The sequence below is a fragment of the Zeugodacus cucurbitae genome, chromosome 4, assembly GCF_028554725.1.
Source record: "Zeugodacus cucurbitae isolate PBARC_wt_2022May chromosome 4, idZeuCucr1.2, whole genome shotgun sequence".
Lineage (NCBI taxonomy): Eukaryota > Metazoa > Arthropoda > Insecta > Diptera > Tephritidae > Zeugodacus > Zeugodacus cucurbitae.
The window spans coordinates 30407505-30695862 of NC_071669.1; the positions used below are offsets into that span (position 1 = coordinate 30407505).

The 288358-nt window shown below is 32.0% G+C and overlaps 2 protein-coding genes and 4 long non-coding RNA genes across 11 annotated transcripts; 3 read left to right on the forward strand and 3 right to left on the reverse strand.

The window, feature by feature from the left end:
- Nucleotides 1-298: 298 nt before the first annotated feature.
- LOC105218410 (nuclear migration protein nudC) lies at nt 299-40717 on the reverse strand. Its single transcript, XM_011193972.3, has 6 exons — nt 40554-40717; nt 40300-40502; nt 21393-21549; nt 783-977; nt 478-680; nt 299-426 (listed from the first exon to the last, which is right to left on the reverse strand). The coding sequence occupies exons 1-6, from the start codon at nt 40620-40622 to the stop codon at nt 375-377; spliced, it is 879 nt and encodes a 292-aa protein (XP_011192274.1). The 5' UTR covers nt 40623-40717; the 3' UTR covers nt 299-374.
- On the forward strand, nt 18774-20687 carry LOC128921323 (uncharacterized). Of its 3 annotated transcripts, none has more exons than XR_008470776.1 (3): nt 18774-19234; nt 19319-19604; nt 19680-20687. It is a non-coding gene; the product is annotated as an uncharacterized LOC128921323 (long non-coding RNA). The 3 variants fall into 3 exon arrangements; XR_008470777.1 differs by having other exon boundaries at nt 19709-20686; XR_008470775.1 differs by having other exon boundaries at nt 19725-20683.
- A 27406-nt stretch (nt 40718-68123) lies between the features above and the next one.
- Nucleotides 68124-74882, reverse strand: LOC128921456 (uncharacterized). 2 transcript variants are annotated; one of them, XR_008470900.1, is made up of 5 exons: nt 71109-74882; nt 70782-71046; nt 70572-70724; nt 70176-70427; nt 68124-69892 (listed from the first exon to the last, which is right to left on the reverse strand). It is a non-coding gene; the product is annotated as an uncharacterized LOC128921456 (long non-coding RNA). The 2 variants fall into 2 exon arrangements; XR_008470899.1 differs by having other exon boundaries at nt 70176-70724.
- Nucleotides 74883-75045: 163 nt separating this feature from the next.
- Nucleotides 75046-169556, forward strand: LOC105218409 (uncharacterized). 3 transcript variants are annotated; one of them, XM_011193971.3, is made up of 16 exons: nt 75051-75190; nt 75347-75598; nt 90154-90281; nt 109607-110693; nt 132672-132838; nt 147575-148866; nt 150459-150817; nt 150906-151051; nt 156343-156452; nt 157431-157564; nt 158074-158405; nt 158984-159305; nt 159365-160530; nt 160584-160901; nt 160958-161298; nt 169252-169556. In XM_011193971.3, exons 2-16 carry the CDS (start codon nt 75401-75403, stop codon nt 169392-169394), a joined length of 6243 nt encoding a protein of 2080 aa, XP_011192273.1. In that variant the 5' UTR covers nt 75051-75190; nt 75347-75400; the 3' UTR covers nt 169395-169556. The 3 variants fall into 3 exon arrangements, with proteins under 3 accessions (XP_054085176.1, XP_011192273.1, XP_054085175.1); XM_054229200.1 differs by lacking the exon at nt 75051-75190 and having other exon boundaries at nt 75263-75598; XM_054229201.1 differs by lacking the exons at nt 156343-156452; nt 157431-157564; nt 158074-158405; ... (3 more) ...; nt 160958-161298; nt 169252-169556 and having other exon boundaries at nt 75046-75190; nt 150906-151055.
- On the forward strand, nt 77540-82027 carry LOC128921455 (uncharacterized). Its single transcript, XR_008470898.1, has 2 exons — nt 77540-77672; nt 77736-82027. It is a non-coding gene; the product is annotated as an uncharacterized LOC128921455 (long non-coding RNA).
- A 3838-nt stretch (nt 169557-173394) lies between the features above and the next one.
- LOC105218408 (uncharacterized) lies at nt 173395-175152 on the reverse strand. The gene is made up of 2 exons (XR_852065.2): nt 173807-175152; nt 173395-173651 (listed from the first exon to the last, which is right to left on the reverse strand). It is a non-coding gene; the product is annotated as an uncharacterized LOC105218408 (long non-coding RNA).
- Between the last annotated feature and the right edge of the window lie 113206 nt (nt 175153-288358).

Below are 288358 nucleotides of genomic sequence, written 5' to 3' on the forward strand. Positions count from 1 at the left end.
AATATACAAGCTCGCTTCATAATCTGAAAGAAAGACAACGGACACCAAAGACTGGAGGTCGTAATCAAGTTTTAGCTCTTTACAAAGAAAATATAATTTCATGTTCGAATTTTCATCATTTTACTTTTTTTAAATTTGCTAAATTGTTTAAATGAAATACCTGATTGGATTACCGCAAAGCCTGGACCAATTTCGCTCATTTACACCACCAAGCTATATTATATCCAAGACAACACGCTCACTTAATTGTGCAAAAAAATTTCTCACGCCCACTTTATGAAAAAATTACAAACAAACATGCTTTGCACCAATTTCTTTTATTCAAAAAAATATGTATGCATATATGTACAAAAAATAAAAAAGAGCTATTGACATCAGTTAAATTTACAGTTAGAGAAATCCATTTCAGGATGCTGCGTTTTAAACCTAAAAATATATATATAAGGTGTACTATAAAAATGATTAAGCAATATTTACTTCTCTAATATTTCCATCTTTCGTCTCTCTTCACTTGTTGGTAACCCCATTTCTTTTTGACGTTGATCGTACATCATCTTCTCAACCAAGCTTCGTGTTTCTCCATCTAAATCAGACAGCTTTGAAGGTTCTGGATTAATTTTACGTGTTGATATAGGTGGATCTGTTGAAATCAAACGATCCCACCAATTCATTTTATTAATCTAGAAAGATGGGAAGTTTATAAAGTTTATATTGAAGAACATGTTATAAAATTTAGTGCCCGATTTCGATATCAAATCCATTACATATGTTTCCTCTTGTACCTTTTCTAGCGTAATAAGAATCGTATTGTTGTCCTGTAGCACCCAAACCGAATCGTCTTGTTTCACTTCTGCACAAAGTTTACCGTTTATTATGGATTCCCGGTTTTTTATGCCAGCCTTAATTGAAGATTTTCCTATAGTGACTTCAATATCTCTAGCCCTCAAATTAGACGAAGTCTTCAGAGGAATTTTCACCTGTAACATAAAAATACTTATTAATTTTACTGCATGGAAAATAGTAACAATTGTAGAGATCCCCTAATGCATTGAGAGCATCCTTTCCTTTCATAAACACTAATCCATTGTAGCATATGCGCTACTAACCTGGTTTCTACTAAAATAAATTCTCTGAGGGTTCAGAGTTTCGAACATTTTGCTCGGTTCTTATATAATGTAACAGGTCTTGTAGACTACAACCATTTCTCTTTTATACATGTTCAATGGAGGCAACTGAACAAAATGAGTTTTCTTCATTATTTTGCGAATGTTTGAGTTATATTGTAATTTTACATATGATTTTCATTTCAATAATTGGTGAAAATAGATGTTCACCAAATATTTTGTTAACAAAAACACATGTACTGGGGTTCACTGGATTGATATAATATCTCCTGGCAAGCCCACATACTGGCCCAGTGATCGCAACAAAATACCAGATTTAATTGATTTCGCTGTAACCAAAAATATAGATAGATCGCTTGTGACAGTTGATACATGTACAGGCTTATCTTCTGATCATTCACCTGTACTAATAAAGTTGTGTGAACAACCCATATTCGTTGAGCCAAAAGTGGGTCTAACATCTCACAAAACGAACTGGTTAAAATATAAAAAATATGTGAGTAGCCACATTAATATTGATTTAAAAATAGATACGTAAAGAGATATTGATGAAATTATAAGAGATTTAAAGATGTAATATCAAATGCAGCCATCGTAGCAACACCAAACAGAAATAATAAACCAATTAGCCGAAAAAAATCACTAATAATGAAATAGAAAAGCTTGTAAATGAAAAAAAGGCGAGCTAGACGTGAATGTCAGTTAAATCGCTCCCCTTTTACTCAGCTGCAACTAAAATATGCTGTACGAAAACTAAAAACAGCGCTTAAACGTGAGGAAGAATACCACACTCACAAGTATATAAAAAAACTGTGTCCAAATTCATACAAACGAAATTCTCTTTGGAAAGCCCAAAAGTCAATGAAGCCTCCAGTCGACTCCAACTTGCCTATAAGAGGCTTTGGTGGAAACTCGGCACGAAGTGACGAGGATAAGACAAATTGTTTTGCAAATCACCTAGAAAAGGTGTTTCAACCTAATTGCCCAAAGAACAGCTATAAGCTGCCAATCATATCCAATAGCGTTAACGATTCGCTTGAGTCTATTCAAACGTCATTTTCTGAAATTATTAAAATCATAAAAGAGCTCAATCCAAAAAAGTCGGCAGGACACGATAAAATTACTCCAAAAATGCTAATCGTTACCAAATATTGCTTTAACAGTGCTCTCCTTGCTCTTTAACGCTATTCTCAGTATCGGGTACTATCCAATTTCATGGAAAAGTCGCAGATCATCATGATAGACAAACCAGGTAAAGACTTGACACAGCCGTCTTCATACAGACCAATCAGTCTTCTACCCTGTCTTTCTAAAATATTTGAAAAGGTGTTACTATCAAAGATGTCTCCTTTCCTCCATGAAAATAATGTAATACCAACGCACCAATTCGGTTTTCGTGCAAAACATGTAGAACAAGTAAATAGAATTACTATCGAAATCAGAAGAGGGTTCGAGTAAAGAGAGTACTGTTCTGCTATATTTCTAGATGTGGCTCAGGCGTTCGATAGTGTGGCATGACGGGCTTTTATATAAGATTAAAAAAAGTTTACCACTCGAAATGCATAAAACCTTGGAGTCTTATTTAAAAAATAGAACGTTTACTGTCAAAGTAGGAGACTTCATATCTGAAGAACGACCAATAAGAGCTGGTGTACCGCAGGGCAGTGTTTTAGGGCCTACTCTATACATAATAAATACAGCAGACCTTCCAACAGCTAGTAAAATTTTGACATCAACTTTTGCGGATGACACAGCTTTAGTGAGCCGAAACAAATGCACAATTATAGCATCAAGAGTATTAGAAGAGCATTTGATATTTGTCGAAGAATGGTTAGCCAAATGGCGTATAAATGTAAATGAACAAAAGTGCAAGCATGTTACATTTTCCCTAAGACCAAAAACGTGCCCGGCAGTTAAAATGAACAATAGTTTAGTACCCCAAGCGACTGAAGTAACATATCTTGGTATTCACTTGGATAGAAGGCTCACGTGGAGAAAACACATATCGAGCAAAATAACCTGCATGAAAATAAGAGCAGCAAACTTAAATTGGCTTCTAAACAAAAATTCAAAACTTAGCCTAGACAACAAAGTTCTGTTATATAACGCGGTCATAAAGCCGATTTGGATGTACGCCATCAACTGTGGGGTACGACCTGTGCTAATAATATCGATATAATTCAGAGATTCCAATCAATAATGCTTAGAACAATCAGCACAAATGCTTAGAGATATGCCAGCATACTGAAGAGCAACGTTTCACCAAAACAACTCAATCACTTGGTTGAGCTTGTCCAGTTTTATTTAGAATTAAGATTTTATAACTTATTGTTAGGCTTCAAAGAGCAGATTCAATAAATAAACAAATATTGAAAAAAAAAAGTTTCTGGAAAAAAAATTACATCGTTGTTTCATGGCATTGATATTTACCAATTATACATATGATACAATTTAAAATTTTTTTAAATCTCGTGAAGCAGATAATGCTAAATGAAACATATTTGAGTTGATACTGAATTGAATTTTGGAAATGTGCATGCCGTAAAATTTAATTCCAAATTTAGCTAATGGTAATTATTGTGCTTTGGCCTGAAAGCAAATATGGTCTATCATTTAAATCTTTCTTCAATACAGCACAAGAGTAGAATAACTATATTATAATTAACAACAATATAGTATAACAAATAATTAATTGAAAGTGCATCATTTAACGTAATGTCCATTTTAACTAATTTTTAAGCTTGGGTTTGACTTTTATCATACGAAGTTTTTGCGCTTGAGGCGGGTATTACTAAAGTAGAAATTATAGAGTTTTTTGAAGAGGTTATATATTAAAAATAAACTTATTTTAAAGGAGATTGATCCAAACAGATTCGAGTTCAATACACAAAAAAAAAACATCAACCAAAGTGTAACCGAACATTTTATACTCTCGCAACATGCAAAACTCCAAGCAAGGAAATATTTTCAGGTTTAAACAAAACATTATATTAAGGGGAGAAGTCCATGTTAAAGCCTAAAAATCGGTAATTCTTTTTTATAATTTTAAAGGTGATAAAATAATTTTCTTGTTTTAACTTTAAGAGCATTTTACTGAAACTGTCTTGATACAACAGATTTTTTTCACCCTTTCAATATGACGACTCAGGATACTTTTTTGTCTGATTAAAAAAAAAGATAAATATCAATAAACTAAAAGCCTTTGAAAATCGTTAGAAGTTAGGATTATGTTCCAAACGCAAACTGGTCGAAAGACGAATTAGAGGACAATGCAAAAATCACCAACAGCACCAACTTAACAAACAAGTTACATTCTTATAAGAAAGTAGAAAAGGAAGGGAAAACCTGAAATTTATTGTATTAAATATCAAATTATATTCTTAATTTGACAAGCCGGCTATTTCGAACTCGACTAACTCGACAGACTATTTTCTTCGCATTTTTTACTCCAATAAAAGTTATTTATTAATGAATTAAATAATTAATAAAATAATTTTCTTGTTCTCACTTTAACACCATTTTATCGATTTCACCCATTTTTGGCACGAGGACATATTATTAGAAGAATCCTTTAGAATTTCTTCAAAATGTCTGATGACTTACTTGTAGTTCGGTAAAAAAATATTAGAAGGACTGAGGTCTTCATGTTCGAAGACTATAAATGCAGCATTTGTTCAAAGTTCTGTTCCGATGTCTTCACTACTGTTTATATATTGTAAAGTAAACGATTCAGATTGGCTTCACAGTTCTGGTATATAAGAAGGAAGACTGTTTGTGAACCGATTTGGCCTATTTTCACAACATACCGTTAGGATACCAGAAAAATATTACCGAATTTCGTTGAAATTTATCGAGTAGTTTCTGAGATATAGTTTTTAACCCATAAGTGGGCGGAGCCACACCCATTGAAAAGTTTGTATAAAAAATTGAGTGCAGCCCTTCTGTACCAAGTTTCATCAAGATATCTTAATTTACAAATTAAAACGCCGCTTTAGAAAAAAAATCTAAAAAATCACTAAATAACAGGCCGTCACATGGGCCTTAAGTTAATAAGAGTATGGGTTAATATTAGGAAGAATACAGCAATCTGGGAAATACAGTTAATAGGTTGATATGAAACTGGCAGAACACAATGAACAACGATGGCTTTAAGAAAAAAATTGTTAACATGTTTTTATTGCAAGAAAATTCTTTTGAAAAACAAAATTAGCTGTTTTAGTAAATAATATTATTAAATTCACTCGTTATCTTACATTTCTGTTTCTTAAATACTACGTAAACATTAATTAAATCAAATAATTCTGGTTCGCACTTGTTGTTTTTACTATTATTTAATTTCTATAAGGAAATTGTGAATATATCTCGAATTCTACCTTTTTGTAAAAAAAACTCGCTAAAAGGTTATGTTTGCAATCGACGAATGACAGTAGAATAGACTTTATTCGTTTGAGACGAGTAAATTTTATTTGCCATTGTATAACTTAACTCGACATATGTAAATAAATTGTCTCAATTGTTTATGGGTATAATGGTATGCTTAATACCTCTAATAACAAGAAGGTATAGAAATACATCGATTAAATTATCAATAAAGGATATAAAGTTCATATACAAATGTTTAGCATCGCAATTCCATACAACTAAAACCTACCTGTCGAAAGATGTTCACATTCGATGATTCGCAACGCGTTGGAGAGAAGCCAATGGAACAAACTATCCAGATGTTCAAACAATCACTTGTGCTTCAAAAATCAATATGTAAGGTATTAACCCCATCGTATTTTTGAATAACATATATTTAGGTATATTGGAGCTAGGGGAAGTTATGACCCGATTTTATAACTTTATGACCAAATTTTGGTACAGAGAAGAAAAAGATTCCCACTGAATTAAATTAAAATATCTGAGAGATTTACCTATCTTATCAATGAAAAATTACCCTTAGGCACTGAGTTCTTCGATATGCGGGACATTGAAAACTTATATATAGAGTTATATAGGAAGGAGGTGTAGTTCTTAAACATGGAAGATGGACGTGACGTCGCCCACTTATGGATCAAAAACCATACCTCAGAAACTACTCGACTCATTCCAATGAAATTCGGTACATAATATTTTCTTAACGTCCTGATAACATGGATGAATGGGCGAAATCGGTTCACAACCAAGCCTACTTCCTATATAACTAAATTTGGTATTACATCTGATTCCTTCACTTTATAATAATATATACAGTTTGTCAACTAATTCTTTGCAAAATGCAAATTGATACAAAAAATCAACTTTGGCATTAAATTTCTATAACAAATGTTTAGTTTTTTATGATTTTTCTATCATTCAGATCATCATAAGATATATGTATATAGTAATAGAATATGTTAAAAAAAACCACAAAAGTAAAAACAGAAACATAAGATAGGCCTTGAATAAGCAAACACAACAAAAAATCAATTGTCAATGAATTCTTTGCAAATACAAGCACAAGTCGAAGAGAGATTCATGAACGGGACATTTTTCAACAAAAAAAACCAACACGTGTTCTTCTGAGAATATTCTGGAATATATTCATGTTTTGAATTGCACAGATCTAATTGGAAATTAATTTTGACATGCAAATGAGTTCACGAGAAATTTAATCAATTGGTATATTTTCTTTATTTCAAAGAAAAAAATTAAAATAGGTGTCCAAATTTTTAATATTAAGCTAAGGACTTTATACAATATTATTCAGTCGCAAAAAATAAAATATACTGCATTAGAAGAATTCTGGACGCAAACTGTCAGAGCTTTCGCTATGGAATTTTTCTTAAATATTACATTAAGTAGATAAAACCCCAAAAATTTGCCTGAAAGAATTGGGGGAAAATATAAAAAAATATTACAACAACAACAGTAATCATGAGGAAGTAAGAAAAGTGTTGAATCCTTCCCAGTACTCGCCCAATGTAGCCAGGAAAAAGCCTATATGCCAATAGCATCTATTACTATTCAAGATTAGCTATAGTTGATGTTACTAAGCCAACCAATATGGAATGGCATTATTTTTTGTGACTAGACGAAGACAAGGACGTATTATGACGATGGACCCAGAAAATTTTGGCGGAATCAGACTTCAGTCCTCCGTTTGCATATTATAGTTATCTATAGCGAAGTTGATACATTTTTTAATTTTAATGACAGAAAGCGGTGACTTTTTCCACGCTACTTGGGACGAGTACTGACTCTTTTCTCACTTCCTCATGGTTACTATTGTTGCTGTAGTACATTTTTTTTATTTTCCCCCATCTTTCAAGCAAATTTTTGGAGTTTTTATCTAATTATTGTAATATTTTAGAAAAATCCCAAAATGATAGCTCTGAAAGTTTGCGTCCAGAGTTCTTCCAATGCGGTATATTTTATTTTTTTGCACCTGAATAATATTGTATATAGTCCTTAGCTCACTTAATATTAAAAATTTTGGACACATTTTTTTTTATTTTTTTTCATTGAAATAATGAAAATATACCAACAGATTAAATTTCTCGTGAACTCATTTGCATGACAATTCTAATTTCCAATTAGATCTATGAATTCGAAACATGAATATTAGCCAGAATATTCCCAGTCTTGGCTTTTTTTTTAACCCTGGAAAGTCATGCCTCGTCGTTTCGACGACGCGAGTGTTTATTTTGTACAAAAGCCGAATGAATCAGAGCTGTGAAAATGTTATTTATTTAATAAAAGATTTACGAAAAACTGTTTGATATTGTTTTATTTAGAAGATATGTTTTAAGATATATTGATAGGTAGGATAATATATTAAGGACTTTGAGTAATGCCGTCGTCGAATCGACGAGGGATGACCTCTACGTTATAAAAATAGTGATGACCTTCTAGGGTTAAATTCATTTCTCATGAATTCGTTCTTCGACTTACGCTTGCAATTTGCAAAAAAAATCATTGACAATTGGTTTTTTGTTGTTTTTTTGCTTATTTGAGGACTATGTTATGTTTTTATTTTTACTTTCGTTGTTTTTTTTAACATATTCTATTGCTAGATATGTATATCTTATAATAATACTGTACAAGAAAAATCTTAAAAAACTAAACATTTGTTATAGAAATTTAATGCCAAAGTTAATTTGTTGTATCAATTTGCATTTTTCAAACAATTAGTTGACAAACTGTAGTTATTTTACTCCTCTGCTGGCAAAATAACGTTATACTTGTTAGTGCTTTGAATAATTTTGCATTTCACTTATTAGTGGCAGCTGAGGAGCTTCACATTGTGGTTCTCAAAATCAGCAACATTTGAAATTTGGCGACAGTGCAACTGCAAGCATGATGTCGTAAAGTCGTGCTGTTGTCTAAATAACTGTGCGAATAAGAACATGTTTATTTTAATATTTGATAGAAACTGCACGTCGCTTGTCGGCGTTTATGTGTTCAGCGCAGTATAACAAATAAGAACAAAAACCTATTAAGCAGTGTTGCCACACCCAATACCCAAAATATATATACTGCTAACCTCTGCACAAAATTTAACTTTTATACATTTATTTCTGGCTTAGTTTGAACAATTTAAAGTTATTCGGTTCACGGTATTTTGTGGGTGTTTAAAATTTTCAAAATTTTAATATTAAAAATATCCTATATGAATCGCAAAATATGTTGCTAAGCGCATAACTCGAGAAGAGCTGAACCGATTTTGCTAATTCTTTTTTTTACAATATTCCTTAAAGTACAGGGATGGTTCTTACAGAGAGAAAAATTAAAAAAAATTCCTGAAAAAGTCTAAAATCCACACATTTTTTTGTTGTTAGTCTCTCAAAAAGTCGAGAACAACGGCCATACCGATCTGGCTAATTTTCGGCCACGAAAAGATTAGCAAGGAAGTAAATTTGGAAAAATTGCGAGGAAGATAATAATAAGAGAAGTTTATTCGAGTTGACAACAAAAATATTAAAAAGAAAACAAAAAATAATAATATATTGAAGTTTGCCATTTTTGCTTTGTTAAAATATTTTTGTCATTGTTCAATTGTATAAGGTTGTGATGATAGCGCAAAACAATTTGTAACAGGTAAGGAAAGGCTAAGTTCGGGTGCAACCGAACATTATACTCTCGCAATTTATTGATGTAATTTTATTAAGATAACACCCGATTTGACCTATATATTCGGCATAAAGTCCAATAGAAAATCATCATATATAGTATATGAGGGCTGATGTAATTCCTGAACCAATTTCACTAATTTTAACTAGGGAATGGACAATGGGCCGCCATTTTTCAGGCATTCAAGAAGTCGCTGAAAGCACTGCACAGGACTTTAAAAGATTTACGCCAGACTCTTCCAATTATTCCTGGATCACATGTTGCTGACGAGCTAATCGCATGTCTAAAATCATCTAATTAGTGGCGACACATAAAGAATCGCCATTTAAAACTAACATACGAGTGATTTTGCAACAATATCAAATTGCGATTGTAGAAGCAGTTGGAAATGGTAGGGTCGCAGTTGATACCTCGATGGATTAATAACATTTCCAACAAATTTCTGTCACTTCATTGACTCAAAAGAGAAGCTTATTCATCGTGTTTTTCCTTACATGAAACCACAATATGTTAACCATAAATGGATAATTGAATGACCTATATTGGTGGTAAAAAACAAAGACCTCGTTGACACAGCTACAAACCAATAAGTCCCACAGACTATTTAAAATTGCCTGGACTAAATTGCAATTAAAAGTAGTGTGAGTTATCATCATGCTACGTAAAATAAATCAACCTCGACTTTGCAAAAGAACAAGACTGGTTCTGAAGAAGATAATCAATATCGTCATCGAAGCCAAGTTTGAGCCAACTTTGAAATATGCTCATTTGTTACATACTTCAATATACGATTACAACAATTCAAAGTTTAAAAAAATAAGATGATTTACGCTTAATAAAGATCTACAATAATCTATTAATCATTTCCAAATTTACCGGCTATAACGTTTTCGTCTTTACGCGTCAGAATTTTTTCACTATATTGAAACATTTACTAATATAATGTATACCTTAGCCACGAAAACGTGTGCCCGGGTCTGCTAGTGGTATAATAAAATATTCTCCAACATTTTCAAATCAATCCGAGTAAAATTTTAAGAGATCGACTCTTTGGACGTTTTACCCATCAGGCCATGTCAGTTTCATTTTAAAACTTTAAATGCGTTTATCTCAAAACTCATTTTCTTAAATCAGTGGACACGATATCTGGAAAGTCCGAATCTAGGTATTAAACAATATATACTTATTTTGTTTATTATTATTTATTCGTTTGTTCAAAGTCTGCAAAAATTTAAATTTTAGAATTAAAAAAAAAAAAATTATCGGCATATGGTACACAGATTAATGTAAATCGGTAAACGAGGTCTGTTAAAAATTAAGGTGTGTTTTAAAATTTCGCGGACTACGTACATAATGAATTTTGGTAATGACATCGAAACCAAAGTTAATCGTTCGAAGTTTAATTTTTTCTTCGACAGCAGGAAAACGCCGAACCCGCAAAACAGCTTAACTTGTATGTCTCTCACAAATAAAATAAATTTGTTCGAGACGAGTGTACCAAAACAGCAAAACAAAAAAAAAAAACGATAATCGAATTATGTTTTGAACATACATCGTATTGTAATAGTTATAAGGAAGATAATAGAAGTATTGATCCAATTTCATATATTTTTGGCACCAAGGCACACTTTCATATGAAAGTATATTATGTAGACTTACCGGTAGACATCTATTGGTATTGAGGTTTGGTCCACTTTGTCCATTGTAGATGTGACACACCCCAAATACAGCATATGAACAAAGAAAGTGACCACAAACATTTGCAACATCAATATTTGCATATCAATTAACATTTAAATTTTTATTTAAGTTTTCGCTTGCACGGACTGACGGAATGACATCCAAAATTCAACTCGTCTCGTTAACTGGACTTTAATATAATACATAGCGATTTAACGATATAGATATGTACCAGAGACTTGCAGAAGTGCACCGCCACTCAAAATACACCGCGTTCTTATTTTTCATACTTGTGTATCAAACACTCAGCCAAATATATCGCGGTGGTTTTACCACTCACAGAATTTTTCAACTTAGCTCGAAGCGGTTAAAACGCACTTAACTTTCTTTTGCTTATTCTTGTTATTACTTAAGGGGACCCCCCATTCTCGGTTTCAGAAAAGAATGCATTTTTTTAATTAATTCGAACCTATAACTATTTCAAGTGAAATTTTGAAAAACTCTTGAAGATATAGCCGATTGAAGGTTGAGCGTTGGTAGGTTTTATACCCAAGAATTTGCTTCTCAAAACTTTAAACCCGTTTTTCTCGAAACAGTGTTTTTACGGCTGGCGCATGAGGTTATTCAAAACCTATTAATCCAATCGATTCCAAATTTTAATACATATATAGCTAGGAACTAAGATAAATCAAATCGATGAAGATCTTCTTTACTTTTTAACTTGATTTGTGGCTGAAAAAAAGGCTATTTTCAAAAAAAAATATTTCAAAGGTCCGCCATTTTGTTAATTTGTGTGCGAAATTAATAATTCTAGTTCATACCAGAGCCAAACAGGTATCTACTCTTTCTAATCCCCCTTAAGCTGAGCGACAACACAGAAAAAGCGATTGGAGTAAATGACGTTCTCAAATTGTAGCAACTCTCTAAGTTTTGAGTTCATTTAATACTTTGTTATTCTTTGTTTCTTTTTTGTGTTTTGTATGTGATTTACACGAGTGGCAGTCAAGTGTTCCATAAAATGCACTGTTTGTGTACAATTTCATAAAAGTGAATAATGCACTTATTTCAACTTTATTCGTCATTAATTTTAAAATTTTGATACTTGTAATTTGAGAATTGGAGAACTCTATATTCATGTTTATTAAAAATAAAACTGTTTTGTGGGAATGGGAACCCATGTGTAATACGAATTTGAATCTCTGAACTGTCATATTTATTCGGGTCTGAGTATAATTATGATATTTCAATGTGTCCGTGTGACCGTGCTTTAACTCGAATTTGGGCCGGATCACTGTATAACGTCTGAAATTTCGAAATTCATTTTAAGGGGTAAAGTAGGTTTCAAAATTTGAATTTTTTTGTCTTAATAAATATCACAATATGTTTAAAATAGTATGCAAACATTTCAAATCAATCCGATTAATATTCTAATACCCGAGACACACATGTAGTAAAAATACCATGATAAAAGTATTATGGTATTGTGTTTTGTACATTGACATACCTCGATTTGTAGTAAACAGAAATACCAACTTGGTTTTACAGACATAAGATATTTCAAATAAATTTAAATAACAAATATGTACATATGTGTAATGGAGAATGCAATTTTTAAAATTACAATAAAATGACAAAAATATGTATTTTCTGCACAAAAAACAGAAGTAGTTGAAATGTATCTTAAAAGCCCGCCACGTTTTCAAAAAGAAACTTGTGAAAAAAAAACTTTTTATTTTCCATTTTTTTTATTTATTTTTGAAAAGTCATTTTGACAAAATATTTTAAACAACTTTTGTATATAAGCTCTCAACCAGGATTCTTACCTATTTTTAGCTGTGTTCAGTGAAATACCACATACAAATGCTGATATTGTTACCAGCAAAATACAGTATACTCTCGAAAAGTAAATTCTCAGAAAGTAAATAGAAAAAAGCACCTCGAAAAAGTAAATTTTTTATTTCTGAAAAGTCAGAGAGTGTGATAAAAAATTCGAAACGAAGCAAGCAGCGTTTTTTACGATGTTGCAAAAACACTTACTCTCTTGTTTATCGCGCCTTTTTAGTAAATAAACTCTCCTACTTGATCCACTGGTTTAAAAATGAAAACGATGCAAATCAGGTGTCAGACTTTTTGAATTGTCGTACAAAAATGGTCAGAAAATATATTGCAAAAGAAAAAAAAACAAAAGAATATTCCAGATTTTTTCTCTTCATAGTAAATACATATGTATGTATGTAAATGTAAATATGTTTTTCATGTAAATCCATATGTTTTATTAAAGCAAATAAATGAATGAATTTTTTAAGTTTAAAAATGCATTTAATATTATAAAAACAGATAATTTATGTATATATTTGGAAAAGTAAATTATTCGAAAAAGTAAATTACCCAAAATACCAATCGATTTACTTTTCGAGAGTATACTGTACTACATTTTCACATGGTAAAGTGCTGGTGTTTGGTGAGACAAATCTGGTATTCGTACGAACAATAGTATTGTTACTACATGTGTGACTCGGCTATTAGAGATATACCTTTTGGAAGTTTCGCCCATCAGGCCACGTCAGTACGAATGTAAAACTTTAAAAAGTTATGGAGCGATTTTGTAAAAATTTTACACTCATCTTTGGAATGACATTATCTAGTTAATGAACGAAGGATTTTTTGTATCTTTATTAAAACTATTTTTTTAGAGGCAATATATGGCGAAAATTTGACCAAAAAAAGAGGTTTTGGTTAAATTCTGTCAAAAATTCAAATTTCAATATTTTCTTTTTTCCTTCGTTCATTAACTAGACTTATCCATATAATATCGAAATATTTTTGGTTTATTGTTTTTAGATGAACCAAACATTAGTTATGAGCTTGCGGTGGACAAGATTTTTTTTGGACAGGTCATGGGAGATGAGCAGGGATGGGCACCATCACAATCAAATAAGCATCACAAAATGAGATGGTGTTAGTGCGTATACTGTGGGACCAAGTAAATCAGCGATTAATAATATTCAGTCTGCATGCAGAGGTTGAGTGAGTAGGTCTATGCCACACGATTGCACAATACGAATATATGCACGTGATAATGAGTGTAAAAATTAACAAGTAAGGAAGTGCGGGTGCACCGGACATTTTATACTCTCGTAATTTATTTATTTAACTTTATTTATATTATATAATACACAATTTGACCAACATATGCGTCATATATAATGTATAAAGTCCATTGAAAGTTGGAAACCCTAATATTAGGTTAGAAGCACCGAGGTCCTCATGTTCGATTTCGGCGATTTTTAGAATGGGGCTGCCACGTTAAAAAGGCAGTATTTGTGCAAAGTTCTCCATCGATATCTTCACTAGTGCTTACTTTATATATTGTAAAGTAAACGATTCAGATCGTCTTCAAAGTTCTGGAAGTAGGCGTGGTTGTCAAGCGATTCTGAGATATGGTTTTTGACCCATAAGTCGGCGATGCCACACCAATTTTTCATATTGTAAAAAAATCTGAGTGCAGCTTCCATCTGCCATTTCTTATGTGAAATTTAGTGTTTCTGACGCTTCTCGTTACTGAGTTAACTCCCTTTTAGTAATTTTCAACCTAACCTTTGTATGGGAGGTGGGTGTGGTTATTATCCGATTTCAACTAATTTCATGGTGTGTGGTGGGGTACGTAAGAGAACCGACTGCAGAAAGTTTGGTTTATAGTTTTTAGTTTGGTTTAGTTTGCGAAATATGTATATACAAATAACCGATTTGGGGGCCTGGCCACGCCCACTTTCCAAAAAAAAATACATCCAAATATGCCCCTTCCTAGTGCGATCCTTTGTTCCAAATTTTACTTTTGTAACCCTGATCATTTTGATATACATAACCCTATATCTAACTCGTTTAGTTTTATGACTTACAAACAACCGTTATGTGAACAAATCTATAATATTATCTTAGCAACTTTTGTTGCGAGAGTATAATAATAATTTATATTTAGTATAAATTATAGTTCATTTGGGCAATGTATTAATTTCAAAAAAATTTGTTTATGCTATTTTACTATAAAATAATTGTTTTCATGTCATACGTAAACGTGCTGCAAACCTTATTAAGTAAAAAATGAGCATACTAAACATTTGTATATGGAACGCTAACGGTGTTAACCAACATAAACTAGAGATAATTAGATTTCTGTCTGAAAAAAATATAGATGTAATGTTAATATCAGAGACTCATCTGACAAACAAAAACAATTTTAAAATACCGGGATTTAGACTGTATGTTACAAATCACCCGGATGGAAAAGCACATGGCGGAACGGCAGTATTGGTTAGAAATCGGTTAAACCACATTACTCTGGGTTCTCATGCTACAGCACAGTTACAAGCTACAACAATATCGTTAAAAAATCGTGGTTGTGATTTAAATCTATCGGCTTTATACTGCCCACCTCGTTTTAAAATTACAGATAGCGAATTTAAAGACTTCTTTGGAACGCTAGGTCATAGATTTCTAGCAGGTGGAGATTATAATGCAAAACACATGTACTGGGGGTCACGTCTTAATAATCCGAAAGGACGCCAGTTGTACCAAACCATTATGAACCACAATAACCTTGATATAATATCTCCTGGTAAGCCTACATACTGGCCCAGTGATCGTAACAAAATACAGATTTAATTGATTTCGCTGTAACCAAAAATATAGATAGATCACTTGTGACAGTTGATACATGTACAGACTTATCTTCAGATCATTCACCTGTACTAATAAAGTTGTGTGAAGAACCCATATTCGTTGAGCCAAAGGTGGGTCTAACATCTCACAAAACGAACTGGTTAAAATACAAAAAATATGTGAGTAGCCACATTAATATTGATGTAAAAATAGATACAGAAAGAGATATTGATGAAGGTATAAGAGAATTTAATGATGTAATATCAAATGCAGCTGTCATAGCAACACCAAACATAAGCAATAAACTGATTATCCGCAGAAAACTCACTAATAATGAAATAGAAAAGCTTGTAAATGAAAAAAGGCGAGCTAGACGTGAATGGCAGTTAAATCGCTCCCCTTCTACTCAGCTGCAACTAAAATATGCTGTACGAAAACTAAAAACAGCGCTTAAACGTGAGGAAGAATACCACATTCACAATTATATAAAGAAACTGTGTCCAAATTCAAACAAAGGAAATTCTCTTTGGAAAGCCCAAAAGTCAATGAAGCCTCCAGTCGACTCCAACTTGCCTATAAGAGGCTTGGGTGGAAACTGGGCAAGAAGTGACGAGGATAAGGCAAATTGTTTCGCAAATCACCTAGAAAAGGTATTTCAACCTAATTGCCCAAAGAACAGCTTTAAGCTGCCAATCATCTCCAATAGCGCTAACGAGTCGCTTGGGTCTATTCAAACGTCATCTTCTGAAATTATTAAAATCATAAAAGAGCTGAATCCTAAAAAGTCGGCAGGACACGATAAAATTACTCCAAAAATGCTAATTGAGTTACCAAATATTGCTTTAACAGTACTCTCCTTGCTCTTTAACGCTATTCTCAGTTTCGGATACTATCCAAGTTCATGGAAAAAGTCGCAGATCATCATGATAGAGAAACCAGGTAAAGACTTGACACAGCCGTCTTCATACAGACCAATCAGTCTTCTACCCTGTCTTTCTAAAATATTTGAAAAAGTGTTACTATCAAAGATGTCTCCTTTCCTCCTTGAAAATAATGTAATACCAACGCACCAATTCGGTTTTCGTGCAAAACATGGCACTGTAGAACAAGTAAATAGAATTACTAACGAAATCAGAAGGGCGTTCGAGTATAGAGAGTACTGTTCTGCTATATTTCTAGATGTGGCTCAGGCGTTCGATAAAGTGTGGCATGACGGGCTTTTATATAAGATTAAAAAAAGCTTACCTCTCGAAATGCATAAAATCTTGGAGTCTTATTTAAAAAATAGAAAGTTTACTGTCAAAGTAGGAGACTTCATATCTGAAGAACGACCAATAAGAGCTGGTGTACCTCAGGGCAGTGTTTTAGGGCCAACTCTATACATAATATATACAGCAGATCTTCCAACAGCTAGTAATATTTTGACATCAACTTTTGCGGATGACACAGCTTTAGTGAGCCGAAACAAATGCCCAATTATAGCATCAAAAGTATTAGCAGCGCATTTGATTTTTGTCGAAGAATGGCTAGCAAACTGGCGTATAAATGTAAACGAACAGAAGTGCAAGCATGTTACATTTTCTCTAAGACCAAAAACGTGTTCGGCAGTTAAAATGAACAATATTTTAGTACCCCAAGCGACTGAAGTAACATATCTTGGTATTCACTTGGATAGAAGGCTCACGTGGAGAAAACACATATCGAGCAAAATAACCTGCATGAAGATAAGAGCAGCACATTTAAATTGGCTTTAGCCTAGACAACAAAGTTCTATTATACAACGCGGTCATAAAGCCGATTTGGATGTACGGCATCCAACTGTGGGGTACGACCTGTGCAACCAATATCGATATAATTCAGAGATTCCAATCAAAAATGCTTAGAACAATCACGTGCTCACCATGGTATATGCGTAATGAAAATATCCATAAAGATCTTGGTATTCTCATGGTAAAGAAAGAAGTAGAGAACAGCAGAAATAAATATTTGTCCAAACTCCGCGATCACCCAAACCCATTGGCTAATGCTTTATTACATTCTTGTAATCAATCACGTCTAAAAAGAAGAGATATGCCAGCACACTGAGGAGCAACGTTTCACCAAAACAACTCAATCAATTGGTTGAGCTTGTCTAGTTTTAATTAGAATTAAGATTTTATAACTTATTGTTAGGCTCCAAAGAGCAGATTCAATAAATAAAGAATTATATGAAAAAAAAAAAAAAAAATACGTAAAATAAATAACTTCGCCCGCATAAACCTGCTCAGTCAACTGCTGATTGCAGACTGATTTTAGCGTCGTTTATTTATCATATTGTCCTATCGAGGTGCTGGTTTTACACTCTTCGCTTGTGCGTGTTAAGTGCTGAACACAAAGACGACGACACGACACGACGTAGCGACGGCTGATCACAAATGTCGCTTTGAAGCCAGCGTCTTGAACATTTTGAAGACGGCAGCGACATATCAAACAGCAATTTCATTGTTGCCGTACTAACATCTTTCATTTCAATAATATTTAGAAATTTAGTTTAAAGTGAAATTATTTGTGCAAAAAATGTAATAATGATCGATTTATTTGTTTTAAATAATCGATTGTTATTATAAATGATATATCAAAGTTATTTTACGTTTCTGCTGGCAAAATAACGTCACAATTGTTAGAAGTTTGAATAATTTTACATTTCACATATTAGTGGCAGCTCTACAGCGGCCATTGTCGTCGGCAAAATTAGAAACATTTCTAATTTGGCGACAGCGAAGACTTCAACCCTTTTGTCGTGAAGTCGTGCTGTTGTCAAAAAATCTGTGCCCATAAGAACGCATATATTTTGATATTTGACAGATGTCGCTTGTCGCTTGTCGTCTTCTATGTGTTCAGCACATTAAGTGCCTTGGAGACGATCAAATAATTGCGTCAAACACTTTAAGTGTGTTGATGTCGTCGGCTCTCGTCGGCTACACGTACGCTACACCGACTTGTTGTCGGCTCTGTTTGATGAAAATCAAAAATTTTTGATATTTCTATTTGACGGACGATAATTTGATCGTCTCCACTCATGTTTGACAAGCATGAGCTCATTTGCAGGGAAAATTTCAAGCTGAGAAGACTAGAAAAGTGAAGTGAAGCGAAACGGGAAAAATAAAATAAAATTAAATTAAATAAAATAAAATAAAATAAAAAAAAATAAAATAAAAAAAAATAAAATAAAAAAAATTAAATTAAATTAAATTAAATAAAATAAAATAAAAAAAATTAAATTAAATTAAAATAAATTAAATTAAATTAAGTTAAATTAAATTAAATAAAGTAAAATCAAACATAATAAAATAAACTAAATAATATAAAATAATACAAAAATGGAGAAATTTTTTTTCATAAGAATTACAGCACATGCCAATAATAGATAATCATCATCTGACGATGACATGATGACCGTACGTTACGAGCTCAAAACTAAACTGATGTTTGACGTGTTAATTTGAACGTTTGCGGGCAACACACGATTGAACATCACTAACACATATGCACTGTTTGACGCAATTATGTGATCGTCTCCAGGGCACTTTAGAGACAATCGGTGTGTACGTATAGGATCACTTAACCGTCCGGTCAATGACCAAACTTTCACCATTCGTTCAATGACCGGGTACCCAGGTGGAGCAGATGTAGAAGTCGTTAGTATACTGAATAAAAAATTTTTATGTGTAAGTTGTCTATATGGCATAGGAAATAACTATAAATGGGGACATATTCTATAGTTCTAGTTGAAATTACGAAAGCTGTGTGCCTAAGTCAATGGATATTTAGGTACCTCTCCCCTTTCCATTTCGGACGGAAAGAAATATCGGAAGCTGAGTGCCAAGGTCAATGGATATTTATATTTCGGACGAAAAGAAAGAAACATTCAGTTGGAATTCTACAAGCCTAGTGAACAGAGTTACAGATAAAGATACAAAGATATGTGAAAAAAATATACAAAATAAATATTAGTAAACAAATTATATTTAATCTAAATACAAAGGCTGATTCAACGAGTTTTCGACGGTAAGGCGAGATTTATTTATTTTATTTTCAAGTAAATTATTTATTTTATGTTTTCATGTTTTATGTATTAATTAGTATAATAATATACTATATAATACTATTAGTTATTTTTTACCATAGAGTCACTCGTTCGCAAGAAAATAAAAAAAATTCGAGAAAACGTTCGAAGCAGATGATGACCACGTTTTGGATAGTAGTGGCGATGAATTTTTTCCACCAAACGAGGCGGTAGCTTAAATACGCAACGACACAATATGATGAAATTGCACCCAATAATGAAGATGAACATGAAGAAAGTGAAGATGGAGAGGATGAAGAAAGTGATATAGAAGCGACGTTGCCTGGACTGAAAGCAAAAGATGGTACTCAGTGGGCAACGACACCACCAAGTGGACATCAAGCTGAGAGACGTAATATTGTGCGAGAAAGACACATTTAAATTATTTTTCACATCGGAAATGGCTGGCGTATACAGCATTTTATGCATTTTTGACAATTTTAATAACTTCTGCTCCAATACGAGACATTTGCGAGAGCTGTGTACTCCATTCGTTGAAAATCGTGCGAATAATGCACAAATTATGAGGCATTTCTCAACGAGAGTGGCGATTGAATATTTTCTTGATCAAGCTGTCAATCTAAATGCGCAGCCAACATCATCTGTATCATTGAGACCTCAGAAGCAGCGCGATTCGACTGGAAGGAATAAGATTACTGCTATGAATGTCTTCAAAGTGAATTCAAAAAACGTCACAAAACTAGAAAAATATGTTCAGTATGTGAGAAACCTATTTGTATTACAACCACGACATGTGAAGGATGTACAGAATAATTTAATATAATTTAATTCTTATATAGCACTGTATCATAATAAATACAGCAATATAAATAAACAAATAGCAAAATAATAGAAAATAATATTACTATAATAAATAAAACCGGAGTTATTTTGTTCTTACTAACTATTTTTTTATCAGCGGGTATCCGGGTACCTCGTTATTGAATGGAGGGGGTATCAAGTTTGATAGTTAATAACATTTATTAAATAATTGATTCTAAAAAATTTTGACGAAAAATGGGTGTCAAATAACTTTAATTTTGGAGATCCAGGCGACTATAAAATTTTTTTGACGAGTTAAAAAAAATTGACATGTAGATTGAAATGGATACCCGGATACCCGGGTACCCAGTCATGGACCGGACGGTTAAAGCTCTTCGAACGTGTCAACTCCTGTTGCGGCAATTCTTAGTTTATAGGAGAGGGGGCGCCGAAGAGAGGAGAATCGCGCCTTTGCATTTTATAGTTTTTGTAATTTGCAAATACATATAGAAATATGCATAATAAAATATGCAAATTAAAATATGTTAGAAAATAGAGAATAACGAAAATAAATATAAGAAAAGTTGAGAAAATGATATGAAAGAGAATGAGAGAAAAACACCAACAGAGTTGTCGAACACAAATTGCTAGTGTGAACGCAATGGACGACAGCAAAAGAGAATCGCCTGAGAATTCGCAACAAGAGTTGCCCCGTCTGTAATCGCACTTACGCTTTTTTAGAACATGATAAGACTTTGCCCATGCCTGGAGATGAGTAAATTGTTTAAGTGAAATATCTGATTATAAGTATATATTTAAAACAAATTAAAATGCCGGTGTTTTTAGCATCTGAAACCCACCTCACCCCTTAACACTACTTCAAAATCACGTGCTTTATTTAAGCAATTTTTAGTTTTGTGTATTCTGAAAATATTTCTATGCGAATACAGTCTGAAATAAAAATATACCTCAACTTCTTGCAGAGTTTGAGTCCAAGAATAATTATCTAGAGTGCAACCGTTTCCAGTATTTGGTTTGAGCTTGCCAATTTCGTCCTTCTCAGATTCATCATCTACATGATTTATTGGTTTTGAAACCTCGTCTTTAAGATCTTTTTCCTCATCCCTAAAAAGAATATAAAATGTAATAATTAAAAACAGTTCTTCGTAATAGTAGTAACACCAAGATTCATTTATCAAAACTTTGGTAACTTGATAGCAACTATTTCAATTTTTTTACAACCTTTCTATATTAACAAAACAGTAATAGTTTTTTCGAAATTTGCGGTATTCGAGACATAATTAATAGGGTCATCGCATGATTTTTTAAAGTCGTGTTAAAGATACAACAGTTAGAAGAAGGAGGTGTCCGAAACGCTTAGTATGCAGCTGGAAACTTTGAACGCATTTTTCTTAAACCCGTGTTTTTCAAACATTCCTTATCGTATCTAAAAAAAAAAACAGCTTGACCAAGACTTGAATTTTGTAGGGTACATTTAGCACATGTAAAGCATGGATCGTTCTACTATTATTTAAAAATTCCAAAAACTTCGATTTTGTACAGCAAAATATATTCACTTGACCGTAGTGCGTTCCGTGCGTTTAAGCTTACAGATTATAACATCGCTAACTTTTTCGATTCCGATAAGCCAATCAGAAGGAATAGTGGAGAAAGTGCGGGCCCATTTTTTCGAGGCGGGGGTATTCAGGCTGTAACTCATGTTTCATACAATATTTTTAGGTTAAAGTTTATATTTATACTGTCGAAATATACGTTAATAAATGATAATAAACTTAAGGTTTTATCTATTTATTGGTCTTAGAAAAAAATTCTAAAAAATCACTAAATAACAGGCCGCCATATGAGCCTTAAGTTAATAAGAGTATCAGTTGATATTAGGAAGAATATATTAATCTGGGGAATACAGTTATAAGGTTGATATGAAACTGGCAGAATACAATGAACAGCGATGGCTTTAATAAATTGTTAACATGTTTTTATTGCAAGAAATTTCTTTTAAAAACAAAATAAGGAGTTTTAGTAAATAATAGTATTAAATTCATTCGTTATCATACTTTTCTGTTTCTTAAATACTACATGACTAAACATTAATTAAATCAAATAATTCTGGTTCGCATTTAGTTGTTTTTACTATAATATTATTTAATTTCTAAAAAGAAATTGGGAATATATCTCTAATTCTAGCTCTTTGTAAATAAACTCGATAAATGGTTATGTATGCAATCGCCATTACACTTATTTATTCATTGACACAACCACAGCACATACAGTAGAAAACCTTTTTGTGAGGAATTCTCGGTGGTAAGATAGCCGCCATCTTGGTAAAACACAGTGCTGTATATATAAAGTACTTAAATTTTAAAGACTTTAGTCATAAAATATTAAATATTATATAGATATTATTATTATTTATTTATGCTATATTTCATTCATAGAAGATTTTACCATCTATGTGTGCCATATTATATGCAAAAAATTTATATAATGAAGATGAGCTATTTTTTAGATTAGATTAGATTATATTGTGAGGATTGCACCACGACCTAAGGTCTATTGTGCCCTCTCCAGTTATCACAGCACCCCCTCCAACCCCGTCACGTTAAGAAATCTTAACAGTGTTGCAGGGCTGATGCATGCGATACTTCCTCTTTGGGGATAAAGAGCCCCAATTGACTGTCCCCTCTCCTTCGCGATCGCCGGGCAGTCAAGGAGTAGGTGCTCTGGTGTCTCCGCCTCTAAGTCACAAAATCGGCAAAGGTCCGACGATTGTATTCCCATTTTGTGCAGATGACACCGTAGTCTGCAGTGGCCGGTATATAGTGCCACCAATTGTCTCAGCTTGTTCCTGGGGAGCGCCATTAACTGTTTGAATCTTTTCAGATTGTATCCTCCTAGGAACAGTTTTGAGTGGCGAAGTCCCTGCATGTGCAACCAACAGCGATTCCTGCTTGCTGCCTCCTCCTCTTTCAGGCGGGTTGTAAGAACATGCCGACCAACCGCAATAAAGGGTTCTGGCCCGATTGGGTTGGTGGCCGCGGCCTTCCTTGCCAGTTGGTCCGCGAATTCGTTCCCCTTTATTCCTTTATGCCCTGGAACCCAAGCTAGGGTTATGCTGTTATTTCTGCAAATCCTGTTCAAAGTATCTATGCAGTCCGTAACCAGCCCCGAGTCCACCTCGAAGGATGATAGTGCCTGAAGAGCTGCTTGGCTATCGCTGATAATGGCTATGCGTTCCTTATGATATCCCCTGTCCAATATTACCTCTGCACACTTGGTAATGGCATAGACTTCAGCTTGGAAGATGCTGGGGAAATTGCCCATGGATAAAGACAGCTTCAGGCGTGGCCCCGTTATCCCGGCGCCTATACCAACTGCTGTCTTTGATCCGTCAGTGTACCATTGTTGTGTGCTTCTACTTATGAGTTCCTTGAGAGTTGAGTCCTCCCATTCCCTTTTGTTGGATATTACTGTTTTGAAACGTCTCACAAGATGAACCCTTTTAATGATATCGTCCCTCGGCAGGAGAGTCATTGGAAGCTTCCTACCGATGATATCTAGTTGCCTGGCGCTTAGCATCTTGCTGTTTCCTAAGCCTGGCCTTGTTAGCGCCAGTAAGGTTTTCTTGGCCATAGTGCCAACCACCAAATGAAGTGGGGTAAGGTTTAGGATTGCCTCCAAAGCTGCAGTTGGACACGTGCGCATAGCACCAGTGATGCATATACAAGCCAACCGCTGCAGTTTGACCAGTTGCTTTTCAGCTGTGGCCAGGGAGATCCTTGAAGACCAGACCACCGCTCCATAAGTGGTTACAGGCCTCACAATCACGGTGTACATCCATCGCAGTATGTGCGGGCTACAGCTTCAAGTTTTGCCTGCCAGGCGTTTGCATACCATTAGTGCCTTGGTGGCCTTCGCTATAACGGAGTCCACATGCTTCTTCCACCTCAGTTTCGTATCTAATAATACTCCAAGATATTTTATTTCCACTACCCCAGCTACCGCTTCGCCATTGAGTGTAATGGAACCCAGGGCTGGGAGCGATCTTCTTCTTGTGAAGGGGATAATGGCTGTTTTTGATGGATTGATGTTCAGTCCAACATTAATACACCATTTCCTCGCTAGGGTTAGTCCTCTTTGGACAATGTCTCCAAGAGTGGGGAGAATAAAATACAGCGCTCATACAAGTAATTCTCTGTCGTAAGTTATTTTTAGCCATATTTATTTAAACTATATTGACACAAAATTAATTTAAAAAAAATGCATTTTTGCTAGTTTTTACTGAAATTATTTAGAATATTTATATTAAAAATATTGTAATCTGCAAACATTATGTCCTGATTCTAATGAATAAGTATTTCAATTTGTCGCAGCTTTCGCAGCAATAAAACGGTTCATGTCCCTCATCAAACCACTAATATAAATACTATAACTGTTGGTAATATTCAATTTTCAAAAAAATTTAAAGGGTCAAATGGAGTATTACTAGGGTGGCAAACGATGTATCGATGTTTTTGAAACATCGATGTTTCCGTCAAAAAGCATCGATGTTAGCCATCGATGTCTCGAATCTAAAAACATCGATGTCACTTTCAACGATGTTTTATGTCGATGTTTTATATAAAAATTTGACTTCACACCTTCACACTTTTTGGGGTATTACTCGAAACCCTCTATTTGGATACGCTTTATTACATTGAAATTCGATTTTTGTAAAATACGGAGAATTCATTAAGGGAATGTGCGCTTGGACAATACTGCGGTTACTTTTATGATTTATTTATACAATTTAATTCTGGCGTAGGCTACTGCGTTAGATCAGAGATTCAAGTTACTGCATTTTAAAGATGGTATGGCTAAAAGACATACTTTTTTCAAATCAAAGAATCGCGCTGATACAACGGAATCTTCGGATGAGTGTGAAACAGAATACTCGTTTGATATTTGGAACCAGAATAAACATTTGGTCCACCAAGAAGTGAAATGTAAGCTGTCAAATTTATCTATAATTACAAGGACGGAAGGTTGAAGAGAAAGTGTATCTCGGCTGTTACCCCTACCAATCAGAAGCCAATAGAGTTTGGGTTGACATGAATACTGTGTTTCCGGAGTTGTATAAATAGGCTTATTAATATTTACACATTGTGGTCACTTCAGTGCCGAGTAAACGACCGTTTTCTAAACCCAGGGAAACTATCACTCAGGAGTAGAATCGAAAAGAAATGACAGTGGAAACACTTCGTTGTTTTGAAATTCTGTTATTTATTGAGAAAAAAAAACTTTAACAGACATATAATGCTAAGTGAAATAAAAGGTATCAACTTAAGACGTACTACATTTCATATATTTATGCTTCTGCTTCTGTATCCCATAGCTTTTCACACTAAATTTAAAATAAGTTAAAAAAGTTCAAAAATACATCGATGTTTCGATGTATCGATGTTTTAATGGCTGATGTTTTTGATTTCGATGGGTTTTGAAGAAACATCGATACATCGAACCATCGATGTTTCATTTCACGATGTTTGCATCCCTAAGTATTACCAACCCAGGTATGAATTTTTTTTAATTTAAGATTGAAGAAATATTCAAATCGCATTATACATAAGAATCTAAAATATTACTAACTTAGCAATAAATAACATTTAATACTACAATAACATTGAACAAACATGCGAAATAAATTAAAATAATCACAATAATTATGAAAAAAATAGTATTTAATATTTATTTGTCATCATCAGACTTTAAAATTTTTGTGAAGATTAAATGCTAGCACAACACCCTAATTACCACAATTGTAGCAAAAAAGGGTACCACATAACCCAAGTACGCCTCGGTGGTGTGTAAAAAGATGAAAAATAATGTAAATAATGTTTTTTACTGTATATACTGAGGACACAACATTTCTTGTGACTCAGTTGATGCGAAAACATACACCCCTAATACAAATGTCGAATGGCAGTAGAATAGACTTCATTTGTTTGAGACGAGTATATTTTATTTGCCATTGTATAACTTGATCGACATAAGTATGTACATTAATTGTGTCAATTGTTTATGGGTATAATGAACGATAAATCTGACAAAAAAAAAATTAGTTTTATAATTTTTGCATAAATGTTTTCGTTCATATTTGCCACCCTTTACATGTTCCTTACTTATTTCTTTCAGCCACATTATATATAGGTTAGGTTTGTTTGGTGGCCCAGCAGGCGCCGTATAGACTAGTTATGGTCCTTAGCAGAGACCTGTAGAAGTGCACCGCCACTCTTGTGTATAAGTTAAGACATAATGCCCAATTTCCAGTTGGGTACGAATGTGGTGAGGCCAATACAACATCTTGCCTCATCAGCAGATTGTGTGGGCAACGACCGCCACTAAAGCAACCACATATCAGATTACATAAACAGTGTCAATAGCCGATTGCGAAAACAGTTGACCAGCGATCGTTGCTTGCACTATCACCAATTGTATGAAGCAGAGTAAGCACGACGCAGACGTCAAAGCCGGCAGCGTCGACTACTGAATATGCGTTCTTAGGGTTTAATGGTTAAGTTAGGTATTGGGCTAGTTTAGATTTAAGTTGAGCTTAAGCCGGAGCACACGTTCCTGGCCAATAAAGAGTACTTGCAAACATATAACTTGTATAATTATTGCCGCGTCCGACGACCGGCTCATACAGTGACTACAGCGTACATCTTTTACTGGCGCCCAACGTGGGCACGAAGAGGAAAATTAGCGATCAACAACCAACAACCCAGCCACAGAGCAACGGAATTATCATTTTTATTGAAAAATTATGTAAGTGAATGGCACAGCCAATCGTCATCATTTGTTAAATTAATAAAGCAGCATTATATAAAGAGTGAAGTGATCTTTTTTTTATTGTTTTGGTGGCCGTTAACGATTGCGCCGCGTTTGAGTGAAAAAATACTTGTGTGTGTTAGTTTGTTCAGGGTCTAATGAGCCACCCCCCCTTACGATAAAGAGCTTTACGATAACTCAGTGCAGGAATTGATAAACCATACTAGCAGGTTAGGTGTGGCAGACGTTGTGGAAACAGAAACGGGTATGCAGCTGCTGCAGCTGTCCTAAATGAAAAATTTAGATGTGATGCCCAAATACGTTCGTATCGGGTTTAAAAAGACCCCTACACCAGGCTGTATTCCCAGCTAGACCAAAGGATCTACCAAGTGCCTTGGAACTAGCTCGCGAGGCCGAGTCGAGTCACGATAGGTACATGTTCGCGGCAACTTACGCTAAAAATGCCGAAGAGAGAGCTCAAAAGTCAGGGGGTCAAAAATCCCAAACTAGGCGGCAAAATAATTATTCACAGAATAGTGGCGGCGATGCCAATCACGCAAAAAATCCACATTACTTCAAGAGTCAGGGCAGAAATAATGCAGGAAAGGCTTCATCATTTAGGCAACGCGAAAATGATAGGGATTTTCGTGGTAGAGGTCCCGAACCTATGGACGTCGATCCTAGTTCGTTTAAATTTAGGCACCCAACGGAATACCAACAGGCACAAGCTGCCGGTATTCACAATGCTCCCGTTCAGGGAAATAAGAGACAGAATAATTCAGAGCGTATGACAGATTTTAGGCGTCAAAGGGTCAACAATTTGAATCATTCGGATGTTGATCAGGATTTCCAAGCGTATGAGGTTGCTGCCGCAGCTGCAGTAGCAGAGGTAGACAATGAAAATGGGGTTGACTACGAAAGTGACTCTATTAATTTTTTAGAGGCCACTCCCGGCTACCGTTCCTTGAGCGGACGTTGGCTGGGAAAACACTAAGGTTTTTAATTGACACGGGGGCGGCAAAAAATTATGTCAGGCCCGTAAAGGAGCTTAAAGGCGTAAAGCCTGTAGATTCCACGTTTAATGTGAACTCTATCCATGGGTCCAATAAAATCAAACAGAAATGCCTGATAAATATTTTCGGGGTAATATCCCCATTCTTTGTGTTGGATAGTCTAACACTGTTCGACGGAATCATAGGCCTTGACCTGCTAACGCAGGTGGGCGCGACTATTGACCTAGACGGAGGCAAAATAAATTATGGTACCATGTCAGATGATCTGCAATATCATAAGTGCAGCAACGTTAACTTTACAAATGTCAACGACATACAGGTACCAAGTTCAGTGAAGGCAGAATTTAAAAAAATGATCCTGAAAAGGATTAAGGCATTCGCGGACTCTAACGAGCTGTTGCCATTTAACACTTCGGTTGTGGCCACGATCCGAACCAAAGATAACGAGCCTGTTTATTCGAAGTTGTATCCTCACCCAATGGAAGTGGCAGATTTTGTCGAAAAGGAAATAAGAGAATTGCTACGCAATAAAATCATTAGACCGTCAAGGTCACCTTACAACAACCCAACCTGGGTCGTGGATAAAAAGGGTTACGACGAGTTAGGCAACAAAAACAAACGTCTGGTTATTGATTTTAGGAAGCTCAACGAGCGCACTATTGCCGATAAGTACCCAATGCCGAATATTTCAATGATTCTGGCAAATTTAGGGAAATATGGGAAATATGAGTTTTGTCGATTGCCATTCGGTTTGAAGAATGCTGGAAGCATAATTTTTTCCGAAAATGAATCGGAACATGTCAAACATATAAACTGGGTTTTGGAAAAACTGTGTGAGGTCAACATGAAAGTGTCACGAGAAAAAACACATTTTTTTAAAACAAGTGTGGAATATCTCGGTTTCATAGTAACAAGAGGTGGGGCAAAAACTGACCCCGCAAAGGTCAAAGCCGTTCAGGAATATCCTGAACCTAAGGATTTGTTCATTCTTAGATCTTTTCTAGGGCTAGCAAGCTATTACAGGTGTTTCATAAAAGATTTCGCCTCCATAGCAAGACCTCTAACTGAGATCCTAAAAGGTGAAAATGGCTTAGTAAGTAAACACAAGTCTAGAAGGGTACCCATTGATTTTAGTGAGGCACAACGCAATGCCTTCGAAAGATTAAGAAACATCCTAGCATCTGAAGATGTCATCTTAATGTATCCAGATTTTAAAAAACCATTTGACCTAACGACAGACGCCTCCGCTAACGGCATTGGCGCAGTCCTCTCGAAGAATGGTAAACCAATTACAATGATTTCAAGAACGCTGAAGGATAGGGAAATGCATTATGCAACAAATGAAAGAGAATTACTGACCATAGTATGGGCTTTAGGAAAACTTCAAAATTACCTCTACGGAACTAGGGACATCAACATCTATACAGACCACCAGCCTCTAACGTTTGCGGTTTCTGATAAGAACCCGAATGCAAAGATAAAACGGTGGAAGGCATTCATAGACGAGCATAATGCTAAAATTCATTATAAACCTGGTAAGGAAAACTCTGTCACAGATGCTCTCTCACGGCAGAACATAAATGCGTTGGAGAGCGAACTCAAATCTGACGCAGCGACAGTTCACAGTGAATTGTCACTGACCTACACGGTCAACAGAAAAACCCATAAACTGCTTCAGGAATCAAATAGTTTTGGAGGAGTCGTGTTTCCCTCTGAAACGAAATTTTATACTCTTTGGCGGAAAAGCCGCCACGTTATTCACCTCAATAATAGAAACAGCCTCATTGACGAAGTAAAGGAGGTTATTAACCCCCTCGTGGTGAACGCGATTCATTGCGAGCTACCGGCGCTAGCCAGCATACAACACGAATTGGTAAGATGCTACCCATCTACCAAATTCTGGTACTGCAAAAACATGGTGTCGGATATTACGAACAAGGATGAACAAAGGGAAATAGTCACTACTGAACACAATCGTGCTCATAGAGCTGCGCAGGAAAATGTGAAACATATCTTCTGTGACTATTATTTTCCGAAAATGTCCAAATTGGCAAACGAAATTGTCACAAACTGCAATATATGCACGAAAGCCAAATACGATCGACACCCTAGAAGGCAGGAACTCGGCGTTACGTAGGTGAAATGCTGCACATAGATATTTTCTCCACAGACAAGAAGCATTTTTTAACTTGTGTTGATAAATTCAACCGATACCGTCGCGGACAATAACACAGTACTTCCAACGGACAGGTAGAGAAGTTTTACAGTACCATGGTAGAAATTGTTAAGTGCCTTAAACTTGAAAAAAGAATAAGCGATACAATGGACCTGATCACTCAAGCTACCATTGAATACAACCGAACAATACACTCGGTCACAAATAAAGAGCCTATTGAGGTAATATACGCCTCAGCCGAAGAATTCCGAAAGGAAGTGAAAGGTAAAATTGAACAAGCACAACAGGCTCAGCTCGATAGAAATAACCCGTCAAGGCAGAACAGGGTCTTTGAAGTGGGGGAAAAGGTAATGGTAAAAATTAATAGAATGGCAAGAAGCCTAGACTTTCTGGGTTCAGCCCTTAAATTTATCACAGGTACCCCAGACGCTGACGATTTCCACCAAATTAGAATGACAGAAGCCCAACTAATAGAATCCAACAATAGACAAGGACACAGGATCAGATTAACGCACTAACTAGTACGATGAATGAACTCCTCAAAGAGGCGAAGAAAGAAAAAATCGATACGGCGCACCTTTTTGTAATTTTACTCACTCGAAATAGGATTATGATCACGGAAATTCAAAATAGAATGCTCGCAATAACCCTTGCGAAAATATAGGTAGTAAATCCAGTAATCATTGATGACGATGGTTTGAAATCCATATTGGTTGGGCCAATCACTGATATAGCAATCACTGAACTAATGGAACCGTTAAAGTTATTCAGCACAATGATGTAATTCATTTTATAATCAAATATCCTAGAGTTAAGTTTTTGTGTAGGAAAGTTTTGATTTTTCCGGTGGTACACAACAGCGTCGTGCTGCAAATCAACGAAAACACAGTGGTCGAGTGCAAGAGCGGAATTTTGACGGTCAACAACTGTGAAGCAACAACTTCAACGTTCTGCAGATTAACTACAAATACAACATGCGCTCTGCAACTTCACACCGGTGGCACAGCACATTGTAACACGCAACCGAGTCACCTTAACGCTAGCACCATAGTTGACGATGGAGTCACAATCATTAACGACAGCCCAACCAGAATCGCCATTGATGAAACACCTGAGAAAAATGTAAGTGGCACGTATCTTGTCACTTTCGAGGACCATGTGTTCCTGAACGGCACTAAGTACGTTAACAGAATGAGCAGGCTGGAAAAGGCTCCAGGTATTGCCGCTTCACCCCTGCTGAACATCTCTGGCCATGAGACCATTTTGAGTTTGCCTTACCTTCTCCGCCTCAACAATCAAAATCTACAAACCATTGACGAAATTAAAGAAGAACTAACGAAGCTTTCATCCTGGGTCTGGGAGTAGCTGCGTTGATCAGTGGCCTCGCTTTCCTCTGGCAGTACATAAACACGAGCATTACACGAGTTTAACCTGGTAGTGAAAGATATGGCAACGAACGAGGACGATCGTGTTTCGAAGGGGGAAGTAGTTAACACATAATACCCAATTTCCAGTTGGGTACGAATGTGGTGAGGCCAATACAACATCTTGCCTCATCAGCAGATTGTGTGGGCAACGACCGCCACTAAAGCAACCACATATCAGATTACATAAACAGTGTCAATAGCCGATTGCGTAAACAGTTGACCAGCGATCGTTGCTTGCACTATCACCAATTGTATGAAGCAGAGTAAGCACGACGCAGACGTCAAAGCCGGCAGCGTCGACTACTGAATATGCGTTCTTAGGGTTTAATGGTTTTAGGTATTGGGCTAGTTTAGATTTAAGTTGAGCTTAAGCCGGAGCACACGTTCCTGGCCAATAAAGAGTACTTGCAAACATATAACTTGTATAATTATTGCCGCGTCCGACGACCGGCTCATACAGTGACTACAGCGTACATCTTTTACTTATATTTCACACTTATATATCCAAAACAATCAGCCAAATATGCCGCGGTGGTTTTTATATTCACTGAATTTTTCCCAAAGCAAACCACGTCTATGTTAAATAGGGTTATACATAAAAATTTCTGTCATCTCACCGCTATTCTACTACGAAAGTTTTCGCTTAATGTTACTGCCTCATATATCAAAAATAATTATTTTATATTTAAATGATACGTTTGGTTCCGAATGCTGGATGTTGACGCTGAGAACGATGGTAGACTTAGCTTTGATTAACGCCAATTTAAAGATGTATTTAACTCAACGATTATTTTGCAATGTAACTGTATAAATTGTTATGTTACTTTCCGCTTACTGAAATTATTTTGAGCCAAAAATGAGGTATCTTTAATATAATAATTAATTTAGCACGTAGCACGTAGCGTAATAAACGAGTGGAAAAGCATGGCATTTATCCAACATTTTTTTATATTTCCGTTAAGGCGCGTTTATAATAGCCACCCGAACTGTTGAATTGCTAAATTCAACATATGAAATTTCTTTAATTTCTGAAGTAGGAAAAGCGGAATAGAATGTGATTGCACGAAATGAGTAAATCCTTCACCAAAATCCCCATAGACGAAAATGGTACTTTTGGGGAGATTTTATTTTGGGCTAATTAACATGAAACAGGCCTCAAAAGAATTCAAATTGCAAATAATTTCGACTAATTGTGCGAATATATTTTTCATCTGGAAAATTTAGCTGTAGTCCAAAGTATATAGACACATTATTATTGCGTCAAAAGTAAGTAAAGACATAAGTATTTTTTGCTTAAAAATTTAATTAAAGGTGCTATAACATAACATCATATCCATAACTACGAGGGCTGCTATATATATTTCTGGCCTAGGCAACACTAAGTGTTGCCAGGTGCAATCTGACATTTCCATTGGAAAGTTTGACATTTTTTACCATAACATCACTCAGAACGTTTTGTCATTTAATCGTGAATTGTTTTATTTACAGGGAATTAAAAAATTTATTTCGGCCAAAAAATGGAATTAACTCGTGAACATTTTCGTGCGATCATTTTTCACAACTTTCGGCGTGGATTATCGCGACAAGAGTGCATCGATGAACTAAAATCTTTGTATGGCTATGAAGCACCATCCTATAGCACTGTGAAAAACTGGTACAAGAAATTCAATCGTGGCCGACGCTCGCTCAAAGACGAATTCCGTGAAGGTCGTTCAAAAACAGCCGTTGTTCCAGAAAACATCGATGACGTACGTGAACTGATAATGCAAGACCGTCATGTAACATACCTTCAGATAGAGGATACCTTCTCGTTGAATCCCACACAATTTGACAATCGCTCAAAAAAAGACTCAAAAAAAGTGCTTCGAAAATTGGTTTGAGCGCATGCAAAAGTGTATAAATCTTGATGGAGAATATTTTAAAAAACAATAAAACCATTTTCGTTGATAAATATTCCTTTTTTATTATTAGGCCAGAAATATATATAGCAGCCCTCGTATTGTCATAAACGTAATACTATTTAATAGACAATAATCGGGTTTCATAGGCACAATTCCGATTTCTATGGCGCCGCGATCTGAGGGCAACGTTGGAAAGAGGACGTCTTCCCGATTAAAAAATATATAGGGTTATAGGTACCGCAGACTCCTAGTTTCCAGATATTCGGCTTTAAAGATAAAAAAATCAAAATTTTCAAAAAGCAAATTCACACATTTTACGCTCTTTTTTTCACTAAAAATATTTAATATTACATTACTAACATTCAATAAAATTCAAATTTTACATTTATTTAAAGTTTTTTAAGCAAAAATTACTTATTTCAAAAATCACTTTTCACTCTAATATTTATGTGTTTACAATTATGCGGAAAACGAGCGCTGCCACATTGTAGATACCATATATAAATTCATCCATAAATTCCTTTTTGCTAAAATTCCTCTTCTTTTATTTAACAAAATAAATTTTTAAAAGTCATATAGAGAGGACAGTCCCTTATGTTGCTAACAACTGTGTTGGCTCGACCAGGCCGCCAGTGCAGAATGGAGTTCTACGCGAAAAAAACTTCGAACACAACTGGTTTTGACTCGACCAGGGTTATTTTTTTTAAACCGCGGCCGAAGGCAGGTAGTGCAGAAAGGAGTTCTATGCAAAAGAACTTCGAACACACTTGGTTTTGGCTCCACCAGGGTTATATTTTTAAAGCGCGGCCGAAGGCCTCCAGTCCAGTAAGGAGTTCAACGCGAAAAAAACTTCGGACACCCCGGTTTTGGCTCGACCAGGGTTATTCTTTTAAAGCGCGGCCAAACGCCGACAATGCAGCGCGGCCGAAGCCCCCAATGTGAAAGGAGTTCTACGCGAAAAAAAATTCAGATATACCTGGAAAGATTTTTTATATACATACTTGATGCAGAAAAAAGTTCTACGACAAAAAGCTATGATATGCAAGTAAATAAAACGAGGTCATTGAAAAATCCATCATCTATGGTTTCTAACAAGTGGCAACGCTAGGTTTCAACACAATTGTAAACACAGAAACCTTTTCAGCCTGTGATAAATGATTTTTAAAATTAGTAATTTTTGCTTAAAAAACCTTAAATAGATCTAGAATTTGAATTAAATTGCATGTTAATAGTGTAATTTTCAATATGTGATGTGAAAAATGTGAGAAAATTTAAACACGAATATTTAAAAATCTATAAGACCGATTAAGAATATTTATATATATAGTTGATCTCCTTTTTGCATGATTAACTGGGACAGTAAATTACTAGTGCCAAAAAAAAACCGTACAAAAAAATATTTTTATATAAAATTCACTATTGGGACCAATTTAAGAAAAAAATCGTGCCAAAAAATAGAAAACGTGTAAAAAAAAGATCTAATTTTACATGAAAATCTATCTATTCGTTGTGAGAATTTACATTTTTGTTATTGTTATAGACTTTTCTGGTATGATATGTACGTATGTATATGTACATACATATTGCTGTTAGAACGAGCAAGCAACAATTAATCTGGGAATGGTAAAAAAAATAATACATTTCAAAGTTCCGACATTAATCGCTGTGTCTTCTTTTTTCTTACTTCTTCATACAGCTTCATTTATTTGTTTACGTATTGAAACTAGGGGGATGGGGTCATATGTAGAAGTTCACGCAAGTGAGGAAAGTTTCTGATTGCCATTCACTTGGGAGTGGCCAGGAACGATTCTTTTACATATGACTCAAGCAGCTCACAACTTCCGGTTTTAGACCAAGTATCCCCTGGGTAGCCAACAGACATCCGTTTGAAGGCGAAGCCCGCTTCTGCGGTTGTGCGTAGGGTTTGGGACCCACCGGTGGATGAACGTCTTGCCACAATCCTCATCAAAGCGAGGTTCTTCAACATATCGCTGATTTGCGCCCACGCCCCAACGGAAGAGATTCTATAAGCGCCTATAACGTAGCTATGAGCGCTGCCCCCGCCACGATGTCAAAATCGTGCTTGGTGATTTTAACGCCAGGGTGGGTAAAGAAGGTGTCTTTGGCACAACAGTCGGAAAATTCAGCGTCCATGACGAAACATCGCCAAACGGCCTGAGGCTGATCGACTTCGCTGGGGCCTGAAATATGGTTGTCTGTAGTACCATATTCCAGCACAAAAAAATTCATCAAGCAACATGGCTGTCCTCTGATCGAAACACGCGCAATCAAATCGATCACGTTGTGATAGACGAAAGACATGTCTCCTGTGTTCTAAACGTGCGTACGCTTCGAGGACCAAATATTGACTCGGACCGTTATCTACTAGCAGCAAAGATACGCACTCGCCTCTGTGCAGCAAAGAACGCCCGTCAACAAACACAAGGAAGGTTCGACGTCGAAAAGCTGCAATCACAAGCGATGCACGAGCGATTTTCTACTCAACTTGCTCTCCTGCTCTCTGAGAACACTCATCAGTATCTCGATATAAGGGAGCTGTGGAACGGCATCTCAAACTCATTGCATACCGCTGCAGCCAAAATAATTGATCTCCGGCAACGCCAAAAAACCAGTTGGTACGATGAGAGTTGTCGTTCCGCAGTGGAGAGAAAACAGAGTGCCTACCTCGCAACGTTGCGAAAGACCACAACGCGTTCGGGGTGGGACAGATATCGAGAACTGAAGAGGGAAGCGAGACCCATTTGCAGACGTAAAAAGAAAGAAGGTTTCAAGACCGGAGCATTATCATGTAGTGACCGAGGAGGTAATCTGGTAACGGATATCCAGAGCATACTGGGATTATGGAGGGAACACTTCTCCGACCTGCTGAATGGCAGGGAAAGTACAACACCAGGAGATGGCGAACCCGATTCCCCAATCGATGATGATGGAATAGATATTCCATTACCCGACCATGAAGAAATTCGAATAGCAATTACCCGCTTGAAGAACAACAAAGCGGCGGGGGCCGATAGATTACCGGCCGTGCTATTCAAATACGGCGGCGAAGAACTGATAAGGTGCATGCATCAGTTTCTTTGCAAAATATGGTCGGAAGAAAGCATACCTGACGATTGGAATGTCAGTGTGCTCTGCCCAATCCATAATAAGGGAGATCCCACAATCTGCGCCAATTACCGTGGTATAAGTCTCCTCAATATCTCATATAGGGTTTTGTCGAGCGTAATGTGTGAAAGACTAAAGCCCACCGTCAATGAACTGATTGGAACTTATCAGTGTGGCTTTAGACCTGGAAAATCGACAATGGACCAGACATTCACCATGCGCCAAATCTTGGAAAAGACCCGAGAGAGAAGCATCGATACTCACCATTTTTTCATCGATTTTAAAGCTGCCTTCGATATATTGAAGAAGAATTGATGTTGTTATCATCGGAAGCAACAACCGCGCCGTTTGTTCTGCTTTTTCCATACTGAATAAGGAAGCGAAGCGTATGTGTCTGGTGGTGAATGAGGACAAGACGAAATATCTCCTGTCATCAAACAAACAGTCAGCGCACTCGCGTCTTGGCTCCCACGTCACTGTTGACAGTCATAACTTCGAGGTCGTAGATAATTTCGTATACCTGGGAACCAGCATCAACAACACGAACAATGTCAGCCTCGAAATCCAGCGCAGAATAACTCTTGCCAACAGGTGCTACTTTGGACTGAGTAGGCAATTGAACAGTAAAGTCCTCTCTCGACGAACCAAAATCAAACTCCACAAGTCGCTCATTATTCCCGACCTGATATATGGCGTAGAAGCGTGGACGATGACAACATCCGATGAGACAGCTCTTGGGGTTTTCGAGAGGAAGGTTTTGCGCAAGACTTATGGTCCTCTGAACATTGGCAACGGCGAATACCGCGGACGATGGAATGATGAGCTGTAAGATTTATACGACGACATTGACATAGTTCAGCGAATAAAAAGACAGCGGCTTCGCTGGCTAGTTCATGTTGTTCGAATGGATGAAAACACTCCAGCTCTGAAAGTGTTCGATGCAGTACCCGCTGGAGGAAGCCGCGGAAGACGACGACCTCCACTCCGTTGGAGATTTCAAGTGGAAAGTGACCACTTGGCGTTTCCAGTTGGCGCCAGAAAGTAAGAAGAAGAAATTAATGACGCGCTCTGGTGGATTCGGCTATAATCGCATAAGCGGTTCCTACGCCAAATATTTACAGAGTACCGATTTCACTTCGAAATGCAATTCTCTTTCGTAACGCATGTCTATTCGTAACCCCCTGGCCTTAAACTCAAAGAAAGTACCAATTTTCCCACAGCGCCGCCACCCACAGAGAATGGCCAACACAGGACCTTAGGGCCCCTGCGGAGTTCTAGGCATTATGACTCCGAGTCTGATCAGACCAATCCAAGAACACCACCATCATTAATATATATAAGGACATCACCAAGAACAGAATGGAACGAACAGTGTAGGATTGATGCACTCAGGGTATTGATATAGGGTTCGAGGAAACACGTGTGCAATATATTGGCTGTGATCGATTGGCTAAGCGCTATAGAGATCCAGTAATTCAAACAAACAGGCTGCACTTGTGGTGAAATCTTGCGCTAAAATGTCCTTTTAATCATGTGCAATAGTGTTGCACCATTTTCTTTGGTAGAAAAAAACTTAACTCTGCGCAAAATTTTTTTACCACTTCGTTTCTAGATGCGTAAATGTCTTACCTTTTATTTAATCAATTATACAGGGTTGTTGTGGAATCTGACAGTTGTCGGAATTAGAATACAAACGTTCGTGTCATGAATTCTGATATTATTGGTTTGATGTTCGAATCAGAAATTCTATTGGTTTTAGGTGTCATGGAAACCAATTTTATCGGTTTAACTATCAGAAATAAACCAAGAGCTTCATGGCTGACAGATATGAGACATTTTGTTCAAATTTATTTTGATTTCCCTTAATAATTTCTCATTTCAATTATATTTTTTGGGTTTAATGAACATTTTGAACTAATTACATGATTACAATTCCAAAAACATGTCTTGCTAATTTTTCCCCATGAATAAATAGCAGAACAGCTGATTCGAATATTGGTTTGCTTATATTCGAAAAGCCGAAAATCCAATCAGATTTTGTGACAACAATGAAAATCAGAATTGGTTTGCCATTCTCACATTCAGCAAATCTGTCGATAGGCTTACGTGGAGAAAATATATATGTATCTAGTAAAATAACTAGCATGAAGATAAAAGCTGCAAATTTAAATTGGCTTATAAATAAAAACTCTAAACTTAGGCCAGACAACAAAGTGCTTTTATACAATGTGGTCATAAAGCCGATTTGGATGTACGGCATTCAACTGTGGGGTACGACCTGTGCAACTAATATCGATATAATACAAAGGTTCCAATCGAAAATGCTTAGAACAATCACGTGATCACCATGGTACATGCGCAATGATAATATCCATAAAGATCTTGGTATCCCTATGGTTAAGAAAGAAGTAGATGACAGCAGATTGATATATATATCTAAACTCGGTGATCACCCAAACCCATTGGCTAATGCTTTAGTACAATCCTGTTATCAATCACGTCTAAAAAGAAGAGATATGCCTGCATACAAAAGAGCAACGTTTCACCAAAACAACTCAATCACCTGGTTGAGCTTGTCTAGTTTTAATTAGTTTTAAGATTTTATAGCTTATTGTTAGTCTTTAAAGAGCAGATTCATTAAATAAATGTATATTAAAAAAAGCCTTATAAAATTAGAAATTGTTCGACAGTATGAAGTGCGTTCTGCGATGCTAATACTACTACTGTTAAGTCGACTGGTTAGATATAATATAGATCGCACTTCATATTCTTAATGTATCCATTCCATAAACCAGTGTAGCACAATAAAATACTTTAGGGGTCGGCTTTAGTATACTATCCCAGGCTTTCGGTATAATAAAATGGGTATCGTTGGAAAGAGGAGGTTCTCCAGATTAAGAATATATATACATATAGCTGCTGCTGACTTATAGTTTTCGAGGCCGAAGGCCGCCAATGCGGAAAGTAGTTCTACACGAAAGAGTATTTCAATTCCCCCTCTTTGATAACTCCCGGTGTTGGCTCGACCAGGGTTATTTTTTTGAAGCGCGGCCGAAGGCCGCCAATGCAGAAAGTAGTTCTACACGATAGAACTTTTCATTTTCCCCACTTTGACTTCACAATGTGGTGAAGTGTAAGTGTAAAATAAGTGCAGAATATTAATAAAATATTCAGTATATATTGTGAAAATTTAAGATAAAAGTAGCACTTTTTTCAACTTTAAGTGCGAATATCTCGAAAACTATAAGTCAGCTGCATCTATATGTATATATATTCTTAATCTGGAGAACATCCTCTTTCCAACGATACCCATTTTATTACCGAAAGCCTGGGATAGTATACTAAAGTTTCCCCTACTTTAGTTTTCTTTATAATCCACTACTGGAATAAATGTTCATTATATCTACCTCAATTCTATCGAAGCAACATCTTTTGACTTCTTAGTATCCTGTTTCGATAAAACTTCGTTTCCATTCCCCGAGGTTTGTTCAATTGCTTTATCATATTGCTTATGGAAAACATTCAAAAGCAATCCTTCCCATTTCTCTGGAACAACACCAGTAAAGAAATCAGTTTTTCTTCGCAAGAAGCTGGCTATTGTATCTAAAAACTGAAAATACAATGTTAGTATTTAAATAAAATAAAAGATCGAGAGGAAAACCTGAGGAATTCCATCTTTGTGCTTTTCGGCTATTGCTAACAACAACGCGTCAAATTTTTCCACTTCCATATTACTGTTAATATTTCCGGTTAATATACTCTTTAACTCTCAGTAAAACGCGACGATACCAGAAGTCGATAACGGGCACAGACAAATAGTTAATCATAACAACACTTTTGTTGTAATTATTGGCTGTGGAGACCTCATATTACTTATGGTATGCAGTGCTTTCAAAATTTGTATGCTAACTATTGCTTGCAATGAATTGTCACATAAGGCATGTGGAAGTCAGGTGTCGGCGAATTCTTCTGTGAAAGGCCAGAGAGCGGTACTAACAGTTTCTATGAAAGTTTTTATGCGATCCTTAAGAGCTAATTAACATAAGTTCACGAAAATCTTGTGTGGGTGTGATCGTCCATCCCTTTCTTGCACATTACATTCATTATTTAGGAATGTATATATACATCTAGCACAATTTCGGGAATATATTTGGTACAATCACGGATGATTCTTAAGAGCTAATTAATTAGGACGAGAACTCCAAAAACGAAAACGCACTTTCAGTACTGCGGCCCACAAGAATCCCAAAGCTATACACGCTAATTGCGGATAGTTCTACCAAAATCCAAAATGAGAATTTAAGCAAAATAATTAACTTTATTTCATAATTACTTAAGAGCTAATTAATTAGGACGAGAACTCCAAAAACGAAAACGCACTTTCAGTACTGCGGCCCACAAGAATCCCAAAGCTATACACGCTAATTGCGGATAGTTCTACCAAAATCCAAAATGAGAATTTAAGCAAAATAATTAACTTTATTTCATAATTACTTAATTGATAATCATGCCTTTTAGGTGGTTATAAAATTTTATTATTTTTACATTATAAATGTATTATGGTACCAAACTATACACATATGTATGTAGTATTGGATAGTTGAAAATTTCTTATTATCGTACGAAGACTGGAGGAAGAGTGGCAAATGTCAAATACCCCGTGTGGCCTGGAAGCGTAGGCGGCGCATATGATGTGGTTTCTTTATTAGAGGAGGGAGGAGAGTTTCTATGAAATATAAAAAAAAAATTAATTTTTACAACATAAATGTTTATAATAGTTACTTATGATTCAGGAATTCTAAATCTAGCAGGGGCATGTTCTAGTCTTAATATCATGCTCTTGCCGTAGTATTTCCATTCAACGAATTTCGGTGATCCATTCAATCATTGTGAAATGCAAGGCTGTGCCAGAATTGACATCGATTCCCCAGATATCAAGGGAGGGGCTGCGACGGACGAATGATCCCATGGCTACACCATCCCATCACCAACATTTTGCAACAAATAAGTAGAATACTGGTTGACAGCAATCGAAACCCAATTTAAACTAGGAAGAACTACCTGTTACAACCACCTCAGATTCGGAACGCGGGCCAAAAAATTTTTGGCAACAAAATCAGGGAAATGGCACCTGCTCCCAGTAAATTCAGCGCATACTGGTGGCAACTTTTCATATACGACCACGGTAAACGGTAGCAGAAACCTTCGGAAATTCTTACACTTAACATTGGCCTGCATCGACAATTCGTTGGCGAAAGCGCCATATCCTATAATCAGACCTTCTACGCCAATACGGACTCGTCGTGGATCTCAAATGGAGATGCATCTCAGATCACTGCACACATTCCTATAGCTCTGGCTCATACACCAACACTCCAATCCCCTCCATCACCGCTGTCAGTGTAAGCAAAAAATTCATCCAAATTCTTAAGGTATTCCCTAAACTACTGGGCAACCCATCCAAACGCATATCAACAAAACATGCAGTAATGCACTACATTCCGACCACGGGACCTCAATGTGTACATCGTGTTCGACAGTTATGGCCCGAACGACTCAAGATTCCAAACAGGAAATCCAACAGATTGTAGGCTTGGTCGTGCAAGGTCATCCAAAAGCTAATGGGCAAGTCCGTTACACATGGCAAAACGGCGAATGGAGACAACGCGGAGATTATCGCAGCCTCATCACACAAACAACTCCAGACCGCTACCCAATCTCACACCAACGTTACTATTCAGCTATGCTTTTTTTCCTTTCGACCTTCGCCGCGGCGTTCCACCTCATCCTAGTAGCGGAGGAAGAAATTGCCAAAACTGCAATTATCATAACTTTCAGTCTTTATGAATTTATCAGCATGCTACACAACGCAGTACAATCATTCCAACAATTCATGAACGTAGTTCTTTCCGTCCTTGATTTCGCTAATGCTTACATTGAGCAGAGCAAGCATTCTTCGCAATTAAAAAGCAACTAGCGAACGCAACACTCTTAGCACATCTGATATCAGTGGCAGAACTTCGAATCACCTGTGACGCATCCAGCACCGCCTTGGGAGCAGTACTTGAGCAATTACAAAGTAACGAATGTAAACCACTTGGATTTTTTTTTTCAAAAAACTTTCGCCAACGCTTAAGAATTACAGTACATATGACAGGGAGCTCACTGCCGTATACGAAGCAATTAAATACTTTCGACATTGGATTGAAGGACGAGATATCATCGTGCGTACCGACCACAAAGCGCTCACATTCGCTTTCCATCAGCAGTTCGATAAATTTTCACTTCGACAAATCCGACAACTGGAATGCATCATCCAATATATGACAGGTTTCGATATAAACGTGGCCGATACATTTTCACGAATTGATACAATGCACCTTCCGATGTGGATCGAACATAATGAACTTTCTCTCGCGCAAACATCGGATGAATAGCTCCAGCGTTTGTTAACCTGCAATGATACCTCCTTGAAATTACAAACAATAAATTATGATACGGCAGGCAAAGAAATCACGTGCGACGTCTTCACCAACAACATCCAACCATTAGTGAGTTAACCTACTTTTAGTAATTTTCAACCTAACCTTCGTATAGGAGGTAGGCGTATTTATTATCCGATTTCTTTCATTTTTAGAATGCATTAAGGTTTATATAGCTCTATTGGGTGCGGGGCCACGCCCACCTCCCCAAAAAAATTACATCCAAATATGCCCCTTCATAGTGCGATCCTTCATACCAAATTTTATTTCAATAGCTTTATTTATGGCTTAGTTTTTGCACTATATGTGTTTTCGGTTTTCGCCATTTTGTGGGCGTGGCAAGATATCTTAATTTTTACTCAAGTTACAGCTTGCACAGACGGACGGACGGACGGACAGACAGACATTCGGAATTGAACTCCACTCTTCACCCTGATCACTTTGGTATATATAACCCTATATCTAACTCGTTTAGTTTTGGGTGTTACAAACAATCGTTATGTGAACAAAACTATAATACTCTCTAGGAACTTTGTTGCGAGAGTATAAAAAATGTGGAAATTGAATAGTAAAATAGACATTCAGAACACCAAATATCGGATTGAAAGTGAATTTGCTTGGATTTTACGCGGAAGTGAATTACAGAACCTGCCTGAATATTTCTGGTTGACACAATTTTGTTGTTCACATTGCCTGTGGAGACCGCATATTACTTATGGTGTGCAAAGCTGGGGAATGTGGTCATATGTGGAAGTTCACATAAGTGAGGAACGTTTCTGATTGCCATTCTCTAGGGAGTGGCCAGGAACGATTCTTTTGCATATGACTTCCGGTTTGAGACGAAGTATTCCCTGGGTAGCTAACATACATCAGTCTGGAGGCGAGCTAAAGTGAGAAGGCGAAGCCCGATACTACGGTTATGTGTAGGGTTTGGGACCCACCACATAAAAAGCACTCCCCAATGAAAGACTCGACTCTGTGCAGCAAAGAACGCCCGCCAACAAACTCATGGAAGGTTCAACGTCGAAAATATGCAATCGCAACAGACAGCCAAGAAATTTTCTATTCCACTTGTACTTCTACTCTCAGAGAGAACGTTGCGATCGACCACAACAATTTCGGGGTGGGATAGATATCGAGAGCTAAAAAGAGAAACGAATCGCATTTGCAGTCGTAAAAAGGTAACGGATGTCCAGAGCATACTGGGATTATGGAGGAAACACTTTTCCGACCTGCTGAATGGCAGTAAAAGTATAACACCAGTAGATGGCGATCCACATCACCCAATCGATGACGATGTTATAAATGTTCCATTAACCGACCATGAAGAAATTCGAATAGCAATTACCTGCTTGAAGAACAACAAAGCGGTGGGGGCCGAAAGATTCCAGGCCGAGTAGTACTGATAAGGTGCATGCATCAGCTTCTTTTTAGAATATGGTCGGAAGAAAGCTTGCCCGACGATTGGAATATTAGTATGCTCTGCCCAATCTATAAAAAGGGAGACCCCACAATCTGCGCCAATTACCGTAGTATAGGTCTCCTCAACATTGCATATAAGGTTCTATCGAGCGTACTGTGTGAAAGACTAAAGTTCACCGTTAAAAAACTGATTGGACCTTATCAGTGTGGCTTTAGATCTGGAAAATCTACATCGGACTAGATATTCACCATCCGCCAAATCATGGAAGAGACCAGGGAGAGAAGAATCGATACTCACCACCTTTTCATCGATTTAAAGCTGCCTTCGATAGCACGAAAAGGAGCCGCCTTTATGCCGCGATGTCTGAATTTGGTATGCCTGCAAAACTAATACGGCTATGTAAACTGACGTTGAGCAACACCAAAAGCTCCGTCAGGATCGGGAAGGACCTCTCGGAGCCGTTCGATACCAAACGAGGCTTCAGACAGGGTGACTCAGTATCGTGCGACTTCTTCAATCTATTACTTGAAAAAATAATACAAGAGTGTACAGCTGCTGGCGTATGCCGATGATATCGATATCATCGGAAGCAACAACCGCGCCGTTTGTTCTACTTTTTCCAGACTGGATAAAGAAGCGAAGCGTAGTGGTGGTGAATGAGGACAAGACGAAATATCTCCTGTCATCAAACAAACAGTCAGCGCACTCGCGTCTTGGCTCCCACGTCACTGTTGACAGTCCAACCTTTGAAGTAGTAGAGTTTCGTATACTTGGGAACCAGCGTTAACAACACCAACAATGTCAGCCTTGAAATCCAAAGCAGAATCACTCTTGCCAACAGGTGTTACTTTGGACAGAGTAGGCAATTGCAAAGTAAAGTCCTCGCTCGACGAACAAAAATCAAGCTCTACAAGTCGCTCATTATTCCTGTCCTGATGTATGGCGTCGAAGCGTGGACGATGACAACATCCGATGAGACGACTCTTGGGGTTTTCGAGAAAAAGGTTTTGCGTAAGATTTATGGTCCTCTGAACATTGGCAACGGCGAATACCGCATACGATGGAACGATGAGCTGTACGATTTATACGACGACATTGATATAGTTCAGCGAATAAAAAGACAGCGGCTACGCTGGCTAGGTCATATTGTTGGAATGGACGGAAGTGCCCCAGCTATGAAAGTTTTTGATGAAGCACCCGCTGGTGGAAGCCGAGGAAGAGGGAGACCTCCACTCCGACGGAAGGACCAGGTGGAGAAGGACCTGTCTTCACTTGGTACTACCAATTGGCGCTGACCTGCCAAAAAGAGAGATGCGTGGCTGTTGTGGACTCGGCTATAACCGCGTAAGTGGTGTCAACGCCAGTCAAGAAGAAGAAGAAAGCCATACTGATAAGGTCCAATCAGTTTGTTGACGGTGGGCTTTAGTCTTTCACACAGTACGCTCGATAGAACCTTACACGCGATATTTAGGAGGCTTATCCCACGGTAATTGGCACAGATTGTGGGATCTCCCTTTTTATAGATTGGGCAGAGCACACTGAGATTCCAATCGTCAGGCATGCTTTCTTCCGACCATATTTTGCAAAGAAACTGATGCATGCACCTTATCAGTTCTTCGCCGCCGTATTTGAATAGAACGGCCGGTAATCTATCGGCCACCGCCGCTTTGTTGTTCTTCAGGCGGGTGATTGCTATTCGAATTTCTTCATGGTCGGGTAATGGAACATCTGTTCCATTGTCTCCATTGGGGAATCAGGTTCGCCATCTCCTGGTGTTGTACTTTCACTACCATTCAGCAGGTCGAAGAAGTGTTCCCTCCATAATTCCAGTATGCCCTGGACATCGGTTACCAGATTACCACCTTGGTCTCTACATGAGGATGCTCCGGTCTTGAAACCTTCGTTAAGTCGCTTAATTTTTTATAAAATATTCGAGCATTACCTCTGACAGCCAAGTGATTGTGATAAAGCTAATGCATTTGCAAAACACCTAGCTGAAACCTTTTTTCCAAATGAGAGTAGTGAAATCGCATTCCTCAGTAACATTCAATGAGATCATGCAACAATCTCACCAAACACCATATGTGAACTTAAAAGTGAAATTAAAAAGCTTCTTAACTTCAAGCTAATAAGCAGCTATATTAGATCTTATTACCACCAAACACCATATGTGAACTTAAAAGTGAAATTAAAAGCTTAAAGTTAAGAAAGCAGCTGGATTAGATCTTATTAAAGCTGAAGTGTTAAGGCAATTACCATATACAAGTTTAATGAAGCTCACCTATCTCTCAATACATCATTCCGTCTGACACATTTTCCAAGTCTTTGGAAAGTTGCCGAAGTTGTTATGGTTCCTAAGCCAGGAAAGGATAATCATATTGTCTCGTCATATAGACCAATTTCACTACTTCCACAAATCGCAAAACTTTTTGAAAAATTAATTTATCAAAGATTGATATCTAGAATTGATGAAAAGCAGTTAATCCCATCGCATCAATTCGGTTTCAGAAACAGGCATTCAACAATAGAACAAATTCATAGAATAGCATCCGAAATTGATAAATCATTGGAAGAGAAAAACGTATGCTCAGCTATATTTCTTGACGTTGCGCAAGCATTCGACAAGGTGTAGCACGAAGGCCTTATGCCTCCTGAAGGAATTCAAGCAGGAGTACCTCAGAAAAGTATCTTAGGTCCACTTTTGTATATTCTATATATAAGAGACTTACCGTTAGCACCAAACAGTATGACTGCCACTTTTGCTGATTACACCGCAATATTATGTGTCGAAAAAACAGCTGATAAGGCTGCGCTAAATCTGCAACATGCAATTAACTCTGTGGTAAATTGGACTAAAAAATTGAGAATAAAACTAAACGGTGGCAAGTCGGTTCATGTAAATTGATTGACAAACAAAATAATCACTTATCAACCCATAAGTATTCTAGGTGTCTGCATACCATATGCAAATACAGCCAAATATCTTGGTATTACGCTCGATGCCAAATTACGTTGGAAAGAGCATATTAAAATAAAAACGATTGAACTTAATTTGAAATTATCAAAAATGAAGTGGATAATTGGACGAAGGTCAAACCTGTCCATACACAACAAACTACTTATATATAACTGTAAAACAAGCCAGTATGGTCATATGGTGCACAACTGTTGGGATATGCTATGATAGTAGTATTAATATTATACAACGGTTTCAGAACAAGCTGCTAAGAAGTATTGCAAATGCTCCTTGGTACAGCAGAAATGCTGATATTCATAGAGATCAGGCAGATGCCCACTACAAAATGCTTAATGTACATGTTAACGTGGAGGCGAGAAATCTCCTCTTATACACATGCCTTTCTAGTCGATTAGGTCAAAAACCTGCAGTACCTTCTAAAGGGCCTTCAACAATATCCAACGGTACTAATTAATTTTCGTAAGGGCGCAGTTGGCAGTTGCGTCTTTTTGGAAATATCGTAATAAGGATGAACTGGCCTCTTGTTAAATATATGATAGCTTATGCTAAGCCAATATAATTATGTTGGTTAAATCTTCCATACAGAATAATCTTAATTTGCTGGTCATATAAAACACGTCTATTATGTATACCATATTTACTACAACTATTTTTTTCGAGCGAAAATTTCACCGAGAAAGAGATTTTTTTCTTTAAAATTCTGTCAAAAATTCAAATTTCAATATTTTCTTTTTTCCTTCGTTCATTAACTAGATTTATCCAAGTACTATCGAAATATTTTTGGTTTATTGTTTTTAGATGAACCAATCATGAGTTATGATGTCCATCGAAAGACCTTTTTTTACACTTCATGGGAGATGATATGCCAACGGCTGAGTTTTCGGAATTTGTAAATAAAATTTTCACAAAATACTGTTTAAATATGTATTTTTGATATGCTAAATTGTTTAAGTGAAATATATGATTGTATATACATATTTAAAAAAAATATTAAAAATTAACCTTGATGGCAAACGATATACAAAATTTTATATTGGGATGGGACAAAAAACATATCATAGAAAGTTTTTCGACCAATTTCAACGAAATTCGATTCGTAACATTTTTGGCATCCCAGTGCTATAGTTTGAAAATGGGCGAAATAGATTAACAACCACGCCTACTTTCACTATACCATAATTTGAAGTCCTTCTGATTCGTTCACTCTGAGATTAAAATACCGAAACAAAACTTTGCACAAATATTGTACTTCTAGTGGGGCATAGTCTGTAAAAAAATCGCTAAAATAGGACTTTAACTTGTCAAGGTCTTATTGAAAATAATAGTTAATCGATATATATTCAAAAGTAATTCAAAGATACGTGAGTCTTCTAATAGTGTGCCTCTGTGTCAAAAATGGGCACAGTCAGTTAAATATCTCGTCAAGTCCCCAACACCCTACATACGGGTTCTAAAACTTCCAATGGACTTTATATATATATATGGTATATCGTTAAATACGAGAAATATGTTTGCAAAATTAGGTTAACCTAAAATCTTTGATATTATGATACACATGCCTGGTTTTTAAAAACAGTCATAAATTTTAGGTGTCAGATCATTCATTGACTATCAGTTTTCACCAGTGTTTAAACGAACCGACCACTGCCGACAGTCGACACTTGCTGTTGCTTCGACTTATGATCATGATCGAAAGCAACAACAAAGCAAGAAGCAAAAAAATTAAAACGGCGACTGTTGCTGCTATTTGATTTTTGTCTCTGCTTCTACTGCGACTTCGGTTTTTTTTCTGAAACAGAAGTCGAAGCAAAAGCAATGAAATGAAATTGCCGGCAGTTTTTTAAACACTGGTTTTCACTAGAGATGTCAATTGTGAACATGCAGTTCTGACAGCTGTTAAATTGAAATAATAACTATAATTTTTTTTATAAAAGCTCGTAAAAGTGAAAAAATTAATTAGAATAGAAAAATTGCAACTTTAACTACAGCGCAATTAAGGGAAGCATTAAGGGAAGAAATAAAACCTTTGGATTTTACACCACACTTCGATCCAAGTGGTTTTCTCAGGACTCAAAGTGGTTGAAGAACTTCCTGAGGATAACTCTGAAAGACTTCGACTTTTTAGTGGGGCGCCATACGACATATGTTTACACAAGAAATACACGATTCCGAGAAGCGATCTCGGTTGGAGAAAGACTGACGGTAACATTACGCTATTTAGCTACAGGCGATAACTTCTTGGAGGATGGAGTCATATGTAGAAGATCACGTAAGTGAGGAAAGTTTCTGACTGTCATTCACTTGGGAGTGGCCAGGAACGATTCTTTTACATGTGGCTCAAGCAGCTCACGACTTCCGGTCTTAGACCAAGTATCCTCTGGGTAGCCAACAGACATCCGTTTGGAGGTGAGCTAAAGTGAGAAGGCGAAACCCGCTTCTCGGTTGTGCGTAGGGTTTGAGACCCACCACATAAAAACACCCCCCCAATGAAAAGAACAAAACAGCCTCGGATGAGAGACCCCAATTTTGATGACGACCACTGCAAACGTTTAAAGGACTACGATTTAAGGGCATCCTGGCATTCACTCCGGTGGATGAACGTCTAGCCACAATCCGCATCAAAGCGAGGTTCTTCAACATATCGCTGATTTGCGCCCATGCCCTGACGGAAGAGAAGGACGAAGTGATCAAAGATACCTTCTATGAACGCCTAGAACGTACCTATGAGCGCTGCTCTCGCCACGATGTCAAAATCGTGCTTGGCGATTTCAATGCCAGGGTGGGTAAAGAAGGTGTCTTTGGCACAACAGTCGGAAAATTCAGCCTCCATGACGAAACATCACCAAACGGTCTGAGGCTGATCGACTTCGCCGGGGCCCGAAATATGGTCGTCTGTGGTACTAGATTCCAGCATAAGAAAATCCCTCAAGCTACTTGGCTGTCCCCGGATCGAATCACTCGCAACCAGATCGATCATGTTGTGATAGCTGGACGACATGTCTCCAGAGTTTCTGATGTGCGGACGCTTCGTGGTCCCAACATCGACTCGGACCACTATCTTGTAGCAGCTAAAATACGCATCCGCCTCTGTGTAGAAAAGCGCACACGTCAACAAACACAAGGAAGGTTCGACATCGAGAAGCTGCAATCACAACCGACAGCCGAACGATTTTCTATTCGACTTGCACTCCTACTCTCTGAGAGCACTCATCAGCATCTCGGTATAAGGGAGCTGTGGGACGGCATATCAAACTCCTCACTTACAGTTGCAACCGAAACCATTGGTTTTCGGAAAAGCCAAAAAAACAGCTGATGAGGATTGTCGTCTCGCAGTGGAGAGAAAACAGACTGCCTACCTCGCAATGTTGCGATCGACCGCAACACGAGCGGGATGGGAAAGATACCAAGAGCTGAAGAGGGAAGCGAAAAAGAAAAGAAAGAGGCCGAAATGCGTGAGTATGGAGAGCTTGACAAGCTGGCCGACTGGAGTAATGCTCGAAAATTTTACGAAAAGATCCGGCGACTAACTGGAGGTTTCAAGACCGGAGCACACTCCTGTAGGACCCCCAGAGTTGATCTAGTTATTGATGACCAGAATATACTGAGTTTGTGGAGGGAACACTTCTCCAGCCTGCGGAATGGCAGTGAAAGTACTACAACAGGAGATGGCGAACCCGATTCCCTAATCGACGACGATGGAGCAGATGTTCCATTGCCCGACCGTGAAGAAATTCAAATAGCAATTACCCGCTTGAAGAACAATAAGGCGGCGGGGGCCGATGGATTACCGGCCGAGCTATTCAAATACGGCGGCGAAGAGCTGATAAGGTGCTTGCATCAGCTTCTTTGCAGAATATGGTCGGAAGAAAGCATGCCTGACGATTGGAATCTCAGTGTACTCTGCCCAATACACATAAAGGGAGACCCCACAATTTGCCAAATACCGTGGGATAAGCCTCCTCAACCTCGCGTATAAGGTTCTGTCGAGCGTATTGTGTGAAAGACTAACGCCCACCGTCAACAAACTGATTGGACCTTATCAGTGTGGCTTTAGACCTGGAAAATCAACAACAGACCAGATATTCACCATGCGCCAAATTTTGGAGAAGACCCGTGAAAATAGGATCGACACACACTATCTCTTTGTCGACTTTAAAGCTGGTTTCGACAGCACGAAAAGGAGTTGCCTTTATGCCGCGATGTCTGAATTTGGTATACCCGCAAAAGTAATACGGCTGTGTAAACTGACGTTGAGCAACACCAAAAGTTCCGTCAGGATCGGGAAAGACCTCTCCGAGCCGGTCGATACCAGACGAGGTTTCAGACAAGGTGACTCACTATCGTGCGACTTCTTTAACTTAATGCTGGAGAAAATTATAAGAGCTGCAGAGCTAAATAGAGAAGGTACAATCTTCTGCAAGAGTGTACAGCTACTGGCGTACGCCGATGATATCGATATCATTGGAAACAACACCCGCGCCGTTAGTTCTGCTTTTTCCCGCCTGGATAAGGAAGCGAAGCGAATGGGTATGGTGGTGAACGAGGACAAGACGAAATATCTCCTGTCATCAAACAAACAGTCAGCGCATTCGCGTCTTGGCTCCCACGTCACTGTTGACAGTCATAACTTTGAAGTTGTAGATAATTTCGTCTACCTGGGAACCAGCACTAACAGCAATAACAATGTCAGCCTGGAAATCCAACGCAGAATCACTCTTGCCAACAGGTGCTACTATGGACTAAGTAGGCAATTGAAAACTAAAATCCTCTCTCGACGAACAAACACCAAACTCTACAAGTCCCTCATCATTCCCGTCCTATTTTACGGTGCAGAAGCGTGGACGATGTCAACATCCGATGAGACGGCACTAGGAGTTTTCGAGAGAAAGGTTTTGCGTAAGATTTATGGTCCCTTAAACATTGGCAACGGCGAATACCGCAGACGATGGAACAATGCGCTGTATGTGTTATTCGGCGACATAGACATAGTCCAGCGAATAAAAAAACAGCGGCTACGCTGGCTAGGTCATGTTGTTCGAATGGATGAAAGTGCTCCAGCTCTGAAATTATTCGATACAGTACCCGCTGGTGGAAGCCGAGGAAGAGGGAGACCTCCACTCCGATGGAAGGACCAGGTGGAGAGGGACCTGGCTTCGCTTGGTATAACCAATTGGCGCCAAACTGCCAGAAGGAGGGATACGTGGCGCGCTGTTTTGGACTCGGCTATAACCGCGTAAGCGGTGTCTACGCCAGTCAAGAATAAGATAACTTCTTGAGATTAATGCTAGTTTTTATATTGGGAAAAACTGCAATCTGTTATATAGTGCATAAGATGTGTGGTGGAATTTTTGAAGACGAGTTTTCACTAGTAGTATAAATGTCTGTTAGTGCTTTGGTGACAAAATATAAAATGGATTCTAATAAGGTTCCTAACACTCATGAGGAATGGACAAATATATTGGATTTTTTCACTTAGCGATTCAGGCACATGCGAACAGTTTTCAACTACAAGAAATACAATAGCATTTTTCTTATGGCTATGTTTGATGGCGACTATACATTTGCCTATGGTCGAAACTCTGATGAAGCCGTGTTCAAAAGGTTAAGCTATACAAAGTAATACAATTTAATGCTAGTAATTAAACCTCCCGAACGCGAAAATCAACAGCTTTAGATAAAAAACTGAAAAGTAGTGTATAGTGTAGTATAAATATAATTTTGAAATCACATTTTCTGTAAACCGTTTTACTTAACAGTTATTCAATGTCCCTTATATGGTACATCGTAACTCAGAGTATTAAAATTCACGATACCATGATCCAAAATATTTTCGATATTTGAAAGTTATTTTATTGGAAAATATTTACTTTAACGTACTTTGATTCTCCAAGAACATAATTTGCTACACAAAGATTATCCTATAATGATAATGCGTCTAAAACAACTAAAAAACCAGTGTCATTGTGGTTTATTACAGCAGATTCCCCTGGGTATATCTTCTTAATCACACCATCAACCCCACCCTTCTTCCATAACTGAAATTTCTCCATAACTCGAACTCTTGAATTGGCAATAGAAGTAAAATTACATACAAATTAGCATCCATAACTCGAAATCTTTCTAACTCAATGTTTTTTTGTGAATTAAGGTTTTCGAAGTTAGGAGAGTTCATCTGTAAATTAATTTTCAATATCAGAATCTCTTTCTAAAGATTCCAGTATTTACTAATTGTTAATTTTACGTCAAGTAGTAATTTCTGAACAAATTATATAAAAAGTGGAAAATATTAAAGCGAACGGTTACAAAGGTAAAAAGTATCCGTTGAGTAATTATGTCCCTTTTAAGTGACTGCTACTTTTTGCATTCTGAGGCATAAGTGCCGCATTTATATCACTTCGTTTTTTAATTAATTAATAAATATAGATATCGGGAATACAGTAAATCACGTTTAAGTGCCCCTTCGTAACATGCAACACTTAAGCGGGAATGCCACCTACAGAAATCCCGCTTAAGTGCCTCGATTTACTTATCAAGCTTTTTCTCAAATAGTGCGATCTACTGCTTTTCTTTAGGAATAAAAGCCACATTTATTTCTTATTAATAAAAACTACTTATAAAAAACAATAAATATGAAAAAAAAACATTACAAAAATATGTAATTGTTTTCCTTTTGACAATGTCAAAAGGCACTTAAAAGAAGAACATTGCAAACAATTTTCTTTTGTGGCTTAAATATTACAGGCATTTAGCGGAAAGGCTCTTATGCGGGGAATTGTATATTTTAATTTAGAGAAAAAATAACGATGCCGCTAAATATTGTCACTATAGCGGGAAAGGCATTTAAACGGGGGGCCTCTTAAGCGGGGATAACTTTACTCACAATTTTTTTCAGGAAAATTTACTCAACAAAAATTTACTTTTAACAAACACTTTATCAGCAGAAAATTTTTAGCAAAAACACTCCTTCACGAAATCAACCCTTGCACTGTAGTTATTGCATATAAATGATTTTAACTAACGTCAAACTTAAGCTAATAAAACAGTTAATTTTTAAATATTATCCTACATAAATATTTTTATACTCTCGCAACAAAAGTTGCTAAGAGAGTATTATAGTTTTGTTCACATGACGGTTGTTTATAAGTCCTAAAACTAAACGAGTTAGATATAGGGTAATGTATATCAAAATGATCGGGGTGACGAGACGAGTCAAAATCCGAATGTCTGTCTGTCCGTCCGTCTGTCCGTGCAACGGATAACTTGAGTAAAAATTGAGATATTTTGATGAAACTTTGAACACATGTTTCTTGGGACCGTGAGAGGGTTGCTTTCAAAATCGGATCACTGTCACGCCCACAAAAGGTCGAAAACCGAAAACACATAAAGTGTCATAACTATGGCATAAATAAAGTTATAAAAGTAAAATTTGGAATAAAGGATCGCACTAGGAAGTGGCATTTTTGGATGTAATTTTTTTGAGGAAGTGGGCGTGGCCACACCCCCTACTAAGGTTTTTGTACATATTTCGTAATCTGCTAAAGCTATATCAAACAAAATTTCTGGAGTCGTTGCTTTCAGGCTCTTCCGTATACGGTCTACAAATGGAGGAATTATAACCACGCCCACCTCCCATACACAGGTTATGTTTAAAACTACTAAAAACGCTTTAATTCAGTAAGGTAAACCACCAGAAACCTTAAATTTCATTATAAAGATGGTACAGAAGGGCTGCACTCAAATTGGTAAAGACAAGTTGAAATGGGTGTGGCTCCGCCCACTTATGGGTCAAAAACCATATCTCTCGACTACTCGACCAATTTCAATGAAACTTGGTTTGTAATAGTTTCCTTACATCCCAATGATATGTTGTGAAAATAGGCCAAATCGCTTAACAACCACGCCTACTTCCTATATACAAGAACTTTGAAGACGATCTGAATCGTTTACTTTACAATATATAAAGTAAGCACTAGTGAAATATCGGTGCAGAACTTTCCACAAATACTATGTGTATAGCCCCATTCTAAAAATCGCCGAAATCGGACTATAGGTTTTCAAGGCCCCATATATCGAACTCGAGGACCTCGGTGCTTCTAACCTAATGTTATGGTTTCCAACTTTCAATGAACTTTATACAATATATATGACGAATATGTGGGTCAAATTGTGTATTATATAATATAAATAAAGTTAAATAAATAAGTTGCGAGAGTATAAAATGTTCGGTTACACCTGAACTTAGCCCTTCCTTACTTGTTAATCAGAGGTTTAAAAAAATTAAGCTTAGTTTTGAAAGTGGTGAAATCCCTTATAATGGTCATCGCGTCTGAGAGGTTCAAAATATCGTATTAGTTTAACAAATCTCTTGCAGAAATACGTTACATTTCCCACCATCGAATCCAATTCCACATGAAGAAATGCCATTGTCATTTTGTACTTGAAACCATTTAACTTTCACAATCAATTGATGTCGAACAAAATATTTAATTATGGGCAATCCATAGCAAGAAATATAGTAAAATTTATGTTCGGCATTTGTGAAACTCGTTTTCGGATCCTCCGAAGGCCAAAAGACGTTACTCCCGAAAATAAGAGAGATATAGTCCTAGCGATTTGTATATACATACGTAATTACTTACCCAAGTCTATATACATATGTAAATACGATTATTGCTCAACGTTTTTTGACGTCAGTGACTTTCACGACGATAGTGTGAGATTACTTAAAAACATGTATTAAAGGGTTATAATCGCCTTCTTCGTACTTCTAAGGATGCCTTTATCCATAAGACACTTTATAAAAGCTGGTAGTGATTACTGGGACTGCCAGTGCGCCCCGGTCTTATTTACACCTGACGTTGTGAACATTTGTTGACCGGGAAGCCGCTTATTTTGAATCCGTCGCGCCTCGATTTTGAATGGTAACCCATATTAGAGAGGTGGGAACGACTCGCCTCTGCCGCAGGAGTTTCATTGGCTTAGCTGGCTTTTATACCGCATCATCCACTCCTGCAGCTTCACGTAGGGAATAGCTTATTCGTTGTAACTTATTTCGCAACTAACCTGCTACTGCTATCCGCAACCTGTGGACACCCGGTAGCTTAGAGCCCAGCTGAGATGACTGATCACGCAGGATACTATAGTATAAAATGAAAACTAGAGTAAGTGTATGTGTATCAGCATTGCTACGCTTTCATTAAGGCATACGCAGAGGCGATTTATATTTATTCACTTTAACAGATTTTCAAAAAAAAAAAAATCACAATTTAAGTAAGCTTATATTTATTTCTAATACAAACAACTAACCACTTATTATATGTTATTCCAGTTTACAACTTCTAACTTACAGTTAACTAAATTACAATTATGTTCTGTCCAGGAAGATTAAACCAAGACGGTTGAAAGCACATGTAACTGGTATACTATCGCAGATTTCAGCAGAGGTGTCTACACAGATGAAAGAACAGGAGACACGTATGTCGACGAAGGTGACCTCACACATAGCTGAAGTGTCATGGAGAGAAGGTTGTGTTCTGAAGAGAATACAAAAATGTTAGAAGGAAGATCAAGATGTGAAATGAGTGGAGCTGAACAAGAGTTCAAAGAGAGAAGTAATAGTAACGTTTCAAGTGAAGGGCAAATGGTACTAACGAACAACCACAACCACACGAACTACGTTCGCAGTCCGATGAAATGGTAGAGCGATTCAGTTGGACATTGGAAGACCATTTGCGAGAGCTGGTAATACTCACATATTCTTGTTTCTCATGGCTTAGTAGTCTGCTGTACAGGAAAGAACAGAGCAGACTCATGTAAAGATTAATAATTTCATTGGGTCTCGCTTCATTTAATAAATTCAACAGCATCTAATATACTCTTTTGCTTTTAAGAAAATCTTATCAAGATTCTAAATGGGCACACTTGTAGAATTGCGATCATCTGTTTTTATACATAACTAGCAGACCCGGCCACACGTTTTTGTGGCTAAGGTATACATTAAATTAAGTTGGTCCAATCTTGGCTTCGGCGACGATATTGATTACTCGAGGTTGATTTATGTTACGCAGCATGATGACAACTCACACTACTTTTAATTGCAAAGTGAGTGGTGATAGTACAGGCAATTTTAAATAGTTTGGGATAATTGACTACGTCATCCTGGTTTGTAGCTGTGTCAACTCTCTTGGACCGAAATTCTAAATTGTCGCAATAAGATCATGGATATCTTTTTTTTACCACCAAGGAGGGATACGTGGCGCGATGTTTTGGACTCGGCTATAACCGCGTAAGCGGTGTCTGCGCCAGTCAAGAAGAAGAAGAATATAGGTCATTCAATCAGTCATTTATGGTTATCATTTTGAGGTTTCATGTCAGGAAAACTTCTCTTTCGAGTCAATGAAGTGACAGAATTCTGTTGGAAATGCTATTAATCCATCAAGGTGTCAACTGCCAACTACTTCTACAATCGCAATTTGATATTGTTGCAAAAACACTCATATGTTAGTTGTTAATTGGCGATTCTTTATGTGTCGGCGCAAATTAAATGATTCTAGGCATGCGATTAGCCCGTCAGTAACAGTTGATCCAGGAATAATTGGAAGAGTCTGGCGTAAATCACCTGCTAACAGAATCCTGGCTCCACCAAAAACGTTCATCGACAATCAAGATCTTTTAAAGTCCTGTGCAGTACCTGGAAAATCCAGTATTTGGAAAATCTTCGTTATAACGCTATTTTCGACGATTTTGCCGACTAGTGTTTCGTTCATTTGCAATTTAGGAGTAATTTCAAGGCCGAATGTGCCGTTTGTTTGGCTACTAACAGGTGCCAAGTTGCCCCTAGTCCCGTTAATCTTGGTGGTGAAAATGAGTGAAATTGGTTCTGGAATTACATCAGCCCTCATATTCTATATATGATGATTTTCTATTGGACTTTAAGTCGAATATATAGGTAAAATTGTGTGTTATCTTAATAAAAATAAAGCAATAAATTGCGAGAGTATAAAATGTTCGGTTGGACCCGACTTATTTGTTACAAATTTTTTTGGGCTATCGACACAACCTTATACAATTGAACTATAACAAAAATATTTTAACAAAGCAACAATGATAGCCTTCAAAATATTATTTTTTTGTTTTCTCTTTTTATATTTTTCTTGTGAACTCGAATAAAATTCTCTTATTATTATCTTCCTCGCAATTTTTTCATATTTACTCACTTTCTAATCTTTTTCTGGCCTTCCACGAATATTTCAAGACTAAAATTAGCCACATCGGTTTGGCCGTTCTCGTTTTTTTACGGCACAAACGAACAGCAATTCATTTTTATACTCTCGCAACCTGTTGCACAGAGTATCATAGTTTTGTTCACATAACGGTTGTTTGTGTCACCAAGAAATAAAAGAGTTAGATATGGGGTTATATATATATAAATGATCAGGATGACGAGTGGAGTTGAAATCCGGATGTCTGTCCGTCCGTCTGTCCGTCTGTCCGTCCGTCCGTCCGTGCAAGCTGTAACTTGAGTAAAAATTGAGATATCTTAATGAAACTTGGAACACATGTTCCTTGGGACCGTGAGAGGGTTGCTTTCGAAAATGGGCAAAACCGGTCCACTGCCACGCCCACAAAATGGCGAAAACCGAAAACACATAAAGTGTCATAACTAAGCCATAAATAAAGTTATAATAGCAAAATGTGGAATAAAGGATCGCATCAGGAAGGGGCATATCTGGATGTAATTGTTTTGGGGAAGTGGGAGTGGTCCCGCCCCCAAAGCGGTTATTTATATATATCTCGCAAACCAATGACACTATACAAACCAAACTTTCTGCAGTCGTTTTTTTTAGCCACTTCTTAATACAGTCCAAAAATGAAAGAAATCGGATAATAACCACGCCCACCTCCCATACAAAGGTTAGGTTGAAAATTACTAAAAGTGGGTTAACTCACTAACGAAAAACGCCAGAAACACTAAATTTCGCATAAGGAATGGCAGATGGAAGCTGCACTCAGATTTTTTTACAAAATGGAAAATGGGTGTGGCGTCGCCCACTTATGGGTCAAAAGCCATATCTCGGGAACTACTCGACCGATTTCAATGAAACTTGGTTTATAATAGTTTCCTTACCTATAATATGTTGTGAAAATTGGCCAAATCGCTTCACAACCACGCCTACTTCCTATATACCAGAACTTAGAAGATGATCTGAATCGTTTTCTTTACAATATATAAAGTAAGCACTAGTAAAGATATCGGTGCAAAACTTTGCACAAATACTGTATTTATAGTGTGGCAGCCCATTTCTAAAAATCGCCGAAATCGGACCATAGGTTTTCAAGGCCCCATATATCGAACATGATGACCTCGGTGCTTCTAACCTAATATTAGGGTTTCCAACTTTCAATGGACTTTAACAATATATATGACGAATATGTAGGTCAAATTGTGTATTATATAATATTAATTAAGTTAAATAAATAAATTGCGAGAGTATAAAATGTTCGGTTACACACGAACTTAGCCCTTCCTTACTTGTTTTTATATTATATTATTATCAAGCGACAATTATTTTTTAATACCGCACAGGACCATTCAGTAGAGAATCGACCGCGCGAGTGATCTTAACCCCCCTCCCGTACCACCGTGCCCGTTGTGACGCCTACAACTCTACAACGCATAGTTAGCCGGCGAGCGGCTTTTCAAAATTTTTAACTCGCGATATCTTTTGAATAGAATGCCAGAATCTAATAATTCAAAAAGTTATATAAAGGTTTTGAAGCGATCTTAAATAATAAATCATTTATTTCGATAAAGATTAATACTAAGGTATAAATAAAGAACCTTTTCAAGTAGTGGTGTTTTATTTAATTTTTTTATATAAAATCGCTTATTGTGACAAAACTATAATAGTTACAGATATGATGTCGTTTTTTGTAGATAATGATAAGTTCTACAAAATTGAAATACATCACTTTGTTATATCTTCCATCGTTTTCGCAGCATTCGCGAAGTTTTTTGGTTTTTTTTTACATTATCGAAGTTTTAGTAAGGAACCCTATTTTTTTTAACTAAATATAGCCTATGGCACTCAGTGATAGTATAGCTTTCCAACGGTGAAAGAATTTTTCAAATCGGTTCAGTAGTTTCGGAGCCTATTCGAGACAAACAAACAAAAAAACAAACCTTTCCTCTTTATAATATTAGTATAGATGAATTTTATCGGGATCTTTACTTTGCAACCTTGAAGCTTTATATCAGTGGTCGGCAAACTTATACAATCAAACAATTTATTTTGTGAGACTGTATGCGTGTTGAGAGCTACTCAACTGACCAAGTGTTATATTCTAATGGTCCCGAACTTTCTTAGAACTAGTGAAATTAGGACCAATACTAGTATCCTAACAATTGTTTTTATAGTGTACGTTAGTTTTACACATACAATCAATGTTAATACTGCTTAGAAATGTGTATGAAAATTTTTGCAAAAAAAAACTAGTACAACTTCGAATTAACAACACAATTATTAATTATTATTAACATTTTAAATGGCGAATGAAGTTGGAAAATTAATAGTTGTGTTTTTATGAACTGACCTGCAAAAATAATAAAAGAAATTCATAATCAAAATAGAAATAAAATAATATATAAAAACATTGTATTTTGTGTTGATACATGCATGCGTACAATCCCACCATACGTCTTGCTCGCTGTGAAGTCAGCAAGCAACTGACCTGACATCTCTTCTATGGTGTAATAATGATTGCAAGTACGTGTGTTTCACATGTACACTCAGTGTGCGCTCAGAGAGCGCTCCGCGGGCAATGGGCTGCCGATCACTGCTTTATATACATCAAACGGTGGCTATTGATTATTTATATTCTTTGTAGAAATTTTATTTATAAAATCTTTAATATTCATAAGGGGAACGACAAGAAATTTTTTTTTGTTCTTCGGTACAAATATTTGAGATGAAGTAAAGGCATTAGGCAGCTCAGAATCGTGATAATGCCACATAATGCCTGGAATACATGCAAATCTGCACAATTTTTCCAGAAAAAATACATATGCAGTTTTCAGAAGAGCAGATCTTCAGTTTGTATAAGTCTATTTCTTCACTGCAAGAAAACAGTAAAGAAACAGAAAAAGTGCTATTGACGAGTTACATTTACAAAAACGAAAGTAAAGAAACGGAAAAATAGAAGCAATTTGTAATGAAACATTTTATTGTTATATTAGCCACTACATTATTTACATCATAAAAATTAATCAATTAAATTTTAATTTAAAAAAGCAGAAACTTGCCTAATTGTTCCTAGCTAGCAGTAGCGAAACAGAGCATTTGTTTATTTTCAATGAACAGCTGAAGGTAAATCACATTGGTGCCAGACGTTGCAAAATTAAATATTTGAATGTTGTCAGCACTGCCTCTGCGCAGAGAAATTCAAATTTCACATGCCATACAAATCTCAATGAGATTTGGACTGTAAAATCAGTGTAAGTTTGGACTGTAAAATTATAGATAGAAGACAAGATTACGACAGGCGTTTACAGTTATCTATTTTGGGTTTTGAGTTCCTGTTGAGTGACAACTTTCACGACCCCGATCACGCGAGCTAAACAAAATTGCACGGTGGTACAAAACAATAAAACCAAAACAAAGAGCTGAAGTCAAGGCTAGTGCTTAATTATTATTTAAAATTCTAAGTGAAAAATGTATTAACTTGAAAAAGAAGTTCGCAATGGCGGAATTAAACAACAATAGTACAAAAAAGTCGTCTATAAAGAATTTTTTTCACTTTTCCAACCAACAAAAAAGTTGGCAAAATGGCGAACTTTTTGTAACTAAACATATAATTTTAATTATAAATATGCATTATTATATTGGATCATTTTATAAATGAAGATTTTAAGAATTACGTTCATTGTGATATTTTATCTGTACATTATTCAATTTGGTTCACTATGTTTCACATTTCCGTTTTCCATTTGACAATTCTTCTGTTGCCTATTCCCATTCGTGGGTCGTGAACGCTTCAGCCTGTCGTAATCTTGTCTTCTATCATTCTTGGTATCAACTCAGCAAGTTATGAGTCCAAGACATTCAAGGAAATTTCAATAACTATACATACACACACACGCATAAGCATTTAAATACGTCAACTTGTGAAATTGCGCATTTGTTTAGAATTTAGCAAAATTAGATGTCGGCATCTTAGTTAAAACAGTATTTATTTGGAAATGGTGCAGGAGAATAATGAAAGGAATATAAATTCATATGTAGAATATAAGCATACGAAACACTCCGGCTAGGAAATTGAAGTCGGGCCGACGTCTGGCCACTAAGATTGTGGAGCGATACGGCGGTAAGCAAAGATTGCAGAAGGGAGAATCCTATCTCGGAAAAAATCCGCGAACGGGTGCAGCTCCATCGTTAAACTAGCGGGTTCGACCGAAGCAAGGAAGATGGATCCATCTACCGGGGGGAATGGAAAAGGGTGGCAGCGGCCATCTTCGCCGATTTAATGAAGGTGGTCAGAGGGAACCCTGGACTACCACCAAGGGGTGAAAGTGGAGGTTGGCACCACGGGTTGCAAAAGCTGATAAGGTGTGCCGATGAACGATCGGCAAAGCTTGACAAAGAGAAAGTCTCTCGAGTGGTGGAGGTTTGGAAGGGAGCTAAGCTGGAGGCTGTGGATAAGGCAAATCTGCCGCTACGCCCAAGAGCTCGTGTATAGCTTCCTGCCGAAATCTCCTCCTCGAGATTGTCAGGTACTGTAATCCCTCGCTGCCAACGCCGATTGGAAGGTAGTACGGGTTGAGAAGACCAAGGAACCTTATCGGCAAGCGCCTCTCAACGAGTCCAAGGGGGTCATAAGCTATGGGTTTGACAGAGTGGCTCTAATGATCCTCGCTTTGGAGACCAAGACGGATGGGCAACAATCTCCAAATGCGAAACAGAAGGAGGAAGAGGACGGTCAAACGACCGTGGAGGTAGACCACGCTCTATCAGACATGGCCAGTATTGGGAGCGGCTCGTTGGTCGATGAGTCTGACTTCGGCCTGGACCGGCTATTCGTCTAGGAGCAGGACGAGATCAGCCCGAGCGCTGAATTAGCGCTCTTGGAGGAGCGTCCGGAGAATGAAGTTTCTCCAGATTAACCTCCAACATGCAAAAACGTGTTCCGCAGAGCTATTACTCCGTCTGGAACAGAACGGAGTCGACGTCGCCCTCATAAATGAATCAGGTATAACCAGAGCCTGTATGCTATTACGAAACGAACTAAAAGTGTTCCTCTTGCCTAATTACAGCAATGGAGACATTGTGTCTGCTAAGGTGGAGAGTGGTGGTAAGCTGATATCAGCTTATATGTCTCATGAGGATGAGGTGTAATCACCCCCATGTTGCTAAGAAGGGTCCTAAAAGAGGCGGATAAAGCCGGAAGCAGGGTCATCACAGGATGTGACGCGAACTCGCGATATCAAATCTGGGGCAGCTCGGATACAAATAAAAGGTTAGAGTCACTCTTTGAGTTCATCATAGATGTAGATCTTTTTGTTTGTAACAAGGGAAACACCCCTACCTTTGTGTCTGCGGGCAGGGAGGTTGTCCTGGACCTCACCCTTCCCTCAAACGCGATTGTACCTATGATCTCGGACTGGATGGTTCTAGAGGACCACTCTTTCTCGGACCATAGATACATCGCATTTAGTCTTGATGAAGCTACAGGAATTTTAGGAAGCGAACTGGAAACTTTGGGGTACCTCAAGAGCGGTAATGGAAAGTGGACTCTGAGCAACGAGAAGACCCTCAAGCAGTTCCTTTACGATCATTTACCGAGCAATCCTTCCCCTGGCGGAGTGCACCTTGGAGTGCTCCTTACTGACCACGCAGCCTTTCCAAACCTTTTGAATGAGCGGAATCTCGCATGGGCGATAAACTCATTTAACCGTTCATACCAGCGCAGCTGCAGCAAGCCATCAAAACATCTTGCAGCTGGTTGGCCCCATCTATGCGAACTGTATTAGATTGGGTCATATTCCGAGGTCTTGGAGGCAGGTTAGAGTCACGTTCATGCCCAAGGCCAGAAAGAGCTCGCATGTCGTGGCCAAGGACTTCAGGCCTATCAGTCTCTCCTTTTTCTCGGTACATCAGGTGAAGGATACCAGAAGGTCTTTTATCAAGCGCGCAGCACGCTTACTGTAAAGGGCAGTAGACACCGCCTTACATACTGTGGTTACTTGGATAGAAAAGTCTATCGCACGCAAAGATTTTGCTGTGGGAACCTTTTTCGATATCGAGGGGGCTTTCAATAACGTTCCGGCGGAAGCGGTAATTGGAACCCTGAATTGGTTCGGGGTTGAATCCAACCTTAAGAGCATAGAGGAGAGAGCTTAGAAGGCCTCGGATGCCTTATATTGCAGCATAGGAGCCATCGGAAAAATATGGGACCTATATATGAAACTATAGTCAAGCCTATTATGTTCTAAGGGATACTCGTGTGATGGAAGTCTCTTAAAAGGCCTCACTAGTAAATAGGCTAGTAAATGTTCAAGGAGCGGCTCTCGTAAGTTTAAGTAAGGTGTTTAGCGAAAGCTGCTGTTAGACTTAGGGCACTCAGGAATCCTCGCACACTTCGACTTCATCCCAAGGTTATTGGATCATCTCCATGCCGCCGAGCATAGCTCTGGTAACAACCTCTCTGCTCTTATTCCTTAATGACGTACCTTAGGCGGGAAGGAGTCATTGGAGGAGAGGCGCGGTGAGCTTCTTCACGGATGGGTCGAAGTTGGCGGGAAAGGTTGGTAGGGGAGTCATCATCATCAACAACCTTAGTTTCAGGTTTCCGATTATTGCAGCGTCTCTCAAGCGGAAGTGGCTGCTATTAAGGTAGCGATGGATATATTGCTTCGAAGCGTACCGACCTTTAGGGAGGTGACAATCCACTCGGAAAGTAGAGCGGCGATACTAGCCCTGAGTTCACTGACTATGCGCTCAAGGTTGGTCAAGAGATGCCTATCCTCAATGTCGGTGGCATCGTTATTCTTTTCAATTAGATTAGTCTGGGTTCCTGGCCATTGCCAAATCGCTATTAGAAGCGTGGAAGCTTGTAGGAGCACCGTTGTCCTATTGCGGTTTGCTAATGGACAAGAAAGAGCTTTATTGGATCTCAGTTTTTCGAGCATGCTCGCGAAATAGCGAATATATAAGTTAAAAATCTCTGCAGATTTGTAGTAGGTTAAGGGCGCTTGTTCGACCCCCTATTGTTAATCTAGGGGGGAACCAGGCTTCACAAAGGACTGTCTTTTAAAGTTTACGTGTGTTTCCTTTTGGGAAACAGCCTTACAACCTAACCTAGTGCCGTCTTATCGGATGTTTACATTGTCCACGCTTCTGCACCATAAAGTAGGACTGGAAAGATGACGGACTTGTAGAGTTTGGTTTTTGTTCGTCGAGAGAGGATTTTACTTTTCAATTTCCTACCCAGTCCATAGTAGAACCTGTTGGAAAGTGTGATTCTGCGATTGAAGCTCAAGCATGCACCTTACCTTATCAGCTCTTCGCCGCTGTATTAGAATAGCTCGGCCGGTAATCCATCGGCCCCGCCGCTTTGTTGTTCTTTAAGCGGGTAATTGCTATTCCAATTTCTTCACGGTCGAGCAATGGAACATCTGTTCCAAAGTCGTCGATTGGGGAATCGGGTTCGCCATTTCCTGGTGCTGTAATTTTACTGCCATTCAGTAGGCTGAAGAAGTGTTCCCTCCACAAACTCAATATACTCTGGGCATCAACACCTAGAACTCCGATAGAGGTCCTACAGAAGCGTGCTCTGGTTTTCAAACTCTCAAGCCTTTTCGTTAAATTTTCGAGTATTACCCCTGTCGGCCAGCTTGTCAAGCTCATCTTACTCACGCATTTAGGTCTTTCTTTTTTGTCTGCAAATGCGTCTCGCTTCTCTCTTCAGCTCACGGTATCGTTTCCATACCACTCGTATTGCGGTCGATCGCAACATTGCGAGGTAGGCAGTCTGTTTTCTCTCCACTGCGAGACAACAATCCTCATCATACAAACTATTTTTTTTTTTTACATTTCCGAAACACAATAGTTTCGGTTGCAGCTGTACGTAAAGAGGTTGATGTGTCGTCCCACAGTTCCCTTATATCGAGATGCTGATGAGTGCTCTCAGAGAGCAGGATGTATGTATTTCCTTATGCTGGAATCTAATACTACAGATGACCATATTTCGGGCTCCGGCAACGTCGATCAGCCTCAGCCCATTTGGCGATGCTTCATCATGGAGGCTGAATTTTCCGACTGTTGTGCAAAAGACACCTTTTTTACCCACCCTAGCGTTAAAATCGCCAAGCACGATTTTGACATCGGGGTGGTGCAGCGCTCATAGGTACGTTCTAGGCGCTCATACATCGCCCTTCTCTTCCGTCGGGGCGTGGACGCAAGTAAGCGATATGTTGAAGCCTCGCTTTAATTCGGATTGTGGCTAGACGTTCATCCACCGGAGTGAATGCCAGGAGTAGACGACGGAGTCTCTCCCCCACCACGAATCCCACCGAATAGATGTTACAAGGACCCACCTTCTTCCGTCCTTGTACCGTCAATCGCAGTTTTTAAATGGCCTTTTCTCATCATCCAGGTGGGCAGAGAAACCTACCCAATTAAGGGTTCGGACATTCCAGGTTCATGCCCTTAACACGTTGGCTGACAATGTATCACCGGTAATCACAACAAAAAAATACCCCCAGGTGCCCGTGTATCACCGGTGATCACAGCAAAAAACTACTCCCAGTTGCCAAGCAAAAAAATACATGTTGTGCTTTGAGTTACAACGGGATTTTTTTACCATGAATAAAAGTCATGCTCCCGACGCGTTTGATAATGTTTTTTTGCTGTGATCACCAGTGAACACTTGCTGTTTTTTTTAACTGTTATTTATTTTTTGTAATGTGTATCACCGGTGATCACATTGCGAAATGGAAATCAGTGTAAAGCTAGAGTTCATAGCAAACAGTTCAAGTATTCAGTGAGAAAGTGAAGTGAAGTTGTGAAGTTATGAATTCCGAGGAAATACGGGAGGTGTTGGAATCAGCAGAAGATTCCCAGATTCCAGCAGTGTACATCGAGTGATGACAGTTTCCTAGAAGACCAAGATGTGGGTTTTAGTAATATCGTAGATGAACATCAGTCGGGAGCTACGACAGAATGGGATTCGCCTGCCACCGGAGAGACTTTGAAAAATTTTGAGGGATGCATAAGTCTACCCTATGCTTCGCAACATGATGCCGGCTCGCCATTTGAGTATTAACGAAAGCAATTCCAATATGAAAATATCTGACTTTCGGCAAAATATAATTCTAAATTTAAGTGGAAGAGATAGCGCTTCAATTTTGCGAACACCTCCTCAAGGCAAACACATTTTGACGACATCAGTGGAAGTAAAAAAGGACGGAAGGCGAAAGAGATATCGCTGCGGAGGCTGCTATTCTAAACTGAAGACTGCAACCTCTTCGTCAGCTGCAAGGAAGAAGGCGAAACTTGTATCCACATACTGCGGACAATGTCCTCGGTCTCCATTCTTATGCCTCAATCATTTTCAGCAAATACATTGAATTTATATAATTTTTTTGTTTACAGGAATGAATTGCAGTTTCCTATTTATAATTGAGTATTATTTTTTTAAGTTGTGTTTTACTATGAAATTAAATATTTTTTCTTTTAAAATTAACTTACGTCATTCTTAAAACTCCTTCCGTTAAGGCCCCAGCCCCTAAATTCTAGAGACCTAGGCGTGTATCACCGGTGATACATTGGCACCTGGGAGTAGTTTTTTGCTGTGATCACCGGTGATACACTGGCACCTGGGGGTAGTTTTTTGCTGTGATCACCGGTGATACATTGGCAGCCAACGTGTTAAATCGTAGTCCTTATTACGTTTGCAGTGGTCGGCTTCAAAATTGGGGTTTCTCTTCGGAGGCTGTTGCTTCCTGTTTGTTGGTACCCTGCGCACAACCGCATAGTGGGATACTCACTTCAAACGGATGTATGTTGGCTACCCAGAGGATACTTGGTCTAAGACCGGAAGTCGTAAGCTGCTTGAACCACATGCAAAAGAATCGTGTCTGGCCACTCTCGAGTGAGTGACAGTCAGAAACTTCCCTCGCTTACGTAACTTCTACACTCCATCCTTTTAAAAACGGTGTGAAATTATTATAAACTCATTACTCACTTATAGTGATGGAGTCACGAATTCATTCGAATATCTGTCCAAATGAGTTTATTGAAGTGAAAGGTTTTAGTACGGTAACAATGAAATTCCTGTTTGATGTGTCGCTGCCGTCTTTAAAATGTTAGCTGGCTTCAAAGCAACATTTATAGTCAGCCATCGCTACGTCGTGTCGTGTCGGCTTCTTTGTGTTCACAGCATGAGTATTATTTGCTAATAAATTCCCATTTTTATGCACTTTTATTACATTTCTTTTCAGGAAAGTATTTTCGCCACATCTGATGTATTTCATGGAGCTAATGGCTATTTATTATTATATGGAAATTTTTTTGTGAAATACTGAATTATAGAAAAAAAATTTTAATTTATCAATGAATGTATGTATAACTTTTTTATAAACAAAATCTGTATGTTCTTATTATTCTTCTTCTTCTTGACTGGCGTAGACATCGCTTAAGCGGTTATAGCCGAGCTCCCCATTTATTCTTCGCTTTTGCAGTTTGGTGCCAATTGGTTATACCAAGTGAAGCCAAGTCCTTCTCCACCTGGTCCTTCCAACGGAGTGGAGGTCTCCCTCTTTCTCGGCTTCCATCAGCATCGAACACTTTCAGAGCAGGAGCACTTTCGTCTATTCAAACAACATGCTTAGCCTAGCTTATGTTCTTATTGAATGTTAAAACTCTTATTACGTTATTGTTAAATATGCAAGTGAATTATGCGATACAGAATTCAGAGCAATAAAGCGGAGATAAAGTATTACTCCCATATAGGAAGGTAGATATACTTGGTGTTGGTGCGGGGAATCCTACCAGCAGTTCTTCAACATCGTTCGAACTAGAATACTCGCCGTATGCTGGAAGAAGCACACAAAAATCGTGCACCTAGAAATACAACACAAGCTGAACTTACAATTTATAAATTTTGATATTATGAATGTTAATATATAAGTTTTAAAAGTTCGCAATACACTAAATTTATTAATTTAAATGTAAAATATTGATAAATTCGCATTTATATACAATTAAATGTTAAATTAGAGTAGAAGGACATCCTTGCAAGACGGATAGAGTTACTTATCTTATGGTGCAGCGGTTAGCCGTAAATAAAGCTTGTATTTTTTTTCGCGATCACACTTGTTCTAGCATCAGGAAAAACATTACTCACTTCTCGGACATTTCGGTGTGATTATCTTGCTCTCTCCATCTCATTGATTTTGCAGCATATGCCTTTCTGCTCTAATTTTCCATTGTTTTGAAAAGCCACACGTCACTGTGGTTAGCAGGGCCATCTGAAATCGTTTGTTTGCTTCATCATTTCCATGGTCACCCCTTAGTCACAGGAAGTGGTCATTTGTGAGGTCACCGCCTCGTTACTAAAATTTGGTTCAGTAGTCACCTCGTTCATGCTACTGGTTACCTTTTTTCGTTTAGAATTAAAAAATAGAAATTTATATTTATTAATATTATTTAATTGTATCAGGTATTTATATTTATAAGAAGGAAGTTCAGCTTAATAACTCTTGCATAGTCAAATCAAAATCAAGATGAACAACTTCGGCACCTCAATGTTGCTTTTTGAGCTCTGTTAACAAGTTAACTATCCATTGTGTATATCCAAGGTCATCTTAGGAAACACTGTGTTTAGCACGTCGAAAATAAGTAGAAAACTGCTACTCCAAAAGTCCGATTTAATTTTTTGTACATCATTCAATGCCTTAAAAATATGTGTAGTTGGTTAGAAATAATTACAATCTGTGTTCGTTAATAATACCTTTTGTTGTAGCATATTTTGTGTTGTATTTCTAGGTGCATGATTTTAGTTCCTTCTTGACACAATGGCCAAAGAAATGCGTGTCCTATTCCATCATACTGCTTATTTGGGTTCGAATTTGTATTGTACGATTGAAAAGCAACTGTCGTTGTAAAAGTTGATGACCAGATGTGCGTTGTAGCTCGCTTTGCCTTTTAAGAGACCATTTGCTGAAATTATACTCCTTTAAAATACTCCAAAGTACCCAGCCAATAATAGTATCTATCTTTTAAAGGAAAATTGATTATAAATATAAAATAATATCAGTAACAAATTAATAATACGCACTTATTCATTCACTCCAAATTGGCTTTTCAAATGAATGGTGTCCATGGCGGCGATTTTTGAACATTGCAGTGTGGTATGTGCATCTCTCTCTTATACATTGAAAAATTAGTGTTAATGAATGGTGCTATTCTAACTACCGAGATTGCCCCTTAACTACAAAAAGTTGGTATTGGGTATGTGTTGGTAAAAACGGAACATTTTTGCATGTGTAGTGGTGTACGAGTTAGCTCCGTGTTGTAGGGATAGGGAGCGAGCAAGATAATCATACCGACATCCAGTAAAAGAGCAGGAATGGTAATTTTTTCCGTCTGCTAGAACAAGAGAGACCAATAAAATAATACAACCTTTTTTTCACTGGTAACCAATGGACCATAAGATAAGTAACTCTACCGTCTTGCAGGGATATTTGCTTCAAAGTAAAATATGTTTTTTTTTATTTAGCGTCCGGCACAAGAGAAAGTTAAGGTAATTTCTTGACCAATTGTTGCGTATGTGTGTATGTATTTAAGTTATTGAAATTTCTTTGAAAGTGTTGGAGTTACTCATAACTTGCTGTGAAAGTAATATTCAGACCACTTTTTACGATTTCAGCACCATCATTATTAAATAAATCAAATTACAAATTTTATATTTTCATTTTAAAGAGGTGACTTCAGGCACTGATACCCAATGGATAAAGAAAGGAATGTCCTATAGCGTGGGGCACGATAACTTATTAAACGCATGCTCGTAACCACTGGATAACAAAAAAACTTACATATCAACTAGTTCTTTCGGTTGTACAAATCATTAACACAGCCAAAAGGTGGAAGTAAGCGATAGTGTTTTATTATTATTTAAAATTCTAAGTGAAAAAGGGAAAGTATCTTCTATCATTATTGGCCTCAACCAACACTGGATTTGTTAAGGCGTCTTTTCTTGTCCGATACGACAACTGCACATAGCTTCTTATGTGACAACCCACACCGAACAAGACGAAACAAAAACCCATGTTCGTGTCCTGGTTTGTTTGAAGAGCTGTTGTCGAGCTTCTTAGCCAACGCACACCAAATGCGACAAATTTGTCTCAAACCGTGTTTTTTGTCGAACAGTACTTGCGGAACAACGACGCAACCCACAACGAATGAACAAAACAAGATGAAAGAAAAACACGTTTCGTAGCTTAATGCTGTACCGTTGTTTTTCAAAGACAAAATCACGCATTTTATTTATGCTTTCATTGTATATACAAGTAGACATTGTGTATACAAGTAGACAATGACACGGAAAAATTTGTATTCTTAATAGACACTTTATTGTTAAAATAAATGTCACGCAAATGAACTAATAACAGAATATCTATAGGGCGAAATAACTTCCGAAATGAATATTGAAGGCAAATTTATTTTATTTTATTTATAATGTAAGGTTGCGAAGTATTTAAATATATAGTAAAAGTCCATTGTAGATATCGAATCGATAATAGCGAGCCATTCCTCTCTTTCCCTCGCAATTCGGCACCAGTTGGAAATCGCAAGTGTACCCAGGTGGCTCTCCACTTGGTATTTACAAAGGAGTGCAGGTCTTTCTTTTCCTCTGCTTCCGCCGACGGGTACTGCAACGAACATTTTCAAAGCAGGAATGTTTTCGTCCATTCGGACAACATGACCTAGCCAGCGTAGCCACTGTCTGTTTATTCACTGTCTGTTTATTCACTGAACGATATCAATGTCGTCGTATAAATCGTACTGCCAATCGTTTCATCGTTGCGGTATTCGCCGTTGCCAATGTTCAGAGGACCATGAATCTTGCGCAAAACCTTTCTCTCGAAGTCCCCAAGAGTCGTCTCATCGGATATTGTCACCGCACATGCTTCTCCGCCATACATCAGGACGGGAATAATACGCTACTTGTAGAGTTTGATTTTGGTTCGTCGAGAGAGGACTTTACTTTTCAATTGCCTACTCAGTCCAAAGTAACACCTGTTGGCAAGAGTGATTCTGCGCTGGATTTCGAGGCTGACATTGTTCGTGTTGTTGATGCTGGTTCCCAGGTATACGAAATTATCTACGATTTCGAAGTTATGACTGTCAACAGCAGATATTTCGTCTTGTCCTCATTCACCTCCAGACGGGAAAAGGCAGAACTAACGGCGCGGTTGTTGCTTCCGATGATATGAATATCATCGGCGTAGGCCAGCAGCTGTACACTCTTATAGAAAATTGTATCTTCTCTATTTAGCTCTGCAGCTCGTATTATTTTCTCCAGCATCAGGTTAAAGAAGTCACACGATTGTGAGTCACCTTCTCTGAAACCTCGTTTGGCATCGAATTGCTCGGAGAGGTCCTTCCCGATCCTGACGGAGCTTTTGGTTTTGCTCAACGTCAGCTTACACAGCCGTATTAGTTTTGCGGCGATACCAAATTCAGACATAGCGGCGTAGAGGCAACTCATTTTCGTGCTGTCGAAGGCAGCTTTAAAATGGACAAAGAGATGGTGTGTGCCGATCCTCTTTTCACGGGTCTTTTCCAAGATTTGGAGCACGGTGAATATCTGGTCAGATGGAGATTTTCCAGGTCTAAAGCCACACTGATAAGTTCCAATCAGTTTGTTAACGGTGGGCTTTAGTCTTTCATACAGTAAGCTCGATAGAATCTTATAAGCAATATTGAGGAGGCTTATCCCACGGTAATTGGCGGAGATTTTGAAATCTCCCTTTTTGTGTATTGGGCAGAGTACACTGAGATTTCAATCGTCTGGCATGCTTTCTTCCGACCATATTCCGCAAAGAAGCTGATGCATGCACCTTATCAGCTTTTCGCCGACGTATTTGAATAGCTCGGCCGGTAATAAACCGGCCCCCGCCGTTTTGTTGTTCTCTTTCACCAATTAGTTGTGAAGAAATGATCTGCAACAAAGGTTGCCACGAAACCAGAAAAAGACGTTCACAGTTAATGGGGAATGATCTCAATTCAAGAATTTTGCAATATCAGACGCACAAGTTTCTGAAATACCCTATAGATGATTCAATTGTTTTTGAATAAGTTTTTTTTTACTAAAATAGAGTGTTTGAAAACACCATTATCGCAATTTCGTACAAAGTCGCCAGCATCAACAAATATTTTTTTCATTTTGTTTCAACGCACACCAAACGATCTAGCTACGTCGCATTGTGTTTCCCTTGGTGTAGGTTAAAGCACAACACGTTTTTGTGTCTTATTAGTCAAAGACGTCAATTCATGATGTTGTGAATTTAATTAATAGTAGCTATCTTCGAGGCAGCACTTGTGTTGCAACCCTGTGTTAAAATATCCTTTTATTCATGCGCAATATTGTTGCACAATTTTCTTTGGTGAAAAAAAAAATTACCACTTCGTTTCTAGCAGCGTCCATGCTTGACGTTTTATTTAATCTAATATAATAAAAGAATATACTTTTTTGACAGTAATTTGTCCTCGTGAATGGACTACAAAAGTAAAAATAAAATTGGCAGTACTAACGCAAACGCCGATTGAATTTTTACTGAGATATCCGCACACTCTCTTTCTTGTTGCTTTCACATGTACAATTTTTGACAAACGATGAGCGCCCAGAGATAACGAGCAGAGAGATGACCAATCGATTACATCTATTAGAAACTGTTTTTTTGTGATTTCCATGGGTGCTATATTATTATGGAATAACGTAGTTGGTTTACAGAGAAAAGTTGAATCAAAGTAAAAGTTACTAAATAGTAAAATTCACTAAAACAGAATTATTATTAGATTTCATAACTCATCGATGATTGAGCTTGAGAGCGCCAAAATTGAGAGAACAAGAAAACAATTTTATAAAATGGTTTATATACAAATTACTAATTTTACATATACTTTACTTGTAAAATAAAACAATTTTAAACGGATATTAATTTGACATTATTTTAAATCTGTGTACTTAAGTATTATATGTACTTATGAAGCGATATAAAAAATTGATATCGATTTTAATAGTATCCGGTTTTCTTGTGCGAATCCATAGCGATGGGAATTAACTAGATTTGCTAATTGGTTGTTTTTCATTTTCTTCATTCGTTTGTGGAAAATCATCAGTTTTAGTCGTGTAAAGTATGTCTATTACTGTTAAAAGCTAGTTATTAAAATACTTGCTAGTTGTATCTGTTTTTATTATATGTAGTGCAGAAGACAATAACATATGTGTAGTTCATAATATATATATTTGCACAAAGTGGGTATAAGTATTTTGTGTTTCATTCCATCCAGGTTTTTAAGGAATATTTACGAGAACAACTAATCTGTAAATCTGAGCAGAAAGACATGAGAAACGTTTATGATCAGAATTTGTATACGAATAATGAATATAATAAAGAAAATGGAAAATTAACGAAAATATCAAACCCAGAAAGTAATGAGTGGGAAGCTCCTTTGGCTCAAGGATTATATGACCCTCAGAATGAGCACGAGGCTTGCGGCGTTGGTTTTATCGTTTCTATTGATGGAAAACAATCGCATAAGGTAATTCTTGACATATTTTTAAAAAATATTTACTCCCCGAATGACTGCATATAAATATATTCAAGTATAAAATAAAAAATGAGTTGAATATTCAACAAATAATGTGCGTTATAAAATCATATATATTTCACATATAAATATCGAAAATAAAGCAAATGAAGTACATACATATATATATATGTTTAAAATGAAATAGTTTGCTATATATTTTCGTGCTGGCAATTCTCGTTTAAGATACTAGTTCAGAAGATGTACGATATATCAAAGAGGAGCTTAAAATGTCACTTCAAGGTCAGACATAACAAATGCTTCATAGGAGTAGTTTTTAAGAGGAAATCTTTATTCTTATACATATTGCAGTATTTAGTATTATATATGGTTGTACTAAGTGTAGATACTAACTTTAAAATTTGATTCCTAGTAAAACATAATTAAATTCATGGATACCGCAAGATAAATAATTGCTAAAATTAAGACGATTATATATATCAATCAACTTTAATTAATATTACAGTTAAACTTCTATAACTCAAAGATCTCCATAACTTGAACTCTTTAATTGGCAATATCGTTTAGAAATCAAATTTCATACAAATTTACATCCATAACACAAACTTCCCTAACTTGAACTCTAGAATTTAATATAGAAGCGTAATATCATAGAAATTTCCTTCTTTGAATCGAATTTTTTTCACCAGGACATACAAAATGTAAAATTTTACTATCAATGCCGAATTATTACACGTATGAATTGCATAAATCAAGACAAGAGCCAAACAATAGTTAACTACAACGAACAAAATTACAGGTTAAATGTTTTAAGAGGCTATACCACTGGAAGGCATGCAAAAATAGGCGATTTTCGTGGATTTTTTTAAGATAGTACTCGATCGCATGTTTCGAATATTTTTTGGACATAATTAGTTACATTTCCAGCTATATTCTAAGAAAAAAAACATGATTTCGGCTGAATGAGTAGCTGAAACAAAAAAAATCAAACTTTAATAACAGTTGAAGGGGTTTCCTATACAATGTCTTACGATTTTTGAAAAATATTAAAAATTAACAAAATGGCGTAGTTCTAAAAAAAGTCGATTTTTTTAGGTAAAAAATTATCGTTTTTTAATTCCACATTAACAATTTTCCAGAATCAAAAAGAACGTCGGTCATTGTATAGTAAATATATTCAAGAATACTCTGTTTAAATTTGAAGAAATTTTGAGAAATGTCGTTTCGAGAAAATTGCGTTTAAAGTTTCGATTATAGCGGTTTTTTTTTTGAAAAATTGTGTTTAATTGAAAGTGAAAGCCTCTCTAACTGCCTTCCCTAAATAAAAACGTTGGTGGAACGTTTTTTTCCGCTCATCGTTAAAGTCGATGCGCCATCCCTAAATAAAAGCGGCAACTTTACGTCAAATATCAAAATGTTTACTTGAATTGTTGTTGTGAAACTTTATTGAACGGAGAAACTTCGTTTTTCGCAGCCAACTTTACTTCGGAACGCTTTGTCAAAATAGAAAATTTCAACCGCTCAGCGTAACCGTCGCGTTATTTAGGTATGCGCCATACAAATTGTATGGGCATGAGAAATTTTTGACAGTTTTTTGCCGCTGCCGCTTTTATTTAGGGAAGGCAGTAACTCGAAGCTTGTTTGTGGATTATGGAGATTCGACTTAGTGAAGTTTAACTATAGTTCATTTAAAAGTTTGGTTTAAAAGTAAAATTGGTTGAGTATGGGCTTTTTCGGTAATGCAAAAAATGCTGACAACTATTTGTGGTTTTTACAGCTGTGTTATGTCGTCTCATGCATGACATTCATTCGAAATTGTACTGTGAGTAACTTTAATATTCGGTTTTTTTATTTCAAGCACTTTAAGTGCGGATAAAATGGTTAAAATCAATAATGAAGAAAAATTTTTATATATATATACATATCAAAATTATTTTGTTGGAATAATATAACAAAATAATTAAAATTAATAAAACACTAAAAAATTCAAGCAACTTTAGTATTCGGTTTTTTTTGATAAATTAATAGAAAAGCGTTTTAAAAACCAACATTTTTTCAGTTTTAAGTACTTTGTGTTACTTTTTATAACTTCGCTCAAGCGATTTGACATATTCGATATAATTTTCAGAATGTAATTGTCGCCTATTTATACCATTCGTCTTGGAGCCGTGTGTTTAATGCGATGAGAGATGAAACCGGGTTTTGACGCAACGCCTGTCCAATTCACTCCATAATTTTTTGGTTGGATTTATGTCAGGATATTGAGTCGGAGTTTCTATAACTTTGGAACAATTTTCAAGCAACCAAGACCTTAAGGATATAGGTTTTATATTTTGGGTCATTATCCTGATATAAGTTAAATGTGTCCTAAATACCAATTTTGATGGCGGATTCTTCCAAACTATCTCTCAAAATTTGCAGAAAAGTGTGCTGGTTCATATAAGTTAAATGTGTCCTAAATACCAATTTTGATGGCGGATTCTTCCAAACTATCTCTCAAAATTTGCAGAAAAGTGTGCTGGTTCATAATCCCATCAATGAAATCGAAAATTTCCGACACTTTTGGATGACACACTATAAGATATCCACCTCCGTATTTCACCGTCGGTAGTAAGTTTCAGTTTTAAAGCACTGTGTTGTGTTTACGCCACACTATTGTCCTTCATAGTATATGTTTACTACTCTTTGGCATTCAAATTTTTTTTTTTCATTATTGATTTTAACCATTTAATCGGCACTTAAAGTGCTTGAAATAAAAAACCGAATATTAAAGTTACTCACGTATATCGACTTTATTAACTTAAAGGGTAAACGAGAATTATATTTGGTCACATTTGAAAAAGCACAATTTATATAAAACTAGCTATTAGTATTAAACAAAGAATGAAATAAAACACTCATTTCACACAATTAATACATAAATATAGTGAAGATTTGGTACACCGACTGCTGTGACATATAATGATATTATATATATAACATTTCCAAATCAAAAACTATTTTAATAAGACCCAATGTTGACTACAAACCATTCTCGAATCCACCTGAAGGCAAAAAATTTAATTCATACACACGTACTGCAGAATATTACATATAAAGATACGAATCATAAAAATATGTACAAATTATTACTTGCAATAAGAAAATAGTTCCACTAAATATAATTTTGTTTCGTAATTCTTTTCTGCAACTACAGTAGTTTTCCGAAATAACGAAGACATTAATTGTCAGGCCTGTTCGCTATATCGTATTTTTCGTTAATTCGAATACTCACTTAGAGGTATTTTTATCAATAAAAATGAGTTATATATCCGTAAATTGCAGTTTAATAAATTGTTTTATTAATTATTTGTTAAAAAATGAAAAAAAAACATAACAAAACAATTCAAATCCAGTAAATTCTTCCAAAATGGATCAATTCTGACACTCATACTTCTATTTGGTGCTGATCAATAATTTTAAGCTTTTTTATAAAATTCAACATTTTTTCAATTTGCACATTTTTTTTAATTTTTTCCAGTTTTATTTTTAATTCTGGTTCGATGTTATTTGATTTTTTCCTCTTTCTTCATATGTCTTCTTCATGTTGTTCGTTAAAATGAGTACTTACAAATTCTTGATGTTCGTTATTTACGGTACTCAATGTAGCAAATTTGCTTGTTCGTTATAAGCGGTTTTCGTTAAAACGAATATTCGTTATTTCGGAAAACTACTGTACTTTGTATTTGCTGGAAAATTTTGAAAATTTTTTGCGATTCAGTTGTGCAATGGTTGCTTTTTCTAATCACTTATGGGTCAAAAACCCATATCTCAGGAACTACTCGACCGATTTCAATGAAACTTGGTTTGTAATAGTTTCCTTACATCCCAATGATATGTTGTGAAAATAGGCCAAATCGCTTCACAACCACGCCTACTTCCTATATACCAGAACTTTGAAGACAATCTGAATCGTTTACTTTACAATATATAAAGTAAATACTAGTGAAGATATCGGTGCAGAACTTTGCACAAATACTATGCTAATAGTGTGGCAGCCCCATTCTAAAAATCGCCGATATCGGACCATAGGTTTTTAAGGCCCCATATATCGAACACGAGGACCTCGGTGCTTCTATCCTAATATTATGGTTTCCAACTTTCAATGGACATTATACAATATATATGACGAATATGTGGGTCAAATTGTGTATTATATAATATAAATAAAGTTAAATATATAAATTGCGAGAGTATAAAATGTTCGGTTACACCCGAACCTATGGTGCCAAGAAATAAGTGTACCAAGTTTCATCAACATATCTTAATTTTTACTCAAGTTACAGCTTGCACAGACGGACGGACGGACGGACGGACAGACAGACATTCGGATTTGAACTCCACTCTTCACCCTGATCACTCTATAATACTCTCTTTAGCAACATTTGTTGCGAGAGTATAAAAAAATTGTATGCGAAGTTAATAAATAAAATTGTAAAAATCTATATCTTACAGCTTTTTGAAAAATTTCGAGTTTAATTGAAAATTCTATAACTCGAAGTTTTTTTTGTGGATTATGGTGATTCGAGTTAGAGAAGTTCCACTGTAATCTGTGATATCCTGCTCTTGGTCTTGGTTTCATTGTGCTCTTTGAAGATATAATCACTCTAATCACAGACCATTTCTTCAGCTCTTTTCGATGGGGATTTCCTTTAATATGTCATAATAGAGCTCTTTCAATCAATTGTGACCAGTTAACCAGTTTTCCCCAAACTATAAGCCATAAATGAAATTGTTAAAAAAAATACGATGGTCGTGAGCACCTCGCTATAATTTTGTTGTGATAAATCTGGGAAAAATGCTAAATGACTAAAACAAAAACTTTCAATTTACAATATATTCACTGAGTGGTAATTGTGTAAATTTATTTTGTAAGCATTCCATCAACAATTTTTTTAAACAAGAGTAAAAGTTTTAAACTTTATGATTTTTCGGCACCCCAATTATATTCGGTATTGTTACATACATGCATAATTTAATGTTCAAATAAAAAAAGAAGGAAGGGTTAAGTACGGGTGTAACCAAGAAATTTATACCCTTGAAATTTTTTTTATAGAATTTTTTTAAGACACAATTTGTCCTTTATATTAAATTCGACATAAAGTCCTCTAGAATAACGAAAATAATTATAACAAGTAAGGAAAGGTTAAGTTCGAGTGCAACCGAACATTTTATATTCTCGCAATTTATTGCTATATTTTTATTAAGATAACACACAAATTTACTCATAGATTCGGCATTTCACTCATTTTCACCACCAAAGTACACTATATTCAAGATTATACGCTCACTTAATTTTGCTAAGGTATCTCATATATATATGATATTATATTATATATTGAATTTCATTCGAATCGGTCGGGTAGTTCCTGAGATATGGTTTTTGACCCATAAGTGGGCGATGCCACGCACATTTTCCATTTTGCAAATAAATCTGAGTGCAGCTTCCTTCTGCAATTTCTTCTGTAAAATTTAGTGTTTCCGACGTTTTTCGTTAGTGAGATAACCCACTTTTAGTAATTTTCAACCTAACCTTTGTATGGGAGGTAGGGGCGGTTATTATCCGATTTCAACTATTTTCACGCGGGGGCCACGCGGGGGACGGGGCCACGCCCACTTCCCCCAAAAAAAAAATTACATCCAAACATGCCCCTTCCTAGTGCAATCCTTTGTTCCAAATTTTACTTTTATAGCTTTATTTATGGCTTAGTTATGACACTATATGTGTTTTCGGTTTTCGCCATTTTGTCGACGTGGCAGTGGTCCGGTTTTGCCCATTTTCGAAAGAAACCCTCTCACGGCCCAAGGGACATGTGTTCCAAGTTTCATTAAGACATCTCAATTTTTACTCAAGTTATCCGTTGCACGGACGTACGTACAGACAGACATTCGGATTTTGACTCGTCTCCTCACCCTGATCATTTTGATATATATAAAACTCTATATCTAACTCGTTTAGTTTTATGCCTTACAAACAATCGTTATGTTAACAAAACTATAATACTCTCTTAACAACTTTTGTTGCGAGAGTATAAAAAGTATATGAGAATGCGGACTGGGTCATTTCTGAACCGATTTCACTAATTTTTGCCAACAATCTATAATATATCCAATATTCACTTAATATTGCTAAGATAAAAACACCTTCGAGTTAGAGGGACTTCCGAGATACGGAAGGTAATTTGATGAAATTTGACTTCTATTGGCAAATCAAGAGTTCGAGTCATGGAGAACTTCATGGTTTAGAAGTTCGAGTTATGGAAGTTCAACTGTACATTATTAAAAGAAAAATATCCCCTAATTTCAAATTGAAATTATTTTGTAAAAGCATACATTTTAAGAATATTTTTACATATATATAAAAATACCATTCATTTTACTAATACAGTAATCCCCGCTTAAGTGCTCCTTCTTAACATGCAAGACTTTTGAGACACTTAAACGGGAAAGGCACTGAAATGACTTTTTTTGATTTTTTGATTTTTTTACTTAAGCGGATCACTGTAATATATAAACATGTTTTTTATACATAGAGTATGTGAACTTAACAGCAAGTACATATGTATTACACTTATTGCATTTTAGGTAGGCAAGAAAGACAATGATTTAAATTGCATTGCCTTTCAAGCTTAAAGAACGAGTAAGCATTACATTGCATTGTCGTGGGCACGAACAAGTGTTGCTTATTTATGTCTTTTGTCTTCGTTGCTTATTTATTTCACTGGTTATATTGTTTTAAATATCATCAAACAAATCGCATGCATGTTAGTGGACACCGCGTCGTTCATTAAAAAACTTGCGCCTTAAAGCATATGAAAATAAAAAAAAAAACAATGTTGGTAAAAAGACATATGCGGCTGCTGCGCGATATTGTTGCAATACATGAGCATTGGACTGAAGAAGATTGGGATATGGAAAGTTAAAAACAAAAAAAATATATATATAAAACTTTATTCACTTTATTTTTTATTTTAAAGGTAATATGGTCTGATGAGGCGAACAGAAATCTTTATCAGTCTGATTGACTATCCCGGTACATACACAAGACCCAAATATGATTAAACCAAACCAAGTTTCCCAAACAGTAAAGCATGGTGGCGGGTCAATTAAGGTTCGGTGATGTATCACCTGAAATTATGTAGGTCGTCTGGTACGCATTGATGGAGTCATGCGTAAGGAGCAGTATATAACCATTTTACAACAAAATTTGCCGACAGTCGTCGAAAATTTGCGTCTTGTTGCTGAAAAAGTTATCTTTAACCTTTAACCGATTTTGTATCCAAATGTACAACAAATATGTCCAACCACTCTTTAAAGAAAGCAAAGGGTTTTTAGACCAAAACATTGAGTTTGCTTTACGTTATTACTTTTAAACATACTATTATTAAATTACCAAGTTTTGTGATTTTAATAAATTTAAGGCTACAAAATTAAAAACAAAAATAAAATCATTAAACTCGTTTTTTTTTTGTTTTCGGTCTATTTTAGAATGGATCACTGTTGGGTGTTACAGTTTTGCTCATCACTATATGTACATATGTATATCAAAGTGATCAGGGTGACGAGTAGAGTTGAAACCTTGGGGGTTTACTCGAATGAAATATTGTTCACATTCGCAAGAAAGGTACCATGTAATGCGATTTACGCATAGAAAATTTCCCCTTTCATATTTGTAGTACTTTATAATTCGAATTTCGAGATGAAAATAGAATTTTTCTTGCTACAAGACCGAAGCTATCGGAGCAGATACAAAATGTAAGTATTAATTTACATAGATAAAAAGTTATATTAAACAAGTAAGGAAGGGCTAATTTCGGGTGTAACCGAACATTTTATACTCTCGTTTATTTATTTAATTTTATTAAAGTAGGACTCAAATTGACCCATATATTCATATAGTATATGGGGGGCCCACGTAATTTCTGGACCGATTTCACTCATTCTGGCCACAAAGCTTCATTATATCCAAGAATATACGGTCACTTAATTTTGTTAAGATATCTCACACTATATCTGTGGTTGCAATAGCAATCTCATTACAGTGGCAAGAAACACGTGTATCAAGACTCATTAAGATATCTCAATTATCCCTCAAGTTATCGTTTGAACGGACAGACAGACATCCTAAATTCAACTCGTTACGTCATCAAGATCCCTTTGGTATATGTAACTGTATATTCATACAATTTAATTTTAGTTGTTACAAATATCCGCATTTATCAAAAGGGTGATTTGATACAGCGGACACTACAAAGTCTTCTTCCAATTTAAAGAAATGGATAATTTACCACTTAAATTCAGTTGGCCCAATTGCGGGACATTGCTTGATAGAATTTGTATAATAGAAAGTAATTAACTTAAGAGTGGACAGCAAAGTTCACTTGAAGGCTAAGATTAAATTAAATACTGCAGGGACTGAAGGAAATCCTTCTATTCACCTAGAATTGAAAGGGTTTGTATTATTATATATGGACCATCCATAACTAGATTAAGAGACTCACTAGAGTTTGGAGCAACGCAGACTTTGAAAATAACAACACAGAGTCCATTTTCCAAAAACAATTATTCGAATTAACAATAATGTTTACAAAGCGAGAGTCCCAAATGATCATCGTATTGCACTGCTTTGTGTATCCAATACAGAGTCAACCCCTTTTTTTTGTTCTCACGCACGATTTGCATTGGCCCCTTAAGTTAGACAGGTGAATACGCCTACGTACTAAACCCTAACACCAGCATTTGGTCGTGAGGCCAAGTTTTACCATTCGGCTCGTCAATTACACCTTTCCGGTTTACGTATGGTTAATCCTTCTACTTTCGATGCGTTGCCACTCTTGTCTTCTAAGTTCTTGCATAACTACCGTTGTCCATGTTCCCACTTTGTCCCAAACCGGCTTCAACTGGATCATGTAATGCACGATGTTATCAAGCGGCACTCGATTAGTTGTCAGCTCACATACCTTCGCATACCTACCAAGCATTCACATACCTCGGGTACGAAAAGAAGATGTGTAAATCGTTTTCTCCAACGCTGCCACAGAAAGAGCAGTTCGTTTGGTCATCGTGTTCATATTTGTATAGATCTTCTGTGTAACATCCATGCCCTGTTAAAAACTGCGTAAGGTAGAAGTCAGTTTCTCCATGTTTTCTATCTACCCACGTTTGCACACTTTTAATAAGCAAGTGGGTCCCTCTCCGCGACGTTGCTGCATCCCAACGTTTCTGTCATTCATTTAGACTCCTTTGTCTTTCCTGTTTCTTCTCTTCTGTTGTTAGCCGCCTACCAGAGCTTTTTGTTTTATTATATATGTTCTCTTGATTTCCATGACCATTATTTCTGGGGACATGATACCTGCCATGACTTCAACTGCCTCATGTGATACAGTCCGATAAGCACACGCAATCCTGATCGCACTTAATCTTTGCTTTTTATACTCTCGCAACAGCGTATAATAGTTTTGTTCACCTAACGGTTGTTTGTGTCACCAAGAAATATAAGAGTTAGATATGGAGTTATATATACATAAATGATCAGGATGACGAGTGGATTTGAAATCAGGATGTCTGTCGGTCCGTCTGTCCATGCAAGCGATAACTTGAGTAAAAATTAAGATATCTTAATGAAACTTGGAACATATGTTCCTTGGCACCCTGAGGAGGTTGCTTTCGAAAATGGGCGAAATCGGTCCACTGCCACGCCCACAAAATGGCGGAAACCAAAAACCTATTCAGTGTCATAACTAAGCCATAAATAAAGTTATGAGAATGAAATTTGGAACATAGGATCCCATTAGGGCGGGGCACATTTGGATGTAATTTTTTTGGAAAAGTTGGCCTGACCCCACCCCCAAATAGGTTTTTTGTATATAACTCGCAAACCAGTAAAGCTATATAAACCAAACTTTCTGCAGTCCAAAAATGAATGACATCGGATAATAACCACGCCCACCTCCCATACAAAGGAAAAACGGCAGAAACACCAAATTTTACATAAGAAATGGCAGAAGGAAGCTGCTCTGAGATTTTTTTACAAAATGGAAAATGGGCGTGGCGTCGCCCACTTATGGGTCAAAAACCATATCTCAGGAACTACTAGACAGATTTCAATGAAATTCGGTATATAATATTTTCTTGACACCCTGATGACACGTGTGAAAAATGGACGAAATTTGTTCACAACCACGACTATTTCCCATATAACTCATTTTTGAATTTCATCTTATTCCTTCACTCCAAGGCTTGGGTGTGGCACGTACCAAGCCGTTTTTGACAAAATCTTTTAAGGTTCCAACAGACATATTTAAAGTTAGAGGTGGCTTAGTTTAGTTCAGTATCACAGTCTCGCCAGATAATAATGTCAGTGTAACCTTTGGCATCGCAGTTGAATACAGGTACTTTGAAAGTGCGAATTTTTCGAGCATTCTCTGATCTTGCTTTTACAATTCATCGATATCCAATATCCCTTATGAACTATTTGTCGTCATCAAGCATGGCAACGAGGAGATTTTCTGTGGGACCAAAATGTCCATTTCGTTGGAATACTTTGTCGACGACTGCGTTCATATCGGAATTCAAATAACGACTTATGTTAATGGTTTAGTGGAAACAAAATATCCATTTCGTTGGAGTACTTTGTCAACGACTGCGTTCATATCGGAATTCAAATAAGGACTTTGGTTTATGGTTTAGCTGCGTTAATGCACGAAGAATTACATTTAATTGTAAACCACATTGTTCCATAAACTTTCATAACGTACGTAGCTAATACAACTGCTTTTCTTCTGAGTCAGTTTAAGTGGCATACAATGTTAGAATTTGATTAGCTATTGTTAGCTAAACCAGAAGACAAGATACCAATTCTGAAAGCTGTCGAATAAATAATTTTGGTCGGTACTAAGCTATTCCATAGTTATTTCAGGTAATATTGTAGGTATATTGGAACATTCAACTATCGGTATTGTTTGACAAATTTGTAATTGAGATCCGATGTCGCCCGAAAAGCATTTAGGTTTGTAGTTTTTCCGTCGCACCCAACAACAACAGCTAATTCACTCAGCTTTACCGATTTAAATTTCAAATGTTATAACATAGTCGGCCTAATCATTGAATCCGTTTCGATCGAAAAATAGTTCGATTCGATCGAAAAATTTTACGTCGGAATCATTGAATTCATATCGAAAATAAAATTTACGATACACATTATCAAATTTGTCGATAAAACAGTTTCATGTTCTCACTTTGTGGTAAAGTAGTTTATCGACGGAATCAATGATTGCATGAACATTTTCGATCGAAAATCTTTATCGTATCGAAATCGAATTCGCTGCGGATTCAATGATTAGACCCAGTGTTTTTAATATCATCAGCATCTCGGTATAAGGGAGCTGTGGGACGGCATATCAAACTCCTTACGTACAGCTGCAACCGAAACCATTGGCTTTCGGAAAAGTAAAAAAAAAAAAAACAGCTGGTATGATGAAGATCGTCGTCTCGCAGTGGAGAGAAAGCAGACTGCCTACCTCGCAATGTTGCGATCGACCGCAACACGAGCGGGATGGGAAAGATACCGAGAGCTGAAGAGGGAAGCGAGACGCATTTGCAGACAAAAAAAGAAAGAGACCGAAATGCGTGAGTAAGAAGAGCTTGACAAGCTGACCGACAGGGGTAATGCTCGAAAATTTTACGAAAAGTTCTGGCGACTAAGTGAAGGTTTCAAGACCGAAGCACACTCCTGTAGGACCTCCAGAGGTGATCTAATTGTTGATGACCAGATTATACTGTGTTTGTGGAGGGAACACTCCTCCATTCTGCTGAATGGCAGTGAAAGTACAACACCGGATGATGGCGAACCCGATTCCCCAATCGACGACGATGGAACAGATGTTCCATTGCCGACCGCGAAGAAATTAGAATAGCAATTACCCGCTTGAAGAACAATAAGGCGGCGGGGCCCGATGGATTGCAGGCCGAGCTATTCAAATACGGCGGCGAAGAGCTGATAAGGTGCATGCATCAGCTTCATTCCGGAATATGGTCGGAAGAAAGCATGCCCGACAATTGGAATCTCAGTGTACTCTGCCCAATCCACAAAAAGGGAGACCCCACAATCTGCGCCAACTATCGTGGGATAAGCCTCCTTAACATCGCTTATAAGGTTCTATCGAGCGTACTGTGTGAAAGACTAAAGCCCACCTTCAACAAACTGATTGGACCTTATCAGTGTTGCTTTAGGCCTAAAAAATCAACAACTGACCAGATATTCACCATGCGCCAAATCTTGGAGAAGACCCGTGAAAAGAGGATCGACACACACCATATATTTGTCGACTTTGAAGCTGCTTTCGACAGCAGTGATTTGGTATCCCCGCAAAACTAATACGGCTGTGTAAGTAGACGTTGAGCAAAACCAAAAGCTCCGTCAGGATCGGGAAGGACCTCTCCGAGCCGTTCGATACCAAACGAGGTTTCAGACAAGGTGACTCGCAATTGTGTGACTTCTTTAACCTGATGCTGGAAAAAATAGTTCGAGCCGCAGAGCTAAACAGAGAAAGTACAATCTTTTATAAAAGTTTACAGCTACTGGCGTACGCCGATGATATCGATATCATTGGAAACAACACTCGCGCCGTTAGTTCTGCTTTTTCCCGCCTGGATAAGGAAGCGAAGCAAATGGGTCTGGTGGTGAACGAGGACAAGACGAAATATCTTCTGTCATCAAACAAACAGTCAGCGCATTCGCGTCTTGGCTCCCAAGTCACTGTTGACAGTCATAACTTTGAAGTTGTAGATAATTTCGTATACCTAGGAACCAGCATTAACACCGATAATAATGTCAGCCTTGGAATCTCACGCATAATCACTCTTGCCAACAGGTGCTACTATGGACTGAGTAGGCAATTGAAAAGTAAAGTCCTCTCTCGACGAACAAAAACTAAACTTTACAAGTCCCTTATCACCCCCGTCCTACTTTATGGTGCAGAAGCGTGGACGCTGTCAACATACGATGAGACGGCACTAGGAGTTTTCGAGAGAAAGGTTTTGCGGAAGATTTGAAGAATATTTTTAGGTGTCTCCGGCTCACAGGTGACATGGCCAAAATACCAATTCGTTCTTTGATCCGATAAAACCCGTAATGATTTCTATCTGTCGTTTTCTGTAAAATTTCCATTGTTTATCAATACGAAACAAATTTGTATCCTTCCTTACGTCAAAATGCAAACCACAAAGTATTTTATTGCAGTCCTCTTCTTGTAAAGTTGACCTGACCTTAGTTCTTTCACGGCGCAACTTTGAACGATCAACTACACAACTTGGATCTTTCGATGAAATAATACCAACGACTTTTAAGACAGAGATAGTTGGAGACTACAGTACGATCACACTCAAGGTCTAATGACAGTAAATTTAATATATTTTTTGCAGAGATGGTGATAATTTTCCCTTAACATGTTCTGGGTCTTTTTGGTTATGACTAAATGATCACTTGACTTGCTTCTTTTAATTGAAAAGTGATCAGCCAAAGGACAAGAACAACAGAGCGTGTTAAAATTTTGTTTCTCTGTGCTACGCGATAAATTTTTTTCTTTTCTATGTTGTTTTTTCTCATTCTTCACAGTTGTAACTATATCAACATCGCCTATCACAACTTTTCTGGTTAAGCTTTGGTCGAGTAAGAAACTTATTTCCTCCTTGGGAACACGACACCCTCTTAAGCAGCTACAATTCCTAAGCTTTCAGATATTTCAAGAACTATCAGCTCTTATCGGGCTTTATTTCTTATTTTATTAAATTTTTAATTATCTAACATCTAGCAGGTAACTTCTCCGGCAAACCAAAAAAAATCTAAAAGCCACTATCACTCTATTAGTGGGTACAAAGAAAGTATGTAATACCCCCTCCCCCTGATACGTAATATACGCATCATATTTACACGAATTTGTAAATTTTGGTTTCGAAATATTCTCAAGGCCATACAATTTGTATGGCGCATACCTAAATAACGCGACGGCGACGCTGAGCGGTTGAAAATTTCTATTTTGACAGAGCGTTCCGAAGTAAAGTTGGCTGTAAAAACGAAGTTTCTCTGCAAAATAAAATTTCACAACAACAATTCAAGTAAACATTTTGATATCTGACGTAAAGTTGCAGCCTTTATTTAGGGATGGCGCATCGACGTTAACGCAGAGCGGTAAAAAACGTTCCGCCAACGCTTTTATTTAGGGAAGGCAGTATGGTATATACAAATTTTTCGTCAAGCTTATATGACGGATATGACAGGGTTTCAGTATTTTTCCATTTCGAATTCATATATTTGAATATTTTGTTATACTCATTCGAGAGTAACATTTATCAGTTATCGCAGATATGTTTGCTTAAAAATACAGAATGAAAATACAATTAAAATATAAGACAATTCCGAAAGGAAGAAGACTTTGATTTTATCACTAACCAAATTTGAATAATATTCTTCATTCATTATAAAAATATATATATATATATTCTCATAGATTTTACGAGATGCACAGACTTTGTCGGAACGGATGAATCATCGTGGAGCTTGCGCATGTGATAATGATACTGGAGATGGAGCTGGAGTGAAGACGTCAATACCGCATAATTTATATGCTAAAGAACTGTAAGTATTCGCAAACAATGTTATTAATAGATGTATGTATACATTTTCGATTCAAAATTCAATCTATACATATTGAAAAAATACTAAGTTTCGTAGGCCTTTGGGTAACTTGATCGCATGCAGATTTCAGTAGGAGATATATAAAGAACTACTAATTTCGGAAAATTATTTCCAAAATTCCAAAATTTTGTGTATTGACCAAAGTCCCGCAAGTTAAGAGTTCAAAGAGAAATCTATGTTCATATATAGTACAACAATGTACAGCATAAGTGAAGTTTGTTAATTGCCACTATTTCTAAAAATTAAGAGTAAAATCCAGTATAAAATGTTAATTTTTCTTTAAAACAACTAGAAAATAACGCATTAAAAATATGCTAAAGTAAAATTTTCATAATTTAAGTCTAATAACCTCTTTAACCATTTGGCGGGTTAATGTTTTGATCACATTTGTCGCTATTACACTTCATTCAGTCGAATTTTTTAAAGTACATATTTCATATTTTTGAAGTTTAACATCTAATTATTTCCAAAAATGTTTGATAGGATTAACACCCGGACCTTTTGGAGGTGTTTCCAAATGGCGAGGTACTTTATGTATCAACCACCTTTTGACAATGTGTGCAGATTGAGATGGGCAATTTTCCACTGCTCCCAATATGCCAGTATAAAATAAATCTCGTAGCTAGCGGAATGGCGTTATTTTTTGTAACTAGACGAAGACAATGACATATTATCACGATGGACCCATGAAAGATTGGCGGAAAGAGCCTTCACTTCTATTGGAGTAAAGTGGCCTATTATAGTTATCTATGGCGTAGTTGATACATTTTTTAATTTTAAAGACAGATAGCGGTGGCATTTTCCTGGCTACATGAGACGAGTACTGGGGAAGATTCAACACTTTTCTCACCTCCTCATGGTTACTGTTGTTGTTTTAATATTTTTCTCCAACTCTTTCAGGCAAATTTTTGGGGTTTTTATCTACTTATTGTAATATTTAAGAAAAATAAATTGCATCCAAAGCTCTTGAAATGCAGTATATTTTATTTGTTTGCCCTGAATAATATTGTGCATAGTCCTTAGCTTTCCAATTATATCTGTGCAATTCGAAACATGAATATATGTCAGAATATCCCCAGAACAACACCTGTTGGTTTTTTTTAAAGAATGCCCCGTTCACTTCTAATGATATCGTTCTTCGACTTGTGCCTGCATTTTTCAAAGAATTTTGCAATTTTTTTTTGTTGTTTTTGTCAAAGTTGATTTTTTTTTATCAATTTGCATTTTGCAAAGAATTAGTTGACAAACTGTATGTATTGTTAAAATGTGAATTATTTTGGATATTTACTTTACGCATTATAATGAGGTAGACGATTGCGCCATCTCTTTTCAACCAACCTAGCACTACTATTAATATGAACACAACAATCTTCCGCTTTTCCACATTTTAGGTATTTTAAGTATAGTCAGGCATAAATTGATTACCTTGGTGAGAAAATTTACTCCCGCTGAGCCTAGGTGCTTTAACATTAAGTTATTTATTTCGTCTGGACCAATGGATTTTGAGGACTTGGCCTTTCCGATGACATAGTGAACCTGTTCACCACCTGATTTATCTTTATATTTTGCTATCTCGTTTCAAGTTTCGACGTCAAACCATTTGGTGCTTTAAGTGAAACTACTTATTTTTGTTATACTTTTTGTGGACATTCATTCGAGGTTTGGTGCTTGATGGGTACCAAGAGTTTTTTTTCTGGTTTGTGATAGGACTGGGCATACATAGAGAAAGTGGAAACCCGTTTCTTTATTCAATTGGCCAATGTTCGGTTATGGTAGCTGTAAGTCTATATATGCTTTTTATGCATCTATTTAATAGATCATTGATTGTTGTCCAGTCATATTTAGGCTAAATGCTGCTTTGTTGTTTTGCATTTGGTTATCGATTTCCATCTTTCCTGAGCAATCTGTTCATAATGTGTGGACTGGAGATTTTGTAGTGTCTGACGGGCATGGTATTTGCTCCGCTTCGGCTTCGTCCTGAGGGGCTCCTATCTTTGCTCTCTCGTCTGTCTATTCGTTTCTGAAAATGTTCCTGTGGCCGGAAAACCATATTATGGACTCTTCCAGTGAGCAGTTGCAGACTGCGCTAGAATTAATCTTTGGCCATAACAATGTCTCTTTAAATATTCACTTTCTCTATTTTCTCGTAGTTGCTCAGTAGACTACCACAGGTCATCTCTATACCTAGTACTTCCGCTTGAAAGATGCTAGACGAGTTTATATGTCAAGATCCTTGGAGTATACCTCCGTTCCTATACCGCAATCCATTTTAGATCCGTCGCTATATATTGAGATGGTATTCTCATTTTCAGCAGTCTTTGGGAGGATATAGTATTTTTTATTTGGTATTGAAGTAAACTGGTTCCAGATTTCGCTGTGTCCATAACACTTGCGATCCAGCCACCTTCCACGTTTATTCTTATAGCAGAAAAAGCTGCTGTTCGCAGTTGATGCAGAAGTACGTTAAGTGGGTCAGTTGGTCACGACTTGAAGGCTGCGGTAACCCCTGCACAGATTGCTCTTTAGGCTATATTTATTATTATTTTTTTTCAATCTTTAATTTCCAGTTCAGTTTACTATCGATCTCTACCCCTAGGTATTTAGCGTGGATACCACATTCAGACATCGCGGCATAAAGACAGCTCCTTTTCGTGCTGTCGTAAGCAGCTTTAAAATCGACAAAGAGATTGTGTGTGTCGATCCTCTTCTCACGGGTCTTTTCCAAGATTTGGCGGATGGTGAATATTTGGTCAGTTGTTTATTTTCCAGGTCTAAAGCCACACTGATAAGGTCCAATCAGTTTGTTAACGGTGGGCTTTAGTCTTTCACACAGTACGCTCCATAGAATCTTATAAGCGATGTTAAGGAGGTTTATCTCACGGTAGTTGGCGCATATTGTGGGGTCTCCCTTTTTGTGTATTGGTCAGAGTACATTGAGATTCCAATCGTCGGACATGCTTTCTTCCGACCATATTTTGCAAAGAAGCTGATGCATGCCCCTTATCAGTTCTTCGCCGGCGTATTTGAATAGCTCGGCCGGCAATCCATCGGCCCCGCCGCTTTGTTGTTCTTCAGCGGATAATTGTTACTCGAATTTCTTCATGGTCGGGTAATGGAACATCTGTTCCATCCTCATCGATTGGGGAATCGGGTTCGCCATCTGCTGGTGTTGTACTTTCACTGCCATTCAGCAGGTCGGAGAAGTGTTCCCTATACAAACTCAGTGTTCTCTGGGCATCAACCACTAGACCACCTCTGGGGGTCCTACAGGAGTGTGCTCCGGTCTTGAAACCTTCTGTTAATCGCCGGATCTTTTCGTAGAATTTTCGAGCATTACTCCAGTCGGCCAGCTTGTCAACCACTTCATACTCACGCATTTCGGCCTATTTCTTTTTTGTCTGCAAATGCATCTCGCTTCCCTCTTCAGCTCTCGGTATCTTTCCCATCCCACTCGTGTTGCGGTCGATCGCAACATTGCGAGGTAGGCAGTCTGTTTTCTCTCCACTGCGAGACGACAATCCTCATCATACCAGTTGTTTTTTTGACTTTTCCGAAAACCAATGGTTTCGGTTTCAGCTGTACGTAGGGAGCTTGATATGCAGTCCCACAGTTCAGAGAGCAGGAGTGCAAGTCGAGTAGAAAATCGTTCGGCTGTCGGTTGTGATTGCGGCTTCTCGTTGTCGAACCTTCCTTGTGTTTGTTGTGGCGGGGGCAGCGCTCATAGGTGCGTTCTAGATGCTCATAGAAAGTATCTTTGGTCACATCTTCCTTCTCTTCCGTCGGGGCGTAGGCGCAAATCAGCGATATGTTGAAGAACCTCGCTTTTATGCGGATTGTGACTAGACTTTCATCCGCCGGGGTGAATACCAGGGCTCGACGAAGAAGTCTCTCTCCCACCACAAATCCAACACCAAATTTGCTCTCCTTTATATGGCCGCTGTAGTAGATGTCACAAGGACCCACCTTCTTCCGTCCTAGTCCCGTCCATTGCATTTCTTGGATGGCTGTGATGTCAGCCTTTACTCTTACGAGGACATCAACCAGCTGGGCAGAGACACCGCACATTTCAGGTGCATGCCCTTAATTCGTAGTCCTTTATACGTTTGCAGAGGTCGTCATCAAAATTGGGGTCTCTCATTCGAGGCTGTTGCTTCCTGTTCGTTGGTAATTGCTTTTTATGTTGTGGGTTCCAAAACCTACGCACAACCGAATAAGCGGGATTCGCCTTCTCACTTTAGCTCGCCTCCAAACGGATGTCTGTTGCCTACACAGTGGATATTTGGTCTAAGGCCGGAATTCGTGAGCTGCTTGAGCCACATGCAAAAGAATCGTTCCTGGCCACTCCCAAGTGAATGACAGTCAGGAACTTTCCTCACTTACGTGAACTTCAACACATGACCCCATCCTCCATCCTCAATCATGCAGGGAACTAAAAAATATTTCTACGAGAGTATATCTTATTATAGTCCCTTTAGACTTGACAAATTTTAAAATCTCCAGCGATAATTAGTATTAGTTAGTTATGAAAGAGGACTTATATGAGGTTCTGCAATCAAATCTCTGACAAAAAATTCTGAATTTCTATAAAGTACCAAAATATTACTGTTGAGAATTTAAACAGACGACAGACATGTATCGGGATTTCATCCCTTCTCGTTATACTGGTCATTTTAATATATATGTAATCGTATAACTCTATCTAACCCGTTAAATTTTATGTGTTAAAAACAATCGTTATGTGAACAAAACTATTGTATTATCTTTAGAAAATGTTGCGAGAGTATAAAAAGTGCACAATATAAATAATCATATGTTACATACATAATTAAAATTGTACAGTGTTTTAAATTCATTGATGGAATATGCAAAAAATGCCAAAATTGCTAAACGTTCAAGGAACCAAAAACAAAACAGTATTATTAGTTTGTAGTTCATAAATGAAATCTATTTATTTAATTATGTTTCATATTTTTGAAATGTTCCCTGTTACATACGTTATTTTAGTAAATAAACTATGAATATACCTTATTAAACTACATTTTTTTTTCGTTGCGTTTGCCAGTTTGATATCAAATGAAAAGTTCGTAAAACGCACGAGTTTGAAATTCGTAAACGCAATATAGAGTACCTTCATTACGAAGGCGGAAAAAACAAATGCATTGAACGCAATTTACGATTCGATTGTCGCATTTACAGAGTATCTTTTTTGCGAGTATTTTCACTTGCGCAACGCCTTACAGAGTAACCCCCTTGATACCATCAGAGCACTATGTCGCCACGAATTATAATTGTTCATGGCATTATCGAAGAGATCAACACCACCCTTTCGATTATTGAATGCTCTTACGATGTGTGGGATATCAACATAATATTTCTTGCCGCCTTTCCATCGCTTCACACGATGCAGTAGTTCAATTGCCTCATGATTCGATGAAATGGACGTTCCATCGGGCTATCAGCACTTTGTTGTTTCGATCAAGTCTAACCAACCGCGTTCTTTCTTCTTAGATGATGATACGGCAGAAAGTTTAATTCGTACAATTGTCACGAATAGTTCCGGTAGCATAATCTCTCAAAGAATTGAGGTGACTCATCTATTTATGAGAAGTGAAGAAGTTATCAATTGCAACACGAATGTTCACGTTGATCGTCAAGTTGGGACAATAACTTCAGTACAACTATTTCACATAGCCGCAGTTTTTGTATTCGGGTTCTCGATTCTCATTTGCACCGCTGTACGGAATGAACGAATACAAATAACCATCAGGCGAACATAAATCCTAGTATTTGAACCCAAATCGAACGGGCTTTCCTTTGATAAACATTTTGCAAGAATGACAGCCGTAGTAAGCAATCATCTATCAGCTCATCGATAGACATATTGTGTGAGAATATACCAAATTGCGTGAATTTCTCATTCAAACCAATGTTCCACAGCGTCACTTTGACGAACATCTGGCATCAATTATGTGATTATCGCACACATGGAAATACTTCTTTGATTAGTTTTAAACGATCACGTGCCATTGCGTCACGGATGATTTTGCACTCCAATGAAGATTGGGAAGACCAATAATTTTCGATGCGCGGTCGCGTATTGTAGACAGTCACGAACAAAATTCCAATGAAATCATCCATCTCAAATTTCAAGTCGTTGTAATCGATTTTCGCGTAGTTCATCGTAAATCGAACCAAATATTTGATTATCTCATCATCGATAAACAAGTTGATTTGGTGAGTACCCTTAATTACTAAATGGGCTACACGAAAATATAAATGACCGTGAAATTGCAATACTATATTTGCTGTAAAGTTTTCCATTTTGTCAATTACCTTGTTCAAAGGAATACTCGCGGGAGTATTTAGTCTTTTTTTGCTTTGGTCCATTTTGGTTCGAACAGGTTGACTTGTTTTCTGCTATGTTTGGATGTCACACGCGAACTTGAACTAGATTCAAATTCAGCAGAATGTTCCTCGATCTCTGCGCAATCGGCTGACGCATTCGGATTGTCTTCAATAGTTCTATGTTCCCAGCTATTTTGCGAAACAGAAACGCACTTGCATCGTTGAGTATTTGCTCATCTTCATCGATATTTTCCGTATCACTTACTGCATGTAGTTTCTGGAGGCAAGACCACGCATGGAGAATGAGATTTCCGATTTCATGATCAGCGTGCCACATAATCTCCTCAATCTCTCTTTGGCTCCGGTATTTTCCGAAATTTCGTGTCAATATTTTACTCAAGGACGGAATACATCACAACCGCACATCAGGAGGGCATACCTGCGAATCACACTGGAAGACCTGTTCATGCTCTTAGACAACAACCGACTAACTACCTGTCTGGAAGGGTTCCTTTTTATATTCGTGACCTAGGAAGCTTCGGGGAAATTCTATTCTAGAAATATGTATCTGGAAAGAAAGCTCTGGAATGTTCCATAAAGTGGAAACAAGTATATGTACAGTCGATTTTTCCATTTTCTGATACGTAAGTACAAAAAGCTATATGAACGGTAAGACGACTCCATGTTTGTGAAAGAACTCAGTACATCGAAAGAATATTAGTGGCCTTCATTCATTTGGTACATTGGAGTTCACAAGAAACGAAAATAATGAAATCGAATAATTAGTCGTATCGTTTTTGGCTGGTGGTCGATTTATCAACCAGTCAATTTTGCACATTCTTCATCATTCCATACTACAACCGATCTGGTAAAAAATACATTTTGCGTGAAATATGCGACAAATATTACAATATATACATAGAAAGGTTTATTTTTACACTAGTTTTGTTCACATAGCGGTTGTTTGTATGTTATAAAACTAAACGAGTTAGATATAGGGTTATATATATCAAAATGATCAGGGTGACGAGACGAGTCAAAATCTTAATGAAACTTGGAACACATGTTCCTTGGGACCGTGAGAAGGTTGCTTTAGCCACTACCACGCCCACAAAGTGACAAAAACCGAAAACACATAAAGTGTCATAACTAAGCCATAAATAAAGTTATAAAAGTAAAATATAATATAAACCAAACTTTCTCCAGTCGGTTCTCTTAGGTACCCCACCACACACCATGAAAATAGTTGAAATCGGATAATAACCATGCCCACATCCCATACAAAGGTTAGGTTGAAAATTACCAAAAATGGGTTATCTCACTAACGAAAAACGTCAGAAACACTAAATTTCACAAAAGAAATTGCAGAAGGAAGCTGCACTCAGATTTTTTTTTACAATGGCGAGGCATCGCCCACTTACGGGTCAAAAAACATATCTGAGAAACTACTCGACCGATTCGAATGAAATTCGGTATATAATGTTTTCTTGAGACCCTGGTGACACGTGTGGAAAATGGATGAAATCGGTTCACAACCACGAAAACTTCCCATGTAACTCAATTTTGAACTCTATCTTATTCCTTCACTTTATAATATATACATAAGGAACCAATGAAGATAGCGAAATAAAACTTTACACAAATACTGTGTATGATCTGTGGCATCACTTGTGAAAAAATTGTCGAAATCGGACTATAACTTTTCAAGGCCCCGAATATCTAATATGAAGAATTCAGTGCCCCATGGCAATTTTTCACCGAAAATCTCTCAGGTATTTTAATTTAATTCAGAGGAAATATTTGGCTATGGCTGAAAATACACTATATTTTCTTAAAAAAAAAAAAAAAAACCGAAATTGATGAGACAACAAAAAGAAGTGTGCGTCCTTCAATGGTTAATGAACGACCGAAATGGCAATTAAATCGTTCATTTATTCCGTGGTAGACAATTTGATTCTATTAATGAAATATTTTAATACTGTTTTCGAACCAAATAAATTGGATTTTTTTATTTTAACTTTTTGTTTTTTAAAAATGGTTTTAATAAAGAAAAAAATCATATGAAATATTAATATTAATAGAAAAGATCCTTAGCATGTACGTTATACCTATATTTGGATTATATCCAACAAAGTAACTTGAGGGATGTACTAAATACATTTTTTAACTTTTCGCAGCAAAATATATTACTTTTTACTTCAGTTCAACATTTTCTTTTAATCTGGGATGGTTACATGTAGTATTTAATGAGAATTGATGCAAAAAAACTGCGAAAACCATGCAAAAACAAACCTATGAGACGATATTACCACAATCTCACGATCTTTGCGAATAACGTTGAAAGCTGTACGTTTCAAAAGATCTGAGTGGCTATTTTGCTTAGTTTCTTTGTAAGAGTCGAGTTTGTATCGGTGAGCCTGTAGTTACCCTGGGTGTGAGGAAGTGACGTACAGTACAGCTCTCTGTACCAAAGAAAGTTGTCGCATCTGGCTATTCCGTTGCTGTTGGTTGCCGAGGCAGACCCCTACAGCACTGGGCAACGTAAGATGCACTTAACTTACGTGTGGTTTGCAGTTCAGAACATCTGACTTTCATTCGAAAAGACTGTGCGGGGCCTGGTGCCTTGGAGCGTGACTGGTCAGTCTGGGAGTGATGTTGCTTAGTTAAGCTCCTAGGGGAGTAAAAGCCTTAATTTGGGTACTCTCTGATATTGGGTACTCTCTTGATATTTACAATTGTAAATAGTATACAATGATTAAATAATAACAAAAAGGAGCATTAACTATAATTCCCAGGATGGATTCATATGTAGAAGTTCACGTAAGTGAGGAAAGACCCCACAATTTGCGCCAATTACCGTGGGATAAGCCTCCTCAACATCGCGTATAAGGTTCTGTCGAGCGTACTGTGTGAAAGACTAAAGCCCACCGTCAACAAACTGATTGGACCTTCTCAGTGTGGCTTTAGACCTGGAAAAACAACAACAGACCAGATAATCACCATGCGCCAAATTTTGGAGAAGACCCGTGAAAATAGGATCGACACACACCATTTTTTTGTCGACTTTAAAGCTGCTTTCGACAGCACGAAAAGAAGCTGCCTTTATGCCGCGATGTCTGAATTTGGTAACCCCGCAAAACTAATACGGCTGTGTAAGCTGACGTTGAGCAACACCAAAAGCTCCGTCAGAATCGGGAAGGACCTCTCCGAGCTGTTACCAGACGAGGTTTCAGACAACGTGACTCACTCTCGTGTGATTTCTTTAACCTGATGCTGGAGAAAATAATTCGAGTTGCAGAGCTAAATAGAGAAGGTACCATCTTCTATAAGAGTGTACAGCTACTGGCGTACGCCGATGATATCGATATCATTGGAAACAACACCCGCGCCGTTAGTTCTGCTTTTTCCAGACTGGATAAAGAAGCGAAGCGTATGGGTCTGGTGGTGAACGAGGACAAGACGAAATATCTCCTGTCGTCAAACAAACAGTCAGCGCATTCGCGTCTTGGCTCCCACGTCACTATTGACAGTCATAACTTTAAAGTTGTAGATAATTTCGTCTATCTGGGAACCAGAATTAACAGAAATAACAATGTCTGCCTGGAAATCCAACGCAGAATCACTCTTGCCAACAGGTGCTACTATTGACTAAGTAGGCAATTGAAAAGTAAAGTCCTCTATCGACGACCAAAAACCAAACTCTACTAGTCTCTCATCATTCCCGTCCAACTTTACGGTGCAGAAGTGTGGACGATGTCAACATCCGATGAGACGGCACTAGGAGTTTTCGAGAGAAATGTTTTGCGGAAGATTTATGGTCTCTTAGACGAACGATGGAACGATGAGCTGTATGTGTTATTCGACGACATAGACATAGTCCAGCGAATAAAAAGACAGCGGCTACGCTGGCTAGGTCATGTTGTTCGAATGGATTAAAGTGCTACGCCAGTCAAGAAGAAGAAGAATTTGGACAAATACGTTTTGAAGGAATAGTTTTTAAACTGTCTAATTTTTGTTCTTAGTTCTGCTGTACGTCTATTATACACAATTTTGAGAGCAGCCGAGCTCGTACAAGTATCAGTTGTGATATTATTTGGTGTAAATTTGTATCATTTTATATTTTGGTGTAAGTTTTTTATCATTACCTTTATTGGCCTGTTATGTTTCCTCTCGTAGCTAAACCAAGGTATATTTTTTTATTTTTATTTTTCAAGGGGCTATTAATTGTTGGGGAACTATCAGCTTTACGTGTTTTGAAGAGTATCCCTCCAGCTTCTTTAGCTAGTTCATCTTCATCCGTTTCGTATACTCCATCAACACTTATATTTGATGGTTTTGGTGCTGTACTAACTGGCTTGCTTTTACTGGCTTTCAGTTCTTCGTTTTCTTTTTCGAGTGCTATAATATCTTTGTGTATTACACATCGCTTCAAAAGTTTTAAGCATTTCATTTACAAGAGAGTTAGTCTTTTCCAATTCTCTAATTTTATTTACTCTAAACGAGCTTAGACTGTTTCTTGGCGTCACCGCATGTAGAGGTTAAGCCATTTTTTGCATTGTATTGCCATTGCAGAAAGTAGTTCCATTTTCACCACCTTTAACCCTCGGTGTTGGCTCGACCAGGGTTATTTTTTTGAAGCTCGGCCGAAGGCCTCCAATGCAGAAAGTAGTTCTACGCGATAGAACTTTTCATTTCAACCTTTTTGATAACCCCCAGGAGTTGGCTCGTTATTTATTAAAAATTGTTTATTTTGAGCCAATTAACATAAAAATGGCCTCAAATCTTGGCGCCCCAGTAATCGTGCCTTAATGCACAATTTTTTACAATTCCAGGCCGGTTTCGCATTTGGTTTGACAATGTAAGTAGATTTTTCCACGGCACCGAAAATTGCATTTGCGTTCACTTCAACTGTAATATGATGGGCAGAGCATCAAATATTTAATATAAAGTATTTCACGCGTATAAGCTTTCTAAGGATTTTTGACTCTATTTCATCCTTTATGAGATTCTCCCATTGGCGAATGGTTCGTAGCAATTATATTTATTTATTATATTTTAATATATTTATATTTTTTAAATAAATGTCCGCGATTATTAGCTTAGGGCAATAATTTTTAAACACCGTAAAAAAGTTTACCGGAAGCGATCACAAACTAGTTAATTTACAAAATACATTGTGTGTTTGTTTTTTTGGACACGGATTGACGGAGGTACAGACACAGATAGGGATTTCAAGCTACTCGTCACTCTGATCACTTTGGTATATGGGCATTTCCGCCAAGTCACATAGGAGCTACATTTCTCATTTCGATTTTTCTACTGCATCGCAAATATAAGCAGCAATCTCGCCAAATTTTAGTATAAACAGTAAACTTTTATACAATTAAAATAAAAAAAAAAAAATAATGTTCAAAAATCAGAAGATTTGTGGTTTTGGTAACTACTTAAAATTGGTCACGTGCGACATCGTAGGTGTGGAATTAGAAAATTTAAAATTATTTTTTGTCTTATAAGATTGACTAAAGTATGTAAATAGATACATTTACATCAATTAATTATTTACGAATGAGCAAAAACCGCATTTTAAATTCCACTGAAATAGCTATTCAAATAGATTTTGGCGAACATTATAATAAGAGTGTTCATTTTAACAAGGTTGTAAGGAAAAATCGTTTGCTTTTAAAAGTGACAAGTTAACGCATGACATATTATTTTCTTGATAAATCTCTAAACTAAAATTAAGAAATCCTTTAGTTGCCTTTCTAAAATATTTTTTTTTTTAATGTAACTGCTCTCAGTTTAAAATCAAATTTATATTATCAAGCCTGGTTGATTTTATAAAATAATTAAAATACTCTTCATTAGAATATAATTTTTTTTGCAAGGAGCCGTCGATGGAGTGGGAGCAATTATCAAAAGGAAAGTCTAGCAGATAACGAAATCCAAAAATTTTTATACCCGAGGACAGCATTTTCTGAAAAAAATTTCATACTATAGAATTTTTGTTGTGTTTATCGTTGGATATTAGTTAAAATAAATAAATAAATACATTTACTACTTTTTTAAGCCATTTTATTGAATTTAAATTTAAAATGCCAATTTTAAAGGCATCCATTCACAACGCTCTAAAATCAAAAACATTTGAATATTGCCTCACAATTCGCTGAAATCGCCGTTTGAATTGTTGTCCTCAAAAACGACTTCTATTTTTTGTCCCGTGCGAATGCTTTGGTTTTTTGCAATTATCTTGAAAATGAAAACCGTTCCTAAATCAACCTTAACACTAAATGTAGTGCTAATGAAGGGCTATTAAAAAATCATACTGTCAAAATTAAAAAACATTTTAGCTCATATTTTTTTTTAGTTGAAAGGTGTACGATTGTCACGTTCGACATGGCGGAAATGCCCATATACAGTAGCGGACAAAAAAGTGGCCGCTCAAGAAATGTGTGAATTTTTGATTTATTTAAACACAAAGAGTTATATGATAAAATTTCTTATACAAATAGATTTATAAAAGTATTTCCAACATAAATAAATATTTCAGTTTAAAATAATTTATTTCATTTTCGATCCAAATTATGTGCAATTTAGTTCACTGTAGGCGTTTTTGTCGCATTTTTACCGATGTTTTTTTGGATGGCCAACGGCCAGTTAGTGCCGCTTTTTGGAGGCGCCGTAGTACAATCCGTGTTCTGATTTCGGTTCCATTCAGTTTCTGAACTTCGATTCGCTTTACGTTTTATAAACACAGTCTTTGGATATTTTTGAAGGAAAACACTGATAGTAGTCTAAAAAACTTTATTTGTTCACAAATTTTGCGTATACTCAAGTTCTGAGATCGCAAAGCTAAAATTGCTGTTTTATCAATTTCACTCAATTTTGGCATTTTTGCACTTTCCGTTTTATTTGCAATGACGTGTAGATTCAGGAATAATTAAAAGCGTTTTCTTGTATCTGAATAATGTACTTAGTATAATATATATACAGTGGAACTTCCATAACTCGAACTTCTCTAAGTCGAAGATCTCCATAACTCGAACTTTTGAATTATTGCCAATTGCGTTTAGAAATCAAATATACAAATTTCCTTCCATAACTCGAATTTCTATAACTAGAAGTTCTCCATAACTCGAACTCATGAACTGGCAATAGAAGTCAAATTTCACGCAAATTTCCTTCCATAAATCGAACTTTTCGACCAGGGCATAATACAAAATGTAAAATTTTACTATCGAGGCAGAATTTTAAAAGAGTCCCTCTATATCGTACGGAGGTGAAAAAAATATGATATTACACTTATGGATTGCATAAATCATGTAACAAAATCATGGAATACAGACATCAAGAGCCAAACAATAGCAAACTGCAAAAAGCTAAATTACAAAATACATGTTTTAACATATGAACACAAAACTTTATGCAAAGTAAATAATTTAAACTGGGTATAAATCTATATTTGACAGCCTTTTGACAAATTATATGTTTCAATGAAAATTCTATAACTCGAAGTCTCTCTAACTCGAATTTTTTTTGTGGATTATGGTGACTCGAGTTAAAGAAGTTCCACAGTACTTTCTTGTATATGAGAGTCTTATTTGTTAATACTACATCGTTTTAAAGTCACTGCAAGTAAGTGTCCCGTTTTTTTGTTCGCTACTGTATAACTCTATATCTAACTCTTTGATTTTTAGGTGTTACCTAACAATCGTTGGGTAAACAAAACTATTATGGCAACATGTTGCGAAAGAATAAAAACACAAGTACTATTTTTTTGTAAATTAATTGTTTATGGTATTTTTCTTAGCCTGTTTAATAATTATTGCTCTAAGATTATAACCGCGAAAATAAATTTAATAATTATACTTTAGTTTAAAAATTTAAGTGCTCCAAAGCGGGGATATGAAACCATTCGACAGTGTGAGAATCTCATTTGAAATGTAATCAAAACAAAAAAACTTGAGTTTTTTATTAGACGAATTTGAGTTTTAGTACTATATACAAAAGCATGTTTGGATCTACAAAGTAAAATTCGATATAAGCCTTAAAACCGCTTATAATTGAGTTTGCGGATGTAAGCTTTCCATAACATATGAGCATCGAAAGTTGTGACTTTGACTGTTTGACAAAAAAATGGGAGAAGGACATGAATAAACGCATCTCTAAATTTTCAATAACAAATATATTTTTTTATAGTACATATATATTTTCTTTTCAATATCTTTTCAAATTGTTATACAAATTTTATATCGCTGATTATGTCAAATAAAGTGTAAAACTAGTTACATTTAAAAATTCCATTATTTCGGTGCCGTCATGTTTAACGGTTTTTTTGTTTTGTATAATGAGGTCGTTGTTATATGGACGTCGGACAAAGTTTATACAAAATTAAACATTTTGCATAAATATATATTTATATAAAATATTATCCAAAAGTTTCAAATCGATCTGAGTAAAATTCTAAGAGATAGTCCCTTTGGAAGTCCCGTCCATCAGGCCACCTCAGTTTCAATTAAAAACTTTAAGTTTGTGAACACGATTTCTTGAGGAGTTATGGAGTGATTATATTCAGATTGTGCACACCTCTTTGAAATAACATTATCTATTATTATCTAAGGATCACGATTTGAGGGTATGTACCTGGAATTTCCGGTCCCTTAATTGGGAAGAGTAAAGGCTGACATCATCGCCATCCAAGAAATGCGATGGACGGGCCAAGGACGGAAGAAGGGTTGTCCTTGTGACATCTTCTTCTTCTTCCTGACTGGCGTAGGCACCACTTACGCGGTTACAGCCGAGTCCACAACAGCGCGCCACGTATCCCCCATTCTGGCAGTTTGGCGCCAATTGGTTATACCAAGCGAAGCCAGGTCCCTCTCCACCTGGTCCTTCCATCGGAGTGGAGGTCTCCCTCTTCCTCGGCTTCCACCAGCGGGTACTGCATCGAAAACTTTCTGGAGCTGGAGCACTTTCATCCTTTCGAACAACATGACCTAGCCAGCGTAGCCGCTGTCTTTTTATTCGCTGGACTATGTCTATGTCATCGAATAACACATACAGCTCATCGTTCCATCGTCTGCGGTATTCGCCGTTGCCAATGTTTAAGGGACCATAAATCTTCCGCAAAACCTTTCTCTCCTCGAAAATCATCGGATGTTGACATCGTCCACGCTTCTGCACCGTAAAGTGGGACGGGAATGATGAGAGACTAGTAGAGTTTGGTTTTTGTTCGTCGAGAGAGGCCCTTACTTTTCAATTGCCTACTTAGTTCATAGTAGCACCTGTTGGCAAGAGTGATTCTGCGTTGGATTTCCAGGCTGACATTGTTATTGCTGTTAATGCTGGTTCTCAGGTAGACGAAATTATCTATAACTTCAAAGTTATGACTGTCAACAGTGACGTGGGAGCCACGACGCGAATGCGCTGACTGTTTGTTTGACGACAGGAGATATTTCGTCTTGTCCTCATTCACCACCAGACCCATACGCTTTGCTTCCTCATCCAGTCTGGAAAAAGCAGAACTAACGGCGCGGGTGTTGTTTCCAATGATATCGATATCATCGGCGTACGCCAGTAGCTGTGCCCTCTTATAGAATATTGTACCTTCTCTATTTAGCTCTGCAACTCGTATTATTTTCTCCAGCATCAGGTTAAAGAAATCACACGAGAGTGAGTCACCTTGTCTGAAACCTCGACTGGTATCGAACGGCTCGGAGAGGCCCTTCCCGATCCTGACGGAGCTTTAGGTGTTTCTCAACGTCAGCTTATATTAGTTTGCGGGGATACCGAATTCAGACATCGCGGCATAAAGGCAGCTCCTTTTCGTGCTGTAGAAAGCAGCTTTAAAGTCGACAAAGATATGGTGTGTGTCGATCCTGTTTTCACGGGTCTTCTCCAAAATTTGGCGCATGGTGAATATCTGGTCTGTTGTTGATTTTCCAGGTCTAAAGACACACTGATAAGGTCCAATCAGTTTGTTGACGGTGGGCTTTAGTCTTTCACACAGTACGCTCGACAGAACTTTATACGCGATGTTGAGGAGGCTTATCCCACTGTATTTGGCGCAAATTGTGAGGTCTCCCTTTTTGTGTATTGGGCAGAACACTGTGATTCCAATCGTCGGGCATGCTTTCTTCCGACCATATTTTGCAAAGAAGATGATGCATGCACCTTATCAGCTCTTCGCCGCCTTATTGGAATATCTTCACGGTCGGTCAATGGAACATCTACTCCATCGTCGTCGATTGGGGAATCGGGTTCGCCATCTCCTGGTGTTGTACTTTCACTGCCATTCAGCAGGCTGGAGAAGTGTTCCCTCCACAAACTCAGTATACTCTGGTCATCAATAACTAGATCACCTCTGGGGGTCCTACAGGAGTGTGCTCCGCTCTTGAAACCTTCAGTTAACCGCCGGATCTTTTCGTAACATTTTCGAGCATTACCCCTGTCGACCAGCTTGTCGAGCTCTTCATACTCACGCATTTCGGCCTCTTTCTTTTTTTGTCTGCAAATGCGTCTCGCTTCCCTCTTCAGCTCTCGGTATCTTCCCCATCTCGCTCGTGTTGCGGTCGATCGCAACATTGCGAGGTAGGCAGTCTGCTTTTTCTCCACTGCGAGACGACAATCCTCATCATACCAGCTGTTTTTTTGACTTTTCCGAAAGCCAATGGTCTCAGAGAGCAGGAGTGCAAGTCGAGTAGAAAATCATTCGGCTGTCGGTTGTGATTGCAGCTTCTCGATGTCGAACCTTCCTTGTGTTTGTTGACGTGTGCGCTTTTCTACACAGAGGCGGGTGCGTATCTTTGCGGCTACAAGATAGTAGTCCGAGTCGATGTTGGGACCACGAAGCGTACGCACATCAAAAACATTGGAGACATGTATCACAACATGATCGTTCTGGTTGCGAGTGATTCGATCCGGGGACAGCCAAGTAGCTTGATGGATTTTCTTATGCTGGAATCTAGTACTACAGACGACCATATTTCGGACCCTGGCTAAGTCGATCAGCCTCAGACCGTTTGGCGATGTTTCGTCATGGAGGCTGAATTTTCTAACTGTTGTGCCAAATACACCTTCTTAACCCACCGTAGCGTTGAAATCGCCAAGCACGATTTTGACATCGTGGCGGGGACAGCACTCATAGGTATGTTCTAGGCGCTCATTGAAGGTATCTCCAACATTCCAGGTGCATGTCCTTAATTCGTAGTCCGTTAAACGTTTGCAGTGGTCGTCATCAAAATTGGGGTCTCTCATCCGAGGCTGTTGCTTTCATTTCATTGGGGGGTTTTTTTATGCGGTGGGTCCCAAACCCTACGCACAACCGCATAAGCGGGTTTCGCCTTCTCACTTTAGCTCGCCTCCAAACGGATGTCTGTTGGCTACCCAGAGGATACTTGGTCTAAGACCGGAAGTCGTGAGCTTCTTGAGCCACATGTAAAAGAATCGTTCCTGGCCACTCCCAAGTGAATGACAGTCAGAAACTTTCCTCACTTACGTGAACTTCTACATATGACATCTACAGCGGCCATATAAAGGAGCGCAAATTTGGTGTTGGATTCGTGTGGGAGCGAGACTCCGTCGCCGAGTCCCCCGGTGATAAATGTCCGATTTTACCACTAGGATGGTTAAAAAAGGTGTCTTTGACACAACAGACAGAAAATTCAGCCTCCATGACGAAATATCGCCAAACGGCCTGAGGCTGTAGTACCAGATTGCAGCTCAAGAAAATTCATCAATCTACGTGGCTGTCTTCTGATCGAAACATGCGCAATCTAATTGAACATGTTGTGATAGACGGAAGACATGTCTTCTGTGTTAAAGACGTGCGTGCGCTGCGAGGACCAAATGTTGACTCGGTCCATTATCTGGTGGCAGCGAAGATAAGCACTCGCCTCTGTGCAGCAAAGAACGCCCTCAACAAACATACGGAAGGTTCGACGTCGAAAAGCTGTAAACGCAACAGACAGCCAAGAAATTTTCTACTCGACTTGCACTCCTGCTCTCTGAGAGCACTCATCAGCATCTCGGTATAAGGGAACTGTGGAACGGCATCTTAAACTCACTGCGTTCCGCTGCAGCCGAAACAATTGGATTTCACCCTGAAATTTCAAATCATGGAAAGGGCCCGAGAGAGAAGAACGTATACACATCACCTTTTCATCGATTTTAAAGCTGTCTTCGATAGTATCCCTGCAAAACTAATGCGGCTATATAAACTGACGTTGAGCAACACTGCAACAAGAGTTCATGTGAATACATATACAAAATCTTCAATGGACATTGCACGGTGGAAACCCATACTTCAGCAATATCCGACAATTTCCAAAAAAAATTCACGCATTACATCTTCATATTTTGAGTGAAATCGAACAACTGTTCATATAACACTATCTTAAAATCCAACTGATTTTTTCACTTTACAATTTATAAATAAAGCACCTCTCACCTTAACACCATTGACACAAAACTAATCCTTTACAGATTTGTTGGAATATTTTGGATTCAATGGAATAAGTGAGATTCGAACAAATAAATAAATAAATGGCTTTTGAAGTCGTCGGACCACAATATGCTTTTTGCCCAATGAACCAACGCATGTTCGTTGAAATAATTATGTTGCTTTTTTTGTTGGTTGTATCTCCAATGATATCATTATTGAATCCGCCATATTTAATGACCTGTAACCTTTGCTGTCAACCATTAGTACGGTCTGCATGTGGTCTATTGATAATAATTTCTAAATTTTTGCTATATCATTTGCTTTTTGATATACAATAAAAAACGTAAAATCACATAAGTTGGAAGAACATTTTATATATTATGTATACAATTATATTTACATATATGTAATTAATTATTGCACATTTCATCTAAGAAATGTAGAAATTGTTATTAAATTAACTAATTAATATTTTTTTTAGATCTTCCGCTGGCGTAACTTTACCAGCGTTCGGAAATTATGCAACAGGAATTATTTATTGTGACGAAAAAACCTACTCTGAGGCTGAAAATGATTTTGCTAAATTAGCAGAAGAATTGAATCTGACAGTTTTGGCATGGCGCACTGTACCTACAAACAAAGATGCTATCGGAGCCGTCGCAAGGAAATCCGAACCACTTTCGCGACAAGTGTTTGTTGGATGTTCCTCGGATTTAACTCAAGATGCTTTCGATCGGCAAATTTATGTGCTCCGTAAACGCTCCAGCCATGAATTAATGAAAGATGGACGCCGTTTTTATATTTGCTCATTATGCTCCAAAACTGTGGTTTACAAAGGTTTGTTCACTTCTGACCAGTTGTGGGAATATTACACTGATCTCAAAGATCCAAATTTTGAAACTTATTTGGCTTTGGTACATACTCGTTTTTCCACAAACACATTTCCGTCCTGGGAACGTGCTCATCCATTACGTGTGATAGCACATAATGGAGAAATCAATACCTTGCGCGGAAATGTAAATTTAATGAAAGCTCGTGAAGGTGTTATGCAGAGTGAACTATTTGGAGATCATCTCAAAAAACTTTATCCTGTCGTTGAACCAAATTTATCGGATTCAGGCTCATTTGATTGCGTTCTCGAATTTCTTACGATGGCCAGTAGACGTTCATTACCAGAGGCTGTAATGACAATGGTCCCTGAAGCTTGGCAAAATGATAAAACCATGTCGCAGGAAAAACGTGACTTTTACCAATGGGCATCATGTGTAATGGAACCGTGGGATGGTCCTGCTTTAATTTCATTTACAGATGGTCGGTATATTGGAGCGGTACTTGATCGAAATGGATTGCGCCCGTCACGTTTTTATGTGACAAATGAAAATGTTCTTGTAATGGCTTCCGAAGTTGGCGTTTACGATATCGATCCATCAAAAATTGTTTTGAAAAGTCGTTTGAAACCTGGTCGAATGTTATTAGTTGACACCAAAGAAAAAAAACTTATACAGGATGTTGAAATCAAAACGCAAATTTCTAGATCTCGCCCTCATTCAGAGTGGCTTCAGCAAAAGGTAATTATTAATTTCGTCAAGGTAAATTTCTGTCAAATTTATAACAAAAAAGAGAAAATAAGATTTTGAAAGATACTAAATACAATTTTTATTATGTAGGTTACATATATTATTCCTCCTTATTGAATAGAACTTTTCAAATAAAAGCTAAACTGAATACTTATATTATGAATTTTGTTACATGAGAAAGCTTTAAACACATAAGTACAGAACGCTTAAAACTGGTTCGTCTACTATGTCGACATTATCGTTACCGTTACACTTTTGTTGTATTTTATAAAATGAATTAATTTGGCGGACGGCTAGTGATGTCAGTGTACTTGAAAACGCAAACAACAAGACTGAGGTTACATTTTGTGAAGCATTGTTCAAAATTCTAGTGGCAACATTGCTAATTTTGTATACATATATCGTATAACAGTATTTCATTTGCACAACTACAATAATAGGTACATTGAGTAGTAAATAAAATAATATACCTACTGTCAAAATTTAAAGCCAAAAAATATATTAAAAAACTAAAAAAACACGCTTTTAGAACACAGCCAACACATTCGGCATAAAGTCCATTAATAAACAAAAATCAATTTATATAGAAAATGGGGGCTGGGTAATTCATGGACTGATTCCAACTATTTTTGCCACCTAGCTACATTCTATCTAAGAATATATGCTCACCAAATTTTGCTGATATAGCTCACATATTAACCGATATGTATGGTAAGAAGCACATTGAAAGTTTGAAACCCCAAATGTACATACCTAATAGGGGAAGTTATGATCGATTTCACTAATTTTTCGCATGGAGACATAATTAGAAGAGAAATTTTTCCTCTCGATTTCTTAGAGACTTACTTATATTTTCGGTTAAAACTTTATTAGAAGCACTGAGGACCTCATGTTCGATACATGGGGCCTTGAAAACGTAGGGTCCGATTTCGACAATTTTTAGAAGGGCGATGCCACACTATAAATTCAGTATTTGTGCAAAGTTCTGTTCCGATATCTACACTAGTGCTTACTTTATATATTGTAGAGTAAACGATTCAGTTCGACTTCAAAGTTTCTTGGTATAAGAAAAGTGGGCGTGGTTGTGGACCGATTTGCACCATTTTCAAAATATATCATTGGGGTTCCAAGAAAATGTTACGAACCGAATTTCATTGAAATTGGTCGAGTAGTTTCAGATATATGGTTTTTGACCCATAAGCGGAGTCACGCCCATTTTAAATTATATATACCAATTCGAGTGCAGCTCTTCTCTATCATCTTTACTATGAAGTTTAAGGTTTCTAGGGATTTTCCTTAATGAATTAAAGCATTTGTAGTAGTTTTCAACATAACCTTTGTATGAGAGGTGGGCGTGGTTATCATCCGATTTCTTCCATTTTTGGAATGTATAAGGAAGTATCCAAATGAAACGACTCTAGAGAGCTTGATTTATATAGCTTTAGAAGATTTCGATATATACAATCAAAAATCTAAGTAGGGGCGGGACCAAGACTACTTTATCAAAAAAATTACATCCAAATATGCCCCTTCACAGTGCAATCCTTTGTACCAAACTTTACTTTCATAGCTTTATTCATGGCTTAGTTATGACACTTTATATGTTTTCGCCATTTTGTGGGCGTAGCAATGCCCCATTTTCAATACCAATCTCCTCAGGGTGCCCAGGAATATGCGCACCTTTCATTAAGATATCTCAATTTTTACTCAAGTTATCCGTATTATAAGTATACCGACAGACGGACGGACGGAAGGATGGACGGACAGATTTCAACTCCTCCAACTAAACTCCTCGTCATCCTGCTCATTTATATGTATATATATAACCCCATATCTAACTCTCTTATGTATGGGTGAAACAAACAACCGTTATGTGAACAAAACTATAATACTCTCTTTAGCAACTTTGTAGCGAGAGTATAAAAATAGTTCTTAATATAAGTTCATATGCGGTTAATATGCTATTTTTCTTTTTTAGTTTTCTTTGCTTTAAGACGCATACACAATTTACAAGACAAAGAGAAATACTAAATCTTTCTGAATTCGTGGAATACTCCAAATTTCCCTTTTTTGCTTGCTTATAGTACGTCAAGAAAATGTTTTGACAAGAGGAATTTATCGTTTTCGCAATTGTTTTTGCAAGTAAATGCCATATTCTGATAAGAATTTTTTTAAGATTGTTACATATAGTTATATGGTATATTTAAAAGGATATGCAAAAAGAAATAGATACAATTCAACAAAAATAGTACATTTTAAACACCAAAATTCAAAAACAAGAACGAAAACACAACAACAAGAAACAAAAACTTCAAATTAATATTTGGTTGTAGTCGAGTTTTCATAGAGTAAATTAGATTTTCTACGTCGTAGTTGCTGGGTATTGTGCAAGCTCTGCTCGGACTCCGTTTAGGTACTTTTTGCTTTAAATAAACCCACAAATTTTCGATCGGGTTCATGGTTGGAGTTTCCATATCTTTTCCACAATTATAGAATATTCACATCTTCAGTATGAGCCTTATGTTTTGGGTCATTATCCTTGTAAAATTTAAATTTCGGCTTGTTGTCCTCAATAAAACCAAACTTTTGAGCATTGCTTACCAAATAGGTTTTTAAAATGCTTGAGCTGCACCCATGGTATCGTCGAAGAAAGCCAAATCGCGAACCCCTTTGCGTGAAATACAACCCCATGACAGACAGTTTACCGCACTTAACAGTTATAGTAATTTTTCGATTTTCCAAGGCTTTCTCCATTCTTTATTTGGTCCTTCATTATAGAAGAGCATAACTTTAGTCTCGTCACAGAATATGACATCATCCCAAAAGGTAACTGGCTTTTCAAAATATAACGTATCGAACCATAATTGACTTACAATATTCTTAACGGATAATAGTGGCTTCTTTCTTGCAACTCGTAATGAAAATTCATTCGGGTTAAGAAGGTGTATTACAGTTTCATGGGAAACAGTGACATCACATTCATTCTAGAGATCAGTTGCAAGGGCCCTAGTCGAAATTCGCGGTTTGTTATGTATTTTTCTTAAAAGTATTCGCTCCCCCGATCAGATATTTTACGCGTCCGGCCACTCGGAAGGTTTTGCTTCCTGCCTGCCTTCCTTGTTTCTACGTTTTAAAATATAGTAAATTGTTTGTCTACTTAAACAAAACATTCATGTTAACTCTTCGACATTTTTACCAATCTGGTAATTATAGTACACCAACGTAAACACATCAAACGAGGTTCTTTTGCCAGGCATTTAAATTTTTCAATACACAACGGTTTGAAACACAATTTCGTCACTAACTGATAGCAGAGTACTAAAAAATAAAGAGAAAATAAGTTGTAAAATTCGTAGTTCGTAAATAAGTTGTAAAATTGTACGCTTTGAGCGTTTCATACGGTAAAATCCCAATTTGCACTGACTTTGTTTGATTTGTGTCAAAACACTTTCTGAACACATTTAATATTGAATGTTTTTGAATTTTGATATTTAAAATGTAATATTTTTGCTGAATTTTATCCATTGCATATGGGTGATTCTACGATAAGAGGTTTCAATTGCATAGAGAAAACGGCCAAAGAAAAACTTTGGATTTTTTTCATGAAATTATTATGATTTTTATCCCTTATATTTATCATCTCACGTAAGGGCAAGTCACTTATACATATTTTATTACTTTTTCGACGACCAGGGTAAATACATCGGCCAGGGGAGAGACGTAAAGTTTATGGTAGATAATTATTTTACCAAAAGCTAAAAATTAATTTGAAATAGTATTACAGATTAAAGGTACTCTCTTTCCTAGATGAATAAACCCTAAAATTAAAATAACAAATTAATAAATTCACTCATTATACCAAATAAACAAAACAAATATTAAATATAAAATATTAAGATCTTTCAAAAACATTTACTGACTTTTTAAAGACGTAATATATCCTCTGCTCTTTCCAAAGAAGATTTGGAATGGGGAGAGTGACCAACCTGATCTTATTTATATATACATACATATATATGTATGTATATTTTGCGTATGCACCGCTTATGCGATTATTGGCGAATCTATTTGAACGCGCTAGTCATCTCTCCTTTTGTTTGGCGTTTGGCGCCAATTGGAAATACCAAGTGAAGCAAGGTCCCTCTCCACCTGGTCTTTTCAACGGAATGAAGGCCTTCCTCTTCCACGGCTGCCTCCAGTGGGTACTACATGGAACACTTTCCAAGCCGAAGGGCTTTCGTCCATTCGAACAACATGACCTAGCTGGCGTAGCCTTTGTTATTTTATTTGTTGAATTATGTCAGCTCATCGTTCCATCATCTGCGGTATTCGCCGTTGTCAAGGCAGAACGGTGGGCAGTTATTTTGCCAGGGGAAATACGTCATGGGAGAGACGTTTTCATGAAAAATTTAATTGTTTTAATTATTTGTCTGAATTATTTTTTGGTTTAATTATTTATTTAACTTTAATTATCACAGTATTGGTTACTTAGGACAATAAAGGCAAATAAATTAAATTAATAGTAAACGTTATATGAATTGCCAGGGGAGAGACAAAATCAGTTTTCGAATCCAGTACACCGCACGATCGGGGCGCAATAACTAAAAAACTACAGCGCTCAATCTGATTTCGCCATTAGTATTGCTAACTTCAGACTGAAATGAGCCCATGAGCACTTTTTCAATGCGATCGTCTTTGAATTTATGTCGTACAAGCGGAACAAAATTTGGCAGGGTAGATACATAAAAAAATCGGGGCAAAAGTTAATTTTAAAAATTATATGAAATAAACAAAATAATTTTGTTTTTTATTTAACAATACTTAATTTTAATTATTTTACTTCCGATTGATCTTAGTTTTGATTTGGCATCTCATACAAAAAATATATGTATTGTCCGAAAGTTAAATAAAAAGTAGCAACGGGACAAGCCAGAGGAGAGACTTTTTTAGACTTTGTAAGGAATTCCAGAAAAAAATGTTTTAAGTATGCAGTAAATTGGAATATTACTTAATACACTACATTAATATGATGTGATTAATTTAAAAAAATAGCAACACAAAGGACAAAAACAATATTTTAAGTTGATTGCCGCTCAAGTTACCTCTTATCGTATAATCACCCATATATGTTAAATATTCCATATAACTTTGTATAACAATTTAAAATTTTTTTTATCAGAATATGGAATTTACTTGCAAAAAAAGTTGCGAAAACGATACATTTCTCTTGTCAAAACACTTTCTTCACGTACTGTATATGCATATACAATAAAGCAGAAATACAAATGTCTCATCGATGAAAATGACGTGATGGTAAAAATGTAAATGTACATACAAATGTTTGCTTTACAGATCGCGAGTTCAGTAAATAAATTCCCATGATATTTAACCATTGTTTCGGTGTGAAAGTTTGCTCTATATAAACCGAACGGCATATTCCTCAGAAACATGTTACATATTGCCATGAAATTATCCAAAACAAAAAGGCATTGCATGCATGCTATATGACTATAAAATGCTTTTCCAGTTGGGCAATGAAGAAGAACCAAATTTATTTTCCTAATGCGCAGGCAGAACTTTAAAGCGCGTTTTCTCGAGTTTTAATTTTCACAAGTGTTAGAAAACGGTGCCGGCGATAGCAAAAAGAATATACAGTATGTCAAGAAATAGTTTACATATTGAAAATAAATACACTTTTTCACTTTCGGCAGCAAAATTTTTTACTTTTTACTTCAGTTCAACATATTTTTTGAATCAGAGATGGTTACTTACAGTATTTAAAGAGAAGTAATGCAAAAAAGCTGCGAAAGCAATGCAAAAACCAACCAAGAACAACAAAAAACAAAAATAATTCAATTTTGTTAGTGTCAAGAAAAACTTTACACACTTCGATTATTTTACTTGTTAAACTTGAAAAAAGTTTGGAGTTTTATAACGTCTTTGGTATTTTTTTAGTTCATAAAGAAAAGAAACTTATAAAAATTAAAAAAAAAATTGGCCTAAAATATAGTACACTATCGTGTTAAAATTCCGTTTACCGCAATCATTTTCTTCCCTTTAAAAAAAAATTGCTAAAAAAAGCTTTTTTTCGGCTTCTAAAGCTTATGCCTAAGACAGACATATGGTTTCTGTACTACGATATGTACTATAATAAAAGCTCAAGAAAACATATACCACTATAGTGACACACATGTAGTATTGTACTATGTTTACATCCATCAGCTGATACAAATAAATTTAAGCAAAATATACTTATGAATAACAGGCAGGACAATTGATCCTGACTTAGCTATAACTTCTAGCAATCTTAAAATATTATTGTCCAATATAATTATAACATATTACATACATTTTACATATTTTTCACATCATTTTTTTCAAATTTTGTTTTTTGATTTCAATTAATTTTGATACAGTTATGGTTTCTGAAGCATACTACAATATGTACTACATTTTTGTCTCAGGTATTACGTGACAATCGTCGACAATCGCGGCATCGTTGTTTTTTCTTTAAATTTACATATAAGATTCCCGCTTAAGAGTCTACGGTTAAGTACCTTTCTCGCTTAAATGCCTGTAGTGATGAGCGATATTTCACTACCGGTGATTTTTTCACTGTGATTGAAAAATCGCTTATAGCAACAGTGATCAATTTTTGTAAATATCAGTGATTTAAAATCGCTATTGCAGTTAAGTAATTTGAGTTCGATCACAGTAGCTATAGAGAAGTTCAGTGCTTTTGTTCTATCACAGTACATATAGGTGTTCAGTAATTCTAATTCGATCACTATAGCAATAACAGTTCAATAATTCTAATTCGATCACTGTAGCAATAGCAGTTCAGTAATTCTAATTCGATCACTATATCAATAACAGTTCAATAATTCTAATTCGATCACTGTAGCAATAGCAGTTCAGTGATTCTAATTCGATCACTGTAACAATATCAGTTCGAAAGTAGCAACATGTAACAATATCAGTTCGAAAGTAACAATCACTGTTCAGTACCAGTATCAGTTCGAAAGGAGCAATCACTGTTTAGTAACAATATCAGTTCGAAAGTAGCAATCACTGTTCAGTAACAATATCAGTCCGAAAGTAGCAATCTCTGTTCAGTACCAGTATCAGTTCGAAAGGAGCAATCCCTAACATGATGTATGAGTTTGAATGCTGATTGTGGATAACCCTGTAGCTGACGAGAGTATTCAAGTATTAGAGCAAATTTTACCAAAAAAATTCGACCTCTTTGAGTCAAATTGTGCATATAAGACATATAAGATATATACAATCAGTTGTAAAATGCTATTAATTGCCTTTGAGAGTTGTAATATATGTACATATACAGTGTCGGACAAAACATATTGCCTACCACGTACATTATCATCTCCTGTTCTCGCAATTATCATTTTAAACATAAAAAATTACTCAGATTTGAAGAATAACAATTTATTTTATGAAAATAAACAAAATTTTAGAAACTATTTGACTCTTTACCTTTTTTTTGCAATAATTGGAATAATTATTTAACTGCATCTATTTGGCATATTAGCTGTAATATTGTTAATAAATTTCTGTGGAATGCTTAAACCGGTTTGTTTTAAAGCTCTAAACAATTTGTTCTTGTCTCCATTTATATACTCTTTGCTTATCGTTATATGTGATATTCTAAATAGTATTGAGATCGGCGATTAAGCTGGCTACTTTTAACATTCAAATTTTGTGCTACGACCCAATTTTCCAATAGTTTCGAGATTTTCTTTGTGTTTTCGTGTTGAAACGATCACAAAATGACATATTCCACTTGGCATGGGGAAGCATCACGTTCTCAAGGATATCCTTGAATGTGAATCGATTAATAATGCAATTGACTCGCTGTGGAGGCTCAACACCAACCCCGGAAAACATCTCCATACCATAATGGCACCTACACATGCTTAACTTGCTTAACCTTGGAAGTATCGGGATGTAACCGTTTATTTTTTGGACGGCGAAAACTTCTCTAAGTCTAAGTATTTCAAATTATATATCAATTTATCAGAGAAAAGTATAGTTTTCTATCGTTTCACTGACCAGTTATTGTGTTCCTCAGCAAATTTTAAACGTCTTTTTTCTTGATTTAACAGTTTTGGATGCTCTATAGCTTTGAATCCCAATTGTACACACTCTCCTTTGTACATTACGACTACTAACTCTCTCTATCTTAAGTCTTTAACCACGCTTGCCGCCGACTTATTTGGAAACTTTTTTAAGTTCTCTAAATATTTTTGAATCGTCATGCCATGTTTTAGCTTTCCCTAGATTACTTTATAATGAAGTTTACTGTTGACTTTTTTACATAAAACTTGTTACAAACATCTTTTTGTGATAAAATATTATTGTATTATTTAATAAATAATGGTTTCAATTGAACTGAATGTTTATTTTCAGCCATGGCCACTTCTGTTATAAATTTCTTCGAAAAAAGTAGAATTTTAATCGCATCCCAACTTCTTATACAAAAAATCTTAGTTAGGCTAAAATTATGCAGATTTTTTTTGTCTTTATTCAAGTTACGTATATAATGAAAAATGGTCACAAAATAACGTGATTTTCGTCGCCTATCGCGATAAATTGTGACCGACCAGTACTTGTAATTTGTTTCGTATAAAATTTAAAATATTAAAAAAATATAAGTTTTATTATTGTTTCATTAAAAAAAAAAACAATTTATATTTATATTTAAGTACTTTTTTTATATCGAAAATAGTAATTTGGACTATAAAAGACGTTTTTAGCATGCATAGCTATCAGTCCAATATGTTTTGTCCGACACTGTATATACACTAAAGTCAGTTTTTTGTTTGTCGTCGAGTTATCTCTTTGTAAGTATGTTTTAAAAATTGTTAAAACTTACACTAGCGTTACTTTTGGATGTCGGACCTCTAACACATTTGTATCAATAATTAATTCCATAGCGGGAAATATTTACAACGTATCATATTTTATCTAATATTTAAGTTATATATAATTCAATTTCAAGCATCTTTATTCATCTCAATTCATATTTATGCAGTCAGTTCAGTCAGTCAGTTCTTACTCTATTTCATTAAACTCTGTCTGAGCCTTAATATATGAATTTTCACAACTCTGGTTGATATTACACCTAATTTACCTTCTAGTAGTCTAGTATAACCTTGTACCTTCGGTTGAGTTTATATAACATACATTGCGTTATGGTTGAGAAATAATGTATGGTGAAACATTTTTTGTTTTGTTTTTTAACGGCATAGCTATGAAAAGTTGCCTTTTAATAAAAAAACCAACATACAAAATATCAAAAAGTTGGCTTAATGTTTTGAGGTTCCCCAATACAGTAGAAAATTAAAAAAAATGTCACTTTAAACATTTATTAAGAAAAATATTCTCTTACGTGTCTTCAAATACTATGTACACATCAAACTGTTTTTTGTAATAATTCATTCGTTCCCCACAAACTCCACGTAATGCTTCTGTACCAACTTGATTCAGCGCTCCACGGCTTGGGTGTGGCATGAACCAAGACCGTTTTTGACAATGACTTTCAAGGTTTCGTCATACACATTTAATGTTATAGGTGACTCAGTTATATCACAGTCTCTCCAGATAATAATGTCAGTTAACCTTTGGCAACGAAGTTGAATGCATGTACTTTAAACTTTCGAAGTCTTTCAGCATTCTCTGATCTTGCTTCTACAATTCTTCGATACGCAAATTCCCTATCTGTCGTCAACAAGCTTAGTAAGAGAAGATTTTCCGGGTGACCAAAATATCAATTCCGTTGGATTACTTTGTCTACAATCGTAGAATTCGATTAGCTGTTGTTATCTATCTAGAATGATAAAGGACTCCAGGTCCCAGGTTATTAGCTAAAACAGATGAAAATATACCAGTACTGGTAGCGGTCGTTATATCGTATAAATACTTTTGGTCGATAATATTGTAGGTATAACGGTAAATTCGACAATCGGCATTGTTTGACAAATTTGTAATTGAGATCCGACGGCGCCCGAAAAGGATTTATGTCCTGTAGGTAGTTGTAACTCATTTGAATGCAATTGACAGATAAACCACTGTGATTGCCTATTGAAATCTGTATTCGTTACAGTTCCATCGTACCTAACAACAGCCAATTCACTCAGCTTTACCGACTTAAATTTCATTTGTAATAATATAGTATTTTTCATAGTTTTAGGTGTCTACGACTCACAGGTGACATGGCCAAAATACTAGTTGCTTCTTTGATCCGATAAAATAACATAATGATTTCTATCTGTCGTTTTCTGTAAAATTTCTATTGTTTATCAATACGAACCAAATTCTTATCCTTCCTTTCGTCAAAATACAAACCACGAAGTATTTTATTGCAGTCATTCAAGTTGACCTTAGTTCTTTCACGGCGCAACTTTGAACGATCAATGACACAATTTGGATCGTTCGATGAAATAATACCAACGTTTTTTAAGACAGAGACAATTGGAGACTACAGTACGATCACACTCAAGGGCTAATGACAGTAAATTTAATCTATTTTTTGCAGAGATGGTGATAATTTTCCCTTAACATGTTCTGGGTCTTTTTGGTTATGACTAGATGGTACGAGAAGACTATCACGTGAGCTGCTGCTTTCAATTTAAAAATCATCAGTCAAAGAACAAGAACAACAGGACGTGTCAAATAGTGTATCTCTGTGTTACGCGATAAACTTTTTTCTTTTCTATATTCTTGTTTCTTATTCTGAACAGTTGCAACTAAATCGACACCGCCTATCACCATTTTTCTAATTGATATTTGGTCGAGTATGAAAATTACTTCCTCCTTGATTTCAGATATTTCAAGAACGGTCGGTCCTTTGTGTTTTATCGGTTTTTAATTTATGTTTTATGAACCGATAAAATTTCATGTGGGTTATGTAGAAACAGGATACTTCTCCGGCAAACGAAAGACAGGACGGCTTGACGTTTGTCGTGTTTGAAGTAAGAAGTACCAATTAAAATTATGAACTAAGCTACAAGCTTCATATTACTTACAGTTAATATCCCGATCCCAGCGCGCGAAAACTCTAAAAGTCACTGTCACTCTATCGGTGGGTGTAAAGAAAGTAATATTATTAATTTATTTTTATCTTACTCTAATATAGCATCGTTTAGATCATCAAATAGCATTTATAAAATATTTGCGAATTTATGAGTATTTGCCACACATTTTCAAAACTTCATGTCGATGGGGGCACCACTAAACTAGCATAAGATTACTAATTTTTCTTGTGTTTAATTGTTACCTAAAACTACAGGTATGCCGAAGCAAAAATAAAAAAAAATCATTCCACCCTAATATACATGTAAAATTGCATATTGCAATATATAAAAAAAGATATCGAACATGACGACTTCAGCGCCTATTGCTAATTGTTTTACTGAAAATACACATATTCTATAGAAATTCAGAGAAAATATGTTTCTTCCAATAATATGTTTCTGTACGAAAAATAGATAAAATCGGTTCAAAAACGAAATACTATATAAAGGGTGTTTTTTAGACATGTGTTTTTCAAGAAAAAATACATTATAATTTAATGTTATGTCCAAGAATTCAGCTTTATTTTAAAAATAAGTGTTTGCCATTACATTTTAAAAATGTTTTTGGGCAAAAAATGTGTTTGGGCCACAACTGGCTCGAATAAATTCAAGCTGTTCCGGAGTAAGTTTGTTCATCCATTCCATTCCACGATAAAAGTCGATTTTCTGAATAGTGTTATGGAATGGCAAGCCAAACTAAGTATAAATTACCTAACAGCCGTCAAAAAGACCAACTTCCAAAAATGTATTGCCTCATTGAAAACCACACGCTTGAAAAACTGCCGTTATAATGATTTTCTTAATTTTAATGGAATTTATGCATAGGTCAAATAGTTTTAATGCAGTGAAATGAAATAAATAAATTACGAAAATATAAAATGTACGGTTACCCCCGAGCTTGACCTTTACTTGTTTAGTAGAAAGTTTTGCATACAACCTCAAATATCCCTGGCTTTGATTCTTGCAAATTGCGAGAACATAAAAACTCCGGCATTATGTAATATTAGCCGTTCCTTTCTGATTATTTTCCAATGATATTATAATTATTTTTTTAATATTCAATAACGCTATAATTATATATTTTATTTACTGCAATCTGTGTTGTACTGGAACTAAAGTTGGTAAGTTAAATTCATAATAAGCATGCTGAAATATAAGTTTTACTAATCAATTAACAAAAAATTATGTTGCAAATACTACAGCAGTATTATTTTATTATTATTATTTAACATCTAAAACTAAATCTATTTGTTCTAAAGCATGTTTAGTATTTTCCAAATAAATTTACGAAATTTGAATATATGTAGTATCTTGATAGTAATCAAAGACAACATTGATTAAATGCTTAAAAGAATTCGTAACTACTACTACTATGTAAGCATTTCATTATTAAATAATGACCTCAAATGGTTTATAAACAAAATAATCAAATAATTAAAATTTTACAAAATAATAAATATTAATATATTAGATGGGTAAAATAAATATCCAAGTGTTACCATAAAGTTATTTTTATTTTTTTATTTTATCGATCTTTGGGGTCGACGTTAGGTCTGTGTCAAAGATGTGTATACAGTCGATTGTGTTCTCTTCTTTTACAGCAATGTGAGGAAAAATAGTACATATTTTGCTTATGCAATAAATTTTTGAATGGAACACCTATATTTTTATACCCTGAACAGGGTATATAAAGTTTATCACGAAGTTTGTAACACCCAGAAGGAAGCGTCGGAGGCGATATAAAGTATATATCTAAATGATCAGTATGTTGAACTGAGTCGATTTATCCATATCCGTCTGTCTGTCCGCTATTTACATATGTCCTGTTTGATAAAAAAACAGCGGCATGGAAAGCAGTTAATGACTGGCTATCGAAATTTTATTATATCAATACACAGCCGATGTAGGGCAGTATTGAAGCAAAAGCAACCAAATCCAAGATTACACATTCACTTAATTATGATAACATAAGCGTATCCCACATATTAACTGCTATATTCAGTCTAAAGTCTAACGGAAGTTTGAAAATTATGTCGCCTTTAAAATAGTCCCAATTCGGCAATTAGCAGCAATGCCAGCACTTACAATTTTCAAATGTGGACACTCTTCTCAAACTCGATTTTTGTCGGTAACATATGAGGAGGATTCTGCAGAAGAATATGGGCATACTCTCGCAACAAAGTTGCTAAGAGAGTTGAATAGTTTTGTTAACCTAAAGGTTAGTTGTAAGTCCTAAAACTAAATGAATTAGATATAGGGTTATGTATACCAAAGTGATCTGGGTTACGAGTAGAGTTGAAATCCGTCCGTCCATGCAAGCTGTAACTTGAGTAAAAATTGAATATCTTGTTGAAACATGGTACACGTATCTCTTGGCACCATAAGAAGGTTAATCGGGCCACTGTCACGCCTAAAAAATGAAAACCTATAAAGAGCTATAACTAAGCCATAAATAAAGTAATAAAAGTAAAATTTCGTACAAATGATCGCACAAGGGAGGGGCATATCCGGATGAATTTTTTTGGAGAAGTGGGCGTGGTCCCGCCCCTACCAATTTTTTTTGTACATATTGGAATTTCCGCCTAATTAGAATTACAAAGTTTTGGCGTATTTTCATAGGGAAATATTTAAATTTATTTATATTAAATTAATTTTAAATTAATTCATAACCAATTACGAGATATACGAAAGCCAAGCCACATAGGAGGTACATTTTTCATTTCGATATTTCTACTGCATCTTTTTTTGTTTTTTATAAAATTATTAAGAAAATATATTACGAATTGACTTTTGCTCCGTGTAAACCCATTATAAGGGTACAAAGAGCCAAATCAAATGTACAGTGATCCCTGCTTAAGGGAAAAAACTTATTATTTTAGGCAAATAATTGAATTCATAAATGCATAACAGCCCTATTCCTTGCGCATGAGTTGTCAAATTCTGCATGAGTTTTATTTTACATGCATTGGAGTAAAAAGAAACGAATGAAATAATTAATAGAAAAAAAAAAGAAATTTGTATCAAAATTGGGGTCCCGCCGATAAGTATTAATAATAATATATTAAAATACGTTAATTAAAAAAATTATGATTAAAATTGAATTATAAATGGGCGTAGCCGCACCTCTGTAAAATTTTGTGTACCAATTTGAGTGCAGCTCTTCTGTACCATTTTTATAATGAAATTAAAGGTTTCTGGTGGTTTTCTTTACTAAAATGTTTTTTTAAATTTGACAATTAAATTTTTTTGACTATGTAATGCAATTACATATATGACGTTTATGAATGTTCCAACGTACTACATTAAAAAGTTAAAGTTTGTTGTGATACTAAATTATTTTTTGGATGAATAATTTATTATTGAGTGCGTTAGAAATTGTTTACTTTGGCAAAAACTTCAGAAAACTTGCATTTTTATTACTTCAAATAAAAATATATTGGAATAACAATTAAATTTTAATCATACTTTTTTAATTAACGCATTTTAATAATAATATAATATATTAATATTTATCCCCAATTTTGATACAAATTTTTCTTTTTCTCTATTAATTATTTCATTCGTTTCATTTTACTCTCAATACTTTGCCTAATGCATTGGCGTTTACGAATATTGTGCATTGTATGTATGCATTGCATATTGTGTTTACGAAAGCAGCCCATATCTCCGAAACTACTCAACCAAATCCAATGAAATTCGGTTCATAATCGCCCCTATTCCCGTTGTCATTATCGCTTTAAAACCAAATAAGAACGCCTATTTGGCATTCCTGTTGGCGTTATCGACATTTATCGAAAATAAATTGAGATTACCTAATTAGAAACTAGTATAGAAACGACATAGAAACAGTCGTTCTTTGTCGTTGCTATAATTTGGAGCGACATAGAAACGACGAGGTTGTTTGAAGGAATATTTGATGTGAAGATGAAAATTCCAAATCGGAAACAGTTTGAATTTAACTCAGAGTTTAATTTGAGAAATAGAAAAATATGCTGCATATGCCAAAGATTTTAGAAAAGGGATAAAACATTTAAATTGCGATTTTTTGGACGGATAGCATTAATAAAATTGCATTTTTATAACTAAGGCATTATTTTATAATGAATGAACAAGTTTGAAAATAGAGCAGCTAGAGGAGGAGTTAATAAACAGAAACCTCTATCTTCTTTGGAAGAAGCTGTTGCGAGATTCAGTTAAGGGTCCCCTGAAGGTGGTGAATTGCAGAGATTTTTATTTATTATAAGCTGGAGAGTTCCTCCACAGGTGGTGAATCACAGCTTTGTAATATTTTATTATTGGTTGTAGAAACCATAAGTTATGGTCCCAACCACAATATTTCCAGTCGTACAATCCAACGTACCTAGGTTTAATTTGGGTATTCCCCATATATAGTGGCGGAAAAAAGAGGACGCTCTGGAAATTAGAAATTTTTGATCTAATATAAAAACAACTAATTTTATCATAAGAACATAAAATAAAAACGTTTTATTATAGCTGAATAATGTACTTAGTATAATTACACAACAATTGTGTAAGGCTACTGGCGAATAGTCGCCAGTGTAGTTGCCTTGGCTACTGAGGCTAGATTTCATAATACGATAAGCTATTTATTTCAGTTGCCTAGAATACGCAGATAACATCCCTGAGTTTACATTTTTGGCAATTATTTTGAAAGCATTGTTCAAATGTGAGTGACAATTTGTGAGGTTAAAAATACAAATACGTCACCAAAAATAATTTATTTGACAAGTACGGAAAGGCTAAGTTAGGGTGCAACCGAACATTTTTTATTCTCGCAATTTATTGATAAAGTTTTTTAAGATAACACACAAATATATTCATAAATTCGGCATAAAGTTTAATAGAAAAACGTATATGCGGAATAAAACCCACCGTATTTTTGAAAATCCTTTAACTAGGTATATGGGAGGTAGGAGATGTTACGACCTTATTTTAATTATTTTTGGAATAAAGACACACTATTAGAAGAAAAAAATTTCCTCTGAATTACTTTAAATTATTTGAGAGATTTAGCCATACTTTCGGTTAATATTTACCCTTAGGCGCTGAGTTCATCATGTTCGATATCTGGGTTCTTGAAAAGTTATAGTCCGATTTCGACAATTTTTTCACAAGTGAAGACAGAGATTATATGCAGTATTTGTGTTAAGTTTTATTCCGCTATCTTCATTTGTTCCTTATGTATACATTGGGAAGGAATCAGATGGAATTCAAAATTTAGTTATATGGAAAGTAGTCGTGGTTGTGAACCGATTTTTTATCCGTGTTATCAGGGTGTCAAGAAAATATTATACATATATTGAATTTCATTCAAATCGGTCGTGTAGTTCTTGAGATATGGTTTTTGACCCATAAGTGGGCAACGCCACACCGATTTTCCATTTTGTAAAAAAAACTTAGTGCAGCTGCCTTCTGGTATTTCTTCTGTAAAATTTTGAGTTTCTGATGCTTTTCGTTAGTGATTTTTTTATTTGAGTGATTTTAGTAATTTTCGGTTTTCGCCATTTTGTGGGCGTGGCAATGGTCGGATTTTCGATTTTCAATACCAACCTCCTCAGGGTGCTGAGGAATACGTGTTCCAAGTTTCGTTAAAATATCTCAATTTTTACTCAAGTTATCCGTTGCACGGACAGACACACATCCTGATTTCAACTCGTCTCATCATCCTGAAAATGTTGATATACATATATAACCCTATATCTAGCTCGTTTAGTTTTATTACTTACAAACAACCGTTATGTGAACAAAACTACAATACTCTCTTAGCAATTTTTTGAGTTGTTATGAATTATTTTTAATAAGGCAGGAGGAAAGCTTCACTGTCGCATTAATCGGATGTCTAATTCGAGATCGTTCCAATCCCTTGGTAAACTTTAGTAAAGTTCGCTGAATGTTCAAATGTTGTTTGTTATGTTTACTATTAGGCTGTTCACGATAAGGTGGTTATCAGGTTATGTGGTTATGTGATTAAGTAAACAACAACAAAATGCGGTATGACAAAATAACCAACTTTGATCAACCTAGGCCCTTGTTTACAGATTATGTGGTTGTTTGCTTATTTCCAGTGTTAGAAAGTCGATGGCATTTCCAATTAGATTTTCTTATTGGAAAATCTGCTATTAACAGCTGTTTTTTGTTTACAATCGGCAAATTAAAACCGAAATAAAAAGCTTCGAAAAGCATCACAATCATTAAAACTATCAAAAATCATCAAAGTAAGTTAGAATCATAAAGTACAAAATAAATATACATTTTTTGTCATTAATTTATACTCCAATTTTAGTGTCTACAGAAATACAGCAATGCCTTAAAATTCGGATTATTTAATAAGCACATACCTTCAATAAAGTCCATTTCCTGAACAGTAGAATTTATTTTATATTCGATTATTTGGCTTTTTAAACTTTGTTTAGGCATTTTATAAGTAGGAATTTCATTGAACTAAAATTGTAAACAATGAACAGCTGTTTGTGTAAAAATAAGCAAATAACCATACATAGGATGTTCACGGAGCATAGATGTTATTTTTAATCTAATAATCATATAACCCGATATCCACCTTACCGTGAACAGCCTATATATTTTGAATATTTTCAAATAGATTTGAAAGATATTTCGGTATATCAAACAAAGCAGTTTAATACTTGCCGGCCACATTTTAAATCCATCAACTGCTGTTCCTCCAAACATGAAGATTTGCGTAGCGATACGATTCTTTGCTGAAGCTAGCTATCAGAAAGGCCAATGGAATGACTTCGGAATTACACAACTTATACAATGTCAGCGATTCATACAGAAGTGACCACATTTATACAACATAAAATATGCCCAAAACATATAAAATTTAACATAAGTGTATAAGAGCAAAATACTACTAAAATAATAAATAATAAGCAATCAAACAGATTTTCCTGGTGTAATCCGATGTATGAATTGAACATATGTGCACATTTCAGCACCTGCAACATACTCTATACTTACAGTAAATCAAATCTTACAAATTGCTTATAAATATAGTATTAAAATATTAGCTTCTGCCATTCTTTTCCAGTCCTATTAGGTGACCTGAATCTATTTATTTCGGCTTTAAAGCCATTTGCATTTATTTTAAATAATATTTAAAAATTAACTCATTCAATTATACCTTAATGTAAATTTATTTTTTATTTGTATTTACAATTTCTTCGCCATCTCAATATATGTATTAGAGCTCTTGGCATTCGACTAACTGAATTAACCGAATAGGGCATTATTCGAATAATAATATTCGGTTTGCACTATTCGGATAGTCGTCAGTCATTGACTATTCGATTAACCGCTAATTTCCGACTATCTGGTTAACCGTTCGGTGTCGACTATTCGAATAGTGTAAGTTCATTAAATTTCTATTTTTATTGAAAAATGTGAAACACAGGAAAAATGCGCACAATTGACATTTTCACAAGTAAAAACAAACAAAAATCAAAGGTTGCTTGGATTTCAAACAATTTTCATTTATTGGGATAGTGAGAGTATAACTATTCGAATAACCGCAGTAGAACGACTATTCGAATATTCGTAACATTGCGACTAATGGAATAGTACTAACCGGTTAATATTCGTACGATCGGTTATAAACCGGATTTTCGAATAATCGGTTTTCAGTTTAATCGAATAATTTTAAGAGCCCTAATATGTATATACCGCTTTACTCAAAACTACAATCTATAATGAGGAAACTGGTCTTGATCAGTAGCCTCCTTTTGACATATTTGGATACTATAATGAGGGTTGATAGTAGAAGATAATATGCAAAAAAATGGCGACTCGCGATCAGTAGCTTGTTATATTCGCCAGTAGCCTCTCTTAATGTATTATATATATAGCCTGAAGGCGACTGTACTCAGGCTATTATAGATACTTTATATGGGTGTTAATATCAACTTTTTTAATAGAGTTTGATTTGTTAATGCTGCATCAATGTAAAGTTAAGTCTAAAAAAGTAAGTGTCCCATTTTTTGGTCCGGTACTGTATATGAAATTTATAATTTTTTTAATTTAAAGATAGTCTTTTTTCAAAAGGATAATTCGATATTCGATTTTTTATTATATATTAATTTTATCTTATACCTTTTATTGTTCTTCTCGTAGACTGGAAATTTGTCTCTTGAAGTCTTCATTGTTGATTTATAGTTGCACTTCTTTTGCACCTCTTTCAAACTGTGGTTGGTATGTTAGTAGGTTGGAAATTTGTCTCTTGAAGTCTTCAGTGTTGATTTATAATAGCAATTCTTTTGCACCTTTTTGGACACGTCGATTCGTTTTTTTTCAGTTTGTTGAACAATACATATTTTTTAATATTCAAATTATTTAACTTTGTCATTAAAATTACTCTGATTTTATAATTGTTGCAGTAGGAAACGAAATTGTTTTTGTTTAACAATTTTTAGTAATTTGTTGTTATTTATTTAGTAGATGTTGCAATTTTGAACTAGTGTTGATTTTAACACCTTCACAGTTTTTTTTGTTAACAAATTCGTTTTGGGTGTATGTTTCTTGTTAATTTTAATAATTTTTGTTTTTTATATAACAATTTTTTTTTAATGTAAATTATTTTTTATTGTATAACGCGGGAACCACGTTGGGCGCCAATTAATTCCCGTACCGCGGGAATTTAAACAAATCTACATTTTTTAACTGCGAACGCGTAGAGAAATAAAACATGTCGTGTCACCTGGATTGCCAATGACAAATCAATTCTTTTTTATACGAGGATACTGGTTATTTATTTACTTATAAATTTACTTATTATTTACATAGAGTTAATTAATAATGAAACTGAATTAAGAACAAAGAAAGTATCAATTACAATAATAGCATATTCCGCATATTTAGGCAGAACGTTAAGTGTTCTGTTTTGTTTATACTTATTTTTATTATGCGTTTCAAATATTATTCGGATAAGAATTGATTATTCCATTCTGAACGGAAAAAGTTTATCGAATTCTTAAATAAGCAAAAAGTTTAATAAAGATTTTAATTTATGAGGCTGCATAATTACAAAGTGTAAATATTCAATTGTGCTTACACAGTTATGATAAAGTTGCTGTGGCTGTCGTTAACTTGCATGTCTAAATTCTAAAAAAGAGATTTTTTTGGTTAGCGAATATTATAGGAATTGGGACATATTATTTTAATTTTAAATTTTTTTATATATTTAAATTGTTTACATATCCAACGGAAAATATATTTTTCCAGATAAGACAATCTTTATGCTGGAATAAATTTGTACGTTGCTAGGAAACAAAATATCACTTACTAAGGTTTAAAATTTATTTTGACGGTTTGCAAAAAAGTTCCTATGATCATCTAGGCAAAACTATTTCAGCTGATCTGCTACCTCTATCGTAGTCAAAATCTAATTCATTACGTTATACATTTTGGGAAAAAAATTCTGAAACTTCTGATTAATTACTTCCAATATACCACGTATTTAAAGGCTGACCATTTTGAGCAGAAAAAAAACGGAAAATTCAAATTTTATAGAGAATGTTTATCATTAGAAAGAACATTATTTGGCATTGTCCGTTGAGTTCAATTTTCGATGACTCGTTCGAGCATTTCGACTGGTAACTGGCGAATGACACGCGCGATGTTTTGCTCCAAAACCTGAATCGAATTGGGATTGTCCGCTTTACATATCCCCATAGGAAAAAGTCTAACGGTGTGATAACCCACGATCTTGTTGTCCAATCGACCGGCCCAAAACGTGAAAATATCTACTCATCGAAGTGTTCTCTCAATAAATCCATTGAATGATGTGATGCGTTGGAAGTGGCACCGTATTGTTGAAACCAAATGTCGCCGTGATAAGGAGCTTCAATTATTAAATATTCGGTTATCATGGCGTGATAACTGTCGCCAATGACGGTTACGTTCTTACCGGCATAATTTTTGAAGAAATATGAACCGATGATTCCACAGGCCCGCAAACCCTTGTTTTTCTGGATGAAATGACAGCTCTTAAATCTCTTCAGGTTGCTCTTTGGCTCGAAATCGTCGGATCTTCTTGGAACTTTTCAAGAGTTCATAAAGCGAAGCGATGTCGCTTGGGAAGTTCGAGGGGCTTCAGTTCTTGCACAAGTTGTATTTTGTACGCTTTCAATTTAAAATCTCGACGTAAAATGCGCCAGATCGTTGCGTACGTCAGTCCGAGTTGCTGCGAACTAGTGATGAGCCATATTTCACTACTGGTGTTTTTTTTCACTCTGATTGAAAAATCGCATATAATAACTACTCGATCACAGTATCTGTAGAATTTCAGTTGTTTTGTTCGATCACACCAGTTCAATACTTTGAGTTCGATCACAGTACCTATAGCAATTCGGTGATTCTAATTCGATCATTGTAGCAAATGCAGTTCAGTAATTATAGTTCGATTACTGTAGCAATAGCAGTTCAGCTATTTTAGTTGGATCACATTAGCAATAGCTGCTCAGTGACTGATCAAACAGCAATTTTAGTTGCGATGTCAATAATCTTGGGTACGGTGATTACGAAAGCAGTTCAATTTTGGATATTTTTCAAATTATTATATATGAAAATGTGATAAAAAAATGTGGCGTACGTGGCGTGTTTTGTTACGATCACAATAGCAATCTGTCAAATAAAAGTACCTCTACTTTGACCAGCCGCTATAAGGAAAAATATATGATATTCAAAGCAAAGAATTACAATAAAACTGATCTTATATCCAACTATTAAAGTTTGATTACTACGAATATAAATAAAATTTAAAATGTTTTCGAATCAATTTATTATTTCCGATTTCACCTTATCACTAATATATATTTTTTCCTAATATATTATTTTCCAGATAACTATTGATGAAATACGCAATGCGAACATATTGGAAGATAAATCAGCTGACGAGGGATTAGCTATAAAACCATTGAACAACTATGCGTTAGACCCGAGACTTCTACTTTTTGGCTATACAACCGAAACTATAAACATGCTTCTTTTGCCTATGTTCAGTACCAGGTATATATAATATTACTAGCAGACCCGGCCACACGTTTTTGTGGCTAAGGTATACATTAAATTAGTAAATTTTTCAATACAGAGAAAAAATTCTAACGCATAAAGGCGAAAACGTTATTATTATAAATTTGAAAATGATTGATATATATTATTGTAGATCTTTATTAAGCGTAAATTATCATAATATGTAAAACTTTGATTTTTTAATCGTATATTGAAGTATATAACAAATTATTATATTTGAAAGTTGGCTCAAACTTACCTTCGATGACGATATTTATTACCTTCCTCACAGACATTCTTGTTATATTGCAAAGTTGAGGTTGATTTATGTTACACAGCATGATGACAACTCACACTACTTTTAATTGCAAGTGAGAGGGGATAGTCCAGGCAATTTTAAATAGTCTGTGGGATAATTGACTACGTCATCCTGCTTTGTAGCTGTGTCAACTCTCCTGGAACGAAATTCCAAATTGTTGCATTAAGATCAAAGATATATTTATTTTTTACCACCAATATAGGTCATTCAAGCAGTCATTTACGGTTATCATATTATGGTTTCATGTCAGGAAAAACACAATGAATAATCTTCTCTTTCGAGTCAATGAAGTGACAGAAATCTATTGGAAATGTTATTAATCCATCGAGGTGTCAACTGCGACCCTACCATTTCCAACTGCTTCTACAATCGCAATTTGATATTGTTGCAAAATCACTCGTATGCTAGTTGCTATTTGGCGATTCTTTATGTGTCGCCACAAATTAGATGATTTTAGACATGCGATTAGTTCGTCAGCAACAGTTGATCCAGGAATAATTGGAAGAGTCTTGCGTAAATCACCTGCCAACAGAATCATGGCTCTTCCGAAAACGTTTCGGTTGTCGCATAAATCTTTTGAAGTTCTGTGCAGTGCCTCCAGCTACTTCTTGAATATCTAGAAAATCTTTGCTATAGCGCTACTTTTGGCGATTTTACAGACTGGTGTTTCGTAGATTTACAATTTAGGAGTAATTTCAAGGTCGAATGTGCCTTTTGTTTGCCTACTAACAGGTGCCAAGTTGCCCCTATTCCCGTTAACCTTGGTGGTGAAAATGAGTGAAATTGGTTCATGAATTACAACAGCCCTCATATACTATATTTGATGATTTTCTATTGGACTTTATGGGTCAACTTGTGTGTAATCTTGATAAAATTGCATAAATAAATTGCGAGAGTATAAAATGTTCGGTTGTCTTTCCCTGCTTGTTACAAATTGTACGCATATGTATGATTGTATTCTTGCTCATTATTGGTTGGTGACATATTCACATGTGTACGCATATGTATGATTGTATGCTTGCGCATTATTACAACGGATAAAACGTCTTCTGAGTGGTGATTAATGAATAAATTTCAAGGTTTTATACAAATAATTATATATAATAATGCAGTCAATAAGTACAGTAGGGCAATTCACAATCTGGTGCAAATGGTCTTGCATATTTGCAATTGCAAATTCGCTGTATAATTTGTTAGTGTAAAAGAACAATATGCCTCGCTCATTTGCAATTGCAAATATGCAGGACCATTTGCACCAGAATGTGAATTGCCCTAGTATATATATAATAAATACAGTACGCATATGTATGTTTGTATGCTTGCGCATTATTTTTCTTTCGTTTCTGTTTCATTTCTGCGAATTCTCAACTATTTTGTGTGACTTTTGGTTGAAATACTCTGCTTATTTACTAATTAATTCGTGTTCTATATAGTATTGACATACTATTTGTAGTATTAGTACAATAGTGATTCAAATGATTCAAACCGTTGTCAGCAGGTTCGTATAGCGAACAACCGGTACTCCTTGCGAGAGATTTCAATGTAAATTTCTCATTGCCAAAAGCTGAACCATTACTGGCATTCCTCAGAGGGAAATTTTCATTAGAAATGGTCAATGGAAGAAATGATCCTACGACAAAAGGAGGTACGACCATTGATGCGGTATTCGCGAGAAATATAGATAAAATTGATGTAAGACATTTCATATCGTATTTTAGTTATCATAATCCAATTGTAAATATTATAGATATCAATCCATCAGACCCCCGAAATGATAATTGATTTGGACTTTGCTTTATAAAATGTGCATAATAAGTTTATAAAATGTGAATTTAAGAAAGTGTTATCATTTTGTATGAAAGAAAACTAGCGAGAGGGAAAGGAGAAACCTTTTTTTTATTTGTTGTCAATTCAAATAGAATTCGCTTATTATTAGCTTTCTGGCAATTATCAAATTAGCGAAATGGGTTCAGTTGTTCTCGAGTTATGCGCTTAGCAACACATTTAGCGATTAATTTTTATATTATAGATATCCTATTGGAATTGTTTTAATAGAAATTGATTGCAAAATGGGTGTGTAAGTACAAAAATGAACATATATACATACCTTGAAAGTCGGATTAAAATCTCGTTCTTCGATCATGTCTGCCCCAAATGATGTCATTTGAAAACAACCGTTGTATTTTTGAGTGTTTGCTAGAAAGGTCTTGATTCTGATGTTTCGCCATGAAGCAGTGAATGCAATGGCTGGGGTGGCGATGCTAAGAAGGGCAATTTCACTTTCCAATTGAAGCAGCATAATGCTGGAGTTTCACCGGAAAACTTCAATGCATCACAATACTCGCAAGCAACATTCATTGTCCCAATGCAAACGCTCCTATGCAAACTGTAATCAATACTGCAACTGTATCAAAACGTTTTTCAATTGAAATCACTATTGGAACATTTTTTTCTTGAGCTTCGAAAATAATCTGTTTGTTGATTTCTGATGTTTGCTCGACGATTTCGCATAGCTAACCTGTCTCTCTTAGCTCTTGTGACTGAGAAGCCCGAAGTCGACCCATACTAACGCGGCGTTCTTCACGTGCAATTTCATTTTCTTGTTGAGTCCTTTCAGTAAGAATGCATCTAATCCTAGTTGCATTACGGCTTGTTCTTGTTAGGTTTGTCCGTTTTGGTCGCGACATGGAATTTTTTCACAATAAATATAGCAAAATCGGCACAATAAGAAAAGCGCAACACGGAGAAAACGTAAAAAGCGGTTAAGTTAAAATTCAATTATAAATTGGAACGTAATGACCGTAAAAATTTGTCAATGTGTTTCAAAAGCGTGTAATTGCGAAGGAATGGAAAAATTGAAAAAAAATTTATGTGTTTTTTTTCATCAAATTGATGTGACTGATATCTTTTACGTTTTTCAGTTTTGTTTTATTCTTTATGAAAAGAAAGCCTACTTAGATGTTTTGAACAATAAATTTGTGTTTTATATGGAATGTCAATTACGTTTCTTATTCCACATTTTATTCACGTTCTCGTGACGAAAATGGAATAAAAAGTATCCTATTTCCTGCCCCCGGCTCTAAGCTACCTCCAAACCAAATTTATGCCAAGTCGGTTAAGCCATTCTTTGGTTATAAATAGTTGAACTAACACGACTTTCTTTTATATATAAAGATTGTAGAACATACTTTTGTTCTATCTAGTTTCCGCATTACAAACTTACATTCAAATCTTTCCTCTATAGTAGTACAAATAATAAATCTGGAACATCATTAAAGCGTAATTGCGTGAAATTTTCGTTATAAAAAGAAAGTTTTGTGAAAAAAAACAACAGCCCGTGAAAGATATATTAATATAAAGCTATGAAAAAAGGAAAAACTTTCCGCGAAATTGGTCAAATAGAATAATTCTAAGGAAAATGCTTCAGATATTGCGAAAAATGTTAAATTAAGGTTTCAAGAAACCATTTGCAATGACACCGTGTGCAAAATCTTAAAAAAAGCTGATTATCGGGCGTAAGAAGCCATTCATAGAGCGGCCATTTTTAACAATGTTGCCAAAGAAAGTGGCAAAAACTCTCTTAAAATTTTGGAATCGGAGTTAGAAACGGAGATAGCTCTCGATAGCTCTTTAATCCCGATTAAAGTAGTTTTCCGGATTAACGCCGCCTTCTGTCAGGGGTATTATATATATCACAAGTAAGGAAGGGCTAAGTTCGGGTGTAACCGAACATTTTATACTCACGCAATTTATTTATTTAACTTTATTTATATTATATAATACACAATTTGACCCACATATTCATCATCTATATTGTATAAAGTCCATTGAAAGTTGGAAACCATAATATTAGGTTAGAAGCACCGAGGTCCTCGTGTTCGATATATGGGGCCTTAAAACCTATGGGCCGATTTCGGCGATTTTTAGAATGGGGCTGCCACACTATTAACATAGTATTTGTGTAAAGTTCTGCATCGATATCTTCACTAGTGTTTACTTTATATATATAAGTGGCTAAAAAAACGACTGCAGAAAGTTTGGTTTGTATAGCTCTATTGGTTTGCGAGATATGTACAAAAAACTTAGTAGGGGGCGGGGCCACGCCCACTTCCCCAAAAAAATTGCATCCAAATATGCCCCTTCATAGTGCGAAATTTTATTTCCATAGCTTTATTTATGGCTTAGTTATGGCACTTTATGTGTTTTCGGTTTTCGCCATTTTGTGGGCGTGGCAGTGGTCCGAAAGCATCATTTTCGAAAGCAACCTTCCTATGGTGCCAAGAAATAAGTGTGCCAAGTTTCATCAAGATATCTTAATTTTTACTCAAGTTACAGCTTGCACAGACGGACGGACGGACGGACGTACGGACAGACAGACATTCGGATTTGAACTCCACTCTTCACCCTGATCACTTTGGTATATATAACCCTATATCTAACTCGTTTAGTTTTGGGTGTTACAAACAACCGTTATGTGAACAAAACTATAATACTCTCTTTAGCAACATTTGTTGCGAGAGTATAAAAATGATCAGGATGACAAGACAAATAGAAATCCGGATGTCTGCCTGTCCGTGCAACGGATTACTTGGTTAAAAATTATGCTATCTTGAAAAAACACTCATTGGTACACATGTTTCTTTTAACTGTGGGAGGGTTGCTATTAAAAAATGGATGAAATCGGACCATTGCCACAAATAACCGAGAACCGAAAACTTATAAATTGTCATTACTATGCCATAAATAAAGTTATGAAAGTTGTATTTGGTACAGAGTATCATACTAGAGTGAAACTACTCGACCGATTTAAATGAAATTCGGTACATAATATTTTTGACGACATCCTGATATTACCTATGGTAAATGGACGGAATCGGTTCACCACCACACCTACTTCGCATATAATACAATTTTGAATTCCATATGATTCGTTAACTTTATAATATATGTGTACATCAGCAACCAATGAAGATAGCGGAATAAAACTTTACACAAATACTGTATTTGAGCTGTGGCATCACTTGTGGAAAAATTGTCGAAATCGAACTACCAATTTTCTAAGCCCCGGATATCGAACATGAAGAACTCAGTGCCTAAGGTTAATTTTTCACCGAATAGTGTTTCTCTGTACCAAAAATAGTTAAAATAGCTTCATAACTTCTCCTAGCTCCCATATACATAATTACAGAGGTCCTCTTAAGTATACAGTGTACATACGGTAACGAGTTTCTCCATATTTGAAAACAAATTAATAGAAACGTAGTTTTGTTTTCAATTTGTTCAAACTAATTTATTAAGAGTTTTAACGTTTTATCTTTTAATATATTGGTTTGAACAAATGTGTGTGATTGGCGTTGCAACCGTTTAGCCGGTTATAGCCGAATCGACGATAGTGCGCCACTTCTCTATTTCCTTCGCAGTTCGGCGCCAGTTGGAGATCCCAAGTGTAACCAGGTCGCTCCCCACTTGGTCACTGCGGTATTCGCTGAGGACCATAAATCTTGCGCAATATTTTCCTCTCGAAAACTCCTATTGTCGTCTCATCTGATGTTGACATCGTACAGGCTTCTGCACCATAAAGCAGCACGGGAATGATAAGCGACTTGTAGAGTTTGATTTTGGTTCGTCGAGAGAGGACTTTACTTTTCAATTGTCTACTCAGTCTAAAGTAGTACCTACTGTGATTCTGCGCTGGATTTCGAGGCTGACATTGTTTGTGTTGTTGATGCTGGTTCCCAGGTATACGAAATTCTCTACGACTTCGAAGTTATGACTGTCAACAGTGATGTGGGAGCCAAGACGTCACACGATAGTTAGTCACCTTGTCTAAAACCTCGTTTGCTATCGAACGGCTCGGAGAGGTCCTTCCCAATCATGACGGAGCTTTTGGTGTTGCTCAACAATACAGCCGTATTAGTTTTGCGGGGATACCAAATCCAGATATTGCGGCATAAAGGCAGCTCCTTTTCGTGCTGTCGAAAGCAGCCTTAAATTTGACAAAAAGGTGGTGTGTGTCGATGGGCTTTTCAAAGGCATTCTCCAAGGTTTGGCGCATGGTGAATATCTGGTCAGTTGTGGATTTTCCAGGTCTAAAGCCTCGATAGAACCTTATAGACGATATTTAGGAGGCTTATCCCACCGTAATTGGCACAGATTTTAGGATCTCCCTTTTTATGGATATGCTTTGTTGTTCTTCAACAAGATAATTGCTATTCGAATTTCCTCATGGTCGGGTAATGGAACATCTGTTCCGTCGTCATCGATTGGGGAATCGGGTTCGCCATCTCCTGGTGTTGTACTTTCACTGCCATTCAGCAGGTCGGAGAAGTGTTCCCTCCATAATCCTAGTATGCCCTGAACATCGGTTACTAGATTACAGACCTTGGTCTCTACATGAGGATACTCCAGTCTTGAAACCTTCCTTAAGTCGCTTAATTTTTTCATAACATTTTCGAGTCTGCCAGCTTCTCAAGCTCTTCATGCTCATGCATTTTGGCCTCTTTCTTTTTTTGTCTGCAAATGCGTCCCACTTCCCTCTTCAGCTCTCGGTATCTATCCCATCCCGCACGTGTTGTGGTCGTTTGCAACGTTGCGAGGTAGGCAGTCTGTTTTCTCTCCGCTGCGAGACGGCATTCCTCATCGTACCAGCTGTTTATTTACCTTTCCGAAAGCCAATTGTTTCGGTTGCAGTGGTACGCAGTGAGTTTGAGATGCCGTCCCACAGTTCCCTTATACCGAGATGCTGATGAGTGCTCTCAGAGAGCAGGAGTGCAAGTCGAGTAGAGTATTTCGTGGCTGTTGTGTTTGCAGCTTTTCGACGTCGAACCTTCCTTGTGTTTGTTGACTATTAGTAGTAAAGATATTAAAAGTCTGATCAGGAACGCAAGGCTCAAAAAAGCTCCTAGGTTTGATTTAATAGCCGGAGAGATATTACGCAATCTACCAAAGAATTTTATAAAAAAAATTGTAAACAGCGCATTCTACTTAAGATACGTTCCATCGCTTTGGAAAGTATCTGAAGTTATTATGATACCTAAGCCGGGTACACCACTGCATGATGTCACATCTTATAGGCCAATATCGCTGCTGCCAGCTCTATCGAAAGTTTTCGAGAATGTTCTCATATAGAGGCTCAAATCAATAAAAGATCGAAAACACCTTATACCAGTACATCAGTTCGGCTTTCGTGATCACCATTCAACAATAACTACATGGGTTTTCAAATGGCATTAAATTAAACGATTCCAAATCAATATATCATACCATTCCATTTATATAAATGGTACTCCTATACTGCATCAGAGAATGCTAAGTACCTAGGAATCACCCTAGTAGGCAATTGAAAAGTAAAGTTATCTCTCGACGAACCAAAATCTAACTCTACAAGTCGTTCATCATTCCTGTCCTGGTTTATGGTGCAGAAGCTTGTCTACTCAGTCCAAAGTAGCACTTGTTGACAAGAGTGATTCTGCGCTGGATTTCGAGGCTGATATTCTTGGTGTTGCTAACGCTGAAAAAACAGAACAAACGGCCTTCTCTATTTAGTTCTGCAGCTCGTATTATTTTTTTCCAGCAATAGATTGAAGAAGTCGCGCAATAGTGAGTCGCTCTGTCTGAAGCCTCGTTTGGTATCGAACGGCTCGGAAAGTTCCTTCCCGATCTTGATAGAGCTGTTGGTGTTGCTCAACGTCAGTTTATATAGCCGAATTATTATTTTGCAGGGGTACCAAATTCAAACATCGCGGCATAGAGTCAACTTCTTTCTGAGCTATCGAAGACAGTTTTAAAATCGATGAAAAGGTGACGAGTATCGATTCTTCTCTCTCGGGTCTTTTCCAAGCTTTGGCGCATGGTGAATATCTGATTCATGGTGGTCCAATCAGTTCGTTGACGTTGGGCTTTAGTTTTTCACACAGTACGCTCGACAGATATTGAGGAGGCTTATTCCACGGTAATTGACGCAGATTGTGGGGTCTCCCTTTGTGTTGTTCCTCAAACGGGTAATTGCTATTCGAATTTCTTCATGATCCCTCCATAATCCCAGTATGCTCTGGACATCCGTAACCAGATTACCTTCTCTCGATATCTATCCCGCCCCGAATTTGTTATGGTTGATCGCAACGTTGCGAGGTAGGCAGTCTATTTTCTCTCCACTGCGGAACGACTATTCTCATCGTATCACCTGGTTTTTTGGCGTTTCCAAGATCAATTGCTTCGGTTTCATGAGTGCTCTCACAGAGCAGGAGTGCAAGTCAAGTAGAAAATTTCTTGGCTGTCTGTTGCGTTTACAACTTTTCGACGTCGAACCTTCCGTATGTTTGTTGGAGGGCGTTCTTTGCTGCACAGAGGCGAGTGCGTATCTTCGCTTCTCGGATCGTACGCACGTCTAAACCACAGGAGACATGTCTTCCGTCTATCACAACATGAGCGATTTGATTGCGCGTGTTTCGATCAGGGGACAGCCACGTTGCTTGATGAATTTTCTTGTGCAGGAATCTGGTACTACAGACAAACATATTTCGGGCCCCAACAAGGTCGATCAGCCTCAGGCCGTTTGACGATGTTTCGTCATGGAGGCCGAATTTTCTGACTGTTGTTCCAAAGACACCTTCTTTACCCACCCTAGCGTTGAAATCGCCAAGCACGATTTTGTAATGGGGCGTGGGCGAAAGTCAGCGAAATGTTGAAGAACCACGTTTTGATGCGGATTCTGGCTATACATTCATGACCGGGGGACTCGGCGACGGAGTCTCTCTTCCACCACAAATCCCACACCAAATTTGCGCTCCTTTATATGGCCGCTGTAGTAGATGTCACAAGGACCCACTTTCCTCCGCCCTTGTCCCGCCTATCACATTTCTTTGATGGCGTTGATGTCAGCCTTTAGCCGTATGAGAACATCAACCAGATGGACAGAGGCACCTTCCCAATTAAGGGTCCAGACATTCTAGGTGCATGCCTTTAAATCGTGATCGTTATAACGTTTGCAGGGGTCGTCATCAAAAGTGGGGTTTCTCATCCGAGGCTCTGTTTGGTTTTTCATTCGGGAGGTTTTTTCATGTGGTGGGTCTCAAACCCTACGCACAACAGCCAGAGTTGTCTTAATAAATTCAAAAACAACAGAAGATTGGTTTTCATTTTCAGCATTTCTCTGATTGAGATTAAATCTACGGAGTACACATCGTTGTATCGTTAGAGATATTTGCTTGCTAATTTAACTAATGTATGTTCATCTTCGTTAAATAATTTTATTATTTTAATGTTAGGCCTTTTAGCAACAAACAAAATACCAAATTCTTACCGTCGGGTTTGGGAAAAATCCGTCGTTTTTTGGAAATTTACATATGTCAAGTATAATAAAATCGTACATTACGTGTCGTATTTTTAAATCCAAGAAAGTTACATACATATATATTATAGATAAAACCACTAGTTTTTATTATTACGCAATTTAACAAAACAAGTATACATTTTTTTAATATGTATGAGTATATGAGTGTTTTTCTAGTATATTAATTTTGATTCTACATGCATTATTTTTAACGTTTTGAAATATTATGTCACTTTTTTCACCAGTTTCCTTTAACAGTAACCTTTAACTAGCAGACCCGGCTACACGTTTTTGTGGCTAACTTATACATTAAATTAGTAAGTTTTTCAATATTGTGAACAAATTCTTACTCATAAAAAGAAAAACGTATAAACGGTAAATTTGAAAATTATTAATGAAAATTAACATAGTTTGTTAAACTTTGTATTGTTTAATCTTATATGGAAGTATGTAACAAATGAGTAAATACAAAGTTGGCTTCAATGACCATATTGATTAGCTTCTTCACAGCCAGTCTTGTTCCATTGCAGAGTCAATGCAATTAGAAACTTTTTTCCAGTACCCCAAAGAGCAACAAGAAACTAAATCCTTCAAGATCCACTACTCCGTTGTATTTAACTATCGTATGCAATCCTATGTTCATTCAATTATGGAACAGTTCTGCGACTGTTCTTGGTTTCATATAATTTCATTTTCGTTTATACATATGTACATACTTTATTACTATATCAATCCTACAAATTACTGTGCAATAGTTTCAAGCGCTTTGATTAATACTTTACAAATTATATTTCTCAAAAAAAAACCAATTTTTATTGGCTTGGAATTTTTAAACATATATTTTTGAATCATAGAAGCCAAACAAAAGAGCTGATTTTGACATTACGAATTAAAACACTTTTTACAAATTGTTTTGGGCAAAGTCTATTCAACAAACTGAACTAACAGCCGGTTTCACGAAATTTTTTCATTGAAAATTAAGTTCTTTTTAATTTTGATTTTAAATTTTATTTAATTTTGCCCATATGATTTAAGGGCATGCACCTGGAATGCCCGGACCCTTAATTGGGAGGTGCCTCTGCCCATCTGGTTGATGTCCTCATACAACTAAAGGCTGACATCACCGCCGTCCAAGAAGTGTGATGGACGGGACAAGGACGGAAGAAGGTGGGTCCTTGTGACATCTACTACAGCGGCCAAATAAAGGAGCGCAAATTTGGTGATGGATTTGTGGTGGGAGAGAGACTACGTCGCCGAGTCCTGGCATTCACCCCGGTGGATGAACGTCTTGCCACAATCCGCATCAAAGCGAGGTTCTTCAACATATCGCTGATTTGCGCCCACGCCCCATGTCAAAATCGTGCTTGGCGATTTTAACGCCAGGGTGGGTAAAGAAGGTGTCTTTGGCACAACAGTCGGAAAATTCAGCCTCCATGACGAAACATCGCCAAACGGCCTGAGGCTGATCGACTTCGCTGGGGCCCGAAATATGGTTGTCTGTTGTACCAGATTCCAGCATAAACAAATTCATCAAGCAACGTGGCTGTCCCCTGATCGAAACACGCGCAATCAAATCGATCACGTTGTGATAGACGGAAGACATGTCACCAGTGTTTTAGACGTGCGTACGCTCCGAGGACCAAACATTGACTCGGACCATTATCTAGTAGCAGCAAAGAACGCCCATCAACAAACACAAGGAAGGCGACGTCGAAAAGCTGCAATCACCATCGACAGCCGAACGATTTTCTACTCGACTTGCACTCCTGCTCTCTGAGAGCACTCATCAGCATCTCGATATAAGGGAGCTGTGGAACGGCATCTCAAACTCATTGCATACCGTTGCAGCCGAAACAATTGGTCGCCGGCAACGCCAAAAAACCAATTGGTACGATGAGAATTGTCGTTCCGCAGTGGAGAGAAAACAGACTGCCTACCTCGCAACGTTGCGATCGACCACAACACGTTCGGGGTGGGATAGATATCGAGAACTGAAGAGGGAAGCGAGACGCATCTGCAGACAAAAAAAGAAAGAGGCCGAAATGCGTGAGTACGGAGAGCTTGAGAAGCTGGCAGACAGAGGGAATGCTCGAAAATTTTATGAAAAAATGAAGCGACTTAACGAAGGTTTCAAGACCGGAGCATCCTCATGTAGAGACCAAGGTGGTAATCTGGTAACCGATGTCCAGGGCATACTGGGATTATGGAGAGAACACTTCTCCGACCTGCTGAATGGCAGTGAGAGTACAACACCAGGATATGGCGAACCCGATCCCCCAATCGATGACGATGGAACAGATGTTCCATTACCCGACCATGAAGAAATTCGAATAGCAATTACCCGCTTGAAGAACAACAAAGCAGCGGGGGCCGATAGATTACCGGCAGAACTATTCAAATACGGCGGCGAAGAACTGATAAGGTGCATGCATCAGCTTCTTTGCAGAATATGCTCGGAAGAAAGCATGCCTGACGATTGGAATCTCAGTGTGCTCTGCCCAATCCATAAGAAGGGAGACCCCACAATCTGCGCCAACTACCGTGGTATAAGTCTCCTCAATATCGCATATAAGGTTTTGTCGAGCATATTGTGTGAAAGAGTAAAGCCCACCGTCAACGAACTGATTGGACCTTATCTGACCTGGAGAATCGACAATGGACCAGATATTCACCATGCGCCTTGGAAAAGACCCGAGAGAGAAGAATCGATAATCACCATTTTTTTATCGATTTTAAAGCTGCCTTCGATTGCACGAAAAGGAACTGCCTTGATGCCGCGATGTCTGAATTTGGTATCCCTGCAAAACTAATACGGCTATGTAAGCTGACGTTGAGCAACACCAAAAGCTCCGTCAGGATCGGGAAGGACCTCTCCGAGCCGTTCGATACCAAACGAGGCTTCAGACAGGGTGACTCACTATCGTGCGACTTCTTCAATCTATTGCTGGAAAAAATAATACGAGCTGCAATACGATAGAGAAGGTACAATCTTCTACAAGAGTGTACAGCTCCTGGCGTATGCCGATGATATTGATATCATTTTGAAGTTGTAGATAACTTCGTTTATCTGGGAACCAGCATTAACAACACCAACAATGTCAGCCTTGAAATCCAACGCAGAATCACTCTTGCCAACAGGTGCTACTTTGGACTGAGTAGGCAATTGAAAAGTAAAGTACTCTCTCGACGAACCAAAATCAAACTCTATAAGTCGCTCATTATTCCCGTCCTGATGTATGGCGCTGAAGCATGGACGATGACAACATCCGATGAGACGACTCTTGGGGTTTTCGAGAGAAAGGTTTTGCGCAAGATTTACGGTCCTCTAAACACTGGCAACGGCGAATACCGCAGACGATGGAACGATGAGCTGTACGATTTATACGACAACATTGACATAGTTCAGCGAATAAAAAGACAGCGGCTACCCTGGCTAGGCCATGTTGTACGGATGGAAGAAAACACTCCAGCTCTGAAAGTATTCGATGTAGTACCCGCTGAAGGAAGCCGCGAAAGAGGACGACCTCCACTCCGGTGGAAAGACCAAGTGCAAAGTGACCTGGCTTCACTTGGTGTTTCCAGTTGGCGCCAAAAAGCAAAAAGGAGGAATGGGTGGCGCGCTCTGGTGGATTCGGCTATAATCGCTTAAAGCGGTTCCTACGCCAAATATATATATATATATATATAATTTTTTTTTTAATTTTTTTTATTTTGTACTTAAGTTTTTTGGTTTTCACCATTATTGAAAATTGACATACAAAAATTTGTATTTATTTGACAAAATGGAAAAAAATATTGGAAATCAGCTGATAGAAAAACGTAACCATAGTTACATATGACAATATTAAAATAATATTTACTGCCTTCCCTAAATAAAAGCGTTGGCGGAACCTTTTTTTTCGCTCAGCGTTAACGTCGATGCGCCATCCCTAAATAAAAGCGGCAACTTTACGTCAAATATCAAATTGTTTACTTGAATTGTTGTTGTGAAATTTTATTGAACAGAGAAACTTCGTTTTTCGCAGCCAACTTTACTTTGGAACGCTCTGTCAAAATTGAAAATTTCAACCGCTCAGCGTCGCCGTCGCGTTATTTCGGTATGCGCCATACAAATTGTATTGGCATGAGAATTTTTTGACAGTTATTTGCCGCTGACGCTTTTATTTAGGGAAGGCAGTTAGATGGCAAAGCGAGATCATTCAATAGTTAGTCAAACGGTGAAATTGAAACAGATAATTTTTTACTTAAATTTTTTTCGTGCAACCAGCTGTAAGTATATGATATTTAATTTATCTTTACCCTTATTTGACATGTATGTTTTTATTGATTAGCCCTTACTATAATTCAAAAATTCAAATTTTAGAATTCAAAAGTAAAAAAAATTTAAATGAAAAAAGAAATATTTTTTTCAATAAATAAAAGAAAATGTCGAATACTTTCTGCTTGTGCGAAACAACTCATAGAAGCAAATTGCCAATATTTTGTGCTCCAACTAACAAATCGCAAAAAAAAATTTATCGCAACATGTTTTATATGTATGGATGTGGCTTCATATTAGGTTAGGTTAGGTTAAACTGGTAGGCCAATACGCCACACATAGACCTATTTAGGTCCTTTGCGATACTAGATGGAGTGCCGTCACGTTGTCCACGAGGAGAGTTGACGCGAATTTTAAAAGCATTTGTGGCTTCACTTTCGATACCTCTTCCATTGTCTTCATATTGTTAAAGATAAAAAAGACGGGTTAATGTAAACAAATACATGAATTGTTTACAATTTTATTTTGAAATAAGAGTGAGTTAAATACTTAGATCACTTCGTTGAATACACTTTGGGTTTTGGCTATCGATACAATCTTATACAATTACAATTATTATTATACAAAAATATTTTAACAAAACAACAATGACAACCCTCAAAATATTATACTAAAAATAAGTTTTCTATCATCCTTGTACTTCAGCTGTTCTCGAGTTATGCGCTTAGCAACACGTTTAGCGATTCATTTTTATATACATACATTCATATGTTACATATTTAAATAATAATTTGTTTATAATCATTGCATTTTGTTATATTACAGAAAAGAAGCTCTTGGCTCGATGGGGAACGATGCCCCATTAGCATGTTTGTCTTCTTTCCAACCGTTGCCATACGAATATTTTAAACAACTATTTGCACAAGTAACTAATCCACCCATTGATCCGTTTCGTGAAAAGGTAGTAATGTCCATGCAATGTCCTATAGGACCCGAGGCAAACTTACTTCAACCATCCTGCAAACAAGTACATCGAATTTGGTTATCAAATCCAATTCTAAGTATTCCTGACGTGAATTTGTTGAAAAGAAACTCTCATAGAGGATGGAGAACAAAAGTGTTGGACATTACGTTTAGATTTGAAGATGGAATTAAGGGTTATATTGATTGCATTGACGATATTTGTCGACAGGGTTTTAACGCCGCATCTTCAGGTTATCAGTTACTCATTATTTCTGATCGGAATGCTGGGCATGGGAAAGTACCTATATCAGCTTTACTTGCTCTGGGTGCATTGCATCACCATCTAATAGAAACCTTACAACGTATGAAAGTTGGAATTATAGTAGAGACAGCTGAGGCACGTGAAGTACACCATATTTGTGTATTGCTTGGATATGGTGCAGATGCCATTTGTCCTTATTTGGCTTTTGAGTTAGCACAGGCACTTCGTGATGATTGCGTCATTAGTGCAGCTGCAAGTGACAAACAAATTTATAGTGCCTATGCGAAGGCTATAGAGACTGGTGTGGCAAAAGTAATGGCTAAAATGGGGATTAGTACATTACAATCTTACAAGAGTGCACAAATATTTGAGGCTGTAGGAATAGGTGAACAGCTTATTAATAAATGTTTTCGAGGAACAGCGAGTAGGATCGGAGGTATTAGTTTGGAAATAGTAGCGAAAGAAGCTATGGAACGATATAATATGGCATTTGGTAGTACATTATGTGACACTCGTATACTTCGAAATCCTGGTAATTATCATTGGCGCAATGGAGGTGAGGCTCATATAAATGAACCCGCTGCTATTGCAAGTCTACAGGAAGCTACGTTAAATAAAAATTGGGATTCCTTTGAAGCATTTAAATTAACAACTTTAGAAAGTGTAAAGAAATGCACACTTAGAGGCCAACTAGAGTTTGTTACCAATAAAAAAAAAATAGATATATCGGAAGTGGAGGAAGCATCAGAAATTGTGAAAAGGTTCGTTACCGGCGCTATGAGTTTTGGCAGCATTTCTCTTGAAGCACATCAAACATTGGCTATTTCAATGAATCGTATTGGAGGGAAAAGTAATACCGGCGAAGGTGGTGAAAATGCAGATCGGTACTTAGGTGAGTAATCTTAAACAAAATATAAACATTTTTATAATTGCGAATTAACATATTTTTACGTAAAATCCTAATGTATATGAATGCTACGTGCTGAACATTTTTTATATTTTCGCAACATGTTGCGCAGAGTTGTTCACATAAAACTAAACGAATTAGATATAGAGTCAAATTAATCAGGATGACTAATAGAGTTTAAATCTGGATATCCTCTGTCCGTCCGTCTGTGCAAGCGATAACTTGTGTAAAAATGGAAATATCTTGGTACACATGATACTTTTCACCATGAGAGGGTTGGTATTGCAGATGGGCCATAAATAAAGTTATGAAAGCAAAATTTATTACTGAGGCTGACATTAGGGAGCGGCAAGCTTTCTATAGTGATTTCCCTTTAACATCCCATCATACATTTGTATAAAATTGGATTGTAACCACTCATACCGAATATGAGGACCTCAGGGCTTTTGGAAAATTTGTTACCGAAAATATTGGTAAATTTGTCAGATATTCTAAAGAAATTCGGAAAAGATTTTTTTCCTAATAATGGTGTGCCTTTGTGCCAAAAATAAGTAAAATCATGTGAATACTTTCTCTAACGCCCACATATCTGATATACGGGTTATCTAACTTTCGGTGGACGTTAGAACGTATATATCGGTAAATATGTTAGATTTATTAGCAGAATTAAGTGATCATACAATAGTATAAGCTTTTTGTTTCATGATGATATTGCATCTCCTTTTTTTACTCTTGACTTAATAGTGATGGCTTCGAACTTACTATTTTGATTTAATATTTTTGATACGGTTTTGCTTAAAGTCATCTTTACAATTGTAATAATTTTTTTTTTAATCTTATCGAATGTTGATTTAAAATTATTAAAAAGCATATGTAAATCAATACTGTGCTGTTAACAACTGCTCAATGGACTGTTTAAGGAAAAATTTGTATACTAGTTACCTTCTGGGTCTATATACGCATTGAGATTATTTTGTATTTCAATCTCCTGGCAGCCTTTCATTGTTCCAGATGAATGTTAATAGGTGATGAATTCTTCTATGAACAATTTGCTTGCGTTTTTATAAGATAAACGGTTATGATATCCTCCCAGACGGCTTAGAGTTTTTCGTGTGTTTGATTGTATTTCGTGTTGCCGGCCCACAATATGATGTTAAGTGAACTATAATGTGTTATAACTATATAACTATAAAAGTAATGTTTGGTACAGGGTATTACTACAGGGAGGTGCATCTATGCATAACATTTTTTGGGAAGTGGGCGTGGCCCTTTCCCCTAATAGGCTTTTCTTACAAATCACGAACTTCTGGTGGGCTTTACATCTTTTATCAGTTAATATGTAAAGATTTACGTTAATTTAGTGGAACGAATATATGTGTCAAATTGAGTGCTATCTTAATAAAATTAAATAAATAAATTGAAGTTACATCCGAACTTAGTTCTTCCTTATTTGTTGCCACTATTTTTGCAACGGTGGAGAAGGCTAATTATTTTTTGTTTTATTTATTTGTAGAAATATTTAAATAAATTCATAGTGTTTAATAATTAGTGGTTATAATGATTATATTTTTTCACAGAAAAAGATTCGCATAATAGTAGGAGATCAGCAATAAAGCAAATTGCATCAGGCCGTTTTGGAGTAACAGCTGCATATCTTGCAAATGCGGATGATCTCCAAATTAAAATGGCTCAGGGAGCAAAACCAGGGGAGGGTGGTGAACTCCCTGGGTATAAAGTTACGAAGGAAATAGCAGAAACTCGGCACTCTGTCCCTGGTGTTGGTCTTATTTCACCACCACCACATCACGACATTTATTCAATTGAAGATTTAGCCGAGCTTATATATGACTTAAAATGCGCAAACCCCAATGCAAGAATAAGTGTTAAGTTGGTTTCCGAAGTCGGAGTTGGAGTAGTAGCATCTGGAGTTGCGAAGGTTATTGTCATTATAGCAAATAATAAAATAAATAATAATAATATGAATTAATTGAAGTAATACTTATATCTTCTTTATATATTTGAAGGGTAAAGCAGAACATATTGTTATATCAGGACATGACGGCGGAACTGGAGCAAGCTCTTGGACTGGTATTAAGCATGCTGGCCTTCCATGGGAATTAGGAGTGGCCGAAACGCATCAAGTTCTCGTTTTAAACAATTTGCGATCAAGGTAATTGTAAATATAATTTTTATACTCTCGCAACAAAGTTGCTAAAGAGAGTATTATAGTTTTGTTCATATAGCGGTTGTTTGTGTCACCCAGAAATAAAAGAGTTAGATATGGGGTAAACATATATAAATGATCAGGATGACGGAGTGCAGTTAAAATCCGAATGTCTGTCCGTCCGTCCGTCTGTCCGTGTAAGCGATAACTTGAGTAAATATTGAGATATCTTAATGAAACTTGAAACACATATTCCTTGGCACCCTGAGGAGGTTGGTATTGAAATGGGCGAAAATCGAAAACTTATAACGTGCCATAACTAAGTCATAAATAAAGTGATAAAAGTGAAATTTGGTTCAAAGGTTCGCACTAGGAGGGGGCATATTTGGATGTAATTTTTTTGAGGAAGTGGGCGTGGCCACGTCCCCTACTAAGGTTTTTGTACATATTTCGTAATCTGCTAAAGCTATATCAACCAAAATTTCTGTAGACGTTGCTTTCAGGCTCGTCCGTATACAGTCCAAAAATGGAGGAATTATAAATAATAATATTTGCACAAATACTGTGGCATCTCCCTTATAAAAATCGCCGAAATCGGATCATAAGTTTTTTAGGCCCCTTATATCGAACATGAGGACCCCTGTGCTTCTAATAAATATTTAACCGAAAATATAAGTAAGTCTCTCATATATTTTGAAGAAAGTCAAAGGGCATATTTTTCTTCCCATAATATGTCTCCGTACTAAAAATTTGTGAAATCGAGTCATAACTTCTCCTAGCAGAATATACCTAATATTAGGATTTCCAACTTTCAATGAACTTTATACCATATATATGACGAATATGTGTGTAAAATTCTGGGTTATATTAATAAAATTAAATAGTTAATTGCGAGGGTATAAAATGTTCGGTTACACCCGAACTTAGTCCTTCCTTACTTGTTTTTGTTTGCATTTAATAATGTGTATAAACTTATTTGGAATTAATTAAGGCAAATAAAACTGCAGATCAACCAAACTAGAATTTTGTAACATGAATTTCAACTTATTTCAGTTGCAAAGCCAAAAAAAAAAAAAAAATTGGCAGATAATTACTCAGCTGATGTATTTAAAACGATAACTTGAAACAATATATGGGCATTTCCGCCAGAAGGTCTACCACAGACAAAATATTAAACATTATTAGAATTACAAAGTTTTTGCATATTTTCATAGGAAAATTTCTAAATTTATTGATATTAAATTAATTTTAAATTAATTCATAACCAATTACGAGATATACCAAAGCCAAGTCGAATAGGAGCTACTTTTCTCATTTCGATTTTTCTACTGCATTTGTTTTTTCGTCAAAATTGTTAAAGAAACATATCATGTATAATTTATAAGGGTACTTTATAAGGGTACAAAGTTCCAAATAAAATGCATAAGAAAGCATGCGATTGCAAATAACTGTAAGTTTTTGCTCTCTTATTATCCTATATTTTAATGTCTCGTGCGACATCAAAAAACAACACTTATTCCCACTGCATCGCAAATAAAAGCAGCAAGCTCGCCAAATTTTGGGTATAAACAGTAAACTTGTATACAATTAAAATAAAAAACCTTGTTCAAAAATCGAAAGATTTGTGGTTTTGGTAACTACCTAAAATTGGTCCCGTGCGACATCGTAGGTGTGGAATTAGAAAATTTAAAATTATTTTTTGTCTTATAAGATTGACTAAAGTATGTAAATAGATACATTTACATCAATTAATTATTTACGAATGAGCAAAAACCGCATTTTAAATTCCACTGAAATAGCTATTCAAATAGATTTTGGCGAACATTATAATAAGAGTGCTCATTTTAACAAGGTTGTAAGGAAAAATCGTTTGCTTTTAAAAGTGACAAGTTAACGCATGAAATATTAGTTTCTTGATAAATCTCTTAACTAAAATTAAGAAATCCTTTAGTTGCTTTTCTAAAATATTTATTTTTTTTAAGGTAACTGCTCTCAGTTTAAAAACAAATTTATATTATCAAGCCTGGTTGATTTTATAAAATAATTAAAATACTCTTCATTAGAATAGAATTTTTTGCAAGGAGCCGTCGATGGAGTGGGAGCAGTTATCAAAAGGAAAGTCTGGCAGATAACAAAATCCAAAAAATTGTATACCCGAAGACAGCATTTTCTGAAAAAAAAAAAATGTATTCATAATACTATTTTCATTTCATACTATAGAATTTTTGTTGTGTTTCTCGTTGGATATTAGTTAAAATAAATAAATAAATACATTTACTACTTTTTTAAGCCATTTTATTGGACTTGTTGTTAAATAATTCCGTATTATAAAACAAAATCAACATAAATATTATGATGGAAAAAAATGTCCCGTGCGAATGTGGTTAATAATTAATTAAAAAAAAAACTATAAATTATTTTTGGATAAAATTCATACCATCTTTAAAGGCCATCAATGCGCAACATTTTACAATCAAAAACATTGGAATATTGCCTCACAATTCGCTGAAATCGCCGTTTGAATCGTTGTTCCCAAAAACGACTTCCATTTTTTGTCCCGTGCGAATGCCTTGGTTTTTTTGCAATTATCTTGATGAAAACCGTTCCAAAATCAACCTTAACACTAAATGTAGAGCTAATGAAGGGCTATTAAAAAATCCTACTGTCAAAATTAAAAAACATTTTTGTTCATACTTTTTTTTAGTTGAAAGGTGTACGATTGTCCCGTTCGACATGGCGGAAATGCCCATATGGTATTTTGGAAATGTGGATAGATATTAAAAATGGCATAAGTTTTTATATACAGACGTGTTCGAAATAATAAGAACAACCAACAAAAAAAAATCTTTTTTTATTAAAGATTTTTATTAAAACTTTTTTTTTTAATATTTGTATAAGGCTTGAGTTTTTAAATATATATACTTTGTTAATATATGTACATTTAATTTTTTTACAGCGTTTTTTGTTGCTTTGAGTCAGAATTAGGCTGTTCGAAAAAATAAGAACAAAATCAAGTAGACGGTATATCTCCTGTTATCGACATGGAATTCTTGGAATTTGGTAACACTAATTTTAATAAAAATCTAATAATCTCAACTGAATGAAATTTGATCGAGATTACGGTTAAAATTTTTGTTAATCCTTTAAAAAAGATTTCGACATTTTTCTAAGGAGCTGAGGGATGTTATTAAAAATTGATTGTGGTAAAGAAAAATATTGCCTATTTAAGGTAATTTATGGTATTTTCGAACTGAATAATATTAAACTGCAAAGATTAGCAGATTGAAAGCTTAATAAAGGGGAACGCACAAAAAAATCGTTAAAAGTCTCCGTTTTAGTGGCGCCCGAGGGGGGTAAACAATTTAATTAAAATTCTAATATTGACTCCATCAACGAGAAAAGGGTTGTAGTCTGCTAACCCAAAAGCACGAAGTTCAAAAAAAGGACTTTTACTGAACATGCACATACATAATATTATATGGACCGATGAGACAAATATTGTTTATTTCGACTCTAGTGAGGAAAAAACAATACTACAACAATATTAGATATATAATCAGCAATTAAACTGTGAATATACAAATAATACTATGAATCATGGAGACCTTAAGCTGATGTTATTGGCATGCCCTAATGGAGTGTTGCTAAGCCTCTGGTAAGTACCATAGGTATTATGGCCGCCATTTATTGTGTTAATAAAAATCTGGGGTCTATTATCTTACCTTTCGCCGAAGATCATATGCCATTGTGATGAGCCATCATCAAGATAATGGTCGAAAACATGCCTCGAATAGATCTAAGAAGTGTTTTCGTAGCAAAAATATTGATGTAATGACTTAGTCGTTGTAATACCAGGAGTTTAAAATAATTGGATAGATTTGAAAAAAGGTGTCAAAAACTCGAAACCAAAAAATTTCCAAGAATTATTAATATTATCAAAAATACAATGAAAAATATACCCTTCTCAACATGCCGTGCTTTTGTGGATTCTATTCACTCCAGATGCGCCGAAGTAATTATAAATCTTTTAAGAACAACTTAATAAAAATGTTCACTGACATTTAAACACAGTAAAAATATCGTAATGCAACCTTTTATGTGTTGTTCATACTTTTTCGAACAGCCTATATCGGGCTCAAAACAACAAAATACGCTGTAAAATAAATGTGCATATATTAACAAATTTTTATATTTTTTTTTAAAACTTCATCCTTATACAAATGTTTATTGAAAAAAAGTTTTAATAAAAATCTTTTATTAAAAATGATTCGTCGATTTATATGCTCACTTTGGTTGTTCTTATTATTTCGAACATATATATATATATGTATATACATACATATATTATGACGATGATTTTTTAATAATATTTTCTTTCTGCAAATTCATAAGTTGTTTTCGTTTAAAGAAGTTTTTTAAATAATTTTGTTCTTTACTAAATGTGATTAAGGAACATTTCCATAATTCTAGTTAATTTTTTTAAATATTATATTCACGGAAGTAGTAAGATCTATCGATTCATCATGTTGGCATTACACCCACAAACCCTCAGTTGGATCTTTGTACTTTCGAATTTTCGTCTTGTCTAATCTGTTCAATCAGTTTTAAAACTGTTTTTTTTTAATTAACTGCACCAAAGTTTATATGCAAATGTTGACCACAGCTTTGCCTCAAATGCTCCATCCCTTTAGACCAATTTTGGCATATTATTTCCAACATTTCGGTCGGTATCTCACAGATAAATGCTTCAATGTTGTTTCCAGTGCGTCAATCGAGCAGGCTTGCCGTTTTGGACAGGAGCTTTAAGTGTACCCACAAAAAAGTGTTAAATCGCACGATGTAGTGAGCTAGGCCAGAAAGACCCCAATCGTCAAGCTCCTCAATTTTGTGCAAATATACGGCTCAATAATGCCGGCAGTCTATAATCCATACTTAACCTTAGCGTTTGCTAGTCGCTTTTTATCGAAAATATTGATTAATCTGCTAGATATATGCTAGATAGCATTATGTTCATAATGTATTTATATCTAAATTCAGTATGTTCCCAAAACCAAATTTTTAAATTCCTAATCACATAATCCTCTATTCAGATGTACATATATTGTAGACTTCAGTATAGATTGTTCTTTTACATCTGAACGTATCCCTTTCTTGTTTGTTAATCAATTATAAGTTAGTCTATTTTATTCATTTACTTAAAATGTTCCATAAGTAAATTCAAGTGAAGACAATAATAAAATTTCGTAAAATTAATATTAATTAATTGTTGATTAAAAACTTATTTATACCTTCTATAGGGTTATAATTCAAGCAGATGGTCAATTACGTACGGGCTTTGATGTTGTTGTGGCGGCGTTGCTTGGTGCTGATGAATTCGGATTCAGTACAGCTCCTTTAATTGTTATGGGTAAGTATCAACAATTTTACTATATTGTGAAAGATAATACTTGTATCACAGTATGAAGTCCTCGACAGCCAATTCTGTTAAATAGTAACGATGTTAGCAAATGGAGAATTTCCTACTCGGGCGAACGTCATACACAAAAGTGTACCTTTTCGTAATTTTATGTTCTCTGAATAAAGCACACGAGTAAAGAGGATTATGTTTCAGATTCGGATAAGTAAATTACTCATGAGAATGACAACTTTTTTAAAAACAATGCTTTCATTCTTATAAGAAGTATACCTAGTAATCCTGATTAAAAGACAAGGTAATGAGAATATGTTTCAGACTCTGATAAGTCAATTACCTGAAAGAAAAGTTAAAGTCATCTAGCCTGATAATTCCCGTTTATTGAATTTATGGAAATTAAATTGTATGTTTATTTATGAAGGTGACACTTTTGGCAGATTTAATATAGGATGAAAAGAAAGTTAATTACAAAGTAAAGGCCCCGACCTCTTTTACTCTTAATTTTTACCGAAAAAAAAAAACAAAAATAACCTAGATATCTAACTGAAATTCAGAGGGCATCATTTCCTTAATATAATCTGTGCTGGGTCAATATGGTATAAAGACTTTAAAACTTCTGGAGGGTTTTAAATGTTTCCGTTCGATTAAACATCTGATCCTTTCCAACTTGTTTATATTACCTTTATAATGTTGATATTTTTCATCTTTTAGAAATTTCATATTCCGCAAATATTTGAAGTATGTTTATATGATGTAGTCGACAGATTTTGCACTATAATGGTATTTAGAATGTCACATTTCTCATTAATCAATTATAAGATATACCAAATAATTTTTAATCCGAGAATTATTTATTTCAAATTGTGAACGATAATTGTTAAAAAGTTAATTTAAAAAATATTCATTGAAGAATTTAATTTATATACTATAATAAGTGTAATACAAAAATATGTATTTTTGATATAATTTTAGGATGTACTATGATGAGGAAATGTCATTTAAATACATGTCCAGTAGGCATCGCAACACAGGATCCAGTACTACGACAGAAGTTTACCGGAAAGCCCGAACATGTGATTAATTTCTTCTTCATGCTAGCAGAAGATGTAAGTTAATAAGTTTTTACATACACATGTAATTTGCTCTAATAATAATATACATAGTATAATTTGTCACCAAAGATGTAAAAAAAATATTTTTCATTAAGAATTGTTTTGAAAAGTATGAACACAAATTATGTGGAAACGAGTTTTGTAATCCTAATTACTTTTGACAAAACTCTAATTCATAATTGGTAATAGTACATAATTATGATTGTATGTATGTGATTGGCGTTGCAACCGTTTAGCCGGTTATAGCCGAATCGACATAATTATGATTGCGTAGTTTCAAAATAACAATTCTAAATTTCTGAACATATGTATGCGTATGTTAGTAATCTTTCCTCGTAGACGTATTCTGGAGAAGCTGTCCGAAAAATAACTTTAGAGATATTATATATATGGTAATATATTTCCCTTTACTATGTATTCACCTATGTTTAAAACAGCATCTGCGTCAAAGTTAATTTAAAATATAATACAATAAAGTACTTAACACAAATTTCTAATTTTAGATTCGTAAGATCATGGCTAATTTGGGAATTCGTCGATTTCAAGATTTAATTGGACGTACTGATTTACTTCAAGTATCCAGAAAAAGAAATAACAAACCCGATTATCTAGATCTATCGCTACTTTTGAAAAACGCTCTAGAATTACGGCCTGGTACAAACATAGTAGGAGGTTCTATGCGTCAAAATTTTCAGTTGGAAAAACGTGCTGATAATAAGCTTATTGAAATGGCACATAACGTTATATATGGCTTAGAGGACAATATTATTATTAAAATGTACATAAACAATGAGGAACGTGCTTTCGGATCAACACTGAGTTATCATATAGCCTGGTGAGCTTATCTGTTTAAGGACCTTTATATAAGTATATTAAGTAACATAAGTCACTAGGGAAGTTAATACTTCGAAAGGAAAAACGAATAAGGAAACCAATAACTTTTATATTAGCAGATATAGCATAGAAGAAAAAATATTTGTATTGTTTTATTTATATTTTATTTTTAGTATTGTCACTGCCGGTTTCAAGAAACTAATTTAAGTGAAAAAAAAAATTAATTCCAATTTCATCATTTGTCTTAATTTTTTTATATGGTCAAGCTTTGCCATTTAAATATTATTTAAATACTGTCACATGCAACTATGTTTACTTTTTTCTGTCAGCTGATTTACAATTTATTTTCTATTTTGACAAATAAATACAATTTATTTGTTTACATAAACCAGCTGTTATTTTTACTATCCAAATGTGAATAAAGGGAAACTTAACTCTAAAATTAAATAATAATAATTAAATGGAACATAATTTTCAATGAAAAAAATTCGTGAAACCGGTTGTAAGCGTATTAAATTTGAAATATTAGGTACTTATACTGATATCTTAATATTATTATATGTTGTAATTCAATTGTAGCAAATATGGAGAGGATGGTCTACCATTTGGCAAAACCATCGATATAGTTTTGGAAGGATCAGCTGGGCAAAGTTTTTGCGCATTTCTATCGTCCGGTGTAAATGTCACATTAAAAGGAGATGCTAATGATTATGTTGGTAAAGGTTTATGTGGTGGCAGCATTGTAATAGTTCCTCCTGACAATTCAGTATTTGAATCGCATTTGAATGTGATAGTAGGAAACGTTTGCTTGTATGGTGCAACTAAAGGCACTGCATATTTTCGAGGTATAGCAGCTGAACGATTCTGTGTTAGGAATTCCGGGGTTACAGCTGTTGTCGAGGTATTTCCTATTATTTCAAATCTTTAAAGTAATGAAGATGGATTTAATCTATTTTCCAGGGAGTTGGAGACCATGGGTGCGAATATATGACTGGAGGTATCGTACTTATTCTAGGCTTGACAGGTCGAAATTTCGCTGCAGGAATGTCTGGCGGAATAGCTTATATTTATGACGTTGATAACTCTTTTGAAAGCAAAGTGAATCCAGAATCTGTTTCTGTGCTTCCATTGGAACTTGAGTCAGATATAAGTCTTATTAAGAGTCTGCTGGAGGATTTTATAAACAAGACTAATTCAAAAGTAGCAAAAGAAATATTCGCTAATTGGACTGAGTACCAGACTAAATTTGTAAAAGTATTCCCGTATGAATACCAAAAAGCTTTACGAGTTTTGGAAAACACTGGAAGTACTAATACAAATGAACATCGTCATGAAATAAAAATTACAAAATCTTTTGCAGCTGTGGAACCGGTTATTCATGATATAGAAGAAACTCTTCAAAAAAAAGAAAGTATTCAGTCAGAGCAGTCATTGGACAAAATCCGAGGTTTCATTAAATATAAAAGAGAAATAAATATGTACCGAAACGCTAATGATCGACAAGAAGATTGGGAAGAAGTTTATAATTTCCAAAATATTCGTAAACATTTGAAAACGCAAGCTGCACGATGTATGGAATGCGGTGTTCCCTTTTGCCAGTCAAATGCACATGGTTGTCCATTGGGAAACATTATTCCAAAGTGGAATGATCTTGTTTTTAAAAATGACTGGCAAGAAGCTTTACAGCAACTTTTGCAAACGAATAATTTTCCTGAGTTTACTGGTAGAGTCTGTCCAGCTCCCTGTGAAGGGGCCTGTGTCTTAGGGATATCAGAACCACCAGTAACTATCAAAAACATTGAATGTGCTATTATTGATCATGCATTTGAACAAGGTTGGATGAAGCCTGACATTCCTAGTAAACGAACTGGAAAACGAGTAGCAATTGTTGGTTCTGGACCTTCCGGTTTAGCCGCCGCATGTCAATTGAATCGAGCTGGCCATTTCGTTACTGTTTTTGAAAGAAATGATAGACCCGGAGGCTTATTGCAGTACGGTATCCCAACTATGAAATTATCAAAAGTTGTAGTAAAACGCCGTATTGATCTGATGACTGATGAAGGAATAGAGTTTCGAACGAAAGTACATATTGGCAAAGATATAAAAGCAACAAAGTTACTAGAACAGTAAGTATATTGGAACCAGATAAAACAAAAATTACGTTAAAAATTAATTTTAGGTACGATGCATTACTACTTACAACTGGTTCCACTTTTCCGCGGGACTTAAATGTAGTTAATAGAGATTTAAACGGAATACATTTCGCTATGGAATTTCTTGAATCCCAACAGAAAAGACAACTCGGTAGTCAAAATGACATAATATCAGCTAAAGATAAACATGTAATTATAATCGGGGGTGGCGATACTGGCTGCGATTGTATGGCTACAGCTTTACGACAAGGTGCCAAAAGTATTACCACATTTGAAATATTGCCTGAACCCCCTAAACATCGTTCGAAAGATAACCCTTGGCCACAATGGCCGAAAGTGTTCAGGTATTTAATAATGGTTTTTATTTGTCTAAATCAATATTATTTTTTTTAATCGGCAGAGTTGATTATGGACATGAGGAAGTTCGTATAAAATTTGGCCACGATCCCCGCCAATACTGCACGACGACAAAAGAATTAATAGGAGAAAATGGCACCATAAAAGCCATAAAAACTATTCAGGTCGAATGGAAAAAAACTTCCACTGGACAATGGTCAATGTCTGAAGTACTTGGTAGCGAGAAATATTACCCGGCTGAACTTGTTTTACTGGCAATGGGCTTCTTAGGTCCTGAAAAATCTTTACCAGAAGAACTTGGACTTGACCTTGATGGTCGTGGAAACATTAAATCTAACAATGGCCAATTCGGGACCACTAATTCAAAAGTTTTCGCTGCTGGTGGTAAATATAATATTTTTGAGTAGTAATTTCCTTTATCTACTTTAACCTGGAGCGTAGGGACCAAAACACAGTCATTAAAGTCCTTCCGGTTATTTGACAAATATTTTAAATTATTCCAGTGGGTGTCTGAGTTCCTTATATCTGCTTCAACCATGCGCCGCCAGGTTTTCGGTCTCGTCCCTTGTGGGTTCCACCAGAGAGCATTTCGACAAATTTCAGTGGTGTTTTTAAATACCCAATTTCGTTGGGCAATTTATGCAGATAATGGTTTGAAATGATGCAGGGCTCCCATATATTGTTCAGTTGTATAAATGTTGCAAGCGCTTTATTTATACGGTTTGCAACATCTATGGATCTTCCGCCTATTGGGGTAATTTTATTATCAAGGTAACAGAACCCTATTTTTTGTTTAATATAATTCCTATAGATGGTGAAACGAGGAGAGTCACTATCCGCGCTCTCTGATATGAATTCAGTTTTGCTCACGTTTATTTTAAGACCAACTTTACTAGCAGCGGTAAGTCGGTCAAAATTCGACTGCAAGCCCCTTCTTTTGTTAGACAACAGAGCGATATCATTCGCGTAAGTTAGTTCTTCTAGAAGTTCGTAGAGATTCCAGGATATGCCATTGCCCCTTAGTTATTTGTTCAGCACGTCAAGAAATATGAGGAAGCTGATATAAGACAGTCCTGTTTTACATCAGTTTTCGGGTATGTCGTTTCAGATAATTTTTTTTCCGCTTGACTTTGCCTTCAAAACCTTTATAGTGTGCTTTGATGATGTTAATAAACTTTTCTGGAATGCTTCTTGCTCGCATAGAGTTCCAAATACAATTCCGTTCAATACTGTCAACCGCTGTGTTAAAATCCATCCGGTAGTTTTTCTTCACGTCACATCGAAAACACAAACACAACCGCGCGCCCGTTACGCTGGCATCTACTTTGCAGACTTCTGGGGGATTATGTCGTCTTTTGAACCTTTCCCAGGCTTTAATTTGCGGCTTTGCGGAGAAGTGTAAGTCGAAGGTTCTTGCCAATTGGGTTAAGAACACTCGAGAAATGGCTAGGATAGGTTGGTCTGGTAGGTCTGTAGGCCACACATAGACCAGTTATGGTCCTATGCGATACCAGAATGGAGTGTCTTCACATGTTCCCTGAGTAGTAGTCATCGTTTAGTATGCCTGCGCCTGACGTGAATTTTAATAGTTTATAAGGCTTCACTAACGATATCTCCTCTAACTTATCATATTCTGGGGCCGCTAAGTACCTTAAACGCTGTTTCGCTAACGCAGAACAAACGCACAAGAGATGCGCCACTGTTTCCTTGGTGCCCCGCTCTTGACACTTTGGGCTTGTGCGTTGGAGGGCTTCCCAATAGCAAAGACCTCTGCTTGAAATATACTGCAGTGGTTCGGCAGTTTGAACGGTTGTTCTATGCCTAATTCCGGACAGCACCTACTCCCTCATCCATTTTGGGGCCATCCGTATAGATATTTAAGGTGTTGCGTGTAGTTGCGGTGCCCTTGCGCCAACCATCCTTTTCCATGTTTACCGTGAACTCTCTTTCACAGTTGTAGAATAGGACCAGATAGTCGGTGACTGTCAGACTGCCCTTAGCAACCGAGATGTGTCCGAAGGATCTGCATGTAAATTCACCTGTTGTCATCAGTCGTTCCGCCGTTTTCGCCGCGCAGTTTTCGGTAAATAGATCTATAGGTGGCAGGTTTAATATTTGTTCTAGAGCAGACGTTGGGGTGGTTCTTGAGGCTGCCGTTATACATAGCGTTGAAGGTCGCTGAACCTTTTCCATCGGCTTCCGATACGTAGATTTCCTACTACCCGTCCACCCCACCAGAACACCGTAGAGTAGAATTGATCTCACTATTGCTGCGTAGCACCAGTTCATAAGAGAGGGAGAAAGCCCCCAGGTAGTGCTAAACATCTTCCTACATGCATATAGAACATTACTCGCTTTCCTCACTCTCTCCTCCACATTGTACTTCCACAGATGTTTGGTGTCCAAGACTACCCCTAGGTAGAAATTGTTAAACCATCTGGAAAATTGGTTTCGTTATGCAACCATTTTTGTCGTTGACAGGGTGGTTTGAACTTCTATATTTCCCTATGAGCACACGTCTTAGTTTATACAGTTTATGGATGTTATTCTTTCGAGCATCAACTTCAGCCTGACACGATATGATGGACATCCAGTTACGTTTATCAGAGATCTGTACTAAAAGCCATACATTATTTTTGTAGTTCGCGTACGCACAGTGATTCTTAGGGATTTTGCTCTTGCATTTGATTTTGCATATATTCTCTATAATGGTGATGGTAGAGTAACTTATCAAAGAAGATTGGGAACGGCTGTTTAACCTTCCTCCAAAGCGCATTTACATCTTGAACGATGTTTTTTTTAGGTAGCTAATTCAGTTACGAGGGCTGCTATATATATTTCTGGCCTAATAATGAAAATAGGAATATTTATCAACGAAAATGGTTTTATTGTTTTTCAAAATATTCTCCATCAAGATTTATACATTTTGCATGCGCTCAAACCAATTTTCGAAGCACTTTTTTTGAGCGATTGTCAAATTGTGCGGGATCCAACGAGAACAAACCTTTTTTACGGCCAGGTGTTCATGCAATATCGAATGTATGCTGGTGGGAGAAATGCATAGGCATGCCTCTATCTGAAGGTATGTTACATGACGGTCTTGCATTATCAGTTCACGTACGGCATCGATATTTTCTGGCACAACGGCTGTTTTTGAACGACCTTCACGGATTTCGTCTTTGAGCGAGCGTCGGACAAGATTGAAATCGTTGTACCAGTTTTGTACAGTGCTATAGGATGGTGCTTCATAGCCATACAAAGATTTAAGTTCATCGATGCACTCTTGTCGCGATAATCCACGTCGAAAGTTGTGAAAAATGATCGCACGAATATGTCACGAGTTAATTCCATTTTTTGGCCGAGATGAATTTTTTAATTCCCTGTAAATAAAACAATTCACGATTAAATGACAAAACGTTCTGAGTGATGTTATGCTAAAAAATGTCAAACTTTCCAATGGAAATGTCAGATTGCACCTGGTAACTCTTAGTGTTGCCTAGGCCAGAAATATATATAGCAGCCCTCGTATTGTGTATTCTCGTGTTCTTTAAAACATTGGTGTTAAAGTGCTGCCTTTTTATAGAATGGTTATTAATTATAGCCAAAACACGCAATCTAATCTTCGCAAATGCAAGAAAATTATCTGAGCCAACATCAGCGCTTATAAATGTCCGGATATCTAAAAGTCTCTGACGTCAAGTTCTGCTGATATTGAAGTAATGTATCTGTGTTTCCGAGTGATAGTTTAAGGAATGCCAAGTTTTTTATGTAGACGTTTATATGGGAATATTGAACTACCCATCAATAGCTTGTTGTTTTTGCAAAAACCAACTAATAGTTCGCCATTTTAGTTTAGACGACCAATTCTATGGTTTCCCAAAATATGTTTCAGCTCAATATTTACGTTTCCGAGTTGCGCTTTGAATTACGATGACAATGTAATTTTTTTATGTAGGCGAAGACTGCAGTAAGTTGGCTGTAAAAGGTCGCGTTTGTTCTCCGGGTTGTTCACTTCAGTCGGGGCGTTTGCTTGAATTATTGTTATATTTCGCACACATTCGCTAATCTCCAGGATATCCTCCAGGATATCGAGAGTAAAGCTGAAAATTCCTTAGCAAAGCTATAGTTTATTGTCACGCATTAAAAATGCCGTTCAGTGAATACTTATAAGATTTTACAACTAAGCCACAAATTGAGCTTCAAAAGAAATTTGGTGAAAGGGATCTTGGTAGAGAGGAGGTTTTTTTATGGGTGTAATCGATTAATATCAAGGACCACCCGTTATTTAAAGAACGTCAGAAGTAAGCATTAAATTTTCAGTAAATAGATATTATTAAGATTACACACAATTCGTCCCATATATCTATAATACTATTATATCAAGTTTTAGCTCATTGCAAATAAAATATAATTTCATGTTCAAATTTTCCTGATTTTACTTTTTTAAAATGAACCCACGAAGAAACGGGAAAGTACATACATATGTATGGGACTTATAACTTTTGAAATGTTTGTTTAAACCCGTGCGAAGCCGGAGCGGTCTGCTAGCTTGGTATAAAGTCCACTAGAATAACGAAAATCAATATACTTATATATTATATGAGGGTAATTCCGATTTATTAATTTTCGCCACCAAGGTACATTATATTCGTTCACGCTTTTTGTCAAGATATTTCGCATATTAACAGATATATACGTTATAAAGCCCACCGGATGTTTAAAAATCCAAATATTTGGAACTATGGGAAGTAATTATTCGATTGTACCGATTTTTTGCACAGAGGCGCAATATTAGAAGAAAAAAGAAAATCACGTATTTTTCGTGAATATGATTAGTTTACTATCTTATGTGAAACATCCTCAAACAAGAACTTTCCCTGAATGTCTGGACTCGTATGTGAATACCACTATCAGCATCCACATGTTCAGCTGACCACTCTTAACGTTTTTTTAATTTGTTTTGCGGTTAGTAATATTTTTACCGTCGTGGAACGAAATTTGATCTAAAATTCCTTCAAGCGGTTTTTTTTGTATTTAGAGGCTGATTTACGTCCTTTTGGGCATTTTTCAATGACCTTGGATATTATTCGAAATTAATAATGCATAAAGGACGGAAACAACTGATACAGCAATATTTGGTAAATCAATAAACAATTTTAAATCAGCTCTTTTATGATCCCCTTAACCCTTTCGACCCCGACTTTTTTCTTATGGTTTTAAAGTTTTATGTTGGCATAAAATAATGACACAAAGAGCTTACGAGCTTTTATTATGGGCGCTAGAGAAAGTTGCTTGTGAGCAACATTGGGTCATGGTGGTATACAAAAATTATAAAAAGAAAAATTTTGATTTCATGAAAAAATTTCAATGAACGAGACAAATTATTTAAGTCCATAAATCAGCGGCTCAGAATACCACATACAATTTATTGATGAACAGTAACACTTTGATAATAATGCTATGGAACGCCAATGGTCTTTGCAAAAGTAAAAATGAATTGGAAGTTATTCTAAACGGCAGAAAGATTGATTTATGTCTGTCTTCTGAAAAACATTTTACGAACCGTTAATTTTTAAAATTCAAATATTATGACTTATACCACACTCTACACCCAGCAAACTCAGCACGATGAGGATGCGCGGTTTTAATCAAAAGTATTATTAAACATTCAGAAGAAGCTCAGATTAAGACTGAAGAAATTCAAGCTACAACAATTCCAGTAAAAATGCAGTCAGTCATTATACTTAATTGCTCTATATAGTCGGACTTTAATGTAAAACACACTTATTGGGGATCTCGTTTAACTACAACCAAATGTTGAGAAATTCTGGAAGCTATACAAGTTATTGGATGCAATGTCATTTCGACAGTTAGACCCACATATTGCCCTGCTAATAGTATAAATTTAAGACTATACTGCATAAAGTTGAATTTAAGCTGAAGCGTATGTACAGCGGAACTAAGAACAAAAATTAGACGGTTTAAAAACTATTCCTTCTTGTCTTGTCTTGTCCTGTCTTGTCCAAACTGTTGATAAATCTACCGATTATTCGCTCTGGAAAGTTGCAAGGAATGTTAATAAACAAATAAAACTTGTCGCACCAATATAATTAAAATGAATGGGCCAAAACGAATGCACAAAAAACTGCAGTGTTTGCAAATCATTTCAGAAACACATTTACACCTAACGATGGACATGAGCTAAACTGTGAAAATTGTTGGTTGGATCCACTCGTCAGCATTTCTCCAATTACTAGTAAAGAAATTAAAAGTCTTACCATGAACGCAAGGTTCAAAAAGCTAAAGGATTTGATTTAATAACCGGAGAAATATTACGCAATCTACCAAAGAATTATATAAAAAAAATTTAAACATTGTAAACAGTGCGTAATACCGAGGCCAGTGCTTTTCTTGCTTTTTACAAGTGACTCAAGTTATGTGACAGCGAAATTTACGGATAACAAAGCCCTGTTAGCAGCAGGAGAGTCAACCTCAATATCTACCCTTCGAGTGCAGACAGCAGTCAATGCAATTACTAAATGGGCTTCCAAGTGGCGCATTAAATTAAACGATTCCAAATCAATGCACATAGACTTATCTTTAAAATAGACATCATAACATCCCATTTATATAATGGCTGGGGGGGGCAGCCAAATTTGCTAAGTTTTACCATCTAGTCGGTAGGAGATCCACGTTTTCAATCGAAAACAAGCTGTTTATATATAATCAAGTACTAAGCCAATTTGGGTCTATGGAGCTCAACTATGGGGTTGCTCAAGTCAAAGCTGTATTGCCTGCATTCAGCGCTTCCAAAATCAGACACTAAGAAGTATAGTTAATGATCCTTGGTATGTTAGATCTGCTTCACCTTCACCGTGATCTTGGTGTGGATTCGGTAGTAAATGAAATAACCAAACTTGCAAAGCCTCACGAAATGAGGAAATTTTGGAACTGCTGAACGAAAAAACCGACTGAAACGTAAGAGGCCTTCAGACTTAGCAAGGCAACTGTAGCCGCAAATGAATTTATCTAACATTTAGCTTTTAATTATTTTCAACTTATTAGAATTGAATTGTTGGTAGTATTTAATCATTGTATACTAGGTACAATCGTAAAAAAATGATTTTATGTATTTATGTGTGAAAACTAAAAAACAGTTTTTGTTGTTTTTGCAGCAAAGATGAAAGCCACACTTGAAGCATTTAGTCATTGGAGTCCCCAATTTTGTCTACAACATCCTTTTTCACCAGACCCAACCCAGCGCTCGTTTTGTTCATAGCGTTTCGCATTAGCAGGTGTAGGAATAAACTTGTAGACTACTTGTTATGAACCTAGGATTAAGCATGTGGGGATTATATTGTTGTTGCTGATGTGGGGCGACATCTTTTTTTAATGGTTGACTCGTAAAATTTAGCACCAGAAGTCATCAGAGATTTTGCGACCTCAAAATGAAATTTAGTGAGTGGAGTGTGCTTTAGTTTTGATTAAAGTACACTCAAATCATTGCGATAAAGTTGCCAGGATACAAATGTGACTAAGCAACGGTAAAATTGCAACAACAGGAGGTCTAGAAATTTCCAAATCTTTTTTTCTGTGCGCTCCAACGTCTGCGATTTCCAATTGGTTCAACCATCATACAAGACGATAAGCACCGCACTTATACATGTCAAATTGTGATTGTTTCACAGTTATTGTCATAAGACCCTCTTCCACGTGTTTTCAATTCAGAAGGCACTTCTTAGCTTTTCAAATCTAATCTTATTTCTGTTCTTTCATTGTCTTGAATCATCTATCTTTACAAATTTTATTCAAACGTAATATTTTCTTATATTTCAATGGATTGATTCTAACAGACATTCAAAGACATTGATAGACTTTGTTAAAAAAAAACTATAAGTATAACGGTAAAAAACTTTTGTTAACTGTTTTGATTTTATCTCTTAATATATCTTAATATATTAACATATAAGAAGCCACATAATTGAAGTAAAAAATAAGGACAGCTTTTGCTTTAAATTATCAAGCTGGTGAAGTTGCTCACAGGAAACGTCGGGGTCGAAAGGGTTACTTTTGAAAGGTGAAGTCCATAGCCAAGTTTGTTAAGCCAAAGGTAACAAAATTGCACCAGCGATAAGATTTCAATTTATATCAACATATATTTGTACACAATTTACTTTAGGTATAACTTCGATGATATTATAAAAGCTGATAAATTCGCATTATCAACTTTCTATAACACGCATCAATAATAAAATTAATTGTATATAATCTAAAGAATTACTTATTTTTCTAAAAGTTAAACTAAATTTTTTAATATAAATTTTTTCTTAATTTTAGATTGCCGTAGAGGCCAATCTTTGGTCGTTTGGGCCATTACTGAAGGACGACAAGCTGCACGGCAAATTGATACTTATCTGATGGGTGCTCCAAGCAGTTTACCCGGTCCTGGAGGTGTTATAGACATAACTCGAAACGTCTAAGCAAATATGTTGTTAAACATGATTGTGTCATATACTTTTAAGTTCCATAAAATCAGTGTATTCAGCAGTTTATATATAATAAAGTAAAAAAAATATTTGTGAATCTGTAATAACAGAGTAAAACATAATTTGATAATAAACCAAAATGTTACAGCTTTACAACGAATTGCGTTTAAAATTATGGAGAAAGCATTTTGTTAAATTAAATTTCCATAAATTTCCATCACTTGCACTTAAAAGGGTTATGCTCATGATTCAATTATAAAAGGTTTGATAAGCAAACAGCTTTCTCGCTCTATTCTGATACCCCTTCTGCGTTAGCAAAACAATAATGTTTTTTCCAAAATCTAACCAGAAAATTGTTAAAAAATTTGTAAATAGTAGCAGATATTTACCAATACAAGGGGTAGGCAATACTGTACAAATTTTCTCGTTTTTTTTATTTTATTTGTTGACATTTCAATTTTGGATTGTGTGAATTGAGGTAAGTATTCAGTTGAAATTGAATTCTTATTTTCAAATCGCTAATATTCATTTAGATATATATTTCAGTGAGTACACTAGCGAATCCCACCTGTGAACAAGTTTTTTTTTAACTTATAAACTGTGTTAAAAGTAATCAAGTAAGTTGCAAAGGCCAAACTTAAAATATTTGTCCAAAAATAAATGATATAATATATTTCTTTGCAGGATTGAATAACGTTGACATCCTCTTCGTGTTTGTAGCAAGATTCTACAATTTTCTACACGAATTACATTACCTAACGTATGTATGTAATTTATTGTATTAAAATAAGTGCAATTTGCTTCCAGCGGCAAATACTCTTAACTTTTGTTTTTTTGTGCAAAATTTTAACAATATCACTTCATAAATTTTCGTAATATCGTATCACCATGACGCGTACATAACCATCCACTGCAACAAAAAAAAAAATATTTCAATTTAGTTCATACTTGTATGCAGACCTAAAATTAGGTGTGCAGACCAGGCTTTACACGGTGAAATGGTATGCCATACTTGACATGTAGTACAGATAAGTCTACAAGTGCATTTGCCGCTTTACACACTTTCATAGCCACATAGCACACATATGTATACATTTATATTACCATAAATTATACCTACTCCTTTATTTAATACATATTTATATTACAACTATTTTTAAGCCGTTAGTTTAAGTTTAGGCTACGTGCTTCGATTGAACGAAATAAAGATTCTCTTATAATTGAATCGTAGAACAAAACGCACGTATTTATGATATTATCAAATACTTACTTTTTCGCGAAAGGCAATTAGACTTTAAATTTTATTCCCCCATCCCAAGATATTGTATTTTCGCTTCTCAAAAACGCTTGAGATATTTCATTCGGGTTAGTTGGTTAAATTTATTAGACATAATTCATTAAATTTGCATGCACTTTACAATTATTGAAGTTAACATATGTATATGTACTTTATTCATTCAAAACTACCAACTTCATGAAATTTTTCTAATTAGATATAAAAAAATTCAATTAATGAATATAATTAAGAAATTGATAACTAAGTTTAAGGGGTGTCGAATATTAAACACCTTTACAAGTAACTTATTTATAAGCAATCATTATTCAAATAAATAAATTACTTAAACAAAAAACAATACGACTTTAAATTACACTAACAAAATAGAAATCTGGTAGAATATATTATGCTGGAACTCTAATTTAGTTTTGTTATTAATTTAGAATTTAAAATGCCAAAACCAAGTTGTGTTTTGTGCAGAACAACTTGGACGCATGAGGGTTTTAAATTGTTTCAAGTCCCAAAAAATGATTTAAAAAGAAAGAAGTGGTCAGATTCATGTGGAGTCGATTTAAAACCGACTTCGAGAATTTGTTCGCTCCATTTCTCATTCGAAGATTACGTGTCTGGGTCAGACCGAAAACGCAGTAAATTAGCAGAGGATGCATTACCAGTAGCTGTCGACAGCCTATGTGAATGGCAAGAAAATACGCCCAAATTTATTGATAGCTCAACGCGTACTGAGTAAAATTATAATTTATAATTTTTAAATATTGTTTCATTAACTTTAGTGTCTTTAGACCATATGAAGATCAAATTGCATTACTCGAAGCAAGAATTGTGGAGCTTAAAGCCCAAAATCAATATTTAGAAGATCTTCAAAAACGCGTCTGTTCAATATTTAGTTTTGGCCAAGTAAGAAAGCTTCAAAGTCCAGAAAGAAGCATTCATTGGAGTTGGGAAGACATTGCTTATTCCATTGCAATCCATGCGGCCGGATCAACGGCTTATGCCCATTTGTGTAAGAAAGGATTTCCATTTCCATGTGAATCCACAATACGCAAATGGCTGCAGAAAATAAAAGTAGAGGACGGTGTGTTAAAATTTTCCCTGAATGTGATGCGAACAGCAAGTGATATACTTTTTGCTGAAAGACTCACAATTTTAAGTATTGATGAAATGAAAGTTGAGCCCGTATACGAATACGATGCGCAAAACGATGTTGTCCGCCAACCATGCAATTATGTCCAAGTTGTTATAGCACGTGGACTAAAGTCGTCTTGGAAACAAACGGTTTTCTGTGCATATGATTGCAAGATGACAAAAACAATTTTGGACAACATTATGGCGTGATGTTGGTTTCATTGTTGTTGCAATTGTATCAGACATGGTTGCGGGAAATCAGTCCTTATGGAAGGAATTAAAAATAACAAGTGGTATGAAAACGACTTTATTTATCATTAAATATACATACATATGTTATTCTTAAAATATATACTAATTTTTCTAGATAAAACATGGTTTAACAATCCGGCAATAGATGGTAAAATTTTTGTCTTTGCTGATGTACCACATTTACTGAAACTTATTCGTAATCACTTTCTCGACGTGGGATATGTATACAAAGAAAATTTGCTAACTCCGAAAACTATAGCACAGTTGCTTGCCTTGACGTCAGCATCAGACGCTTCCATTATACACAAATTGACGGAAGAACATTTTACGGTTCATCATGCTAGACGTCAAAAAGTGAAGTTGGCTGCGCAGTTATTTTCACATATCACATCAAGCGCTATACGTAGGTGTTATGCATTGGGGCATGAAATATATAATGCCATTGAAACCGCAGAGTTTGTGGACATTATAAACAATTGGTTCGATATTTTTAATTCGACATTAAATACATACCAATCAGTTCCTTATAAAAAGCTTTTGGAATGGATTTGGCACCCCAAATGAAATTTTTGGGAGATGTAGACCATTGCATCAGCAATACAAGAGCTTTTGGTCGCCAGTCATTGTTGCCATTCCAAAAAGGGATACTGTTAAGCAACAATTCGTTGCGTGGTTTATATACTTATTTAAAAAATAAGTATACCATACAGTACATCTTAACGTATCGACTCAACCAAGATAAACTCGAAAGGGTGGTCGCAGAGGGTGGTCTTTACGATAACCCAAGCAAAATGCAATATAAATACAGGCTACGTAAACATTTACTAGGTAAAAACTACCAAGTCGCAATGCAGTCTTCATTTTCAACAATCAACCACTAAATAACATGAGTAGCAGGTTTGACTTACAACTAGTACGCGGACAAACAAACAGAGACGTATTACAAAAAGATGGTGGTGTGTGGTTTTACGGATACTTTACTTGGTTGGGAAATTAAGACGAAACGTGGCAGAGCGAAGTTGATACAGCTTCTGACTAACTGTATTTAAACAAGTACTAACGCTTGAGCCTTGAGTTTGCTCCCAAAACTTTTTACAATATACTTAGCAGTAGTACCAGGGGAGAATTGGTACTTTGACGGTAGGAGGTTTAGTTGGATTAAAGTTCCACACTGGCGGGGTATAGGCTTTCAATGCTTCCTCCTCTCAAAAAAAAAACCTTTCACTGAATTATTTACATAAAATTGTTTAATTATTTAAATTTCGTATTAGTTAGTACATAAGATATAATACAATGTAAATGCATAAATTAAAGAAATAAAAGTTTTAATTCATATTCATTTATTTACACAATTTGGTTGTTAAAGTATTCGTATTGATTTTAGAACAAAATCTAGTCAGTTTACTGATACTTTAGTAGTTATAACTTTCATGTATTTGAAAACGACTCTCAGTGGAATATGATTATGGTCTTCACAACTGGATGGTCATTTTAGCCCGTTGGATAATTTCTTTTAATGGTCGGTAATAGATTTCTTTTTTAGATATTAATTTTATATTAAACCACAGCCCTTGACTCATCTACAAATTAATGAGAATTCCAGATTATTATAAGAAGATAGACGAATAGAAAGTTCATGTAATTAATTCGTTTTGTTTTGGGAATAGTAGTATATTTTATACTACAAAGAATATAATTTTTTACTACGTTCATACAAAAAGCGTTTAAATTTTACCCTTTTTTCCTTCCTTCGCAAATACAACCTTTAGTAACGCAGTGTCAAAACTTTGCTGTCACTACTTACCAAACCTTTTATAATTGAATCATGAGTTATGCTCTGAACACAAAGACGACTTCACGACACGAAATTTTCTTGGCTACAAATGTCGCTTTGAAGCCAGCGTTTCATTGTTGCCGTACTAAAACATACTACATACTACATATTGTGTTCAAAGTGATTTTTTTTGTGCCAAAAAACTATATATAGGACGATTTATTTGTTTTAAATAATTGATTGTTATTACAAATGATATACATATCAAAGTTATTTTACGCTTCTGCTGGCAAAATTACGTCATACTTGTTAGGAATTATACCATATTAGTGTCAGCTCTACAGTGACCATTGCCGTTGGCAAAATTAGAAACATATGTAATTTGGCGACAGCGACAACTTCAAGTCAGCTGTCGCGAAGTCGTGTTGTTGTCGAAAAGCTGCCATAAGAACGCGTGTATTTTAATATTTGACAGATGTTGCTCGTCTCCTGTCGTCGTCTATGTGTTCAGGGCAATAAACTCCGCAAATTTAATGTTTATTTAATATTAATATATCCATATTTTAATTTTTTACTTTCTTTAATTTTTATAGGTTTTGATTACAGCAAAAAGGTAAGTATAATACGGTAAGTATAATTTTCTATTTTTAGGTATATTTTTTACAGTTTGTTGGCTGTCTGATGCGTGATCTTAGATCGACATTAAAAGAAAAAAGGTGTGGGGGGTAAATTGGTCACCACATTGCTAAGCCCAGTGGATCGGCGAGACTGCGTCCTACATAAAGTGTTAAGGTTGATTTTGGAACGGCAAGGCATTCGCACGGGACAAAAAATGGAAGTCGTTTTGAGGATAACAATTCAAACGGCGATTTCAGCGAATTGTGAGGCAATATTCAAATGTTTTTGATTGTAGAATGTTGTGCATTGATGTCTTTAAAATTTGTATGAATTTCTCCCAAAAATAATTTATAGTTTTTTTTATTAAATATTAATCACATTCGCACGGGACATTTTTTTCCATCATAATATTTATGTTGTTTATTTTGATATAATATGGAATTATTTAACAACAAGGCCAGTAAAGACGTTTAAAAAAGTAGTAACTGTATTAATTCTTAAATATCATCAAACGAGAAACACAACAAACATTTTCTATAGTACGAAATGATAATAGAATTATGAATTTCATGCAGTTTTTACTTCTTGACTATCGGAACAAAAGAAATGCAACTGGAATGCATTTAACCTGAAATGCTTTTAACCATTTTATATCTAAATTATATATTATGGAATGATTTTCAATCTGATGATTTTAAGCACATTTGTATTATTTTGTTTTTGAAGAGTATTTTAATTTTTTTTTAAATCAACCCGGCTGGATAATATAAATTTGATTTTAATCTGCGAGCAGTTACCATCAGAAAAAATTAATTATTTTAGAAAAGCAACGAAAGGATTGCTTTATTTTAGTTAAGAGATTAATCAAGAAATACAAATGTTATGCGCAAGCTTATCACATATAACAGCAAATGATTTTCTCCTGACAACCTTGTTATAATGAGCACTCTTATTTTGATGTGTAAGCCTATACTTTTCGCTAAAATCTATTTAAATAGCTAGTTCAATGGAATTTAAGGTGCGGTTTTTGCTCATATGTAAATAAATAATGTAAACGTATTTATTTACATACTTAAGTCAATTTTACAAGACAAAAAATAATTTTCAATTTTTCAATTCCACGACTACGATGTCGCACGTGACCAATTTTAAGTAGTTACCAAAATCAGAAATCTTCTGATTTTTTAACAAAATTTTTTTTTTCATTTTAATTGTATAAAAATATACTGTTTATACCAAAAAATTTGCAAGTTTTCTGCTTATATTTCCGATGCAGTGGGAACAAGTGTTGTTTTTTGATGTCGCACGGGACATTAAAATATAGGATAATAATAAGAGAGCAAAAGCTTGCAGTTATTTGCAATCGCAAGCTTTCTTTTGCATTTTATTTTGCTTTTTTAATACATGATATATTTCTTTAACAATTTTGACGAAAAAACAAATGCAGTAGAAAAATCGAAATGAGAAAAGTAGCTCCTATGCGACTTGGCTTTCGTATATCTCGTAATTGGTTATGAATTAATTTAATATAAATAAATTTAAATATTTTCCTATGAAAATATGCAAAAACTTTGTAATTCTAATAATGTTTAATATTTTGTCTGTGGTGGACCTTTTAGCGGAAATGCCCATATGTTAGTTGGTGCCACCTTATGTGGCACGCGTGGGCCGTCAAATGGATTGATCATTTATTACTGATTTTGCTGCTTTCAGCAAATTATTATTCATAATTTATTTGGCTGGTTTTATCGGTTTCGGCTATGTTTCTGTTTTTTCGGTTGTTGGTAAAAAGCATAGTTTAATCGTCATTAATTAAGACACAATCTATAAGCTTAGTGGCATTTTTTTGCGTTTTCCAACATAACTTCTGCGGAGCTCCTTTATATCCTTTAATTTTCCATATTGGGGTTCTTCTAACTTATTTCAGAATTGGGCCGGAGATATAATTTGAATTTTTCCATGTTTAAGTGGGTCTGCAGCATGGAAACTAGTCTTGATAGTAGCAGTGCGCCACAGAGTTCAAGTCATGGTAGACTTAACGTCTTTAGAGGAGTAACTTTTGATTTTGCTACTAGTAGCGGTATCGCTTTTGTGCGCATATAGATAGTGGCTCAATATGCCTTTTCAGAGGCGTCGCAAAAGCCGTGTAGTTCGACTTAGTATTCTAGAATCACGATTTTGACGTGTATCATAATTGACGAAAGCCATCATCCGGGGATGGGGGTTTTGTCATAGATGGTAAAATTTGTCCCTTTGTTATGGCGAATAATGCGGATATTGACTCTACAGTGTATGAAAACTGGACAGATATCGCATTGGATGCCTACACAGTTGACGCCAAAGGGAACTGTTTTTAATTTAATGTCGCGTAGTGGACAATTGCAGATTTACGGAAAATAATTTGCTGAAAATCTTGATCATCTTTATATGCGACTATTTGTCGATAAATTTGTTCTACATCCCCATTGAATACCTATTTGCATATACGACAATTTAATATGAGGAGCATTAAATCAAGTTGGAGTGTGGGTCCCGTAAATAGAATTTCATTTAGGAAATTCCCCGGTCTGGATCTTCAGGATAATTTAAAACCTTCTAACTTTTATTGTTTTTTGTCGGGTTTACTTACTTCCTTCATACATATGTTCTAAATGGAGGTATTTTTCTAAGACACCTCATATTCTTGTTTCAGCTCACCTTTTCTAAGTTGGTTTCCATGCTTAGAAAGAGTTGTATTGCGGTGCGGGAGTGACCTAAGGCAAATGTCTCAGGAAGTTGTTGTTTTGTTGTAGTTTGGCTTTTAATTATTAATTGTCTTCCAATACTGATCTTCTGGTGTTGTAATTGATATGGTGATTGATTATGACTCCCAAAATTTCTTTACTTGTGTGTTAAGGTATTCATTGGATATTTCTTCAACTTGAGTTGTCAAAGTGTTAACTGTCTTGGTAACTAGTCCACTTAGTATTCAACCGAACATAGTATTTTGAGCTAGAAGTGTGTTTGATATTTTTTCAACACATTTTAGTATAATTTGCGCTATAAGGTCGCTGCCAAGTAGGATATTTATTTGAGCTGAGTTGCTGAGTGATGTGTATATATTTACATATATATTTAGATGTTTCGAATCTTTCCGATGTTCCGAACCTTTTTTGTCGTTTCGGTATTTTTATTCCTACTGTTTTAATAAAGTACTAGCAGACCCGGCCACACGTTGTTGTGGCTAAGGTATACATTAAATTAAGTTGGTCCAATCTTGGCTTCGGCGAAGATATTTATTATTCGAGGTCGATGTTACGCAGCATGTGACAACTCACACTACTTTTAATTGCAAAGTGAGTGATGATAGCACAGGCAATTTTAAATAATTTGGAATAATTGACTACGTCATCCTGGTTTGTAGCTGTGTCAACTCTTCTGGACTGAAATTGTAAATTGTCGCATTAAGATCATCGATATATTTGTTTTTTTTTTTTACCACCAATATAGGTCATTCAATCAGTCATTTATCATTTATTCATCATCGAGGTGTCAACTGAGACCCTACCACTTCCAACTGCTTCTTTGACGGAAGAATTTGATATTTATTATATGCCGAATATATATGTCAAATTGTATGTTATCTTAATAAAATTACATCAATAAATTGCGAGAGTATAAAATATTCCGTTGGACCCGAACTTAGCCTTTCCTTATTTGTTGCAAATTGTTTTGGGCTATCGACCCAACCTTATACAATTGAAAAATAACAAAAATATTTTAATATTTTAAAGAACAATGACAACCTTCAAAATATTATTTTTTTGTTTTCTCTTTTTAGATTTTTTTTTGTCAATTCAAATAAAATGCTCTTCTCTTCTCTTCTTCTTCGCAATTTTTCCTTATTTACTCACTCTCTAATCTTTTCCTGGCCTTCCACGAATATTTCAAGACTAAAATTAGCCAGATCGGTTTGGTCGTTCTCGACATTTTGCGAGACTAACGAACAGCAATTTATTTTTATATTATATTTACATACATACATTCATATGTAACTGTAAATTAGATGTAAAACAAAACGTTAATTATTAATTGTGGAGACTATTAATTTGAATAATAACTATCCTATCATCTAAGTTGGACCAAATTACATGTACATGCCAACTTTCATGAATATCAGTTGATTCGTTTTTGAGTTCATTCGGAACATACACACGGACACTAGATTTTTATATATTAAGATTTACATACATATGTATCATATGCTCATAATATACAGAGGTAGTCAAAATTATTTACACATCGGACGTTTTTTTACATGTTTCACAGAAAACGCTTTCGCTTGTTGTTGTTGTTGTCGCAGGGTAACAAAATGCTATGTTGTTGTAAACCTTGATCTATTCCCGAGAGAATGAAGTCGGTTTGGCTAGAATAGCTAGAAATATGGCGGAGATATAAGCAAATGAACTACAGACTCACAGTAGTCAAAAGTATTTACACACATTTTTTTTGCGTGAAAAGTATTTACACACAACATGAACTCCAATATCCTGTTCTTATTTAATGATAACTATAACATTTTAATGGTCAGTATAAATTCCTATTCTAAGGCGATAAATTCATAATGAGTTACATTACCATTGGCGTCAATACCAGCCTGTTTTATGGTCCGAATTGATTCAACACAATTGTGCGCTAAGTTAACAGTTAATTTAGACCAAATGTCGGTAATTTCGGCGTTTTCGGTTATTATATCAATTGTCCTCTGATATTTAACGAAAGACCAATCATTTTGACTAAAGTTTTGGTCAGGGCTGTGCGGAGGTCAACTTGATTTGCTTCATTTAAAACTTTTGAAGGTAAAGATCGTTTATGAAATGGAGTATTATCCTGTTGCAAAATGTAGTCAATAGTTGGAAAAGGCCGACGGACCACTACAATGGCATGGTCATGTGAATTCTGATATATCCGGATGATTTAGGCTCTCTAAATTAGTACCAAATCTCCAAAACAGAAGTAAAGAAAATTTCCCCAAAAAATCATAAGGTCACCCCCGACTCTAAACCTCTTCTTCTAGCGTCTTATTCCTCTTCTCACGTGGTAAAGGCATAAAGCGTATACTAAAGAAGCCCTGGAACTAAAATTCAGTCTTATCTGTCCACGACAGGCTTTAGCATGCATTTTAAGGCAAATGAGAGGCATATCGCTTTTTTGGTTTCGGAAATAAAGCTTTTTTGGTTTCGGAAGTGGTCAACTTTATGCACAACGTATGTATTTATGTTACTATTTTTAAATGTCCTTAGCAGTGTAGCATCATTGGCTGTTCATGCAATATACTGATTCGATGATGCTGCAATATTAAGAGGACTAATTGTGGGATTTTGTATGACAGTTCCTGCTAATCTTCTGCATTCTCTTTGAGTTACCACAGGTTTCCGCTCAATTATCTTTAAATTGACCTTGCAATACTTCGTTTCCTTCTTTTTAATAACATTATAAAAAGTATTCCATCAAATTCTATAAATTTTAACTAACTCCGAAGCCTAAACCCGAGTCTTAAACTTAGTAACAGTCTCCAATCTAGTTATAATCGATAATTCCTTTGTTTTCGACATTTTATTTACCAATTTTTATATTTTAAGGCTGAGTTAGGTAGTTAAGAATGCAATAGAATCAAATTACTACTTTTGCTCAAACCAAATCCAAGGATAAAGACTAAATCGCCGTGTGTAAATACTTTTGATGCAAAAAAAATGTGTGTAAATACTTTTGACTACTGCGAGTCTTCAGTTCATTTGCTTATTTCTCCGCCATATTTCTATCTATTCTAGCCAAACTGACTTCATTCGCTCAGAAATAGATCAAGGTTTCCAACAACATGGCATTTTGTTACCCTGCGACAACAACAACAACAAGAGAAAGCTTTTTGTGTGAAACTTGTAAAAAAACGTTCGATGTGTAAATAATTTTGACTACCTCTGTATATATGAGCCTCATATATATGTTTTTTTGTTTTAACCGAAGTAAAAATTGAGATATCTTGATGAAGGTTGCTTTCGAAGATGTACGAAATCGGACCACTGCACGCCCACAAAATGCCGAAACCCCAAAAAAACATAAAGTGGCATAAATAAAGTTATAAAAGTAAAATTTGCTACAAAGAATCGCACTATGAAGTGACATATTTAATTTATTAAGGGAACCAGAAACATTAAATGTAAAGAAGGCACAGGAGAGCTGCACTCAAATTGGTATAAAAAATTTTAAATGTGCGTGGCGCCGCCCATTATGGGCCAAAAACCATAGCTCAGGAACGACTCGACGAATTTCAACAATATGAATAATATGATAAAAAACCGGTAGACATTCGTTGAAACGCAAATTGGTGATGATGGCGGAAAAAATAACTCGTTTGCTTTGTAAAATAAACAATTGGTAATTTAGATTAATTAAGTGCATGCACTTCGAATGTCCGGACCCTTAATTGGGAAAGTGCTCTACCCAGCTGGTTAATGTCCTCATACGACTAAAGGCTGACACAACACGTGCGGGATGGGATAGATACCGTGCGCTGAAAAGGGGAGCGAGACGCATTTGCAGACGTAAAAAGAAAGAGACCTGAATGCGTAAGGATGAAGAGCTTGAGAAGCTGGCCGACAGAGGTAATTCTTGAATATTTTATAAAAAATTATGCGACTTAACAAAGGTTTCAAGACCGGAGCATCCTCATGTAGAGACCAAGGTGGTAATCTGGTAACCGGTGTCCAGAGCATACTGGGATTATGGAGGGGCCACTGCTCCGACTTGCTGAATGACAGTGAAAGTACAACTCCAGGAGATGGCGAACCCGATTCACCAATCGATGACGATGGAACAGATGTTCAATTAACCGCCCATGAAGAAATTCGAATAGTAATTTCCCGCTTGAAGAACAACAAAGCGGCAGGGGCCGATAGATTACCGACCGAGCTATTCAAATACGGTCGCGAAGAACTGATAAGGTGCATGCATCAGCTTCTTTGTAGAATATGGTCGGAAGAAAGCATGCTTAACGATTGGAGTCTCAGTGAGCTCTGCCCAATTCATAAAAAGGGAGGTCCCACAATATGTGCCAATTACCGTGGGATAAACCTCCTAAATATCGCCTATAAAGTTCTATCGAGCATACTGAGTAAAGCCCACCGCCAATAAACTGATTGAACCTTATCAGTGTGGCTTTAGACCTGGAAAATCTACAACTGTTCAGTTATTCACCGTGGGCCAAATCTAGGAGAAGACCCGTGAATAAAGTAGAGACACACACTACCGTTTTTTCGATTTTAAAGCTGCTTTCTACAGCACGAAAAGGAACTTCCTTTATGCCGCGATGTCTGAATTTGGTATCCCCGCAAAATTAATACGGCTGTGTAAGTTGACGTTGAGCAACACCAAAAGCTCCGTCCTGATTGGGAAGGGCCTCTGCGAAACGTTCGATAGCAAACGAGGTTTCAGACAATTTGACCCACTATCGAATGACTTCTTTAACTTGATGCTGAAAAAAATAATACGAGCTGCAGAGCTAAATAGAGAAGGTACAATATTCTATAAGAGTGTACAGCTGCTGGCGTACGCCGATGATATTCATATCATCTGAAGCAACAACCGCGCCGTTAGTTCTGTTTTTTCCCGTCTGGAGGTGAATGAGGACAAGACGAAATATCTGCTGTTGACAGTCATAACTTCGAAGTCGTAAATAATTTCGTATACCTGGGAACCAGCCTTAACAACACGAACAATGTCAGCCTCGAAATCCAGCGCAGAATCACTGTTTCTATGTATCGATATGCAACATATAATACATGAAAGTGATCTTTGATAATAAATCTGAGAAAATGCAAAATTAATTAATATGAGTAAATATTCTTTACGATATGCAACTTTGATGATAAATCTGAGAAGATGCAAAAGTAATGAATACACAGGTCCACAAAAAAAATTTAAGAAAGGTTCCTTTCACCAAACATGGTGTAACAAATGTATTTTGGGTCGCTGAAACCGAATCTGAAGTCCGATTTTTTCCTTACCTCAAAATACATGTCGGATTTTACTTGACAGGAAAAATTTGAAAATATTAACGGCTTTAGCTTAATTTTGGGATAGAGGGGTTTTTAGGATCGCTGATCACTTGTATAAAGTCAGATTTTCAAAATACAAAATAGAAAATCCAATATGGCTGTCGGATTTTTACAAAACTTAGTATCTGTGAGTTTTTGAGCTCGCTAACTATGATTTTGAAATCAGATTTTCAAAAGCAATTGCTAATATTAGGACTTCCTTTATTTTACAATTACCTGCATTTTGCTATATACCCAGGAACAACGACGTGGACGTAGCAGGCTTCTGTTCCCATTGGGGTGCTTGTTTATAGTGAGTCCCCTTGCCTGTCACTATTTTTAAAGGGGGATTCACTAGGTCCTTCGTGGAGGATTGGTCAACAAAAAGGCTGATTCGTTTGTATTAATTTATTTAATAGAAGCGAGTTTTTTTAGTTTCAAATGATCATTGTAGTGCTTTTCTTTTATGTGGATTGGAAGTCTCTCTTTTTAGTGACCAACAGTAGTCTGCTAACATGTGGTCATTCCATACCCCCTGATATCTCTTTTCCATCTCTTGTAAATCCTGGTGGAATCTCTAGCCCTGCTTTTCACTAAAGTACATATAAGCTTTAGAGTTATATAAACCCAAACGATTACCCACCTCCCGCCCAACCGACGCGTGGGGCGCAATCCGCAAACGAGCGGAATTTGCCGAGTCATGAAAGGCAAGAGTCTTTAAGCGTAGAGATCTCAAACTGCTCAGCTACAGAAAGAAAAATTTCATCAGCTAAGATTTAAATTTACAAAAACAAAAGGTTAAAAAATGTTTAATGTTACTTATTAAGCGAAGACAAAATAGTTTTTTTAATACTAAAGATCGAATCAGACAGGTCAAATGTGCTGGAATGAGAATTAAAATCATAACATATTTGACGGAATGGTTCGTTTAACTCAAAATTTGTTCTCGAAGATTTTAAAAGTAATGGTCTAAACTGCCTAGATGAACGAAATGGGACATTGAACTTGATATCAGACAAAAGAAAAGTGCTACAAACAGAACCATTCAGAAGTTTTACTAGAAATATTATACCTAGCATTTCCCTACGACTAGTGAGTGTAGGTAGATTTATAAGTTTTAAGCGACTAGTGTACGGAGGAAGATTCAATCTTGAATCCCAGTGTAAGTGACCTAAAGCAAAAAGTAAAAATTGTTTTTGAACGGACTCTAACTTATCAGAATGGGTATTGTAGCTAGGATTCCATACCACAGAACCATACTCCAATATAGGTCTTACCAATGTTGTAAAAAGAGTTTTAGTAATATACGGGTCACTAAATTCTTTAGACCAACGTTTAACAAAGCTAAAATTTAGTTTAGGGTCCATAGTAACTCCTAAATCAACAAAGCTAGATACTTGCTCTAAACTGAAGTTATTTATTACGTAGGGAGAAGGATCAACAGATCTACGGGAAAAGCACATCGTTTTACATTTTTTAAGATTCAGTGGCATATCATTTTGTGACACCAAGTAACTAAATTATTTAAGTCCGATTGTAACTCAGTTCTATCATTATAAGAAGTATATGATTTAAAAAGTTTTACATCATCCGCATATAATAAAATGTTTGAAAACTTAATTACGGAAGGTATATCATTAATAAACAATTAGAACAGAATCGGACCAAGATGACTACCTTGTGGAACCCAAGAAGGGACCATAATTGAATCGGATAAAGTGTTATTAAATATAACTTGTTGTTTTCTGTTAGTAAGATATGAGGATACCCAATTAAGAAGTCTTGGTTGAAAACCAAGATAATCCAATTTTTGCAATAGAATAGAGTGGTTTACTCTATCGAATGCTTTACTAAAGTCTGTATAAATAACATCGGTATTCTTATTGTCTCTAAAACCCATTGACACATGGCTTACGAATTCAAGCAAGTTTGTTGCTGTATATTTCCCTTTACAGAATCCATGTTGAGAAAATGAAATCAATTCAGAAATCGAGAATGTAATTTGGTCAGTGATAATAGCTTCAAAAAGTTTGGGTATAGCTGACATTTTTGCTATCCCCCTATAGTTCTCAAGGCATGATCTAACACCGCTTTTATGCGAAGTTATTATAAAAGAGTTTTTCCACAATGACGGAAAAATACCTTGTTTAAGAGATGAGTTGAAAAGCTTGGTTAAAGGTAGATAAATATATTTTGCACAATTTTTAAGGAAGCATGAGGGAATCATATCGGGGCCATATTTAAACGAACTTTTTAAAGTATCTAGATGGTTTAAGACATCTAACTCAGAAATTATAGGTGCATTAATAACGGTACTCGGACAAGACACATGTTGATATGGCACATTCGTAGGGGAGTTAGAACAATAATTAGACTTAAAGACTTCAGCAAACATATTACAAATAGTATAATTGTCACATGACATGGTTGAATTATATTTCATCGCGGACGGAAAATTGGATATCCTGCGTTTGGAGTTAACGAAACCATAAAAAGATTTTGGATTGCGAATAATGTTATCTTTAACTTTATTTATGTAGTTTTTATAACATTTTTTGTTAACTACCGCAAACTCTCGTCGTAACTTAAAATATTTTAAATATTCACTAAGCATTCCGGTTTTTTTATAAAGTTTAAAAGCACGAGCTTTTCTATTTTTTAGTTTACATAGCTCTTTCGAAAACCACAAATTTGAGTTTTTACTTTGGGTAACAAGACATTTCGGAACAAACCTTTCAAATAAATTAAAAATAGTTTTATTAAAATGTGAAACATTAAATTCAATATTACCACTATAATCGGGCCAAGTCAATTTAGAGAGTTCCAGATTAATCTTTTTAAAGTTAGCTTTCGCAAAGTTGAAACTAAAACAATGGTCCTGTTTATTGAAAACAAGATCGGATTTGATTTCGATATTAATTTCCAAAGCAGGATGATAAAAGTCCTCAGGCAAAACTAAAGGATCAGATCGGACAACAGAAAATATTGAAGTATTATCAACATAGACCAAATCTAAGAATTTACCGAATTTGTTAGGAATCAAACTAATTTGGTTAAGACCCAACTCAGACATTTCTTCCAAAAACTCATTAAAGTTTAAACGAGTGCAAACTGGTATAATGTAATCATCAATGGATTTCCATGATACATACGGTAGATTAAAATCGCCCAGAACAATCATGGAATCAGTATCATTAGCAAATGAAAAAACATTTTTTATTAAAGAAGCATGCTGCATATATACAGATAAGTCAGATTGAGGAGGTATATAAGATAGCGTTAAGTAAGTGTAACCACTATTAACGCAAATTCGTATGCATTTAAATTCAATTAAGTCCGCATGAGGGATTTCAACTTCTTCAGATGGAATTGAAGAGTGGACAGCGAATAGTACACCTCCCCCGACCCTGTTCAGTCGATCGAATCTGAAAATTTGAAATTCACTACTTAATATTTCGTTATCAAAAATATGAGGTTTAAGCCAGGTTTCAGTAAAAGCGATGACTTTAAAATTACAATTCATGCTGTTCAAATACAATTCTTTTAATTTTGTATTTAGGCCCCTAACATTTTGATAATAAATTTGCAATGAATCATTAATAATTAGTTTTTTGATTCCGCGGCTTTTTTTGGAATTTGAGCAATCACAGCTGGCTTTTGTTGCTTATGCTCAAATTCGCGCACGAAAGCACCGGGTGGCCAAAATGATGTATCAAGTAGTAATTGGAAATTTTCAGCAGATACATCGATCTTAAAAGATGATATATTCCTTTCATATTTAAAGTTAAATTTTCTGATGTCAATATCTTTCGTTTTTAATTTCGACGAGATGTAAAACTTAATATCTTCGACTGCAGTATCCGAAGCAAATCTCGAAACGAAAACTGATTTTTTTTGTGGTATTACGACCAAATTTTTTGCCACAAATTCAGAGTTAATAGGAGGAGGATCCTGAGTTGTTTTCCGCTTAAGGTTATCAGGATTCCGCTTAAGGTTATCAGGATTATGCGCTTTTGATGAGGGCAAGGAGATGAGAGATTTATTAGGTCTATTTTTACAGGTGACATATTCCTTACGGACAAAGTGGCAGGTTCTTCATCAGACGGACGTTTACGTTTTGATGAGGGTTTAGTATTGTCGTCTTGATCATTTAGACATTTAAATGATTGAAACGTCAGTTCATAACGCCTAAATTTTTCAGTAAGGGTTTCAAGTTCGCGGCCGATTTCCTTAAAATTATTGCGCGCCTGTTTAAAAACTTTAAATAATTCGATTTCTGTTGGTCTACATTTTAAGCAAGACCAACGCAAACCCTTATTATCGAGAATAGAATCTAAGATCCTCCCTGTCAATCCAGCACATTTAAGATGGGCAAGCCCGTCACAAAGCCAACATGAAACAAAGCGATCGGAATCGCTTTTAATATTGCAGTTTGGAAAATTACAAGTCATTACGAAAAGTTTAAATGGAATGAATATCAAAAAATAGTAAACAATAATAAAATAAATGTAATTCGCTAATAATGGATGACCAAAGATCACAACCAATATAGTGAGCAGTTTGAGAGGCACTGAAACGCTTAAAACGCGAACAGCTGTGAGCAAGAAACGAAAAACAACAAAATCAATATGAAAAGTATAAAAGAAGAATTTATAACAACAATAAATAATTGAAATGACTCGGCACAAGAATTTAAGAAAAATAATTAAAATAGTACTAAAATATATGTACAACACAGAAGCAAAATATCAAAAATAGCACAAAATACTTAGCTTTAGATTTCACTTAGCACAAAATAAATTATATTTAATAAAATTTAATATGTAAGATAAAATTTCACAAAAATTTAGGAGCCGAGAAAAAATACGAGCTTCACAGTTGACGCGTTGCCACTTTTTGCTTTACGCATTTCTTATTACTTTAATAAATTGTTTTGCAAGACCCAGTTTTACATGGAGTGGTGGTTCTAAGACTTTACGTGTTGGAATTAGACTCTCCTTTATAACATTTTTAGAGCCTGGAATTAATTTTTTCCTTAATGGCCAATCCTTTTGCACATAATGCTTATCACGCGCTCGACTGTCCCACTCACATAAAAAGCATGGGTATTTTGTAAAACCGCTTTGCTGACCCAGTAAAATTGTTATTATCTTCAAATCACCACACAATTGCCACTGATGTTTATTATATTGTAGTTTTTCTAGTAAGAAATGGAGGTTGTAGTATTACTTATTTAACACTACAGAATGAGCAACTGGTAATGAAGCATACTGGTTAGCATTGTGCAGCAAGACTGCTTTTAAACTTCGTCTCGAAGGGTCAATAAATAGGCGCCAGTCGCTAGCTTCATATGGAATATCATATTCGTTTATTAGTCCTTCAATATCGCTGCAGTACACTACATTATCAATGTTTGTGAAATACTTCCTGAATTCAATGTCTCGATTGCGATAGTAACTTATATAAGTTCCTGAAGCTAGACAATTTTTTTTTTCAATCTTGACGCTATTAGCTCAGAAACTTCTTTCGAAAGTCCTGCGTCTCGGACCAGGTCATTTAATTCTGCCTGAGTGAAACCTTCATCCATCTCTATATCCTCATTGTCAGCAGAAACTAGATCTTCGCCAATAGAAATATTGCTTTCATTATTCTGAAGAATGGGAAGAATCACAGAATTGACAGAAATATAAGAGATGGCAGATTTTGTTTTAGAGTTGGTATGCGCCAGATCATTGGAGAAGCAAACGTTTGTTTCTTGCGTTTCTTCAGTTGCAATGAACATCTCAGGCATATCTCTTTTGGAGTCCAATCATTGACGATGTCACTAGTTTCTTTGCCGAAAACTTTCATATAGCTAGATTTTAGTGTATCTGTAAATTTTTTTCGGATCTTACTTATAATGTATTCTCCACAAACGACACAGAAATTGTCTTTCATTTTGCAAAATATTTTTCTTGTAGCATTATACTCATCAAAGGCCAAGTCACCCACCAATGTAGAGCTGCGGTTGCTTCAAGACGACGCCTGCGGGCCCGCTTTCTTACCATGTTCAGCTGCTGATACTGGGGTTCCGACTCCCTGCATCGTACTCGTGTGCCTACCATGACGGCATAAAAGTGAGACTAAAATGGGATAAGGGTCACGTACACGTACAACTAAACCCATTGCAGACTCACCTTAAGAAGCGTGATCCAGGGACTCTGCCGGATCACTGAACAACTCCGTTGCCAGCCGTCACCACGTGGAGGTGCCCTGGATGCGGGTACACGATATAATTTGTGGGCAGCGGCAACAAAAACTTCTAGAGATATACTAAGTTTTGTGAACATTAAAGAAATTTTTATACATCCCACAGCCATATTGGATCAGCCATTTTGTATTTTGAAATTTTGTCTTTAATTCCGTAATCAGGGACCCCTCAAAACCCCTCTAACCCAAAATTAAGTTAAATCCGTTAATATTTTTTTTGTCAAGTAAAATCCGACATGTATTTTGAGGTTAGGAAAAAACGTGATGGAGAAAAACTGACTTCAGATTCGGTTTCAGCGGCCCAAAATACATATAATACACCATGTTTGGTCAAAGGAACCTTTCATCGATTTTCTTTGTGGACCTGTGTAATGAGTAAATGTTCTTCATGTTAGTATTTGTCGATATGTAACTTACAAGAAAGTAACTATTGAACATAAATCTGCCAAAATGCAATGTTAATGATAAATATTCTCTATGTTTTTATTTGTCGATATTCAACTTGGAAGAAAATGAACTTTGATCTTAAATCTGATCAAATACAAAATAAATGATTATGAATAAATGTTGTTTATGTTTCTATTTGTCGATAAACAACTTGCAAGAAAGTGGATATTGATCTTAAATATTATAAAATATAAAATAAATGATTATGAATAAATATTCTTTATGTTTTTATTTGTCGATATACAACTTGCATGAAAGTGAATTTTAAACATAACTCTGAGAAATCTAAAAAATCTTTATCCTTGTATTTGTCGATATTCAACTTGCAAGAAAGTGAACTTTGATCATAAATCTGAGAAAACTCAAAATAAATAATTATGAATAAATGTTCTTTATGTTTCTATTTATCGATAAACAACTTACAAGAAAGTGAACTTTGATCATAAATCTGCGAAAACTCTAAATGATTATGAATAAATGTTCTTTATGTTTATATTTGTCGATAAACAACTTGCAAGAAAGTGGATTATGATCTTAAATATTATAAAATACAAAATAAATGATTATGAATAAATATTCCTTATGTTTTTATTTGTCCTTATGTTTTTATTTGTCGATATTCAACTTGCAAGAATGTGAACTTTGATGATAAATCTGCGAAAACTCCAAATAAATGATTATGAATAAATGTTCTTTATGTTTCCATTTGTCGATAAGCAACTTGCGTGAAAGTGGATTTTGATCTTAAATATTATAAAATTCAAAATAAATGATTATGAATAAATATTCTTTATGTTTTTATTTGTCGATATACAACTTGCAAGAAAGTGAATATGAAACATAACTCTGAGAAATCTAAAAAATCTTTATTCTTCTATTTGTCGATAACCAACTTGCACGAAAGTGAATTTTATCTTAAATATTATAAAATGCAACATTAATGATTATGAATAAATATTCCTTATGTTTTTATTTGTCCTTATTTTTTTTATTTGTCGATAAACAACTTGCAAGAAAGTGAACTTTGATCTTAAATCTGAAAAAAGTGCAAAATATATGATTATGAATAAATATTCTTTATGTTTTTATTTGTCGATATTCAAATTGCAAGAAAATGAACTTTGATCATAAATCTGCGAAAACTCAAAATAAAGGATTATGAATAAATGTTCTTTATGTTTCCATTTGTCGATAAGCAACTTGCAAGAAAGAAATAAATGATTATGAATAAATATTGTTTATGTTTTTATATGTCCTAATGTTTTTATTTGTAGATATTCAACTTGCAAGAAAGTGAATTTTGATCATAAATCTGCGAAAACTCCAAATAAATGATTATGAATAAATGCTCTTTATGTTTCTATCTGTCGATAAACAACTTGCAAGAAAGTGGACTTTGATCTTAAATCTGACAAAATACAAAATAAATGATTTCTGATGTTTTTATTTGTCGATATTCAACTTGCAAGAAAGTGAACTTTGATCATAAATCTGATAAAATGCAAAATAAATGATTATGAATAAATATTGTTTATGTTTTTATTTTTCGATATTCAACTTGCAAGAAGGAACTATAAATAAATAATTATGAATAAATGTTCTTTATGTTTTTATTTGTCTATATTCAACTAGGAGGATGGGATCATGTGTAGAAGTTCACGCAAGTGAGGAAAGTTTTTGATTGTCATTCACTTGGGAGTGGCCAGAAACGATTCTTCTCCACATGGTTCAAGCAGCTCACGACTTCCGGTTTTAGACCAAGTATCCTCTGGGTAGCCAACAGACATCCGTTTGAAAGCTAGCTAAAGTGAGAAGGCGAAGTCCACTTATGCGGTTGTGCGTAGGGCTTGGGACCCGCCACATAAAAACGAAGTACCAATGAAAAATCTACTAAAGCCTCGGATGAGACACCCCCCTTTTGATGACGACCCCTGCAAACGTTTTAAGGATAATGATATAAGGGCATGCACCTGGAATGTCCGGACCCTTAATTGGGAAGGTGCCTCTGTCCAGCTGGATGATGTCCTCATACGACTAAAGGCTGACATCACCGCCATACAAGAAGTGCGATGGACGGGACAAGGACGGAAGAAGGTGGGTCCTTGTGACATCTACTACAGCGGCCATGTAAAGGAGCGCAAATTTGGTGTTGGATTTGTGGTGGGAGAGAGACTCCGTCGCAGAGTCCTGGCATTCACCCCGGTGGATGAACGTATAGCCACAATCCGCATCAAAGCGAGGTTCTTCAACATATCGCTGATTTGCGCCCACGCCCCAACGGAAGAGAAGGACGATGTGGCCAAAGATGCTTTCTATGAGCGCCTAGAACGCACCTATGAGCGCTGCCCCCGCCACGATGTAAAAGTCGTGCTTGGCGATTTTAACGCCAGGGTGGGTAAAGAAGATGTCTTTGGCACAACAGTCGGAAAATTCAGCCTCCATGACGAAACATCGCTAAACGGCCTGAGGCTGATCGACTTCGCTGGGGCCCGAAATATGGTCGTCTGTAGTACCAGATTCCAGCATAAGAAAATACATCAAGCTACTTGGCTGTCTCCTGATCGAAACACGCGGAACCAAATCGATCACGTTGTGATAGACGGAAGACATGTCTCCTGTGTTTTAGACGTGCGTACGCTCCGAGGACCAAATAAAGACTCGGACCATTATCTGGTCGCAGCGAAGATACGCACCCGCCTCTGTGCAGCAAAGAATGCCCGTCAACAAACACAAGGAAGGTTCGACGTCGAAAAGCTGCAATCGCAACAGACAGCCACGAAATACTCTACTCGACTTGCACTCCTGCTCTCTGAGAGCACTCATCAGCATCTCGGTATAAAGGAACTGTGGAACGGCATCTCAAACTCACTGCGTACCGCTGCAGTCGAAACAATTGGTTTTCGGCAACGACAAAACACAAGCTGGTACGATGAGGAGTGCCGTCTCGCAGCGGAGAGAAAACAGACTGCCTACCTCGCAACGTTGCAAACGACCACAACACGTGCGGGATGGGATAGATATCGAGAACTGAAGAGGGAAGCGAGACGCATCTGCAGACAAAAAAAGAAAGAGGCCGAAATGCGTGAGTACGAAGAGCTTGAGAAGCTGGCAGACAGAGGGAATGCTCGAAAATTTTATGAAAAAATGAAGCGACTTAACGAAGGTTTCAAGACCGGAGCATCCTCATGTAGAGACCAAGGTGGTAATCTGGTAACCGATGTCCAAGGCATACTGGGATTATGGAGGGAACACTTCTCCGACCTGCTGAATGGCAGTGAGAGTACAACACCAGGAGATGGCGAACCCGATCCCCCAATCGATGGCGATGGAACAGATGTTCCATTACCCGACCATGAAGAAATTCGAATAGCAATTACCCGCTTGAAGAACAACAAAGCAGCGGGGGCCGATAGATTACCGGCAGAACTATTCAAATACGGCGGCGAAGAACTGATAAGGTGCATGCATCAGCTTCTTTGCAGAATATGCTCGGAAGAAAGCATGCCTGCCCAATCCATAAAAAGGGAGATCCCACAATCTGCGCCAATTACCGTGGGATCAGCCTCCTAAATATCGCATACAAGGTTCTATCGAGCGTACTGTGTGAAAGACTAAAGCCCACCGTCAACAAACTGATTGGACCTTAAGTGCCCTGGAGACGATCAAATAATTGCGTCAAACACTTTAAGTGTGTTGGTGTCGTCGGCTCTCGTCGGCTACACGTACGCTACACCGACTTGTTGTCGGCTCTGTTTGATGAAAATCAAAAATTTTTGATATTTCTATTTGACGGACGATAATTTGATCGTCTCCACTCATGTTTGACAAGCATGAGCTCATTTGCAGCGAAGATCTGATACTGAGAGGACATAAAAAGTGAAGTGAAGCGATTTAGAGAAAAAAAGTGAATTAATAAAGTGAAGTGAAGTGAAGAAGAAAAAAGTGAATTGAAAAATAAACTAAAATAAAATGAAGTGAAATAAAATAAAATAAGATAAAATAAAATAAAATAAAGTGAAATAAAATAAGATAAAATAAAGTGAAATAAATTGAAATAAAATAAGATAAAATAAAGTGAAATAAAATAAAATAAAGTGAAATAAAATAAAATAAAGTGAAAATAAAGTGAAATAAAATAAAATAAGATAAAATAAAATAAAATAAAGTGAAATAAAATAAGATAAAATAAAGTGAAATAAAATAAGATAAAATAAAGTGAAATAAAGTGAAATAAAATAAACTAAAATAAAATAAAGTGAAAATAAAGTGAAATAAAATAAAATAAGATAAAATAAAATAAAATAAAGTGAAATAAAATAAGATAAAATAAAGTGAAATAAAGTGAAATAAAATAAGATAAAATAAAGTGAAATAAAATAAAATAAAGTGAAATAAAATAAAATAAAGTGAAAATAAAGTGAAATAAAATAAAATAAGATAAAATAAAATAAAATAAAGTGAAATAAAATAAGATAAAATAAAGTGAAATAAAATAAGATAAAATAAAGTGAAATAAAATAAAATAAAGTGAAAATAAAGTGAAATAAAATAAAATAAGATAAAATAAAATAAAATAAAGTGAAATAAAATAAGATAAAATAAAGTGAAATAAAATAAGATAAAATAAAGTGAAATAAAGTGAAATAAAATAAACTAAAATAAAATAAAGTGAAAATAAAGTGAAATAAAATAAAATAAGATAAAATAAAATAAAATAAAGTGAAATAAAATAAGATAAAATAAAGTGAAATAAAGTGAAATAAAATAAACTAAAATAAAATAAAGTGAAAATAAAGTGAAATAAAATAAAATAAGATAAAATAAAGTGAAATAAAATAAAATAAGATAAAATAAAGTGAAAATAAAATAAAATAAAATAAAAATGGAGAAATCTTTAAGCGACCAGCAATTCATACTCCGTTTGATAGAACACTACCAAACTTTAGAAGGATTGTGGAATACTCGCGTGGAGTCATATAGCAATCGAGAAGAAAAGAGGAAGCAGTATCACGTCCTTCTTGAAATATATAAAGAGCAATACCCAAATGCCACAATTGAAGATTTAAAAAAAAAAATAAATACTTTGCGTACCGGCTTCAGGCGGGAGAAGCAGCGATTGGCTGATTCCGAAAGAAGTGGTGCTGGAGCTGAAGATTGTGAATCAAATTTATTTTATTATGCGCATATGCAATTTTTAAATGATGTGGAGACACCAAGTACATCAAGAAGTACTACAGTAAGTAAAATTAAAAAAAAAAACGTATATTTCTATGAACTTTTATTTTTAAAATATATTTATAAACATAAAAAATATGTAGTTAAATTTAAAGTTATGCATATTTCGTTTGCCAAGAAACTGCCCCTTCGTTGCTAAAATATTCTGCAAAAGTCTCGCGAATTTCTTTGGCTTTATTTGAAGCATTCCGCATTTGTGTGCATTCCAGTGCATTAAGATGTATATCTTCACGCCATTTTCCAATAACCAAATCCCCAGAGCTGGTAACTTCATTATCAATTATATCGGTGAATGAATACATTTTTTTTGCACGCAAAAAATTATGCAGATAGCAACAAGCCAAAACAATGGTTTGTGCTTTTTCCGGCTCGACGGAAATGGTAGTTTGTAGAACACCAAATCGGGATACTAATATTCCAAACACATTCTCCACAATTCTGCGCGCTCTACTCAACCTGTAGTTAAAGATGCGTTCTTTGCTCGTGAGATTGGTGCCAGGATAGGGTTTCAAAAGGTTTTCATGCATTTGAAAAGCATTATCTCCAATGAAAACATATGGCAGAACTTTATTGCTATTTGGTAGTTGCGATGATGAAGGTATTTGTAAACATTTGTTGTAAATTGCTTTCCCAAAATCTGTTTTTTTTTTATAACACCACCATCAGAAATGCGCCCATTTGTACCAACATCCGCAACTATAAATTCATAATTTGCATTCACAGTTGCCATGAGAACAATACTAAAAAATTTATTGTAATTATAGTAGAATGATCCTGAGTTTGGAGGTTTTTTTATAGCAATATGCTTTCCGTCCAATGCGCCTATGCAATTTGGAAAATTCCAAAGTTCATAAAATTCTTCTGCAATTGATCTCCATTCCGATTCTGACTGCGGTTCCTGTATATAATAAAGAAAAAATATTATATTTTTTAAATAAATATTAATTAATATATAATTTAAAATATGTGTATTTTTATTTCTTTATCATTTCAGAATATTATTAAGGAAACTGTTCCAAAAGTTATTAAACGAAAATCAGATGTTTCTGATGTTTTATTAGAAATTGCTACAAAACGTTTTGCAGCCAAGAGTACCACATCCACAACAACAATAACAAACTCCTGGGCTGTGAAATTAGACCGGATGGCTCCACAGCAGCGAATTTTATGCGAAAAATTTGTGGAGGATATTTTATTTGAGGGGCAGATGGGGACACTACACCGAAACTCAGTGCAAATTAATGGTCCAATGCACAATGCAGGGCAAATATTTAGCAGCAGCAGTTCCACACTTATGCATCTTACTGATGCTACTATATCAGTGAGTGATGCTGAGACATCACAATCTCAAATATCGCATTTTTTTTTTCAAATTTCGCTGAATAATTTTTCATTAATTTTAATTTTAAGTACACATTTAATATATGAAATAAAAAGTTATAATAAAACATAATCGATATTCTTTATTTATTGATGTAATAATTGAGGTTATAACTTACCTTTATAAATGTTGAAAGAGACGAAATAATTGCCTCACAAGTTTCTATGATAATCAATCCAAGGGATCTAGGAGAAATTGCAGTTATAAATTTAAGATCTTCAAATTTATCTCCGGTCGCCAAATATCTTAATGTTGCTGACAAACGCATGTTAGCTGGTATTGCTTCTCGCATCACTGTATTTTTTTTTTTTAATTAATGGCTCCACCTTGGTTAGTAGTTCATTAAATGTGTCGCAATCCATTCGCAAAAAATTACAATAATCCGTTTTGCTGGATATTTGTAATTCTGCGAGAAGATTTTCATGCGTAAACTTATTACGCTTTTTGTACCAATTCTTCATCCACTCCGCCTTCTTCTTTTTCAATTTTTTTTTTTCATAAGAATTGCAGAACATGCCAATAATAGATAATCATCATCCGACGATGACATGATGACCGTTCGTTACGAGCTCAAAACTAAACTGATGTTTGACGTGTTAATTTGAACGTTTGCGGGCAACACACGATTGAACATCACTAACACATATGCACTGTTTGACGCAATTATTTGATCGTCTCCAGGGCACTTTATCAGTGTGGCTTTAGACCTGGAAAATCGACAACTGACCAGATATTCACCATGCGCCAAATTTTGGAGAAGACCCGTGAAAAGAGGATCGACACACACCACCTTTTTGTCGATTTTAAAGCTGCTTTCGACAGCACGAAAAGGAGTTGCCTTTACGCCGCGATGTCTGAATTTGGTATCCCCGCAAAACAAATACGGCTGTGTAAATTGACGTTGAGCAACACCAAAAGCTCCGTCATGATTGGGAAGGACCTCTCCGAGCCGTTCGATACCAAACGAGGTTTCAGACAAGGTGACTCACTATCGTGCGACTTCTTTAACCTGATGCTGGAAAAAATTATAAGAGCTGCAGAGCTAAACCGAGAAGGTACAATCTTCTACAAGAGTGTACAGCTCCTGGCGTACGCCGATGATATTGATATCATCGGAAGCAACAACCGCGCCGTTTGTTCTGCTTTTTCCCGCATGGATAAGGAGGCGAAGCGAATGGGTCTGGAGGTGAATGAGGAGAAGACGAAATATCTCCTGTCATCAAACAAACAGTCGGCGCATTCGCGTCTTGGCTCCCACGTCACTGTTGACAGTCATAACTTCGAGGTCGTAGATAATTTCGTATACCTGGGAACCAGCATCAACAACACGAACAATGTCAGCCTCGAAATCCAGCGCAGAATAACTCTTGCCAACAGGTGCTACTTTGGACTGAGTAGGCAATTGAACAGTAAAGTCCTCTCTCGACGAACCAAAATCAAGCTCTACAAGTCGCTTATCATTCCCGTCCTGCTTTACGGTGCAGAAGCTTGGACGATGTCAACATCAGATGAGACGACACTAGGAGTTTTCGAGAGGAAAATTTTGCGTAAGATTTATGGTCCTCAGAACATTGGCAACGGCGAATACCGCAGACGATGGAACGATGAGCTGTACGAGTTATACGACGACATTGACATAGTGACATAAAGTGAACTTTGATCATAAATCTGATTAAATACAAAATAAATGATTATAAATAAATGTTCTTTATGTTTTTATTTGTCGATATTCAACTTGCACGAAAGTGAACTTTGATCATAAATCTGATAAAATACAAAATAAATGAGTATGAATAAATGTTCTTTATGTTTTTATTTGTCTATATTCAACTTGCAAGAAAGTGAACTTTTATCATGAATCTGATAAAATGCAAAATAAATGATTATGAATAAATATTGTTTATGTTTTTATTTGCCGATATTTAACTTGCAAGAAAGTGAACTTTGATCATAAATCTTATAAAAAACAAAATAAATGATTATGAATAAATATTGTTTACGTTTTTATTTGTCGATATTCAACTTGCAAGAAAGTGAACTTTGATCATAAATCTGATGAAATACAAAATAAATGATTATGAATAAATATTGTTTCTGTTTTTATTTGTCGATATTCAACTTGCAAGAAGGTGAACTTTGATCATAAATCTGAGAAAACTCAAAATAATTGATTATGAATAAATGTTCTTTATGTTTCTATTTGCCGATAAACAACTTGCAAGAAAGTGAAGTTTGATCATAAATCAGATAAAATACAAAATAAATGATTATGAATAAATATTGCTTCTGTTTTTATTTGTCGATAAGCAAATTGCAAGAAAGTGAACTTTGATCGTAAATCTATTGAAATACAAATTAAATGATTATGAATAAATATTCCTTTTGTTGTTATTTGTCGATATTCAACTTGCAAGAAAGTGAACTTTGATCATAAATCTGAGAAAACTCAAAATAAATGATTATGAATAAATGTTCTTTATGTTTCTATGTGTCGATACACAATTTGCAAAAAAGTTAATTTTGAACATAAATCTAAAAAACCTTTTTCTTCTATTCGTCGATAACCAACTTGCACGAAAGTGAATTTTGATCTTAAATCTGAAAAAATACAAAATAAATGATTATGAATAAATGTTGTTTATATTTCTATTTGTCGACAAACAACGTGCAAGAAAGTGAACTTTGATCATAAATCTGATAAAATACAAAATAAACGATTATGAATAAATATTCCTTATGTTGTTATTTGTCGATATTCAACTTGCAAGAAAGTGAACTTTGATCATAAATCTGAGAAAACTCAAAATAAATGATTATGAATAAATGTTCTTTATGTTTATATGTGTCGATACACAATTTGCAAAAAAGTTAATTTTGAACATAAATCTAAAAAATCTTTATTCTTCTATTCGTCGATAACCAACTTGCGCGAAAGTGAATTTTGATCTTAAATCTGATAAAATACAAAATAAATGATTTCTTATGTTTTTATTTGTCGATATTCAACTTGCAAAAAAGTGAACTTTGATCATAAAGCGAAAACTTCAAATAAATAATTATGAATAAATGTTCTTTATGTTTCTATTTGTCGATAAACAACTTGCAAGAATGTGAACTTTGATCATAAATCTGATGAAATACAAAATAAATGATTATGAATAAATATTCTTTATGTTTTTGATTGTCGATATACAACTTGCAAGAAAGTGAATTTTAAACATAACTCTGAGAAATCTAAAAAACCTTTATTCTTCTATTTGTCGATATTCAACTTGCACGAAAGTGAACTTTGATCATAAATCTGATAAAATACAAAATAAATGATTATGAATAAATATTCTTTATGTTTTTATTTGTCTATATTCAACTTGCAAGAAAGTGAACTTTTATCATGAATCTGATAAAATGCAAAATAAATGATTATGAATAAATATTGTTTATGTTTTTATTTGTCGATATTTAACTTGCAAGAAAGTGAACTTTGATCATAAATCTTATAAAAAACAAAATAAATGATTATGAATAAATATTGTTTACGTTTTTATTTGTCGATATTCAACTTGCAAGAAAGTGAACTTTGATCATAAATCTGATAAAATACAAAATAAATGAGTATGAATAAATGTTCTTTATGTTTTTATTTGTCTATATTCAACTTGCAAGAAAGTGAACTTTTATCATGAATCTGAGAAAATGCAAAATAAATGATTATGAATAAATATTGTTTATGTTTTTATTTGTCGATATTTAACTTGCAAGAAAGTGAACTTTGATCATAAATCTTATAAAAAACAAAATAAATGATTATGAATAAATATTGTTTACGTTTTTATTTGTCGATATTCAACTTGCAAGAAAGTGAACTTTGATCATAAATCTGATGAAATACAAAATAAATGATTATGAATAAATATTGTTTCTGTTTTTATTTGTCGATATTCAACTTGCAAGAAGGTGAACTTTGATCATAAATCTGAGAAAACTCAAAATAATTGATTATGAATAAATGTTCTTTATGTTTCTATTTGCCGATAAACAACTTGCAAGAAAGTGAAGTTTGATCATAAATCAGATAATATACAAAATAAATGATTATGAATAAATATTGCTTCTGTTTTTATTTGTCGATAAGCAAATTGCAAGAAAGTGAACTTTGATCATAAATCTGAGAAAACTCAAAATAAATGATTATGAATAAATGTTCTTTATGTTTCTATGTGTCGATACACAATTTGCAAAAAAGTTAATTTTGAACATAAATCTAAAAAATCTTTATTCTTCTATTCGTCGATAACCAACTTGGACGAAAGTGAATTTTGATCTTAAATCTGAAAAAATACAAAATAAATGATTATGAATAAATGTTGTTTATATTTCTATTTGTCGACAAACAACGTGCAAGAAAGTGAACTTTGATCATAAATCTGATAAAATACAAAATAAACGATTATGAATAAATATTCCTTATGTTGTTATTTGTCGATATTCAACTTGCAAGAAAGTGAACTTTGATCATAAATCTGAGAAAACTCAAAATAAATGATTATGAATAAATGTTCTTTATGTTTCTATGTGTCGATACACAATTTGCAAAAAAGTTAATTTTGAACATAAATCTAAAAAATCTTTATTCTTCTATTCGTCGATAACCAACTTGCGCGAAAGTGAATTTTGATCTTAAATCTGATAAAATACAAAATAAATGATTTCTTATGTTTTTATTTGTCGATATTCAACTTGCAAAAAAGTGAACTTTGATCATAAAGCGAAAACTTCAAATAAATAATTATGAATAAATGTTCTTTATGTTTCTATTTGTCGATAAACAACTTGCAAGAATGTGAACTTTGATCATAAATCTGATGAAATACAAAATAAATGATTATGAATAAATATTCTTTATGTTTTTGATTGTCGATATACAACTTGCAAGAAAGTGAATTTTAAACATAACTCTGAGAAATCTAAAAAACCTTTATTCTTCTATTTGTCGATAGCTAACTTGCACGAAAGTGAACTTTAATCATAAATCTGATAAAATACAAAATAAATGATTATGAATAAATATTCTTTATGTTTTTATTTGTCGATATACAACTTGCAAGAAAGTGAATTTTAAACATAACTCTGAGAAATCTAAAAAATCTTTATTCTTCTATTTATCGATAGCCAACTTGCACGAAAGTGAACTTTGATCATAACTCTGATAAAATGCAAAATAAATGATTATGAATAAATATTGTTTATGTTTTTATTTGTCGATATTCAACTTGCAAGAAAGTGAACTTTGATCATAAATCTGATAAAATGCAAAATAAATGATTATGAATAAATATTGTTTATGTTTTTATTTGTCGATATTCAACTTGCAAGAAAGTGAACTTTGATCATAAATCTGAGAAAACTCAAAATAAATAATTATGAATAAATGTTCTTTATGTTTCTATTTGGCTATAAACAACTTGCAAGAAAGTGGACTTTGATCATAACTCTGATAAAATACAAAATAAATGATTATGAATAAATGTTCTTTCTGTTTTTATTTGTCTATATTTAACTTGCAAGGAAGTGAACTCTGATCATAAATATGCGTAAACTCAAAATAATTGATTATGAATAAATGTTCTTTATGTTTCTATTTGTCGATAAACAACTTGCAAGCACGTGAATTTTAAACATAACTCTGAGAAATCTAAAAAATGTTTATTCTTCTATTTGTCGATAGCCAACTTGCACGAAAGTGAACTTTGATCATAACTCTGATAAAATGCAAAATAAATGATTATGAATAAATATTGTTTATGTTTTTATTTGTCGATATTCAACTTGCAAGAAAGTGAACTTTCATCTTAAATCTGATAAAATACAAAATAAATGATTATGAATAAATGTTGTTTATATTTCTATTTGTCGACAAACAACTTGCAAGAAAGTGAACTTTGATCATAAATCTAAATATTATCATAAATATTCCTTATGTTTTTATTTGTCGATATAGAACTTGCAAGAAAGTGAATTTTAAACATAACTCTGAGAAATCTAAAAAATCTTTATTCTTCTATTTGTCGATAGCCAACTTGCACGAAAGTGAACTTTGATCATAACTCTGATAAAATGCAAAATAAATGATTATGAATAAATATTGTTTATGTTTTCATTTGTCGATATTCAACTTGCAAGAAAGTGAACTTTGATCATAATTCTGATAAAATGCAAAATAAATGATTATGAATAAATATTGTTTATGGTTTTATTTGTCGATATTCAACTTGCAAGAAAGTGAACTTTGATCATAAATCTGAGAAAACTCAAAATAAATAATTATGAATAAATGTTCTTTATGTTTCTACTTGGCTATAAACAACTTGCAAGAAAGTGGACTTTGATCATAACTCTGATAAAATACAAAATAAATGATTATGAATAAATGTTCTTTATGTTTTTATTTGTCTATATTTAACTTGCAAGGAAGCGAACTCTGATCATAAATATGCGTAAACTAAAAATAATTGATTATGAAAAAATGTTCTTTATGTTTCTATTTGTCGATAAACAACTTGCAAGAAAGTGAATTTTAAACATAACTCTGAGAAATCTAAAAAATCTTTATTCTTCTATTTGTCGATAGCCAACTTGCACGAAAGTGAACTTTGATCATAACTCTGATAAAATGCAAAATAAATGATTATGAATAAATATTGTTTATGTTTTTATTTGTCGATATTCAACTTGCAAGAAAGTGAACTTTGATCATAAATCTGATAAAATGCAAAATAAATGATTATGAATAAATATTGTTTATGTTTTTATTTGTCGATATTCAACTTGCAAGAAAGTGAACTTTGATCATAAATCTGAGAAAACTCAAAATAAATAATTATGACTAAATGTTCTTTATGTTTCTATTTGGCGATAAACATCTTGCAAGAAAGTGAACTTTGATCATAACTCTGATAAAATACAAAATAAATGATTATGAATAAATGTTCTTTAAGCTTTTATTTGTCTATATTTAACTTGCAAGGAAGTGAACTCTGATCATAAATATGCGTAAACTCAAAATAATTGATTATGAATAAATGTTCTTTATGTTTCTATTTGTCGATAAACAACTTGCAAGAAAGTGAATTTTAAACATAACTCTGAGAAATCTAAAAAATCTTTATTCTTCTATTTGTCGATGCAAACTTGCACGAAAGTGACCTTTGATCATAAATCTGATAAAATACAAAATAAATGATTATGAATAAATATTGTTTATGTTTTTATTTGTCGATATTCAACTTGCAAGAAAGTGAACTTTGATCATAAATCTGATAAAATGCAAAATAAATGATTATGAATAAATATTCTTTTTTTTATTTGTCGATATTCAACTTACAAGAAAGTGAACTTTGATCATAAATCTGATAAAACTAAATTAAATGATTATGAATAAATGTGCTATATGTTTTTATTTGCAGATGTACAACTTGCAAGAAAGTAAATTATGATCATAAATCTAAGAAAACTATAAATAAATAATTATGAATAAATGTTCTTTATGTTTAAATTCATCGATAAACAACTTGCAAGAAAGTGAACTATGATCATAAATCTGATAAAATACAAAATAAATGATTATGAATAAATCTTGTTTATGTTTTTATTTGTCGATATTCAACTTGCAAGAAAGTGAACTTTGATCATAAATCTAATAAAATACAAAAAAAATGATTGTGAGTAATTATTGTTTATGTTCTTATTTGTCGATATTCAACTTGCAAGAAAGTGAACTATGATCATAAATCTGAGAAATCTCAAAATAAATGATTATGAATAAATGTTCTTTATGTTTCTCTTTGTCGATAAACAACTTGCAAGAAAGTGATTATGATCATAAATCTGAGAAAACTATAAATAAATAATTATGAATAAATGTTCTTTATGTTTCTATTTATCGATAAACAACTTGCAAGAAAGAGGATTTTAATCTTAAATATTATAAAATGCAAAATAAATGATAATGAATAAATATTCCATATGTTTTTATTTGTCCTTATGTTTTTATTTGTCGATATTCAACTTGCAAGAAAGTGAACTTTGATCATAAATCTAATAAAATACAAAAAAAAAATGATTGTGAGTAATTATTGTTTATGTTCTTATTTGTCGATATTCAACTTGCCAGAAAGTGAACAATAATCGTAAATCTGATAAAATACAAAATAAATGATTATGAATAAATCTTGTTTATGTTTTTATTTGTCGATATTCAACTTGCAAGAAAGTGAACTTTGATCATAAATCTAATAAAATACAAAATAAATGATTATGAATAAATGTTCTTTATGTTTCTCTTTGTCGATAAACAACTTGCAAGAAAGTGATTATGATCATAAATCTGCGAAAACTCAAAATAAATGATTATGAATAAATGTTCTTTATGTTTCTCTTTGTCGATAAACAACTTGCAAGAAAGAGGATTTTAATCTTAAATATTATAAAATGCAAAATAAATGATAATGAATAAATATTCCATATGTTTTTATTTGTCCTTATGTTTTTATTTGTCGATATTCAACTTGCAAGAAAGTGAACTTCGATCATCAATATGAGAAAACTAAAAATAAATAATTATGAATAAATGTTCTTTATGTTTCTATTTATCGATAAACAACTTGCACGAAAGTGAACTTTTATCATAAATCTACGAAAACTGAAAATAAATGATTATGAATAAATGTTCTTTATGTTTCTATTTATCGATAAACAACTTACAAGAAAGTGAACTTTGATCATAAATCTGAGAAAACTCAAAATAAATAATTATGAATAAATGTTCTTTATGTTTCTATTTATCGATAAACAACTTGAAAGAAAGTGAACTTTGATCATAAATCTACGAAAACTCTAAATGATTATGAATAAATGTTCTTTATGTTTATATTTGTCGATAAACAACTTGCAAGAAAGTGGATTTTGATCTTAGATATTATAAAATGCAAAATAAATGATTATGAATAAATATTCCTTATGTTTTTATTTGTCCTTATGTTTTTATTTGTCGATATTCAACTTGCAAGAAAGTGAACTTTGACGATAAATCTGCGAAAACTCCAAATAAATGGTTATGAATAAATGTTCTTTATGTTTCTATTTGTCGATAAACAACTTGCATGAAAGTGGATTTTGACCTTAAATATTATAAAATTCAAAATAAATGATTATGAATAAATATTCCTTATGTTTTTATTTGTCGATATTCAACTTGCAAGAAAGTGAACTTTGATGATAAATCTGCGAAAACTCCAAATAAATAATTATGAATAAATGTTCTTTATGTTTCTATTTATCGATAAACAACTTGCAAGAAAGTGAACTTTGATCATAAATCTGAGAAAACTCAAATTAAATAATTATGAATAAATGTTCTTTATGTTTCTATTTATCGATAAAACACTTGCAAGAAAGTGAACTTTGATCATAAATCTGAGAAAACTCAAAATAAATAATTATGAATAAATGTTCTTTATGTTTCTATTTATCGATAAACAACTTGAGAGAAAGTGAACTTTGATCATAAATCTGAGAAAACTCAAAATAAATAATTATGAATAAATGTTCTTTATGTTTCTATTTATCGATAAACAACTTGCAAGAAAGTGAACTTTGATCATAAATCTGAGAAAACTCAAAATAAATAATTATGAATAAATGTTCTTCATGTTTCTATTTATCGATAAACAACTTGCCAGAAAGTGAACAATGATCATAAATCTGATAAAATACAAAATAAATGATTATGAATAAATCTTGTTTATGTTTTTATTTGTCGATATTCAACTTGCAAGAAAGTGAACTTTGATCATAAATCTAATAAAATACAAAACAAATGATTGTGAATAATTATTGTTTATGTTCTTATTTGTTGATATTCAACTTGCAAGAAAGTGAACCATGATCATAAATCTGCGAAAACTCAAAATAAATGATTATGAATAAATGTTCTTTATGTTTCTCTTTGTTGATAAACAACTTGCATTAAAGAGGATTTTAATCTTAAATATTATAAAATGCAAAATAAATGATAATGAATAAATATTCCATATGTTTTTATTTGTCCTTATGTTTTTGTTTGTCGATATTCAACTTGCAAGAAAGTGAACTTTGATCATAAATCTGAGAAATCTCAAAATAAATGATTATGACTAAATGTTCTTTATGTTTCTATTTATCGATAAACAACTTGCACGAAAGTGAACTTTTATCATAAATCTACGAAAACTGAAAATAAATGATTATGAATAAATGTTCTTAATGTTTCTATTTGCAGATGTACAACTTGCAAGAAAGTGATTATGATCATAAATCTGAGAAAACTATAAATAAATAATTATGAATAAATGTTCTTTATGTTTCTATTTATCGATAAACAACTTGCCAGAAAGTGAACAATGATCATAAATCTGATAAAATACAAAATAAATGATTATGAATAAATCTTGTTTATGTTTTTATTTGTCGATATTCAACTTGCAAGAAAGTGAACTTTGATCATAAATCTAATAAAATACAAAATAAATGATTGTGAATAATTATTGTTTATGTTCTTATTTGTCGATATTCAACTTGCAAGAAAGTGAACCATGATCATAAATCTGCGAAAACTCAAAATAAATGATTATAAACAAATGTTCTTTATGTTTCTCTTTGTCGATAAACAACTTGCAAGAAAGAGGATTTTAATCTTAAATATTATAAAATGCAAAATAAATGATAATGAATAAATATTCCATATGTTTTTATTTGTCCTTATGTTTTTATTTGTCGATATTCAACTTGCAAGAAAGTGAACTTTGATCATAAATATGAGAAAACTAAAAATAAATAATTATGAATAAATGTTCTTTATGTTTCTATTTATCGATAAACAACTTGCACGAAAGTGAACTTTTATCATAAATCTACGAAAACTGAAAATAAATGATTATGAATAAATGTTCTTTCTGTTTCTATTTATCGATAAACAACTTGCAAGAAAGTGAACTTTGATCATAAATCTGAGAAAACTCAAAATAAATAATTATGAATAAATGTTCTTTATGTTTCTATTTATCGATAAACAACTTGCAAGAAAGTGAACTTTGATCATAAATCTGCGAAAACTCTAAATGATTATGAATAAATATTCTTTATGTTTATATTTGTCGATAAACAACTTGCAAGAAAGTGGATTTTGATCCTAAATATTATAAAATGCAAAATAAATGATTATGAATAAATATTCCTTATGTTTTTATTTGTCCTTATGTTTTTATTTGTCGATATTCAACTTGCAAGAAAGTGAACTTTGACGATAAATCTGCGAAAACTCCAAATAAATGGTTATGAATAAATGTTCTTTATGTTTCTATTTGTCGATAAACAACTTGCATGAAAGTGCAAATAAATAATTATGAATAAATGTTCTTTATGTTTCTATTTATCGATAAACAACTTGCAAGAAAGTGAACTTTGATCATAAATCTGAGAAAACTCAAATTAAATAATTATGAATAAATGTTCTTTATGTTTCTATTTATCGATAAACAACTTGCACGAAAGTGAACTTTTATCATAAATCTACGAAAACTGAAAATAAATGATTATGAATAAATGTTCTTTATGTTTCTATTTATCGATAAACAACTTGCAAGAAAGTGAACTTTGATCATAAATCTGAGAAAACTCAAAATAAATAATTATGAATAAATGTTCTTTATGTTTCTATTTATCGACAAACAACTTGCAAGAAAGTGAACTTTGATCATAAATCTGCGAAAACTCTAAATGATTATGAATAAATGTTCTTTATGTTTATATTTGTCGATAAACAACTTGCAAGAAAGTGGATTTTGATCTTAAATATTATAAAATGCAAAATAAATGATTATGAATAAATATTCCTTATGTTTTTATTTGTTGATATTCAACTTGCAAGAAAGTGAACTTTGATGATAAATCTGCGAAAACTCCAAATAAATAATTATGAATAAATGTTCTTTATGTTTCTATTTATCGATAACCAACTTGCAAGAAAGTGAACTTTGATCATAAATCTGAGAAAACTCAAAATAAATAATTATGAATAAATGTTCTTTATGTTTCTATTTATCGATAAACAACTTGAGAGAAAGTGAACTTTGATCATAAATCTGAGAAAACTCAAAATAAATAATTATGAATAAATGTTCTTTATGTTTCTATTTATCGATAAACAACTTGCAAGAAAGTGAACTTTGATCATAAATCTGAGAAAACTCAAAATAAATAATTATGAATAAATGTTCTTCATGTTTCTATTTATCGAAAAACAACTTGCCAGAAAGTGAACAATGATCATAAATCTGATAAAATACAAAATAAATGATTATGAATAAATCTTGTTTATGTTTTTATTTGTCGATATTCAACTTGCAAGAAAGTGAACTTTGATCATAAATCTGAGAAAACTATAAATAAATAATTATGAATAAATGTTCTTTATGTTTCTATTTATCGATAAACAACTTGCCAGAAAGTGAACAATGATCATAAATCTGATAAAATACAAAATAAATGATTATGAATAAATCTTGTTTATGTTCTTATTTGTTGATATTCAACTTGCAAGAAAGTGAACCATGATCATAAATCTGCGAAAACTCAAAATAAATGATTATGAATAAATGTTCTTTATGTTTCTCTTTGTCGATAAACAACTTGCAAGAAAGAGGATTTTAATCTTAAATATTATAAAATGCAAAATAAATGATAATGAATAAATATTCCATATGTTTTTATTTGTCCTTATGTTTTTATTTGTCGATATTCAACTTGCAAGAAAGTGAACTTTGATCATAAATATGAGAAAACTAAAAATAAATAATTATGAATAAATGTTCTTTATGTTTCTATTTATCGATAAACAACTTGTACGAAAGTGAACTTTTATCATAAATCTACGAAAACTGAAAATAAATGATTATGAATAAATGTTCTTTATGTTTCTATTTGCAGATGTACAACTTGCAAGAAAGTGAATTATGATCGTAAATCTGAGAAAACTATAAATAAATAATTATGAATAAATGTTCTTTATGTTTCTATTTATCGATAAACAACTTGCCAGAAAGTGAACAATGATCATAAATCTGATGAAATACAAAATAAATGATAATGAATAAATATTGTTTATGTTTTTATTTGTAGCAAGAAAGTGAATTTTAAACATAACTCTGAGAAATCTAAAAAATCTTTATTCTTCTATTTGTCGATAGCCAGCTTGCACGAAAGTGAACTTTGATTATAAATCTGATAAAATACAAAATAAATGATTATGAATAAATATTGTTTATGTTTTTATTTGTCGATATTCAACTTGCAAGAAAGTGAACTTTGATCATTAATATGATAAAATGCAAAATAAATGATTATGAATAAATATTGTTTATGTTTTTATTTTTCGATATTCAACTTGAAAGAAAGTGAACTTTGATCATAAATCTGAGAAAACTCAAAATAAATAATTATGAATAAATGTTCTTTATGTTTCTATTTATCGATAAACAACTTGCAAGAAAGTGAACTTTGATCATAAATCTGAGAAAACTCAAAATAAATAATTATGAATAAATGTTCTTAATGTTTCTATTTATCGATAAATAACTTGCAAGAAAGTGAACTTTGATCATAAATCTGCGAAAACTCTAAATGATTATGAATAAATGTTCTTTATGTTTATATTTGTTGATAAACAACTTGCATGAAAGTGGATTTTGACCTTAAGTATTATAAAATTCAAAATAAATGATTATGAATAAATATTCCTTATGTTTTTATTTGTCCTTATGTTTTTATTTGTCGATATTCAACTTGCAAGAAAGTGAACTTTGATGATAAATCTGCGAAAACTCCAAATAAATAATTATGAATAAATGTTCTTTATGTTTCTATTTATCGATAAACAACTTGCAAGAAAGTGAACTTTGATCATAAATCTGAGAAAACTCAAAGTAAATAATTATGAATAAATGTTCTTTATGTTTCTATTTATCGATAAACAACTTGCAAGAAAGTGAACTTTGATCATAAATCTGAGAAAACTCAAAATAAATAATTATGAATAAATGTTCTTTATGTTTCTATTTATCGATAAACAACTTGCAAGAAAGTGAACTTTGATCATAAATCTGAGAAAACTCAAAATAAATAATTATGAATAAATGTTCTTTATGTTTCTATTTATCGATAAACAACTTGCAAGAAAGTGAACTTTGATCATAAATCTGAGAAAACTCAAATTAAATAATTAAGAATAAATGTTCTTTATGTTTCTATTTAACGATAAACAACTTGCAAGAAAGTGAACTTTGATCATAAATCTGCGAAAACTCTAAATGATTATGAATAAATGTTCTTTATGTTTATATTTGTCGATAAACAACTTGCAATAAAGTGGATTTTGATCTTAAATATTATAAAATGCAAAATAAATGATTATGAATAAATATTCCTTATGTTTTTATTTGTCCTTATGTTTTTATTTGTCGATATTCAACTTGCAAGAAAGTGAACTTTGACGATAAATCTGCGAAAACTCCAAATAAATGGTTATGAATAAATGTTCTTTATGTTTCTATTTGTCGATAAACAACTTGCATGAAAGTGGATTTTGACCTTAAATATTATAAAATTCAAAATAAATGATTATGAATAAATATTCCTTATGTTTTTATTTGTTGATATTCAACTTGCAAGAAAGTGAACTTTGATGATAAATCTGCGAAAACTCAAAATAAATAATTATGAATAAATGTTCTTCATGTTTCTATTTATCGATAAACAACTTGCCAGAAAGTGAACAATGATCATAAATCTGATAAAATACAAAATAAATGATTATGAATAAATCTTGTTTATGTTTTTATTTGTCGATATTCAACTTGCAAGAAAGTGAACTTTGATCATAAATCTGAGAAAACTATAAATAAATAATTATGAATAAATGTTCTTTATGTTTCTATTTATCGATAAACAACTTGCCAGAAAGTGAACAATGATCATAAATCTGATAAAATACAAAATAAATGATTATGAATAAATCTTGTTTATGTTCTTATTTGTTGATATTCAACTTGCAAGAAAGTGAACCATTATCATAAATCTGCGAAAACTCAAAATAAATGATTATGAATAAATGTTCTTTATGTTTCTCTTTGTCGATAAACAACTTGCAAGAAAGAGGATTTTAATCTTAAATATTATAAAATGCAAAATAAATGATAATGAATAAATATTCCATATGTTTTTATTTGTCCTTATGTTTTTATTTGTCGATATTCAACTTGCAAGAAAGTGAACTTTGATCATAAATATGAGAAAACTAAAAATAAATAATTATGAATAAATGTTCTTTATGTTTCTATTTATCGATAAACAACTTGTACGAAAGTGAACTTTTATCATAAATCTACGAAAACTGAAAATAAATGATTATGAATAAATGTTCTTTATGTTTCTATTTGCAGATGTACAACTTGCAAGAAAGTGAATTATGATCGTAAATCTGAGAAAACTATAAATAAATAATTATGAATAAATGTTCTTTATGTTTCTATTTATCGATAAACAACTTGCCAGAAAGTGAACAATGATCATAAATCTGATGAAATACAAAATAAATGATAATGAATAAATATTGTTTATGTTTTTATTTGTAGCAAGAAAGTGAATTTTAAACATAACTCTGAGAAATCTAAAAAATCTTTATTCTTCTATTTGTCGATAGCCAGCTTGCACGAAAGTGAACTTTGATTATAAATCTGATAAAATACAAAATAAATGATTATGAATAAATATTGTTTATGTTTTTATTTGTCGATATTCAACTTGCAAGAAAGTGAACTTTGATCATTAATATGATAAAATGCAAAATAAATGATTATGAATAAATATTGTTTATGTTTTTATTTTTCGATATTCAACTTGAAAGAAAGTGAACTTTGATCATAAATCTGAGAAAACTCAAAATAAATAATTATGAATAAATGTTCTTTATGTTTCTATTTATCGATAAACAACTTGCAAGAAAGTGAACTTTGATCATAAATCTGAGAAAACTCAAAATAAATAATTATGAATAAATGTTCTTAATGTTTCTATTTATCGATAAATAACTTGCAAGAAAGTGAACTTTGATCATAAATCTGCGAAAACTCTAAATGATTATGAATAAATGTTCTTTATGTTTATATTTGTCGATAAACAACTTGCATGAAAGTGGATTTTGACCTTAAATATTATAAAATTCAAAATAAATGATTATGAATAAATATACCTTATGTTTTTATTTGTCCTTATGTTTTTATTTGTCGATATTCAACTTGCAAGAAAGTGAACTTTGATGATAAATCTGCGAAAACTCCAAATAAATAATTATGAATAAATGTTCTTTATGTTTCTATTTATCGATAAACAACTTGCAAGAAAGTGAACTTTAATCATAAATCTGAGAAAACTCAAAGTAAATAATTATGAATAAATGTTCTTTATGTTTCTATTTATCGATAAACAACTTGCAAGAAAGTGAACTTTGATCATAAATCTGAGAAAACTCAAAATAAATAATTATGAATAAATGTTCTTTATGTTTCTATTTATCGATAAACAACTTGCAAGAAAGTGAACTTTGATCATAAATCTGAGAAAACTCAAAATAAATAATTATGAATAAATGTTCTTTATGTTTCTATTTATCGATAAACAACTTGCAAGAAAGTGAACTTTGATCATAAATCTGAGAAAACTCAAATTAAATAATTATGAATAAATGTTCTTTATGTTTCTATTTAACGATAAACAACTTGCAAGAAAGTGAACTTTGATCATAAATCTGCGAAAACTCTAAATGATTATGAATAAATGTTCTTTATGTTTATATTTGTCGATAAACAACTTGCAAGAAAGTGGATTTTGATCTTAAATATTATAAAATGCAAAATAAATGATTATGAATAAATATTCCTTATGTTTTTATTTGTCCTTATGTTTTTATTTGTCGATATTCAACTTGCAAGAAAGTGAACTTTGATGAAAAATCTGCGAAAACTCCAAATAAATGATTATGAATAAATGTTCTTTATGTTTCTATTTGTCGATAAACAACTTGCATGAAAGTGGATTTTGACCTTAAATATTATAAAATTCAAAATAAATGATTATGAATAAATATTCCTTATGTTTTTATTTGTCCTTATGTTTTTATTTGTCGATATTCAACTTGCAAGAAAGTGAACTTTGATGATAAATCTGCGAAAACTCCAAATAAATAATTATGAATAAATGTTCTTTATGTTTCTATTTATCGATAAACAACTTGCAAGAAAGTGAACTTTGATCATAAATCTGAGAAAACTCAAATTAAATAATTATGAATAAATGTTCTTTATGTTTCTATTTATCGATAAACAGCTTGCAAGAAAGTGAACTTTGATCATAAATCTGAGAAAACTCAAAATAAATAATTATGAATAAATGTTCTTTATGTTTCTATTTATCGATAAACAACTTGCAAGAAAGTGAACTTTGTTCATAAATCTGAGAAAACTCAAAATAAATAATTATGAATAAATGTTCTTTATGTTTCTATTTATCGATAAACAACTTGCAAGAAAGTGGATTTTGATCTTAAATATTATAAAATGCAAAATAAATAATTATGAATAAATATTCTTTATGTATATATTCAAAAAGTGAACTTTGATCATAAATCTGAGAAAACTCAAATTAAATAATTATGAATAAATGTTCTTTATGTTTCTATTTATCGATAAACAACTTACAAGAAAGTGAACTTTGATCATAAATCTGCGAAAACTCTAAATGCTTATGAATAAATGTTCTTTATGTTTATATTTGTCGATAAACAACTTGCAAGAAAGTGGATTTTGATCTTAAATATTATAAAATGCAAAATAAATGATTATGAATAAATATTCCTTATGTTTTTATTTGTCCTTATGTTTTTTTTTGTCGATATTCAACTTGCAAGAAAGTGAACTTTGATCATAAATCTGCGAAAACTCTAAATGCTTATGAATAAATGTTCTTTATGTTTATATTTGTCGATAAACAACTTGCAAGAAAGTGGATTTTGATCTTAAATATTATAAAATGCAAAATAAATGATTATGAATAAATATTCCTTATGTTTTTATTTGTCCTTATGTTTTTATTTGTCGATATTCAACTTGCAAGAAAGTGAACTTTGATGATAAATCTGCGAAAACTCCAAATAAATGATTATGAATAAATGTTCTTTATGTTTCTATTTGTCGATAAACAACTTGCATGAAAGTGGATTTTGACCTTAAATATTATAAAATTCAAAATAAATGATTATGAATAAATATTCCTTATGTTTTTATTTGTCCTTATGTCTTTATTTGTCGATATTCAACTTGCAAGAAAGTGAACTTTGATGATAAATCTGCGAAAACTCCAAATAAATAATTATGAATAAATGTTCTTTATGTTTCTATTTATCGATAAACAACTTGCAAGAAAGTGAACTTTGATCATAAATCTGAGAAAACTCAAATTAAATAATTATGAATAAATGTTCTTTATGTTTCTATTTATCGATAAACAGCTTGCAAGAAAGTGAACTTTGATCATAAATCTGAGAAAACTCAAAATAAATAATTATGAATAAATGTTCTTTATGTTTCTATTTATCGATAAACAACTTGCAAGAAAGTGAACTTTGATCATAAATCTGAGAAAACTCAAAATAAATAATTATGAATAAATGTTCTTTATGTTTCTATTTATCGATAAACAACTTGCAAGAAAGTGAACTTTGATCATAAATCTGAGAAAACTCAAATTAAATAATTATGAATAAATGTTCTTTATGTTTATATTTGTCGATAAACAACCCACAAGAAAGTGGTTTTTGATCTTAAATATTATAAAATGCAAAATAAATAATTATGAATAAATATTCTTTATGTTTTTGATTGTCGATATACAACTTGCAAGAAAGTGAATTTTAAACATAACTCTGAGAAATCTAAAAAACCTTTATTCTTCTATTTGTCGATAGCTAACTTGCACGAAAGTGAACTTTGATCATAAATCTGATAAAATACAAAATAAATGAGTATGAATAAATATTCCTTATGTTTTTATTTGTCCTTATTTTTTTTTTATTTGTCGATAAACAACTTGCAAGAAAGTGAACTTTGATCTTAAATCTGAAAAAAGTGCAAAATATATGATTATGAATAAATATTCTTTATGTTTTTATTTGTCGATATTCAAATTGCAAGAAAATGAATTTTGATCATAAATCTGCGAAAACTCAAAATAAATGATTATGAATAAATGTTCTTTATGTTTCCATTTATCGATAAACAACTTGCAAGAAAGTAGATTTTGATCATAAATCAGATAAAATGCAAAATAAATGATTATGAATAAATATTGTTTATATTTTTATATGTCCTAATGTTTTTATTTGTAGATATTCGACTTGCAAGAAAGTGAATTTTGATCATAAATCTGCGAAAACTCCAAATAAATGATTATGAATAAATGCTCTTTATGTTTCTATCTGTCGATAAACAACTTGCAAGAAAGTGGACTTTGATCTTAAATCTGACAAAATACAAAATAAATGATTATGAATAAATATTCTTTTTTTTATTTGCCGATATTCATCTTTGCAAGAAATTGAACTTTGAACATAAATCTAAAAAATCTTTATTCATCTATTTGTCGATAACCAACTCGATATTTGTTGAATTTTAAACATAACTTTGAGAAATCTAAAAATCTTTATTCTTCTATTTGTCGATAACCAATTTGCACGAAAGCGAACTTTGATCATAAATCTGATAAAGTACAAAATAAATGATTATGAATAAATATTCCTTATGTTTTTATTTGTCGATATTCATCTTGGAAGAAACTTTGATCTTAAATCTGAAAAAAGTGCAAAATATATGATTATGAATAAATATCCCTTATGTTTTTATTTGTCCTTATGTTTTTATTTGTCGATATTCAACTTGCGAGAAAGTGAATCATGATCATAAATCTGCGAAAACTCAAAATAAATGATTATGAATAAATGTTCTTTATGTTTCTCTTTGTCGATAAACAACTTGCAAGAAAGAGGATTTTAATCTTAAATATTATAAAATGCAAAATAAATGATGATGAATAAATATTCCATATTTTTTTATTTGTCCTTATGTTTTTATTTGTCGATATTCAACTTGCAAGAAAGTGAACTTTGATCATAAATATGAGAAAACTCAAAATAAATAATTATGAATAAATGTTCTTTATGTTTCTATTTATCGATAAACAACTTGCACGAAAGTGAACTTTTATCATAAATCTACGAAAACTGAAAATAAATGATTATGAATAAATGTTCTTTATGTTTCTATTTGCAGATGTACAACTTGCAAGAAAGTGAATTATGATCATAAATCTGAGAAAACTATAAATAAATAATTATGAATAAATGTTCTTTATGTTTCTATTCATCGATAAACAACTTGCCAGAAAGTGAACAATGATCATAAATCTGATGAAATACAAAATAAATGATAATGAATAAATATTGTTTATGTTTTTATTTGTTGCAAGAAAGTGAATTTTAAACATAACTCTGAAAAATCTAAAAAATCTTTATTCTTCTATTTGTCGATAGCCAGCTTGCACGAAAGTGAACTTTGATCATAAATCTGATAAAATACAAAATATATGATTATGAATAAATATTGTTTATGTTTTTATTTGTCGATATTCAACTTGCAAGAAAGTGAACTTTGATCATTAATCTGATAAAATGCAAAATAAAGGATTATGAATAAATATTGTTTATGTTTTTATTTTTCGATATTCAACTTGAAAGAAAGTGAACTTTGATCATAAATCTGAGAAAACTCAAAATAAATAATTATGAATAAATGTTCTTTATGTTTCTATTTATCGATAAACAACTTACAAGAAAGTGAACTTTGAAAACTGAAAATAAATGATTATGAATAAATGTTCTTTATGTTTCTATTTGCAGATGTACAACTTGCAAGAAAGTGAATTATGATCATAAATCTGAGAAAACTATAAATAAATAATTATGAATAAATGTTCTTTATGTTTCTATTCATCGATAAACAACTTGCCAGAAAGTGAACAATGATCATAAATCTGATGAAATACAAAATAAATGATAATGAATAAATATTGTTTATGTTTTTATTTGTTGCAAGAATTTTAAAATAACTCTGAGAAATCTAAAAAATCTTTATTCTTCTATTTGTCGATAGCCAGCTTGCACGAAAGTGAACTTTGATCATAAATCTGATAAACTACAAAATAAATTATTATGAATAAATAGTGTTTATGTTTTTATTTGTCGATATTCAACTTGCAAGAAAGTGAACTTTGATCATTAATCTGATAAAATGCAAAATAAATGAATATGAATAAATATTGTTTATGTTTTTATTTTTCGATATTCAACTTGAAAGAAAGTGAACTTTGATCATAAATCTGAGAAAACTAAAAATAAATAATTATGAATAAATGTTCTTTATGTTTCTATTTATCGATAAACAACTTACAAGAAAGTGAGCTTTGATCATAAATCTGCGAAAACTCTAAATGATTATGAATAAATGTTCTTTATGTTTATATTTGTCGATAAACAACTTGCAAGAAAGTGGATTTTGACCTTAAATATTATAAAATTCAAAATAAATGATTATGAATAAATATTCCTTATGTTTTTATTTGTCCTTATGTTTTTATTTGTCGATATTCAACTTGCAAGAAAGTGAACTTTGATGATAAATCTGCGAAAACTCCAAATAAATGATTATGAATAAATGTTCTTTATGTTTCTATTTGTCGATAAACAACTTGCATGAAAGTGGATTTTGACATTAAATATTATAAAATTCAAAATAAATGATTATGAATAAATATTCCTTATGTTTTTATTTGTCCTTATGTTTTTATTTGTCGATATTCAACTTGCAAGAAAGTGAACTTTGATGATAAATCTGCGAAAACTCCAAATAAATAATTATGAATAAATGTTCTTTATGTTTCTATTTATCGATAAACAACTTGCAAGAAAGTGAACTTTGATCATAAATCTGAGAAAACTCAAATTAAATAATTATGAATAAATGATCTTTATGTTTCTATTTATCGATAAACAACTTGCAGGAAAGTGAACTTTGATCATAAATCTGAGAAAACTCAAAATAAATAATTATGAATAAATGTTCTTTATGTTTCTATTTATCGATAAACAACTTGCAAGAAAGTGAACTTTGATCATAAATCTGAGAAAACTCAAAACAAATAATTATGAATAAATGTTCTTTATGTTTCTATTTATCGATAAACAACTTGCAAGAAAGTGAACTTTGATCATAAATCTGAGAAAACTCAAAATAAATAATTATGAATAAATGTTCTTTATGTTTCTATTTATCGATAAACAACTTGCAAGAAAGTGAACTTTGATCATAAATCTGAGAAAACTCAAATTAAATAATTATGAATAAATGTTCTTTATGTTTATATTTGTCGATAAACAACTTGCAAGAAAGTGGATTTTGATCTTAAATATTATAAAATGCAAAATAAATAATTATGAATAAATATTCTTTATGTTTTTGATTGTCGATATACAACTTGCAAGAAAGTGAACTTTGATCATAAATCTGATAAAATGCAAAATAAATGATTATGAATAAATATTGTTTATGTTTTTATTTGTCGATATACAACTTGCAAGAAAGTGAATTTTAAACATAACTCTGAGAAATCAAAAAAACCTTTATTCTTCTATTTGTCGATAGCTAACTTGCACGAAAGTGAACTTTGATCATAAATCTGATAAAATACAAAATAAATGATTATGAATAAATATTCTTTATGTTTTTATTTGTCGATATACAACTTGCAAGAAAGTGAATTTTAAACATAACTCTGAGAAATCTAAAAAATCTTTATTCTTCTATTTGTCGATAGCCAACTTGCACGAAAGTGAACTTTGATCATAACTCTGATAAAATGCAAAATAAATGATTAGAAAGTGAACTTTGATCATAAATCTGAGAAAACTCAAAATAAATAATTATGAATAAATGTTCTTTATGTTTCTATTTATCGATAAACAACTTACAAGAAAGTGAACTTTGAAAACTGAAAATAAATGATTATGAATAAATGTTCTTTATGTTTCTATTTGCAGATGTACAACTTGCAAGAAAGTGAATTATGATCATAAATCTGAGAAAACTATAAATAAATAATTATGAATAAATGTTCTTTATGTTTCTATTCATCGATAAACAACTTGCCAGAAAGTGAACAATGATCATAAATCTGATGAAATACAAAATAAATGATAATGAATAAATATTGTTTATGTTTTTATTTGTTGCAAGAATTTTAAAATAACTCTGAGAAATCTAAAAAATCTTTATTCTTCTATTTGTCGATAGCCAGCTTGCACGAAAGTGAACTTTGATCATAAATCTGATAAACTACAAAATAAATTATTATGAATAAATATTGTTTATGTTTTTATTTGTCGATATTCAACTTGCAAGAAAGTGAACTTTGATCATTAATCTGATAAAATGCAAAATAAATGAATATGAATAAATATTGTTTATGTTTTTATTTTTCGATATTCAACTTGAAAGAAAGTGAACTTTGATCATAAATCTGAGAAAACTAAAAATAAATAATTATGAATAAATGTTCTTTATGTTTCTATTTATCGATAAACAACTTACAAGAAAGTGAGCTTTGATCATAAATCTGCGAAAACTCTAAATGATTATGAATAAATGTTCTTTATGTTTATATTTGTCGATAAACAACTTGCAAGAAAGTGGATTTTGACCTTAAATATTATAAAATTCAAAATAAATGATTATGAATAAATATTCCTTATGTTTTTATTTGTCCTTATGTTTTTATTTGTCGATATTCAACTTGCAAGAAAGTGAACTTTGATGATAAATCTGCGAAAACTCCAAATAAATGATTATGAATAAATGTTCTTTATGTTTCTATTTGTCGATAAACAACTTGCATGAAAGTGGATTTTGACATTAAATATTATAAAATTCAAAATAAATGATTATGAATAAATATTCCTTATGTTTTTATTTGTCCTTATGTTTTTATTTGTCGATATTCAACTTGCAAGAAAGTGAACTTTGATGATAAATCTGCGAAAACTCCAAATAAATAATTATGAATAAATGTTCTTTATGTTTCTATTTATCGATAAACAACTTGCAAGAAAGTGAACTTTGATCATAAATCTGAGAAAACTCAAATTAAATAATTATGAATAAATGATCTTTATGTTTCTATTTATCGATAAACAACTTGCAGGAAAGTGAACTTTGATCATAAATCTGAGAAAACTCAAAATAAATAATTATGAATAAATGTTCTTTATGTTTCTATTTATCGATAAACAACTTGCAAGAAAGTGAACTTTGATCATAAATCTGAGAAAACTCAAAACAAATAATTATGAATAAATGTTCTTTATGTTTCTATTTATCGATAAACAACTTGCAAGAAAGTGAACTTTGATCATAAATCTGAGAAAACTCAAAATAAATAATTATGAATAAATGTTCTTTATGTTTCTATTTATCGATAAACAACTTGCAAGAAAGTGAACTTTGATCATAAATCTGAGAAAACTCAAATTAAATAATTATGAATAAATGTTCTTTATGTTTATATTTGTCGATAAACAACTTGCAAGAAAGTGGATTTTGATCTTAAATATTATAAAATGCAAAATAAATAATTATGAATAAATATTCTTTATGTTTTTGATTGTCGATATACAACTTGCAAGAAAGTGAACTTTGATCATAAATCTGATAAAATGCAAAATAAATGATTATGAATAAATATTGTTTATGTTTTTATTTGTCGATATACAACTTGCAAGAAAGTGAATTTTAAACATAACTCTGAGAAATCAAAAAAACCTTTATTCTTCTATTTGTCGATAAGTGACTTGCACGAAAGTGAACTTTGATCATAAATCTGATAAAATACAAAATAAATGATTATGAATAAATATTCTTTATGTTTTTATTTGTCGATATACAACTTGCAAGAAAGTGAATTTTAAACATAACTCTGAGAAATCTAAAAAATCTTTATTCTTCTATTTGTCGATAGCCAACTTGCACGAAAGTGAACTTTGATCATAACTCTGATAAAATGCAAAATAAATGATTATGAATAAATATTGTTTATGTTTTTATTTGTCGATATTCAACTTGCAAGAAAGTGAACTTTGATCATAAATCTGATAAAATGCAAAATAAATGATTATGAATAAATATTGTTTATGTTTTTATTTGTCGATATTCAACTTGCAAGAAAGTGAACTTTGATCATAAATCTGAGAAAACTCAAAATAAATAATTATGAATAAATGTTCTTTATGGTTCTATTTGGCTATAAACAACTTGCCAGAAAGTGGACTTTGATCATAACTCTGATAAAATACAAAATAAATGATTATGAATAAATGTTCTTTATGTTTTTATTTGTCTATATTTAACTTGCAAGGAAGTGAACTCTGATCATAAATATGCGTAAACTCAAAATAATTGATTATGAATAAATGTTCTTTATGTTTCTATTCGTCGATAAACAACTTGCAAGAAAGTGAATTTTAAACATAACTCTGAGAAACCTAAAAAATCTTTATTCTTCTATTTGTCGATAGCCAGCTTGCACGAAAGTGAACTTTGATCATAAATCTGATAAAATACAAAATAAATGATTATGAATAAATATTGTTTATGTTCTTATTTGTCGATATTCAACTTGCAAGAAAGTGAACTTTGATCATTAATCTGATAAAATGCAAAATAAATGATTATGAATAAATATTGTTTATGTTTTTATTTTTCGATATTCAACTTGAAAGAAAGTGAACTTTGGTCATAAATCTGAGAAAACTCAAAATAAATAATTATGAATAAATGTTCTTTATGTTTCTATTTATCGATAAACAACTTGCAAGAAAGTGAACTTTGATCATAAATCTGAGAAAACTCAAAATAAATAATTATGAATAAATGTTCTTTATGTTTCTATTTTTCGATAAACAACTTACAAGAAAGTGAACTTTGATCATAACTCTGCGAAAACTCTAAATGATTATGAATAAATGTTCTTTATGTTTATATTTGTCGATAAACAACTTGCAAGAAAGTGGATTTTGAACTTAAATATTATAAAATGCAAAATAAATGATTATGAATAAATATTCCTTATGTTTTTATTTGTCCTTATGTTTTTATTTGTCGATATTCAACTTGCAAGAAAGTGAACTTTGATGATAAATCTGCGAAAACTCCAAATAAATGATTATGAATAAATGTTCTTTATGTTTCTATTTGTCGATAAACAACTTGCATGAAAGTGGATTTTGACCTTAAATATTATAAAATTCAAAATAAATGATTATGAATAAATATTCCATATGTTTTTATTTGTCCTTATGTTTTTATTTGTCGATATTCAACTTGCAAGAAAGTGAACTTTGATCATAAATATGAGAAAACTAAAAATAAATAATTATGAATAAATGTTCTTTATGTTTCTATTTATCGATAAACAACTTGTACGACAGTGAACTTTTATCATAAATCTACGAAAACTGAAAATAAATGATTATGAATAAATGTTCTTTATGTTTCTATTTGCAGATGTACAACTTGCAATAAAGTGAATTATGATCGTAAATCTGAGAAAACTATAAATAAATAATTATGAATAAATGTTCTTTATGTTTCTATTTATCGATAAACAACTTGCCAGAAAGTGAACAATGATCATAAATCTGATAAAATGCAAAATAAATGATTATGAATAAATATTGTTTATGTTTTTATTTGTCGATATACAACTTGCAAGAAAGTGAATTTTAAACATAACTCTGAGAAATCAAAAAAACCTTTATTCTTCTATTTGTCGATAAGTGACTTGCACGAAAGTGAACTTTGATCATAAATCTGATAAAATACAAAATAAATGATTATGAATAAATATTCTTTATGTTTTTATTTGTCGATATACAACTTGCAAGAAAGTGAATTTTAAACATAACTCTGAGAAATCTAAAAAATCTTTATTCTTCTATTTGTCGATAGCCAACTTGCACGAAAGTGAACTTTGAAATGCAAAATAAATGATTATGAATAAATATTGTTTATGTTTTTATTTGTCGATATTCAACTTGCAAGAAAGTGAACTTTGATCATAAATCTGATAAAATGCAAAATAAATGATTATGAATAAATATTGTTTATGTTTTTATTTGTCGATATTCAACTTGCAAGAAAGTGAACTTTGATCATAAATCTGAGAAAACTCAAAATAAATAATTATGAATAAATGTTCTTTATGGTTCTATTTGGCTATAAACAACTTGCCAGAAAGTGGACTTTGATCATAACTCTGATAAAATACAAAATAAATGATTATGAATAAATGTTCTTTATGTTTTTATTTGTCTATATTTAACTTGCAAGGAAGTGAACTCTGATCATAAATATGCGTAAACTCAAAATAATTGATTATGAATAAATGTTCTTTATGTTTCTATTCGTCGATAAACAACTTGCAAGAAAGTGAATTTTAAACATAACTCTGAGAAACCTAAAAAATCTTTATTCTTCTATTTGTCGATAGCCAGCTTGCACGAAAGTGAACTTTGATCATAAATCTGATAAAATACAAAATAAATGATTATGAATAAATATTGTTTATGTTCTTATTTGTCGATATTCAACTTGCAAGAAAGTGAACTTTGATCATTAATCTGATAAAATGCAAAATAAATGATTATGAATAAATATTGTTTATGTTTTTATTTTTCGATATTCAACTTGAAAGAAAGTGAACTTTGATCATAAATCTGAGAAAACTCAAAATAAATAATTATGAATAAATGTTCTTTATGTTTCTATTTATCGATAAACAACTTGCAAGAAAGTGAACTTTGATCATAAATCTGAGAAAACTCAAAATAAATAATTATGAATAAATGTTCTTTATGTTTCTATTTTTCGATAAACAACTTACAAGAAAGTGAACTTTGATCATAACTCTGCGAAAACTCTAAATGATTATGAATAAATGTTCTTTATGTTTATATTTGTCGATAAACAACTTGCAAGAAAGTGGATTTTGAACTTAAATATTATAAAATGCAAAATAAATGATTATGAATAAATATTCCTTATGTTTTTATTTGTCCTTATGTTTTTATTTGTCGATATTCAACTTGCAAGAAAGTGAACTTTGATGATAAATCTGCGAAAACTCCAAATAAATGATTATGAATAAATGTTCTTTATGTTTCTATTTGTCGATAAACAACTTGCATGAAAGTGGATTTTGACCTTAAATATTATAAAATTCAAAATAAATGATTATGAATAAATATTCCTTATGTTTTTATTTGTCCTTATGTTTTTATTTGTCGATATTCAACTTGCAAGAAAGTGAACTTTGATGATAAATCTGCGAAAACTCCAAATAAATAATTATGAATAAATGTTCTTTATGTTTCTATTTATCGATAAACAACTTGCCAGAAAGTGAACTTTGATCATAAATCTGAGAAAACTCAAAATAAATAATTATGAATAAATGTTCTTTATGTTTCTATTTATCGATAAACAACTTGCAAGAAAGTGAACTTTGATCATAAATCTGACAAAACTCAAAATAAATAATTATGAATAAATGTTCTTTATGTTTCTATTTATCGATAAACAACTTGCAAGAAAGTGAACTTTGATCATAAATCTGAGAAAACTCAAAATAAATAATTATGAATAAATGTTCTTTATGCTTCTATTTATCGATAAACAACTTACAAGAAAGTGAACTTTGATCATAAATCTGCGAAAACTCTAAATGCTTATGAATAAATGTTCTTTATGTTTATATTTGTCGATAAACAACTTGCAAGAAAGTGGATTTTGATCTTAAATATTATAAAATGCAAAATAAATAATTATGAATAAATATTCTTTATGTTTTTGATTGTCGATATACAACTTGCAAGAAAGTGAACTTTGATCATAAATCTGATAAAATGCAAAATAAATGATTATGAATAAATATTGTTTATGTTTTTATTTGTCGATATACAACTTGCAAGAAAGTGAATTTTAAACATAACTCTGAGAAATCAAAAAAACCTTTATTCTTCTATTTGTCGATAGCTAACTTGCACGAAAGTGAACTTTGATCATAAATCTGATAAAATACAAAATAAATGATTATGAATAAATATTCTTTATGTTTTTATTTGTCGATATACAACTTGCAAGAAAGTGAATTTTAAACATAACTCTGAGAAATCTAAAAAATCTTTATTCTTCTATTTGTCGATAGCCAACTTGCACGAAAGTGAACTTTGATCATAACTCTGATAAAATGCAAAATAAATGATTATGAATAAATATTGTTTATGTTTTTATTTGTCGATATTCAACTTGCAAGAAAGTGAACTTTGATCATAAATCTGATAAAATGCAAAATAAATGATTATGAATAAATATTGTTTATGTTTTTATTTGTCGATATTCAACTTGCAAGAAAGTGAACTTTGATCATAAATCTGAGAAAACTCAAAATAAATAATTATGAATAAATGTTCTTTATGGTTCTATTTGGCTATAAACAACTTGCCAGAAAGTGGACTTTGATCATAACTCTGATAAAATACAAAATAAATGATTATGAATAAATGTTCTTTATGTTTTTATTTGTCTATATTTAACTTGCAAGGAAGTGAACTCTGATCATAAATATGCGTAAACTCAAAATAATTGATTATGAATAAATGTTCTTTATGTTTCTATTCGTCGATAAACAACTTGCAAGAAAGTGAATTTTAAACATAACTCTGAGAAACCTAAAAAATCTTTATTCTTCTATTTGTCGATAGCCAGCTTGCACGAAAGTGAACTTTGATCATAAATCTGATAAAATACAAAATAAATGATTATGAATAAATATTGTTTATGTTCTTATTTGTCGATATTCAACTTGCAAGAAAGTGAACTTTGATCATTAATCTGATAAAATGAAAAATAAATGATTATGAATAAATATTGTTTATGTTTTTATTTTTCGATATTCAACTTGAAAGAAAGTGAACTTTGATCATAAATCTGAGAAAACTCAAAATAAATAATTATGAATAAATGTTCTTTATGTTTCTATTTATCGATAAACAACTTGCAAGAAAGTGAACTTTGATCATAAATCTGAGAAAACTCAAAATAAATAATTATGAATAAATGTTCTTTATGTTTCTATTTTTCGATAAACAACTTACAAGAAAGTGAACTTTGATCATAAATCTGCGAAAACTCTAAATGATTATGAATAAATGTTCTTTATGTTTATATTTGTCGATAAACAACTTGCAAGAAAGTGGATTTTGAACTTAAATATTATAAAATGCAAAATAAATGATTATGAATAAATATTCCTTATGTTTTTATTTGTCCTTATGTTTTTATTTGTCGATATTCAACTTGCAAGAAAGTGAACTTTGATGATAAATCTGCGAAAACTCCAAATAAATGATTATGAATAAATGTTCTTTATGTTTCTATTTGTCGATAAACAACTTGCATGAAAGTGGATTTTGACCTTAAATATTATAAAATTCAAAATAAATGATTATGAATAAATATTCCTTATGTTTTTATTTGTCCTTATGTTTTTATTTGTCGATATTCAACTTGCAAGAAAGTGAACTTTGATGATAAATCTGCGAAAACTCCAAATAAATAATTATGAATAAATGTTCTTTATGTTTCTATTTATCGATAAACAACTTGCCAGAAAGTGAACTTTGATCATAAATCTGAGAAAACTCAAAATAAATAATTATGAATAAATGTTCTTTATGTTTCTATTTATCGATAAACAACTTGCAAGAAAGTGAACTTTGATCATAAATCTGACAAAACTCAAAATAAATAATTATGAATAAATGTTCTTTATGTTTCTATTTATCGATAAACAACTTGCAAGAAAGTGAACTTTGATCATAAATCTGAGAAAACTCAAAATAAATAATTATGAATAAATGTTCTTTATGTTTCTATTTATCGATAAACAACTTACAAGAAAGTGAACTTTGATCATAAATCTGCGAAAACTCTAAATGCTTATGAATAAATGTTCTTTATGTTTATATTTGTCGATAAACAACTTGCAAGAAAGTGGATTTTGATCTTAAATATTATAAAATGCAAAATAAATAATTATGAATAAATATTCTTTATGTTTTTGATTGTCGATATACGATCATAAATCTGATAAAATGCAAAATAAATGATTTTGAATAAATATTGTTTATGTTTTTATTTGTCGATATACAACTTGCAAGAAAGTGAATTTTAAACATAACTCTGAGAAATCAAAAAAACTTTTATTCTTCTATTTGTCGATAGCTAACTTGCACGAAAGTGAACTTTGATCATAAATCTGATAAAATACAAAATAAATGATTATGAATAAATATTCTTTATGTTTTTATTTGTCGATATACAACTTGCAAGAAAGTGAATTTTAAACATAACTCTGAGAAATCTAAAAAATCTTTATTCTTCTATTTGTCGATAGCCAACTTGCACGAAAGTGAACTTTGATCATAACTCTGATAAAATGCAAAATAAATAATTATGAATAAATGTTCTTTATGTTTCTATTTTTCGATAAACAACTAACAAGAAAGTGAACTTTGATCATAAATCTGCGAAAACTCTAAATGATTATGAATAAATGGTCTTTATGTTTATATTTGTCGATAAACAACTTGCAAGAAAGTGGATTTTGAATTTAAATATTATAAAATGCAAAATAAATGATTATGAATAAATATTCCTTATGTTTTTATTTGTCCTTATGTTTTTATTTGTCGATATTCAACTTGCAAGAAAGTGAACTTTGATGATAAATCTGCGAAAACTCCAAATAAATGATTATGAATAAATGTTCTTTATGTTTCTATTTGTCGATAAACAACTTGCATGAAAGTGGATTTTGACCTTAAATATTATAAAATTCAAAATAAATGATTATGAATAAATATTCCTTATGTTTTTATTTGTCCTTATGTTTTTATTTGTCGATATTCAACTTGCAAGAAAGTGAACTTTGATGATAAATCTGCGAAAACTCCAAATAAATAATTATGAATAAATGTTCTTTATGTTTCTATTTATCGATAAACAACTTGCCAGAAAGTGAACTTTGATCATAAATCTAAGAAAACTCAAAATAAATAATTATGAATAAATGTTCTTTATGTTTCTATTTATCGATAAACAACTTGCAAGAAAGTGAACTTTGATCATTAATCTGATAAAATGCAAAATAAATGATTATGAATAAATATTGTTTATGTTTTTATTTTTCGATATTCAACTTGAAAGAAAGTGAACTTTGATCATAAATCTGAGAAAACTCAAAATAAATAATTATGAATAAATGTTCTTTATGTTTCTATTTATCGATAAACAACTTACAAGAAAGTGAACTTTGAAAACTGAAAATAAATGATTATGAATAAATGTTCTTTATGTTTCTATTTGTAGATGTACAACTTGCAAGAAAGTGAATTATGATCATAAATCTGAGAAAACTATAAATAAATAATTATGAATAAATGTTCTTTATGTTTCTATTCATCGATAAACAACTTGCCAGAAAGTGAACAATGATCATAAATCTGATGAAATACAAAATAAATGATAATGAATAAATATTGTTTATGTTTTTATTTGTTGCAAGAATTTTAAAATAACTCTGAGAAATCTAAAAAATCTTTATTCTTCTATTTGTCGATAGCCAGCTTGCACGAAAGTGAACTTTGATCATAAATCTGATAAACTACAAAATAAATTATTATGAATAAATATTGTTTATGTTTTTATTTGTCGATATTCAACTTGCAAGAAAGTGAACTTTGATCATTAATCTGATAAAATGCAAAATAAATGAATATGAATAAATATTGTTTATGTTTTTATTTTTCGATATTCAACTTGAAAGAAAGTGAACTTTGATCATAAATCTGAGAAAACTAAAAATAAATAATTATGAATAAATGTTCTTTATGTTTCTATTTATCGATAAACAACTTACAAGAAAGTGAGCTTTGATCATAAATCTGCGAAAACTCTAAATGATTATGAATAAATGTTCTTTATGTTTATATTTGTCGATAAACAACTTGCAAGAAAGTGGATTTTGACCTTAAATATTATAAAATTCAAAATAAATGATTATGAATAAATATTCCTTATGTTTTTATTTGTCCTTATGTTTTTATTTGTCGATATTCAACTTGCAAGAAAGTGAACTTTGATGATAAATCTGCGAAAACTCCAAATAAATGATTATGAATAAATGTTCTTTATGTTTCTATTTGTCGATAAACAACTTGCATGAAAGTGGATTTTGACATTAAATATTATAAAATTCAAAATAAATGATTATGAATAAATATTCCTTATGTTTTTATTTGTCCTTATGTTTTTATTTGTCGATATTCAACTTGCAAGAAAGTGAACTTTGATGATAAATCTGCGAAAACTCCAAATAAATAATTATGAATAAATGTTCTTTATGTTTCTATTTATCGATAAACAACTTGCAAGAAAGTGAACTTTGATCATAAATCTGAGAAAACTCAAATTAAATAATTATGAATAAATGTTCTTTATGTTTCTATTTATCGATAAACAACTTGCAGGAAAGTGAACTTTGATCATAAATCTGAGAAAACTCAAAATAAATAATTATGAATAAATGTTCTTTATGTTTCTATTTATCGATAAACAACTTGCAAGAAAGTGAACTTTGATCATAAATCTGAGAAAACTCAAATTAAATAATTATGAATAAATGTTCTTTATGTTTATATTTGTCGATAAACAACTTGCAAGAAAGTGGATTTTGATCTTAAATATTATAAAATGCAAAATAAATAATTATGAATAAATATTCTTTATGTTTTTGATTGTCGATATACAACTTGCAAGAAAGTGAACTTTGATCATAAATCTGATAAAATGCAAAATAAATGATTATGAATAAATATTGTTTATGTTTTTATTTGTCGATATACAACTTGCAAGAAAGTGAATTTTAAACATAACTCTGAGAAATCAAAAAAACCTTTATTCTTCTATTTGTCGATAGCTAACTTGCACGAAAGTGAACTTTGATCATAAATCTGATAAAATACAAAATAAATGATTATGAATAAATATTCTTTATGTTTTTATTTGTCGATATACAACTTGCAAGAAAGTGAATTTTAAACATAACTCTGAGAAATCTAAAAAATCTTTATTCTTCTATTTGTCGATAGCCAACTTGCACGAAAGTGAACTTTGATCATAACTCTGATAAAATGCAAAATAAATGATTATGAATAAATATTGTTTATGTTTTTATTTGTCGATATTCAACTTGCAAGAAAGTGAACTTTGATCATAAATCTGATAAAATGCAAAATAAATAATTATGAATAAATGTTCTTTATGGTTCTATTTGGCTATAAACAACTTGCCAGAAAGTGGACTTTGATCATAACTCTGATAAAATACAAAATAAATGATTATGAATAAATGTTCTTTATGTTTCTATTTATCGATAAACAACTTGCAAGGAAGTGAACTCTGATCATAAATATGCGTAAACTCAAAATAATTGATTATGAATAAATGTTCTTTATGTTTCTATTCGTCGATAAACAACTTGCAAGAAAGTGAATTTTAAACATAACTCTGAGAAACCTAAAAAATCTTTATTCTTCTATTTGTCGATAGCCAGCTTGCACGAAAGTGAACTTTGATCATAAATCTGATAAAATACAAAATAAATGATTATGAATAAATATTGTTTATGTTCTTATTTGTCGATATTCAACTTGCAAGAAAGTGAACTTTGATCATTAATCTGATAAAATGCAAAATAAATGATTATGAATAAATATTGTTTATGTTTTTATTTTTCGATATTCAACTTGAAAGAAAGTGAACTTTGATCATAAATCTGAGAAAACTCAAAATAAATAATTATGAATAAATGTTCTTTATGTTTCTATTTATCGATAAACAACTTGCAAGAAAGTGAACTTTGATCATAAATCTGACAAAACTCAAAATAAATAATTATGAATAAATGTTCTTTATGTTTCTATTTATCGATAAACAACTTGCAAGAAAGTGAACTTTGATCATAAATCTGAGAAAACTCAAAATAAATAATTATGAATAAATGTTCTTTATGCTTCTATTTATCGATAAACAACTTACAAGAAAGTGAACTTTGATCATAAATCTGCGAAAACTCTAAATGCTTATGAATAAATGTTCTTTATGTTTATATTTGTCGATAAACAACTTGCAAGAAAGTGGATTTTGATCTTAAATATTATAAAATGCAAAATAAATGATTATGAATAAATATTCCTTATGTTTTTATTTGTCCTTATGTTTTTATTTGTCGATATTCAACTTGCAAGAAAGTGAACTTTGATCATAAATCTGCGAAAACTCTAAATGCTTATGAATAAATGTTCTTTATGTTTATATTTGTCGATAAACAACTTGCAAGAAAGTGGATTTTGATCTTAAATATTATAAAATGCAAAATAAATGATTATGAATAAATATTCCTTATGTTTTTATTTGTCCTTATGTTTTTATTTGTCGATATTCAACTTGCAAGAAAGTGAACTTTGATGATAAATCTGCGAAAACTCCAAATAAATGATTATGAATAAATGTTCTTTATGTTTCTATTTGTCGATAAACAACTTGCATGAAAGTGGATTTTGACCTTAAATATTATAAAATTCAAAATAAATGATTATGAATAAATATTCCTTATGTTTTTATTTGTCCTTATGTTTTTATTTGTCGATATTCAACTTGCAAGAAAGTGAACTTTGATGATAAATCTGCGAAAACTCCAAATAAATAATTATGAATAAATGTTCTTTATGTTTCTATTTATCGATAAACAACTTGCAAGAAAGTGAACTTTGATCATAAATCTGAGAAAACTCAAAATAAATAATTATGAATAAATGTTCTTTATGTTTCTATTTATCGATAAACAACTTGCAAGAAAGTGAACTTTGATCATAAATCTGACAAAACTCAAAATAAATAATTATGAATAAATGTTCTTTATGTTTCTATTTATCGATAAACAACTTGCAAGAAAGTGAACTTTGATCATAAATCTGAGAAAACTCAAAATAAATAATTATGAATAAATGTTCTTTATGCTTCTATTTATCGATAAACAACTTACAAGAAAGTGAACTTTGATCATAAATCTGCGAAAACTCTAAATGCTTATGAATAAATGTTCTTTATGTTTATATTTGTCGATAAACAACTTGCAAGAAAGTGGATTTTGATCTTAAATATTATAAAATGCAAAATAAATAATTATGAATAAATATTCCTTATGTTTTCATTTGTCCTTATGTTTTTATTTGTCGATATTCAACTTGCAAGAAAGTGAACTTTGATCATAAATCTGAGAAAACTCAAAATAAATAATTATGAATAAATGTTCTTTATGTTTCTATTTATCGATAAACAACTTACAAGAAAGTGAACTTTGATCATAAATCTGCGAAAACTCTAAATGATTATGAATAAATATTCTTTATGTTTTTATTTGTCGATATACAACTTGCAAGAATGTGAATATTAAACATAACTCTGAGAAATCTAAAAAATCTTTATTCTTGTATTTGTCGATAACCAACTTGCACGAAAGTGAATTTGATCTTAAATATTATAAAATGCAACATTAATGATTATGAATAAATATTCCTTATGTTTTTATTTGTCCTTATTTTTTTTTATTTGTCGATAAACAACTTGCAAGAAAGTGAACTTTGATCTTAAATCTGAAAAAAGTGCAAAATATATGATTATGAATAAATATTCTTTATGTTTTTATTTGTCGATATTCAAATTGCAAGAAAATGAACTTTGATCATAAATCTGCGAAAACTCAAAATAAATGATTATGAATAAATGTTCTTTATGTTTCCATTTATCGATAAACAACTTGCAAGAAAGTGAACTTTGATCATAAATCTGAGAAAACTCAAAATAAATAATTATGAATAAATGTTCTTTATGTTTCTATTTATCGATAAACAACTTGAGAGAAAGTGAACTTTGATCATAAATCTGAGAAACCTCAAAATAAATAATTATGAATAAATGTTCTTTATGTTTCTATTTATCGATAAACAACTTGCAAGAAAGTGAACTTTGATCATAAATCTGAGAAAACTCAAAATAAATAATTATGAATAAATGTTCTTTATGTTTCTATTTATCGATAAACAACTTGCAAGAAAGTGAACTTTGATCATAAATCTGACAAAACTCAAAATAAATAATTATGAATAAATGTTCTTTATGTTTCTATTTATCGATAAACAACTTGCAAGAAAGTGAACTTTGATCATAAATCTGAGAAAACTCAAAATAAATAATTATGAATAAATGTTCTTTATGCTTCTATTTATCGATAAACAACTTACAAGAAAGTGAACTTTGATCATAAATCTGCGAAAACTCTAAATGCTTATGAATAAATGTTCTTTATGTTTATATTTGTCGATAAACAACTTGCAAGAAAGTGGATTTTGATCTTAAATATTATAAAATGCAAAATAAATAATTATGAATAAATATTCCTTATGTTTTCATTTGTCCTCATGTTTTTATTTGTCGATATTCAACTTGCAAGAAAGTGGACTTTGATCATAAATCTGAGAAAACTCAAAATAAATAATTATGAATAAATGTTCTTTATGTTTCTATTTATCGATAAACAACTTACAAGAAAGTGAACTTTGATCATAAATCTGCGAAAACTCTAAATGATTATGAATAAATATTCTTTATGTTTTTATTTGTCGATATACAACTTGCAAGAATGTGAATATTAAACATAACTCTGAGAAATCTAAAAAATCTTTATTCTTGTATTTGTCGATAACCAACTTGCACGAAAGTGAATTTGATCTTAAATATTATAAAATGCAACATTAATGATTATGAATAAATATTCCTTATGTTTTTATTTGTCCTTATGTTTTTATTTGTCGATATTCAACTTGCAAGAAAGTGAACTTTGATGATAAATCTGCGAAAACTCCAAATAAATAATTATGAATAAATGTTCTTTATGTTTCTATTTATCGATAAACAACTTGCAAGAAAGTGAACTTTGATCATAAATCTGAGAAAACTCAAAATAAATAATTATGAATAAATGTTCTTTATGCTTCTATTTATCGATAAACAACTTACAAGAAAGTGAACTTTGATCATAAATCTGCGAAAACTCTAAATGCTTATGAATAAATGTTCTTTATGTTTATATTTGTCGATAAACAACTTGCAAGAAAGTGGATTTTGATCTTAAATATTATAAAATGCAAAATAAATAATTATGAATAAATATTCCTTATGTTTTCATTTGTCCTTATGTTTTTATTTGTCGATATTCAACTTGCAAGAAAGTGAACTTTGATCATAAATCTGAGAAAACTCAAAATAAATAATTATGAATAAATGTTCTTTATGTTTCTATTTATCGATAAACAACTTACAAGAAAGTGAACTTTGATCATAAATCTGCGAAAACTCTAAATGATTATGAATAAATATTCTTTATGTTTTTATTTGTCGATATACAACTTGCAAGAATGTGAATATTAAACATAACTCTGAGAAATCTAAAAAATCTTTATTCTTGTATTTGTCGATAACCAACTTGCACGAAAGTGAATTTGATCTTAAATATTATAAAATGCAACATTAATGATTATGAATAAATATTCCTTATGTTTTTATTTGTCCTTATTTTTTTTTATTTGTCGATAAACAACTTGCAAGAAAGTGAACTTTGATCTTAAATCTGAAAAAAGTGCAAAATATATGATTATGAATAAATATTCTTTATGTTTTTATTTGTCGATATTCAAATTGCAAGAAAATGAACTTTGATCATAAATCTGCGAAAACTCAAAATAAATGATTATGAATAAATGTTCTTTATGTTTCCATTTATCGATAAACAACTTGCAAGAAAGTGAACTTTGATCATAAATCTGAGAAAACTCAAAATAAATAATTATGAATAAATGTTCTTTATGTTTCTATTTATCGATAAACAACTTGAGAGAAAGTGAACTTTGATCATAAATCTGAGAAAACTCAAAATAAATAATTATGAATAAATGTTCTTTATGTTTCTATTTATCGATAAACAACTTGCAAGAAAGTGAACTTTGATCATAAATCTGAGAAAACTCAAAATAAATAATTATGAATAAATGTTCTTCATGTTTCTATTTATCGATAAACAACTTGCCAGAAAGTGAACAATGATCATAAATCTGATAAAATACAAAATAAATGATTATGAATAAATCTTGTTTATGTTTTTATTTGTCGATATTCAACTTGCAAGAAAGTGAACTTTGATCATAAATCTGAGAAAACTATAAATAAATAATTATGAATAAATGTTCTTTATGTTTCTATTTATCGATAAACAACTTGCCAGAAAGTGAACAATGATCATAAATCTGATAAAATACCAAATAAATGATTATGAATAAATCTTGTTTATGTTCTTATTTGTTGATATTCAACTTGCAAGAAAGTGAACCATGATCATAAATCTGCGAAAACTCAAAATAAATGATTATGAATAAATGTTCTTTATGTTTCTCTTTGTCTATAAACAACTTGCAAGAAAGAGGATTTTAATCTTAAATATTATAAAATGCAAAATAAATGATAATGAATAAATATTCCATATGTTTTTATTTGTCCTTATGTTTTTATTTGTCGATATTCAACTTGCAAGAAAGTGAACTTTGATCATAAATATGAGAAAACTAAAAATAAATAATTATGAATAAATGTTCTTTATGTTTCTATTTATCGATAAACAACTTGTACGAAAGTGAACTTTTATCATAAATCTACGAAAACTGAAAATAAATGATTATGAATAAATGTTCTTTATGTTTCTATTTGCAGATGTACAACTTGCAAGAAAGTGAATTATGATCGTAAATCTGAGAAAACTATAAATAAATAATTATGAATAAATGTTCTTTATGTTTCTATTTATCGATAAACAACTTGCCAGAAAGTGAACAATGATCATAAATCTGATGAAATACAAAATAAATGATAATGAATAAATATTGTTTATGTTTTTATTTGTAGCAAGAAAGTGAATTTTAAACATAACTCTGAGAAATCTAAAAAATCTTTATTCTTCTATTTGTCGATAGCCAGCTTGCACGAAAGTGAACTTTGATTATAAATCTGATAAAATACAAAATAAATGATTATGAATAAATATTGTTTATGTTTTTATTTGTCGATATTCAACTTGCAAGAAAGTGAACTTTGATCATTAATATGATAAAATGCAAAATAAATGATTATGAATAAATATTGTTTATGTTTTTATTTTTCGATATTCAACTTGAAAGAAAGTGAACTTTGATCATAAATCTGAGAAAACTTAAAATAAATAATTATGAATAAATGTTCTTTATGTTTCTATTTATCGATAAACAACTTGCAAGAAAGTGAACTTTGATCATAAATCTGAGAAAACTCAAAATAAATAATTATGAATAAATGTTCTTAATGTTTCTATTTATCGATAAATAACTTGCAAGAAAGTGAACTTTGATCATAAATCTGCGAAAACTCTAAATGATTATGAATAAATGTTCTTTATGTTTATATTTGTCGATAAACAACTTGCATGAAAGTGGATTTTGACCTTAAATATTATAAAATTCAAAATAAATGATTATGAATAAATATTCCTTATGTTTTTATTTGTCCTTATGTTTTTATTTGTCGATATTCAACTTGCAAGAAAGTGAACTTTGATGATAAATCTGCGAAAACTCCAAATAAATAATTATGAATAAATGTTCTTTATGTTTCTATTTATCGATAAACAACTTGCAAGAAAGTGGACTTTGATCATAACTCTGATAAAATGCAAAATAAATGATTATGAATAAATATTGTTTATGTTTTTATTTGTCGATATTCAACTTGCAAGAAAGTGAACTTTGATCATAAATCTGATAAAATGCAAAATAAATGATTATGAATAAATATTGTTTATGTTTTTATTTGTCGATATTCAACTTGCAAGAAAGTGAACTTTGATCATAAATCTGAGAAAACTCAAAATAAATAATTATGAATAAATGTTCTTTATGGTTCTATTTGGCTATAAACAACTTGCCAGAAAGTGGACTTTGATCATAACTCTGATAAAATACAAAATAAATGATTATGAATAAATGTTCTTTATGTTTATATTTGTCGATAAACAACTTGCAAGGAAGTGAACTCTGATCATAAATATGCGTAAACTCAAAATAATTGATTATGAATAAATGTTCTTTATGTTTCTATTCGTCGATAAACAACTTGCAAGAAAGTGAATTTTAAACATAACTCTGAGAAACCTAAAAAATCTTTATTCTTCTATTTGTCGATAGCCAGCTTGCACGAAAGTGAACTTTGATCATAAATCTGATAAAATACAAAATAAATGATTATGAATAAATATTGTTTATGTTCTTATTTGTCGATATTCAACTTGCAAGAAAGTGAACTTTGATCATTAATCTGATAAAATGCAAAATAAATGATTATGAATAAATATTGTTTATGTTTTTATTTTTCGATATTCAACTTGAAAGAAAGTGAACTTTGATCATAAATCTGAGAAAACTCAAAATAAATAATTATGAATAAATGTTCTTTATGCTTCTATTTATCGATAAACAACTTACAAGAAAGTGAACTTTGATCATAAATCTGCGAAAACTCTAAATGCTTATGAATAAATGTTCTTTATGTTTATATTTGTCGATAAACAACTTGCAAGAAAGTGAATTTTGAACTTAAATATTATAAAATGCAAAATAAATGATTATGAATAAATATTCCTTATGTTTTTATTTGTCCTTATGTTTTTATTTGTCGATATTCAACTTGCAAGAAAGTGAACTTTGATGATAAATCTGCGAAAACTCCAAATAAATGATTATGAATAAATGTTCTTTATGTTTCTATTTGTCGATAAACAACTTGCATGAAAGTGGATTTTGACCTTAAATATTATAAAATTCAAAATAAATGATTATGAATAAATATTCCTTATGTTTTTATTTGTCCTTATGTTTTTATTTGTCGATATTCAACTTGCAAGAAAGTGAACTTTGATGATAAATCTGCGAAAACTCCAAATAAATAATTATGAATAAATGTTCTTTATGTTTCTATTTATCGATAAACAACTTGCCAGAAAGTGAACTTTGATCATAAATCTGAGAAAACTCAAAATAAATAATTATGAATAAATGTTCTTTATGTTTCTATTTATCGATAAACAACTTGCAAGAAAGTGAACTTTGATCATAAATCTGACAAAACTCAAAATAAATAATTATGAATAAATGTTCTTTATGTTTCTATTTATCGATAAACAACTTGCAAGAAAGTGAACTTTGATCATAAATCTGAGAAAACTCAAAATAAATAATTATGAATAAATGTTCTTTATGCTTCTATTTATCGATAAACAACTTACAAGAAAGTGAACTTTGATCATAAATCTGCGAAAACTCTAAATGCTTATGAATAAATGTTCTTTATGTTTATATTTGTCGATAAACAACTTGCAAGAAAGTGGATTTTGATCTTAAATATTATAAAATGCAAAATAAATGATTATGAATAAATATTCCTTATGTTTTTATTTGTCCTTATGTTTTTATTTGTCGATATTCAACTTGCAAGAAAGTGAACTTTGATCATAAATCTGCGAAAACTCTAAATGCTTATGAATAAATGTTCTTTATGTTTATATTTGTCGATAAACAACTTGCAAGAAAGTGGATTTTGATCTTAAATATTATAAAATGCAAAATAAATGATTATGAATAAATATTCCTTATGTTTTTATTTGTCCTTATGTTTTTATTTGTCGATATTCAACTTGCAAGAAAGTGAACTTTGATGATAAATATGCGTAAACTCAAAATAATTGATTATGAATAAATGTTCTTTATGTTTCTATTCGTCGATAAACAACTTGCAAGAAAGTGAATTTTAAACATAACTCTGAGAAACCTAAAAAATCTTTATTCTTCTATTTGTCGATAGCCAGCTTGCACGAAAGTGAACTTTGATCATAAATCTGATAAAATACAAAATAAATGATTATGAATAAATATTGTTTATGTTCTTATTTGTCGATATTCAACTTGCAAGAAAGTGAACTTTGATCATTAATCTGATAAAATGCAAAATAAATGATTATGAATAAATATTGTTTATGTTTTTATTTTTCGATATTCAACTTGAAAGAAAGTGAACTTTGATCATAAATCTGAGAAAACTCAAAATAAATAATTATGAATAAATGTTCTTTATGCTTCTATTTATCGATAAACAACTTACAAGAAAGTGAACTTTGATCATAAATCTGCGAAAACTCTAAATGCTTATGAATAAATGTTCTTTATGTTTATATTTGTCGATAAACAACTTGCAAGAAAGTGAATTTTGAACTTAAATATTATAAAATGCAAAATAAATGATTATGAATAAATATTCCTTATGTTTTTATTTGTCCTTATGTTTTTATTTGTCGATATTCAACTTGCAAGAAAGTGAACTTTGATGATAAATCTGCGAAAACTCCAAATAAATGATTATGAATAAATGTTCTTTATGTTTCTATTTGTCGATAAACAACTTGCATGAAAGTGGATTTTGACCTTAAATATTATAAAATTCAAAATAAATGATTATGAATAAATATTCCTTATGTTTTTATTTGTCCTTATGTTTTTATTTGTCGATATTCAACTTGCAAGAAAGTGAACTTTGATGATAAATCTGCGAAAACTCCAAATAAATAATTATGAATAAATGTTCTTTATGTTTCTATTTATCGATAAACAACTTGCCAGAAAGTGAACTTTGATCATAAATCTGAGAAAACTCAAAATAAATAATTATGAATAAATGTTCTTTATGTTTCTATTTATCGATAAACAACTTGCAAGAAAGTGAACTTTGATCATAAATCTGACAAAACTCAAAATAAATAATTATGAATAAATGTTCTTTATGTTTCTATTTATCGATAAACAACTTGCAAGAAAGTGAACTTTGATCATAAATCTGAGAAAACTCAAAATAAATAATTATGAATAAATGTTCTTTATGCTTCTATTTATCGATAAACAACTTACAAGAAAGTGAACTTTGATCATAAATCTGCGAAAACTCTAAATGCTTATGAATAAATGTTCTTTATGTTTATATTTGTCGATAAACAACTTGCAAGAAAGTGGATTTTGATCTTAAATATTATAAAATGCAAAATAAATGATTATGAATAAATATTCCTTATGTTTTTATTTGTCCTTATGTTTTTATTTGTCGATATTCAACTTGCAAGAAAGTGAACTTTGATCATAAATCTGCGAAAACTCTAAATGCTTATGAATAAATGTTCTTTATGTTTATATTTGTCGATAAACAACTTGCAAGAAAGTGGATTTTGATCTTAAATATTATAAAATGCAAAATAAATGATTATGAATAAATATTCCTTATGTTTTTATTTGTCCTTATGTTTTTATTTGTCGATATTCAACTTGCAAGAAAGTGAACTTTGATGATAAATCTGCGAAAACTCCAAATAAATGATTATGAATAAATGTTCTTTATGTTTCTATTTGTCGATAAACAACTTGCATGAAAGTGGATTTTGACCTTAAATATTATAAAATTCAAAATAAATGATTATGAATAAATATTCCTTATGTTTTTATTTGTCCTTATGTTTTTATTTGTCGATATTCAACTTGCAAGAAAGTGAACTTTGATGATAAATCTGCGAAAACTCCAAATAAATAATTATGAATAAATGTTCTTTATGTTTCTATTTATCGATAAACAACTTGCAAGAAAGTGAACTTTGATCATAAATCTGAGAAAACTCAAAATAAATAATTATGAATAAATGTTCTTTATGTTTCTATTTATCGATAAACAACTTGCAAGAAAGTGAACTTTGATCATAAATCTGACAAAACTCAAAATAAATAATTATGAATAAATGTTCTTTATGTTTCTATTTATCGATAAACAACTTGCAAGAAAGTGAACTTTGATCATAAATCTGAGAAAACTCAAAATAAATAATTATGAATAAATGTTCTTTATGCTTCTATTTATCGATAAACAACTTACAAGAAAGTGAACTTTGATCATAAATCTGCGAAAACTCTAAATGCTTATGAATAAATGTTCTTTATGTTTATATTTGTCGATAAACAACTTGCAAGAAAGTGGATTTTGATCTTAAATATTATAAAATGCAAAATAAATAATTATGAATAAATATTCCTTATGTTTTCATTTGCCCTTATGTTTTTATTTGTCGATATTCAACTTGCAAGAAAGTGAACTTTGATCATAAATCTGAGAAAACTCAAAATAAATAATTATGAATAAATGTTCTTTATGTTTCTATTTATCGATAAACAACTTACAAGAAAGTGAACTTTGATCATAAATCTGCGAAAACTCTAAATGATTATGAATAAATATTCTTTATGTTTTTATTTGTCGATATACAACTTGCAAGAATGTGAATATTAAACATAACTCTGAGAAATCTAAAAAATCTTTATTCTTGTATTTGTCGATAACCAACTTGCACGAAAGTGAATTTGATCTTAAATATTATAAAATGCAACATTAATGATTATGAATAAATATTCCTTATGTTTTTATTTGTCCTTATTTTTTTTTATTTGTCGATAAACAACTTGCAAGAAAGTGAACTTTGATCTTAAATCTGAAAAAAGTGCAAAATATATGATTATGAATAAATATTCTTTATGTTTTTATTTGTCGATATTCAAATTGCAAGAAAATGAACTTTGATCATAAATCTGCGAAAACTCAAAATAAATGATTATGAATAAATGTTCTTTATGTTTCCATTTATCGATAAACAACTTGCAAGAAAGTGAACTTTGATCATAAATCTGAGAAAACTCAAAATAAATAATTATGAATAAATGTTCTTTATGTTTCTATTTATCGATAAACAACTTGAGAGAAAGTGAACTTTGATCATAAATCTGAGAAAACTCAAAATAAATAATTATGAATAAATGTTCTTTATGTTTCTATTTATCGATAAACAACTTGCAAGAAAGTGAACTTTGATCATAAATCTGAGAAAACTCAAAATAAATAATTATGAATAAATGTTCTTCATGTTTCTATTTATCGATAAACAACTTGCCAGAAAGTGAACAATGATCATAAATCTGATAAAATACAAAATAAATGATTATGAATAAATCTTGTTTATGTTTTTATTTGTCGATATTCAACTTGCAAGAAAGTGAACTTTGATCATAAATCTGAGAAAACTATAAATAAATAATTATGAATAAATGTTCTTTATGTTTCTATTTATCGATAAACAACTTGCCAGAAAGTGAACAATGATCATAAATCTGATAAAATACAAAATAAATGATTATGAATAAATCTTGTTTATGTTCTTATTTGTTGATATTCAACTTGCAAGAAAGTGAACCATGATCATAAATCTGCGAAAACTCAAAATAAATGATTATGAATAAATGTTCTTTATGTTTCTCTTTGTCTATAAACAACTTGCAAGAAAGAGGATTTTAATCTTAAATATTATAAAATGCAAAATAAATGATAATGAATAAATATTCCATATGTTTTTATTTGTCCTTATGTTTTTATTTGTCGATATTCAACTTGCAAGAAAGTGAACTTTGATCATAAATATGAGAAAACTAAAAATAAATAATTATGAATAAATGTTCTTTATGTTTCTATTTATCGATAAACAACTTGTACGAAAGTGAACTTTTATCATAAATCTACGAAAACTGAAAATAAATGATTATGAATAAATGTTCTTTATGTTTCTATTTGCAGATGTACAACTTGCAAGAAAGTGAATTATGATCGTAAATCTGAGAAAACTATAAATAAATAATTATGAATAAATGTTCTTTATGTTTCTATTTATCGATAAACAACTTGCCAGAAAGTGAACAATGATCATAAATCTGATGAAATACAAAATAAATGATAATGAATAAATATTGTTTATGTTTTTATTTGTAGCAAGAAAGTGAATTTTGATCATAAATATGAGAAAACTAAAAATAAATAATTATGAATAAATGTTCTTTATGTTTCTATTTATCGATAAACAACTTGCAAGAAAGTGAACTTTGATCATAAATCTGAGAAAACTCAAAATAAATAATTATGAATAAATGTTCTTTATGCTTCTATTTATCGATAAACAACTTACAAGAAAGTGAACTTTGATCATAAATCTGCGAAAACTCTAAATGCTTATGAATAAATGTTCTTTATGTTTATATTTGTCGATAAACAACTTGCAAGAAAGTGGATTTTGATCTTAAATATTATAAAATGCAAAATAAATAATTATGAATAAATATTCCTTATGTTTTCATTTGTCCTTATGTTTTTATTTGTCGATATTCAACTTGCAAGAAAGTGAACTTTGATCATAAATCTGAGAAAACTCAAAATAAATAATTATGAATAAATGTTCTTTATGTTTCTATTTATCGATAAACAACTTACAAGAAAGTGAACTTTGATCATAAATCTGCGAAAACTCTAAATGATTATGAATAAATATTCTTTATGTTTTTATTTGTCGATATACAACTTGCAAGAATGTGAATATTAAACATAACTCTGAGAAATCTAAAAAATCTTTATTCTTGTATTTGTCGATAACCAACTTGCACGAAAGTGAATTTGATCTTAAATATTATAAAATGCAACATTAATGATTATGAATAAATATTCCTTATGTTTTTATTTGTCCTTATTTTTTTTTATTTGTCGATAAACAACTTGCAAGAAAGTGAACTTTGATCTTAAATCTGAAAAAAGTGCAAAATATATGATTATGAATAAATATTCTTTATGTTTTTATTTGTCGATATTCAAATTGCAAGAAAATGAATTTTGATCATAAATCTGCGAAAACTCAAAATAAATGATTATGAATAAATGTTCTTTATGTTTTCATTTATCGATAAACAACTTGCAAGAAAGTAGATTTGATCATAAATCAGATAAAATGCAAAATAAATGATTATGAATAAATATTGTTTATATTTTTATATGTCCTAATGTTTTTATTTGTAGATATTCAACTTGCAAGAAAGTGAATTTTGATCATAAATCTGCGAAAACTCCAAATAAATGATTATGAATAAATGCTCTTTATGTTTCTATCTGTCGATAAACAACATGCAAGAAAGTGGACTTTGATCTTAAATCTGACAAAATACAAAATAAATGATTATGAATAAATATTCTTTTTTTTATTTGCCGATATTCATCTTTGCAAGAAATTGAACTTTGAACATAAATCTAAAAAATCTTTATTCATCTATTTGTCGATAACCAACTCGATATTTGTTGAATTTTAAACATAACTTTGAGAAATCTAAAAATCTTTATTCTTCTATTTGTCGATAACCAATTTGCACGAAAGTGAACTTTGATCATAAATCTGATAAAGTACAAAATAAATGATTATGAATAAATATTCCTTATGTTTTTATTTGTCGATATTCATCTTGGAAGAAACTTTGATCTTAAATCTGAAAAAAGTGCAAAATATATGATTATGAATAAATATTCCTTATGTTTTTATTTGTCCTTATGTTTTTATTTGTCGATATTCAACTTGCAAGAAAGTGAACTTTGATGATAAATCTGCGAAAACTCCAAATAAATGATTATGAATAAATGTTCGTTATGTTTCTATTTACCGATAAACAACTTGCCAGAAAGTGAACAATGATCATAAATCTGATAAAATTCAAAATAAATGATTATGAATAAATCTTGTTTATGTTTTTATTTGTCGATATTCAATTTGCAAGAAAGTGGATTTTGATCTTAAATATTATAAAATGCAAAATAAATAATTATGAATAAATATTCCTTATGTTTTCATTTGTCCTTATGTTTTTATTTGTCGATATTCAACTTGCAAGAAAGTGAACTTTGATCATAAATCTGAGAAAACTATAAATAAATAATTATGAATAAATGTTCTTTATGTTTCTATTTACCGATAAACAACTTGTACGAAAGTGAACTTTTATCATAAATCTACGAAAACTGAAAATAAATGATTATGAATAAATGTTCTTTATGTTTCTATTTGCAGATGTACAACTTGCAAGAAAGTGAATTATGATCGTAAATCTGAGAAAACTATAAATAAATAATTATGAATAAATGTTCTTTATGTTTCTATTTATCGATAAACAACTTGCCAGAAAGTGAACAATGATCATAAATCTGATGAAATACAAAATAAATGATAATGAATAAATATTGTTTATGTTTTTATTTGTAGCAAGAAAGTGAATTTTAAACATAACTCTGAGAAATCTAAAAAATCTTTATTCTTCTATTTGTCGATAGCCAGCTTGCACGAAAGTGAACTTGATTATAAATCTGATAAAATACAAAATAAATGATTATGAATAAATATTGTTTATGTTTTTATTTGTCGATATTCAACTTGCAAGAAAGTGAACTTTGATCATTAATATGATAAAATGCAAAATAAATGATTATGAATAAATATTGTTTATGTTTTTATTTTTCGATATTCAACTTGAAAGAAAGTGAACTTTGATCATAAATCTGAGAAAACTCAAAATAAATAATTATGAATAAATGTTCTTTATGTTTCTATTTATCGATAAACAACTTGCAAGAAAGTGAACTTTGATCATAAATCTGAGAAAACTCAAAATAAATGATTATGAATAAATCTTGTTTATGTTTTTATTTGTCGATATTCAATTTGCAAGAAAGTGGATTTTGATCTTAAATATTATAAAATGCAAAATAAATAATTATGAATAAATATTCCTTATGTTTTCATTTGTCCTTATGTTTTTATTTGTCGATATTCAACTTGCAAGAAAGTGAACTTTGATCATAAATCTGAGAAAACTCAAAATAAATAATTATGAATAAATGTTCTTTATGTTTCTATTTATCGATAAACAACTTGCAAGAAAGTGAACTTTGATCATAAATCTGAGAAAACTCAAATTAAATAATTATGAATAAATGTTCTTTATGTTTCTATTTATCGATAAACAACTTGCAAGAAAGTGAACTTTGATCATAAATCTGAGAAAACTCAAATTAAATAATTATGAATAAATGTTCTTTATGTTTATATTTGTCGATAAACAACTCGCAAGAAAGTGGATTTTGATCTTAAATATTATAAGATGCAAAATAAATAATTATGAATAAATATTCTTTATGTTTTTGATTGTCGATATACAACTTGCAAGAAAGTGAATTTTAAACATAACTCTGAGAAATCTAAAAAACCTTTATTCTTCTATTTGTCGATAGCTAACTTGCACGAAAGTGAACTTTGATCATAAATCTGATAAAATACAAAATAAATGGGTATGAATAAATGTTCTTTATGTTTCTATTTATCGATAAACAACTTACAAGAAAGTGAACTTTGATCATAAATCTGCGAAAACTGTAAATGCTTATGAATAAATGTTCTTTATGTTTATATTTGTCGATAAACAACTTGCAAGAAAGTGGATTTTGATCTTAAATATTATAAAATGCAAAATAAATGATTATGAATAAATATTCCTTATGTTTTTATTTGTCCTTATGTTTTTATTTGTCGATATTCAATTTGCAAGAAAGTGAACTTTGATCATAAATCTGCGAAAACTCTAAATGCTTATGAATAAATGTTCTTTATGTTTATATTTGTCGATAAACAACTTGCAAGAAAGTGGATTTTGATCTTAAATATTATAAAATGCAAAATAAATGATTATGAATAAATATTCCTTATGTTTTTATTTGTCCTTATGTTTTTATTTGTCGATATTCAACTTGCAAGAAAGTGAACTTTGATGATAAATCTGCGAAAACTCCAAATAAATGATTATGAATAAATGTTCTTTATGTTTCTATTTGTCGATAAACAACTTGCATGAAAGTGGATTTTGACCTTAAATATTATAAAATTCAAAATAAATGATTATGAACAAATATTCCTTATGTTTTTATTTGTCCTTATGTTTTTATTTGTCGATATTCAACTTGCAAGAAAGTGAACTTTGATGATAAATCTGCGAAAACTCCAAATAAATAATTATGAATAAATGTTCTTTATGTTTCTATTTATCGATAAGCAACTTGCACGAAAGTGAACTTTGATCATAAATCTGAGAAAACTCAAAATAAATAATTATGAATAAATGTTCTTTATGTTTCTATTTATCGATAAACAACTTGCAAGAAAGTGAACTTTGATCATAAATCTGACAAAACTCAAAATAAATAATTATGAATAAATGTTCTTTATGTTTCTATTTATCGATAAACAACTTGCAAGAAAGTGAACTTTGATCATAAATCTGAGAAAACTCAAAATAAATAATTATGAATAAATGTTCTTTATGCTTCTATTTATCGATAAACAACTTACAAGAAAGTGAACTTTGATCATAAATCTGCGAAAACTCTAAATGCTTATGAATAAATGTTCTTTATGTTTATATTTGTCGATAAACAACTTGCAAGAAAGTGGATTTTGATCTTAAATATTATAAAATGCAAAATAAATAATTATGAATAAATATTCCTTATGTTTTCATTTGTCCTTATGTTTTTATTTGTCGATATTCAACTTGCAAGAAAGTGAACTTTGATCATAAATCTGAGAAAACTCAAAATAAATAATTATGAATAAATGTTCTTTATGTTTCTATTTATCGATAAACAACTTACAAGAAAGTGAACTTTGATCATAAATCTGCGAAAACTCTAAATGATTATGAATAAATATTCTTTATGTTTTTATTTGTCGATATACAACTTGCAAGAATGTGAATATTAAACATAACTCTGAGAAATTTAAAAAATCTTTATTCTTGTATTTGTCGATAACCAACTTGCACGAAAGTGAATTTGATCTTAAATATTATAAAATGCAACATTAATGATTATGAATAAATATTCCTTATGTTTTTATTTGTCCTTATTTTTTTTTATTTGTCGATAAACAACTTGCAAGAAAGTGAACTTTGATCTTAAATCTGAAAAAAGTGCAAAATATATGATTATGAATAAATATTCTTTATGTTTTTATTTGTCGATATTCAAATTGCAAGAAAATGAATTTTGATCATAAATCTGCGAAAACTCAAAATAAATGATTATGAATAAATGTTCTTTATGTTTCCATTTATCGATAAACAACTTGCAAGAAAGTAGATTTGATCATAAATCAGATAAAATGCAAAATAAATGATTATGAATAAATATTGTTTATATTTTTATATGTCCTAATGTTTTTATTTGTAGATATTCAACTTGCAAGAAAGTGAATTTTGATCATAAATCTGCGAAAACTCCAAATAAATGATTATGAATAAATGCTCTTTATGTTTCTATCTGTCGATAAACAACATGCAAGAAAGTGGACTTTGATCTTAAATCTGACAAAATACAAAATAAATGATTATGAATAAATATTCTTTTTTTTATTTGCCGATATTCATCTTTGCAAGAAATTGAACTTTGAACATAAATCTAAAAAATCTTTATTCATCTATTTGTCGATAACCAACTCGATATTTGTTGAATTTTAAACATAACTTTGAGAAATCTAAAAATCTTTATTCTTCTATTTGTCGATAACCAATTTGCACGAAAGTGAACTTTGATCATAAATCTGATAAAGTACAAAATAAATGATTATGAATAAATATTCCTTATGTTTTTATTTGTCGATATTCATCTTGGAAGAAACTTTGATCTTAAATCTGAAAAAAGTGCAAAATATATGATTATGAATAAATATTCCTTATGTTTTTATTTGTCCTTATGTTTTTATTTGTCGATATTCAACTTGCAAGAAAGTGAACTTTGATGATAAATCTGCGAAAACTCCAAATAAATGATTATGAATAAATGTTCGTTATGTTTCTATTTACCGATAAACAACTTGCCAGAAAGTGAACAATGATCATAAATCTGATAAAATTCAAAATAAATGATTATGAATAAATCTTGTTTATGTTTTTATTTGTCGATATTCAATTTGCAAGAAAGTGGATTTTGATCTTAAATATTATAAAATGCAAAATAAATAATTATGAATAAATATTCCTTATGTTTTCATTTGTCCTTATGTTTTTATTTGTCGATATTCAACTTGCAAGAAAGTGAACTTTGATCATAAATCTGAGAAAACTATAAATAAATAATTATGAATAAATGTTCTTTATGTTTCTATTTACCGATAAACAACTTGTACGAAAGTGAACTTTTATCATAAATCTACGAAAACTGAAAATAAATGATTATGAATAAATGTTCTTTATGTTTCTATTTGCAGATGTACAACTTGCAAGAAAGTGAATTATGATCGTAAATCTGAGAAAACTATAAATAAATAATTATGAATAAATGTTCTTTATGTTTCTATTTATCGATAAACAACTTGCCAGAAAGTGAACAATGATCATAAATCTGATGAAATACAAAATAAATGATAATGAATAAATATTGTTTATGTTTTTATTTGTAGCAAGAAAGTGAATTTTAAACATAACTCTGAGAAATCTAAAAAATCTTTATTCTTCTATTTGTCGATAGCCAGCTTGCACGAAAGTGAACTTTGATTATAAATCTGATAAAATACAAAATAAATGATTATGAATAAATATTGTTTATGTTTTTATTTGTCGATATTCAACTTGCAAGAAAGTGAACTTTGATCATTAATATGATAAAATGCAAAATAAATGATTATGAATAAATATTGTTTATGTTTTTATTTTTCGATATTCAACTTGAAAGAAAGTGAACTTTGATCATAAATCTGAGAAAACTCAAAATAAATAATTATGAATAAATGTTCTTTATGTTTCTATTTATCGATAAACAACTTGCAAGAAAGTGAACTTTGATCATAAATCTGAGAAAACTCAAAATAAATAATTATGAATAAATGTTCTTAATGTTTCTATTTATCGATAAATAACTTGCAAGAAAGTGAACTTTGATCATAAATCTGCGAAAACTCTAAATGATTATGAATAAATGTTCTTTATGTTTATATTTGTCGATAAACAACTTGCATGAAAGTGGATTTTGACCTTAAATATTATAAAATTCAAAATAAATGATTATGAATAAATATTCCTTATGTTTTTATTTGTCCTTATGTTTTTATTTGTCGATATTCAACTTGCAAGAAAGTGAACTTTGATGATAAATCTGCGAAAACTCCAAATAAATAATTATGAATAAATGTTCTTTATGTTTCTATTTATCGATAAACAACTTGCAAGAAAGTGAACTTTGATCATAAATCTGAGAAAACTCAAAGTAAATAATTATGAATAAATGTTCTTTATGTTTCTATTTATCGATAAACAACTTGCAAGAAAGTGAACTTTGATCATAAATCTGAGAAAACTCAAAATAAATAATTATGAATAAATGTTCTTTATGTTTCTATTTATCGATAAACAACTTGCAAGAAAGTGAACTTTGATCATAAATCTGAGAAAACTCAAAATAAATAATTATGAATAAATGTTCTTTATGTTTCTATTTATCGATAAACAACTTGCAAGAAAGTGAACTTTGATCATAAATCTGAGAAAACTCAAATTAAATAATTATGAATAAATGTTCTTTATGTTTCTATTTAACGATAAACAACTTGCAAGAAAGTGAACTTTGATCATAAATCTGCGAAAACTCTAAATGATTATGAATAAATGTTCTTTATGTTTATATTTGTCGATAAACAACTTGCAAGAAAGTGGATTTTGATCTTAAATATTATAAAATGCAAAATAAATGATTATGAATAAATATTCCTTATGTTTTTATTTGTCGATATTCAACTTGCAAGAAAGTGAACTTTGATGAAAAATCTGCGAAAACTCCAAATAAATGATTATGAATAAATGTTCTTTATGTTTCTATTTGTCGATAAACAACTTGCATGAAAGTGGATTTTGACCTTAAATATTATAAAATTCAAAATAAATGATTATGAATAAATATTCCTTATGTTTTTATTTGTCCTTATGTTTTTATTTGTCGATATTCAACTTGCAAGAAAGTGAACTTTGATGATAAATCTGCGAAAACTCCAAATAAATAATTATGAATAAATGTTCTTTATGTTTCTATTTATCGATAAACAACTTGCAAGAAAGTGAACTTTGATCATAAATCTGAGAAAACTCAAATTAAATAATTATGAATAAATGTTCTTTATGTTTCTATTTATCGATAAACAACTTGCAAGAAAGTGAACTTTGATCATAAATCTGAGAAAACTCAAAATAAATAATTATGAATAAATGTTCTTTATGTTTCTATTTATCGATAAACAACTTGCAAGAAAGTGAACTTTGATCATAAATCTGAGAAAACTCAAATTAAATAATTATGAATAAATGTTCTTTATGTTTATATTTGTCGATAAACAACTCGCAAGAAAGTGGATTTTGATCTTAAATATTATAAAATGCAAAATAAATAATTATGAATAAATATTCTTTATGTTTTTGATTGTCGATATACAACTTGCAAGAAAGTGAATTTTAAACATAACTCTGAGAAATCTAAAAAACCTTTATTCTTCTATTTGTCGATAGCTAACTTGCACGAAAGTGAACTTTGATCATAAATCTGATAAAATACAAAATAAATGAGTATGAATAAATGTTCTTTATGTTTCTATTTATCGATAAACAACTTACAAGAAAGTGAACTTTGATCATAAATCTGCGAAAACTCTAAATGCTTATGAATAAATGTTCTTTATGTTTATATTTGTCGATAAACAACTTGCAAGAAAGTGGATTTTGATCTTAAATATTATAAAATGCAAAATAAATGATTATGAATAAATATTCCTTATGTTTTTATTTGTCCTTATGTTTTTATTTGTCGATATTCAATTTGCAAGAAAGTGAACTTTGATCATAAATCTGCGAAAACTCTAAATGCTTATGAATAAATGTTCTTTATGTTTATATTTGTCGATAAACAACTTGCAAGAAAGTGGATTTTGATCTTAAATATTATAAAATGCAAAATAAATGATTATGAATAAATATTCCTTATGTTTTTATTTGTCCTTATGTTTTTATTTGTCGATATTCAACTTGCAAGAAAGTGAACTTTGATGATAAATCTGCGAAAACTCCAAATAAATGATTATGAATAAATGTTCTTTATGTTTCTATTTGTCGATAAACAACTTGCATGAAAGTGGATTTTGACCTTAAATATTATAAAATTCAAAATAAATGATTATGAATAAATATTCCTTATGTTTTTATTTGTCCTTATGTTTTTATTTGTCGATATTCAACTTGCAAGAAAGTGAACTTTGATCATAAATCTAATAAAATACAAAATAAATGATTGTGAATAATAATTGTTTATGTTCTTATTTGTCGATATTCAACTTGCAAGAAAGTGAATCATGATCATAAATCTGCGAAAACTCAAAATAAATGATTATGAATAAATGTTCTTTATGTTTCTCTTTGTCGATAAACAACTTGCAAGAAAGAGGATTTTAATCTTAAATATTATAAAATGCAAAATAAATGATAATGAATAAATATTCCATATTTTTTTATTTGTCCTTATGTTTTTATTTGTCGATATTCAACTTGCAAGAAAGTGAACTTTGATCATAAATATGAGAAAACTCAAAATAAATAATTATGAATAAATGTTCTTTATGTTTCTATTTATCGATAAACAACTTGCACGAAAGTGAACTTTTATCATAAATCTACGAAAACTGAAAATAAATGATTATGAATAAATGTTCTTTATGTTTCTATTTGCAGATGTACAACTTGCAAGAAAGTGAATTATGATCATAAATCTGAGAAAACTATAAATAAATAATTATGAATAAATGTTCTTTATGTTTCTATTCATCGATAAACAACTTGCCAGAAAGTGAACAATGATCATAAATCTGATGAAATACAAAATAAATGATAATGAATAAATATTGTTTATGTTTTTATTTGTTGCAAGAAAGTGAATTTTAAACATAACTCTGAGAAATCTAAAAAATCTTTATTCTTCTATTTGTCGATAGCCAGCTTGCACGAAAGTGAACTTTGATCATAAATCTGATAAAATACAAAATAAATGATTATGAATAAATATTGTTTATGTTTTTATTTGTCGATATTCAACTTGCAAGAAAGTGAACTTTGATCATTAATCTGATAAAATGCAAAATAAATGATTATGAATAAATATTGTTTATGTTTTTATTTTTCGATATTCAACTTGAAAGAAAGTGAACTTTGATCATAAATCTGAGAAAACTCAAAATAAATAATTATGAATAAATGTTCTTTATGTTTCTATTTATCGATAAACAACTTACAAGAAAGTGAACTTTGAAAACTGAAAATAAATGATTATGAATAAATGTTCTTTATGTTTCTATTTGCAGATGTACAACTTGCAAGAAAGTGAATTATGATCATAAATCTGAGAAAACTATAAATAAATAATTATGAATAAATGTTCTTTATGTTTCTATTTATCGATAAACAACTTGCAAGAAAGTGAACTTTGATCATAAATCTGAGAAAACTCAAATTAAATAATTATGAATAAATGTTCTTTATGTTTATATTTATCGATAAACAACTTGCAAGAAAGTGGATTTTGATCTTAAATATTATAAAATGCAAAATAAATAATTATGAATAAATATTCTTTATGTTTTTGATTGTCGATATACAACTTGCAAGAAAGTGAACTTTGATCATAAATCTGATAAAATGCAAAATAAATGATTATGAATAAATATTGTTTATGTTTTTATTTGTCGATATCGAACTTGCAAGAAAGTGAATTTTAAACATAACTCTGAGAAATCAAAAAAACCTTTATTCTTCTATTTGTCGATAGCTAACTTGCACGAAAGTGAACTTTGATAATAAATCTGATAAAATACAAAATAAATGATTATGAATAAATATTCTTTATGTTTTTATTTGTCGATATACAACTTGCAAGAAAGTGAACTTTGATCATAAATCTGATAAAATGCAAAATAAATGATTATGAATAAATATTGTTTATGTTTTTATTTGTCGATATACAACTTGCAAGAAAGTGAATTTTAAACATAACTCTGAGAAATCTAAAAAATCTTTATTCTTCTATTTGTCGATAGCCAACTTGCACGAAAGTGAACTTTGATCATAACTCTGATAAAATGCAAAGTAAATGATTATGAATAAATATTGTTTATGTTTTTATTTGTCGATATACAACTTGCAAGAAAGTGAATTTTAAACATAACTCTGAGAAATCTAAAAAATCTTTATTCTTCTATTTGTCGATAGCCAACTTGCACGAAAGTGAACTTTGATCATAACTCTGATAAAATGCAAAATAAATGATTATGAATAAATATTGTTTATGTTTTTATTTGTCGATATTCAACTTGCAAGAAAGTGAACTTTGATCATAAATCTGATAAAATGCAAAATAAATGATTATGAATAAATATTGTTTATGTTTTTATTTGTCGATATTCAACTTGCAAGAAAGTGAACTTTGATCATAAATCTGAGAAAACTCAAAATAAATAATTATGAATAAATGTTCTTTATGGTTCTATTTGGCTATAAACAACTTGCCAGAAAGTGGACTTTGATCATAACTCTGATAAAATACAAAATAAATGATTATGAATAAATGTTCTTTATGTTTTTATTTGTCTATATTTAACTTGCAAGGAAGTGAACTCTGATCATAAATATGCGTAAACTCAAAATAATTGATTATGAATAAATGTTCTTTATGTTTCTATTCGTCGATAAACAACTTGCAAGAAAGTGAATTTTAAACATAACTCTGAGAAACCTAAAAAATCTTTATTCTTCTATTTGTCGATAGCCAGCTTGCACGAAAGTGAACTTTGATCATAAATCTGATAAAATACAAAATAAATGATTATGAATAAATATTGTTTATGTTCTTATTTGTCGATATTCAACTTGCAAGAAAGTGAACTTTGATCATTAATCTGATAAAATGCAAAATAAATGATTATGAATAAATATTGTTTATGTTTTTATTTTTCGATATTCAACTTGAAAGAAAGTGAACTTTGATCATAAATCTGAGAAAACTCAAAATAAATAATTATGAATAAATGTTCTTTATGTTTCTATTTATCGATAAACAACTTGCAAGAAAGTGAACTTTGATCATAAATCTGAGAAAACTCAAAATAAATAATTATGAATAAATGTTCTTTATGTTTCTATTTTTCGATAAACAACTTACAAGAAAGTGAACTTTGATCATAAATCTGCGAAAACTCTAAATGATTATGAATAAATGTTCTTTATGTTTATATTTGTCGATAAACAACTTGCAAGAAAGTGGATTTTGAACTTAAATATTATAAAATGCAAAATAAATGATTATGAATAAATATTCCGTATGTTTTTATTTGTCCTTATGTTTTTATTTGTCGATATTCAACTTGCAAGAAAGTGAACTTTGATGATAAATCTGCGAAAACTCCAAATAAATGATTATGAATAAATGTTCTTTATGTTTCTATTTGTCGATAAACAACTTGCAAGAAAGTGGATTTTGACCTTAAATATTATAAAATTCAAAATAAATGATTATGAATAAATATTCCTTATGTTTTTATTTGTCCTTATGTTTTTATTTGTCGATATTCAACTTGCAAGAAAGTGAACTTTGATGATAAATCTGCGAAAACTCCAAATAAATAATTATGAATAAATGTTTTTTATGTTTCTATTTATCGATAAACAACTTGCAAGAAAGTGAACTTTGATCATAAATCTGACAAAACTCAAAATAAATAATTATGAATAAATGTTCTTTATGTTTCTATTTATCGATAAACAACTTGCAAGAAAGTGAACTTTGATCATAAATCTGAGAAAACTCAAAATAAATAATTATGAATAAATGTTCTTTATGCTTCTATTTATCGATAAACAACTTACAAGAAAGTGAACTTTGATCATAAATCTGCGAAAACTCTAAATGCTTATGAATAAATGTTCTTTATGTTTATATTTGTCGATAAACAACTTGCAAGAAAGTGGATTTTGATCTTAAATATTATAAAATGCAAAATAAATGATTATGAATAAATATTCCTTATGTTTTTATTTGTCCTTATGTTTTTATTTGTCGATATTCAACTTGCAAGAAAGTGAACTTTGATCATAAATCTGCGAAAACTCTAAATGCTTATGAATAAATGTTCTTTATGTTTATATTTGTCGATAAACAACTTGCAAGAAAGTGAACTTTGATCATAAATCTGACAAAACTCAAAATAAATAATTATGAATAAATGTTCTTTATGTTTCTATTTATCGATAAACAACTTGCAAGAAAGTGAACTTTGATCATAAATCTGAGAAAACTCAAAATAAATAATTATGAATAAATGTTCTTTATGCTTCTATTTATCGATAAACAACTTACAAGAAAGTGAACTTTGATCATAAATCTGCGAAAACTCAAAATAAATGATTATGAATAAATGTTCTTTATGTTTCCATTTATCGATAAACAACTTGCAAGAAAGTAGATTTTGATCATAAATCAGATAAAATGCAAAATAAATGATTATGCATAAATATTGTTTATATTTTTATATGTCCGAATGTTTTTATTTGTAGATATTCAACTTGCAAGAAAGTGAACTTTGATCATAAATCTGACAAAACTCAAAATAAATAATTATGAATAAATGTTCTTTATGTTTCTATTTATCGATAAACAACTTGCAAGAAAGTGAACTTTGATCATAAATCTGAGAAAACTCAAAATAAATAATTATGAATAAATGTTCTTTATGCTTCTATTTATCGATAAACAACTTACAAGAAAGTGAACTTTGATCATAAATCTGCGAAAACTCTAAATGCTTATGAATAAATGTTCTTTATGTTTATATTTGTCGATAAACAACTTGCAAGAAAGTGGATTTTGATCTTAAATATTATAAAATGCAAAATAAATGATTATGAATAAATATTCCTTATGTTTTTATTTGTCCTTATGTTTTTATTTGTCGATATTCAACTTGCAAGAAAGTGAACTTTGATCATAAATCTGCGAAAACTCTAAATGATTATGAATAAATATTCTTTATGTTTTTATTTGTCGATATACAACTTGCAAGAATGTGAATATTAAACATAACTCTGAGAAATCTAAAAAATCTTTATTCTTGTATTTGTCGATAACCAACTTGCACGAAAGTGAATTTGATCTTAAATATTATAAAATGCAACATTAATGATTATAAATAAATATTCCTTATGTTTTTATTTGTCCTTATTTTTTTTTATTTGTCGATAAACAACTTGCAAGAAAGTGAACTTTGATCTTAAATCTGAAAAAAGTGCAAAATATATGATTATGAATAAATATTCTTTATGTTTTTATTTGTCGATATTCAAATTGCAAGAAAATGAACTTTGATCATAAATCTGCGAAAACTCAAAATAAATGATTATGAATAAATGTTCTTTATGTTTCCATTTATCGATAAACAACTTGCAAGAAAGTAGATTTTGATCATAAATCAGATAAAATGCAAAATAAATGATTATGCATAAATATTGTTTATATTTTTATATGTCCGAATGTTTTTATTTGTAGATATTCAACTTGCAAGAAAGTGGATTTTGATCTTAAATATTATAAAATGCAAAATAAATAATTATGAATAAATATTCCTTATGTTTTCATTTGTCCTTATGTTTTTATTTGTCGATATTCAACTTGCAAGAAAGTGAACTTTGATCATAAATCTGAGAAAACTATAAATAAATAATTATGAATAAATGTTCTTTATGTTTCTATTTACCGATAAACAACTTGCCAGAAAGTGAACAATGATCATAAATCTGATAAAATTCAAAATAAATGATTATGAATAAATCTTGTTTATGTTTTTATTTGTCGATATTCAACTTGCAAGAAAGTGAACTTTGATCATAAATCTAATAAAATACAAAATAAATGATTGTGAATAATAATTGTTTATGTTCTTATTTGTCGATATTCAACTTGCAAGAAAGTGAATCATGATCATAAATCTGCGAAAACTCAAAATAAATGATTATGAATAAATGTTCTTTATGTTTCTCTTTGTCGATAAACAACTTGCAAGAAAGAGGATTTTAATCTTAAATATTATAAAATGCAAAATAAATGATAATGAATAAATATTCCATATTTTTTTATTTATAAATATTCCATTTATTTTTATTTGTCGATATTCAACTTGCAAGAAAGTGAACTTTGATCATAAATATGAGAAAACTCAAAATAAATAATTATGAATAAATGTTCTTTATGTTTCTATTTATCGATAAACAATTTGCACGAAAGTGAACTTTTATCATAAATCTACGAAAACTGAAAATAAATGATTATGAATAAATGTTCTTTATGTTTCTATTTGCAGATGTACAACTTGCAAGAAAGTGAATTATGATCATAAATCTGAGAAAACTATAAATAAATAATTATGAATAAATGTTCTTTATGTTTCTATTCATCGATAAACAACTTGCCAGAAAGTGAACAATGATCATAAATCTGATGAAATACAAAATAAATGATAATGAATAAATATTGTTTATGTTTTTATTTGTTGCAAGAAAGTGAATTTTAAACATAACTTCGAGAAATCTAAAAAATCTTTATTCTTCTATTTGTCGATAGCCAGCTTGCACGAAAGTGAACTTTGATCATAAATCTGATAAAATACAAAATAAATGATTATGAATAAATATTGTTTATGTTTTTATTTGTCGATATTCAACTTGCAAGAAAGTGAACTTTGATCATTAATCTGATAAAATGCAAAATAAATGATTATGAATAAATATTGTTTATGTTTTTATTTTTCGATATTCAACTTGAAAGAAAGTGAACTTTGATCATAAATCTGAGAAAACTCAAAATAAATAATTATGAATAAATGTTCTTTATGTTTCTATTTATCGATAAACAACTTACAAGAAAGTGAACTTTGAAAACTGAAAATAAATGATTATGAATAAATGTTCTTTATGTTTCTATTTGCAGATGTACAACTTGCAAGAAAGTGAATTATGATCATAAATCTGAGAAAACTATAAATAAATAATTATGAATAAATGTTCTTTATGTTTCTATTCATCGATAAACAACTTGCCAGAAAGTGAATAATGATCATAAATCTGATGAAATACAAAATAAATGATAATGAATAAATATTGTTTATGTTTTTATTTGTTGCAAGAATTTTAAAATAACTCTGAGAAATCTAAAAAATCTTTATTCTTCTATTTGTCGATAGCCAGCTTGAACGAAAGTGAACTTTGATCATAAATCTGATAAACTACAAAATAAATTATTATGAATAAATATTGTTTATGTTTTTATTTGTCGATATTCAACTTGCAAGAAAGTGAACTTTGATCATTAATCTGATAAAATGCAAAATAAATGAATATGAATAAATATTGTTTATGTTTTTATTTTTCGATATTCAACTTGAAAGAAAGTGAGCTTTGATCATAAATCTGAGAAAACTAAAAATAAATAATTATGAATAAATGTTCTTTATGTTTCTATTTATCGATAAACAACTTACAAGAAAGTGAACTTTGATCATAAATCTGCGAAAACTCTAAATGATTATGAATAAATGTTCTTTATGTTTATATTTGTCGATAAACAACTTGCAAGAAAGTGGATTTTGACCTTAAATATTATAAAATTCAAAATAAATGATTATGAATAAATATTCCTTATGTTTTTTTTGTCCTTATGTTTTTATTTGTCGATATTCAACTTGCAAGAAAGTGAACTTTGATGATAAATCTGCGAAAACTCCAAATAAATGATTATGAATAAATGTTCTTTATGTTTCTATTTGTCGATAAACAACTTGCATGAAAGTGGATTTTGACATTAAATATTATAAAATTCAAAATAAATGATTATGAATAAATATTCCTTATGTTTTTATTTGTCCTTATGTTTTTATTTGTCGATATTCAACTTGCAAGAAAGTGAACTTTGATGATAAATCTGCGAAAACTCCAAATAAATAATTATGAATAAATGTTCTTTATGTTTCTATTTATCGATAAACAACTTGCAAGAAAGTGAACTTTGATCATAAATCTGAGAAAACTCAAATTAAATAATTATGAATAAATGTTCTTTATGTTTCTATTTATCGATAAACAACTTGCAGGAAAGTGAACTTTGATCATAAATCTGAGAAAACTCAAAATAAATAATTATGAATAAATGTTCTTTATGTTTCTATTTATCGATAAACAACTTGCAAGAAAGTGAACTTTGATCATAAATCTGAGAAAACTCAAAACAAATAATTATGAATAAATGTTCTTTATGTTTCTATTTATCGATAAACAACTTGCAAGAAAGTGAACTTTGATCATAAATCTGAGAAAACTCAAAATAAATAATTATGAATAAATGTTCTTTATGTTTCTATTTATCGATAAACAACTTGCAAGAAAGTGAACTTTGATCATAAATCTGAGAAAACTCAAATTAAATAATTATGAATAAATGTTCTTTATGTTTATATTTGTCGATAAACAACTTGCAAGAAAGTGGATTTTGATCTTAAATATTATAAAATGCAAAATAAATAATTATGAATAAATATTCCTTATGTTTTCATTTGTCCTTATGTTTTTATTTGTCGATATTCAACTTGCAAGAAAGTGAACTTTGATCATAAATCTGAGAAAACTCAAAAGAAATAATTATGAATAAATGTTCTTTATGTTTCTATTTATCGATAAACAACTTACAAGAAAGTGAACTTTGATCATAAATCTGCGAAAACTCTAAATGATTATGAATATATATTCTTTATGTTTTTATTTGTCGATATACAACTTGAAAGAATGTGAATATTAAACATAACTCTGAGAAATCTAAAAAATCTTTATTCTTGTATTTGTCGATAACCAACTTTCACGAAAGTGAATTTGATCTTAAATATTATAAAATGCAACATTAATGATTATGAATAAATATTCCTTATGTTTTTATTTGTCCTTATTTTTTTTTATTTGTCGATAAACAACTTGCAAGAAAGTGAACTTTGATCTTAAATCTGAAAAAAGTGCAAAATATATGATTATGAATAAATATTCTTTATGTTTTTATTTGTCGATATTCAAATTGCAAGAAAATGAACTTTGATCATAAATCTGCGAAAACTCAAAATAAATGATTATGAATAAATGTTCTTTATGTTTCCATTTATCGATAAACAACTTGCAAGAAAGTAGATTTTGCTCATAAATCAGATAAAATGCAAAATAAATGATTATGAATAAATATTGTTTATATTTTTATATGTCCTAATGTTTTTATTTGTAGATATTCAACTTGCAAGAAAGTGAATTTTGATCATAAATCTGCGAAAACTCCAAATAAATGATTATGAATAAATGCTCTTTATGTTTCTATCTGTCGATAAACAACTTGCAAGAAAGTGGACTTTGATCTTAAATCTGACAAAATACAAAATAAATGATTATGAATAAATATTCTTTTTTTTATTTGCCGATATTCATCTTTGCAAGAAATTGAACTTTGAACATAAATCTAAAAAATCTTTATTCATCTATTTGTCGATAACCAACTCGATATTTGTTGAATTTTAAACATAACTTTGAGAAATCTAAAAATCTTTATTCTTCTATTTGTCGATAACCAATTTGCACGAAAGTGAACTTTGATCATAAATCTGATAAAGTACAAAATAAATGATTATGAATAAATATTCCTTATGTTTTTATTTGTCGATATTCATCTTGGAAGAAACTTTGATCTTAAATCTGAAAAAAGTGCAAAATATATGATTATGAATAAATATTCCTTATGTTTTTATTTGTCCTTATGTTTTTATTTGTCGATATTCAACTTGCAAGAAAGTGAACTTTGATGATAAATCTGCGAAAACTCCAAATAAATGATTATGAATAAATGTTCGTTATGTTTCTATTTACCGATAAAAAACTTGCCAGAAAGTGAACAATGATCATAAATCTGATAAAATTCAAAATAAATGATTATGAATAAATCTTGTTTATGTTTTTATTTGTCGATATTCAATTTGTAAGAAAGTGGATTTTGATCTTAAATATTATAAAATGCAAAATAAATAATTATGAATAAATATTCCTTATGTTTTCATTTGTCCTTATGTTTTTATTTGTCGATATTCAACTTGCAAGAAAGTGAACTTTGATCATAAATCTGAGAAAACTATAAATAAATAATTATGAATAAATGTTCTTTATGTTTCTATTTACCGATAAACAACTTGCCAGAAAGTGAACAATGATCATAAATCTGATAAAATTCAAAATAAATGATTATGAATAAATCTTGTTTATGTTTTTATTTGTCGATATTCAACTTGCAAGAAAGTGAACTTTGATCATAAATCTAATAAAATACAAAATAAATGATTGTGAATAATAATTGTTTATGTTCTTATTTGTCGATATTCAACTTGCAAGAAAGTGAATCATGATCATAAATCTGCGAAAACTCAAAATAAATGATTATGAATAAATGTTCTTTATGTTTCTCTTTGTCGATAAACAACTTGCAAGAAAGAGGATTTTAATCTTAAATATTATAAAATGCAAAATAAATGATAATGAATAAATATTCCATATTTTTTTATTTGTCCTTATGTTTTTATTTGTCGATATTCAACTTGCAAGAAAGTGAACTTTGATCATAAATATGAGAAAACTCTAAATGATTATGAATATATATTCTTTATGTTTTTATTTGTCGATATACAACTTGCAAGAATGTGAATATTAAACATAACTCTGAGAAATCTAAAAAATCTTTATTCTTGTATTTGTCGATAACCAACTTGCACGAAAGTGAACTTTGATCATAAATCTGAGAAAACTCAAAATAAATAATTATGAATAAATGTTCTTTATGTTTCTATTTATCGATAAACAACTTGCAAGAAAGTGAACTTTGATCATAAATCTGAGAAAACTCAAAACAAATAATTATGAATAAATGTTCTTTATGTTTCTATTTATCGATAAACAACTTGCAAGAAAGTGAACTTTGATCATAAATCTGAGAAAACTCAAAATAAATAATTATGAATAAATGTTCTTTATGTTTCTATTTATCGATAAACAACTTGCAAGAAAGTGAACTTTGATCATAAATCTGAGAAAACTCAAATTAAATAATTATGAATAAATGTTCTTTATGTTTATATTTGTCGATAAACAACTTGCAAGAAAGTGGATTTTGATCTTAAATATTATAAAATGCAAAATAAATAATTATGAATAAATATTCCTTATGTTTTCATTTGTCCTTATGTTTTTATTTGTCGATATTCAACTTGCAAGAAAGTGAACTTTGATCATAAATCTGAGAAAACTCAAAAGAAATAATTATGAATAAATGTTCTTTATGTTTCTATTTATCGATAAACAACTTACAAGAAAGTGAACTTTGATCATAAATCTGCGAAAACTCTAAATGATTATGAATATATATTCTTTATGTTTTTATTTGTCGATATACAACTTGAAAGAATGTGAATATTAAACATAACTCTGAGAAATCTAAAAAATCTTTATTCTTGTATTTGTCGATAACCAACTTTCACGAAAGTGAATTTGATCTTAAATATTATAAAATGCAACATTAATGATTATGAATAAATATTCATTATGTTTTTATTTGTCCTTATTTTTTTTTATTTGTCGATAAACAACTTGCAAGAAAGTGAACTTTGATCTTAAATCTGAAAAAAGTGCAAAATATATGATTATGAATAAATATTCTTTATGTTTTTATTTGTCGATATTCAAATTGCAAGAAAATGAACTTTGATCATAAATCTGCGAAAACTCAAAATAAATGATTATGAATAAATGTTCTTTATGTTTCCATTTATCGATAAACAACTTGCAAGAAAGTAGATTTTGATCATAAATCAGATAAAATGCAAAATAAATGATTATGAATAAATATTGTTTATATTTTTATATGTCCTAATGTTTTTATTTGTAGATATTCAACTTGCAAGAAAGTGAATTTTGATCATAAATCTGCGAAAACTCCAAATAAATGATTATGAATAAATATTCCTTATGTTTTTATTTGTCGATATTCATCTTGGAAGAAACTTTGATCTTAAATCTGAAAAAAGTGCAAAATATATGATTATGAATAAATATTCCTTATGTTTTTATTTGTCCTTATGTTTTTATTTGTCGATATTCAACTTGCAAGAAAGTGAACTTTGATGATAAATCTGCGAAAACTCCAAATAAATGATTATGAATAAATGTTCGTTATGTTTCTATTTACCGATAAAAAACTTGCCAGAAAGTGAACAATGATCATAAATCTGATAAAATTCAAAATAAATGATTATGAATAAATCTTGTTTATGTTTTTATTTGTCGATATTCAATTTGTAAGAAAGTGGATTTTGATCTTAAATATTATAAAATGCAAAATAAATAATTATGAATAAATATTCCTTATGTTTTCATTTGTCCTTATGTTTTTATTTGTCGATATTCAACTTGCAAGAAAGTGAACTTTGATCATAAATCTGAGAAAACTATAAATAAATAATTATGAATAAATGTTCTTTATGTTTCTATTTACCGATAAACAACTTGCCAGAAAGTGAACAATGATCATAAATCTGATAAAATTCAAAATAAATGATTATGAATAAATCTTGTTTATGTTTTTATTTGTCGATATTCAACTTGCAAGAAAGTGAACTTTGATCATAAATCTAATAAAATACAAAATAAATGATTGTGAATAATAATTGTTTATGTTCTTATTTGTCGATATTCAACTTGCAAGAAAGTGAATCATGATCATAAATCTGCGAAAACTCAAAATAAATGATTATGAATAAATGTTCTTTATGTTTCTCTTTGTCGATAAACAACTTGCAAGAAAGAGGATTTTAATCTTAAATATTATAAAATGCAAAATAAATGATAATGAATAAATATTCCATATTTTTTTATTTGTCCTTATGTTTTTATTTGTCGATATTCAACTTGCAAGAAAGTGAACTTTGATCATAAATATGAGAAAACTCTAAATGATTATGAATATATATTCTTTATGTTTTTATTTGTCGATATACAACTTGCAAGAATGTGAATATTAAACATAACTCTGAGAAATCTAAAAAATCTTTATTCTTGTATTTGTCGATAACCAACTTGCACGAAAGTGAACTTTTATCATAAATCTACGAAAACTGAAAATAAATGATTATGAATAAATGTTCTTTATGTTTCTATTTGCAGATGTACAACTTGCAAGAAAGTGAATTATGATCATAAATCTGAGAAAACTATAAATAAATAATTATGAATAAATGTTCTTTATGTTTCTATTCATCGATAAACAACTTGCCAGAAAGTGAACAATGATCATAAATCTGATGAAATACAAAATAAATGATAATGAATAAATATTGTTTATGTTTTTATTTGTTGCAAGAAAGTGAATTTTAAACATAACTCTGAGAAATCTAAAAAATCTTTATTCTTCTATTTGTCGATAGCCAGCTTGCACGAAAGTGAACTTTGATCATAAATCTGATAAAATACAAAATAAATGATTATGAATAAATATTGTTTATGTTTTTATTTGTCGATATTCAACTTGCAAGAAAGTGAACTTTGATCATTAATCTGATAAAATGCAAAATAAATGATTATGAATAAATATTGTTTATGTTTTTATTTTTCGATATTCAACTTGAAAGAAAGTGAACTTTGATCATAAATCTGAGAAAACTCAAAATAAATAATTATGAATAAATGTTCTTTATGTTTCTATTTATCGATAAACAACTTACAAGAAAGTGAACTTTGAAAACTGAAAATAAATGATTATGAATAAATGTTCTTTATGTTTCTATTTGCAGATGTACAACTTGCAAGAAAGTGAATTATGATCATAAATCTGAGAAAACTATAAATAAATAATTATGAATAAATGTTCTTTATGTTTCTATTCATCGATAAACAACTTGCCAGAAAGTGAACAATGATCATAAATCTGATGAAATACAAAATAAATGATAATGAATAAATATTGTTTATGTTTTTATTTGTTGCAAGAATTTTAAAATAACTCTGAGAAATCTAAAAAATCTTTATTCTTCTATTTGTCGATAGCCAGCTTGCACGAAAGTGAACTTTGATCATAAATCTGATAAACTACAAAATAAATTATTATGAATAAATATTGTTTATGTTTTTATTTGTCGATATTCAACTTGCAAGAAAGTGAACTTTGATCATTAATCTGATAAAATGCAAAATAAATGAATATGAATAAATATTGTTTATGTTTTTATTTTTCGATATTCAACTTGAAAGAAAGTGAACTTTGATCATAAATCTGAGAAAACTTAAAATAAATAATTATGAATAAATGTTCTTTATGTTTCTATTTATCGATAAACAACTTACAAGAAAGTGAACTTTGATCATAAATCTGCGAAAACTCTAAATGATTATGAATAAATGTTCTTTATGTTTATATTTGTCGATAAACAACTTGCAAGAAAGTGGATTTTGACCTTAAATATTATAAAATTCAAAATAAATGATTATGAATAAATATTCCTTATGTTTTTATTTGTCCTTATGTTTTTATTTGTCGATATTCAACTTGCAAGAAAGTGAACTTTGATGATAAATCTGCGAAAACTCCAAATAAATGATTATGAATAAATGTTCTTTATGTTTCTATTTGTCGATAAACAACTTGCATGAAAGTGGATTTTGACATTAAATATTATAAAATTCAAAATAAATGATTATGAATAAATATTCCTTATATTTTTATTTGTCCTTATGTTTTTATTTGTCGATATTCAACTTGCAAGAAAGTGAACTTTGATGATAAATCTGCGAAAACTCCAAATAAATAATTATGAATAAATGTTCTTTATGTTTCTATTCATCGATAAACAACTTACAAGAAAGTGAACTTTGATCATAAATCTGCGAAAACTCTAAATGATTATGAATAAATATTCTTTATGTTTTTATTTGTCGATATACAACTTGCAAGAAAGTAAATATTAAACATAGCTCTGAGAAATCTAAAAAACCTTTATTCTTCTATTTGTCGATAGCTAACTTGCACGAAAGTGAACTTTGATCATAAATCTGATAAAATACAAAATAAATGATTATGAATAAATATTCTTTATGTTTTTATTTGTCGATATACAACTTGCAAGAATGTGAATATTAAACATAACTCTGAGAAATCTAAAAAATCTTTATTCTTGTATTTGTCGATAACCAACTTGCACGAAAGTGAATTTGATCTTAAATATTATAAAATGCAACATTAATGATTATGAATAAATATTCCTTATGTTTTTATTTGTCCTTATTTTTTTTTATTTGTCGATAAACAACTTGCAAGAAAGTGAACTTTGATCTTAAATCTGAAAAAAGTGCAAAATATATGATTATGAATAAATATTCTTTATGTTTTTATTTGTCGATATTCAAATTGCAAGAAAATGAACTTTGATCATAAATCTGCGAAAACTCAAAATAAATGATTATGAATAAATGTTCTTTATGTTTCCATTTATCGATAAACAACTTGCAAGAAAGTAGATTTTGATCATAAATCAGATAAAATGCAAAATAAATGATTATAAATAAATATAGTTTATATTTTTATATGTCCTAATGTTTTTATTTGTAGATATTCAACTTGCAAGAAAGTGAATTTTGATCATATATCTGCGAAAACTCCAAATAAATGATTATGAATAAATGCTCTTTATGTTTCTATCTGTCGATAAACAACTTGCAAGAAAGTGGACTTTGATCTTAAATCTGACAAAATACAAAATAAATGATTTCTGATGTTTTTATTTGTCGATATTCAAATTGCACGAAAATGAACTTTGATCATATATCTGCGAAAACTCAAAATAAATCATTATGAATAAATGTTCTTTATGTTTCCATTTGTCGATAAACAACTTGCAAGAGAGTAGATTTTGATCTTAAATATTATAAAATGCAAAATAAATGATTGTGAATAAATATTGTTTATGTTTTTATATGTCCTAATGTTTTTATTTGTAGATATACAACTTGCAAGAAAGTGAATATTAAACATAACTCTGAGTAATCTAAAAAATCTTTATTCTTGTATTTGTCGATAACCAACTTGCACGAAAGTGAATTTGATCTTAAATATTATAAAATGCAACATTAATGATTATGAACAAATATTCCTTATGTTTTTATTTGTCCTTATTTTTTTTATTTGTCGATAAACAACTTGCAAGAAAGTGAACTTTGATCTTAAATCTGAAAAAAAGTGCAAAATATATGATTATGAATAAATATTCTTTATGTTTTTATTTGTCGATATTCAAATTGCAAGAAAATGAACTTTGATCATAAATCTGCGAAAACTCACAATAAATGATTATGAATAAATGTTCTTTATGTTTCCATTTGTCGATAAACAACTTGCAAAAAAGTAGATTTTGATCTTAAATATTATAAAATGCAAAATAAATGATTACGAATAAATATTGTTTATGTTTTTATAAGTCCTAATGTTTTTATTTGTAGATATTCAACTTGCAAGAAAGTGAATTTTGATCATAAATCTGCGAAAACTCCAAATAAATGATTATGAATAAATGCTCTTTATATTTCTATCTGTCGATAAACAACTTGCAAGAAAGTGGACTTTGATCTTAAATCTGACAAAATACAAAATAATGATTTCTGATGTTTTTATTTGTCGATATTCAACTTGCAAGAAAGTGAACTTTGATCATAAATCTGCGAAAACTCAAAATAAATGATTATGAATAAATGTTCTTTATGTTTCTATTTGTCGATAAACAACTTGCAAGAAAGTGGACTTTGATCTTAAATCTGATAAAATACAAAATAAATGATTATGAATAAATATTCTTTTTTTTATTTGCCGATATTCATCTTTGCAAGAAAGTGAACTTTGAACATAAATCTAAAAAATCTTTATTCATCTATTTGTCGATAACCAACTCGATATTTGTTGAATTTTAAACATAACTTTGAGAAATCTAAAAATCTTTATTCTTCTATTTGTCGATAACCAATTTGCACGAAAGTGAACTTTGATCATAAATCTGATAAAGTACAAAATAAATGATTATGAATAAATATTCCTTATGTTTTTATTTGTCGATATTCATCTTGGAAGAAACTTTGATCTTAAATCTGAAAAAAGTGCAAAATATATGATTATGAATAAATATTCTTTATGTTTTTATTTGTCGATATTCAACTAGGAAGAAAGTGAACTTTGATCATAAATCTAATAAAATACAAAATAAATGATTGTGAATAATTATTGTTTGTGTTCTTATTTGTCGATATTCAACTTGCAAGAAAGTGAACTATGATCATAAATCTGAGAAATCTCAAAATAAATGATTATGAATAAATGTTCTTTATGTTTCTCTTTGTCGATAAACAACTTGCAAGAAAGTGATTATGATCATAAATCTGAGAAAACTATAAATAAATAATTATGAATAAATGTTCTTTATGTTTCTATTTACCGATAAACAACTTGCCAGAAAGTGAACAATGATCATAAATCTGATAAAATACAAAATAAATGATTATGAATAAATCTTGTTTATGTTTTTATTTGTCGATATTTAACTTGCAAGAAAGTGAACTTTGATCATAAATCTAATAAAATACAAAATAAATGATTGTGAATAATAATTGTTTATGTTCTTATTTGTCGATATTCAACTTGCAAGAAAGTGAACCATGATCATAAATCTGCGAAAACTCAAAATAAATGATTATGAATAAATGTTCTTTATGTTTATATTTGTCGATAAACAACTTGCAAGAAAGTGAACTTTGATCATAAATCTGACAAAACTCAAAATAAATAATTATGAATAAATGTTCTTTATGTTTCTATTTATAGATAAACAACTTGCAAGAAAGTGAACTTTGATCATAAATCTGAGAAAACTCAAAATAAATAATTATGAATAAATGTTCTTTATGCTTCTATTTATCGATAAACAAATTACAAGAAAGCGAACTTTGATCATAAATCTGCGAAAACTCTAAATGATTATGAATAAATGTTCTTTATGTTTATATTTGTCGATAAACAACTTGCAAGAAAGTGGATTTTGATCTTAAATATTATAAAATGCAAAATAAATAATTATGAATAAATATTCCTTATGTTTTCATTTGTCCTTATGTTTTTATTTGTCGATATTCAACTTGCAAGAAAGTGAATTTTGATCATAAATGTGCGAAAACTCCAAATAAATGATTATGAATAAATGCTCTTTATGTTTCTATCTGTCGATAAACAACTTGAAAGAAAGTGGACTTTGATCATAAATCTGACAAAATACAAAATAAATGATTTCTGATGTTTTTATTTGTCGATATTCAAATTGCAAGAAAATGAACTTTGATCATAAATATGCGAAAACTCAAAATAAATGATTATGTATAAATGTTCTTTATGTTTCCATTTGTCGATAAACAACTTGCAAGAAAGTAGATTTTGATCTTAAATATTATAAAATGCAAAATAAATGATTATGAATAAATATTGTTTATGTTTTTATATGTCCTAATGTTTTTATTTGTAGATATACAACTTGCAAGAAAGTGAATATTAAACATAACTCAGAGTAATCTAAAAAATCTTTATTCTTGTATTTGTCGATAACCAACTTGCACGAAAGTGAATTTGATCTTAAATATTATAAAATGCAACATTAATGATTATGAATAAATATTCCTTATGTTTTTATTTGTCCTTATTTTTTTTTATTTGTCGATAAACAACTTGCAAGAAAGTGAACTTTGATCTTAAATCTGAAAAAAGTGCAAAATATATGATTATGAATAAATATTCTTTATGTTTTTATTTGTCGATATTCAAATTGCAAGAAAATGAACTTTGATCATAAATCTGCGAAAACTCAAAATAATTGATTATGAATAAATGTTCTTTATGTTTTTATTTGTCTATATTCAACTTGCAAGAAAGTGAACTTTTATCAAGAATCTGATAAAATGCAAAATAAATGATTATGAATAAATATTATTTATGTTTTTATTTGTCGATATTCAACTTGCAAGAAAGTGAACTTTGGTCATAAATCTTATAAAATACAAAATAAATGATTATGAATAGATATTGTTTATGTTTTTATTTGTCGATATTCAACTTGCAAGAAAGTGAACTTTGATCATAAATCTGATGAAATACAAAATAAATGATTATGAATAAATATTGTTTATGTTTTTATTTGTCGATATTCAACTTGCAAGAAGGTGAACTTTGATCATAAATCTGAGAAAACTCAAAATAAATGATTATAAATAAATGTTCTTTATGTTTTTATTTGTCGATATTCAACTTGCACGAAAGTGAACTTTGATCATAAATCTGATAAAATACAAAATAAATGATTATGAATACAAAATAAATACAAAATAAATGATTTCTGATGTTTTTATTTGTCGATATTCAAATTGCAAGAAAATGAACTTTGATCATAAATATGCGAAAACTCAAAATAAATGATTATGTATAAATGTTCTTTATGTTTCCATTTGTCGATAAACAACTTGCAAGAAAGTAGATTTTGATCTTAAATATTATAAAATGCAAAATAAATGATTATGAATAAATATTGTTTATGTTTTTATATGTCCTAATGTTTTTATTTGTAGATATACAACTTGCAAGAAAGTGAATATTAAACATAACTCAGAGTAATCTAAAAAATCTTTATTCTTGTATTTGTCGATAACCAACTTGCACGAAAGTGAATTTGATCTTAAATATTATAAAATGCAACATTAATGATTATGAATAAATATTCCTTATGTTTTTATTTGTCCTTATTTTTTTTTATTTGTCGATAAACAACTTGCAAGAAAGTGAACTTTGATCTTAAATCTGAAAAAAGTGCAAAATATATGATTATGAATAAATATTCTTTATGTTTTTATTTGTCGATATTCAAATTGCAAGAAAATGAACTTTGATCATAAATCTGCGAAAACTCAAAATAATTGATTATGAATAAATGTTCTTTATATTTCCATTTGTCGATAAACAACTTGCAAGAAAGTGGATTTTGATCTTAAATATTATAAAATGCAAAATAAATAATTATGAATAAATATTCCTTATGTTTTCATTTGTCCTTATGTTTTTATTTGTCGATATTCAACTTGCAAGAAAGTGAATTTTGATCATAAATGTGCGAAAACTCCAAATAAATGATTATGAATAAATTCTCTTTATGTTTCTATCTGTCGATAAACAACTTGAAAGAAAGTGGACTTTGATCATAAATCTGACAAAATACAAAATAAATGATTTCTGATGTTTTTATTTGTCGATATTCAAATTGCAAGAAAATGAACTTTGATCATAAATCTGCGAAAACTCAAAATAAATGATTATGTATAAATGTTCTTTATGTTTCCATTTGTCGATAAACAACTTGCAAGAAAGTAGATTTTGATCTTAAATATTATAAAATGCAAAATAAATGATTATGAATAAATATTGTTTATGTTTTTATATGTCCTAATGTTTTTATTTGTAGATATACAACTTGCAAGAAAGTGAATATTAAACATAACTCTGAGAAATCTAAAAAATCTTTATTCTTGTATTTGTCGATAACCAACTTGCACGAAAGTGAATTTGATCTTAAATATTATAAAATGCAACATTAATGATTATGAATAAATATTCCTTATGTTTTTATTTGTCCTTATTTTTTTTTATTTGTCGATAAACAACTTGCAAGAAAGTGAACTTTGATCTTAAATCTGAAAAAAGTGCAAAATATATGATTATGAATAAATATTCTTTATGTTTCCATTTGTCGATAAACAACTTGCAAGAAAGTAGATTTTGATCTTAAATATTATAAAATGCAAAATAAATGATTATGAATAAATATTGTTTATGTTTTTATATGTCCTAATGTTTTTATTTGTAGATATTCAACTTGCAAGAAAGTGAATTTTGATCATAAATCTGCGAAAACTCCAAATAAATGATGATGAATAAATGTTCTTTATGTTTCTATTTGTCGATAAACAACTTGCAAGAAAGTAGATTTTGATCTTAAATATTATAAAATGCAAAATAAATGATTATGAATAAATATTGTTTATGTTTTTATATGTCCTAATGTTTTTATTTGTAGATATTCAACTTGCAAGAAAGTGAATTTTGATCATAAATCTGCGAAAACTCCAAATAAATGATGATGAATAAATGTTCTTTATGTTTCTATTTGTCGATAAACAACTTGCAAGAAAGTAGATTTTGATCTTAAATATTATAAAATGCAAAATAAATGATTATGAATAAATATTGTTTATGTTTTTATATGTCCTAATGTTTTTATTTGTAGATATTCAACTTGCAAGAAAGTGAATTTTGATCATAAATCTGCGAAAACTCCAAATAAATGATTATGAATAAATATTCTTTATGTTTTTATTTGTCGATATACAACTTGCAAGAAAGTAAATATTAAACATAACTCTGAGAAATCTAAAAAATCCTTATTCTTGTATTTGTCGATAACCAACTTGCACGAAAGTGAATTTGATCTTAAATATTATAAAATGCAACATTAATGATTATGAATAAATATTCCTTATGTTTTTATTTGTCCTTATTTTTTTTTATTTGTCGATAAACAACTTGCAAGAAAGTGAACTTTGATCTTAAATCTGAAAAAAGTGCAAAATATATGATTATGAATAAATATTCTTTATGTTTCCATTTGTCGATAAACAACTTGCAAGAAAGTAGATTTTGATCTTAAATATTATAAAATGCAAAATAAATGATTATGAATAAATATTGTTTATGTTTTTATATGTCCTAATGTTTTTATTTGTCTATATTCAACTTGCAAGAAAGTGAATTTTGATCATAAATCTGCGAAAACTCCAAATAAATGATGATGAATAAATGTTCTTTATGTTTCTATTTGTCGATAAACAACTTGCAAGAAAGTGGACTTTGATCTTAAATCTGATAAAATACAAAATAAATGATTATGAATAAATATTCTTTTTTTTATTTGTCGATATTCAAATTGCAAGAAAATGAACTTTGATCATAAATCTAAAAAATCTTTATTCATCTATTTGTCGATAACCAACTCGATATTTGTTGAATTTTAAACATAACTTTGAGAAATCTTAAAAATCTTTATTCTTGTATTTGTCGATAACCAACTTGCACGAAAGTGAATTTGATCATAAATCTGAGAAAACTCAAAATGAATGATTATGAATAAATGTTCTTTATGTTTCTATGTGTCGATACACAACTTGCATGACAGTGGATTTTGATCTTAAATATTATAAAATACAAAATAAATGATTATGAATAAATATTGTTTATTTTTTTATTTGTCGATATTCAACTTGCACGAAAGTGAATTTGATCATAAATCTGAGAAAACTCAAAATGAATGATTATGAATAAATGTTCTTTATGTTTCTATGTGTCGATACACAACTTGCATGAAAGTGGATTTTGATCTTAAATATTATAAAATACAAAATAAATGATTATGAATAAATATTGTTTATTTTTTTATTTGTCGATATTCAACTTGCAAGAAAGTGAACTTTGATCATAAATCTGCGAAAACTCAAAATAAAGGATTGTGAATAAATGTTCTTTATGATTCTATTTGTCGATAAACAATTTGCAAGAAAGTGAACTTTGATCTTAAATCTGAGAAAACTCAAAATGAATGATTATGAATAAATGTTCTTTATGTTTCTATGTGTCGATACACAACTTGCATGAAAGTGGATTTTGATCTTAAATATTATAAAATACAAAATATATGATTATGAATAAATATTGTTTATTTTTTTATTTGTCGATATTCCACTTGCAAAAAAGTGAACTTTGAACATAAATCTAAAAAATCTTTATTCATCTATTTGTCGATAACCAACTCGATATTTGTTGAATTTTAAACATAACTTTAAGAAATCTAAAAAATCTTTATTCTTGTATTTGTCGATAACCAACTTGCACGAAAGTGAATTTGATCATAAATCTGAGAAAACTCAAAATAAATGATTATGAATAAATGTTCTTTATGTTTCTATGTGTCGATACACAACTTGCATGAAAGTGGATTTTGATCTTAAATATTATAAAATACAAAATAAATGATTATGAATAAATATTGTTTATTTTTTTATTTGTCGATATTCAACTTGCAAGAAAGTGAACTTTGATCATAAATCTGCGAAAACTCAAAATAAAGGATTGTGAATAAATGTTCTTTATGATTCTATTTGTCGATAAACAATTTGCAAGAAAGTGAACTTTGATCTTAAATCTGATAAAAGTGCAAAATATATGATTATGAATAAGTATTCTTTATGTTTTATTTGTCGATATTCAAATTGCAAGAAAATGAACTTTGATCATAAATCTGCGAAAACTCAAAATAAATGATTATGAATAAATGTTCTTTATGTTTCTATTTATCGATAAACAACTTGCAAGAAAGTGAACTTTGATCATAAATCTAAGAAAACTATAAATAAATAATTATGAATAAATGTTCTTTATGTTTCTGTTTATCGATAAACAACTTGCAAGAAAGTGAACTATGATCATAAATCTGATTAAATACAAAATAAATGATTATGAATAAATATTGTTTATGTTTTTATTTGTCGATATTCAACTTGCAAGAGAGTGAACTTTGATCATAAATCTGATAAAATGCAAAATAAATGATTATGAATAAATACTGTTCATGTTTTTATTTTTCGATATTCAACTTGCAAGAAAGTGAACTTTGATCATAAATCTGAGAAAACTATAAATAAATAATTATGAATAAATGTTCTTTATGTTTTTATTTGTCTATATTCAACTTGCAAGAAAATGAACTTTGATCATAAATCTGATTAAATACAAATAAATGATTATAAATAAATGTTCTTTATGTTTTTATTTGTCTATATTCAACTTGCAAGAAAGTGAACTTTTATCAAGAATCTGATAAAATGCAAAATAAATGATTATGAATAAATATTATTTATGTTTTTATTTGTCGATATTCAACTTGCAAGAAAGTGAACTTTGGTCATAAATCTTATAAAATACAAAATAAATGATTATGAATAGATATTGTTTATGTTTTTATTTGTCGATATTCAACTTGCAAGAAAGTGAACTTTGATCATAAATCTGATGAAATACAAAATAAATGATTATGAATAAATATTGTTTATGTTTTTATTTGTCGATATTCAACTTGCAAGAAGGTGAACTTTGATCATAAATCTGAGAAAACTCAAAATAAATGATTATAAATAAATGTTCTTTATGTTTTTATTTGTCGATATTCAACTTGCACGAAAGTGAACTTTGATCATAAATCTGATAAAATACAAAATAAATGATTATGAATAAATGTTCTTGATGTTTTTATTTGTCTATATTCAACTTGCAAGAAAGTGAACTTTGATCATAAATCTGATGAAATACAAAATAAATGATTATGAATAAATATTGCTTATGTTTTTACTTGAATATATTCAACTTGCAAGGAAGGGAACTCTGATCATAAATATGCGAAAACTCAAAATAATTTATTATGAATAAATGTTCTTTATGTTTCTATTTGTCGATAAACAACTTGCAGGAAAGTGAATTTTAAACAGAACTCTGAGAAATCTAAAAAATCTTTATACTTCTATTTGTCGATAGCCAACTTGCACGAAAGTGACCTTTGATCATAAATCTGATAAAATACATAATAAATGATTATGAATAAATAGTGTTTATGTTTTTATTTGTCGATATTCAACTTGTAAGAAAGTGAACTATGATCATAAATCTGCGAAAACTCAAATTAAATGATTATGAATAAATGTTCTTTATGTTTTTATTTGTCGATATTCAAATTGCAAGAAAATGAACTTTGATCATAAATCTGAGAAAACTCAAAATAAATAATTATGAATAAATGTTCTTTATGTTTCTATTTATCGATAAACAACTTACAAGAAAGTGAACTTTGATCATAAATCTGATAAAATACAAAATAAATGATTATGAATAAATATTGTTTATGTTTTTATTTGTCGATATTCAACTTGCAAGAAAGTGAACTTTGATCATTAATCTGATAAAATGCAAAATAAATGATTATGAATAAATATTGTTTATGTTTTTATTTTTCGATATTCAACTTGAAAGAAAGTGAACTTTGATCATAAATCTGAGAAAACTCAAAATAAATAATTATGAATAAATGTTCTTTATGTTTCTATTTATCGATAAACAACTTACAAGAAAGTGAACTTTGATCACAAATCTGCGAAAACTCTAAATGATTATGAATAAATGTTCTTTATGTTTATATTTGCCGATAAACAACTTGCAAGAAAGTGGATTTTGATCTTAAATATTATAAAATGCAAAATAAATGATTATGAATAAATATTCCTTATGTTTTTATTTGTCCTTATGTTTTTATTTGTCGATATTCAACTTGCAAGAAAGTGAACTTTGATGATAAATCTGCGAAAACTCCAAATAAATAATTATGAATAAATGTTCTTTATGTTTCTATTTATCGATAAACAACTTGCAAGAAAGTGAACTTTGATCATAAATCTGAGAAAACTCAAAATAAATAATTATGAATAAATGTTCTTTATGTTTCTATTTATCGATAAACAACTTACAAGAAAGTGAACTTTGATCATAAATCTGCGAAAACTCTAAATGATTATGAATAAATATTCTTTATGTTTTTATTTGTCGATATACAACTTGCAAGAAAGTGAACTTTGATGATAAATCTGCGAAAACTCCAAATAAATGATTATAAATAAATGTTCTTTATGTTTCTATTTGTCGATAAACAACTTGCATGAAAGTGGATTTTGACCTTAAATATTATAAAATTCAAAATAAATGATTATGAATAAATATTCCTTATGTTTTTATTTGTCCTTATGTTTTTATTTGTCGATATTCAACTTGCAAGAAAGTGAACTTTGATGATAAATCTGCGAAAACTCCAAATAAATAATTATGAATAAATGTTCTTTATGTTTCTATTTATCGATAAACAACTTGCAAGAAGGTGAACTTTGATCATAAATCTGAGAAAACTCAAAATAAATAATTATGAATAAATGTTCTTTATGTTTCTATTTATCGATAAACAACTTACAAGAAAGTGAACTTTGATCATAAATCTGCGAAAACTCTAAATGATTATGAATAAATATTCTTTATGTTTTTATTTGTCGATATACAACTTGCAAGAAAGTGAATATTAAACATAACTCTGAGAAATCTAAAAAATCTTTATTCTTGTATTTGTCGATAACCAACTTGCACGAAAGTGAATTTGATCTTAAATATTATAAAATGCAACATTAATGATTATGAATAAATATATAATATATAAATGTTTTTATTTGTCCTTATTTTTTTTTTATTTGTCGATATTCAAATTGCAAGAAAATGAACTTTGATCATAAATCTGCGAAAACTCAAAATAAATGATTATGAATAAATGTTCTTTATGTTTCCATTTGTCGATAAACAACTTGCAAGAAAGTAGATTTTGATCTTAAATATTATAAAATGCAAAATAAATGATTATGAATAAATATTGTTTATGTTTTTATATGTCCTAATGTTTTTATTTGTAGATATTCAACTTGCAAGAAAGTGAATTTTGATCTTAAATCTGCGAAAACTCCAAATAAATGATTATGAATAAATGCTCTTTATATTTCTATCTGTCGATAAACAACTTGCAAGAAAGTGGACTTTGAACTTAAATCTGACAAAATACAAAATAAATGATTTCTGATGTTTTTATTTGTCGATATTCAACTTGCAAGAAAGTGAGCTTTGATCATAAATCTGTGAAAACTCAAAATAAATGATTATGAATAAATGTTCTCTATGTTTCTATTTGTCGATAAACAACTTGCAAGAAAGTGTACTTTGATCTTAAATCTGATAAAATACAAAATAAATGATTATGAATATTCTTTTTTTTTATTTGCCGATATTCATCTTTGCAAGAAAGTGAACTTTGAACATAAATCTAAAAAACCTTTATTCATCTATTTGTCGATAACCAACTCGATTATTTGTTGAATTTTAAACATAACTTTGAGAAATCTAAAAATCTTTATTCTTCTATTTGTCGATAACCAATTTGCACGAAAGTGAACTTTGATCATAAATCTGATAAAGTACAAAATAAATGATTATGAATAAATATTCCTTATGTTTTTATTTGTCGATATTCATCTTGGAAGAAACTTTGATCTTAAATCTGAAAAAAGTGCAAAATATATGATTATGAATAAATATTCTTTATGTTTTTATTTGTCGATATTAAACTTGCAAGAAAGTGAACTTTGATCATAAATCTAATAAAATACAAAATAAATGATTGTGAATAATTATTGTTTATGTTCTTATTTGTCGATATTCAACTTGCAAGAAAGTGAACTATGATCATAAATCTGAGAAATCTCAAAATAAATGATTATGAATAAATGTTCTTTATGTTTCTCTTTGTCGATAAACAACTTGCAAGAAAGTGATTATGATCATAAATCTGAGAAAACTATAAATAAATAATTATGAATAAATGTTCTTTATGTTTCTATTTATCGATAAACAACTTGCCAGAAAGTGAACAATGATCATAAATCTGATAAAATATAAAATAAATGATTATGAATAAATATTGTTTATGTTTTTATTTGTCGATATTCAACTTGCAAGAAAGTGAACTTTGATCATAAATCTAATAAACTACAAAATAAATGATTGTGAATAATTATTGTTTATGTTCTTATTTGTCGATATTCAACTTGCAAGAAAGTGAACCATGATCATAAATCTGCGAAAACTCAAAATAAATGATTATGAATAAATGTTCTTTATGTTTCTCTTTGTCGATAAACAACTTGCAAGAAAGAGGATTTTAATCTTAAATATTATAAAATGCAAAATAAATGATAATGAATAAATATTCCATATGTTTTTATTAGTCCATATGTTTTTATTTGTCGATATTCAACTTGCAAGAAAGTGAACTTTGATCATAAATATGAGAAAACTCAAAATAAATAATTATGAATAAATGTTCTTTATGTTTCTATTTATCGATAAACAACTTGCACGAAAGTGAACTTTTATCATAAATCTACGAAAACTGAAAATAAATGATTATGAATAAATGTTCTTAATGTTTCTATTTGCAGATGTACAACTTGCAAGAAAGTGAATTATGATCATAAATCTGAGAAAACTATAAATAAATAATTATGAATAAATGTTCTTTATGTTTCTATTTATCGATAAACAACTTGCCAGAAAGTGAACAATGATCATAAATCTGATAAAATATAAAATAAATGATTATGAATAAATATTGTTTATGTTTTTATTTGTCGATATTCAACTTGCAAGAAAGTGAACTTTGATCATAAATCTAATAAACTACAAAATAAATGATTGTGAATAATTATTGTTTATGTTCTTATTTGTCGATATTCAACTTGCAAGAAAGTGAACCATGATCATAAATCTGCGAAAACTCAAAATAAATGATTATGAATAAATGTTCTTTATGTTTCTCTTTGTCGATAAACAACTTGCAAGAAAGAGGATTTTAATCTTAAATATTATAAAATGCAAAATAAATGATAATGAATAAATATTCCATATGTTTTTATTAGTCCATATGTTTTTATTTGTCGATATTCAACTTGCAAGAAAGTGAACTTTGATCATAAATATGAGAAAACTCAAAATAAATAATTATGAATAAATGTTCTTTATGTTTCTATTTATCGATAAACAACTTGCACGAAAGTGAACTTTTATCATAAATCTACGAAAACTGAAAATAAATAATTATGAATAAATGTTCTTTATGTTTCTATTCATCGATAAACAACTTGCCAGAAAGTGAACAATGATCATAAATCTGATGAAATACAAAATAAATGATAATGAATAAATATTGTTTATGTTTTTATTTGTTGCAAGAAAGTGAATTTTAAACATAACTCTGAGAAATCTAAAAAATCTTTATTCTTCTATTTGTCGATAGCCAGCTTACACGAAAGTGAACTTTGATCATAAATCTGATAAAATACAAAATAAATGATTATGAATAAATATTGTTTATGTTTTTATTTGTCGATATTCAACTTGCAAGAAAGTGAACTTTGATCATAAATCTGAGAAAACTCAAAATAAATAATTATGAATAAATGTTCTTTATGTTTCTATTTATCGATAAACAACTTACATGAAAGTGAACTTTGATCATAAATCTGCGAAGACTCTAAATGATTATGAATAAATGTTCTTTATGTTTCTCTTTGTCGATAAACAACTTGCAAGAAAGTGATTATGATCATAAATCTGAGGAAACTATAAATAAATAATTATGAATAAATGTTCTTTATGTTTCTATTTATCGATAAACAACTTGCCAGAAAGTGAACAATGATCATAAATCTGCGAAGACTCTAAATGATTATGAATACATGTTCTTTATGTTTCTCTTTGTCGATAAACAACTTGCAAGAAAGTGATTATGATCATAAATCTGAGGAAACTATAAATAAATAATTATGAATAAATGTTCTTTATGTTTCTATTTATCGATAAACAACTTACAAGAAAGTGAACTTTGATCATAAATCTGCGAAGACTCTAAATGATTATGAATAAATGTTCTTTATGTTTCTCTTTGTCGATAAACAACTTGCCAGAAAGTGAACAATGATCATAAATCTGATAAAATATAAAATAAATGATTGTGAATAATTATTGTTTATGTTCTTATTTGTCGATATTCAACTTGCAAGAAAGTGAACCATGATCATAAATCTGCGAAAACTCAAAATAAATGATTATGAATAAATGTTCTTTATGTTTCTCTTTGTCGATAAACAACTTGCAAGAAAGAGGATTTTAATCTTAAATATTATAAAATGCAAAATAAATGATAATGAATAAATATTCCATATGTTTTTATTAGTCCATATGTTTTTATTTGTCGATATTCAACTTGCAAGAAAGTGAACTTTGATCATAAATATGAGAAAACTCAAAATAAATAATTATGAATAAATGTTCTTTATATTTCTATTTATCGATAAACAACTTGCAAGAAAGTGAACTTTGATCATAAATCTGAGAAAACTCAAAATAAATAATTATTAATAAATGTTCTTTATGTTTCTATTTATCGATAAACAACTTACAAGAAAGTGAACTTTGATCATAAATCTGCGAAAACTCTAAATGATTATGAATAAATATTCTTTATGTTTTTATTTGTCGATATACAACTTGCAAGAAAGTGAATATTAAACATAACTCTGAGAAATCTAAAAAATCTTTATTCTTGTATTTGTCGATAACCAACTTGCACGAAAGTGAATTTGATCATAAATATTATAAAATGCAACATTAATGATTATGAATAAATATATAATATATAAATGTTTTTATTTGTCCTTATTTTTTTTTTATTTGTCGATATTCAAATTGCAAGAAAATGAACTTTGATCATAAATCTGCGAAAACTCAAAATAAATGATTATGAATAAATGTTCTTTATGTTTCCATTTGTCGATAAACAACTTGCAAGAAAGTAGATTTTGATCTTAAATATTATAAAATGCAAAATAAATGATTATGAATAAATATTGTTTATGTTTTTATATGTCCTAATGTTTTTATTTGTAGATATTCAACTTGCAAGAAAGTGAATTTTGATCTTAAATCTGCGAAAACTCCAAATAAATGATTATGAATAAATGCTCTTTATATTTCTATCTGTCGATAAACAACTTGCAAGAAAGTGGACTTTGAACTTAAATCTGACAAAATACAAAATAAATGATTTCTGATGTTTTTATTTGTCGATATTCAACTTGCAAGAAAGTGAGCTTTGATCATAAATCTGTGAAAACTCAAAATAAATGATTATGAATAAATGTTCTCTATGTTTCTATTTGTCGATAAACAACTTGCAAGAAAGTGTACTTTGATCTTAAATCTGATAAAATACAAAATAAATGATTATGAATATTCTTTTTTTTTATTTGCCGATATTCATCTTTGCAAGAAAGTGAACTTTGAACATAAATCTAAAAAACCTTTATTCATCTATTTGTCGATAACCAACTCGATTATTTGTTGAATTTTAAACATAACTTTGAGAAATCTAAAAATCTTTATTCTTCTATTTGTCGATAACCAATTTGCACGAAAGTGAACTTTGATCATAAATCTGAAAAAAGTGCAAAATATATGATTATGAATAAATATTCTTTATGTTTTTATTTGTCGATATTAAACTTGCAAGAAAGTGAACTTTGATCATAAATCTAATAAAATACAAAATAAATGATTGTGAATAATTATTGTTTATGTTCTTATTTGTCGATATTCAACTTGCAAGAAAGTGAACTATGATCATAAATCTGAGAAATCTCAAAATAAATGATTATGAATAAATGTTCTTTATGTTTCTCTTTGTCGATAAACAACTTGCAAGAAAGTGATTATGATCATAAATCTGAGGAAACTATAAATAAATAATTATGAATAAATGTTCTTTATGTTTCTATTTATCGATAAACAACTTACAAGAAAGTGAACTTTGATCATAAATCTGCGAAGACTCTAAATGATTATGAATAAATGTTCTTTATGTTTCTCTTTGTCGATAAACAACTTGCCAGAAAGTGAACAATGATCATAAATCTGATGAAATACAAAATAAATGATAATGAATAAATATTGTTTATGTTTTCATTTGTTGCAAGAAAGTGAATTTTAAACATAACTCTGAGAAATCTAAAAAATCTTTATTCTTCTATTTGTCGATAGCCAGCTTACACGAAAGTGAACTTTGATCATAAATCTGATAAAATACAAAATAAATGATTATGAATAAATATTGTTTATGTTTTTATTTGTCGATATTTAACTTGCAAGAAAGTGAATTTTGATCATTAATCTGATAAAATGCAAAATAAGTGATTATGAATAAATATTGTTTATGTTTCTATTTATCGATAAACAACTTGCAAGAAAGTGGATTTTGATCTTAAATATTATAAAATGCAAAATAAATGATTATGAATAAATATTCCTTATGTTTTTATTTGTCCTTATGTTTTTATTTGTCGATATTCAACTTGCAAGAAAGTGAACTTTGATCATAAATCTGAGAAAACTCAAAATAAATAATTATGAATAAATGTTCTTTATGTTTCTATTTATCGATAAACAACTTACATGAAAGTGAACTTTGATCATAAATCTGCGAAGACTCTAAATGATTATGAATAAATGTTCTTTATGTTTCTCTTTGTCGATAAACAACTTGCAAGAAAGTGATTATGATCATAAATCTGAGGAAACTATAAATAAATAATTATGAATAAATGTTCTTTATGTTTCTATTTATCGATAAACAACTTGCCAGAAAGTGAACAATGATCATAAATCTGATAAAATATAAAATAAATGATTATGAATAAATCTTGTTTATGTTTTTATTTGTCGATATTCAACTTGCAAGAAAGTGAACTTTGATCATAAATCTAATAAACTACAAAATAAATGATTGTGAATAATTATTGTTTATGTTCTTATTTGTCGATATTCAACTTGCAAGAAAGTGAACCATGATCATAAATCTGCGAAAACTCAAAATAAATGATTATGAATAAATGTTCTTTATGTTTCTCTTTGTCGATAAACAACTTGCAAGAAAGAGGATTTTAATCTTAAATATTATAAAATGCAAAATAAATGATAATGAATAAATATTCCATATGTTTTTATTTGTCCATATGTTTTTATTTGTCGATATTCAACTTGCAAGAAAGTGAACTTTGATCATAAATATGAGAAAACTCAAAATAAATAATTATGAATAAATGTTCTTTATGTTTCTATTTATCGATAAACAACTTGCACGAAAGTGAACTTTTATCATAAATCTACGAAAACTGAAAATAAATGATTATGAATAAATGTTCTTAATGTTTCTATTTGCAGATGTACAACTTGCAAGAAAGTGAGTTATGATCATAAATCTGAGAAAACTATAAATAAATAATTATGAATAAATGTTCTTTATGTTTCTATTCATCGATAAACAACTTGCCAGAAAGTGAACAATGATCATAAATCTGATGAAATACAAAATAAATGATTATGAATAAATATTGTTTATGTTTTTATTTGTTGCAAGAAAGTGAATTTTAAACATACATGATGAAATACAAAATAAATGATAATGAATAAATATTGTTTATGTTTTAATTTGTTGCAAGAAAGTGAATTTTAAACATAACTCTGAGAAATCTAAAAAATCTTTATTCTTCTATTTGTCGATAGCCAGCTTACACGAAAGTGAACTTTGATCATAAATCTGATAAAATACAAAATAAATGATTATGAATAAATATTGTTTATGTTTTTATTTGTCGATATTCAACTTGCAAGAAAGTGAACTTTGATCATTAATCTGATAAAATGCAAAATAAATGATTATGAATAAATATTGTTTATGTTTTTATTTTTCGATATTCAACTTGAAAGAAAGTGGATTTTGACCTTAAATATTATAAAATTCAAAATAAATGATTATGAATAAATATTCCTTATGTTTTTATTTGTCCTTATGTTTTTATTTGTCGATATTCAACTTGCAAGAAAGTGAACTTTGATGATAAATCTGCGAAAACTCCAAATAAATAATTATGAATAAATGTTCTTTATGTTTCTATTTATCGATAAACAACTTACAAGAAAGTGAACTTTGATCATAAATCTGCGAAGACTCTAAATGATTATGAATAAATGTTCTTTATGTTTATATTTGTCGATAAACAACTTGCAAGAAAGTGGATTTTGATCTTAAATATTATAAAATGCAAAATAAATGATTATGTATAAATATTCCTTATGTTTTTATTTGTCCTTATGTTTTTATTTGTCGATATTCAACTTGCAAGAAAGTGAACTTTGATGATAAATCTGCGAAAACTCCAAATAAATAATTATGAATAAATGTTCTTTATGTTTCTATTTATCGATAAACAACTTACAAGAAAGTGAACTTTGATCATAAATCTGCGAAAACTCTAAATGATTATGAATAAATATTCTTTATGTTTTTATTTGTCGATATACAACTTGCAAGAAAGTAAATATTAAACATAACTCTGAGAAATCTAAAAAATCTTTATTCTTGTATTTGTCGATAACCAACTTGCACGAAAGTGAATTTGATCTTAAATATTTTAAAATGCAACATTAATGATTATGAATAAATATTCCTTATGTTTTTATTTGTCGATATTCAACTTGCAAGAAAGTGTACTTTAATGATAAATCTGCGAAAACTCCAAATAAATGATTATGAATAAATGTTCTTTATGTTTCTATTTGTCGATAAACAACTTGCATGAAAGTGGATTTTGACCTTAAATATTATAAAATTCAAAATAAATGATTATGAATAAATATTCCTTATGTTTTTATTTGTCCTTATGTTTTTATTTGTCGATATTCAACTTGCAAGAAAGTGAACTTTGATGATAAATCTGCGAAAACTCCAAATAAATAATTATGAATAAATGTTCTTTATGTTTCTATTTATCGATAAACAACTTACAAGAAAGTGAACTTTGATCATAAATCTGCGAAGACTCTAAATGATTATGAATAAATGTTCTTTATGTTTATATTTGTCGATAAACAACTTGCAAGAAAGTGGATTTTGATCTTAAATATTATAAAATGCAAAATAAATGATTATGTATAAATATTCCTTATGTTTTTATTTGTCCTTATGTTTTTATTTGTCGATATTCAACTTGCAAGAAAGTGAACTTTGATGATAAATCTGCGAAAACTCCAAATAAATAATTATGAATAAATGTTCTTTATGTTTCTATTTATCGATAAACAACTTACAAGAAAGTGAACTTTGATCATAAATCTGCGAAAACTCTAAATGATTATGAATAAATATTCTTTATGTTTTTATTTGTCGATATACAACTTGCAAGAAAGTAAATATTAAACATAACTCTGAGAAATCTAAAAAATCTTTATTCTTGTATTTGTCGATAACCAACTTGCACGAAAGTGAATTTGATCTTAAATATTTTAAAATGCAACATTAATGATTATGAATAAATATTCCTTATGTTTTTATTTGTCCTTATGTTTTTATTTGTCGATATTCAACTTGCAAGAAAGTGTACTTTAATGATAAATCTGCGAAAACTCCAAATAAATGATTATGAATAAATGTTCTTTATGTTTATATTTGTCGATAAACAACTTGCAAGAAAGTGGATTTTGATTTTAAATATTATAAAATGCAAAATAAATGATTATGAATAAATATTCCTTATGTTTTTATTTGTCCTTATGTTTTTATTTGTCGATATTCAACTTGCAAGAAAGTGAACTTTGATGATAAATCTGCGAAAACTCCAAATAAATAATTATGAATAAATGTTCTTTATGTTTCTATTTATCGATAAACAACTTACAAGAAAGTGAACTTTGATCATAAATCTGCGAAGACTCTAAATGATTATGAATAAATGTTCTTTATGTTTATATTTGTCGATAAACAACTTGCAAGAAAGTGGATTTTGATCTTAAATATTATAAAATGCAAAATAAATGATTATGTATAAATATTCCTTATGTTTTTATTTGTCCTTATGTTTTTATTTGT

What these genes read in the sequence shown, in the direction of transcription:
- LOC105218410 (XM_011193972.3), bottom strand. Translation starts at nt 40,622, where the DNA reads ATGGAAGTGGAAAAATTTGACGCGTTGTTGTTAGCAATAGCCGAAAAG. An exon ending in ACAAAGATGGAATTCCTCAG is followed by an intron (nt 40,503 to 40,553) that starts GTTTTCCTCTCG and finishes TTGTATTTTCAG; the next exon opens with TTTTTAGATACAATAGCCAG. An exon ending in AAACTCTGCAAGAAGTTGAG is followed by an intron (nt 978 to 21,392) that starts GTATATTTTTAT and finishes TTTATGTTACAG; the next exon opens with GTGAAAATTCCTCTGAAGAC.
- LOC105218409 (XM_011193971.3), top strand. Translation starts at nt 75,401, where the DNA reads ATGAGAAACGTTTATGATCAGAATTTGTATACGAATAATGAATATAAT. An exon ending in AATTTATATGCTAAAGAACT is followed by an intron (nt 90,282 to 109,606) that starts GTAAGTATTCGC and finishes TATTTTTTTTAG; the next exon opens with ATCTTCCGCTGGCGTAACTT. An exon ending in GGGTTACAGCTGTTGTCGAG is followed by an intron (nt 159,306 to 159,364) that starts GTATTTCCTATT and finishes TCTATTTTCCAG; the next exon opens with GGAGTTGGAGACCATGGGTG.